The 268,280-nt window shown below is 42.0% G+C and overlaps 1 protein-coding gene and 1 pseudogene across 1 annotated transcript; one reads left to right on the plus strand and one right to left on the minus strand.

The window, feature by feature from the left end:
* The first annotated feature begins 67,192 nt into the window (after positions 1-67,192).
* ST8SIA6 (ST8 alpha-N-acetyl-neuraminide alpha-2,8-sialyltransferase 6) lies at positions 67,193-216,945 on the plus strand. The gene is made up of 8 exons (XM_053895106.1): positions 67,193-67,328; positions 67,838-67,936; positions 130,249-130,338; positions 173,848-173,934; positions 206,348-206,492; positions 210,454-210,566; positions 213,992-214,084; positions 215,739-216,945. The coding sequence occupies exons 1-8, from the start codon at positions 67,228-67,230 to the stop codon at positions 216,211-216,213; spliced, it is 1,203 nt and encodes a 400-aa protein (XP_053751081.1). The 5' UTR covers positions 67,193-67,227; the 3' UTR covers positions 216,214-216,945.
* Positions 204,380-206,040, minus strand: LOC128774957 (sorting nexin-7-like; annotated as a pseudogene).
* Positions 216,946-268,280: the final 51,335 nt, after the last annotated feature.

Raw genomic sequence — 268,280 nt, forward strand, 5'->3', positions numbered from 1 at the left:
GGCTCAGTTGGTTAAGCATCTGACTTCAGTTCAGGTCATGATCTCCTGGTTCGTGGGTTCAAGCCCCATGTTGGGCTCTGTGCTGACAGCTCAGAGCCTGGAGCCTGCTTCCGATTCTGTGTCTCCCTCTCCCTCTGCCCCTCCCCTGCTCATGCTGTGTGTGTGTGTGTGTGTGTGTGTGTGTGTGTGTGTGTCTCTCTCTCTCTCAAAAATAAACAAACACTTAAAAAAAATTTAAATCCTGAGTCTCGACATAAAGGTTAGGAAGTACAGAAAAGTATTAAAAGTAAGGTAAGAGTGCTAAGAACCCCATCAGTCAGTTTTATGTATTTTCCAGAAGGCTATTTTATTTACAGTCGAATATCCCAATATCCTATGTGTGACAGTTTTAAAGTATAGTTATCACAGGTCTGTGTATTGGTTCTACCTCAGTGATTCCCAGGCGGTGCTCACTGGCCATCCGCACCTGAAACTCCTGTGAGCGTGTTGAAATACTGACTCTTGGCCCCGCCCCGGGCTTGTTGAATTCGGATCACCAGGGGATGAATCTAGGAGTCAGCATTTAAAAGCGATCTCAGCTATTTCTTACAGTAAGGTTTGAATATGTGACCTCGGGGGAAGACGATAGAAGAAGGCATTTGGTTACAGATATCTGGTTTATTAACCTTTTCCGATTAAAATAATTGGATCACCGAGGTTATATTCAAAAGTGATGTAACTGAAATTTATTAAGCCATGATGGGCCAGGTATTTTACATATGGAACCCAAACTTCCTGAGGACTCTTAGTACGAATTAAGTTACATTTAAGGTCTTTCCCCCCATTGTTTGGTGCCCCTAAATTGCATAAAGCAATCTGGTCCCTCTCCAAATCTTCCCTGTGTTAGTGTCCCCACTGGGCTTCCTACAAGCACCTAAGGATGCAGGTTTTAGTAGGTCTGCTAACATTTCCCGCATTTACTATTTCTTCAACCTTTCTAGTTTCACAGGTACCTCCATGTATTAGAATTGTCCAGAGAAAGAGAACAAATGGGATGTGTATATAAAAAGAGATTTGTTGTAAGGGATTGGCTTAGGTGATTATGAAGGCTGGCAAATCCCAAGGGTGAGTCAGCGAGCTGGAGGTCCCGGAGAGCCAATGGTTCCAGTGTGAGTGCCAAGGTACGAGAAGAAGGAGGAGCCATGGCATATTTCTGGTCTGGAGGCTGGCAGACTTGAGACCCAGGAAGAGCTGCTATTTCAGGTTGAGTCCAGAGGCAGGAAGAAAGCTAATGTCTTCCTTCAGAGGCCACGGGGTGGAGGAAGTCTCCTTGGCTTGAGGGAAAGTTGGTCTTTTTGTTCTGTTCAGGCCTTTAACTGATTGGACGAGACCCACTCACATTAGGGAGAGCAATCTGCTTTACTCAGTCTACCAGTTTGCTCTCCCTCATCCAAAAGCACCATCATAGAAACAACCGGAATAATGTTTAACCAAGTATCTGGGCGCCCCATGGTCCAGTCAGGTCGACACGTAAAATTAATCACCACATCGCTTCTCCCTTTTTTCGATCCAGGTGGCATATGTGACTTTAAATAAATAAAGTAGTTTTATTTTATACCCATGTATTCGAGATCGTATTTTATTATTTGTTAAGGTGCCAATTCAGGTTCTGAAAAAATATTTCAGTAGAGTTCTTTTTTTCTGTTTCTTTTTTTATTTTGAGAAGGGGGGAGGGTCAAAGAGAGGGAGAGAGAATCCCAAGCAGGCTCCTTGCTGACAGTGCTGAGCCCAAACCAGGGCTCGATCTCACCACTGTGAGATCATGATCCGAGCTGAAATCAGGAGTTGGTCACTTGACCCACGGAGCCACCCGGGTGCTCTGCTGATTCAGGTTTTTAAAATAAAGCATTACGCTTTCGCAAGCTAAATTTAAGCATAGTAACCAAGTCTAATACTAAGGGAGAAGCATTGCAGTAGGTATTATGTTCTGGTACTTAAATGACTTTCCTTTATTTTGACAGAAAATACTGCCTTTGCCAATTCTTTTATTATTTGCCGGTGTTATTTTTTTATGTCGGTTTCTCGAAGGTAGTGTATTCACTTATTTTTGTTAACAAGTATTTGCCGAGGGCTTCCTCTGTGCAACCACTGTAAGTATTGGAGACACTCTTATGACAGGCATGAATTGCAGAGATTTGTGAAAGAATTAAACAAATCATCCCATGGGTAACTTCTAGTAACACTTGTGGTATAGAAGAAAAATGCAGGATGTGACATAATGAGGCCTCTTTCCTAGAATTGAGGGTTTATGAAGTTGTGGAAATTTCCTCAAGCTGAGGTAATAAAGGGTGATTTAAAGTGAGCTTCGTATCGGGGAGAAATGAAACTATTCCAGGCAGAGGAAATGGAATGTGCAAAGCTTCTGAGTCAGAAGAGAGCTCAGAGCATTTGGATTCAAAGAAGTCGAAAGTGGCCACAGCCGAGTGCAAGGGCCTGTGCAGACCATGCAGTCCACGTTGGGGATTTGGCATGGTTTCCTAAGATGAACAGGAGGCCTCTAAGGCCTCTACCTTGGGCAGAGTGGTGCTGTGGTTGGACGTGTAGTTTGAGAAGATCATTAATGATCACCCTGAGAGGCTGGAATAGTGAGGGTCGGGGAAGGGGCACGGGGGAGATGGTTTGGAGGCTGTTGCAGAAGGAAGGAGGTCATGACGGCTAGACCCAGGGTGGCGGTAGTGATGGGGAGCAGAGGGTATCTCCAAAAAAATTTTGAAGAGACAGACTGATAGGCTCGGATGTGGAGGAGGGAGAGGGAGGTATCCAAAACGACCACCAATTTTCTAGGGTAACTAACCGGGGTGAACAAGGTTGCGTCTGCCAGGATGAGGTTACCCTGGAGGGATAGCAACCTGGGCGGGGGCGAGAGGGGGTAGATTTTGAACTCCTCTGAAGTCAAAATGTCTACGGGGCTTCCAAGTATAGTAATACGAAGTAGACAATTTGGAGCAAAGGGGAAGGTCCAGGATATTAGTGTGTAGATGCTTTGGTTTTGGCCCAATGTGGGCACACTAGAATTTTCTAGAAGGAAAAACAGCGCTTCCAGACCTCCACCTACTGGTCCGCCCAGTTGAATTCATGGTGATCGCAGTTTCCAGGTGGAGTTTGGAAGACAGGAACTGATGACACTGGCTGAGGGAGTGCGTTGAAGGGGAGGGAAGACCAAAAGCAATCTGGGTGTCTTAAAATTACGTAAGCAGAATGCCCACTTTCCTCAGTGGTTTAGATCTTGTATATTGGACCTGGAAAATCATCCGAAGGCAGAAATAAAGAGTCTTTCCTTAGTCTCTTCATAGGGCTAGCCTTCTATTTGCAATTCCATTGGACTTATTAATATGTCCATTGGACATATTAAGTTGAAATCGTCTCCAATATGAGGGGTTTTAAAAAAATTTTTTTAAATGTTTTTTATCTAGTTTTGAGACAGAGACAGAGTGCAAGCAGGGGAGGGGCCGAGAGAGAGGGAGACACAGAATCCGAAGCAGGCTCCAGGCTCCGAGCTGTCAACACAGAGCCCGATGCAGGGCTCGAACTCACGGAGTGTGAGATCATGATCTGAGCTGAAGTCGGACGTTCAACCGACTGAGCCACCCAGGCGCCCCCAGTGTGAGGTTTTTGTGTAGCATAGTTTAAGGGAAGTTCAGAAAGCTGGATCAGAGGTGGCCAGACAGACATAATTTTAAACCAGCAGTCAAATTTCTGACTTTCTGCTTTTAAAATAATTTTTTTTGGATTTAGTTGATTCTGCATAACTGTCTCATCACAGTTTAAAAGGCACTGGAGGTCAGCCGATGAAGGACGTGTCCTGAGAGGTGGGAAGCAAAAGTGAGCCCTACAATCATCCCAGCTTGTGGCTTTGAGAGACTTTCCAGCAGAGGGAGAGAAAACACAGGTAGAGCCTATCAGACTCTTGGAGCTGAAAAGATAGAAATGAAAGTCCAGGAAGATCAATGCAGGAAGAGTCTGTAGGACTGATACTGGAGAAAGGAGGGCTGCATAGAAAATGGAAGAATGGACATCAGAGACCTGCCAAAGTTCCTCCTTGAGTTCCATCGGGATACCCAACAGCAGATACAGGTGAGGAAACTACCTCAATCAGGGGAAAGAATTAGAAGGAAATTACCTGGCACTTAGTAGGGGACAGGAATCATGTCAGTATAACTCACAAAGCATGGGGTAGAATTCTCGGAAAGCCTTGTCTCAACATTGAGAAATAGCATGAGCACCACACTGGTCCTGAATAACAAATATTAAGAGCAAGACTCAAAAGCATTGAAGTATTTCTAAGTAACTTAACCAGGCCCCAGAAATAAGCTTAATAGTAATAGGAAGAATACAAAAATATTCAGCACCCACAAAGTTAAAATCCAATAAAAAATTACCAGACAGGTAGGGGTGCCTGGGTGGCTCAGTTGGTTAAGCGTCCGACTTTGGCTCAGGTCATGATCTCCAGGTTTGTGGGTTCGAGCTCCGTGTTGGGCTCTGTGCTGACAGCTCAGAGCCTGGAGCCTGTTTCAGATTCTGTGTCTCCCTCTCTCTGCCCCTCCCCTGCTCATGCTTGCTCTCTCTCTCTCTCAAAGAATAAATAAACATTAAAAATTTTTTTTAATTACAGGTAATACAACTAATACTACTAATAAAAGTAATACAACTAATAAAGAGAAAAATCAATTCATTAAAAGTGACACAGAGTTGATACAGATGTTAAAATTGGTATACAAGAACATTAAAACTATGATTGTTACTATAGTCCATATGTTCTAGGGGCACATGAACTTAGTTGGTTAAGCGTCCGGCTATTGGTTTGGGCTCAGGTCATGATGTTGCAGTTTGAGAGATTGAGTCCCGTGTGGGGCTCGAAGCTGGCAGCACAGAGCCTGCTTGGGATTTTCTATCTCCTTCCCTCTGCCCCTTCCCTGCTTGTGCATGCTCGCTCGCTCTCTCTCTCTCTCTCTCTCTCAAAAAAAAAAAACAAAACTGGATGAGATAAATGGCAGATTAGACATTGCAGGAGGAAAGAGTCATGAATCAAAGACACGGCAATAGAGACTATTCAAAATGAAACACAGAGGGAGAACCTTTAAACGGGAAAAGATCGTTAATGAGCTGTGGGAAGACTTCAAGCAGCTCAATATATGTGTAGCAGATTATCCAAATGAGAGGGGAGAAAGGGGGTGGGGAAACAGGAAAGGAAAAAATAGTTTGTATGGATTTAGTTGATTCTGCATATTCTATCATAGCTATCCTGTTTAAGGCATTTTCTCTTACATCTAACCAGAAATTTACGAAAACTGACACTGTATTTTAAATAACTCCTCTGAAATTTTAAAGACAGAAAATTTAAGGTAACAATAAGAACCTGTTTAGTTTTAAAAAAAAAATTTTTTTTAACGTTTATTTATTTTTGAGACAGAGAGAGACAGAGCATGAACGGGGGAGGGGCAGAGAGAGAGGGAGACACAGAATCGGAAGCAGGCTCCAGGCTCTGAGCCATCAGCCCAGAGCCTGAGGCAGGGCTCGAACTCACGGACAGAGAGATCGTGACCTGAGCCAAAGTTGGCCGCTCAACCGACTGAGCCACCCAGGCACCCCAGAACCTGTTTAGTTTTATTGATTTATTTTTTTAATGTTTATTTATCTTTGAGACAGAGAGAGACAGAGCATGAACAGGGGAGGGGCAGAGAGAGAGGGAGACACAGAATCCGAAGCGGGCTCCAGGCTCTGAGCTGTCAGCACAGAGCCGGATGTGGGACTTGAACTCACGAACCATGAGATCATGACCTGAGCCAAAGTCGGACGCTTAACTGACTGAGCCACCCAGGCGCCCCAGGACCTGTTTAGTTTTAAAAATTTGATTTTAAAAGATGAATATTTAGCATGAATGAGACATTCTCTTTTATCCCATTGAGTGATTTAATAATAATAATAATAATAATAATAATAATAATAATAATGTAATAGTATAATAGTAATATAATGATAATTCTGTAATAATTGAAAAATAATAAGAGTATAATAATATATAATAATACATAGTAGTAGTAGTAGTAATATCATAGTAGTATATTGGACTATTATGTTTTCTTCAAACCAGGAAATTTGCTATTATATTTCAAAAGCAAGTCTTGGTATTTATAGAGCAACAGGAGAACCCTAACCTTGCATGAGGATTTAAAAATTATTGTTTAAATACTACTTGTTTCCTACATATCAAGAATACTTAATATAGCTTTTAGTGTAATTCATAATTAGTGTCTAATTCAGTTGGTTGGGAGATTACAGAAAATAATGTAAGACTGAAATTATGTCTTTCTTCAGGATTTCTTTAACCAAAAAACAATAGATAATGTATTTTATTCATTTTCCTAGTTACCTAACACTTCTTGCTTGATGAATTCTTGAAAAAATCTATTTTCATTGCAATATGTAAAATATTTGGGGGCATTAATAGAACACAAACACTAATTTAGCCAAATGTCATTAGTTTTTAGTGCAAACATAAAGCCCTCTTTAGTGTTTGTGTTGGTAACATCTTCCCTCCTACCTTCCCACTTCTCTTTCTTGTATTCTTTCTTTCTTTCTTTCTTTCTTTCTTTCTTTCTTTCTTTCTTTCTTTCTTTCTTTCTTTCTTTCTTTCTTTCTCCTTTCCCTTCCCTCCCCTTCCCTTCCTTTCCTTTCTCCTTCCCTTCCTTTCTCTTCTTTTCTTTTCTTTTCTTTCTTTCTTTCTTTCTTTCTTTCTTTCTTTCTTTTCTTTCTTTCTCCTTTCCCTTCCCTCCCCTTCCCTTCCTTTCCTTTCTCCTTCCATTCCCTTCCTTTCTTCTTTCTTTCTTTCTTTCTTTCTTTCTTTCTTTCTTTCTTTCTTCTTTCTTTCCCTCTCCCTCCCTCCTTCCCTTTCTTCTTCCTTTGCTTCCTTCCTTTCTTTCAACTAAGTACTTGACACAAAACACCTTGCCAAGATATGCAGGGAATATGTAGTTTTCTACAGCATGACGTGGCCCTTAAAGAACCTGCATCTGATATTAAAGCACAGATATGCATGCACGTGGTGCAAGCGGGTGATCCAAGAGATGGAATGAGTTGGATGTGTGCTAAGCATGGGAGCAGCCAGCCTCTGCTTTCCAAATTGAGAAGCTGGGTTTATGGCATAGTTTTGGCAGGGCTGGGAGCAGGAGAACTGGCCAGATGGAAAGGGCCTTTTGAAATCACCTTAGTGACTGGATCAAGTGATTTGCTAACAAAATCCCCAATTTGGTAGTAAAAATGAGGCTTTCTGTGATTGAAAATTTTTATGAGTAAAATTAGAGGCTATTAAAAGCAGTATCCAAGTCCAAATGACTTCACTTGACCGAGGGCCAAAATGCCTCTGTGGATCACAGTTGCTAATGTGAATAGCACTCAGAGGTGAGTCAGGAGCCAGAACAGACTCGGCCAGTTATTGGCTGCATCAAGCCAGAACCGCTAAGTGAACCAGCTGCCGTACTCCGAGCCTCCTAACATTTTGAACTGTTTTTAAGGGTAGCTTCGAGCAAAGAGAATCCAGTCTTGGCTGTGCTTCTCTCCACGGTGTCATGAATTCAAGATAAAAATGTCGTATTGGGTCAAATAAGCTTGGGAAACATCGAGAAAGACAAAGTTAAGCAAGGTTTTCTACTGCAGGCCCTCTCTAAGATGGGAACACACTAATGATGTTGTCAACCTACAGGAATATTTCCCAAGTTTGACGAGGGAACTCTTTTCCCTAGAGCCTCTTCCAAGAGTTGTGTTCCACCAAATAGACTTTGGGCAACATTTTACTAGACTAAGCTTTAAATGTAAGTGACAGCTGGGGTAACCATATAATTTATTACCCAACATGTAAGTCTTTGAGAATATGCAGAGAGCTATTAGTAATTATGCTTGACCATAAGTATAAAGTGAGATTGCATTGGGCAAACTAGGGTGTGAGATCTTCAATGTTACAGCTTAAAAGGGATCTGAAATAGCCATTATCATCCTTTGAACATTGTAAAAGCAATAGGATATAAGTAGGTTGGGTCAGTTCAGGTTCTCTGAGAAGCAGGTACAGGATGAGCCAGAGATTGGGTTAACCTCCTGTGGCGGCTGAAGGAATGGGGATCAGGAGGATGTGGAGAAAGCTTCAGTCTGTGAGGCATGTCTGATACCTATAAAAAGAGAGATGAAAAGAAGGGAGGGAGAGAAGGAGAGAGAGAAGATTGTTTAGGAAGAGCCTCAGATTGTAGCACAGTTATGGGAAAGACTTGACCAGGTTGATAGGATCCCCAAGCAAAGGGTGCCTGTTGGAGAAGTCCCACGTTGGGCAGGAACAGGCTGATACTGGCACCCTTACTGTGGGAGCTACACATTGGAAGCTTGGCCTCAACAGGGGCACCATATTGGATCCCAAGGAGTGGCAGCTAGAGATTCCCCACAGCAGGTCTTGGGGAGATCCGAGAGGTACTTCTCTGTGGATACCACGTAGGTTAACTTGCAACAAATTAAAAATTATTTGCCGAATTTCCGTGATAATCATTTCAATCCTACTGTTCGGCTTTGCAAATTGGACCATAGTCTATCTAGGTCCCCACAGCCCAGTAGAAGAAGAGGCTGACATTTCTCCATAATAGAGGAACCCCTTGGCAATTAAAAGTCTCCTATCCCAAGTGAGCTTTCAATGGGAGAGCTGTCAACTACCCTAGAAGATGCAGTTCATCAGGAGAAATCCATTTATGAATGAGTGAGGAGGATTCCATCCTGGGATTATATGCAGTCTTGCTTCCAATTAAATTATATTAGAATAGATGTGGTGTTTCGCAATGGCAACAGCACTGTCAGAGCTCTGTGGTTTGCAGCCACACGGACAATTCCTGTCCTTGGTAAATGCCAGGAGAGAGAAGAGACAGCAGAATTCCAGCAGTTTGGGATTCCAAGCTCAAAATCTTCCATGGCGCTGACTTGGCTGTCGCAACATGGCTCTCAGAGCTTTCAGCGTACTGTCTGTGGCACATATGTTTTAGCAGAATTGATAACCTGCATAGAAGATTGTGCTATTCTTTTCTGCAGCTAAGTCTGGGTGGGGGATGGATTCTGACTCAGAGGAGCAAAATGTAGCATTTGTCCATGACTATTTTCCAAAGCCAAAACAAGTTGCCATTATGCCTGAGATAGCTAATTTTATGTGCCAATGTGGCTAGGCCAAGGTACCCAGATATTTGGTCAAACACCAGTCTAGTTATTGATGTGAGGTTTTCAAAATTTTGTTTTGTTTCGTCTTTTGGTTTTTTTGTTTTGTTTTGTTTTTTAGCGAGTGCGAGAGAGAGAGAGAGAGAGAGCGAGGGAGCATGAGCAAGCAGAGGGGCAGAGGAGAGAGATAGAGGGAGAGAAAATCTGCTGTGTGAAGTGTGGAGCCCGAGGCAGGACTCGATTTCGTGACCCTGGGCTCATAACCTGAGCTGAAATCAAGAGTTGGACGCTCAACAGACTGAGCCACCCAGGCATCCCAATGTGACTAACATTTAAATCAGTAGGTTTTGAGGAAAGCAGATTATCCTTTATAATGTGGGTGAGCCTCATCCAATCAGTTGAGGGCCTTAAGGAAAAAAAAAAAGACCACGGTCCTCTAGGGAGGAGAGAATTCTGCCTTCAAACTACCTTTGGACTCAAGCTGCAACATCAACCCTTTCCTGGGTCTCAAGCCTGCTGGCCTACCCTGCAGAATTTGGCCTTGCCAGCCCCCACAATCACATGAGCTAATTCCTTAACGCACACACGCACAGTGCCCATTGGTTCTGATTCTCTGGAGAACCCTGACTAACACAGCCTCTTAATAGACAGGGGCCAAGATACACAACATCCTAAGTGGTACCTAACTCAAGCACTCGGTATTTTACTTTGAAAAGCATTACCTAGTCCTCCTTCCCCTGTGTATGATCTTAATGATGAGGAAAACTATAAATAATAGTATTGAGGGTAGTAGCGATTAGTGGGACTGGAGTCAGAGGACTTGTGGCAGGCATTGTTCTAGGCACTTCGTGTGGATTAACACTTTGAGGGCACGCTTCACCCTGGGAAGCGAGGAGGAATGGTCCCATTTTGCGTTTTGGAAAACTGAGGCAGAATGCGGTTGTGCAGCTTGCTCATGAGAATGGATCATCAGTGTCTTTTGCAGTCTGATGAAGTCTCTGCTCTGTTAACTGTTGAGGTATTGAGGCCGGGATGGTGGAGAGCCTTACATGGGGCTCAGGGAAATTGCGGGAAGCAGAGGCTTCAATCCTTTCCCTTCTGACCTTAGGGAAAGCACAGACTCTGGAACCAGGCTTCTTGGGTTCAAATACCCTCTGTCAGTTACTAGCTATGTTACCTTTCTTCTCTGTGTCTCTGTTCCTCCATCTGAAGAGTGGAGCAAAAATGGATATTTACTTCATGGGGTCCGAATGACGATTAAATGAACAAAAATGCTGAGAACACACCCTGTGTATTAGCTGTTATCATCATTTCTATTATTAAAGGTCCGTATATCAGAATCCCTTTGAGGACTGAGGGGGTGCTGATTGATGTCTAGATGGCTTGCAAGGGTTCCAAAGTTTTCCAAGATGGAGATCACATCAGGGAGGGGGGTATCTGGACACATGGCCATGGATCTTCATGAGACCTTATCCCTTGGATGGGGTGGGCTAGGTCCACACAACCTTTGGATGAGGCTGCAAATCTCTCCTGCCTCTCTTTAGCGTGGACAGGCTTGGGGGACAATGACTGAGCAAGTGAACACAAATGAAAGAACTATAACTCTAAGTCCCCTTCCATCAAGAGACGGAAGGATCGCTCTTGTTTTAAGAAAAAGTATGGGGGTGCCTGGGGGCTCAGCTGGTTAAGCGTCCAACTCTTGATTTTGGCTCAGGTCATGATCTCATGGTTTGTGATAGAGCCCTGCATTGGGCTCCACGCTGATGGCGGGGAGCCTGCTTGGGGTTCTCTCTCTCTCTCTCTCTCTCTCTCTCTCTCTTTCTCTCTCTCTTCCCCTCCCCCATTTAGGCATTCTCTCTCTCTCTCAAAATAAATAAATAAACTTAAAAAAAAGATGTATGGCATGAACATATTAACATTTTCATGAAATCATGAAAATGTGAACAATGGTACATGGCCTTCAGAAAATTTTCTGGTAGCAACATCAGCACTGGTGATGAAGTAGGGACTGATCAGATCTATAGTTTTCTCTCTACCTCCTATTTGGAAGCCAGACGGGCCACTTTAGATTAAGGAAACTTCCAGAATTCTTGCATAATTCTGGGCCAGTGGGGATTGGAGTACTTAATTATGGAGTTATAACTTTGTGTCTGAAAGTAGCTAGATAGTCATGCTAAAATATTCTTTAGATGGATATTATAATTAATTTTCATTTTATGAGTGTATGAAGACTTGGAAGCAATGCCAGGATTGAGGAATAAAGGAGGAATCCAACCTAGGATGCAAAACACACGTGAGGCTTGTTTTAGAAGTAATTTTGTATTAGCCCTTGTTTTGAAATACTGCAATGCATTTTCTAGACCTCAGCAGTGGTCCTGATAATCCAAATTTAATTCAAAGTCTCCCCTACAACTTCCAGAAACAGATGCAGAAATTCAAACAGGAAGGAATGCCTTCCAAAGCGACAGTGAGTCCCATCAGAAGTGTAACAATCAGGAGAGGTAGGCTGAAATAATGCATAGTCATCCGTCTGATGGACTGTGGGTCTAATCAAGTGGAAGCTTGTCCTCCAAAGGGACATGCTTGTATTTCAAATTTATTTTGATGCGCCTGATGAAAGGTATCTATTTTTGACTAGTCTGTAAGGTGCTATAAAGAGGATGGCATCATGTTGTAGAAAAATACGTGGAGAAGGAAGAGACTGGGGTTCTTGTTTTCTCTCTGCCACTTATTGGCCACGTGACCTAGGAAAGTTACTGACTTTCACTGGATAAAAAAAAAAAATGCCTTAGCGACATAGATAGGAGCCAGACCAGATAATCTCTTAGGGTCTTTCTAAAAACAGTCGTATGTCTGTATAGATGCTAAACTTTTGTACTATGTTTCTTAGTAGGATAATTGTCTTTTTTTTCCTTTTTTTCCGAATATTATACAATGAGCATTTATTGCTAGTTAAAATTATTTAATAAAGAATTTGCACTATTAGTATATGTTTTCCCAGTTAAAGAATTGTTGAACTGTTAGAAGTTTAAGAAACTTGGCTGATGGAACTATGGTTTCCATATATTATTTTATTTTATAATTATTTTGTTTTATTTGAGAGAGAGAGAGAGGGAGAGAGAGAGAGAGAGCAGGACTAGGGGAGAGGCGCAGAGGGAGAGAGAAAGAGAGAATCTCAAGCAGGTTCCATACTCAGCACAGAGCCTAATGCGGGGCTCGATCCCATGACCTTGGGATCATGAGTTGAGCCAAAATCAAGAGTCAGACCCTCAACTGACTGAGCCACACAGGCACCCCTCTATGTTATTTGAACCATGTAGTGGAAGTATGATCTTGATCCTAAATCTTTAGCAGTGTCAACCTGACACTCCAGAACTGAAAAGAGGAAATCATCTCTGATGTTCCAAAGGCCACCAAAATTCTCATTTGGGGTTAATACTGTGAGGATAAGCTTTCAGGCACCACGTTCATTGGTGGTTGGGAGACCGTGGGCTGGTTTCTTAGTCTCTCTTTTCTGCCATCTGTAAAATAAGGATTGATGTATGGATTAAATAATGATCAGAAGGCCTTATAGATAGCATTGCTCTGTAAAGGGTAGGTGTTTATTAGAATTTTCTAAATTAGTTGTACTAACAGAAGGAAATTCTTCAATGTTTTTCTTTGTTTAAAAATATTTTCATTGTTTTTCAATTAGTTTCTATTGATTGTGAAACACGTGCTATTATTTAATATGCAAAAATTGCTGAGTTGTCTTAAAATCAAATCTCAATGCCACAAAGTGATGTGCTTGCTATGTTTTGATTTCTTAAAATCGGATATTCTTATTAGAATAGCCATATTCTTGAGAGAGTGAGAATAAAAAACTAGAGAATTAAGAACAAATAACCTAGTCATTACCTAGTTTATTCTCATCCAATTATAATACATACTTTCGTATCTTCTAGAAAAGAGCCCTTCTGCCTAACGAATTTGTTTGCAAGTGCACAAAAATAGAAGAGAAGGTAAAATTATGAAAATCTTTAAAGAATTATTAGAAATGAAACATATGCTTTGAATAGGGTAGCAGTGGAAATATCTGAAAATTATGAGGAATTTAATAAGCTAATATTTAAACATCTACACTTTAATAAATATCAAGGACATAAATAATTAAGTTGGCTCACCAAGAAGCTGATTGAGATAAAAATTAGAAAGTAACAGTGCCAACCTATTTTTTTTCATTCATTTTATATAGAGTATTTTCCTAAAGTTGTTTAATACACAATTTCTGTCTTATCACCTTGAAGACTTCTGTCATGAAAAGAACTCATTTGTCTGATGTTTCGATATAGCAGGCTTCTCAGTTGCATTTTATCTCATTACCGTCTCAAATTTATGTCCTCATGAAACACAGTTTTTATTATCTTAGTAGTGCTTTGGAGGCTTGAGTGTAGTAATTAGTTTGTCCCTTGCCTGCCTCTGTAGACTGTTGTGACAAGCAGAAAGGAGAAGACATGGCTTTCTGACTCCAAAGCTTCTGATACATTGAACTTGTAGTTACCCTTTCCGTCGGGGAATTCCCTTCAGTTCTGGGATAAGGCTGCTGCTTGTCTGGTTTCGAACTTGGCCAAGAGCATGGCCTGTGAGGTTCCTTTTCACAAGGACTGTCTGTGGATTCACCGGCAAGCCTTCATCCGTGCATTTGTTATTTTGCCTCTTCCAGAAAATCAAGTTCCTGGAATATATTGGGAAGCATTTTCTACCCCTTCTCCCAGCATATAATCCTATATATATACATATATACATATACATATACATATACATATACATATACATATACATATACATGTATATATGTGTGTGTGTATATATATATACATATATATATGTATGTGTATATATATATATGTATGTATATATATATATATATATATATACATACATACATACATGTATATGTATATGTATATATATGAGGCAGTGTGTAGATTCATTCTGGCTTTCTCACAGCCCAGCCTGAAGCTTTCTGAAAGTGTGTATTTTGTGCTATTTCTCGGGGATTCTCTGTCTTCAGCTCTGGTAATTGGCTCACTAACTGTGGCTGCCTCCCCTTCTCTGTATCAAACTTCCCCCTCACCGGTCTGTGTTCCTTCTCAAATACGTGGCTCGGGGTCTCCTTCCATGGAAACCGAAAGTAAGACATGTGACAGTCACTTGTATTTCATTCCTTCCCACCCCCTACCCCCGGCTGGCATGAGAGACCTTGGGAAGCGATTGTTTCTGAGTTGTATCACTCAGCTCTTTGGACCCGCCACAGACCTGACTCTAAAAGTGTCAGGAAAATCTTTCTGCTTCACCCCTCTTTATCGGCCCTTTCTTCATCCATTTAGAATTAGCGAAAGCTTTTTGTTGCTTAGGTGGTTCGCTATTTATTGCCCGCCTTCCAGAAGCCCACTGGCTTACCCAGAAGTTGTCCACACATCTAGTCTGCTCACCACTCAAGCATCTATTTTGCCAAACTATCTCTTCAATGACACTGGGGACGGAGACTCTGTTTCGGTTATCTATTACTCAAAACTATCTTGAAAAAACAGCCAGTAGGGGCGCCTGGGTGGCTCAGTCAGTTAAGCGTCCACCTTCAGCTCAGGTCACGATCTCGCGGTCCGTGAGTTCGAGCCCCGCGTCGGGCTCTGGGCTGATGGCTCAGAGCCTGGAGCCTGCTTCTGATTCTGTGTCTCCCTCTCTCTCTGCCCCTCCCCCATTCATGCTTTGTCTCTCTCTGTCTCAAAATAAATAAACATTAAAAAAAAAAAAGAAACAACAGCCAGTCATTTCTCATGATTCCATGGATTCTCTGGCCTCACTTGGGATGTTCTTTTCTTCCTCTTGAGGATCACTCATGTGGCTGCATTCCACTGGGAGGTCTGCTGGCCTAGAATGTTCACAATGGCTTCTTTCACACGTCTGGTACCTCAGCTGGTGACTGGAATAGCTAGGACTTGCTGGGCCTTTCTTTCCCCATCTGGTCTGTCATTGTGTTGATAGTCTAGCTTGAGCTTCTTTACCTGGTGGCTGGCTTCTAAGGTGAAAGCCAAAGCTACAAGATCTTTGAAAGACTTGACTCAGAGATCCCAGAGAAGTGAAGAGCCATTATTTCCATTGCCCTCTCTTGGTCAAAGCAAGCGATTAGGCCAGCCCAGATTCGAGGGGCAGAGAAATAAATTCTACCTCTTGATGGAAGGAGTAGCATGTGCTTATAGAAATGAGAGGAATTGTTGGTGCCATCTTGGGAAATGATCCGCCAGAGCACATAATTGCTTCCGCTGGTTCTTTCATGTTGTTTCTCTTCTCCCAATTATTTAGCTTACTTGGGCCAGAGATTTTCTTCTCATTTTCCTCAGCATCTACCAATGCCAATCCTTTCTACGTGATGTGCCTCTTTTGCACATATTCCACAAGGCATAGTGAGACCACTGGGTACAATAGCTGAGATAACTTTTACGTAGTAGTGTTGGCCGTACTCTTGGTAACTGCTTCAGTAGTACCTCCTGTGCTTAAAAGTTTAGTTTTTGGGGGCGCCTGGGTGGCTTAGTCAGTTAAGCGTCCAGCTTCGGCTCAGGTCATGATCTCGCGGTCCGTGAGTTCGAGCCCCGCGTTGGGCTCTGTGCTGACAGCTCGGAGCTTGGAGCCTGCTTCCGATTCTGTGTCTCCTTCTGTCTCTACCCCTCTCCTGCTTGCACTCTCTCTCTCTCGCTCTCCCTCTCTCAAAAATAAACATTAAAAAAAATTTTTTTTGAGTTTAGTTTTTTTGTTGAAAGTGTAGTTGACACACAATGTTACACTAGTTTCTGCTGTACAACATGGTCACTCCACAATCTACACATTATGCTCTGCTCATTACAGGGTAGCTACCATCTGTCACCATCAACTATGTTCCCTGCAGTGTACCTTTTGTCCCCAGGAATTAATCGTCCCATACCTGGAAGTCTGTATCTAATTCATTATTTAAAAACCAAAGGTTGCAAGCATCTCAAGATATCTATTTACCAAATGAGTTCCTGGAAAAACTGCCTTGGCTATTCAAGTCTTCTGATCGTATAATTCTCTTCTTGTCATTTTAGGAGAGGCACATACAACAGGAAGTTAGAGTTGGCTACTTTGCAAGATTAGCCTCCTTTTCCTAGAATTTTAATGGGTGAGAAATCTGAGAAACTTACAGACGTACTTTTGGAACTGCCACTTGAAGCAGCTTGGTCTTGTCCTTGGGGAGACCTGTCAAGCATTTCTGTCTCATTATCTCCCAGAGTTTCTCCTGATGTAAATGGCTAAGGTCTATAGTCCTTTTCCCCTTCTTCCCACACCCGCTCCTCAGAGAGTGTACCCTGTGTTAAAAACAAGCATGAGTCCAATTTTTGGACGAAAAGTCTCTCTTCCTTTTCTTATCCTCCTTTCTGTTATTTTTTTTGGTTCCATTAAAAGATTTGCCCTGGAGCCAAGAGAATTTTTAGACAGTGTTTTAGAAATGAATTTAAAAGACACATTTTCTGTATCTTCAGTATTAAATAAAATGAAATTATTTACTGTTTGCCCTTTTCTCAGCAAGGGGATAATTACTCAAATGACTGAAAGCTATGTCCTTTGGCCTCGTTTTACAGATATTTTGAAATTTCGTTCTCCTTCTCTAAAGAGCAGTTCAAGAAGCAAAGGTATTTGCATATTTAATTTGTCATGCTGTAATTGTAAAATCAAACCCTCTAAAAAACTACGAAGGTTTTCTTCTTCATGTTACTGTCATTTTATTCCACGTGACTTGCTTAACCAGAACAAAACTAGTCGGCATTCACTGGACGTGGCAGATGCTGGAAAATTCCACGTCGAGGCCGAATGCACTATTCCGAGGGCACATCAGCCGATCAGCAGGCCAGCTGGGCCGGCTGGTAGTTCCGGGAGGTGTGGCGTGAGGTCCCGGGGGAGTCTGGCAAAGGTGTTAACCGTGCTCCAAAAGGCTAGCCTGGCTTTTGTGAGCGAGAAAACGGGCACAAATAATTGTTGGGAGTCCTGATCTGGAACCCTTAGTGATAGGGCTCCCTATTGGTGTTGGCAAGGCGTCCAGCCACTACTCGGGGGTTTAGGAGGAAAATGAGAATTTCCTGAGCAATTGATTAGTAACAGCAAACAGGACCTTAGTCCAAGAAGACCTAAGACTCTAGCAACTTTGACAACTGGGAAATGAGGCAAAGACCATTTGTCAGACACGGAACACAGACCTCACAATGTTGTTACGGGATGAGCTAGTGCCCTGCGGGGTCCCTCTGCGTGAGGCACGCCCAGTGCTTGCTTGGGGACATTAGGACTCCACAGGTTAGAAACCAGCGTCACCACTTTGTGTTGTCTCTTAAACCAGCTGTAACCAAGTAGGTAAGAAATTAGGGACGGTGTTCATCCAGTGTGATTTCACGAAAGTAGTGATATGTTTGTATTTTACGAAAGTATTTATGAAAGTGATTTATGAAAGTGGTACTTGGGATACAAATACCCCCAAACTGGTGGGGATGGCCCAACCCTTAGATGGGGTTTTGTCCCCCCCCCCAAAAAAATGTAATGCTTTGATACAAAAATTCCTTCCAGTGTTTGACTGCATATGATAAGGTGTCGTAAGAAGAGGAGGACAGGGACGGGGCTGGAGTGTGGAGAGGGTTTGAGGGTGTGGAAGGGTGGATGAGAGGGCAGAAACCTCACTTCACAGCTGCACTGAAAGTTGGGACAGATGTGAGCCACTGCAGTATCCGTATCTCACATCTGCTAGCCAGGCTCCCTCGTTTCCCAAATTAACTATTACTCACTGAATCCAGGGACTTACAATTTTGTTACCGTAGACTTCGCTGAGAAGGCAGTAATGAAATGCGTTGCATGATCTGGTTTCTCACCAAGATAAATTTCAGAATTTGGTAGGTGCAACTGAGAGAATTCAGTAGCATTAAAAAAAAAAAACAAATCCCTCTCGGGTCAGAAAAATGAGGTCGTGATTTCTCTTCAATCTCCTCCTTTTGGTCCTCAAGTCTGTAATCATCTCAAGTCAACAAGTATCTATTAGGCATCTCTTGTATGCCTCATGTTAACTATTTTGAGCAGAGCTACTTAAGTAGGAGAGGAGAGGTAGCCCTCGATAAGTCCCATTCACCCAATGTTTATTTTGACAAACACCAAGCTTTTTCCTTAATGTATCTTTAATCCTCATAATAATATTCGGGGTATTAATCTAGTTACTATCGCTGTACAACATGCAATCCCAAACTTGGTAGCTCACAATGACTTTTTATTACGCTGACAGATTCTGGGTCAAAAATTTAGACGGAGCATGGAGGAAATGGCTTGTTTATGATTCGTGAAGTCTCAGGTCTCAGCAGTGACAGTTTGAAAGCAGGATCTAAAACCATCTGGAAATGTTCTTATTAACATACCTGGTGGGTGATATTAGCTGTCGATTGGGGCTGTTGACTAAGGTTGTTGACTGGGGCCGTTGTTTGGGGCTGTTGGCCACTACACTTGGTCTCTCCGTGCGGCTGGGGCTTCCTCACAGCATGATGTTCCCAGGACCTCCAAAAGTGATTAATTATTCCAGCTAACAAGGAGGAAACTGCATTGGCTTTAATGAATAGCTTTGGATGTCATGCAGCATTATTTCTAATGCACTCTATTGGTTATGATGGAATTTCAAGTCTGCCCTGAATTCACAGAGAGGGTACATAGATTCCCACCTCTGTTTTTCCTTAAGGTTATTTATTTATTTTTGAGAGAGAGAGAGAGTGCACATGTGCAAATGAGTGGGGGAGGGGCAGAGAGAGATAGAATCCCAAGCAGGCTCCACAATTCAGCACAGAATCCGATGTGGGGCTCAAACTCATGAGTCATGGAATCATAACCTGAGCTTAAATAAAAAATCAGACCCCTAACCGACTGAGCCACCCAGGTGCCCCTAGACTCCCACCTCTTAAAGAAAGAATGTCAAAGATTTTGCAGACATGTTTTAAAGCAACCACAGTTTATACTCATGTAAAAACATTAGCTTCTTCCCAAGATGCCCTGAAAGTGACATGTCATCAGGCTTAGGCTTGAGGTCTGGTATCTTGCATCAAAATCAATCCATGTGTGGTTGAGACTCCTTGGGAAGCTCTTCAAGTTATGGTTCCTCTTTATCCAAGAATCTGCGGATCCAAGAAACCAAGTATTTACCCTATACACACCCAGCTTAACACCATTCCAGGATGGGACAGGCATAGATAACTGTTAATGCATCCTGGTTCAAAAGGCTACAGAATGGAGGCACACAGCAGCCAGTGGTCCATAGCAATTGTGAAATCCAGTCAGACATGGGCTGCTCAGTTCTACTTGAGTAGAGCTCAGTTCTCCTTCTTAGGAGTTTGTTTCTGTGGTTTTGGCCTCTTCTCTCTCAACTCTTGGTTCAACCCTTTGAGTTGTCCTTTCTTTTCCATTAGAATTGACTCATGTTTGCAACTGGGCAAATTCATCCTGCTTCCTGCCCATAGTAATATGGGTTCAGTCCAAAGGCCTCCCTTCATGTACTAGTTCTGTCCCTTTTAGTACAAACTGACATGTTTCCATCAGTACAAGTTTCTTAAAACTTTGTGGGTTTTCTCTGGCCCTTTAAGGTTCACTCCATTATCCAAATCCATGAACACAGATATCATTAAGATACCTTCTCTATCTTGACGTCCCAGAGAGGTTGTTGAGTGACAAAGCCCTTGAAATTACTGGAAGCCCTTTAAAAGGGAGGATCTATGAGATATGCCTTTGATATCCTTAGGGGTCTTTTTGTATGTCTGAAAGTTTCTGTGATCATCTTTGAGATCTTCTCTGAGGCCTCAACAAATGATGTCACAGCTTCCCTTTTAGATGTTATCTTTGCCCTAGAACTACTTCTTAATTTGGAAATTGTTTGACATTTGAAGATGCCAGGAATATGAAACAGTTTTACTTTTGAGCTCAGTAACGTCTAGCTCTTGTGTGTTTGCTCAAAATTTAGCTTCAACACTAAACACTTTGCCTTTTAGCCATTTTTTCATAGGCAGCAAGAAGAAGTCAGGGGGCTTTTTAAATATTCTGCAAGGAAATACGCTTTGCTAGAGCATCAAATTCCTTGGGTGTATTTCCAATTTTTCACATTACCACATGTGATAGTTTGGCCAAACTTTGTACCACTGGGTAATAAGATTTCACTTTCCTCTAGCTTCTTATAACATTTTCCTTGCTTTTCTTCAAATCCTTACCAGCAGCCCGCTCTACCCTTGTCAGGCTTTCATTAACTGTCTCCTTCAGGTTCAGCTGCAGCCAAGCTGTAGCCTCAAAGCCAATGTCTCATGCTTTAGGTTTTTGAAATAGTAGCACTCTACTTCTAGGTACCAAATATCTGTCCTAGTTATTATTGCTGCATAGTAAATTGCTTCCAAAATGAATAGCTTAAAACAACCATTTCATTATGCTCATGTATCCTTTGACTCAGGAAGTTGGACAGGGCCAGCGGAAATAGTTTGCCTTTGCTCCATGATGGCTGGGGCCTCTCCAGGGAAGACTCAACGGGCAGGCATTGATTTGACAGTTGAGGGCTAGAATCGTCTGGAGGTGTCTTCACTCACATGCCAAGCAAGTGATGCTGGCTGTTGGCTAGGACCTCAGATGGGGCTGCCTACTGAAACACCTACCGTATGGCCTCTTCCTGTGGCCTGGGCTTCCCCACAGTATGGTGGCTTAGAGTAGTTGGACTTCTTAAATGATAACTCAAGGCTCTAACAGTGAATATCTCAACGAATAAGGCAGAAGCTGCATACCTTTTATTGACTTGATCTTGGAAATTACCCAGATCATTTCTCCTATATTCTATCGATTATAAACAAGTTGTAAATGCGCCTAGTTTTAACAGAATATGGAGACTCGTGTCTTCATTGGAGAGATGTCAAGAAATTTTCAGACATATTTTAAAACATCAGTGAATATTATGAACTTATTTTGCCTGTAAGGTTAAAGTGGCTGCATCCAAATTCATTTGACTCCAAAGCCAAACCTCTCCATCATTAAGGAGTATCACTTCCAAATATGCTACAGAGTAAACATTAATCACAAGAGAGAATTTTGAGCTAAAACGTATAGTTTTTGAAGTGAGCTTGGGAAGAAGTGGCGAAAGTGGAATGTTTGATGTTAATAAGAAAGTAACAAAACCGGCTTTTTCTAAAAGGAAAGGCTCATAAAGAAACACATTGTACAAATTTGCTTGAGGGCAGGGTACCTTGGAGCTGGGCAGGGAGAAAAGGCTAGGCAGGTAAGATGGTGCCATCTTGTAAAGGACTTGAACTTTATTCTGTAGGGAGCACCAGCTAGGGTATCTGAGCAGGAAAGTAATATCTATGCCTAAGAGAGATCATTAATTTCAAGACCTTAGATTAGAATGGCGTAAGAATGGAGGCAAACAATTAGAGGATAATTATTAGGCATGATGTTATTTTATTTGAGATATAATTTTCTGGAGTCAGACACACTACTGTTGCACTATGAGGTCCTTTGGATATAATCTGCTAAAGAGACATAATCTTTTGTCTTTGTCATCCTCTCCCCCACCACCAAAAAGAAGACTCTGGCTCTCTGGACAGCATTCTGTAGCCGAAGTAATTATTTATGTGTCTGTACACTTGTTTACCATGGAAGATTTTGATGTGGCTTAAGAGCAATATAAAATGTGAGAGTAATGAAAAATAGAATCCAGGCCAGAGAAAATACAAGTTCACTTTCACGATAAGACAAGCTGGAAAATATCATGGATCAATGCAAAGAACAGGGCCCTCTGAGTTTAGTCAATGGGGCTACAAATTGGACTCTGAACATCCAGGAAGCCAAAGCAAACAGGAAACCCCAAATGCTGCAAAATTCATATCATCCCTGGGATCTGACCCATGTCACTCATGGCATTTCCTAAGGACAAACAGGGCAACTGGTAGTCATGTGGATTTGAAGGTGGTTATCGCCTAGAAATCAAATGAAATTAGTCATCTGATTCTGGTTTCGGTAATAGAAGGAGCCCATTTGTGTAGATTTTGATGAGAAATCCTCCAGTGGGAATAGTGGGGTGGCACTGTGGTTCAAACAGCACAAAGATAAAAAGGCAAATGAAGTACAAAGTAAGGAAACAGAGAATAAATCTGTCCGTCACGGCTGGTGCTTTTCAAGGTACAGTGAGAACTGTACGAGAGACAGCATGAGTGGTCTCATTCTCCTTCTGTACCGCACAGAAAGACTACATACAGATCATGTGAATCACCAGTTTTTAAACACTTGAGTAGGTATTTCTTGTGAGTTTCTTTTATCATGTGCATATTTCATTGATTACGTCTAAGAAATTAATGGCCATGTTGGTGTATCAGTCGAATTGTAGCATAGAACTCTACTGACAATGGTATCCTACCTGCAGATTTGACTTTATATTAGAAATCATTCCAAGGCCCGTGGAAAGACAAGATTCCTACAAAATCAAGCTGTGTCACTGTGCTTATTCTGTGAATCTTTTCCAGTGAGATGTCTTTCCTCAGTGTCCATTTCTTCTCTCTTTTGTCTTTACTTTTTTTCCGTAAAGATTTTATTTTTGAAATATAGCTACTCCGGGCAAATGGCCAGGGATAATTTTCAGGGAAACACTCTTAAAATAAGACCTTTGACAGCCCTGTACTGAGCGGTAATGATTATGCATCACACAGTACTCTGAGTCTCTTGATAGACAGATTTCTCCCATCATGAAAGCAGCCCTAATCATCAGCATACAACCAAAACCTTCACTCATGCTTTCTTTTTGGAGGAAGAGCAATTTGATGCCTAAATTTATGGCTTGTATTAAAAGCTGAGAAGTCTAAGATCCATAATTTGAAGTATACTGTATCATTGTTAATATCTTTTTCCCAAAGGCTTCAAAGGAATGCATTCCCCCCCCACACCGCCCCACCCTGCTCCAAGCATCATCATTCTGGCACATAAAGTACTTTTGGTTTGAGGTAGGAGAATTCAGTTCTAATGTATTTCCTAGGTTCCTACCTCCTATGTGCAGAGAACCACAATACGTCCTGCAGGGAGGTGCAAAACCAAAGGCTTAGCTTAGGAAGCATATAGTCTAGAAAGAGCCGTGACCAGAATGCAAATAACCACAACTCAATGGAGGTACAGATAGCTATGGGTTGGGTGGAGAGGCAAGTCTAGGCAAGTTTCCACGGGACAGGGGTGGGGAGAACCAGGACAGATTTAATAAAGGTGGGGAGAAGTTTGATGGATAGAAATAGGAGTGACAATATCAGTAAAAATTAACTTGTCGTACTCGTCAACACACTCAAAATAGATAGCTAATATTTAAGAAACATCTTCAGCTGTACTACAAATTTAACATCCAAGCAAATTTCAGGTGGACAGCCAAAAAATATTTCCTTGATAGAGTTAGGGAAACCGAAAAGTTGAACAGTTTCCCTTTGAGTTGTTTTCAGGAGGAAAATGTCTTGTTCCCCTTCCTGGACCAACTAATAACTTTGCCTGGAAGAGAAGGAAGTTGGAGTTGTACTCACACACCCAACTGCACAGCGGCTGATAAGAGGAACTTCCATTTAGTCATTTTTAAATAGCAGAGAGGTCAGCTCTGTTAAGTGTTGAAAAGTGGAAAAGGCTGTTGAAATATGTCCGTTAATACCCAACTTTCTCCTTTCTTCTCCCCCCGCCGGACATACAGTCATGGTTGCTTTTGGGGTTTTCCTGACTGTCTGCAATTCGAGTAAAAACTAGTCTAATGATCCTACTTCTACCGAATTGTCAAGAGAAGATGTGCACACAGTGCAAGATAGTTTGACTTTGTATTTGAGGTCTGTCATCCAATGGAGGCAATTTCTAGCGGAAGCATTACTGATTTCTTGAGAAATAGCTTATAAAGAAAATTTTCACTCACAAATCCAAAGGAATGGAAGAATGACAGAGAAGAGACTAGGGGGCACATAAAAATGATTAAAAACACTTGCTGGCCTTCATTCTAACAGGTCATTGACTGACAGGACGTTCATAACCTCAATACTCCAAAAAGAAGGCTTAGCATGAGAGAAATAGCTTCTGTGTAAGATTGATCTGTTGAAATAATAGGAAAAAAAAACAAAAACAAAAAGGAAAACCTGAAATCTTGAACTCTAAGAGGAACAAGTCTATACAAGTCCCCAGTCTGTGTTAAGATTCCCTATTTGTTCAAAAGAAGTTAAAGTGGTCAGAAGGGAATTGTGTGATGGGGAAAAAAAAAAAAGACTGAACAGGAAGCCAGGAGACCGGTTTCTTTCACTCAGTTCCAGTGTCGCTTCTTTGACTTCATGTTTTCTCATTTGTAAAACAAAAATAATATTCTGCCGTAAATCTCATAAACCTTTCCTAGGACATTTGTTGGAATAAAATCAGATATAAGACGCAGGAGCTTCTTTGAGAAGGGTAAAATATAAGCTAATAATCATCATTTTTTAAGGTTTATTTATTTATTTTGAGAGAGATAACACAAGCAGCGGAGGGGCAGAGAGAGAGACAGGGAGAGAGAGAGAGAATCCCAACATGGGCCTCAAACCCACAGACTGTGAGACCATGGCCTGAGCCAAAATTAAGAGTCAGTTGCTTAACCCCCTGAGCCACCCAGGTGCCCCAATCACTACCATTTCTCTACAGAATGCTTTGTATATACCGACATAGGCTTTCTTTTTTTTTTTTTTTTTAATTTTTAAATTTTTAAATTTATTTTTGAAGGAGAGAGAGAGACAGAGCATGAGCGGGGGAGGAACAGAGAGAGAGGGAGACACAGAATTTGAAGCAGTCGCCAGGCTCTAAGCTGTCAGCACGGCCCGATGCAGGGCTCGAACTCATGAACTGTGAAATCATGACCTGAGCTGAAGTTGGATGCTTAACTGACTGAGCCACCCAGGCGCCCCCTGACATAGGCTTTAAATATATAACCTCATTTAAGCCCCAGAACAATATTGGGGTAGGTAGACTCACTGTCCTATAGATTAGGACACTGAGGTTTAGAAACACCAAGAGTTTGCAGATAATCACGACGGTAATAAATGGCAAAGCCAAGATTCTCTGATTCAACTGCTACCCAACTGGAGAAGCACCGAGCACTGATCTAATGGATTGTTTGGTTTAATCCTTCCATTTAGCAGGCGGGTCTCTCTGTTTTCTTATCTCCGCTCTTCATTCGAAATCATGCTTACCAATTTTTATGCCAGTTCCTTTCCTCAGCACCACTGAGCTTGTTATCTTTGCCCAAACACGCCCGCCCCCCACTCTTCACTCCGACCCTTAAACATTTTTCCAGTCTCCATCCCACCCCCACCGTGGAGATGCGATACCGCACTTCGCACTGTGTTTCTAGCTTTAGCACAAAGCCAGCCACTTAGTAGGTACATAAAGAGCCATTCAATGGAACACTGCATGGAGGAAACTAACATATGCAGAGAAGTGAATTGAAGGGACCGATGCCATGTGGCACAGCAGACCTCCAGACATTTAAATCCACTGTTCTTTTTACCATCTCACTGGGGGGTAAGTTTATTTCCTGTCCGCAATAATGGATTTTGAAGCTGCATCCTTTAATCATAAGCCATTAATTAAAACAGTGATTCTCTAAATTAGTCATGCACTGTAAAAATAGAATGGTATATTATCTGACAGGAATGTCGAGATAGCTAAAACAAGATCTGGGACCAATTAATGACATGAGAATGGAAAGACTAGAAGCAATATGCAGCTACTGGAGAAGAGGCTGAAGACTATCTCATATTAATTTTTGCAGCATATAAAATACTTGGTGTCAATCCAGTTTGAAGAAAACAACACTCTTCCTCCTGCTTAACTATGTAGACTTTAGTTCCAGCCTCTTCCTGGCAGGGCACAACCATGTTAAAAACAACTAAAAATTGCACCAAAAAAAAAAAAAAATGCAAGAATGAAAATTACTAGGTAAATACAAGATTCAATAAATTATGTTTCGGTGAACTTGTAATGCAGAAGCAGAATTATAATTTTGAAATGAGAAAAGATACTTTCATCTATGAAGAGATGGGATCATTTCAAAAAGTGACGTCACCGTGCCATAGCATTGATAGATGGCATTGCACACATCAGGGTGGATAATCCATTTTCCCTTTTGCCTGTTTAGTATAAAGCAATCATGATGCCACCTAGTGTTTATTAAAATTCATTGACAGATGATATATACGAACTTCAGGGGAAATGTGTCACACTTGTGGTATGATTTATTCTTTCAACTTAACGGTCCATTTTCAGATGGCTTGGTAACCTGGAAAGTTAATCTAACATGCACGTTGTAGATGGACTGATTGTGATCAATCAAGCTGGAATGTAAAAAAATAAAACAAAACAAAAACAAAAACTAAACTAAACTAAAATAGGGGCGCCTGGGTGGCTTAGTCAGTTAAGCGTCTGACTTTGGCTCAGGTCATGGTCTTACTGTTTGTGAGTTTGAGCCCCTCGTTGGGCTCTGTGCTGACAGCTCAGAGCCTGGAGCCTGCTTTGGATTCTGTGTCTCCTTCTCTCTCTGCCCCTCCCCTGCTTGCACTCTGTGTCTCTCTCTCAAAAATAAACATTTTAAAAAGTTAAAAACAAATGACACTAGTGTTTTTAAAAGTCTTCATGGTGGAAGACAAACATATACAAAAGTATAGAGAACATATACAAAACATATACAAACAAACATATACAAAAGTATAGAGAACAGTATAAGAAACCCCAGGTTTCATCACTCAATTTGAATAATTATGCACTCAAGGCTAATACTGGCCGATTAATACTCTTCTCCTTACAAGATTATTTTGAGCAAGTTCATCTTTTATTGAAGCAAATGCTATGATATTCTTCTCAGTCTTTGATCCAAAAGTGTGTTAATATGCATCCCTACAGCCTAAAGACCTTTTCAGAATATGACCAGAACATCACTATTAAACCTGAAAATATTAACAATAATTTCCTGATATTATTGGCTGTTGATTAGTGTTCAAATTTGTCTGAATCATAATTTTTTTATAGTTGGTTTGTATGACATAAGATCTAAAGGTTGCGATCTGTTGATCAATCTTTTAAGTTTCTTTTTATCTATGGGCTCCCTCTTTCATTTTTCATTATAATGGATTTAAGGAAACCAGAATATTTGTCTGGTAAGCTTCCCCTTTCCTGAAATTTTCTAACTGCATCCCTGTACTATATGGTTTAACTCTTTCTTGCATTTCCTGTAAATCAGGTAGTGAGATCTAGAGGCTTAATTATTCAGATTCAAGTTGTTTGATGGTAATATTTCATAAAAGTGTTTCTTTCCATCAGGAGGTACCTGTTATCTGATTGGCTGTCTGGGTTATCAACAATCATTAACAATCATTGCGTAGATCTAGATGCATTATTTCATTCAGGTTTGCCAAGGTGGTGATATTCTAATTTTATCACTCTTTCTTCGTTAGATAGAATGCTGTCCAATTTTCCCTCATCAATTATTTTCCTGAAGTACCATTCAAACATATCAGGTAAGATAACTACTTGAATTCATTTTCACCCTCATCACTTTTCGAAATAACAAATGGATTCCCTCACATCTCCCAAATGGGACCAATGAGATTTTTTTTTTTTGGTATCAGTACTGGCTAATGGATTTAAACATAGTTGACGTCTTTCAATTGGTGGCAGTTAATATTTAGTTGATGCTCAAATTGTCTTGTTGTTGGCCAGTTAAAGACTCTCCAGTTTGGCTCTTAAGTTCTTTTGATGTGATGTTTTAGGTATATTTTGGCATGACAAGACATTTTAGGCTCACCTTGTACATTTCTTGCCCAAGACCTGCGATCGGCCATTTACCCAAGGGAAGCCTTGGTTTCTGTGACATATATGTGCAGGTGTATATATTTTTAAGTTATAGTATTAGTTTGTATTTACATTTCCAATGCAAATTTTAGATAATAGAGGGGCGCCTGGGTTCAGTCAGTTAAGTGGCCGACTTTGGCTCAGGTCATGATATCGCGGTTTGTGAGTTCCAGCCCTGTGTCAGGCTCTGTGCTGACAGCTCAGAGCCTGGAGCCTGCTTTGGATTCTGTGTCTCCCTCTCCCTCTCTGCCCCTCCTCCACTCGTGCTCTGTCTCTCCCTCTCTCTCAAAGATAAATAAACGTTAAAAAAATTTTTATTAGGGACTCCTGGATGCCTCAGTCAGTTGAGCGTCCAAGTTTGGCTCATGGGTTTGAGCCCCATGTCGGGCTCTGTGCTGACAGCTCAGAACCTAGAACCTGCTTCAGATTCTGTCTCCCTCTCTCTCTACCCCTCCCCTGCTCATGCTCTGTCTCTCTCTCAAAAATAAATAAACATTACATTTTTTTCAATTTTATTTTTAAAAAACCCAGAAATTTTAGATAATAGAGAATTAGATTAGATTATAGTTTATAAGAGTGAACAATTCTTTGATTTTAACTTTTTTTCCCTCACACTGGAAATCTTGGTTTGTTCCTAAGAACATTCACAGAATTACTTATTCGATTTCCCCTATAGAATGTATAATAGTTACAGAATGGCAATGCCAGTATTATTACTAAAAATAGTTTAAAATTTATTGTGTTTATTTTCAGGGCCCATATCGCTAGGGATATATCACCAGATTGGCATATTTTAAAGTCACTTGAAATATTTCCTCTTTCTGTGCTTATGCTGCCAAATGAATGAACAGTTACATTTATTCATTGTATTTTGCTTTGATTGATAGGGATTGCTTTTTAAAGAAAATTTAAAATTATAATTATTTATAATACTGCTATATCATAATACTTATGCATATATTTATTTAAAATTTATTTATTTATTTTGAGAGAAGAGAGAGGGAGAGAACAAGTGGGGGAGGGGCAGAGAGAGAATCCCATGCAGGCTCTCGGCTATCATCGAGGAGCCCGACACAGGGCTCGATCCCATGAATTGTGAGATCATGACTTGAGCCAAAATAGAGAGTTGGATGCTTAACTGACTGAGCCTCCAGGTGCCCCCTCCCTTTTTTTGTATACTGTCTTCCTTATGCCCCTCACTTTAGTGTTGGTTTTACACATACATACATAGTCAAAGTGTTGATAGCCAGACATTATGCCGGTTCTTCAACCAAATGGTTGTATGAGTCATTTCTAGTGGATTCCTCAGAAAGGGCACATGAGAACAGCACTCCCTGAGTTCTTACATATTTATTAGTTTTTATATGACTTTAAAGTTGAATGTCTATTTTTCTGGATAGAAAATCCTTGCCCACATTTTTTTTTTTTTTTTTTTTTACTCCTTGTAATACAAATGTTACTCCATTGTCCTATGACATAGAGTGTTGCTATTGAAAAGTCCAGTGTTGGAGCTTGGTCATTTTGCTTTGGATGTTTGATGTTTTTTTTCTTTTTCTTTTAGTTCAGTAGAGTTACTAAAACATGTCTCATTTTGGCCACTCTGAGCTGATTTTCCAGGGTCCTCAGGTGCCCTTTAAATATGTAGGTTCGGATCGTCTTTATATTGACATTGTCCTGAATAATCTATTATTTTCTGCCTAATGATTTTAATCTTTTTCTGTATTTTGTTTCTGTTTTTTATTTTCTATCCATTCTATTTTCTGTCTTCTCTTATGATGCTGATTTGAACTGCGTTCTCCTTGCTTTTGTTCCTTTCTGAAATTATTTTTTTCTTTTACTTCTGATTCTCAAATTCTCTCAACCCACTCTTCAAGCTTTTCTGTTGTCCAGTCATCTCATGTTCTCTTCCTGTCTTATGACATTCTGCCATAGCTTCTATCATTTTCTCAAATTCTTAGCTCACTTGGAACCATGGTAAAACCTTGAATTGTGAGTAACATGTTCTGCGAGTGTTCCACAAGACAAGCAAACATTTCTAATATATTTTAACTTGATAAATGAACGATGTCTCGTAATGCGAGTAGTATGTGATGCCAAACATCACATGATCACAACTGAGCCTCTCTCTCTGCGGGATTGTGGGTGATCATCTCCCATGCTCAGATGCTCGGTCTCAGGTCTTGGTCTTTGGCGGAAATCAGTGATTTTTCAGAATGTTGGAAGGTGTCCACAACTGGCACTTGTGTGGTTTTTTTTTGTCACTTCAAAGCTCCTATGGACAGTCCTTTGCTTTTCCATACAAGAGTAAGCTTAGGAATGCTTTGCTTCATTCTAGGTCAGGCTGCCTGCGGATATAGACCCTTTCCTCTGCTGCCTTATTGCAGTTACATTAAATATGGTATATGACAAGAGTTTATCAATATTGTACTGTAGTCAACATCCGTGCGAGCATATACAATGGCCACCATGCAGAAAGAGGTTGAAAAGAAAGGCGATAAGATGATGATTATGGTGGAAATTAAGAGGGAAATCATTGAGAAGTACAAATGAGATATGCGAGCGGCCAAAATTGCAAAATTTTATAAGAAGTCTACATCTGCATTTCATCGGTAGAGGAGGAGGAGAAAAAGGCGGAGGAATCCCTCACTTCAAATGAGATTAGGGAGATGTGTAAAACGTGGGAAACAGTGCAACATTTTGTAAAAAAGCACCACCCGAATAAGGCTGTAGCAGTGCGAGCGATGCAATGCCACATTTCCATGAAATCCTCAAAAGGAGGCAAAAGCAAGTGTCAATGGATAGGTTCCTTGTTAAAGTTGCGCGAAAAGAAAGAGATTCCTTTGAGCTAGTAGATAGCAGCGATTCCATCAGTGATAGTGAAAATCATCCTGCACAATAACCCTCCTCTCTGTCTCCCTCACACCAGCCACAAAAGTTTTCAAAGGTAAGTGCAAAGGTAATTCAAATTTCAAAGGTAATTTGCTTATTTTTCTTTATAGTTAGTATTTTCTTTACGATTTTGTATTATCTCACAGTATTAACAATCATTTTTACATGAATATTTTTGGGTTGTGGAATGAATCATCTGAGTTTCCATTATTTCTTAGGGGGAAATTCGCCTTGATATACAAGTGCTTTGGATTACAAGCATGTTTCCAGAACAAATTATGCTCGCAAACCAAGGTTTTACTGTATAACATTATGGTTTTTATTGTTTTATGATCATATCTTTACAGTATGATTTTACCATCTGTAGGAATAGTGTTCTCTGTCAATTATTATCTTTTTCTTCCTTTAAAATAACATGGTATGGATTCAACCACCAACTGGCTATTGCTCGTGGTTTTTCTGTGCTCTTAGAGCAGAGGGTACCCTGAGCATCCTTCCTAGCTTAAATGCCCTAGGGCTCCATTTTTCTATTGTTATCGTGGTACATTCGGCTCTATGGACTTAACCTGTCTGAGATGTGTTGCCTTTGCTACCCTTCCCACTGTGGTCTAGCTCTTTCACACACACTCTCTCTCTCTTTTGCCCTTAGTGTCCCTGATCTGTTCTGTTTGCAGCCAACACACAACAGTTTCTTTCAGGGATTTCCTGTGGTCTCTGTTCTATGAAAGTGGTGTTGGGTGTTGAGTGCAGAAATATTAATGTCCTGTCATAATTTCATGGTAAATGTTAGCTTTTAGAGTTACAAAGTCTTCTTTATCCTTTTAAATGCATTGTTATCTGAGTCAGAGAGTTTGCAGGGCATCTGGAGCTGGCAAAGCCCCTTCCCCAGTTTGGTTACTCTTGTCTGATTGGTCTAAAGAACTCTCAGTGCTCAGAGCGGACCCTTCCCTGTGGGAGTGGCTAACTGTTGTTAATTCCATTCCGGAGCTGTTCCTTGAAAGTCCCTTGTCCTGCTTCTTCCTGTACTTGTCGCTACACTTCTTGATGCTGCTAGTGCTTTGCCCCTTCCTGCTTGTGGGAATAGGTCCCTGTCACTTGTGTTGTAGTTGCTGTCCATGGGTTTTTGCTTTGCTCTCTCAATTGTCCTGTCCCGTGTTATTGCCACTGCTGCAATCTTTCTGGCTGTGGGTAATTTGGGAGCAAATGTGCTGCTGGACATATTTTTGAGTATATAAAACCCAAGGTGAAATTTTATTTGTTTTTCTTTGTAATGGCTTTGTCCTTCCCCCCACCCCTTAAACATATCAGATAATAAACATGATACTGTTTGAAGATACAATGAAAATCCTTGAGCAAGATTTGGAAAATATCAAGGGTCTCAGGAGAGAAGGCTGTTTTGTCTCCATTTATAATATTATGGAATAAATCATTCCAACCCCCTTCAAAATAAATATGGAGAATTATGACCTTTTTTCTATGATAAGCCTCTCAGAAATGTAAGCTTACAGAATGTATGAATAATAAGCCACACAAACTGGATGAATTAAAAGGAAATGAACTTCTACACTTTCAACTATTGCTGTTCCAGTATTGTATTATGTGTGACTTCCAAATCTTAGATCACTTACATTCCTTTCAAAATGATTAATGACAACTTGTAATTTCTTATCACATGGTATAGCAGTCAACTTATGTAATTGATTTCTATTTTTAAATAAACTTTCTTTGTCTGGAAGGATCCGATTCTTTTTGGGGGAAGTAAATAAGTACCATAGGTCACACACACAATCAGTTCAGGTCTCAGGTTCTAGCACATGTGCAGCGAGGGCTTACCTTCATTAATGCTACTGTCTAGGAGATGACTCTATCAACCACTAGGTTGCCCAAGCTAGCAATACTGATACCCAAGGTATCGGATTTGATTCCCTTTTTCGACCTCACTACTCCTATAAAAGAGGCATTCAATCCTGATTATTTCATCTATGAATGTCTCTAGAATTTTCCTACTTCTCTGTGACCCTGCTGCCATAACATTCGTTCTGAGCGCCCTCCCTTTTACCTGGACCATTGCCACATTTCCCTCTTCTGGTGCCATCTCCAAATTTTGATTTCTCAAAGCACAAATCTTACTCTGTTCCTTCTCTTAAACATCTTTGAAGTCTTCTGATCACCCTTTGGATGACGTTCTGAGCACGTAATGTGACTTTGCAAGTCTTCCACCCTCTGTATTTGAGATATAACTGACATATAACATTATGTCATAGACTCTGAGTCTGGAGTTCTCTCTTGTCCAGCAAGAGAGAGGATGCAGGATTGAAATGCAAGAGAGGCTAATGTCCCAGAGGAGACAAGAGCCCCGAGTAAGCGTCCTTGCTCTGTTTTTATTAGGATCAGAAGGCTTACAAGGGTGATGGGCGTGCCCAAAGAGACAATGAAACTGTGAACATTAACTCACATGTGTGAGGGAAAGGGAGTTTGGAAGATATGCAGTGTTAGGGGTTTGGGTCAATACAAAACAAAGTCCTGGCACCGGGCAGATGGTTGTTTACAGGAGGCATGAGGCTCCACTTTGGGTCCGTTTATCTTAGCTAGCCTAGGTGATAAGACAGACAGAGCATGCTACCTCAGGGTCAACAAGGCACCTTTCTTTGGCTAATTAGCTCTGCTCAGGGCAACTCCCCCCTGCTGCAGTGTATAGCCCTGTTTACCTATACTGGTCCTTCCCTCCTGTGAAAGCAGCTTTCTGCTATTATATTAAGTTGGGGTGTGCTTCCACCCAGAATACCTCATCTTGATTACCTACTCTTGGGTGCTTTCATCCTGAGGCTTCCTATTCCTATATGCCTTGTTAACCCATGGGTGCAAGCTCAGGGAATTCCTCAGTTTATTCCCCACAACATTATATTAGCTGCAGATGAGCGACATAATGATTTGATAATTGTATATATTGTCAAATGATCACCACGCTAAGTCTTGTTGACATCCATCGGCACGGTGTGCTACTCACTTTTTTTCTTGGGATGAGAACTAAGAACTATTCTCTTAGCAACTCTCAAGTATGTAATACAGTATTGTTAACTATGGTCACCATGCTGGACGGTACATCTCCAGGACCTGGTTATTTTATAACAGGCCTAATACTTTTTACGCCTCACGTGCACTGACCTTCTTTCGCTGCCTGTCCCAAGGCAAGCTTCCTTGCTTCTAGGCCTCTCCGTATACTATTCTTTCTGCCTAGAACACTCATCTGCTCTCTACCTCCTCGTTAGGCAATTCCTGTGTATCTCTTGGGACTGAGGTGTAATATCCTTTCTACAGAGAGGACTTCGCTGACCCTTTGACTTGGGGGGGGGGCCTGCTGCTCTAGGTTTCCAGAGTTTTCTGTGCTTACCCATAACAACCATCCCCTTGACTGTTGGTGTATGTTTCTCTCACTGAACGGTAATCTTCCTGAGGGCAGGGGCTGACTGTCTTGCTTACTATTCAGTCTCTAGAACTGAACCCACTGCCCAACACTCAGTAGGTGTTCAATTAATGTTTCTTGAAATTTGGGACTTCACTAAGATTTCCATGTATATTAACACAGTATCTGTGGTCCAGGACTGGGCTTTGGGTGGTCCAAAGCTTAGCCCTGTCCAAAACTTAGGGAGTACCAAAGAAGCTTAGTAATTGAGATAAATAATGTTTGTGATGGTTCATTTTATGTGTTAACTTGACTGGGCCGCAGATTCTCAGATACCTAGTGTTATTTCTAGGTGTTTCTATGAGGGTGTGTCTGGAAGAGATTAGCCCTGAACTGGTAGACTGAGTGAAGCAGGTTTTATATATTATATATAATCGTATATGTACACTTATATATATTATATATATTCTACTTATTTCTCTCCACTAAATGCTAATCCACTATTTTAACACAAAACACATCAGAAGCAATATAAAAATATCCACGAAGACCAAAATATCAGTATTTTAATAAAGTCAGAATCAATAACAGGTCCATGCTGAGTCTTACTGAAGGGTGAGGCAAAAGGGAAAATCAGTCTTGGGGCGCCTGTCACTTGAGTGTCTGATTTTGGCTCAGGTCATGATCTCATGGTCAAGAGTTCAAGCCCCACATCAGGCTCATTTTGGATCCTCTCCCCCTCTCTCTACCCCTACCCCACCTGCACTCTCTCTCTCTCTCTCAAAAATAAATAAACAATTTAAAAAAGGAAAAAAGAGTCTTAATGATCCTGTCTTTACTTAAAAATTTGGTATTTGCTCATGAGGGATATTTTTGCATTATGTTGGCTTATTAACCTAATGCATGAAAATATTATTTCTCTAGAGTATGGAGTGTTCCAGAGAGCCCCAATATTTTACCACTGAGGCATATCTCCCTTGCCTCACCCTAGTCGGGCCCTGCTGGGGTCCCTTGAACCTCTCTTCCTCTCTCACATCTTCCTTCCAGATCATAGGAGCTGCAGGGCCGAAGGCTCTGTTCCGCTGCCTTCCAGGGTCCCCCCGGGGAGTGGGGTTTGCACGCACCTGCTCCTGAGTCAGTATTCACGGAGACGCCTGCTCTCACTTTAATATATGACCGCAGCCACGCTAGAATCTAAAGCTGGATGATCCCAGAAAGCGGCACCTGCTCACTGCTTCTACCTAAATCCACCAGGATGCCAGGAACATAAGACAAATGTTCCCAGCAGCCGACCATACCGGACGGTTGGATAGCACCAGAGCACAGAACACTGAAACCCGAATCATGGCTGGCATTGATCTGAAGGCCCCTGGGCCATCCCTGCCCCAGGGAATTTGGCTCCGGCTACCCTTCTCTGCAAGGCCTGCCTCCAGCCCCTTGCTCTAGAGCACACGCCTGGTTTCTGCCCTCGGCTGCCACCCAGGACCCTGCCCTCCTCTCTCCTGTGGTCCCACCAGGAAGTTTCCATCCCCCAGCATTGGCACTTCATCATGCAGAATCCCTGGGGCACCCATATGCTAATTCCTCTCTTTGTGACTTGCCAAAGGTGCCCTGATTTCTAAACCCGAGAGGCTCAGAGGCTCCTTACGATGTGTTTTTCAACCCAAACTCCATTTCCCACTAAAATCAACGGGCAAATGCTCCCCATCTATTAGAGTGCAGAGCTTAGCCATCATTCTTTCCTACTGAGTGTCTTCTCTTTCCATGCCCGTCTTGTACTTACTAATGGTTTACTGCTTGTGAGACACCATACTAACACATTTTTTCCACATTTGCTGTTCTTACAGCTGTGTAAAATAGACATTATTATCTCCCTGGTATAGACTAGAGACTAGGGGCTCACAACATTGTGGTATTTTGTTCAAGTTCATAGAAACAGTAAGCTGATGGAAGAATTCGCGTTCTGTTCTTATTTCCAAATCCGGGCACTTGCCGCTGGATTAAGCAGCCTTGTTTAATGTAGCCCTGTATTGCTTTCTTTCCTTCCTTCCTTCCCCCTCTCCCTTCTGGTTCTTCATTGCTTCCTTCCTGAAATATCTACTGTAAGTCTGGTACTGTTCTAAGTGCTGGGAATACATCACGAAGCTTACATTTGAGTTGGAACTGTGTGTAGAGACAGACAATAAACAAATAAGCAACTTTGAACATACGTGTTTAGTATGTCAGATGAATGCTGATCCCTACCCTCTATGTCTTCCTGCAAAAAAGACAGGCGATATGATGGCGGGATGGGGGGGGGGGGCGGATAGAAGGTGTGGGGGGGGGGTAGGAGAGGCTCACTACTTTATATAGGGTATACAGAACTGTATATAGGACAAGACCCACCCCTTCACTATTTACAACAATTTAAAGTTCCGTCTGTCAGCTTTTCTTCCAGATGAGACTTTACTAAGGTGAAAAATAATTTGTCATTTATATTATCCTTCTCTCCACAAGTTCCAAGTGCATTTAATGAACGTGCAGCTATCCTACATTATCTGCTGTCAACTTCTTCCCAAATATTACCCACACAATCTGTGCACAAGACGGAGTTTACTGCTTACTGTAATAAGGGGGGACAGCACCTCCACAGTTTTTACAGGGTCTCAGAGGAGAAAGGCAAGTTGGATTCCGTGAAGAATTTGAAACTTTGTCTAAGGTGGGGCTTTCAAAGCAGAGGCTTGGTCAGTATTTGATAAGGATCATGATCTAATACTTGAGGATTTAGAGGAAATGACAAAGCAAGAAATTTGAGGCAAGACGTTTGAAGAGGGAAGGGAAGCGTAAACCCACTGTCGATGCTTTGTAGGGAAGGCTTTGTGGATCTTTGGGGAAGCTCCTGTACTGATCAATCGAGTTATTCCCGGGGAAGAGTGTCCTAGAATTGTAATGTCATGCTATAAAGCTGTAAAGAAGAAGGGATGATAAAGTCATGTTAACATAGACACTCTGACCAGATAAGTACATTGAATATATAAAAATCAGGGTTTCAGAACCTCACGTGAGTTCCCACAAATCATAATGTGGGTAAATTGGTTAGGTTTTGAAAAACGTTGGCTTTGAAAGCAGCATGAAGTGTCATGATGAGCAGTGACTGTCAGTATCACGTTTGTGGTCTATTTTCTGTTGTGAAATTTCAGAGATGTTTTGACATCCATTCGTTCTGGCATCTAACCCCGAGTGTAAAATAAGACGAGAATTTTGTTTCTGACCCACCTTAAATCTGTACTGGTAGATTATGTGAAATATATAGTTCTGTTTGGCCGCGGTCCAAGTAGGGGGGATTCTAGCCCACGCCGTTTTCCTTCGCAACTGTGCGACTTGGCACTTGATCACTAGATCTTTCTACCCACTTTTTCCCCTTTTAGAGCCTGGGCCCCAATTTTATACACTGCTTCGTGTAGATACATTTCTTTTATGATAGTTGGAGTGGGTAGAATGGGGATGAGGAGACAGGATGGAAAGGGCTTGTTTGGCAAATTCCCCGAAATACTTTTAAAATGCTCTGGTCAATTTGGGGAAGTGGATCGTAATTCACATTTGGTAGACTGGGTCATTCATCCTCCTTGATGCATTTCGGCTACAGCATACCTGACAGGCCGAGGAAGTTATAAATCTTTCTATATTTTAACATTCACATTTAATTAATACTAACAGGCACGGCTGTCTCTAGGGGTGGATGATGTGATAGAATGAAGTCTGAGATGCCAATACCTTTATTAAGGTAGCGTGTGACAGTATTATTTCAGGATCAATCCAGTTCAATTGCCAACAGTAGTATCTTCTGATGATATTTTCCCTGTTTTGCTCTTTAGAATGGCCCTTCTGAGGTTTGTGTTTGGGATCCTCTAATGCTTATTTTAAAAGACCAGACATCCCTACTTTTTTTCTAGAAAAGGTAGGAGAAAAAACTCAGACTCATCAAAATTCACATGCAAGACTTTAGAACTTTTACTCTCTCTCCTGACACCCATCAGTTTAATTACAGTCCTGGGATTTCTTTGGGGCACTGGGCTAAGACAATGCCCAGAGGCTGTGATTTCCAATGGTCTTTGGGCTTCAGTAAAGTCACATCGACTCAGCAGCACCAAATACACTGGCATCCGTAGTCCTTTGACTATGACACGTCAGAATGACGACCTCCCTAAAGTCGCTAGGGCAAGTCTCCGGTTAGATAATGAACGGCCCATGCAAATTTCAGAAAAGAAAAACTGAGGATACCCAGCACACTCATTTCAGTTGTGTTGCATTTGCAATGTGTTTCTAGGATATACTGATCAGTAATGGGAAAGAAAGCTTTATTTGATCCCTCTTCTTACCTGAATCCTATTCACCATTCCAATCAGTTAAGGGGTGCCTCAGTAGGGGATTTTCTGGGGGAATTCCTATTGTGTCCTTACTCTGGTCATGCCTTTCCCCAGAGATGACCTCACTGATGGTTTGAGTAATTTGTAGCTGCCTACAGAGTGGACCGCCTATAGGTGGTCCAGCAAGGTCCTGTTTGTCTTAATTTGTCTTGATTTTTTATTCCTCTCCAGCCTCTCGCAAAGGCATCTTTTCTTCCTTGCAGGTCCAAAAGTTTTATTATTTATTATTAATGTGCCAGTATCTCCATAAGACCATTAAAAAATTCCTGTATCTGATTTGGCTTCCCGTAGGGATGGCAAACTAGGATAGGTTGCTGGCTTCCTCTCGTCAAATCAACCTTAGAGAAACTAGAAGTGAGAGGAAAGCATGGATTTGAGAAATTAACAAAAAAGGCAGGAACCTCCTCGGGAGAGTGACAGTATGGTGAACTGTGTTTGTGTGGGGGGCAAATGAAGGGCAGATTGGAGGGAAGAGGAGTAGTTTGAGAACAGTGCAGGTGCAGTGAGACAATAGGATGCAGACGAGTGTCCGTGTTCTGTCTGTCTATGTTCTGTCCCTGCTTCTTCCTTACAAGGTCTTGAGTCAATAGTTGATGGACCCTTCATTACAGAAATCAACCGTTACGGCCCACATCTCTGATGCCAGGGCCCTTGGGCTAATATTAAGGCAGAACAGAAGACTTAAAGGACTGATGAGTTTATAAAAATAAACGAGGTGTGACCAGCCACACTCTGGCAATGTGTTCACTTCTGTGTCTCTAAACCCCTAGGGCTAGTAGATTGCAACAGAGGGGAACTATCTATTCATAATACCTCCTCTTTTCAGGAGTTTAGAGGTGAATCTCTGACCAGGACAGGTGCCTCATAAAATGCCGGGTATGTCATAGCTGTTAAAAAGCAAACCAGATGAGGAGCCTGGGTGGCTCAGCCGGTTAAGTGTCTGACTTTGGCTCAGGTCATGATCTCGCGGTTCATGAGCTTGAGCCCCGCGTCAGGCTAGGTGCTGACAGCTCAGAGCTTGGAACCTGCTTCAGATTCTGTGTCTCCCTCTCTCTCTACCCCTCCCCCACTCACACTCTGTCTCTTTCTCTCGCTCCAAAAATAAATAAACATTAAAAAATATTTTATTAAAAAAAAAAAGCAAACAACAAAACCCACATACCTGGAGGCGATACTAAATGTTAAGAACTTCAAGGAGAAAGAGCGAATTATGAAAATTTCTAGAGATAGACGATGACCTACAGAGAAACAAAAATCAAACTTTCAAAACAGCACTGGATACAAGACGACGGTGACTTGGTATTTTTACAGAATTGAAAAGAGATGAACTTTGTGCTAAGACTTAAATCCAGCCCTATCAGCATTTATACATAGGGTATAAATAAAAGTTTAAGTGTTTATTTCAAGTGTGTTGTTTATATAACAGTTCAGGACCGACAGGGCAATGTCATGGTTTGGGGGGCCCAGGCTCCCTCTATCATGTAGGTGTGACATCCCTAGGGGGCTGGTGTCATCAATGATCCATGGTGGCTACTCTACCTATCACATTATATGCATATTTCAGCCACCAGGAATGAGGAAAGGAGAGCCATGCCATTTCCTTTTAAATGTAACTCTAATTCTAATTTTATTTAATTTTTAACATTTGTTTATCTTGAGACAGAGACAGCACAAGTAGGGGAGGGGCATAGAGAGAGAGGGCAAGAGAGAATCTCAAGCAGGCTCTGCATTGTCAGTGCAGAGCCCGATATGGGGCTCAGTCTCACGAACCATGAGGTTATGACCTGAGCTGAAACCAAGAGTCCGATGCTTAACCAACAGAGCTACCCGGGCACCCCTATTTTTATTTTTTTAAATGCTTATTTATTTTGAGAGAGAGAGAGACAGCACGATCAGGGGAGAGATAGAGAGAGGGAGAGAGAGAATCCCAAGCAGGCTCCACGCTGTCAGTGAGTAGCCCAACTCAGAGCTTGATCCCGTGAACTTCGAGATCATGACCTGAGCTGAAATCAAAAGTCGAATGCTTAACCAATTGAGCTACCCAGGCACCCTTCCATTTCTTTTTGTAAAGTTACAACCAAAAGATGAATATATCACGTCTACTCACATCCCATCGATCAGAACTTAGCCACGAGGTCATATGTAACTGCAAGAGAGGTTGGGGAAGGTAGTCTTGATTCTGGTCGGTTGTGAGTCCAGCCAAAAATTCAGAGGTTCTGTAACATAATGGGAAATGGGGGGAAGTGGAAAATGTTTGCCACCATTGTATATTCCACACTAAAAAAATCCCTTTTAGGTAGGGGAAAGATAAGAGTGTCTATGAGCACTAATAGTGGCTATGATAATTCTAGTGAATGCTGGAAGGAAAGGAAAGAAATTACATACAATGTTTGGTCAAGAAAGAGATGGAACTGTCATTATTGCAGATGATATAATTTACCCAGAAAAAAAACCACAGAATTAATATACAAGCTACTAGAACAATTAAGGCAGTTTAGGAAGATTGCTAGATATACAAAATCTAGACTAGACTTACTAGTCTAGACTTAATCTAGACTTACCAAAATCAATGATTAAAAAAAAATAATTGTATTGGGGAACCTGGATGGCTCAGTTGGTTGAGCATCCGACTTTGGCTCAGGTCATGATCTTGAAGTTCTTAAGTTCTAGCCCTACATCAGGGCCGGCTGCTATCAGCACAGAGCCCACTTTGGATCCTCTGTCCCCCTCTCTCTGCCCCTCCCCTACTCGTGCTCTCTCTCAAAAATAAATGAAACGTTAAAAAAATAATTGTATGCATTGTCAAGAAAATATGAGATATGATTCATAATTCCAATAGCATGTAGAAGCATTTAGGAATTAACAAAGAATACAAACACTTTTGGAGAAAAGTTTTATGCTAAATAAAGGATGCAAAAGTGAATTCAAATAATTAATTTTCATTGTCTTTGGATGAATGTTAATATAAAGATGTCAGTTTTTCATGATTTAATCTACATTTTCAAGGGAAATTTCAAAATCCTGGTTGGATGTGCTATAAAATGTATGTGAAAGAATAAACATCCAAGAATGGCTAAATCAGTCTTTAGAAAAATGAAAAGAGAGGGTTCTTGTCCTCTAAGATACGTATTAAGATATACTACAAAGCCACATTAATGTAAAAACAATGACACTAGCGTAAGAACAAATATACATTGGAATAGAATAGACAATTCAGTGACTTAATATATCATAAAGATGGCACTCAAATTAATGGGGAAGCTGCATGCTAATAGATGATGTTGGGAAAATGGGCTCCCCATATAAGAAAAATGAACATAATATCTTATATCATCTGCAAGGGTGGACTCCAGATGAATTCAAGACTTGAATGTGGAAAATATGCATTAAAATTTCATAGAAGACAATGTCAGAGAGAAACTTCTCATATGGGGGTCAAAGGGATTTCCTACACCTTCACAAGCACATGCCATAAAGCAAAACCAAGGATTCCATTCAATAAAAGATTCCATGGACAAGGTCAGAAGCGACAAATATGGGAGATTATCTGACAGTGCCTAAAACGGACAAAGGACTGAAACCTACCAGATAAGGAATGGGGACTGTCTGCAAAGTAACCAGAAGCAAGTAGGAAACCTAACATTAAAAAATGGGCTAAGAATATGAATAGCCAACTTACAGAAGGGAAAACCCCAGAGGTTAACCAGCCCCGAAGAGTTACCCAAATACATTATTCATTAGAAATGTAATTTAAAATTACAGTGAAATGTCTCCTCACACACGTTAGCCTGGCAGAATGAGGGGGATGCAGAGTTGCCACATGAGGGTATGAGGTACCCTCAGATTGGGGTAGCCATCCCAAAGGGTATCCTGGCAGAAAATGATCAAAGTAAGTATGTGCATATCGTAGATTCTGGGAATTCTCTTCTTTGGAATTTCTCGAAGGAATTCGTGCCTGGGTCCACAGTGGAACCTGGGTGTTCATCATAGCACTGTTTGTGGGAACTGGAGGCCATCTGGTTGTCTACACTGAGGAAGAACATAGATGTAAAATTCTAAGTGGAACATTAGATAGAATACAGGCAGTAGCCAGAAGCAATGCACTGACCACACATACAACAACGTGGATGTCTTAAAGACGCGGTGCTGAGGAACGAAGGTGGCCCAGTACCATTTCTGTGAGGCTTTAAGAAATGCCCACAAATCCAAACTATACATTTTGTAAGAATAAACACAGATAAGAGAATCTTTGTCAAAGATACTAAAAAGCCTAGGGGAGAGGGTTGGGACGGATGAGAGTGGGAGAGAGAAACCAAGGGAATCAGCTGTTGAGAGGAGGGAGGGGCCCAACACAGACCACTGTGGAAGTCATTCTTTTGGTTCTCTCAGGAAGACATTGGAATGGATGGGTCCACCAAGGGATCCTGCCCCGAGGAAGCATAGAGCATGGAACATTCCAGTGAGGACAGGTGGAAGATGGTGTGTGGCCATTGACTGGAAGCAGGTGGGTGAGCGAAGGGACCACCTGGGGGGGATCTGCTACCAATAAGGACCTCAAAGGGGAGAGAAGGGGGCGCCGGGGAGAGCGTGGTTTTCGGAGTGCCGCCAGATTTTCCATAGGAAAGTGCATCATCTTTAGGTTAAAAAAACCAAACAAACTCAGGGTCAGATCCGAACCTCACGGGGGCGCTTTTCGCTCATTAAAAGCAACGATCTATCATGTGAGAAGAAGCCTAAAGTCGAGTGGGTAGTGGGAACGCACGGTCACTACCCTGGGGAGTGTCTGACTCCACAATTAATTGGCTGCACCTCTACGAGTTTCCCCAGGTGTGATCTGTCTCCGTGAGAGGCCAACCTTTAAAGCCTCCCAATGCATCAAGGACAGCGGGGGAAAAAAGGAAGCTGAAGGGAAACAAAGAGTCATCCAAATTTTAAAATCATCTGTAATACTAGCAAATGGCACAACACTGGCATAAGGCTACGTCTGTTTCTTCAGATTCCTCAGAAATGCTTTCAAAAAAGATTTACTCTCTTTTCTCTTAAAAAGCTTCCTAAAGCCTAGAATATTGTGTTTTTTAGAAAGCTCTAATTTCTTTCTTTCTAAAGCCGTGTTTTTGTTTCTGGTTTTGCCATTGAGAGCGATTTCAAATTCAAAGTCACTTACAAACAAAGGGAATAAAACACCATAACAAAAAATATTTGGAAGGTGGCTGCGATAATGGCTCTATAAGATAGCGTTTTATACAGAGATTTTAAAAATACAAAAATCTGTATTATTTCACTTATTGTGAATAAAGATGGGGTAGACCTATTACCTCAAGTTCAGAAAAAGAAATCTTTTAAGTGAAAGTTTCAAGGGAACACTTGGTATTTGAGGTGGATTTTGAAAAGTGGGTGGATTTCAGGTGCAGAAAAGGTTACTCAAGGCACAGGGAACAAGGTGAACAGATCAGGAATGATAACCGTGAAGACACGTGTGGGAAATGGTGAGAATGTCCATGTGTTAGACGAGGAGATCAGTCATAACAAGAAATACCGATAAAACACGTACTAAGTACTTGCCACCGTTCTAACTTCCTAGTGTACATTAATGCATTTCATCTTGACACAACCGCAAGAGGACATTTTTCAGGTGAAGAAACTGAGGCATGGAGATAGGAAGGCTGAGATCACACCGATAGTAACAAACCCAGGATATTGAACCCTGCTGTCTCGGTGCTGATAATAACAGGGGAGAAGAGTTGATCACGGAATTTCATCTCAACGGAGAGGCGATTGAAGGACACTGAATATTAGATTTTGAAACAGCAGTGTGGCAAGTTTAAGGAAAATTATTTCGGTAGTGGCATGTAGGATAGACCAGAAGACGACGAACTTGATGTCAAGGGAGCAGATCCGATGCTATAACAGGGGAAAGCGGTGACCTTGGGAGTGGATTGAAGGGGAGGGAAGGGGGTGGGGCAGAGATGAATTTGGGAAATCTAGCCTGAGTGGCATGGCAGGGCTTGATAGTATCCTTGCAGGGACTAGGGAGGCCATGAGGAAGATGTGGTCTGGGAGGAGGAACAGATAAAAGTTGTGGCCAATCCAAGTGGAGGTACTGGGCAGCCTTCCAGAAATAGGAGTTTTCTGTGTACCAGGGAGGACGCAGTTGGAGGGCAAATGTAGAAGCCATCCAATTACGGAGCGATGGAGCCAATCCAAGCACGTGGACGTGTTCCCCGAGGAGCAGAGCAGAGAGGAAGGGACTGAGGATTGAAATTTAGGGAGAAAACGCCCACATTTTTTCAGTGGTTTTCATCCTTTCTTCCACCCCCCAAACCGGGGACACATTAACATACGCATGGCGTGAACAGAGCCTTCAACTGCTAATGGTATGATTCGCTTTGGTTTTAGGATAAGGGAGCATAACCAGAGCCATCGTGAAGGCAACGCTTGATGATAAGAGAGCCTGCTAACCACTCCGTCCTAAGGTGTGGGAGGTTGTGCATTCAAAGGCACGTCCACTCCTTCTAACTGTGGCTCTTCGTCCGCAAGTTTTTATTTTATACTTTCCGGCTTTCCTGTTCCTGAAAGAACGCAGCTGGTGTTGGGTGTCGCCACTTCTAAAATAGAACTCGTCTCTTTTCCCCAGTAAACATGACATTTTAGTCTGGCCTGCCAGTGGTCTCAGAAGAAAGTCTTTTGCTCTGTTTGCTGCTGGAGTGAGTTCCACAGATCTGTCATTTTCAAATTCAAGAAGCCGCTTATATTTCCTAAAAGCTCCAGGTAGCATGGAATTTATTTATATTTGTAAGACATGATGATGATGCATATTGCGCAAGTGATTTTTCCATTCCTTCCGTGAGTTTTTCGTTTATGCTGCAAACTCTTGACAACACCTGCTCAAGGAATAGTGTCGTTCTGAATGCCAAGGTTAGAGGGTGGGCAAGGTAGGCAGCACCCCTGTCCTCAGGGAGCTTGGACTTACGAACAGAAAAACTCTTGAGCTTTGTATATTTCCTTAACTAAAAAAGACCAGTAAAAAGGAAATAGGAGGGGCATCTGGGTGGCTCAGCTGGTTAAGCATCCAATTTAGGCTCAGGTCATGATCTCACGGTTCGTGGGTTCGAGCCTCGGGTCAGGCTCTGTGTGGACGGCTCAGAGCCTGGAGCCTGCTTCAGATTCTGTGTCTCCCTCTCTTTCTGCCCCTCCCCCACTCATTCTCTCTCTCTCTCTCTCTCTCTCTTTCTCTCTCAAAAATAAATAAACATTAAAAATTTTAAAAAGGAACTAGGAAAAAAATGGGAAATTTTAAATTTCTTAAATACCTAGAAATGCAAAAAAAATGGATGTATACAGTTAATTGGTTATTCCTGGGGGAAAAAGGTATGAAAGAGTGACCAGTTACTTATGTGTGGGGCTCAAATTAAGTCATGTTATTCCAATACCTGTACTGAAACTTTACAAATTCGGAGAATGTGCTTTGCTAAAAAATAGCTGATGAGAAAAAAAAGCCAGAGGAATTTTCCTTCCTTCGGGTGTCTGTTGTGCCATGTTGTTTCACAGACGAGGAAACTTTCTTACCTGTGTTGGCTGATACCCATCTGTTCAGTTCCGCTCAAACTTGGTGACCGATTCTATAAAAAGGTGTGTTCTTAAAATGGCAACTCATCCTTGGTCGGTAATTTTAGATTTTTTGCAATCTCTTGTATTACATTTTAGTTCTCTAGCTGTCCTTGTTTTTACTTAAACACCTAAACATTTCTGAGAGACGCTGGCCCATTCCTAGCTGGTTCTCTCTCTATCGCCGACAAATTCCTATAATTTATACCCACCTAAAACAAAATTCTGACTGAAAGCCTTTTAATTTTTAAGGTATTTTCACTCGAGGGAAAGCCCTAATGTTAGTACTCACGTTATTGTACGTATTTACTACTTGTAAATGGTATTATTTTCTGTATTTAGTAGTATTAACTATTGTACATATTTACTGTTTTACGTATGTACTATTTTCTGGAACAGATTTAAAATAATTAGGGCACAGTCAGTCTAAAGTAGAATGTGACCAGTAACTTCAACAGCCTACAGCTGTTCTCAGGAAGGTGGGTGGAGAAATATGGTCCAGCTCAGCTGCACAGGGGGTAATATTTGATGGCACCCATGGAGATGGTGGAGGTTCCTGGGTCCTCAGCGGCTAATCACTTGCTTTGGGACTAGGGAAAAATCTGTTAGCTTCCCACTGGCTGGGCTTTCACAGCTGGAATAGAAAGGGTAATTAGGCTGTTGTTTGGATAAGGCAGGAAAGAAAATTCTGGCCCTGCTGGCCTTCCTCCAGCGATCCAGACACGAAACATGCTATCGGCTCAGATGATTTGAATGACTCCTTCAAACTTTTATTTTCTGTGCGTGCTGGAAACCTAACTGAGGCAAAGTGATACACAGAGGAAAACTTAAAGAGAAAAAAAGGTGCCCATGGAAGAAAGACAGTGAAGATGATTGGCCGAGACAGGCTCAGCGTTGTTCACGAAAGCCCCTCGAAGAAAGCGCGAGGAAAAGGCCAAGTTGTCTTGGCTCTATAATTTTGGCTATAATACAAATCTGGTTACATTTATATTTTAGCTACATATCCACAAGATGTTCAATAACATTGAAAAGTCTTAATGGAGTAATGAGGTGATAAAACAACAGGTTACATCAAACATGTAAGGTCGTTATCAAAGTATCCTTTTTTTAACCTCGAGAATCAACCCATTAGAATCAGGTGCCTTTGAACACAGGTGGGAAATGGGACTCATTCAAATATGAAACACATCATTAAAGGAACATTTTCCAAGGGAAAATTAATTAAGATGGGTAAACATATGGCTATCTCCTAACTTAAAAGGGAAATTACCATTGACACATCATGTAGACTCTAAGAGAATAAGAATTGAGGTTTATAACATATGTGAGTTGGAACTGTGCAGGGATCCATGTGTCTGGCATGGAGCCAGGCTAAGCAATTCATTGAATTTAAGAGATTAAGAAAATGTTCTCTTAAGGAACGGCGACTCCAAGGTAAAATAGTAAGCAGGTGTCTCCTTACCAATTGTTCTTCTGGGGAAATGCTATTTACATGTCTGTTTATAACAGGATGGAAAAGATAATAACAAAAAAAATAAGGGGTCTGAAATGGAGTATTGTATTCATCAAGGATTTGCTTAATTGTCAAAATAGTTTTGGTTTAACTAGAAATTCCATTGCTGTTCAGGTGACTCTAGATTTAAAAAAACGCCCCAAACCTTAGTTTTTCATCTCCTGCTTTAATAAGGTATGGAAGAATGATATTTAATTTCTGTACTATTCTCTAATCATGATAGTGCTATTTGTTAATCCCCATGACTACTTTTGATTTTTTCCATACAGACATCCAATTTTTCACGTTGGCTTTTGAACCAATTAAGTCTCCTGTGTGAGTGTTTGATTTTCCCGAATTGTGCTTTCCTGGGATGTCAGGATTGCTTTTTTAAAAAAATTGCTACTGATCCAAGAAACCTGTTTTACCCATGGAAAGAAATGGTGAAATGATCTTTCTTTGGGATTTGAATAATTCACAGGATCTTTTTAGAAAAAAAAAAGTAAATATTTTATATATTTTATGGTAAATAAAACATGTATTTAGAAGAACCACATGAATACTTGATAGGTACCTGGGCCTCTGGTACTTTGGAATACCTTTACACAGCATGAGTTATATATTTAGATTCACAATATATTTTATGTGTTTGCTTCTAATGAATATCCAATGCAGACTGGTAAGTCACAGTGGCTTCTGCCTATTACTACTTATTCTGGGTTAATAGATTGTTCATTTCAAAAGACTCTTGCTTTTGGCCCTGTGTTCCATTTTTCCATTCATAGAGTGGAAAAATGAACAGGTGGGCGAATATGCTGTTGATTTAGAGACTCGGTTGGTGAAATGGCTCATGGGAGCCAAGGGTGCAGAATTACAGGCAGACCTTAGCAGGTGATGGTCAGTGAGTTAGAGGACCTGTCACAGACAGTGGTTTCCCGATGGGTAGAAATGAGGGTTATTCTACAAGTACCAAAACATTTCCCCCAGTTTTCAGAATTATTAGCTCAGATTGGACCACCTTCACCTTGTATATCAATGTTCAGAATTGGAAAGTGTCCAAGTTGCTTTTTCAATATTTAATGTTTATTTTCCCCCTATTAAAAATCGAACTGTTATAGATTGAGGTATGATCTAAGAGCCTTCAAACTTCGTAAGTTTTCTTGAAGATGACTTAGTGAGTCTCAATAGGATATGGGTTCAAGTTGTCTGATGCCCATTTACTATATACATGGAAGATTTACACACGCGCACACACACACACACACACACACTCAGACTAAAGTACATGTGTGGGCTCTTTCACAGTGACCAACGCGGTTTACACTAGAAGGTCTCCAGATGTCATATGCTAATCCAGATGCGTGATATATGAACTCTTGCAAGGGGAAGGGAACCCATGTAGGGTGGGTTTTCTTGGCGACAACTTTGTAAAATAGATATTTTTGTGTAATGAATTAATGAGAAGAGATACAATTCATACCTCGTATTTAAATCAAACAAGACAAAGGAATATACTATAATGGAATGTCTCACTCCTCTTCCTTCCCAGAAGTAACTACTGTTTCCACTTCATGCAGATATAGTGATATTTGATGACTATACCACCTGTGCTAAAAAAGACAAATGGGACCATACTATACACATGGTTCTTCATCTTGCTTTGGACATTTAATACTGAGAACGCTATTTTATTCTAATTTTTCAAATGAGGAAATTGAGTCTCAGAGAGTTTAAGTTGACTGAACCTGAAGGTGCCAGGACTGAGAATTCATGTCTGCCTGACTTTAAATCTCAAGTTCATCTTACTTCTCCTTGTCACTTAACGCACTGGGACGCTTTTCCATCCATAAATGGCGATGACTGCCACCAAGAAGCCTAGGCAGATTTATAAAACACCTGCAACTTCTGTCCTCTCCTGTCACTTAACAGGTGCTCTTTTCCCACCTCCTAGAGTTCCCTCCCAGCCCTGAGTGTCCACTGCCTTCAGACAATTCAAAACACTCAACTTCAGCTTTGTCCTCATTGTAGAGCTCTATTTTTGTTATTTTCTCCAGAAATGCCTACTGCTTCCCTCCAATTCTCTCTCCTTTATACCTCCCTTCCACTCACAATCAGAACTCAGAAATTCTTTCCTAGGGGCCCCTGGGTGACTCAGTCAGTTAAGCGGCCGACTCTTGATTTCAGCTCAGGTCACGATCTCATGGTTCAGGAGTTCGAGCCCTGCTTCAGGTTCTGCATTGGCAGTGCAGAGTCTGCTTGAGATTGTCTGTCTCCTTCTCTCTCTGTTCCTCCCCTGCGCTCGCTGTCTCTCTCTCTCTCTCAAAATAAAAAAAACAAATAAAAAAAAGAAATTCTTTCCTAAATAAAATAGCTAGATATTGGGTCATCTCTGTAGGCAAAGTACACCACAGGGGGGCAGAGGGAGGACAGTCAAAGACTCTCCCTCCAGGCCACACAGGTGGGCCCTTGACCTCCGTGAGACAGTCACAACACCTCATCTGTGTTATGAGAAAAGTGAGCTCATGACCCAAAGTGGGCCCTGCTCTGGAATTTGTTCTTTAACTGCAGCTAGCACAAAAGCAGTCTCTTCATGAAACTTAAGGACGTCAGTATGGTTGTGCCTCTAGCTGTGTTCCATGCTAGTTGAAGAATCCTCTGGCAAAGGGAGGGAAGGAAGCTTATGTGCAGGGGGGGAGGATTTTGGGTAGAGAAAAGCAAGCATGTCCAGAAGCAAGAGAGGACACACCCTGCTAGCCCAAGGGCAGGAAGGGACGTGTGGCTGGGGTGTAAAGTGAGAAGCAGCAGCCAGACAGGTGAGCGGTACTCGAGTCCAAAAGCAGGTCTAAGGATGGTGGGGGTTAGCACGAGGCCGCTGGAAGTGGTAGGAGGGCTTGTAGGAGTTGGAGGGGGTGAGTGTTTCATGATGTACCAGGCAGTGCTCTTGGTTGCCAGCATAGGTAGTTGACATGGGCAGGGCTGGAATTTAGGGGAAGGAAACGTCTTGGGTAGTTCTGGAAATACCAGGAGGCCCGGAGAATAGAGCTTGGAAAATGGATCTGAATCAAAGGGGACCAGGTGACAGGGACAACAAGCCTGCCAGGGCTTTGTAATCTATACCTCTCCATGGATAACCACCACTGAAAAGCCACTGAATCCTCGTGGATGATTGGCCGTACCTGGATCACAGGCCCATAACTTAGCTGCCAGAGGGTTATGAGATAGAACGTCTGACTCCTACAGACTTTGATAGTGTGAGATTGGCTTTTTTCCTGCCCCAATTCAGAAAATGTGGAATTCTCCCAGAACATGGACAAAGGTGGAAAGAGGGATTAGAATATTAGACTGCCAGGAAAAGAGGGAAACGTCTGCTGCTCCTTCTCATGTGTGCGTTTTAGAGTGATCTTTCCTTCTGATGTGTGGGCAATGGAGGGGAACTGGTTATGGTAGAGGGGAAACTGTCTGCTGTAAAATCAGCTAAGAGATTGTTGCAATAACCCAGATGAAGAGCGGCGATGGTGATCTGGGCCATGGAAGTGGCAGATGGTAGTGTGGATGGAGAGCAATGAATGAATTAAAGATGTCTTCACGGTACAGAACAGAAATGGCTTATTGATCGGGCAGATGTGGGGTAGTGGTGCGGAACAGGAGGTGTGGGCAACTTGCAGACTCATGATGTCCTTCACTTAGACAAACCAGGAGGCAGAGTTGAGTCTGGATTACATTCATTTTACCCCTGCTTTGCAGATGAAGAAACTTGACGAGGTTAAATACGCTTACGGTCACACCCTGTGAGTGGCTGAACCAGGATACACGCCAGATCTTTTTGAATGAGAAGCTCGCGCTCTTTCTCTTACAACAAAGTACTCTTGAGTGTCAGAATAGGAAAATCAGGGAGTAATTTATTCGAATCTTAGTTCTGCAATTGTACGTATGTATCACCTTTTCCAAAGAAGTGTTTCCAATTGACATTTTTAATGGGAAAAATATTTTATTTTAGAGATATAGAGAGAGAGCATCAGTGGGGGAGAGGGGGAGAGAGGGAGAGAGGGAGAGAGGGAGAGAGGGAGAGAGGGAGAGAGGGAGAGAGGGAGAATCTCACGCAGGCTCCACACTCAGTGCAGAGCCCAATGTGGGGCTTAATCCCATGACCCTGGGATTATGATCTGGAGTGAAATCAAGAGGTGGGCACTCAACTCACTGAGCCACCCAGGCACCCCAGTGGGAAAAATATTTTAATAGGGAAACGACTTGCTAGACTTTTCCAGTCTGTAGCTAATACAATTTCCTGGTCTTTCATTATACTTTATTCTGCATTGTTTAGGGACTAAAGCCTCTTATATTTGCTCTTGTATTATTACTGTTATTGTGCCCAGCATTTCTAAGGGCCATTCAAATTTCCAGAGGAAAACCAGTATTTAGCTTAGCTACAGAAAAATAGTGGTTGTGTATCCTAAACGTTCTAGAATTTACATGCATTTGTATATTTAACAAATATTTATTTTGTAGCTTCTATGTGTTCCAGGCACCGGGAATGCAGGGATAGAGCAAAATAGACAAAAAATCTGTGCTTTCACAAAGCTTCCATTGTAACTGGGAGAGATTGACAATGTACAAATAAATATATAATGTACTTGGTGCTGATAAGGGCTATGGAAAACGTATAGCAAGGTAAGAAATTTTGGGCACCTAGGGTTGAGGGGGAGTTCTCATTTTATTAAGGTAATATTTGGTCAGACTGAAGAAAGAGGGAATAAGCCCTGGACATATCTGGAACAAAAGAATTTCTGGCAGAGGCAACAGGATTGCAAGCTCAAAGCATTGTGACAAAATAATGTGACCTCTTGTTTCCCATGTGTATTGTATGGTCCCTTCCTCCTCGTCTGGGAGAAAAGAGCTAGAAAGGACACAAGAAGAAAATGATCTGAAGTTTATTCCTGATTCCAAAATATTTCTAAGATGTTCTTCTTCAATTTTGAATTATGAGATCATGTTCTAGAGATACGTCTGGAAGAAAGGTGCCTTTAGGGATTCTGAATGGCCAGTGACAACAAAAGGTGAATTACTTGTGCTAACAGAGCTCGCAACTTTCTACTGCATCTAAAATCTGCGTTTAGGGGCGCCTGGGTGGCTCAGTTGGTTGGGCGTCTGACTTCGGCTCAGGTCATGATCTCACGGTCCGTGAGTTCAAGCCCCACGTCGGGCTCTGTGCTGACAGCTCAGAGCCTGGAGCCTGTTTCAGATTCTGTGTCTCCCTCTCTCTCTGACCCTCCCCCATTCATACTCTGTCTCTCTGTGTCTCAAAAATAAATAAACGTTAAAAAAAACTTAAAAAAAATAAAATAAAATCTGCGTTTAGGGAGCGCCTGAGTGGCTTAGTATGTTAAGCGTCTGACTTCGGCTCAGGTCACGATCTCGCAGCTTATGGGTTCGATCCCCCCGTCGGGCTCTGTGCTGACAGCTCAGGGCCTGGAGCCTGCTTCAGATTCTGTGTGTCTCCCTCTCTCTCTGCCCCTCCCCTGCTCATGCTCTGTCTCTCTCTCCCTCTCAAAAATAAATAAACATTAAAAAAAAATAATGAAATCTGCATTTAGGTAGGGATCAAATTGATCACACAAATGAATAGGGAAGAATATTATTTGGGTTAATTGCTACCAGCGGTAAAATCAGGCTTATTTTCTTATTTTCTCTTCTCCAGTTTTAGAGATAGCTGTAGAATCAATCCTAACGTTGAGTCTTAGATATGGAAATAGAACATTTGGGGAATGCCTGGGTGGCTCAGTCAATTAAGCGCCCAATTCTTGATTCGGGCTCAGGTCATGAGAAGTCTCACAGGGGATTTATCCCCACGTTTGACTCTGTGCTGACAGCATGGAGCCTCCTTGGGATTCTATCTCTCTGTCCCTCCATACTTCAGGCTCACTCTGTCCCTCACAAAATAAATAACATTAAAAAAAAAAAAAGAAATAGAACATTTGGCAGCTTGCAATTATACTGGGTCTTGAGCTATGGATGAAAGTGTTGAGTGTTTTTACATGGTTCCACTTGGGCTTACTTAAAGTTTTGAAACTTATTTTTAGTGTGTTGAGTAGTCAAATGCCATTGTCAAGAACCTGCTCAGGATCATGGGCACACTTCATGTAACAAATATTTATTGAGAGCTCATCTCATTCCTGATAGACAAATTTTTATCAATGAAACACGAGAAGCCTTTTGATTTGAGATGTTTATTATTTTTCTATCACTTTTTAAAAAAACCACTGTCAAATCCTGTTTTACTAAAGAGTTTTTAAATCTAAGACAATGTTGCTTAAGTTTATTAAATGCCTTTTTATTTTGCTAGGATGATGGCGCTTTTCTGAAACGATCAGGTAATAGGATAAATAAAATTAGATTTTCTCGTGTTAAACTATCTTGGCATCATGAGAGTAAATGCTAGTGGTCCTTTTTTAAAAGACTTAAAAAAATTTATTTTTTACCATTGTTTTAGATTCGCAGCAAAGTTGAGCAAAAAGGCCCCCTACCCCGCACGCACAGAACCTCCACTATTATCAACATTTGTTACAAGGGATGAACCTGTATTGACACATCATTATCACCCAGAGCCCATAGTTAACATTAGGGTTCCCTCTTGGTTTTGTACATTCTGTGGGTTTAGGCGAAGGTGGGGCACAGATCCGCCATAATGATATCTCACCAAGGAGTGTCTCTGCCCTAAAAATTCCCCTTGTGCTCTGCCTTTCTCTCCACCCCCCAACCCCTGGCCATCAGTGATCCTTTTATGTCTCCATAGTTTTTCTTTTTCCAGAATGTCATATAGTTGGAAGCATAAAGTGCTAATGGCTCTTTTTAAGGTAGTTGTTGAGATTTCTGGCCTGTAGCCTTGTCCATTCATTTTAATTGCTGAATGAGTGAATAAGTGACAAAATATTCATCATTCTCCTACTGAAGGGCGATTAGGTAATTTCTACTCTGTTCCTTGGTATAAAAATTCTAGATTGGAAATAATTTTGCCTCAGAAGTTTGAAGCTATTGTTCCATTGACTTTCAGCTGCCATTGTTGCTGTCAAGAATGTAATAGCAAAATGTATATGGTGTCTATATGTTGGCATCCTCTTTGTATAAAATATCTCATTTATTATGTACAAAAGCATCAGGAGAAAGATACTATTATTAGTATCCTCATTTCAAATATGAGGAAATTGAGGTACAGAAAGCGTAGATCTCTTACCCCAGATTCTATAGCAGGCCAGTGGGAAGGTCTGCCTGTAAACCCAAGTAGTCTGCTTTGTGAATTCCTTCTTGACCGCTAGCTTGTATCACCTCTCATGACAATTTAATTCCTGATCCTTTGTACATGATCGGGTTTTAAATCTGGTATCCACTGCTGAGATTTCCACATTTGTGTAAACTTCAGTTGCTGTGTATATCTCCTGCTTCCTTTCTGGGGCTTCTCCGATACCATTTCTTCTCTGATACTATTTCTCCAAGAACCCACTGGGTCCTCACTCACGTGCAACCTGAAAGCATGAAGGAGTTTGTAGCTCAGAAGACAACCCTTGACAGATAGGGATACGAGCTGAGGGATACATCTTCCTCCTGACTGGCTGTCACATGAAAAATTCTGAGGTTCCATTCTCCATGGTTCCTTAGGAGGTGCCTACTGGGACCGAGCTCCAGACTCCAATGGAATGATTTATTGTTCCCACATCTCTCAGTCCTACTTCCGGGGATCACTTCTCAAATCCGTTTCTACTTGCAACCATTTGCCTCAGCTTCGCTTGGGGATGGGTGAGTGGTGGGCAGGTCAAAAGCTGGTCTCATAATCAGCCCTACAAAGCAGAATCTCAGGATACAGTTCTGGAACTGAACTGCTTACCAGTGAGACCACAATGAGGACCCCGTTGCTGGTGGCAGTTGGCATGGTGATATCCCTTGACATCATAATTACTGAGACTCTCACTGAAGTGAGTTGGGGTGAGGTGTAGGTGAAAATAAAATGCTCAGTTGGGAGACAAGCAAGGCCTTCGAACGGTGTGGGGCAATGGTAATGGGAAGGATCAGATTGGCTCGTTTTGCTTAATGCTTTAGAAGCTGGGGCGCCTGGGTGGCTCAGTCGGTTGAGTGTCCAACTTCGGCTCAGGTCATGATCTCGCAGTTCGTGAGTTCGAGCCCCGCATCGGGCTCTATGCTGACAGCTCAGAGCCTGGAGTCTGCTTCAGATTCTGTGTTTCCCTTTCTCTCTGCCCCTTCCCTGCTCGTGCTGTGTCTCTCTCTGTCTCTCAAAGATGAATAAACGTTAAAAAAAAAGTTAAAAAAAAAAAAGAAGCTTAAAATAAGAAAATGACAGGCTCGAGTTGAGCTGACTATCAACTCTAAGCAGGCTTTGGAAGCTGGAAGACCCGCGTGTCAGCACTTACAGAAAGTATCATCACTTGGGGCTGCAGAATATTCGGGCTCAAGATTGAGTTCTGTGGGTTGCAGTGTTACAAAGAGGATTAAATCTACAGCACACGCCAAGGTTATAAGAGGAAAGGGGAGGGCTTTGAGACCTGTCATTGGGCCATTTGGGTAGAGGAGCTGGAGAATCTTGAAGCCCCAGTTTCTCCTAAACTCTCCAGACTGGCCCAAGCCATCCCCTCCCCGTTTTCCCACCACCCTGATGAGGGAGATCAGCTTTACCCTGCCTAGGTCTTTGCCCTTAATAAAGACAGACACTTCTTATTATCATGTCTTTCCTCCTCAAGATCTGTCTCTCCTCTCATTGCCTCCAGACTAATTACCAAGGTCAAGTCACAGCATGGCACAAGCAGGAAAACATAGTCTATATTCCTGGAGGAAAGAGAATACACATGAAATATACTGCAGTACCTGCTGGCAGAAACCAAGCCGCACATCCGGTTGTGGATCTTCAAAGCACTGGAGCAGAGAAGGTAGAATCTGCACCCGAAGAGGGGAGAATTCATTAATAAGGGAGCACTCTTCTGTGAATTGAAGTCTGATGTGGGGTCACGGTCCCCCCGCAGGACACCTGCCACTCATTCTCGTGCAACCTGAAAATGTACCTGGGCAACAGTGGAGATGGGGAAACGCCATTCATCCTTCAGGCAGACCCTGCCGAGGCACCTTCTGTGAGGTTCGTCGGAGAATTCTGGGTGTGATGAAACTCAGTGTCCACAGGAATGTCCGATTCAATGACGTGCATTCGTGCTGGCTTTCTCATCTCTGCTTTACTTTCTTCAGTTTTGCACTCCGGCTCCTGGGGATTTATTTTTAAACAAACGACCTGCACAAAAGCCTTTGTTCAACTTTGCTTTCGGAGATTGAGTGGGAAGACCTGGGCTCTTTGGATAATAGGATCCTTGGACTAATCTCCCATTTGTCTTACCTTATCATGCCGTTTTTGATATATTTCAATAGTCTTTCGCTTTACCTGGCTTTATTTCCCCAGCATCTCGAGTTGGATGCTTAACTCATTTTCAATTTTTAAATTAAAAAATAATTTTTGTAATGTTTATTTTTGAGAGAGACAGAATGCAAGTGGGGGAGGGGCAGAGACAGAGGGAGACACAGAATCTGAAGCAGGCTCCAGGCTGTGAGCTGTCAGCACAGATCCCAAAGCGGGGCTCAAGCCCACAAACTGTGAGATCATGACCTGAGCTAAAGTTGGATGCTTAACTGACTGAGCCACCCAGGTGGCCCAATTTTTAAATTTTTAAAAAATGCATTTAAGGCTCTACACATGCCTGCTTTTACTAAAGCCCACAATTTGATATGCTGTCTCTTCATTATTAGTTTTGTCTTAAATATTTTCTAAATTTAACCAAGATGACTTTTTGACCTATTAATTATTTGAAAGTATGCTTAAGTATGGGAATGGTTTTATTAATCTTTCTGTTATTGGTTTCTGATTTCCTGCTTTGTGATCAGAGAATACAATGTCTATAATAGGGTTTTTGCGGGGTTTGTTGTGATTTGCTTTGTGGAGTAGAATATGCCAGTTTTCAGAGGGATATCAGGTTAGCCTGAAAAGAATATTTCTTTTGAATTGTGTTGTGCAGTTCATGGATTTTCTAATTTTTTGTCTTCTTGAGAGAAAGCTGCATTGAATCTATCAAGTTTGTTTTGTACAATTTGAGGTTATGTTGTTGATTGTTCCCTACAGGTTCACGGTTTTTCTACCTAGCGCATTGTGCTTTTTATTGTTATGAAATGACCTACCTTGCTTTCAATAATACTTTCCACCTCCCTGTCTGTTTTGTCTCATATTGTTGTAGCTTTCCTTTTGGTTAGTATTTCTTTTGTATATGATTTTATATACTGTTATTTTCTTCTTTTCAATAACATTTTGTTTATTTTTATCTAATCTGTGAGTTTCTTTTAACTGCTGAGTTTATTTATATTCACTATGACAAAGAACATAACTGCATTTATTTATATGATCTTATTTTATGCTTTATTTTTCAATTCTTTTTTTGTTAATATTGAGCGAGAGAGACAGAGTATGAGCGGGGGTGGGGGTGGGGGCAAAGAGCAAGGGAGACACAGAATCTGAAGCAGGCTCCAGGCTCTGAGTTGTCAGCCCAGAGCTTGATGTGGGGCTCGAACTCATGAACTGTGAGATCATGACCTGAGCGGAAGTCTGGTGCTTAACCTACTGAGCCACCCAGGCGCCCCTATAGTGGATGTCTTAACATTTAAAAAGTACGTATTTGACTTAACGCTATATAAAGGTAATTACTATTGCTACTCGTCTCCTGAATAGACCAAGGGTCTTTGTGTGCTTCCACTCTGGTAGCCACTGTTGCCTTTCATGTTATTACTATTATTTTAGTTTGATCTCGCTTTGTGGTTCCCTTTGTAGATCAGTCATTATTTTGTATTATATAGCCAGTGTCAGTTTGCCATTTTCCTTCTTTACCTTTTTTCTTGCATTTCACTCCTTCCTTCTGGAATCCATTTGTTTGTTCCTGGAATGGACCATTTATAGATTTTCTTTTCAACAAGGGTCTGTGGGTGGTAAACATTGTCAGTGTGTGTAAACACTTTCTAGTTTACCTTCACATTTGTGTGATAGTTTAGCCAGTTACAAAATTTAATAATGATAAGTTTTTACCCTGGCTCTTGGAAGATTTAGTTAACTTTAGGGCTCTACTTTTGCTGATGAGAAATATACTGTAATCTAATTATCATTTCTTTGTAAGTTACATTTCTTTCCAAAGGCTTTGCTTTGGAGTTGCATAGTTTTATTACAGTGTATCTAGAGTTGGATGTATTTTTTTAAATTTTTTAAAACATTTTTATTTATTTTTGAGAGACAGACACAGAGCATGAGCAGGAGAGGGGCAGAGAGAGAGGGAGACACAGAATCTGAGACAGGCTCCAGGCTCTGAGCTGTCGGCATAGAGCCCGACGCCAGGCTCAAACCTACCAACTGTGAGATCACGACCTGAGCAGAAGTTGGACGCTTAACCGACTGAGCCATCCAGGTGCTCCCAGAGTTGGATATATTTTTATTCATCCTGGTCAGGACTTGTTGTCACTTTTATTTATTTATTTATTTATTTATTTATTTATTTATTTATTTATTTTTTTTTTAAAAATTTTTTTTTAACGTTTTATTTTATTTTTGAGACAGAGAGAGACAGAGCATGAACGGGGGAGGAGCAGAGAGAGAGGGAAACACAGAATCTGAAACAGGCTCCAGGCTCTGAGCTGTCAGCACAGAGCCCGATGCGGGGCTCGAACTCACAGACCGTGAGATCATGACCTGAGCTGAAGTCGGACGCTTAACCGACCAAGCCACCCAGGCGCCCCTTGTTGTCACTTTTAAATAAGGTTTCAAATCATTCATTAATTCTGAAAAGTTTATAGACATTCACTTTTCAAATATTACCTCTTCCCCATTCTTTCTATTCTCTTCTTCTGGAATTCCTGTTACACAAATGTTGGATTGTGGTAGGTTAAGATAGCCACACATTATTTATTGTTTCTCTTAGAGAAGGAGTCTGATTCCTCTCCCCTTAAATATATGCTAGACTTAGGGACTTGTTTGATCAATAGAATAGAGCAGAAGCAATGTCCTGGAATTTCTGTCACTAGCTTCTAAAAAACATGCAGCTTCTATCCAGGTCTGTCAGAACAGTGTCACTGGGAATGCTGAGCTTTAATGTAAGAAGTCTGAGCACCTTGAAATCACTACCATGGAGAGTTCATGTGTGGGCACTCAGGTTGATAATCTCAGCTTAATTTATCCTTTCAACAATCTCATCAAAGAGCAAGGCATGAGTGAAACCATACTGAACCTTCCAAATCACATTTGATAATATGTGATATATCAGTATCACCCAGCTAGGTACTGTCTCAATTCCTAACCTACAAAATCTTTAGGTATAATAAAATGTTATTGTTTTAAACCAGTGGGTGTTGGGGTGCAGCAGTAGATAACAGGATGGATTTTCCTCTTTTCTACAGGTCTTTAGCCATGCTTTCATATTTTCTATCTCTTTATCTTTCAATGGATATTTGTCTCAGATTGGTTTTCTGGGTCATTGATTCTCTCTTCAGCCAGGTGTTATCTTACCACTTGACCCATCATTGATTATTTTGATATCAATGACTATATATTTGTTTCTCACAGCTCTGTTGGTTCTTTAGGAACTCTTCTTTTATTATCATTCTTTCCCCACTGTGTCGATTCACCCTTCCATGTCCTTAATGATTTTAAACTTCATTGCTTTATGTTGTTTTTCTGATTACTGGTTTCATGATCCTCCCATTAGTGATAACTGTTGGGACATACTTATGGGTGAATTCCTTAAGTATTTTGTAATAGTAATATTAGAAAATATTTTTGTCTTTTGAGCTCATTTTTAGTGAGATTTCCTTTTCTTTGAGATTTTTTTTTATGGAACCAGAATAATGAGCAATTTCCTGCTATACACCTTAGAACTTCATTAGCCAGGGACCAATCTTTATGTCAACTTCAGAAAAAACTTGGGTGGGATAAAATTGGGCCACAAACTCAAATGAAGCCAAAGTTTTAGAATAAAACAAAATGCTTTCACCCAGAGCTCCGATGGAGACAAACAGTTGTCATTGTGAGGTGTGTGGATCTCTGTTTCTCTAGTTCACATATTTTGTTTTTAACACGAAACAAAGGTTTGCACAGAAATTTTAGTTCTAACTCTTTCTCCCTGGACTAGCCAGTACTCCCCTTTCACCTGCCGAAAAGATGTTAAAAGCAAACCTCCAGGGTGCCAGGACAATTGCATACTCCAGGTGAGTTCGGGGTCACATCGCACACTCGCTGCTCTTTCTTTTTTTTTCAGTTCTTTCCTCATTTCTGGTACCTGGGACTTTTCCTCTCTTTATTGAGAGCTCAGCTATGCATTTTCTTTTTTGGTTATATTTTATAAAACATTTCTAGGTGTTTGTAATAGATCCATGTATTGTGCCAACAGGTATTTCTATCCTTAGCTAAAAAAATCTGAGTTTTCTTTCTTTCTCTCTCCTTCGTTGGAAAATATTTATATATTTTTTATCCTTTTTTGGTAATAAGACAATTATTACTTTTTAAAACATAGCTGCCTTGTGATGATTTGATTCTATATATTCACCCTGAAAGATAAGGAAAGTAATGTACTTGTACTCCATCCTTCATTATTATTATTTCATATTTCCCACTATTTACTGTGAACTAGAGATTTTCCTTCCCAGATTTACTGTGTCAACTTCTAATTTTATATTTATGTAGTGATTTTTAAAGAAAAGGTAACACATTGTGAGTCTATTATTTAGACTCAATTCTATTTTCAAAATAATCTATTGCTCCTCTGAATTCCTTATGATCCATACTTCTTCATTGTGAATTCTTTATTTTGATTTGTGTTTTATGGTTGGATTATGGCTCCAATCGATTTTTTTCCAGGATATATACATAAGGAACATATATTCTGTTATTTTATTTTATTTTAATTTTAGTTTTTATAGTTTATTTATTTTGAGAGACAGCATGAGTTAGGGAGGGGCAGAGACAGAGAGGGAGAGAGAATCCTAAGCAGACCCTGCACTGCTGGCACTGAGCCCAACACTGGGGGCTCGGACTCACGAACTGTGAGATCCTGACCTCAGCTGAAATCCAGTTTGATGCTTAACTACTTAACCTCCTAATTGACTGGGACATCTAAATGCCCCTGTTTTTGTTTTTTGTTTTTTGAAAACATCATATGTAAAAATATTTGCTTTTTTTATAAAAGCTATCTTAGCTGGGTATAGAATTTTGAGGTCACATCTTTTCCACTCAAAAACCCTAGAAATATAGTTTTGTTCTCTCTGAGTCTAATGGTGCTGAGTCAAAGTCAGAAGTAGGATTAATTTCTACCTGTTTCTTCTGTCTTTAGGCTCTTAGGTTTCTTTGTTTTTGGATAATCTCTGCAGGAGAATGAATCATGAAGTTGTTTTCTGTAAATTTCTCTAGAACATCATGATTTCACATGAGTTCAGACAATGAGAACACAAAACATCTGCAGATTTATGTTATTTTATTTCAGTAAAATTTTCTTCCATTATATCCTTAATCATTTTTAATATTTCATTCTTTTGCTTTTAAAAATGAACCCTAATGCTTACACTGTATATATGTAATACCTGTCTTTGATACATACAATTGTTTTTCTAATCATTGTATTTTCCTTGTCCCTTTCCTTTATGTTTTCTGTAATTTTCATCAACCTAATCTCCTTAACACTGGTTCAGATTTTTGCCATCCAAATTCTGCTCAGGCTTCTAAGATGTAAGCTCTGCAATGGCTTTCGTTTGTTTGTTTTTTCTCTTGTTGTCAGCTCACTTCTTATACTGTTGCTTTGCCATGTCTTTTTCCAGTTCTTATTTCTTCTTTGGGTTTTTCTGTCATCATGTTTATATGTCATTTCCTGGTTAGTACGAAGTGATGGTTGCTTACCTTTTCTGCTGTTTCCTGGAATAAGTCTTGTTCCACAGTGCTTCCTTTTCATTTGCCCACTTTTTGAAACTTAGTTTTGCGTGAAGGGCTTCCTACTGGATATTATTTAGTTATTTTTCTGCTTACAGTTTAGGTGGTACACAATGAAGCAGTGGGGGAGAGAAGTTGAGGAGAGAATATGGCAGTTTTAGGTATATTATCTCTGTACCTCCAACTCCCATCCTCCAGACTTTTGAAATAGCTGAGGTTCTGCCTGGTCTTGCAAACTCTGGAATCAGAAAGGATACTCTGGGAGAAGCCAATTCAGTATAAAAACCAATGGCTTGAGGACCTTTTGTTTATTGAATACATAGAAAAGTACTCATTTTTCTTTGGTAAGTTAATCAGTAGCTATAATTTTTTTTTTTTTTTTGCACTATCTCTCTTCAAGATAAGCATTATCTCTAGATCATCATTCCTCTGCCTAGAAAGCTGTATTCACTGGAAACAGAAATATAGGTCACCATCTCTCTTTTAACTCCCTAACTCTGGCCATTTACACTAATTGCTACTCATTTTTGTTGTGACCTACTCCCAGACTTAGCTCTTCCAAATTGTGTGTTAGTAAGGCCTTCAAAAACTTTTCCATTCCCTCCACCCACCACAAATTTAAGTTCATAAAGAGGGTAGATGAGTCTTGAACATGGTATTCTTGGCCATTTGGTTCACCCTTCACAGATATTCTCAGGTGTTTGTGGAATGGGATTATGGCCATTGTATTATAGCTTCAGGATAAATAGTTTCCATTTCTCTTTTCGGTCCTTGATGATCTTTTAGGTGGATTTCAGGGAGAGGAATTTTAGAAGTCTGAATGTTTTATACATTAAAAATGTGTTTCACACTGTGAATAATAGCTCTTATTTTCTTATTCTGTAATTTTAGCTACACTGCAAATTGGATGTCTTATATATGTAAGACCCTATATGAAATTTGTATATCATCTTTAGACGATAGGTGTTCTATCTTTAAAGTTAAAACTACTTTATGCACAGAATTGCATCAATGTTTTATATTCAATTAGCAGTGGGAAAAATCTGTAATAAAACATACTTGGACACACAGCTCCCTCTCATACAAGGTTGCTGATTTCTTGAAGTGATTTCTACTTTTATTTATATCTTATGACTTATTGAAAATATGTAGCCTTGGTTATACTATCCTTATGAATTTCCTCCTCTAAGGAATAGTTTAATATTTATGAACATGCTATAGTAGCCTTCACAAATCTCTAATATTACTAAAACCAATCAAGCTGCTTGAAGACATTAGAAACCACCCTTTCTATCAGGGAGTTAAAAATGTCACCCAAATGAAGGAAAAGAATCTTGGGTGCATCAATTTTCTGTGTTTCTCTATATTGAGAGTTTCCACTCATGTGTAGCAGTGGCTACAGTAGCCATTTGATATTTGGGATTCTTCTTCATGCGTCCCCAAATCCGTGCACATGGAAATCTTTAAAACCTTACCCCCAAGATGAGAAACCCCAACGTCCAGGAAAGGTTTTCAATTACTTGGACATTTTTTATACAGCCTTACTTCCCAACCAGGTTTTAAAAGTTATTTTAGGAAAGTAAGGGCATTCATGGTGATAAATGAAGAATAACAAAGGCCAGTGAGGGTCAAATGCTGGGCAGACTGGGTGAGTGAGGTAGGTCACACCCCTGCTTGGACTTCTGCACAACAGCCTGAGTTTCTGTTTAGATTTTGGGCCTCAGCAGATTACTCAAAGTATCACATGGCACAGATCTTTGAGGTTGCTGGTCAAACCTCCTAATCTTAAATTACCAAAGACACCATTTTCCAGTTTGGGTTCTATGGCTGATAATATTTAAGGACTCATGTTTTTGTCAGTTTTTTTTTTTTTTATCTCTCAAGGATAAGCAGGATAATTCATATTTTACCAACCCAAGTCTTCATTTACAAAGCTTGTGGTAAAGTTCCCTACTGTCAAATTTTAACACTGGGTTCAGAATTCCCATTGCAAATTTACACTCAGTTTTCCAATTAAAATGGGCTTTTGTGAGTCCCCTGCTGATAGCCATTGGCTTGATAAAAAGTAACTTCATTTACAGCAAGGGTGTTAAGGGAGCCCAGTGCAGGCTGCCTCTTCTGCTGTTGCCTTGAGCCCAGCTGTGCTGAAATATTAAACTTTAGTAAATTAGGTGAAATTGCAGCTTCCTGGCTGATACAATAATGCCCTTTTCTTTTTCTGCAAACCATCTCCAGTATGAGTTGTCTGCACAATTCTGCTCTAAGAGAAATAAAATTCAGACTATCTTCCAAATCCAGACAACTTTTCATTTTCAGGATAATTGTGCTGTCTCCTGCTTATCTAACAGAATGCTTCAACTTTCAAACACGTAGTAATGGATTTCTTTATTGTTTTAGCACCACCTGAACACAGTATTAATGTATCATTACCATACTCAGATTAACAGCCATATTCCTAAAAACGTCAGTCTTACGTAAAAAGGCGCACATTTTTCTTTACTGATTGGTACGTATTTTAACAGTGACAGTGAGCTATGGAAGGAAACAGATTTCCGGTCACACCTATTTTCAGTGTTTTCTCCTTTTTCTCTTTAAGAAAAGTGTAAGTTCCTAGGCGTTTTATTCATGGACCAAACATTTATTGATCGACTGCTATGCGCAAAGCTCTGGTTTGTTTTCAACTAAATATTTTTAATGAGAGTAAATGCAGGATTAGCAGAATGCAACTAGGCAGCCCCTATGTCTTTTCTTGATATATGTTATTTTTTTTTTTCAGTAACAAAATCCCTGGCAACAGCTTCGTCGAGCTGTCTGGCCAACGTGCTCCCCCAAAGGGTCTCACGTGGGTCTTCCACGTTAAGGCCTGATGCCTCTAGGAGACTCCAACTGAAATACAAATATTTCTGTCACTCGGGAAAGCTAACTCATGAAAGCCTTTTCAAAAGTTTAAAAGCCTTTGCCAAATAACTTATCGAGGTATTTGCAATACGGTAGAGTCCAGGGGTCGCTTTTGGAAAAATCTCAAATCTGTACAGAACTAGAGAGACCGGTCTAATGAGTCCCCACATAACAATTATGGGGTTTGTAATTTACTGAAGTTCCTCAAGGGTTGAGTCAGGAGCAAAACTGAGTTTGCGCAGCTGGGGGTAGTTGGGCCAGAGACACTGAACAGGAGAGCCAGGCTCTATCACACTGTCACAGAATCATTTTCCTACAATGAAATACTAAGAAATGAGATCTAACCAATATGATCTAGACCAATAGGATTTAGATCAGGGGTCTGCTATTATTATTATCATTTTTTCTGAAAAGAGGCAGAAAATAAATACTTTAGGCTTTGTGGGCCAAAGGATCTTTGTCGCCACTACTCAACTTTGCCCTCGCGACGCAAAAGCAGCCACAGGTAACACGGCCATATGCAGCCATGGATAAAACAAAGGAACGGGCACGTAGGTGTTCCAAAGAAAACTATTTACAAAAACAGGCTGCGGCCCAATTCCGCCTTCGGGTGGTAGTTTGCCAACTCCTAAGGATTGCACGGCCCCTGGAAATCCATTCTCTGTGCCTCTGAATCTGCGTCGCAGCAAGGGGAGGGTACCCCTTCCCTCGGGTACCAGGATCTACCCAACAAAACCAAGTCCCTAGCGACCTTTGCGTGGGGCGGTCCAGCTGAACGACTACACAGTTTTGAAAGTTTTGAAGTGGGCCCTTTCTTCTCTCCTCTTCCACCCCCTCCAAGTCCTCGCTGTGCCCCGCAGGGACGCAGAACGAGTTGTGGTGTGCTTGAGCGAGCTGCGTGGGCTCCGGAGAAGAGCCCGCGGGCACCCGGGAGAAGGCGAGGGCGCACAAAAGTTGGAGCCCAATCAGCACCGAGTCCAGCTCGCGAGTCCCAACCTTCAGGTGACCCCGCGCGGCGGCGGCGGCGGCGGCAGCGGCAGCGGCGGCGGCGGCGGCGGCGGCGGCGACCAGAGCCCGCAGCAGCTCGGAGCGCCTCCGGCAGGAGAGGAGGCGAGCGCGGCGAGTCGCCACCGCCACCCGAACGCCGAGCTCCGCGGTCCGGGGCTGGGCGCCAGAAGGCGAGAGCCGGCACACGCGCCCTCTCCCTTTGCCCCCGCACGGCGTGCGGGTTGGGCCGGGGCGCCGGGGAGTGCGGGCCCGCGCCGCGCGCCGTCGTCGCCCCTCCCCGCCGCCTTTGAACACTGGAGGTGTGCGCGGCTGCGGCGGCGGCGGCGGCGGCGGCGGGAGCGGCGAGTCGGGCCGGCCGGGCTGCGCTTCGCCGGGGCAGCCGCGGCGGCGGCCGTGCGCGGGGATCAGGATGCGGCCGGGGGGCGCGCTGCTCGCCCTGCTCGCCGGCCTGCTGCTGTCGCTGCTGCTGCGCCTGCTCTGGTGCTCCACCGACGCGCCCGCCCGCTCCAGGTACCCCCAGCCGCCGCGCCCCGGGCCGACCCCCGCCTTGCGCGCGCGCGCCCAGCCCCCCTCCCCCCGCCCCGGGGACCCCCGCCGCCGAGCCGCCCCACTCGGGGCGCGGACTCTCGGCCGCCGCGGAGGGCAGCCGACGGGCGGCGGCCGCACGAGGGTGGGCCGGGAAGCGGGGCGTCCAGGAGGCAGGGCTGGCCGGGTGGGGGTGACCGAGGGGCGACGCTCGGACCGGGCGGGCACCCGCCGTGGCGGAGAGGGTTGCGAGGGCTCCGGCGGGCGTCGCCGCGGAGCGGGACCTGCCGTCGGGTCCCCGGCAGTGTCCCGGGCTCGCCGTTCTGGTCCGTGCTTTCCCTCCCTGCACGCCCTACGCGGCTTCAAACTCCGGGGCTTGGGAGCCGCTGGGGGAGCCGGGGCGCGCGGGGACGCCCCGGCCAGGTGCGAGCGCGCGGCCGCTGCCGAGGCTGCCAGCGAGGTGTAACAACTTAGTTTTCTTCCCGGCTGTGCAGGCTCTCGGTGGAGGAGAGCAGGGACGCCACCCGCGGCACCCCCGCCGCGCTGAGGTCGCTCCGGAGCCCGGCCACCCAGCTGCCGCGCCCCACGAACAGGTACCCGCGGCGCCGGGCGGGCGGGCGGGCGGGGGCTCGGCGGCTGCGGGGCGCGGGTGGGGCACGGCTGCACCCGCAGGACTCGCTTGGAGGTGTCTGGCTGGGACCGCAAGACTGAGTGGGTTTGGTCGTGTGTGTGTGTGTGTGTGTGTGTGTGTGGCCCCTCACACTCCCTCAGCCTCCTCTGTAAAGACTGTTCCTCCGTGTAGAGGTTCTTGGAACCAAGGGAGATGCTCAAACAGCTGCATTTTAAAAAATGGGTGCCCGGGCCCCTTCTGCATAACCGTGTGTTGAAAACCCCCAAGAGAGGCAGCTCAGCCTGTCTATAGAGGGATGGTCGGTGTGCTTTTTGTCTTTATGCTATCCAGTGCACCCGGGTAAGATTCACGTTTGGGGAATTCTGTGCACAGCGTTGAGAATGTTTTGTCTCCTTAGTGAATGGAGACTTAAAATTGTTCTTTTTCACTTCGAGGACTATTTATCCGTGTGCAATCATTTTTTGGTTTAAATCTTTTTTTTTCTGATTATAAAAGTAATTCATGCTTGTTGCAGAAAGTTCGATAAAATGAGAAATGTATTAAAAAATATTCACCGAGAGCTCTGCCACCCAGAGATCATATTAAGGCTTTGGTCTGTATTCTTCCAGGAGTTTTTCCTCTGTAGGTATATTTAAAAAATACACTGAAGATTATACTTTATTGTTTGTGTTCTGCCTTTTTTCCTAAAAACCTGGACACATGCAGTACATTTCATTAACCGCCCCCCACCCCCACGGCAACATTGCTTCTGATTGTTGCATAATTTATCATATGAATGTGCCATCATCTGTTTAACTGTGCTTCCAGATATTTAGATTGTTTCCTGTTCTGTTTTTATTTGCTGTTAATAATTCTATTAAGTGTATCTGTGTATATAAATCTTTATCTTCATCTTAAATTCTCCAGTATCCAGTGAGAGAAGTGGTATTATTAGGTTAGGGTATGTACATTGTAGGTTCCAAATACACATGGCCAATTACATCCTCGAAGAGTTGATTCAATTTACATTTTCACCCGAAGAATGTACTGCTTTGGGCCTCAGCATTGCTATTATTACTTCAATTTTGTGTCCTGTCTCTTTTCCTCTGCTTATCTCTTGTGACTCCCTTTCCCTCTGTGTTTCCTTCTGTATATTCTTGGCTCTTGGACCATCTGAATCTTCGGATTGCATGACCCCAGACTCCTGTGTGGCTCCTGCTCGGTCCCGAGAAGTGTTGGGGGGGGGGGGAGGGGGAGCCTGGAAGAAATCTTGAAGTGCAGAAACAACCTCTCACAAAATTCCTGTGCTGGAATTTTACAGCATGTTAGAGGCACAAAGAAATCCTGGAGTCACAAGGCTTTTGAGAAAAACTGTGGCCTCTAGTTTTATGTTTTGCAGGGTTATATACTCTAGATAGCATAGCTTTCCAGTGATTTGGGGAACATTCCATCTCTTTCCAGGCCTTAGTGCTGTTACCCATTTTCGCGTTTCCCCTTGGAGAAATTAGAAAGAATGCACTAATTGAATTATCTGGTCCTAGGCCTTTTTTGAGGTAATTCTTTGATGAATTTTTCAGCTTCTTTTGGCATACTTCTTTTCTACTTTGCATACTTCTTGAGCTAATAGAGGTAATTCATATGTTTTCTCTGAATCTGGTTCAAAGATTCTTTAGACCATTCTGTTATGTTTTTTAAAACCCTGTCTGGTTTATCTCCCTTTTATCACTTATGATCTTTATTATTTATGTAGCAGGGGTACGATTTTTAATTTATGCTACTAGATTATGTAGGAAATTCTAATTTCTTATTTTTTCTGTAGCTGATCTGCTTGCTGTTTCCTTCATGAGCCCCGCACTGCAGGTAATAGGTGAAAGTTATCATATAATAGTAATGCTAATAGCAGTTAAGGATGGCCAACACTTACTGAATGTTTTAATGGACCAGATACTGATATAAGCACTTTACATTTATTAGCTCACAGCCAGTTGGGAAAGCTGCAGCTTGTGGTTCGTTCTTCTTCCTCAGGTGTTCTACCCTACTGGGACCCCGCTGTATCAACCTCACCTGAGTGAGCTTCTGATGCTCCCTCTCAGGGATCTGGTGAAGATTCTCTTTTAGTCCTATCTTGCATTGTCACTCTGCGACATTTGCTCTGATGCTCTCTCAACTAGCTCCGGCCAGCTCGCTTCACAGCCAGTCTTGGCTATTTCTGGAACCCATCTAAACATAGAAGAACCAAAGCTGGTTCAGGAAATTAACTATCAGGGCCTCCCTCTACTTGCCCCATGCCCTACTCTAAGTTAATTTCAGGATGGGAGGTGGCCCAAGAGGTGATCTCTTTGCAGAGTCCCAGTTGGGGGAGGAGGCCAAACCCCCTCTACCCTTTGTGGTTACCCTTACCTTTCTGTCCCCAAGCCAGAGCTCTCCTCTTCCTTTTTCTGTCTTCTTTCCACCCTTGCTCCCAGTTAGAAATGTGAAGGTTACCCCTGTCCTTCCTATTTTCTTTTGTCCTGACTCAGACTTCCAGGCCTGATTCAAACCTAAGCCTTAATGGTGATTTGTGGGGACCAGGAGTAAAAAGGTTGAGAAAGCTCCAGGAGCTGTGTCTTCCAAGTAAGATGGCTAATTGCTAAAGAGGCAGAATGAGAGGAATTTGGAAAATCTTTTCTTGGGGCAGTAGCATATCTTGTTTTGCTTAGCTAAAGCTGAATATCACCTTATGCTTTCTCTTTGCATTTTTTCAGTAACAAGTCTTTCTCGCTCCAGATTCCCCCAAAGGATGCTTTAAAATGACTTTGGGAAAAGTCATGTCAAAGTCAGAAAGACAAAAGAGAAAAATTTAATAATAATTCTCAAAATATAACCCCATTACAATGGATGCTTTCTCTTTCTAATAAGCTTTGCCAAAGTCTGTCATGGGTTGGTTCATACAACCAGCTCTTGAATTTATTTGTCAATTCTGATATTTTTTCCATGTTGTATTTCCTTTGTGTTACCTTTTTTTTTTTAAGTCATACCTTTTTTTTCCAACTTAATGCCTTGAAGTGAATGCTTTTTTCCCCCCATTTTTCTTTGTAACAGAAATATTTATTACTAAATATTTTCTACTAAAATTTACTACTGTGATTTTTCCTTTGAATACAGCTTTGGATCTGTTCCTTAAGTTTGGATACATAGTGTTCAGATTTTTAAAAATATATTCTAAATTGTTTATAATTACATTAAAATTTTAAATAATTTTTATCTCCATAGTTATTGAGGAGAGTGCTTTTTAAAAAAAATTTTTAATGTTTATTTATTTTTGAGAAAGAGAGAGTGGGGGAGGGACAGAGACAGAGGGGCTCAGAGGGGACAGCAGAGAGCCCACATCGTGGGGCTCCCAACTCACCAACCATGAGATCATGACCTGAGCCGAAGTTGGACGCTTAACCGACTGAGCCACCCAGGCGCCCCAAGAGTACTTTTAAATTTACAAGTCGTTGGAATTAAAAAAAAAATACTAATTGAATATTCTTTTCTTTTTGAATACTTTTTTCTTCATGTTAATTTCATTTTTTGATTATAAAAGAAGTCCAGGAAAATCTGCTATAATGCCATGAAGTTCTCAAATTAGGAGAGATTGGACTATGGCGATGTTAATCACGTGGCCAGAGCAAGGCTCTCTAACTAGCCGGCCTGGAATTCCAGGGTCCCTCCGTGGAACGATCCAGGTGCCCGTTGTGGCTTGGCACCTGTTAGTGCAGCGTCCATTCTGGCTTCAGCATCCGTAGTGGGGATTCAGGAGCTGTGGCTGGCTGGGCTTTCCTGGGTAGCAGCAGCTGTGCTTTGAAAGTCCTGCTTGTTGTTGCCCACGTCAGTGCGCCATCTGGGATGATAGGACTGTGAGTTTTCCGGAGATGTGGGGACCCTCCTTCTACTTTTCTGCTCTCCCATAGAGCTTCACCTGCTTGTTTCCATTAATGGGCTGTCTTCGCACACTCCCTGTGACCCTTTCTCCCTGCGGTAGAACTTTGACTCGTCCCTGTTTGAGACCCCGGCTTCCAGGGAGGGCAGACATCAAGTATCAGTTGTCTTATATCCCAAGTCATTACTGTAGGGAACGTCATGCAGAGATTTTATTTCACGTTTTTTTTTTTTTATTAAAAGCTTTTTTAAAGTTTACTTGTTTTTAAGAGAGAGAGACAGATTGCGAACGGGAGAGGGGCAGAGAGAGGGAGACACAGAATCTGAAGCAGGCTCCAGGCTCCTCCCTTTCAGCACAGAGTCTGATGCGGGACTCAAACTCACTAATCTTGGGATCGTGACCTGAGCGGAAGTCGGACACAACCGGCTGAGTCACCCTGGTACCCCTTACTTCATGTTTTTTAGATGAACACAGAGGGAAAAATAAAAACTGCCTGTCATTTCAGCGTCCAAAAGATGGGTGCTCTTCATATTTTTGATAACTTGGCATACAGATACCTGGTAATTTTGCTGTGCATATTTTGGTATGGGTTAGTAATGCTTTTTAACAACATCTCAACTCTTCTTCATGTCACTGGTCTTCTGCAACATCATCTTTAGAACATAGTGTTTGAATGTGTGCCTGGACCGGAATTTACGTATTCTTTCCTTTTGCACAATTGGGGTATTTATTCTTTTCGATTTCTATTTATACTCTAATATGAACCGCTTTGTATCCTTGCACATACTCTTGATTATTCAGATAAATTAATAGAAGTGGAGGGGCTTGATCAAAGGATATGTGACATTTCAAAACGTCGCTGTGACTCGTCCAGCAATAATAGTTGATTCCAACTTTCATTCACGTTAGCAATGTGTGAGAGTGACCACTGACTCCAACTCTTAAATTTTTTTTTTTTAACGTTTATTTATTTTTGGGACAGAGAGAGACAGAGCACGAACAGGGGAGGGGCAGAGAGAGAGGGAGACACAGAATCGGAAGCAGGTTCCAGGCTCTGAGCCATCAGCCCAGAGCCCGACGCGGGGCTCGAACTCACGAGCCGCGAGATCATGACCTGAGCTGAAGTCGGACGCTTAACCGACTGAGCCACCCAGGCGCCCCTACAACTCTTGACTGTTCTGTGTATTCGACTCTCTTCATCTTTCCAGTTTCATTCCCAAGAGATAATCATTTTATTTATGTCTCAATTTGTATTTATTTGTTTACCAGTGTGTTTAACTTTTAAGATGTTTTTTATTTTATTTTTTTCTAAGTTGGCTTTTCATACTCTTGATATTCATATCAAGATGCTGTTTTCTTAGTGATTTATAAGAGGTTTAGGAAGACCAAAAATAGAAAAGTTATTTACTGTGCATTTAAATTGATTTTCTAATTTAGTTAACATTTAATTACGTCTGTGGTTATGTAATCTGTACAAGTTTTCAACCTTTCTGTATTCCTGTCATTTATATCTACTTTTCTTTCTCAATTCTGCTTCTGAATTGATAAACTTACTGATCATTTATTGATGTATTGGTTATGCTAAGTGTACATTTTAAATGCACTCTTACATATTTAAACCTTTACTCGCTGTACAACTTCTTTTGGTGTGTGGCGAAAGGGGTGAGCTTTTATTTTATTTTTTTTAACGTTTATTTTTTTTTCAAAAAATTTTTTTTTTTTTTCAACGTTTATTTATTTTTGGGACAGAGAGAGACAGAGCATGAACGGGGGAGGGACAGAGAAAGAGGGAGACACAGAATCGGAAACAGGCTCCAGGCTCTGAGCCATCAGCCCAGAGCCCGACGCGGGGCTCGAACTCACGGACCGTGAGATCGTGACCTGGCTGAAGTCGGACGCTCAACCGACTGCGCCACCCAGGCGCCCCTAACGTTTATTTATTTTTGAGACAGAGAGAGACAGAGCATGAGTGGGGGAGGGGCAGAGAGAGAGGGAGACACAGAATCAGGCTCCAGGCTCCGAGCCATCAGCACAGAGCCCGATGTGGGGCTCAAACTCTTCTACCAGGAGATCATGACCTGAGCCGAAGTCAGACGCTCAACCGACTGAGCTACCCAGGCACCCCGGGGTGAGCTTCTATTAAGCTATTATTCTATCGTGTGCTTTCTCCTTTGAGAATTCTTTTTCTTAAATTTGAATTAAACTCTTGCTTACAAATCTAGAAATACTGAGTATAGATTCTTTCTTTAAAATTTTTTTAATGTTTATTTATTTTGAGAGAGAGAGACAGAGGGAGACAGAGTGTGAGCAGGGGAGGGGCAGAGAGAGAGGGAGACACAGAATCTGAAGCAGGCTTCAGGCTCTGAGCTGTGAGCTCAAACCGACGAACCGTGAGATAGTGACCTGAGCCAAAGTTGTATGCTTAACTCACTGAGCCACCCAGGCGCCTCAGGGTGCAATTGTTATTTTTCACATATAAGTACTGAAATATTGCATCCTGACTCCACTGTTTTTGGTTTCTGTCTTCAAATTTTTTAAGATTTCTGTTCTTCTATTGTCTGCCTTTTAGGGCCCTGAAAAACAAATAGGAGCAGTCTTAACTTTCCATTTTTCTTTTCTTAAATTTATTGATTTATTTTGAGAGAGGAGGGGGAGAGAGAGAGAGAGAGAGAGAGAGAGAATATCACAAACACAGAGCCCCATGCAGGGCTCAGCCTCACGAACCTTGAGATCATGACCCAAACTGAAATCAAGAGTCGGATGCTTAACCTACTGAGCCACCCAGGCTCCCCTTAACTTTTATTTTTTCAAAAGTCACCTGTTTGATGATTTGTTTTATGGATCTGGAGAGGATTTTTCTTTCTACTTAAAAATTGTTAATTTTCCAGTGATATGTCTTTTGGGTGACCTCTTGGAATTAATTTTGTCGGTAAACTTTTTTAATCCACTGGCCTATTTATTCTTTTTTGTGTCCTATCATGGATTATTTGATGTGTTCCACACATTCTGACTGTATTCTGTGAATTGATTTTTCATTTTCTGTCCTGCATTGCTATACTTCTTCGCCACCATTGCCTTTCCATGTAAACAATTATTATTTTTTTTTTAGTGTGGTTTTCTCTGTGTGTTTGTGTGTGTGTGTGTGTGTGTGTGTGTGTTTTCCCACTGCCCTCTGGGAAGGCTGCTCAAAGCTGTCCTCTACATTACTGAATTATTTCTCTGTAGTGTCAGTTCTCTGTTTTGCCCTGTCTAAAACAGTAAATCTATTACATTTTTATTCTTTACAATTTTTTTCTCCTCTCAGCCTGCACCTTATCACATCAATTTACTTACATCTTAGAAAGCATCTAAGTAAACTTTTTTTTTTAATTTTTTTTTTTATTTATTTTTGGGACAGAGAGAGAGACAGAGCATGAACGGGGGAGGGGCAGAGAGAGAGGGAGACACAGAATCGGAAACAGGCTCCAGGCTCCGAGCCATCAGCCCAGAGCCTGATGCGGGGCTCGAACTCACGGACCGTGAGATCGTGACCTGGCTGAAGTCGGACGCTTAACCGACTGTGCCACCCAGGCGCCCCCTAAGTAAACTTTTAATAAACCTCACCCTCCATTTCTAACTTCAAGTTTTCTTGCATTTTATTGAGAACACAAAGCAAATGCTTTCTCAAGATTTCTTCTGTTTCTTATAGTGAATATCTTTTAAAAGTACAATTTTTTCTTACATCTTGGGAACACTGTTCTCCCAAGTTAGAGAATATTTTTTTAACATTTATTTAAATTCCAGTTAGTTGACATACAGTGTTATATTAGTTTCAGGTGTACAATATAGTGATTCAACCCTTCATACGTTACCCAGTGCTTATCTTAAGTGCACTCCTAAATCCCCATCATCTATTTAACCCATTCCCCCCACCCACCTCCCCTCTGGTAACCTTCAGTGTGTTGTCTATAGTTAAGAGTCTGTTTCTTGATTTACCTCTCCTTTTCTTTTTTCTCCCCTTTGCTCATTTGTTTTGTTTCTTAAATTCCACATATGAGTGAAATCATATGGTATTTGTCTTTCTCTGACTGACTTATTTTGCTTAGGGTAATACTCTAGCTCCATCCACATCATTGCAGACGGCAAGATTTCATTCTTGTTTATGGCTGAGTGATATTCCATTGTATGTATGTATCACATCTTCAGCGAGTCATCAGTCAGTGGACACTTGGGCTGTTTCCAAAGTTTGGCTGTTGTAGATAATGCAGCTGTAAACATTGGGGTACAATATCCCTTTGAATTAGTGTTTTTGTATTCTTTGGGTAAATACCTACTAGTGCCATTGCTGAATCCTAGGGTAGTTCTATTTTTAACTTTTTGAAGACCCTTCATACTGTTTTCCAGAGTATTCTCATCAACATCAACAGTGCAGCGGGTTCCCCTTTCTCCACATCCTTGCCAACACCTTGTGTTGTTTGTTGTGTTGTTGATTTTAGCATTCTGACAGGTGGGAGGTGCTATCTCATTATAGTTTTGATTTGTATTCCCTGATGATATGCGATGGTGAGCATCTTTTCCTGTGTCTATTGGCCATATGTGTGTCTTCTTTGGAAAAGTGTCTATTCATTTCTTCTGTCCATTTTTTAATTGTTTTTTGGGGTGTTGAGTTTTATAAGTTCTTCCTATATTTTGGATATTAACCACTTATCAGATATATCTTTTGCAGATGTCCTCTGTAATTCCATAGGGTGCCTTTTAGTTTTATTGATTATTTTCTCCACTGTGTAGAAGTTTTTGTTTTGATGTAGTTCCAGTAGTTTATTATTTTTAATTTAATTAATTAATTTATTTATTTTGAGAGAGAGACAGAAAGAGAGAGAGTGAGGGCACATGTGCAGGTGAGTGGGGTAGGGGCAGAGAGAGAGGGGGAGAGAGACAGAATCTCAAGCAGGCTTTACACTGAGCACAGATCCTGACACGGGGCTCAGTCGCACGACTGTGAGATCAGGACCTGAACCAAAGTCAAGAGTTGGACACTTAACTGACTGAGCCACCCAGGCACCCCCAATAGTTTATTTTTGATTTTGTTTCCCTTGCCTCAGGAGACATGTCTAGTAAGAAGTTGCTACAGTCCACGTCCAAGAGGTTACTGCCCGTGTTCTCCTCTAGGATTTTAGTGGTTTCATGTCTCACATTTAAGTTTTTAATCTATTTTGAATTTACTTTTGCGTATGATGTAAGAAAGTGGTCTAGTTTCATTCTCTTACATGTCGCTGTTCAATTTTCCCAACACCATTTGTCGAAGAGACTTTTTCCTCATTGCAGATTCTTCCCTGCTTTGTTGAAGATTAATTGACTATGTAGTTGTGGGTTCATTTCTGGGTTTTTTATTCCATTCTGTTGATCTCCGTGTCTATTTTGTGCTGGTACTGCACTCTTGTGATGACTACATCTTTGTAATATAACTTAAAATCCTGAATTGTGATGCCTCCAGCATTGCTGTTCTTTTTCAAGGTTGCTTTGGCTATTCCGGGTCTTTTGTGGTTCCATACAGATTTTAGGATTGTTTGCTACAGCTCTGTGAAAAATGCTGTTGGTGTTTTGATAAGGAGTTCATTGAATGTGTAGATTGCTTTGGGTAGTATCGACATTTTAACAATATTTGTTCTTCCAACCCACAAGCGTGGAGTATCTGTCCATTTCTTCTTTTTTAAGTTTATTCATTAATTTTGAGAGAGAAAGAGAGAGAGAGCTGGGGAATGGCAGAGAGAGAGAGGAAGAGAGAGGATCTCAAGCAGGCTCCACACTGTCAGCATGGAGCCTGACGTGGGGCTCGAACTCATGAACTGTGAGATGGTGACCTGAGCTGAAATCAAGAGTCAGATGCTTAACCGACTAAGCCACCCAAGTGCGCCTGTCTTTCCATTTCTTTGTGCCCTCTTCGGTTTCTTTCATCAGCGTTTTGTTTTCAGAATCCAGGTCTTTCACCTCTTTCGTTAGGTGTATTTCTAGGTATCGTGTGGTTTGGGGTGCAATTAAATGGGGTTGATTCTTTAATTTCTCTTTCTGCTGCTTCATTATTGATGTATAGAAATGCAACAGATTTCGGTACATTGATCTTGTATCCTGTAACTTTACTGAATTCATGTATCAGTTCTAGCAATTTTTTGGTGGAGCCTTTCGGGTTTTTGATGTATATAGGGTCGTGTCATCTGCAAAGAGTGAAAATTTTGCTTCTTCCTTGCCGATTTGGACGCCTTTTATTTCTTTTTGCTGTCTGATTACTGTGGCTAGGACCTCTAGTACTGTGTTAAATAAAACGGATGAGAGTGGACATCTCTGTCTTGTTCCTGACCATAGGATGATATTAGCTGTGGGTTTTTGTTGTATCACCTTGGTTATGTCGAGGAATGTCATACTTTGTTGAGGTTTCTTACCATGAATGGATGTTGTACTTTGTCAAATGCTTTTTCTGCGTCTATTGAGAAGATCATTTGGTTCTTAGTCTTTCTTTTATTTATGTGGTGTATCCTGTTGTGTGATTTGCAAATATTGAACCACGGTTGCAACCCAGGAATAAATCCCACTTGCTTGTGGTGAATGATTCTTTTAATGTATTGTTGGATTCAGTTGGCTAGTATTTTATTGACAGTTTTGCATCCATGGTCATCAGGGATATTGGCCTGTACTTCTCATTTTTAGCGGACTCTTTGTCTGGTTTTGGCATCAGGGTAATGCTGGCCTCATAGAATGAATTTGGAAGTTTCCAAATTTTTTTGAAACTGTTTGAAATTGAACAAGTTTTTGAAATTGTTTCAGAAGAAAAGGTATTAACTCTTCTTGAAATGTTTGGTAGAATTCAGCTGTGAAGCCAACTGGCCTTCGATTTTTGTTTATTGGGAGATTTTTTATTACCGATACAGTTTCTTTTCTGGTTATCAGTCTGTTCTATTTCTTCCTGTTTCAGTTTTGGTAGTTTGTGAGTTTCTAGGAATGTATCCATTTTTCCAAGATTGCCCAGTTTGTTGGCGTATAATTTTTCATAGTATTCTCTTATAATTATATTTCTGTGGTGTTGGTTGTTCTCTCTCCTCTTTCATTCATGATTTTACCTATTTGGGTCCTTTCTCTTTTCTTTTTGATAATTCTGGCTAGGGATATAGCAATTTTGTTAATTCTTTCAAAGAACCAGCTCTTAGTTTCATTGACCTGTTCTACCATTTTTTTGTTGTTGTTGTTTCTGTATTGTTTATTTCTGCTTTAATCTTTATTATTTCTCTTCTTTTGTTGGCTTTAGGCTTTTTTTTTTTTTTTTCTGTTCCTTTTCTAGCTCCTTAAGGTATATGGTTAAGTTGTATATTTGGGTCCTTCCTTGCTTCTTGAGATAGGCCTCAATTGCAATGTATTTTCCTCTTAGGACTGCCTTTGCTGCAGTCCAAAGGTTTTGGACTGTTGTGTTTTCATTTTCATTTGCTTCCATGTATTTATTAGTTTCTTTTTAAAATTCCTGGCTAACCCGTTCATTCTTTAGTAGGATGTTCCTCAACCTCCATGTATTTGAGAACTTTCCAAATATTTTCTTGTTTTTTTATTATTTTTAATTATTTTTAATTTTTATTTTTTTCCAAATATTTTCTTGTGGTTGACTTCAAGTTTCATAGTGTTGTGATCTGAAAATATGCATGGTATGATTTCAGACTTTTTGTAGGGCTGGTTTGTGACCCAGTATGTGGTCTATTCTGGAGAATTTTCCATGTGCATTTGTGAAGAATGTGTATTCTGCTGCTTTAAGATGGAATGTTTTGAATGTATTTGTTAAATCCATTTGGTTTAGCGTGTCATTCAAAGCCATTGTTTCCTTGTTGATTTTCTGTTTAGATGATCTGTCCGCTGGTGTAGGTGGGATGTTAAAGTCCCTTACTATTGTATTATTATCAATTAGTTCCTTAATGTTTGTTGTTAACTGTTTTATATATTTGGGTGCTTCCATGTTGGCTGCATAAATATTTACAATTGTTAGATCTTCTTGCTGGATTGTCCCCTTTATTATGATATAGTACCCTTCTTCATCTCTTGTTACAGTCTTTGTTTTAAAGTCTATGTTTTTTGTTTTTGTTTTTGTTTTTTTTTTGTGATATAAGTATTGCCACTCTGGCTTTCTTTTGACATCCATTTGCATGATAAATGTTTCTCCATCCCCTCACTTTCAGTCTGCAGGTGTCTTTAGGTCTCAAATTAGTCTCTTGCAGGCAGCATGTAGATGGATCTTGTTTTTTTTTTTTTTAATGCATTCTGACACCCTATGTCTTTTGATTGGAGCATTTAGTCTACTTGAATTGAGAGTAATTATTTTTTATTTTATTTTTTTACATTCAGAGTAATTGTTGATAGATACGTATCTATTGCCATTTTATTTTTTGTTTTGTTGCTGCCTCTGGAAATTTTCTATGTTCCTTTCTTGTCTTTGCCACTATTGGTCCTTCCTTTCTGCTCAAAGAATCCCCTTTAATATTTCTGCAGGGGTGGTGTAGTAGTCATGAACTCCTTTAGTTTTTGTTTATCTGGGAAACTCTTTATCTCTCCTTCTATTCTGAATGACAGCCTGGCTGGATAAAGTATTCTTGGCTGCAGATTTTTCCCATTCAGCCCTTGAAATATATCATGCCACTCCCTTCTGGCTTGCCAAGTTTCTCTTGAGAAATCTCCAGCTAGCATTATTTGTCTTCCCCTGTAAGTTAATGACTTCTTTTGTATTGTTGTTTTTAAGATGTTTTTTCTCATCACTATATTTTGCAAATTGAATTACAATATGGACTGCTTTTGTTGATTTTGATGGGTGTTCCCTCTGCCTCCTGGATCTGGATGCCTGTTTCCTTTCCCAGATTAGAGATGTTTTCAGCTATTATTTCCTCACATAAATTTTCTGCCCCCCCTTTCTCTCTTCTTCTTCTGAGACTCCTATAATAGATGTTACCACGTTTGACGAAGTCACTGAGCTCCCTAATTCTGTTCTTGTGTTCCATAATTCTTCTTTTTCTCATTTGTTCAGTTCAATTATTCTCTACTGTTTTGTCTTCTGTATCACTAGTTCATTCCTCTTATCCTCCTAGCCTGCTCTTCATTTCATCAGGTCTGTTTCTAATCTTATTTATTATATTCTTCATTTCTGATTGATTCTTTTTTAACTCTTTATCTCTGTGGTAAGAGTCTCACTGATGTCTTCTTTTCTCAAGGCCAGTGAATATCCTTATGATTGGTGGTTTAAATTCTCCATCAGACATGTTACTTATATCTGTTTAGCTGTGATCTCTGGCCATGGCCTTATCTTGTTCTTTCATTTGGGATTAATTCCTTCATCTTGGCATTTTGTCTAAGTCTCTGCCTTCCTCTCTGTGTTAGGAAGCCCATTTGTTTTTTGTTCCTGAAAGTAATGGCCTTATGAAGAAGAGGTCATGTAGTGCCCAGGGCTGGTGCTTTAGGAGTGTCTCTAGTGTGTGCTGTGTGCACTCTACTGTTGTGCTTTGGCTGCTCTATCCTTCAAGCCAGTTGTCTGGAGAGGCTCATCTCACCTGCTGTGAGCAGTGTTTGGTCTTTGGCGTAACTTTTACTAGGAGTGCTCTGGTCTGCTTGTGATATGAGACCTGACACCACTTCCACCAGAACTGAGGCCCTGCAGAACTCTCTGGTCTGGAGACATGGTGTGGGCAAGGGTTTGTCCTGGTCTTCTGGGGAAGGGGTCTGCCACACTGGGACTGAGGCAGGCTTGACTGAGAAGGGCAGTCCTGTCAGAGTGCAGGGGTGTGGAGTTTGGTGCAAGCAAGTTAGGCAGCCAGTGTTGGAGCTTTGCTGCTTCCCACAGGTGGCTCTGTGTTTATGCTGAGGGATGGGGGAGGGAAATGGTGCCAGCCATCTGCCCTGTCCTCGGAGAGGTGTCTCTGTGGACTCTGCCTCTCAAGGGTGCCCTCTGTGGAGAGTGAATTATCTCTCCACTGTGTGGCCCAGGCATTCTTCACATCACTGTTTCCATGCCATCCGCCCCTAGGTTGTTTGCCTGCCTTTTCTCCAGGAACAGGGCAGTGCCCTCAAGGCTGTATCCCAGCCAACTCCGCTGGCCTTTATTTAACACTCCAGGCTCTAAGCCCAATGGTTGCAAGAACTTATGAAATTCAGCCCCTTTTGTTTTTCTCCACCAGTGGCTTTGGGGAAACGTTCTCTTTGTGCCTTCGCCTATGTGCTCCTCTCTCTGTCTCTTTCCCTTTTCCATGACCATGGCTTTCTCCCCTCTATAGCAACTGCGATTCATTTCGCCCCTAAACCACTTCCTACCTTCTTTGATGTGGCCTCCTCTCCCCCATTAGTTGTGGAGTTTGTCCTGTCACCTTCAGGTTGATATTTGGGGTATTCAGAATGACTTGATAGTTATCTAGTTGTGTTCCTGAGAAGAGACAAGCCTAGGGTCCCCCTACTCTGCTTCCATCTTCCAGAGGGATCCAGTTAGAGAATCTTTTAACACGTTTTATATTTTGTTTTGTGGGTTTTTTTTTTTTTTTTTTTGGCTTCTTTTTGATTTAGATATCTCTGCATGAGAAGGCCTCTCTCTAGCCTTGTGCTCGTCAGACAGGATATCTTAGAACTCCTTTTGGCTCCTACCAGGGGCTGAAAGATTACCCTTCTTAGAGCACACACCAGGTGAGAGGCTGAGCCATATAGCGCATAAACAAATGTCTGTTTTTTTAAAACTCAAATTAAAAATAAATTGTGGTAAAATACAAGTAACATAAAGTTTACTAATTTGAGTTTTTTAAAGACAGAGCCTCAAATCTGTCTCGTTCTCATGTGTTGATCTCATGACTGCCAGAAAGTGCATGTGTTCTTAAGTTATCCTAAACGACCTGGACTTTTGCTGCCGAGAGGAGTAGTGCATGCCAAATATCACCTGAAATCCAGAGAGGGCTGGGGTCCTGGAGCTCTCCTCATAGCTGCCACCTCCTTTACATTCCAGGGTATGGTGACTGATTCCCTTTCCTGTCCCATTCCTTCAGTGTTATAATATAATTAATATAATATAATATAATATAATATAATATAATATAATATAATATAATATAATACAATACAATAATATGTATAGATATAATCTCAAGAGAATGTAGAAAGGGAATAATGAATGAGTACTTGGCACATCAGCATTCAAACAGCCTCCGCTGTCTCCGGAAACAGGTCCTTCTTGTGTGGGAACAGCCACCTGATTTTCTGGTTGGGGCAGGCTCTCTTTGCTCAGGTAAAGAAAGGTAGACAGTGGGAGAAAGATCAAAACCACCCTAATTTTTTTCTCCCCAGACCTGCTGATTCATCAGCTGCTGGTAATTTCTCCGTGTGGTTCCATATACCCTCTTGTTAACAGTATTTCTCCCCGGAATCTGACAAATTTCTGAAGCAGCCATCTGTTGCCGTCACAATGTGCGGTTGTCATTTTGTGTAGACTTGTGTACTTTCGTAAGAATGTAAATAGTCTGGAAGAGAGAGAATCAGGCACTTTTTGCTCTTTGCTGCCTCAAACTGAAAGTTGTACTAATGTTTTATTCGACTTTTTGTTGTTGTCTATGTTCACACGGGGATCATAATTGTGAGCTTCAGAAATCCAAGATAAGTGTGAACTAGGGCTTGTAAAAGGGCCATAGAGCTAAACATAACTCTGCAACAGCTGCTTTTCACTCTCTTTTACCCCTTTCCTCTCTACCCCACCCTCCAAATAGATGAAGGCTATTGGATTTTATTTTTGAGAACAATATAATTCACTTTGGTATCTTTACTCCTTTGCTTTTAGGAGTAATGATACTGTGTGTATCCTGATTTTAAAAATTGAGTACATTTTAAAGTTGCCTTGAGTCTAGTTTCTGAAATAATTTGAAATGAGGCTTTAAATCTTGTATTCTGCCTCTTTTTCTACTCCCTCATCCTGTGTCCTAATTGGAGCCATTCTTTTCAAGGCTTACTGGGAGTTCACTTCTGCTCTGATATTGATCACCTATCTCCTGGCTTTCCTGTCATCTGGTAAAGCTGTGGGCCACAATTGTCCAGGGGAGCTGTCCCAGGGAGGGGGGTAGGACACGGGCTGCAGGCAGTGTTGGCCTTCCGTGGGCTCCTTGCCACGTAGGCAGGAAAGCCGGGATGGGAGGTGGACTTATATTTTCGATTAGGCTCATATAACTCCACAATTTCCTTTTCAGGGCCTTTCTTCACCAGAAGGCTGGGGGTTTCTCCTCCTGGCTTGAGAAGCAACCTCCAGCAGAAATAACGTTCACACATGTATGTCACAGTGAAGGTGGTTCCCCTGAAACAGCAACTAGGGTGGCCCCATGAGTCGTCTGGCCCTTGTATATTAATTCGGTGTGCCTTTCAGAGATGTTTTCCTTGAGCCAATAAGCCTCAGGATGAATTTGAAACACCAGCAGAATAAGTCTGACTTCCTGGTAGTAGGAATGAAGATTTTCTTTAAGAGTTATGGAAAAGAGCAAACATTTTGAGAGATTAGGTGCTAACAGAGGACTAAAGAGAGGAGAAGCCTGGGCACGGCAGAAGGATTTGAAGAGAAGAAAAGGAAATAAATATATCTCTCATCGGCCAGGTGCAGTGATTCTTTTTAGAGTCACTAATATTAGCTGCTCTGCAGTTTCAGGGTGCAAAGGTTTCTACAGCCTCTCCTTTGGGGGCAGAAAAAGAAGCCCTTTAAAGAGCGAGTGACGCCATGAATAAACTTGAGAAAAGTGTTCTTGTGTTTTGATGTATGGTTTTATAGCTGCTGTTACCATTAAGAATATGATTACTGGGGGATCTGGGTGGCTCAGTCGGTTAAACGTCCGGCTTCAGCTCAGGTCATGATCTCACAGTCCTTGGGTTCGAGCCCCGCATTGGGCTCTGTGCTGACAGCTCAGAGCCTGGAGCCTGCTTCAAATTCTGTGTCTCCCTCTCTCTGCCCTTCCCCTGCTCATGCTCTGTCTCACCCTGTCTCTCAAAAAATAAATAAACATTAAAAAAAAGTTTTAAATTGTGTTTGGGAGTGCCTGCATGGCTCAATCTGTTAAGCGTCCAACTTTGGCTCAGGTCATGATCTCACAGTTCATGGGTTCGAGTCCTGCGTCAGGCTCTGAGCTGTCAGCACAGAGCCTGGAGCCTGCTTTGGATTCTGTGTCTCCCTCTCTCTCTGCCCCTCCCTAGCTTTCTCTCTCTCTCTCTCTCTCTCTCTCTCAAAAGTAAACATTAAGAAAAATTAAAAAATATTATTGTTTTAGCATATTTATCTATACACACTTAGGAAGCTAGCTAATCTAGGTCTGTCGCGAGTGCGCTGTGATGAGTCATGTCTTCCCACAACATCAGCTTTGTTCAGTCATAAAACAAGGTTAACATAATTGTAAAGCAGGTTCAGGATTCCAAACTCAATGACATTTCGTTGTGCATTTAACTTGGCTTCATCCACTTCACACAAAGCAAAGCCCGACACAACGGCACACAACCCACAAGATAAACCAGGGGTAGGAATTAAGCCCAGTGCGAAGTCAGTCCGTGAGTGCACAGTTGGACGAGGACTTGGTGTGGTCCAGATCAGCTCTTGGAGCTTACTGCTTCTTATGTTCAAGCAGTGGATGATCTCTGTTATGTTCAGAGATTAGTTGGACAGAGTCTTTGGCGGAAGTGGCCTTTTCAGCATGGTCAGATGTGAGTCTGACAGTTGGCTGCAAAAGTCCTCCCAGGAGTTTCATCCATCTTGGGCCTTTGCAGTCCTCTTCACGTTCTGCTGGTCATCATTTCTGGGTGTTGGCCACCTGTCCTGGTTTTGGTGATATCTGGTCTCAGGTGCACCGCTCTTGGCTGCTTACCTACTGCTTGACATGAGTCACCGCTTGACCAGGAGTGACTCCATCTTGCCCTCTGTGAGGACACTTAGATCTGTCTTGCCTGTACTCTCAAAGGGAGCGGTGGAAAAGTTTTCCTTTCTTCCCTTCTGGGTTTCTTGGTTGGTTAAATAATTGATTTGCAACAGGTTAACAGGAGAAAAGCAAAAGTTTGGTAGCATGTATATGGGAGAGACCCAGAAAAACTGAGTAACCCTCCAAAGTGGCCAGAGCCAGCACGTTAAATACCATCTTCGGCTAAAGGCAAAAGATGTTGGGGTTGGGGATTCAGTTTTGGGCAGACACTGATCAGGAAAAGCACTAGAAACAAGGGTAGGGTTGTGCAGATTTAAGTTGTGGCCTGAGAGTTTCTAGAGATTGAGTTATCCTCCTTTTCTTGCCAGAGGGAGGGAGATACCCTTACAAATGGAGATTTTGTCTTATAAATGTAAATGTCTTTTACAAAAGGGTAACTTGTATTCAGTTTTCTGAGCTTCATCTGGATCTGTCCTTTCCTAAAAATAACCAGCTTAAAATAATATGTCAAAGAGGCATATCTTGGGGTGGCAAAATTTGCTCCCCTTCACAGATTAAGAACAACAACAACAACAGCTTTGTTTCAGGAAGTATGAAGAATGCTTTGTACATGCTTTGGATAATCAGTCAGTAATTCTTGGGAACCTTCATATCCATGGGCGTAATTATTTCTGAAGATAATTTTATAGGGCATAACCTGTGCTTTTTGAAATCATTGTAAAATAATTTCCATTACCTTGTTAGTTACAGTAAGTAAGTATAAAAACACTAAGATTCCCAAACATGATTAAACAATTTTTTCATGTTTATTTTTTATTTTTGAGAGAGAGAGAGAGAGAGGGCAAGAACAGAAGTGCGGGAGGGGCAGAGAGAGAGGGAGACACAGAATCTGAAGCAGGCTTCAGGCTCTGGGCAAGCATTCAGCACAGAGCCCAATGTGGGGCTCGAAGCCACGAACTGTGAGATCATGACCTGAGCAGAAGTTGGACGCTTAACCGACTAAGCTGCCAGGCGCCCCTTACATATAATTTTTAAACTGGCATTCCAGAAAACTGGAATTGTGAGTTGTGAGGTCCATTAACTTTGAAAATGATTAAGAGCTCTCACTAGTTGCTAGCATCTCAGTTGGAAGGCAAGTGGTGACCTTACATGCTGCCTTGGGGGGGTATATTCAATGTGCCATATACAGTCAGTCACTTCTGGACTAGCATGGGTTTGAAATCTGTGCATGCACTTATATGCGATTTTTTTTTAAATAAATACAGTATAGTACTGTAAATATACTTCCTCTTCGTTATGATTTTCTTAATACCATTTTCTTTGATCTAGCGTGCTTTATTTGAAGAATGCAGTTGGTAACCTTCAAACTAAAACTGCCAGTTACCTTATCAGCCAAAATGGGCTTAGTCAGGAGTAGCAGAGAATTGCAACCAAGGACAAGCAAGCCTGCACACCTTAGTTAGGCAAGTTCACTGAACAAAGGAGAAGCATGCCCTTTTATAGAGGAGGGGGTGGAGTTGATAATGCTGTTGTAAACCGAAAGCCCATTGGAGTAAACTGGGAGCTGGAAGTGTAGTGGCTTTTCATTGGCTGAGTTGTGACTCTCCCATTGGCTGGGTTGTTGCCAGCAGGAAGAGGTAAGCTTTTCTTGCTCAGGCAGCATAGTAAAGTGGTATCCATGTGCAAGGTTCGTCTCTTCCTGTTGGATGTGCAGTTGACCGCAGGAGGTAGGGCATGGGTGCTCCCCCTGCCAGCCTCCTAGGTACATTCTATTGTGGTTTCCCTTTGTTAATTTCCACACAGGACGTAATACATAGAACATATAAACATGTAACAGTTGCTGGACCGTTACCCGTAAGACTTCTGGTCAACACTAGGCTATTGTAGTTAAGTTTGTGGAGAATCAAAAGTTCTGTATGGATCTCTGAGTACACAGGGGTTGGCACCCCTAATGCTGTGTCGTTCAAGGGTCAACTGTATTTTTTTTTGAGATTGTATCTCCTGATTTCCTTACTCTGGGGGGTATAATGGGTGATCCCAATGATTTGTGTTTTGCTTTGGTATGTATTTTATAGTATATTTGCTACTTTAATATTTTAGGGGAAGACCCAGATTTTGCATGTTTATATTTGTCAGCACAGCTTTACTCTTTGAGCATCAAGTTTGCAGACAGATTTTTGTGTCTTTGATTTGGCAATTCATCTCACACTCCCCTTTCATTTTGGGGATACCAAAGTACTCATGTTTTCTGTGTCTAAGGAATATTATTCATGTAATAGATTGAAGTTCGGTGAGGTATGTGCCTTGTCTGTTTCTTTCACCGTGGTATCCCTATTATAATCTGGAACCCCAACGTGTTGGGATTTGAGTCTTCTTTCCTTGTCTCAATAACAGCACTAGGTTTTGGGGGCTATACTTTATCATATTGCATTCTGAGAGAGACACATAGTGAGTTTCACATGGTAAAATATCAGTGATAAAACCTGATTTTATAGTTGTACGCTTGTAAGTATATAAAATAAAGTTGGTGATTAGAGGAAGATGGATTAAGCCTGCAAGATTGAAAACTCAGATCTGTAATTATTTCGTAAATGGGAAATTGAGATTAATACAGAATTTGAATAAACAGACATTGTCTTATGATACTTGTACTTAGGGGAATTATTTCTAATAAAAAATTTAGACATTAGTGATCACAAATTCCTGTAGCCCAGCTGAGAACCCCTGCTTCGGTGGGGTTTTGAAGATTCTTTGTAAAGTCACAGAGCACTGGAAACTTTTTATTTAAATGTATATTTCAATATGTAAGGATTTAAAAAAATGCATGTTCAAAACAAAAGTTCAGGGCTACTCAGGTTTATACTGAGTGGCTTCTGCTGGAACATCCTTTTATTTATTTATTTATTTATTTATTTTTTATTTTTTTTTTTATTAAAAAAATTTTTTTTAATGTTTTATTTATTTTTGAGACAGAGAGAGACAGAGCATGAACAGGGGAGGGGCAGAGAGAGAGGGAAACACTCTCCAGGCTCCAGGCTCTGAGCTGTCAGCACAGAGCCCGACGCGGGGCTCAAACTCACGAACCATAAGATCATGACCTGAGCCGAAGTCAGACGCTTTAACCGACTGAGCCACCCAGGTGCCCCTAGAACATTCTTTTAAACCAAGATACATAAGAAGAGTGGAATTCCCAATAATGTCTTGTTTTAAGAGCCATGTCTACACTGAATGAGTAGTGTTTATTCCAGTCACAGTGGATCATATCTGGGGGCCCAAAGAGAACTAACAGAGTTTTGGTGAGACTTACGATAGTGGTGTCAGCACTAGCATGCGGGGAAGAATAAGCCCAACGTGAGCCCACAGACTTGTTCATCGTTGTGAGGGCATAGTGATTTGTGCCTGCAGATTGGGGCAAAAGCCCAATGAAATCCGTTTGCTAATGAGCGAAGGAGCATTCGCTCCTTGAGATGATCCTCATCGGCCATGATGCCAGGACACAAAACGGCGCGAAATCACATTGGGAGGTTAGGGTTTTGGCTAAAGCCAGGGGCATGGGGATGCCATGGTATTCAGCCTCATGTTTAAAGAGTCCAAAGGCCACAATGACTGGGCCTTTAGGCCCAGGGAATGGGGGTACTATATGAATTTACTTAAGAAATGTGAGCTAGTTGGTCAGCTATAGCTTCACACTGAGCCTTCTCCATGAGACCTTGAGTATTAGGTGAGACACGGCAGACTCTAATTGTGGTATGTGAGGTGTGAACAGCTGTATATTCCCAGTGTGGAAGACCCCAGAGGGAACAATCCTGAATGTGAAATCTACTTTGTGCCTGTTGGTTAGACCAAACAGTGAGGCCGTTAGCTACTACCCAAGAGTCTGTAAGAATATGGATAATGAATTTACCTTCATTGAGGGAATCCTCCAGTGCCAAAGTGACCAACCTTTGGATCCCCATCCTTTATCAACTGAGTCTTAGCAATGGGATAGAAAAAAGCAGCCTCCAGTGCATTCCATCACGTGTGATGGTGTTGCTCTTGTCCATAAAATGAATGGATTCCCTTTCTCCTGGACTCGAGACCCTGCAAATGGCCAAGAAGACCAGGGAAGGGACGATCTTTCTTGGACCCATGGACTTGGGCAAGGAGATTCTAGAAAACATGAGAATTAGTGACTAGGGCTTCCACAGTATAGGAATCACCAGATAGGACTAGTGGCATTGTTAGTCTTTTGGGTGGCTTCCAGGGCCAGTTGTTGGGGTGGCATTCATTCCATTTGAGATGATTTTCTTGGGACTGCCTTAGTAGGTTTTAATGAAACATGTAGCTGGGGAAGATAATTGCTTCTAGAAGCCAAGTAGGCAAGTCGTTGTTGGGCTTGTTTGAGAGTTCTGGGATAGGGTTATTGACTGAATCTGGTATATAGTGGTCTTCTGGGGACCAAATGATGCCCCTAAATCTCAAGTGGATCTCTTGGGATGCAGTGACCCAACTGCAGGTAGCTTAAGTACAGACTGCATTCGAATGTCTTGTGTAGTAGCTTTATGAGTTCTCCCCTCAGTAGGATGTTGTCAGAGTAAGGGCACAGCTGGGGTGCTTGAGAACAGAGCAAGCCTGTGAAGATTCTGTCTGCATAAATGGTATGAAGATGGAGTGCCCCCTCGGTAATTTAGTACATTGGGACACCTCAAAGGTGAATGTACAAGTGTCTGTAATGGTGAAGAAATGGGGACAGAATCAAGTACATTAACTAGATCAACCACTCCAGGGGTCTCCCTCCAGGAAGTTATCATCCCCAGGATAATCGTTACAAGCCTTCTTGTCTCAGGAATCTCGGTCTCACTCGTTGGCCTTTGTCACTCTTGGGCATTTGTTGAAATACTGGAGAACTAAGGAGGATCCATCTTTGTTGGGGATCTTTATATTGGCTCACGAACTCATTGGTTTCCATGTGATCCTTAGTAGGTGAGGAGGTAAAGCATTTAGGGCTGGTTAGCATTTGAGGTTTAGCTTCTGGGCACCAAGTGTGAATTCCTCGGTAACCCTGAGACCAGGATCTCTATAGCAAAGCAAGGGCAGAAGGACCCGCAAAGACATTTGGTGCTCTTGGTGTTCTAAGGGACCATTTTCCCTCGGGCGGTGGGCTTTAGCAGGCCAGCCTATGGTGATAGCTCTGCTTCCCTGTTTGCCTGGTGCCATCGAGGACACACTGGGGGTGGAGGTGGTGGTGGAATGAGCTGTCAGGATTGTTCAGGACACAGGCAAGAGCCTTAAGGTTGCTGGCACTCAACCAATCATCAGTGGAAGTCCAAGTGAAACTACTCTGGAAAAGTGAAGGCTTCTCACAATTAAACATAAACTCGTCACGTGACCCAGGAATTTCACTCTGAGATACCTACCCAAAAGAAAAAAAAGGCATGTGTCCATACAAAGGACTTGCATGTGAATATTTATGGCAACATTAGTTATAATATCCAGACAATGGAAACAATCCAGACATTCATCAGCCAGTGAATGGATCAACAAAATACAGCGTATCTATACATGCAATGCTAATTAGCAACAAAAAGGTATGAAATATGACACCCTGCAACGTGGAAGAAAACATTATGCTAAGTGGAAGAAGCCAGACACAAAATCCTGTAGGACACAGAGGTAAAAACCCCATCAGTGGTTGTCTGAGGGGGATGGGGGTGGGGTACAAATTAGGAACGAGGGATCTCTTTGGGGAGACAGAAATCTTTGAGCACTGGGTTGTGATAAAACTGGTGGTAGTTTACCTCCATCAAGTTATGGAATGTCATTGAATTGTGCGCTCGAAATTTTTTATGTGCGGGAAATCTTGTGAGAAAATGCATGTTTGTGGCCGCTTTGAGCTGTGTAAGCTTTATGCAGGTGTGTGTGTGTGTGTGTGTGTGTGTGTGTGTGTGTGTGTGTTTTAAATACAGGACGCTGAAGTATGTGAGGGCTGTGTTACTGGGATATGCAGAGGGTTTAAGTATTTCTGAAGAGCCCCCAATTCGGAAAGTCTTCTTAGGTAATCCACAATATTGTGACGTAAGGATGACACAAAACGTGACAAGTTCCCCCTTCGCATGTGGATTTCCTACATTTTTTTGTCGTGTTTTCTATGCAGTTCAAGTCAGGTTTGAAATGCTATTTATTTAAGATAGAGAATAATCACCCAAATGTGGGCGCCTGGGATGCATGTGGCTCTCTGTCAAGCTCAACAGCATCCGAGAGGTTTAGCGGTTTCTTGGGCTGTAATGATGTGCCCAGCGTTAGCAGCTTTATGAGTCTGACTTCATTTCATTGTCCCAGCGACGGTGTTCTGCAGGACTGTTAGCATTCCCATTTTACAGAAGGAGAAACTGAGACCCGGAGGGTTTAGGCAGTGGTCCCAGGCCACAGTGCTGGAAGGGGCAGCTGACTCATGTCCCAGGTTGTGCTCCAGGCAGAGAACCAGGGGCAAGTCGCACTGTGTCCTCGTTAATGCAGGGTGATCTTGCTGGTCATCTACAGCGCGGTGGGAGAGAATGACAGGGAGTGGTCACGCGTGACTGAGACTTGCTGGGATGGAGGGCCTCGGGGACATGTGGGGGTGGGAGCCCGGGAGGCTTCACAGCCCTGGAAGGCAGGGGACTGGCCCGAGGGTGAGCTTTGAGTCCCTTCAGACCCCAAGGTCATTCTTGGTGAAGTCAGGTGTGCCGAAGCAGGGCGGGGGGGGGGGGGGGGGGGGACACAGAGCAGAGCGTGTCTGGAGAGGGTCGTCTCAGTGGCTCACCAGTGGTCCCACATCTCTGCGCCCCAGGGAGCTGCTCGGGGCCCCAGGGCGCGCTTGGAAAACATCCCTGGGCCGGTGGGCTGTCCTCTGTCTGGAAGGTTCGCAGCCCGGCCGGAGGAGAGCCGTCTGGATCTGCATGGGTGGGCGGTCTGGGCCCGACCTCAAGGGCTGCGGATGCCTCCGGGTGCCCACGTCCTCTGGAAGGCAGCCCTCTCAGGCTGCGGGGAAACCACAGACTGGGCCGGAGGAAGTGCACTGAGACCCCGTTATTTCCTTTGCCCAAGCTGGAACCAACCCACTCAGGCAACTTAGCCCTCCCAAGCTTTACAGAATTCCCGTTGTGCCCACGTGTGCGCCTGTATGCATGCGTGTGTCTCCCCCGCCCCCCATAGTCAGGGGTGTGGGTTCTCTCTCTATTCCCGCTCTGTTGGCCACCCTTGGGAGACCGGAGAGCCTGCCGAGGAGGGCCCAGGGAACACACACACACATCCACCACACCCCAGGAACTTCACCGAGAGCAAGTCCCCTAAGAAAGGACTATATTTGTATCTAAACGATTTTATCCTGACTCACTCACAGAGGTGATTTTCTTTTCTTTTGAAAACATTCTTCCCAGCAGCACCGATTCCCACACACAGCCGAAGGTTATTAATGGCTTCATTCATCCATTCGGCGGATATTTATGCTGCGGGAAACCTGTGCTCTCCTCTTAGAGCTGGGTGCCAGGAGGGGTGGATCTGCGGGCGGTGCCTAATTCGATTTGGGTAAAAATGGCCTTCTTTCCTTAGGGAGGCATTTGCTAAGTTCAGCTCGTGGTTGTGGCAAAGCACATCAATCCTGTAATCTGCAGACGTTTTCCGAGGCCCCACTCTGGTCCCCAGAGGCCCTGACAGCCCTGAATAAGCGTCAGTCACTGCTCCCGAGGAGCCCCAGCCTCGAGAGGGAGGACCATGAGGACCACCCACTGCAAGTGTTGTCGTGGAGACATGTCTCCAGGACAGGGCGGCGGCCCAGGGGTGGCTGGACAGATGAGGGTGCAGAAGTGGAAATTCCACGAGTGGGCAGAGGGAAGCAGACTATTCATGACATATACCAAGGCTTGGAGACGTATGAACGCGGTGTGCCCGTGAAGCCGAGACTCCAGGGTGGCCGGAGCCCGGGGCGTGAGCGCGGGGTGGGGGACATGGGACCGCAGAGCAAAGGCGTGCTCCTGGCCAGGAACACAGGGTGCGGGAGCCGCTGAAGGGCTTTCAGGAGGGGGCCACGTGCTAAGCTTTGTGATCGGGAAAGCGACTCTGGGGCCGGGGTAGGGCCGCCCTGGCCTCTGCCCCTTCTCCTGGGGACACCAGGGGTGGCCACCTGGTTGGGCAGGCACGTGCCTGACTGGTACCCTGTCTGGCACCAGGCACTTGGCACCTATTTCTGTGTGGATGGGGTCTGTTGTGAACATCCCCCGTGTACAGATGATAGGTGGAAAGGGGAAAGAACGGAGAAACCAGTCAGGAGGCTGTCACAGCCAGAAACTAGGATGGGCCTGAGTTAAAAGCCAAGTGATGGGAGTGGACAGCAATGTGAGGAGCAGCTTGAGGAGGCTGAGTCCTCAAGTCTTTGTGATTGAGCGGCGGTGGGGGGTGAAAAGAGCCTGATCATGGATGTGTGCACTCATGGGCTGTATTAGTCTGTTATGGCTGCTGTAACAGAGTTCCACAGACTGGAGGACTTTCGCAGCAGGAATGTATTTTCTCATTCATTTTTGTGTAATTCAGTTATTGAGGCAAGAAATTGAATCACGGTGTGGGCAGGGTGGTTCCTTCTGAGGCTGTGAGGGAAGGGTCCGTTCCAGGCCTCTCTCCTTGGTTTGTAGGCGGCCATCTCTCCCTGTGTCCTCTCGTGGTCTTCTCTCTGGACATATCTGTGTCCCACTTGCCTCATTTTAACTTAATCTCCCCTTGAAAGGTTTTATCCCCAAAAAAGGTAATATTCTGAGGTACTGGGGGTTAGGATTTCAACACATGAATTTTGAGGGGTGGGGACACAATTCTGCCCACAACACGGACACATCAACAAAACCGGGGAGCCAGTGAAGGTTGGTCGTTCTGAGGGATCATATAACGAGGTTTGCCTATACTTCCAGTGACCTGAATTGATGTGTGGTATTTGTAAGGTGGGAGGGCGACTTTCATGGAAAAAATCCTAAGAACTAGGTTGAGGTGGCAGATGTTTACATAGTTCTGGAAATTCACATTTTCTCAAGGTGAGTGCAGTTCGTTTGGTTTCTCATAGCTGATGCCTGGAGAGACTAGCTGGGTGTCAGGGGGTTTCCGTGGGATACTTCTGGAGAGCTAGAGCGGCCATCGTCTAATGGTTGCAGTTCTGAATGGTGTGTGTGTGTGTGTGTGTGTGTGTGTGTGTGTGTGTGTATTTGCCATAGCAAAATACCACAGACTGGGTGGTTTAAACAGTGTATTTGCCGTAGCAAAATACCACAGACTGGGTGGCTGTTTAAACCATAGACATTTATTTCTTAAAGTTCCAGATGCTGGAAGTCCAAGGTCAGGGTGTCAGCAGAGTTGGGTTCTGGTTAAGGCTATCTTCCTGGCTTGTACGTGGCTGCCTTCTTGCTCTGTGCTCACATGGCAGAGAGAGAAAGAGAGAGGGAGATAGAGACAGACGCAGAGCTAGAGCTAGAGACAGAGATAGAAAAAGAAATAGAGACAGAGGTAGAGAGAGACAGCTCTCTGGTGTCTTTTCTTTTTCTTAAATTTTCTTGAGTTTATTTATTTATTTTCAGAGAGAGAGAGAGTGTGTGCACAAGCAGGGGAGGGGCAGAGAGAAGAGGAGACAGAATCCCAAACAGGCTCCACACTATTAGCCCAGAGCCCGATGCAGGGCTTGAACTCACGAACCTTGAAATCATGACCCGAGCTGAGATCAGGAGTTGGATGGACACTTAACCGGCTGAGCCACCCAGGTATTCCTGGTGTCTTTTCTTACAAGACACTAATCCCATCGGATCAGAACCCCAGGGGCATGACCTCATCTAAACCAAATTACCTCCCAAAGGCCCGTCTCCAAAGACCATCACATTGGGGGTTGGGACGTCAGCATATGAGTTTTGGGGAGACATGGGTATTCAGTCCATTGCACCGTCCTAACTGTGACCTTGGGACATTTACCTGCCTTCTCATAGACAGCCTATGCCTGCCTCTCCAGGTGGTAGGGGATCAAATGAGATAACGGGATGCACTCAGTTCTCATGCATTTATTCTCCCATGTTTCATCAGAGCGGGGTGTGGAGGAAATACCCAATCAGTGAGCCCCACAGTGAATCTCGTATCAGAGTGGGGCTCTCAGCAAATGCCACCTCACGCCAGGGTGTCTGTCTGTGGTGTTGCAGAGCATTAATGATATGTGCTCAATAGGAATTGAACTTTGTATTATAATTTAGAAACCCCTGAGTCCCGTAATTAAATTACCTAGTTTGAGAGCCACTGTGCCCTATTTTTAAGTCAATTTTTGTTGTTTTCTAAGTAGTGTATTAAATAGTTAAAAAGCCACAGACTGTGATGACATATTTTCTTCTAGAAAACAATTACATCTGTGGCTTAGACTAGTGTTAGTACCTGGCACCTTATGTAAGTGTCATTTATTAGGACTGAAAGACATAATGAAGATTAGCAATTCCTGCCTTTTTGTCCCCCCACCTCTGCGGTAATAACTTTCAAACACATTAGCTGTTTTTCTCCTGTTTTTTTTTTTTTTATATTTTTTAACAATGCACCTCCACTTCTGCTTCTTCATTTATAAAATTTAATTAATGTTAAAGTTTATTTAATTTAGTTTTATAATTGAATTTTTAAATTTAATTTTGTATTGAAGTCTGTTTATGGCAGAAATAGGTTTAGTCCCCTTATTCTGTATTCCCCCTCCAAGAGACAAATAGATGCACACACACCTTACCCCTTCACACCTCGTTCTCCCCACTTTCCTAATATAGTTTTGTTAATTTTTTTTTTTAGTTAGTTAGAGAGAGAGAGAGAGAGAGAGAGAGAGAGAGAGAGAACACGAGTGGGGGAGGGGGACCGAGGGAGAGAGAGGGGGAGAAAGAGAGAGAATCCCAAGCAGGCTTCATGCTCAGAGTGGAACCCAACGTGGGGCTCTATCCCATGACCCTGGGATCATGACCTGAGCCGAAATCAAGAGTTGGAGGCTCAACCGGCTGAGCCACCCAGCTGCCCCTAGTTTTATTAATTTTAAATGAATTTGATGTTCAGTTTATGTTGTCATGAGCCTGTAAATATTGCTCAGAGCTGAGTTTTATACTGGATTGTGATTACATCTCCCTTTTTTCTCCTTGTGTGTTTTTTTTTCTTAAATATGTACATTTGTAAGGAGCAGTTTTAGATTCATACCAAAATTGAAAGGAAGGTACAGAGATTTTCCATAGACCCGCCTCCCCCGCCCCACCCATGCACAGCGTCCCCACTGTCAACATCCCCCACCAGCGTGGGACGTTTGTTACAATAGATGAACCTACATGGACACATTATAATCACCCAAAGTCCACAGTTTACACTGGGGTTCGCTCTTGGTGTTTTACACTCTGTGGGTTTTGACCAAGGTACAAAGACCTGGATCTGATGGGTGAAAATGGTATCTCTTTAATTAGAATCTCTTTGATTATTAATAGTTGAGTGTTAAAGCTGTATCTTAGAACTTCCATCTAACTTACACCTAAGTCAATGATGCCCGGTGATATTTTCGCTGACGGTGTTCAACAGTTATGAAAGCAAGGTTCTGTGTGTGTGTGTGTGTGTGTGTGTGTGTGTGTGTGTGTTTGCGTTTGACAGGTTGATGTGGAATGTGTTGTCCTGTTGAGGAAAGGAGAGGATATTATTTTTTTCCAGATGTAGAATACCGGTTAGTTTCTTGGGTCACATGAAGCCAGAAAAGTTGGGATGTGCCCTGTCTGCCGTCTCCAGTGGGCCATTAAACAGGCTCTAAATACAATACCAATCTAGGGTTGATTGTTTGACATCTTCCTCATCACCCGCAAGCTCATAATACAAAACTGTTTGTTGGCTGTATTTTTTCCTGCTAGCGTGTTTCTAGTGCAAAGGCCATAAGATGGCAACAGTAATAAGCCTTAAATACATGCAGTGTTTTGAAACTTATCTTTACACACCTTAAATCCTGACACATGGGTGGGGTAGAAAAGGCACATATCCACCGTCCTGCCTGGATCGCTATATTGCCTCCAAACTGGAACCCGTGCCCTTCTCGAGTGAAACCTCAGATTCTCAAAACAGTGAGCGGAGTGGTCCTTTTAAATGTAAACTCCATCACATCACTTTCTTCTAGCAACTTCCTGTCTAGCTCCGGAGCAAAAACCAGAGTCCTTTCAATGGCCCGTGAGTCATTATAAAATTTGGCCCCACTGCCTCTGACTTCATCCCTTTCAAGTCTCCTCCTTGCTCCCTGTACTCTGGCTACACAGAGCATCTTCCCACTTCTAGAACACGCCATGCTCTGGTGCCTTTTCTTGGGCTGTGTCCTCTGTCCAGACCATCGATCCCTAACCCTCACCCCCAATTATCCACCTGTTCCTTCATTTATGCCCTTTTCCAGATTGTCAGGTCACCTACTCTCTGGTTACCTTCTCCCTGCCTTATTTTTCTCTCTGCTGCTTTTTACCTTATGACCTACCCTCTGTTTCACATCAGTTATTGTTGCCTGTCCCCTCTTGCTCAGAAATACGCTTCATGTGGGTAAGGAACTCTTTGGCTGTTGCACGTGCAGCCAGAATAATACCTGGCACATCGTAGCTACCACGTGAACACTTGCCAAGTCACGTCCTGTTTTACAGCTGAAGAAAATGGGGTGCCAAGAACTGAGTCGATCTGCCCCACATCACAGAGGTAGCAGGTGTAAGACTTGGGACTTGAACCAGGACGCCTTCCTGCGGGGATGTTTCTGTGACAGAAAGGGTCTCAGCACTGGCTTTCTGGATTCCTCCTCTGTGGCCTCTGCTGTCCTTCTGGTTTATGTTTATAATTTCTTCAGTGTATTTTTTCAAAAATATAAATAAATCACAATTACAGTCCCCCCGCCCCCCACCCCCGCTTTAAGCTCTCATTGCTTACTAAAATGACCGGTTTCAAATCAGTGTAGCATTATTCTGGTCACACCTTGACGTGATGTGCTTAAAATACCTTTAAAACAGCACTGTGAAGAAACCCTTTTATGTAAAGGTTATAAGTGTGGTTTAAAATATATGCTCTGACTTTTTTTTTTAACCTCCATCTCGGGATGGAATCTACCTGACCTCAGAACAAGGGCCACAAAGATTTTCCCTAATTATGTGGCATTCTGTCAAGTCACACGTCTTCACTGGAATGGACTCAGGAAGCTGCTTGGCCCAGAGATGCTGAGAGCCTCCAGCTTCCTCAGAGGAACGTGACAGGGTGAGGCGGGGGTGGGGATCGGGTGGTACTTCGAGTTTCCCACTCTGCTTCAGTTCGAAATGGATCTGTTTCATCAATTTGATACGTTAAGCATCGGTATTAAATCTTATTAGTAAAAAAAAAAAAAAAAAAAGGAGGGGTTCCATGGCACAAGAGTTTGAGAACCGTTTGCTTAGTCATTTTCCAGCTGAGGTCCAGAAAAGCTACTTCCTCACCGAGCTTCTCTAACCCTCAGTCAAGGCTTCCCTTCACTAGCTCATAGTTTTGTAGCCTTTAGCAGAGTTTTAAACTGAGAATCACAGGCATAATCAATCACTCAAGGTGCTCACTGAAAATGAGAATTCCTAGGCCCCACCTCAGATCTATAGCATCAGATTCCCTGGGCCTGGGTCCCAGGAATCTGCATTTCTAAAGGAGCCATGTAGGCTCCGGTATTTAATCTCAACGTACCCCTGCCTCCTGCACTCTCAGGCTGGTCCCTGGTGTCAGGCTTCAGGACCCTGCCTGCTCGTCTCTGTATCCTGGTAGACCTTCTTCCCCCCATCCCTTCGTCCTGCCCTACTTCTCCCCTCCTTCGGTAATTTTATATCACTGGGTTGGGGGCACATGCCCACTTTCGTAGGTGTGACCCATGCAACTTCATGCTTTCAAACCCAGGCAAGCTTCTGGGTCCTTCTCCTGTTTTTGTCCAGGAACCAAGAGTATCCAGGAACCCATCAAATCAGACTTCAGGGTGTCTGAGAGGACGTGTTCTTGGCAGAAGCTGTGGGTGCACTAGAGACACCAAACAGTGAGGCCAAGGTTCATTTGTTTACACTTCGAACTGCCAAGTGACAGATCCTCCCACGGTAGCATGGCCATGGGAGGGCTCTCCATTTTCAAGGGGCCACACAGAACAGTGGCCACCTACCAAGTGCCTGCCTGGGATGCTTCCACGAGTGACGCACTTGGGAGTAAATCATCTTTATTTATGTTTTAAAGTTTATGTATTTATTTTGAGAGAAAGAGAGAGTGCGCATGAGCAGGGGAGGGGCAGAGAGAGGGAGGGACAGAGGATCCAAAGCATGCCGTGTTGCAACAACAGAGAACCTGATGCGGGGCTTGAACTCATGAAGCGTGAGATCATGACCCGAGCCAAAGTCGGATGCTTAACCAACTGAGCCACCCAGGTGCCCCAAGAATAAATCATCTTTAGCTACTTCAGTAACAGGTTTACGCTTCTCGCTTAGCAGGAGTCCTTAGGTAGCAGCTCAGACTGGTGTAGCGACTCCCCAATGTCATCAGAGTCCCAAGGGCTCCTCTCCATCATTCTGTGTGTGTGTGTGTGTGTGTGTGTGTGTGTGTGTGTGTGTGTGTGTGGTTCTTTTCCTCATGTCTGCAAATGGCAGCTGGATGGTCTGCATTGCCTAGAAGAGGGAAGGGTCCAAGGCAAAGAGCTTTTTCCTAATGAGGCGTCACCTGTACACTTGGAAACAAAACCCCTACCCAGAGATTTGTGCCTAAATCTTTTGGGCCATAATTGTCACACGCCTTGCCTGGCTGCAAAGAAGTCTAGAAAGATCAACCTTCTAGCTTTCCTGCCTGAGAAATGGAAAGGGGCTTTGTGAATGGCTTTGGGACTGTCGATCTGCTCTCTGCCACAAGGGGGAGCCCCCAGGCACATTGAGCAAGTGTTTCGTGTAACCCTGTTATAAAGAATATAGATACTTGGAAGGAGAGGGTGCTGCAGAACAGTCCAAGATGCTAAATGAAGCCCCAGACCAGGTCCAGATCAAAGCGGAATGAGCACCCAGGAGTATGTGGAGGTATGGGTCGGTAGTGGGGTTAGTGGTGGTAATGGTTTATCTCCAAAGGGGGGGTTTATCTCCAGTGGTTTATCTCCAAACGGCTGTATAAATGTGGAAGAGGTCATAAGCTCTAAGGGCAATAGATATACTTCCAAGTGTGAAATACGGATGTAGGAAGACTTTTCCGCAAATACCAGCTATAAGCGAACAGCGGTGCACCTCTGTGCCTACTGCATTGTTGTGACCATGACTCCCCTGACACGACAGGCGGTGCTGGGCAGGGACGGGGGGAGGTGGTACAGATCTGGCCACAAAAGCCATGTGGTATGTTTATGCTCGACTCCGTTTCACTTCCCACGTTGTTGCGGACTGACTTCTGCCCCTGCTGCTCTCTGACTCTCGTTGCTGAGATTCTCAGCAACGTAGCCGACGAACACTTCTTAGTTCCCGTACTACTTGCTTCCTCCGATCGGACCCCTCCTTTCCTTTCTGAATGGTTTCCTTTTTGCCTCGCGTGATGCCAGCATTTTGGCTGTTCCTGTCATCCACCGTCGCCTTCCCGTCCTTCATTGTTGCCTCTCTGGCCCCTTTCCTAGCGTTCAGAGGCGTCTCACTCTCTGTCCTCTGTGCCCTCACATTTGCTGTTTCTTTCACTCCCTTGTCTACCTGTGTCATTCCTTAGCTCTTCCCTGGAAACCTAGCTCAGCTGCCTCTCCCCTTGGGGACCGTCCCAGCTGCCTCTCCTCCTGATTCTAACTCCCTCCCTCTGTGTTTCTCTGGAATAGCTCATTATCACACTCCGGTAAATGGACTCTGTATTTGCCCATCCCCCGGGGAGACAGAGAGCTATGCGTGAGGAGGCTCTGCCTGTCATTTTTGTGTCTCCGGCATTTACTTCAATGTTGTATCACAAATGAGAACAAGTATTTGCCGAATGAATGAATGAAAGTATTAGGGTGTCTAATGCTGTCTAGACTCCAGAGAGAAAACAGTCATCATGACTGCGAATGGGGTGGGGAGAGCACAGAGCGGGGAGGGAGGGATGCGGATTTTGGAAGCTCACACTCAGTTACAAGGAGCCCGGCCCAGCTTGACACTTTCACGTACTGCTTCTCCGTCAACGCAGCAGCCTCTGGAATACCTGGTCGAGTATTTGTGTTGAAAGAAATGGGCATTCAGAGGGGGTTAGTCGCTCAGCTAGCAAGGGACGAAAACTTAGAGGGATAATGCTGAAAGTTAACAGAGCTTAAAATCGAGTCAAAGCAATGCCTCGAAACGCTCTGACAATAAACACAATGATCTTGGTTCTTGTCTTCGTACAAGGAGACGGCTGTGTCTCGGGCAGAGAGAAAAGCCTTCCTGCTGATTCCATTTGTCTTCGGATCCGCCTCTCCTTTCGGCTGACCTCCTAGACGATGTCTGACTTTGCCTCCGCAGGGACAGGGAGCAGGAAGATACACACACAGACTGGCAGCCTCGCTCTCGGTTTGTATGCGGAATTGTGAAATAGACCCTTCAGAGCCTTCTTTTCCTGCCGGGAGCACCCAGGGCTCCTTGAATCACCCACCACCTCTAGGGCATTACTGTTTCGCCCTCGCTTTTCAGGTCGTGCATTGGAGCACCTCCCCTAATGCTGATGTCTCACTGCTTCTTCGCGCATTTTATACCCCGTGTTTCCCACCACCAAACTGCCTTTTCCGTATCATACCCGTGTGGTTCTGTGCTGAGCCATCCAGATTGGCAAACAGGATCGTGTGTTAATGTCCACTGAGGTGTTCCTGTAGGATTCAGGTCAGTATTGGGGTGCTCACCAGGTGTATTTCAGGTCATTGGAAGTCCCTTCAAGACCTCGTACCTCACTAGCAAGGAATGCATCTGAAATGGCAGGATTTCAACTGGATCTCCCTGGACACATAGGCCCTCGCGGGAGCCTCTTACACCTGTCAGACCGCGTTCTGAAAATGCTCTTGTAGAATGCACATTACCTATCACACAGAAGGCACTCAATACGCATTTGGAAGATGACAGTTGTATGAATGATGAGCCTGGTCCTTTCAATAATGGCCGGGGAAGCTAGAGCTTCTGAGGGAAAGCTCGTTTGGGGGCTGAATGCCAAGGTTCAGTAGAGATTTCGGGGAGGAAAGACTTCCTTGTGCTTTGTATCGATACGCTGTCTCACATCTCAGCAAGAGCACTGTGATGGGCTTTCCTACGTCACCTGGTGGTGAGATTTCAGGCTTTTCCTCTCCTTTCTTTTCAAGCAGTAATGGATCTGGGGATAGCATCTTGAGCACTTGAATTCAGAGGCCAAAGTTAAAGGGCTAGTCAGGTGGTCCTCTTTTTATGCGCAAGCGGGACCTTCCGTGAGATCAGGACACTGGGGCTGTTTCCGAAGGCAAAACCAGACTCCTGTCGGACTAGAGGAATAAAGGCAAGCGTTGGGGCGCCTGGGTGGCTCAGTCGGTTAAGCATTCGACTTCAGCTCAGGTCACGATCTCGCAGTCCGTGAGTTCGAGCCCCGCGTCGGGCTCTGGGCCGAGGGCTCAGAGCCTGGTCACCCCATCATGGAAAACATGTCCAGGACTTTGTGTGAATACAGGTTTAGCTGCCATCCTTACTGTCCTTACTTGCTTTTACCCGGACGTGATCTATATAAAGGAAATCTCGTTGTCTCCTCGAATTATAATGCTGCAAAGATAAAGCTGCTGATTTGTCTTCTTTTGTTTAACCTCATGCTTCGATGGTCCATCCCTCTGTTGAGGAGACCTGCTGTAATGTCATTTTGACTCTGTCACATCCTTATCATGAATGCCGGGTCTCCACAGCTCCGTGTTTGAAGACCTTTGGTGGCAGAGCCCTGGCTTCGGGCCAGCTGTGGTCCCGGGACCACCAGCATCAGCACCACCAGGGAACTTGTTAGAAACGCGGGCTCTCAGGCCTCCCACCAGCCCGCTTCAGGAGAGACTCTGGAGTTGAGCCCCACGCCTTCCAGGCGATCTTGATACGTGCTAGAGTCTGAGAAGGCCCAGCCAAGAAGAAGTCGTTCCTGATTGCTCGTGGGTAGAGGAATGAATTAGCGACTCTATCAGACCATCAACGTTTTTCTTTTTTCCCTTTACCAATCCTCTTTTCTTCCCTAGAGCTTTATTGGTGCCAAAAGATGTGAGGATTAGTGAATTTCGCAGAACAACTTGGGAGCTACCAGGATTTTGGCCAAATGGACCACTGCTCTTCCCCACTGCTCCAGGGGCCTCTGCCCGTACCCCCTCACAGCTGTCCTGCCAGCAGACCCACCTGCCGGCTCTGCATCTCTGCCTCAGGGCTCGCTCTGGCTGGCGGAGGAGCCTCCGCGTATCTGGTGTGGGAGGTGAATGCCCCAGGGGCAGCCCTCAACTGTACCTGGCAAAGTTAGCTCTTTCAGCACACCGGGTTGGTATTTCTCCTCTGGCCCCCAGAACTCTCGAGAGGGTCTTAGGACAGATACCCAGCAGCTCTAAGTAGTAACCTGCTAAGGCACTTTTCATTAGCTATATTTCCTTCTGTATCTGTTTCAATTTTCTCCTGTTCGTCCCCACTGGTGAGGAAGAGGCTCCTGCCATAGGGTGATGGACATGGCCAGACCCATGACAGGGACACGGACAATCAGGACCAGCCTTAGTTTGTGAGTTACACGGACTCGCAGCCTTGGAAGAGGACACCGCCTGCCGCGTGGAACTGTACGGAGATGGCAATCGGGAACAGGAGCGCGGGACCAGGGAAGGCTTTGTAGGAACAAGAGGGCGGGGTGTCCATTGGTTCTTGCAGGAGGATGTGATCTGTTGGGAGTGATTCTGTGGGCGGGTGGGGGACTGAAGCCCACGACTAAGGGATAGACAGAGGCTGTGTCTGGTCCTGTGACAAGTCAGGGGGCCTGGTCTACGGGAGCAGAGTGGAGAGAAGAGCTTGTGGTTAGGCCATTCAGGGCCCTCCTAGTTTTCCCCAGAAGTCAGTGATGCCCCTTTGGAGTGGTGGTGTTAGGGCTGCTGTAAGATGGCCAACAGGACTGATAGGGAAATTCCAGTCCCCAGCCAAAGACTCCCTTTCCAGGTTCTTCTTCCTGCCCTGCTTGCCTCGTGCCTCAAATTACTACTAATGCGAAATGTGGAAGTAACAGACTATAAATCGTTCCCTCTGCTTATGCTAGGGGCTCAGATCTCTGGAGAATGATCTCCTCTGAGCCTGCCGGTGTGAAACAAACCTCCTGCCTTCCAAGATCTCTGAGTACCTCTTGGCTCTTCTACAGGGTGGTTCAGACCGGGTTCTGTAACAGTGGCGGGGGTCTGGAGCTGATGGCCAAGGAAGAGTTCTTCAGATGTCTGTGGTACAAAAAGGTGATTTTATTAAACCCAGGGACAGGACCCATGTTGCAGAAAGAGCTGCGCTGGGGCTGTGAGGAGTGACTGATAATACACTGAGAGTTGGCGGGGGTAAGGAAAAAGGGCGGTTTCGTATGTTAAAGAGGACTCGTAAGATACCCAACGCCTTGCCTTATTGAGCTAGTTAATTTTCCCTGTAGCAAAGTATTAACATTCAGACGGTAGGGGGTTCCTGGAGGAATGTTATACTCTGTTTTTGCCTCAAGTATATGTCAACGGGGCTGCAGGCTATCAAGAAATTTAACGTTATTTACATTTTCTTCTTGCCTGTGTTCCCCACGTCACTGTGGAGGGGAGGGTGATGTTAGGGCTCCAGGAAACTGAGTCTGTGGGTTTCTGGTAGTTAGGCTGTTGATAAGATTGCCTTTTTCTTGCAGTTTCCTAAGATATTTGTAAACCCATGGAGACTCCCGTCCTGCACGACGGTGATCTCTTATCAGTTAACCATTGATGTGCTTTCCTGTCCTCTGCTCTTGGGCGTCCAGGAGTGCCGAGGAAGGTCACACATATCTCACCTGGGGGCAGGGGTGTCGTTAGGTTGTGCTTTGCCCTCGGCTTGCCTTGGGACCCCTCATCATCAAGACCCACATAATACAGGGCCTTAATGTGGGGCCTGATGCCACAGCATCTCACTCCCTTCCCATCTTGCCTGAAGCCCTCTTTCAAGCATGCTTTTCACATTCAAATTTTTGTCTCCTGGTCCGCTTCTAGGGGAACCCGGACTAAGAACTAAGAACACCAATCAACCGCATGTAGTCACGCAAGCCGGTCCTGCCGGCAAAGTGTTTCTGTGCAGGAAACTCAGTAACTTCCGTGGTTTCCGAAAGTCCTTCTGTTTTCATTCCTAGGTTGTTACTCTAGTTTTGAATCTCAAATAGTTGGTGGCAGGGTGAGGGAGCTCTTTAGATCCCTACACAGCTGATGTTATATATTCTTTCTTTCTAAAAAGAAAAACAAAAACAAAATCCATGTTTGATGGGTACAAAGCTGTAAGTAAAAAAAAAAAAAAAAATGGAGATGTTGAAATAATGATGACTGAATGGAATGAGAGGGAATTAAGATGTGTCGAAGTGGCTCTCAAAATGTATCATGAAAATGCAATTTTTCCTCTTCTGTAATTGACAATAAGATTAAAATCGTAAGTCCATTAATAGATGACAGGCTTCATACACACGCACCATTGGGGGGGTTGCGGTCAGGGCTGCAATACGGTGTATGTCACAGTGACAGTTAGGCAGAAGCAGAACTTGGGAATAATGCTGTCAAAGTCACTAAAGGTAAGATATCAGTATAAAGTGTGATGTGGGGGGTGATGGAGGGAATGTCACTCCAAAGCCAGAAGCTAGAAAGTGTGAGAACCACCAGAGCTGGACAAAAGAATCCAATGCGAAGGACGCCTGGGTGTCTGTCAGTTAAGTGTCCAGCTTCAGCTCAGGTTATGATCTCACGGTTTGTGAGTTCGAGCCCCACGTCGGGCTCTGTGCTGACAGCTCAGAGCCTGGAGCCTGCTTCGAGTTCTGCGTCTCCCTCTCTCTCTGGCCCTCCTTCAGCTCACACTCTGACTCTCTCTCAGAAATAAACATAAAGAAAAAGAATCCAATGGGAAGATGTTATATCTCTGTTCTTGATGTTGGATGATTTCTTAATAACTGGAGCATGGTGCTAGTTAATTAATACCTATGATTATAATACTCCATTAATATCTATGATTCCTGCTTATCTATAAAGGGCTTGGTGTAGAATACATAGTATTTTTCCGAAGACGATTTCGGACAAAGATGTAAAATTTCCCTTAAGATTATTGCTTGTGTATTCTGGGACCTATCACAGGTACCTAAATGCACTTTAACAAGTAGTCTGTTTTCGTGTACACAGAACAAAAGGGGTAGGAGGAATGTGTCCTTTTCCTGTAAGTGTCACATTGTTCTAGGGATGCTGTCGGCTATTGTATTCTCGTCAGACTTGGAGCAGAAGAGAGAGTCAGTGTCTAGAGATATGCAAGTGACAACCAGAACGAGGCTAGAAAATGGAGAAAATCGCTGATGTGTCAAGAATGTCATTTATTCATTTAAAATGTATACTTGGAGCACCTGTAACGTATCATACACAGCACTAGGCATTCAGGGTTCCAGTCGTGGGGACTGGCAGTCCAGTTGGCGTAGGGAAACATTAACCACGGAACCCAACAACATCAAGTTAAATGAAGGAAAAGAAATACGGTGCTGTGAAAACATAGAGCAAGGGGACCCACTTTGGAAGATTTGAAAACGTTTTCCCTGGGGAGATGATTATTAGGATTTGGAAAACAGGAACGAGAGGTTGTAAATTCAGTAAATTTCGCAAGCTTCCGCTTACTTGTTTGGATACAGAGGGAATTTTAGGATGGCAGTTGCTTCTGGTGCAGTTTCAATATTTCTATCTAATTGCTTGCTAATTTGGCTGCATAATTTATCAGGCACATATTTTTTGTTGTTGTTACCAAACACTCTCTGAGTGTCTTGTTGGCTCTGGTACTGCCAGATGAATGGCAACAGTATTCTATTAAGAATTGCTTCCGTGCGTATTTATTTCCTGTTGTGTTGGAAGGGATCGTCATCATTTTCCAGTGGGCTGGATTCGGAGTGAATTAACACTGTCCATCATCCTGTCCGGTCCATATTGTTAAACAGTTTCAAATATTTTCTCTTGTTCCTGTCTCTGGGTCTTAGCATGCTTTGTGTTGTCCATTTAATTTTTTTTTTTTTGAAAATTTTAGCCAAATTCAGTGAACTTTATATGATGTTGAATCCACAAAGCCCACACATTTTCAGATGATTTTTAAGTACCACTGACTGCAAAGACACAGATACAGCACTGCTGTTAGAGTAAGAGAAGATAAATCGTTGCCCCTGAGAGTCAGTAAAATAGTTTTTTTACAGTCCATTTCACTAAGTGTTTAGAATGTGTATGACCTGATTAATCAATGTGTCGAGAGCCGTAACGACATCAATGTATTTTCACTTGAGCCCGGGGATGGCGGTAAGGGAGGAACAGAATTATTGACGGCTGTGTTTGCCATGGAGTAGTACATTATCTGCTGTTAATGGTGAAAGCAGCTTTTGGCTACCGTTTGGTAAAGAGGAGATCAGTATTGTAGGAAGACAAAAAGTGGTATCTAAATTTTGTTTTTCTGATCTTCCATAATTGCTTCGGACTGGCTAAATTGAGGCCGTTAAAAAGAAAAAAAGACCTCTTAATTACTATTGTGGGGAGTTGCTTTAGGCAAAATGATAGCCCAGAGCATAAACTGAAGGTTAAAAATGGCAATTCGGGGCCCCTGGGTGGCTCAGTCTGTTAAGTGTCCAACTTAGGCTCTGACCATGATCTCGTGGTTTGAGTTCGAGCCCCGCATCGGGCTCTGTGCTGACAGCTCAGAGCCTGGAGCCTGCTTCAGATTCTGTGACTCCCTCTCTGTCTGCCTCCTGCCCCCGCCCCTCTCATGCTCTCTCTCTCTGTCTCTCAAAAATGAATAAGTGTTAAAAAAATTAAAAAATGATAATTCACAAAAGTTGTAGAATAGTTGACCATTTCAAATGTAAGCTTTCTTCCAAGGTATTTTTTTTTTTTTAATACTTTGAGGGTTATACCTGTGGAAAATGTCCCAGAAAGGAAATAAAATTCAGTTTATAATGTGTTCTAACTTTGTATTCATCTTTTTCTTCTTGGATCTTGCTCATACAGGGCTAGTTAATTGGACAGTTTATATACCTGATATTTTAGCATACTAGTGACAAGCACAGATGAATTAAAGTACATACTATGTAATTTCTACTGTATTAGGGATTGTTAGACATCGGATGCCCTGAAAAGTAGATTCTGGGACGGAGATTCGTGTGCAGGGAAGTGCTGTCAGGAACCACACTGCTGAAGGAATGAGGGAAGCAGAATTGAGACATGGGAGGATTTGGACCCTGATGCACTTGCCATGGAGGCCTTGGCTGCAGATTGGGAAACTGGCTTCTCTGAATTGAGGTCAAGGGAAGGGCACTGACTGGTTGTAGGAGGCATCTGCCTTCCAGGGCACGTGACCTTGGAGGAGGCAGATCCTTCCCGAGTGTTGTTCCTGGGGAAGGATCCAGGTGGGCCCTCAGCAGACAGCAGTCCCAGCAGCGGGAAGGGTGGACACCATGGTCCCGACGGAAGGGTTGTGTCGCATTCCATAGCGTCCTCTACACATGTGAGCACTCATTTCACAGCACTTGAATATGGAAGCACTTAAATTGGCTCCGAGAAGTATTCGTCCGTGCGTGTTCTCGGGATGACCCTCAGAGAGAGTTCTGCGGGATGATCACAAGTGGCACCAATATTCACATGACTTCACCATCGTAGAAAAATGTGCTCTGTTTTCCAAAGCATTTCAGTCTTCTCAGTCATTGAGGTAACAATTAAAACTGTCTATATCATAGTTAGCATCTCAAGTCTCATTCCTCTGTTTTAGAAAACAGGTGTGCAGGGGCGCCTGGGTGGCTCAGTCGGTTAAGCGTCCGACTTCAGCTCAGGTCACGATCTTGCGGTCTGTGAGTTCGAGCCCCGCGTCGGGCTCTGGGCTGATGGCTCTGGGCTGATGGCTCGGAGCCTGGAGCCTGCTTCCGATTCTGTGTCTCCCTCTCTCTCTGCCCCTCCCCCATTCATGCTCTGTCTCTCTGTGTCTCAAAAATAAATAAAAACATTAAAAAAAATTAAAAAAAAAAGAAAACAGGTGTGTAGTTTAAGGGTTGCCATGTGGGAAGGCCACTCATTCTGATGACTGAAATGCAAATGAAAATTTTGGGAGGTGCACTTAGACTGTGGATGACTGCATGACCTCAGATGCCGGAAAAGGTGGATGGAAGGATGAAGTAAGGGCATTCCGCAAAGGTGCGCTGCGGGTAGGTCGCGAGAAGGCTGGAGTACGGTGACCCCTGATGACCTCTGGTGTGTTTCCATAGCTATATGTTCAGCAAGAATGAGAAAAGGATATGTTCTGTGTTTGAGGCCGATTGGATCCTGTTCCCTGAAGGTGGGGAAATCAGAACTCCATTCCACTCTCCTTTCCAGCTTCTTTCAAGGACAATGATCTTCCAGTAGGAAACCTCTCACAGGAAAGAAGAATGGAAACCCAAGACAGGTGAAGAGCTGGTCAGAGATCATCTTGTCACTTTCAATAATTCCCTTCTCCAGATGTAGACAGATTATCTGCCAGGAACTTAGTGTTCTTTACACATGGAATTGGATGCCCACTCCTGGTAATGGTTTAGGAATCACAGAGGAGAGGTGACAGAAAACGAAAAATGGAACCGATGCTGTTTCGATATTTGGAGGGGGGATAAAGATATATTTTGGAAAGCATGAGTTGGAGAGCTTGACTTAAATTATGGTGAGCATTTAGAAAGGAAGTAACAGAAGGAGGCCACATTGTTGATTAGGAACAAGGCCCGTGCACTGAACCTCATTTCTTATTTTGGAAGGACGGAGGTGGCCTAGGCATAGAAACCTGGGCTCTGAAGGCAAGAGACCTGGCTTCCTCGTTTTGCCACTGTTAACTGAATGACTGTGGTCATGTCACACAATTTCAGAACTTTATTTTCTTCCCTGAGGAAATCATGGGCCTGTGTAGTTCAGCTCCAAGCTGGTATTTGAGGAAGCACGATTCAACATGCAAAAAAAAAAAAAAAAAAAAAAAAAAAATGCATTCTTATTTTCCTTCCTCTTAAAATACATAAAAAGGGATTCAATTCAGAATCCTCAGCTCTGCTGTTCGTATCCTATTGACTCTTCTCAGTTTTTTTGTCTCTCACTCCTTCCAGAGAGTCAGATTTGACAAGTGGAGAAAGAACTCTCTCGCTTACGTCTAGACCGCAGGCATTTCCCCCTCCTTCCCATTGCTTCCTCCCCCCATCTCTTCACTCAGACCTCTATTCTTTATTATTTTTGACTGACAGCCGATTTCTCCCAAGTTTTTCCCTTCCTAAGCCTTTCAGGTTCTATCTTCCTCTATTAATTCTCTGTCAGCTCTCTGACTCTGATGTACAAAGAGCCCAGGACCGGTCTGGCTGATATAGCTCTCCTTAGGAGATAGATGGGGTGGGGACAAATGGAGGATTGGGGAAGGCAATTATGGGTTTCCTTTGGCGTCCTGGAGGAGAGAGAGAGAGTGCGTGCGACCAATTTCATTCTTTCAGTGAGTTTTCATTGTGTGCCAGCTGTGGGCTTGGTGCTGACGACAGAGCAGGGAACGTAGCATGGCAGACCGAAACTCTCCCCTCTTGGAGTTCATTGTGATAAGCAGTATGAAGGAAATAGAAAGTCAGTGCTGGGGACGGGTGAGGGTCTGCTTTAGACAGGGCGTCAGAAAAATCACTTTGAGGGGCTGATGTTTGAGTTAAGACCTGCATGACGGGCCAGAGTGTTCAAGGCAGAGGGAGCAGTGGGTACATAGACCCTGACCTTGACATGTTTGAGAAGCAGAAAGAATGGGGCTGGGGAGGTGAGGGAGACGGGGCAGAGTAGGAAGAGAGGTCTGGTCAGTTAGATAATGTAGGACGCGAGCCTTGGTGATGATTTTGAGTTTTGTTCCAACGATCAGTGAAATCTCGGAGGGGTTTTGCGTAAGGGAAAGATGAAATATCTGATGTAAGTTTCTAACAGGTTCTTCTGGTAGCTGCATAGAGAATGGATGGCGGTGGGGCAGGAATGGAAGCGGAAAGACTAGTTAGGAGGCTGTGTGCGGTTCAGGGGAGAGATGAGGTGCCTTGGGCTAGAGATACAGAGAGGGAGATGCATTTGAGGCTGAATTGCCAAAGACTGGAAGTAGGAGATAAGGGAAGGGGAGAAGTCAAGGGTGATAAAAGTTTTTGTGTGAGCAGTTCATTGCCATCTACTGAGATGGGGAAGTCTGGAAAGGGAGAAGAAAGTCAAGGGTTATGTTTTGGATATGCCTCATTGCACAAGAACATTAGACATCCAAGAGGAGCTGTCACACATTTGGACCGTATAAATGAGTCTGGAGCTCAGCCGGGAGGTCAGAGCTGCACATATAAATTTGTGTGTCACCGTCAGAGAGGCAGGGAAAGTCGGGAAACAGGGTTGAAATCACATCGGGTTAGAAGTAGCTGGGCAAGAGATGATGATGCCAAATGATACAGGAGCGAGTTCTCGGGCGCTCCAAGATTTAGAGGTTCGAAAGAGGAGGAGAAGCAGAGCAGAAAGACCCAGGAGAGTGTGATAGCATGGCTCCAGCAAGAAGAGAATTTTGGGGGAAGAGAGTGGTCAACTGAACAATTGAGTGAAATAAGAAGTTGTTTCCATTAACTTTTGGAGCATGTTGGGATGTTGTGGAGCTTTTGAGGCAAGCAGTTTTAGCCAGATTTGAGTGGTTTTGATGAGTGAAAAAATCATTGAGGAGAGGCAAGCAGTGATGTAGACAGTGCTTGGGGGAACTGTTTGAAGGGGGGCGGAGAAGGCAGCTAGGAGATGGAGAGGGATTGTGAGTCCGGGAGGAGCATGTCAGAACGCTTGCAAGAACGACCCAAGGGAGAGAGGGGCAGACGCTGGTTGTGCACAGGAAAGGGGAGGTGAGTGGGTCAGTGATGTTCGTTTCCTTTTTTGTTTTTGTTTATTTATTTACTTAGAGCACGAGAGGGGCAGAGAGAGAGAGAGAATCCCAAGCAGGCTCCGCACTGTCAGCACAGAGCTGGACGCGGGGCTCAAACTCACAAACTGTGAGATCGTGACCCGAGCCAAAATCAAGATTAAGTTGGACACTTAAATGACCACCCAGGCGCCCCATCAATGATATTCTTACAAAGGTGGTAAGGGCTGGGGATCCAGAGCAAGAGAGGGGGGCTGTTGGCTCTTGATAGGGGCAGAGACATTCTTCTGATGTAATTCATGGTAAGCAAAGAAAGATGGTCTCTGATAGGGACTGATTTGTATCTTCACCAGAATTGACATGCTAAAGCCCTCATGCCCAACGTGCAAATATTTAGAGCGGCAGTTAAGGTTGAATGAGGAAGTAAGGGCAGTGCTCTAATCCAATAGGACTGGTGTCCTTAGAAAAAGAGGAAGAGATACCAGAGAACTCTCTCTGCATGTGTGTGCACACAGAGAAAAGGCCCTGTGAGGACACAGTGAGAAGGTGACCATCTGTAGGCCAGGAAGAGAGGTCTCGCCAGAAACCGAGCCTGATGCTTTGATCTTGGACGTTTAGCTTCTAGAACTGTGAGAAAATAAATGCCTGTCGGTGTAGCCACCCAGTCTGAGGTATTTTGTGATGGCGGGCCAAGCAGACAGAGAGGCACAGAAGCCGAGAGGTTTTAGATCTAGTAGAAGGTGTTTGAAAGCAGGGCCCTCTGTGGGCTTCTTTTTCCTCACTGAAGTATGAGGTGAGGCCATCAGCTGAGGTGAAAGGAGAGGTGGGGGCTAGGGAGGTTGGAGCAGAGAAGAAATGAACTAATGATTTTAAAAGAGATTGAAATTTATTAGGGAAATAGGACTGCCAGAAATCAATTTGAAGTTTGTAGAGCCAAATTTGAAGTGCACTCATTCACTGGAATTGTGTGCTTTTTTTCTCCAGCAGGATTTGGCTGGTTGGGGGCAGGCCCAGATGGCAGAGAGTTGGGTATATTCAGGGCTCTGAATTTTCCAGGCGAGGGCAACGGAGAGAGAGAGGCAAGGGAATTCAGAATGCTTTCGGGGACATGAGTTGGGCAGGGAGAGAAATGAAGGCAGGTGTGTGTATTGCAGGGAAGTCTCCATACGATTAAAGAACGATTGCAGGGAGGATACTGGCGTAAGTGAGTAGAACGTATTAAAATTAGCAGCAGTAAATTCTGTTTGGTATATGAGAGTGGTGATAGAAATACTCACTTCACAGGATTATTCTGAATATCGGGTGAAAATACTTGCTACACGGTAAGTGGAGGTATCAGGCTGGTAAACTAAAGTAATACAATGGATATAATATATCTCGATTTCCTGAAGACCCTCCATTCTAGCTCTCACACCCATGAGCAAAATCATAATATGTAAATGATAGCACGTAAAATAGGTTTCATGAATGGATGAATCGTTGCGTCCAAAATTATTGGTTCTCCTTAGTTTTAGCTGTGTGGCCAACCCCCTTGGCAAAATGGCCCATTTCAAACAACCCTGTAAGTGAGAAGTGTCAGAGTGGGGCATTGGGCAAGTAAGGCTCCTGGTGTTTTCCAGATGCTGCAGCAGTGACTAGATGAAAAGATGTCAAAGAACCATAATTTTTTTTCATAAATCTCAAGCAAAAAGTTAGAGGGACTCTGAAGAAATACATGCAGTCTGTACTTCCTGTGTTCAGAATCGCTCAGGCAGAAGCAGAATGTGATAAGACTTGTAAATCCCAAATTACATTCAATTGTGTCTAATAAAGAGATTTTAAAACTTGAGAAAATATATGTTATTACTGGGAAAGAAATACAGGAGTTGAGAAAAAAAGATAATAAGCAGCTGAATTAGATGGAATCGTTCATTGCCTAAGGAAAAACCCATGGCTGTAATAAAAGTAATTATTCTGAATATTGTATCTCTTGAATTAAAAAAAATGCATTCAGTGGATAGAATAAATAGAACAGATTCCATTTTTGATAGAATTGAAAAAAGAGGTGTGTTAGATAACGAAAACGCTAGTACTGCGTGTGCCTTTATCTGAACTTCTCCTTGATTCTGTGGCGTTAATATGCAACTTACGTGGATTGCAGACCCATTCCTGTAAAGTTCTTGTGGGCAAAGTACCTAAAAGGCCTGTGTTTGGGGAACACACGGTTTCAAACCGATGCAGCCGTTTTGATGTAGCAGCGGATGGAGCCCCTAGGCTCACATTAGGGCTTCATAGCACATCGGTCCCCACTCAGGGTCATCCCTGTGCGTGGCCTCGTCAGGCCTGTTGCTTGACACTTAACGGGCGAATGGGGGCTCCCATGGGCCTGAGCTCCCCTCTGTCCAACATTTGGGGCTGCTCCAGAGTCTCAGTTCCCACTTTAGCACCCTTGATTGGATTACTAATTTCTCTGAGCCCGTCAAGAGGGGCTGGGGCTGGCTTGGCCACTGGTGGCTGGGTGGGATGGTGTGAGGCTCCGGGAGGCTAGAGCTGGGGGTTGGGTGAGGGCAGCTATTGTCCAGGGCAACAGGAGCCAGATGTCAGTGATGTGAGGGTAGTCACAGTGATTGCTGGCCATGGCCGAGAGGGATCCCTAAGGTGAAAACCGGGAAAGGCAAATCTGTCCCTCGGGAGTGGGGTCGGAAGTTGAGACTTGGGTTGAGGGACTTGGGTTGTGGGGACTAGGGAGGCCAGAGGGGCCAGAGCACTGCCAGAGGCTCAAAGCGACAGCAGTACTCAGCCTAGACCAGAGTGGGGGCTCTCCTTGCAAATGGGGTTGGACTTAGGGACAGAAGAAGACATCTTTAAAAGCATTTTTTTTTTAATGCAAATTCGTTCACTGCGAAGTGCAATACATTAAAAACTCATTAGAACTCGTTGCCATGTATGATCCTATTCACAGAGACTAGTTTTTTGGATGAGTAGGAAATGGGAGTAGGAACTAGTTAACAAGCAAGAGGAAATAGCCTCCAGAGGGAAGGCACTTTAAAGGAGAACCTGAGCCCAGGGAAAGAGGTCCTCTCAGAAATGGCCTGAAATGGTCCTTTCAGAGTCTGGCAGGCAGCGCCCATGAGGTCTTCCAGGCTCAGACGCAAGACAGCAAAGCGAAAAGTAAACATCCAGCCCCCCTCCCTGCAAATCCATACCCAGACGCAGGAGCTCTGATTGAAGCAGGTTCAGGTTATTCCAGATTTTAAGTGAAATAACAGCAGCACATTTTATCAGATAGGAAATTGCGAATGGCAGAAAGGAGATTGGTAGATTTTAACGTAATTGGGAGTTGAGGTTTGTTGAGTAGGGTTATTGCTCTGGAGGTGCACGGAATGAGACGTGACGCGATTGAGTGCACTGCGTAGAACCCGGCACCACATTCCAGTAATTGTGTTTCGTCTTTTCAGGCATGATTACGTAGTGCTGTTTCCTTGTCGGATTTCATCTGTAATTCTATCGCTCCATTTTGAGATGGATAGGTCTCTTGGGATACTCTCCTAACGCTTCCTAATTACGGTTTACCTAAGCTCAGGAAATTCAGTTAGCCAATTCTCTTCCACTTTCATTCAATATTAATAAGAACGCTTGGACAGCATCATCTTAAACACAGTAAAATCTCAAATAAAATGAAGAGATACTAGGTTCTTCTGGGTAATTAAATCTTATAATTAGCTGGGGGGTTAATCAGAAAATCCTTTTGGTTCTAGTTCTTGCTGTTAATTTTTTTTTCTAGAATTTTCTCTTTTCAGTCTGAATGGCTCCAGACTCCTTTTTTTTTTTTTTTTCCCCTCCATGAGTTATAGTCTTATGGTATCTCAGTTTTAGTTGCCATTTGCTCATTCACCCATTTGTTCAGATTTATTAGAGGGGGCCTCTGAGAGATGAGGAAGACACAATCGTGTCAAAGGCCCATATAGAGATGTATTAACAGTGGATCGAGGGCAAATTCTGGAAGTTGCTTTTTGAACAAACTCTAGTTTATAGTTTTTCATCATTGTCTCATAAAACATGAGTCACACAAAACATCTTGATCGATAGGGAGATTCTGTGTACTTCCTGTTGAACTGAATGAAGTAATTTCAGGATTTTGAAAATCATTTTTCTGTGACAGGGCCTTTTGCCTCATTTCACATAAAATTGCCACAGTAAGATGAAATATTCTACTGGCTACTTTTATTTTATTATGACACATCCTTATTGCCATTTTATTTCATATCTAAGGTGCTCCCAAATGTTTGGACATGATTTCTGAAAGACTTTTTTCCGCTGATTTTCATTATGGTGACACTGACCTTAATTCCACAAGTAAACCCCAAATAGCCTTTATAAGATACATCACTATCCACTACTTTTTTTTTTTTTTTTAGTTTATTTATTTATTTATTTTGAGAGAGAGAGACAGTCCAAGTAGGGGCGGAGCAGAGAGAGAGAGAAAGAGAGAGAGAGAGAGAGAGAGAGAATCCCAAGCAGGCTCTGTGCTACCAGTGCAGAGCCCGATGTGGGGCTTGAACCCAGGAAGCCGCGACATCATGACCTGAGCAAAACCGAGAGATGCGTAACCAACTGAGCCACCCAGGTGTCCCACCATATGTTATTTTTTAATGTTAAACCAGTAAATTAGGATTTTGCTCACTGCTCAGATGTGTTCAGTGCCTAGCTTTGGGGATACTTATGTTTTCATAGCATATTATTTCCCTGGAGCTTCAATATCTCCTCCACGTTGGTACCCGGTCTTTGCCATAGTTTGTATTGAGTCAATTTCTCCTTGCTCCGATGATCAGAAACCGTTGCACCACCTTTGTTCATTTTGCTTTTTATTATTATTATTTTTTTTAATGTTTATTTATTTTTGACATAGAGACAGAGCATGAGCAGGGGAGGGGCAGAGAGAGAGGGAGACACAGAATACCAAGCAGGCTCCAGGCTCTGAGCTGTTAGCACAGAGCCCGACGCGGGACTCAAACCCACGAACCGTGAGATCATGACCTGAGCCGGAATCGGACGCTTAACTGAGTGAGCCACCCAGGCACCCCTGTTCATTTTGTTTTTTAAAGAAGAGTCTGTAAAAGCGTCTTCAGGAGGTTCCTAGTGTTTGACCCTAATGCTTTCCTGAAAATGAATATGAAGTGTGATTTTATAAAAATGAGCTATGGACCTATGGGTTATAAGGCAGATTTTACTCTTTCATGACTAAGATTATTTTAAAACTGTAGTTGTGGTTCAAATATTTACGTATTTTTAAATTTTTTTTTAATGTTTATTATTTAATTTTTGAGAGACAGAGAGCACGAGCAGGGGAGGGGCAGAAGGAGAGGGAGACACAGAATCTGAAGCAGGCTCCAGGGTCTGCACTGTCAGCACAGAGCCCCACGCGGGGCTCGAACTCACAGACCATAAGATCACGATCTGAGCCAAAGTCAGAGGCTTAACCGACTGAGCCACCCAGGCACCCCACATATTTTTAAATTCTTAAGTGTTTTCCGGTGGCCATATGGCTACCTCAGACACCACTATAGGCTCAGCATGGAATATAGGTAAAAGTTATTTTCCCAGTTAAATTTTTATCTTACTATTTACTTCTCCAAGGTTTATTGACGAAATACTTAGTTGACAGAGAAATTTGTTTATTTTTTGGTTGGGATGAAGAGCTTTGATTGAGATTGCATAGCTCATATGGACACTTAAACATGGATTTTATGTAAAAAAAATTTTTTTTTTAATGTTTATTTATTTTTGAGACAGAGAGAGAGCATGAACGGAGGAGGGGCAGAGAGAGAGGGAGACATAGAATCCGAAGAAGGCTCCAGGCTCTGAGCCATCAGCCCAGAGCCCGACGCGGGGCTCGAACTCAAGGACCATGAGATCGTGACCTGAGTTGAAGTCGGACGCTTAACTGACTGAGCCACCCAGGCGCCCCTTAAACATGGATTTTAAATGCCATTTTAGATACATTTGCAACTCACGTCCATTAGCATTCTCTCAGAAAAGGCCATGTCCTTCACTTACCGTCCAGTTTTCTGGAACAGTCCCCATCGGAGGGTTGCGTTTGATGGGGTGGTGGGGCCGAATGGAGGTATTAGTGACAATGGAGGCTGGTTGTGTGTTCTCTGTAGCAGAGCTCCCGGGAGGCTGAGCGCTGTGTCTTGACTCAGAAAAGCAATCATGTTAAATGTTCTCAGTACCATAAATCTCCTCTTAAATTATTTCCCTCCTTGAGCTTTTCATCTGAAAATTTAAAAACCGCAACAAACTCTTGTTAGTGGCATGGTAACTTAGCTCACTTTACTCTTGCAATTTTTCAAATTATTTCATCATTTTTCCCACTAACGCTACTGGCTGTGAGGCAGTCCTGCATTTCTTGAAAGTCTTATTCTAGGCTATTAGGAGAGAACAATCAGGGTAGAAGAACGTGATCATCGATCAAGCTTAAGACTTTGTTGGGGCACCTGGGTGGTTCAGTCGGTTAAACATCCGACTTCGGCTCAGGTCATGATCTCATGGTTCTTGGGTTCAGTCCCTGTGTGGGGCTCTGTGCTGATGGCTCAGAGCCTGGAGCCTGCTTCAGATTCTGTGTCCCCCTCTCTCTGCCCCTCCTCTGCTTGTGCTCTGTCTCTCTCAAAAATAAATAAACATTACAAAAATCATAAAAAAAGAGTCTTTTAAAAAAAGAGTAAGACTTTGTCACTCAAAGTGCAATGTTTAGTCAAGTAGGATTGGCATCACCTGGGAGCTTGGTAGAAATGCAGAATATTCGGTGGCATCTGGGTGTCTCAGCGTTAAGCATTCAGCTCATTAAAAAAACATTTTTTTTAATGTTTATTTATTTTTGAGAGACAGAGACAGAGCACGAGTGGGGACAGAGCAGAGAGAAAGGGAGACACAGAATCCGAAGCAGGCTCCAGGCTCTGAGCTGTCAGCACAGAGCCAGATGCGGGGCTCGAAACCATGAACCATGAGATCATGACCTGAGCCGAAGTCGGTGCTTAACTGACTGAGCCACCCAAGCGCCCCGAGCATCCAGCTCTTGATTCTAGCTCAGGTCATCATGTCATGGATCATGGGATCAAGCCCCAAATCGGGCTCCTTGCTGACACCACAGAACCTGCTTGGGATTCTCTCTTTCTCTCTCTCTCTCTCTCCCTCCCTCCCTCCCTCCCTCCCCCTCTCTGCCCCTTCCACCCCATTCTCTCACTCAAAATAAATACATAAACTTAAAAAAAAAGAAACAAATGCAGAATATCAGGCCCAATCCCAGACCTCCCGACTGAGAATCTGGATTTTAGTAAAATTCCCAGGTGATTCAGAGGCGCATTGCAGCTTCAGGAGTGTTGCTTTAAGAGGCACCCTCAAAAATGACAGTCCCCTCGAGGGCTCCTGCTGAGTCCCGTTGAAGCGAGCTCTCTGTTCCATTTACTGTGCTGAGCGTGTTCACGCATTGTCTCTTACAAACTGCCTCACATCTGCAGACGGTATTATCCCCATTTTGCGCACGAAGCCGAAAGCACAGAGGAGTTAAAGAACTTTCTTGGAGCTAAGCGCCTAGCGTGCCACGGCTCTGAACTGTGGTCTGTTTGCCACCAGAGTGTATCTTCTTGATCAGGGTGATCTGTTTATTCAGTTCGGAAATGTCTTCAACACTCTTGTCCGGAGTGTTGGAACATAGTTTTGTTAAAAAGGTAAAATCATGCCTCTCATGTAGATAGGAAAATGAACACCTTTGAGAGATTGTGTTTAACTCATCCGTAAAGAAACCGGTAAGGTGTTACAACCAGTTCAAAGGAACAGACAGATTTATAGATCAGGAATATTGAGACGAATGACCAAATGGAGGCAAACCTAATTTTCCCTCTGTGGGGGAGCGTTGTCTCTCCACTGGACATAATTCATTTGTATGCCTGTTGACAAGAATTATTTTGCATTGCTGTCAGCTAGCTGCAATTTATAGAATTGTAAAATAGCTCTGTTAAAGAAAAAATTATTCATGACACTTGTTAAAGCGGTAAAGCAGACTATAGAGTTCTTTCGGGACAGGTATGGGGGCCACCGCAATGGGGTGTTTAGCGGAGAGAGATTGGGCTCAACTCTGGGGACAACAAGGATATGGGGGAGTTTATAGCTAAGGAGCACATGGGGGCAGGGGTTAGTGGATGAACACTTACTGAAAGGAGGCATCCGGGTAAGGGGGCATTCTGGCTGAACTGGCCTGGCAGGATTCTCCCTGAAGGCAGGCCAGGGTGGTCAGATATCACCTGGGGAACAGTGGGAGATCAGGAATTGGGTTAGATATTCAGCGTGATCACATGTGGAGGGTAAGGGATTTGGGCCAAACTGATTTAGCAGGATTTTTGCTAAAATTGGACTCTGAAGGACATGCCCCAGGATGGGGTCTAGTTGAAAAAGCTCAAGGAACCTGACGACAGTTTGATCAAGGAGAGGGTCTTTTCAGCTCCCATAGGTTCAGATTCGGGGGGGGCGGGCAAGTGGTGCTTGCTATAGACCGTGAATAGCCCTCCACTGAAGGTAGATTTCCCCCCTATTAGTGGAAGTGGCATCAGATGGTGGTTAAGAACACAGAGCGATAGCACGTGGCTTCAAAACTCCAGTTCTAACTAGCACAGTGATTGTAGATATATCCTTTAATCTTACCGTGCTGTTTTCCTCATCTGTAAAATGGACAGAGTGCCTACTTTGTATATTTATTTGAGGAATAAATGAGGTGACATATGTATGAAGTGTTTGAAACGACACCTGGTGCCTAATGTCCATGCAATAGATGTTGCCATTGTCTTTATGCTTCACGAGGAAGGCATAGTGGAATTTTTGCTTCAAGGAGTATAGATATTAGTATTGAAAATATACTCAGTTTGTCCAAGATTTTCAAATTCGAAGCATGTTAAGAAAAAGTCAAACCAGGGGTGCCTGGGTGACTCAGTTGGTTAAGTATCTGACTCTCGGTTTTGGCTCAGGTCATGATGTCACAGATTTCTGGGTTCGAGCCCCGCGTCAGACTCTGAGCTGACAGTGTGGAGCCTGCTTGGGGTTCTCTCTCTCCCTCTCTGTCTACCACCGCCCCCCCCCCCACCCCCCCGTCTGTCTCTTTCAAAATGAATAAATAGACTTTAAAAAAAGTCAGAATGATTTTGGCTGTATCGTGCAAGAAGATATTGTTGATGGTGGGTTAAAAAAATACTTAGAAATGCCACAGTGTGGACGAATCCCACCCGACTCCACACGTGTGAGCTTATCTCCAGTCCCCAAGGATCTCACACTTAAGGACAGTGCAGTGAGACACGAATGCTCCAATGCTTGTCACTTGTCTTCCTTTTGTTCCCAACGTGCTTCTATTTTATTTCATCTCTATTTTGACCCTACTGTTGCCCATCTGGATTTGAAATTTTAATTAATCTCCGGATCAGACTTGTCCTTTTGGTAACTCATCGTTAGTGCTTCCCGTCTGCCAGAAAGGACTCACACCTGCGCCTGGCCAGCCTGTTCCCCTCAGGGCAAGCTGTGGGGCGGAAGGGCTGAAATTTACCAGAAGTGGAAGTCTGTGAGGTTCATTACTATGGATCTTTCCTTCAACATCATAGCGATGGGCAGCAATATTGTAAATGGTCGAGGGAAAATTTTGCGCTTCATTGGTTAAGTTTGCATTGTTCAGACAACGCACCTCCGAGTTATCTGGTCCTGATCCTTTGGGAGCAGTTTCACAACTCTGTAAGTTATAGTTAACTCAGCAATATGCAAACGATGTCCTACCTGGTAGAGGTCCACTTGATTTCCCCACCCCCTCTCCACTGGTTTTGCCCCCCTTTGGACATTCATCTCGATATTCCTGGTCTATAAATGTGTCTGTGCTGTGGATTCTCCTTTGAACTGATTCTCTCCTTATGAATGGAACAAAATCTTTAACGCGTGTTCATTTCACATCTGTATGAGATGTATGACTTTGCATTTTTGAAAGCTATCTTTCAACAGTGGTAGGGGGCCAGAATACATTATGGCTACTGATTTAGTGGGAGAGAGCTACCCAATTAATCTCTGTCAAGGGTGACCAAAGACAGGCAAACATTAAGGTGAAACCAAGTTAGCAAGAGATTGTTTTGCTGAAACCTCCATTTTCAGTTGGCTGCAGTGTTCATGTGGAAAAGAATGAAGTTCTGCGTGGTCATTTTGAGAGCATTTACTGTTATTTTGAATTACGTGACATCCGCCAAAACACAGATTCACGGTTCCTTGAAATTAATATTACAGAAAACAGCCAGCGCTCATTCTGCAAAGTCAGCCTGATAAGTGCATGTTTACCTGTCTGTCCTCCTCACCAGACTCGTTGCTTTAAGGCAGCAAGGACACTGTCTTGTCTACTGTCCTATCTCCGATAGCCACCATTGCCAGTGGCCCAGGCTATGGGCTCCATTGATACATGGCTAACGACTGAACAAAGAGGCAGCCCAGGGTCTGCCCCTCATCTCTGTAAGGCGCCAAGACTTGGTATGGCCAGTTCCTGTGTGTAAAGGCAGACTTGTGTTAACCAGGCTGCTAGAATAATCAAGCTATGCAGTAGGCTGGGTACTTGGCCTTTGTCTCTCAGGGAAACTATAGGGTGGGGGGGCACATTAATAATTAGAACCTTTGCTTGATAATGTTGAAGTCAGAGCATAGGTGGTCACTGTCACCTCTTACACGTCTCTATAGGGGGTTTCCGCTGGTGGTCAGGAGACACTCCTGGCTTTATAGCTCCTCTTCCCGGGAACGGGGAAGGAGCCTGAGAAGTAAATGGGAAAATTCCCATTCATTGGGCTCTTTCCAGTTTTAGGCTGCATTCTCCATCTGTTAAAACATTCTTTCTCCTGAGAGAGTAAAACTGATTAGGCTTTACTCTTTACATCTAGATAACACCTTCCAGTTTTGCCCCCTTTATGGCCACCGGACAAAGGATTTGCATGGTCTTGAAAGTCCTTAGTCACCTATGGACATTATTCTTTGGGATATTTTACTTGTCCAGGGGACAATGGCATGATGGCATTCACTGCAAGTGATGCTCAGAAGGTGATGTAAACTCTGTTTTCGAGGTCCTAGTGGTTGCCCACTGAGTACTGGGCACATTATTTTGTAGGGGTTGAATCACTTGTTTTTTTTTTTTAAAGAGGTATTTTTTTTGCATCCTCAGAGGCTTAATTTTTATCCTCTTGCAGGAACTGTGTGGTCCTTAAGCTTCCTGCTATTTTGTGAAATTTTGCCAGGTGGTTTTGTAAAGTGATCGCTTTCGACTCAAGGCTGACTTAAAGAGACAGAATTTCTAAAAAACAGATCAGCCACACGCTTGTTTCTGTGTGCGTTTTTTCCCCCCAGTTCTTATTAAAGAGTTTTTTTTCCCTCTGACATATACTGAAGTGATTGAAGATGTGCCTGAAGTCTTGGTTGCCAGAACCAAATAAACAAATTCTATAATTAAATAATACAAGCCATCAGAATCCATAATGTAAGACTTGCAAGGAATGGAGAATTTGTACCGTTTAGCAGTTAGCAAACTGTCGGCGAAAGAGGAGCCCAGAGTCTTTGGGGCTGCGTCCTGGATGGCTCTGTAGGTCCAGTCAAGAAGTGTGGAGCCTGTCCTGAGGTGGCTGGAGGCGGGGGGGGGGGGGGGGGGGTCCCAGATGGACTTAGCCCAGGGAAATGACAGGATCCAATGTGCATGCGTAACACCACCCCCAGGGGGCAGTTAGGATGGAGCAAAGGGGGAGAGAGGTTGGTTGAGGTGTTTGGAGAAAGCAGGCTGGCTGAGGAGAAAAGGTGATTGGAGGGAGTCCTGGGGAATGCTGTCACTGAAGACCAGCCAGTTATGTAAAAGTAACAGGCAGAACAGGAAGAAGAACCCTGAAGAACAGGGAGAGAGGACTGTGATGGGAACCAGGTGCAGCGTGGGGGGTCTGCAGCTGAGATGGCGGGACGTAAAGGAGGACTGAAATAACCCCTGGCTTTGGTGATGCCTCCCCAGAACAGTTTGGCGGATTTGTGGGGAAAGAAAAGTGAATGCAGCGGGGTACAGTTGGAAGGCGAGGCAAGGCATTAGGCAAAGGAGAAGAGCAGAATGAGTTTTGTTTGGTTTTGACCTTGAGATGGCAGAGAATTGAGCCTGAGGAGGAGGAGGGGGCAGTGGGAGGGAAAGGGTGAAGGTTCAATGGAGAGCAAAATGAGGGGGGCGGGTCCAGATCTCAGGGGAGACGGGGAGGGAGGGGATGGCAGGTGGATTATCCTTTTGTGGAGCAGAGAGACTTTTTCCTCTAAGAAGGAAAGTAAGGATGTCTGATCCCTAAAGATCAGTTCACACGTGGCAGCGACATTTTTCTCTGAGATGGGACGCGTGATTGAGAAGTTCAGAGGGCAGAGAACGGTAAATGGGTAGGTAGCCATTGAGGGAAATGGGAAGAGAAGGTAGCTGGCGACATGTAACATTATCATCAAGGTGGAAAAAAGGCTGAACGGATCGGACACCATGCCTTTATCGAGGCACCAACCACCTACCTGTATGATTTTTTTCCCCAGCAGTCCTGAGGGGTCAGGTGCAGCCAGGTAGTATGCCAGGGGCTGTCGTGCTCCATTACTGCAGCTTTGCAAGGTGAAGTGACAGAATGCTAAGGGAGCAGGCGACTGAGAGCACTGAAAGGATGCCACGAATGTCACAAACGAGTAGGTAGGCAGTCTCACACAGTGACTCATGAGCAGAGACTGTGATCTCATAATGGAGTGATTAAAGAGGCACTGGCCAGAGATCTCTGCTCTCTGATCTGGGAGGCTGCAAGCGCTGACTTGGTCCAAGGTCTAGTGCCTCTCCAGGAGGATGGCCAGTGTCTCTTCTTCTTCTTCTTCTTTTTTTTTAAATTTTTGTTTTAATGTTTATTTTTGACAGAGAGAGAGAGAGAGAGAGAGAGAGAGCGCACGAGTGTCTGAGTGGGGGATGGTCAGAGAGAGAGGGAGACACAGAATCCAAAGCAGGCTCCAGGCTCTGAGCTGTCGGCACAGAGCCCAACACGGGGCTCAAACTCATGAACCCAAGATTGTGACCTGAGCCAAAGTGGGACGCTTAACTGACTGAGCCACCCAGGCTCCCCATGCCAGTGTCTCTTCTGTGACTTGTCTTGGGAGCAAGCTGTGTAGCTCAGTAGGTCATAGGTCACCCGATCCTGTCTTTACCTAATTCTGGTAAGAAGTATGTTAGAAGAGCCTTCACCAAAAAATTGAAATAAAATTGAAATTAAAAAAAAAAAAGTCTGAGTCAACAGAAATAGAATTCTTATTTTGAGCCCGAAAATGTCTGGCCCCATGGGTTTTGGTTATTAGAGCTCATCTGGCAGGCCTCCTCATTCCTGTGCTTTTTCTCCCTAGACTCAACTGCTCAGACTATGAACTTGAGTTAGTTTGTGGGAGGGGGGCCCTCGTCCTGACTTCTGCCTGCGTAGGAACTTCCGCACAGCAGGCTGTGATATGCTTCACCTCCGTAGCTTCCCTTTTCAAGTTCTCCCTGACACCTGCTGCTTTCAGCTGGGCCGTTCCAACCCGATTGCCGAGAATCCCTTCTGGGTTACATATCAGCCCACACTTGTCTCGTGGCAATCTCTTGCTCCTCCAGGTTGGCTCTGACTCCAGGTCTTTAGAATCCCTACTTGTACCTTGATCATTTTTTTCTCTTTTGACTTGTCTGAGAGATATCCCCAAATCCAGAAGTTAGAGAGGACTCAGACGTCTATCTTCATTGGCGGTGGGGACCAGCTTCTCAAATAGGGTCTGTCTCCGGGTCGTGTCTGCTCTCAAATCAGAACGGCGAAAGTTTCTTCTTTTACTCTCCGAAGAGCAAGGGACTCTTTGTGGTTTTCCTAAAGCTCTCAGATCCAAGCCACATCTAACTCTTACTTATTCTCACAGCAGAGAGGTCTGACGGGCTAGCCCAACCAGATGATCTCACCTTCTCCCTGGAAGGCCTAATGCTCTCCACATCTCCCAGGATTCCTGGTGTCTCTTAGGGTCTCAGGTATTCAAGCATTTCAAAACATGGCAGTTCTATTGTTAATTTGTATTTCTGTCTTGAATAACAAACATAGTTGAAAACACCACGTGCGAGGAGGAGACTTCTCTAGAGGGCAGCAAAAGGGGCTGTATCGATCAGATGCCTCAGGGAGACAAATGTCTGAAGTTCACAGGTTCTGCCTGTGAGTATCTTAATGCCTTCCTAGGCAGGTTTTAAGGACATTAGATGAAAAGGAAGAAAACTTATGAAGTCTCTGAATGAGAAGAGGACAGGAAAAAAACAGAAAGCAAAGAGAACTAACTCCGGGGACTTCCCTTTCTGTTCCTCTCATGGTGAAGCAGCTTCTAGAGGTGGGAGAAGTTTCTGACCCCTGTGTTCATAACCATGACTGGTTTGGGGGAGGAATACAATGATGCCTTTAGGAGAATACAAAAGGACCATGTATTTAGTGACTTCTGGGTGGGTTTTGAAAAATTTTTCTTTAATGTTTATTTATTTTTGAGAGAGAGCAACAGAGGGCCAACAGGAGAGGGGCAGAGAGAGAGGGAGACACAGAATCGGAAGCAGGCTCCAGGCTCCGAGTTGTCAGCACAGAGCCCGACGTGGGGCTCGAACTCACGAACTGTGAGATCATGACCTGAGCCGAAGTTGGACGCCTAACCGACTGAGCCGCCCAGGCGCCCCAACTGCTGTGTATTTTTATACACACCCGTGTAAGCCCTTGTCTTAGTCTGTTGAGGCTGCTGTAATGAAATACTATAGATTGAGTGGCTTATAAGCAACCCAAATGCATGTCTCTGTTCTGGAGACTGGAAGTCCACGATGGTGGCACCTTCAGATTTGGGGAGGGCTCATTTCCTCAGAGACGGTCTTCCTGTCACTGTAACCTCACATGGCAGAAGGGGACCGGACTGGGCATGTCAGGCTGATTTTATAAGGGCACTGATTGCATTCATGAGGCTCCCTCCCCCCTCCGTGACCTTCGTCACCTGCCAAGGGGTCAGAATTTCTATATGCGAATTCTGGGGGGACACAGACATTCCCTCTGTAGCATCCCTGTAACTACTCTATTGAGCAAAGATTTTTAAAAAGGAAATGGTCAAACCTGGCCCTACCGATACTACAGACTCTGTTTTTTTGCTATGACTTCCTGTCTGTCTTCACTTTATACCAGATCCTCTCATTTGCTTTCCATCGGTCTGTCTGTGATTTCAGTTGGGCAAAACTGTTCTGACTTTTTATTAACAAAGATCCTCTCCAATTTAAGACAAGTTGGAGGATGCTCAACCCTTATTGGTGCCTCCTGGTCACAGTTCCACAATTCAATATTGCAAAGCCATCATAATTCAAAGCACTGTTGGCTGGGTAATTCGCTTCATTAGCGATGCTGCCTGAATAAAATACACAGCAAATTCGAAATAAACAAATCCTTGGAAGGTACGATGATACAACTGGAAAGCACAGAAGGTCAGGCATGGAGGCAGAGGAGGGAGAAGGAGGAAGGCAGCGGGGGAGGGGGAGAAAAATCGGATCAGGATGAAAAGGGATTCTGTGAGCCTCTAAGTGCTCTGTGGACAGTGTTTTTAGAAAGCATTCTGCACCATACCAGCGAATTGATTATGAGGCTGTCTTGTGTCTATCTTTACCTCCACACCTCCTGCTCCTGCTCCCCTCACTTCCCATATCCAATTTATTCCGAAGTCCTGTCCATCTCACCTCCAGAATAGATCTCAAGTCTGTCAGCTCGTGACTCCCGCTTTGCAATCAGGTTGAGCCCGCGGCTGGCGCTGGCTGGGCTAATGCATTCAGGTGCTGGGTGGGACTTTCCAGCGCTTTCTTCTCCTGCCACTGCAGGTACTGAAGCGGGTTGTGGAAATGAAGGTGCCACAGGACCGGAGCTGTCTGGGTCCGTGCATCACAAGGAGCACAGCTGCCCAGGGTAGCTCGGTGGGCATGCGAGCGATCGAGGGGCAGACCTTGCCATGTAAAGCTGGGTGTGTTGTGATCACATCACAGTCCACCGTATCCTGACTAGTGACACAAACCGCCCTCCTCTCTCTCCTAACCTGCCCCCCTTTTCGGCAGCCCTATCACCTCTCGTTCCGTTTCTCAGCGAGGCAAACCTCTTAAAACATACATCAGTGTCACATTAGTCTCCTGCTTCCCCTTGTTATTAGGATAGATCTATAACACTCTGGGCTGGCCCCCATTCTGGGGCCTTTGTACCTGCTTTTTCCTCTACCTGGAACCTTCCCCCCACTTCCCAAGGTTCACCCAGCTCACGGAGATTATCCTTTCCATCTCTGTCCTAAGCACCACTGTCTCAGAGGCCCCCTCAGGATGGGGGGGGGGGTCTCCTTGTTTCACTCCACCGTCGCATCCACTGCTGTTTTAATGATCCCAGTGACAGTTCCTAATTCTGTATTCATTTGTGTGGCTCTTTGTTTGTTCAGTATCTTTCTCCCTGACCCGAAGGCCTGCTGTGTCAGGGAAAGGACCCTTGTCTGTTACAGCTGCCTAAGCATCCTGTGCCTGCCCCTAGCCCATACCAGGTTCTCAGCAAAAATGTTCAGGATGAATAAATAAATGCATTTAATGCTAAGTCAGAACTGTACATGTATTTTGGAAGTCTCACGAAAGTGATACTGGATATTTTTTTTTTTGAGGATTTACTGTTTCAGTCATGGTACCAAGGGCTTTACGTTATTTTCTATATCATGTATATATCACGACGATAACAGAATGGGGGGGGGTCAGACTAGAGACGTGGAAGCTGAGGTCTGGTGTGATTAAATAGCACAGGTGTGTTTTCAAGGCTCATGAGGCCGCCCAACTCCATAATCCATTTCCTTCCCTTGATTTTTAATTTGGTTTCTGTCCAACTCCAATTTTCCAAGTTCGTGAAACAATAGCAACAGACCTTTATATCACGGCATTATAAAAATCAAGCGCCAGATTTCCCTTGCTTTCTTTTTGGAGAGACCTACTGATCTCCAGTGTCTGCGTGCTTCCTGCCAGAGACAATGTCTTTGAAAAATGTTTATGTCCTATGCAGTCTTAAAACTAGTCAGTCAATAATGTGTTCGTTGTAAATACGAACCACAAAATATGAAAACCTGAAAATATGAAGTCTTCCACAGAGAGTTCATTTCCGTTTGACTTTATAGTGCGAGATTTTTTTTTTTTTTTTCTTAATTGAAACCCATCAGAGGTGAAAATACCCATTTCCTTTTCCATGGGGAAATCCATTATGGAATAAAATTCAGGCTTCATTTGGGCGTGCTTTATCAATTAAATCTGCATTTCGTTAACAACATCCTATACCTCTCATTTTAAATCAATCTTTTTAAAATCTCTTTCATGAAACAGCACATATCTGAATGAGAAGTCGCTCCGGCTGACGGAAACATGCAAAAGTCTGCAACACGGCTTTGCGACTTTATCTAGCAAAGTAAAAAGGTAAGTTCTACTTTTCACAATTTAATTGTAAAATCGGTGTTTTGCATTCAACATATTTTACAGCACCTTTGAAACCATTTGGAAAATAAGACTGTGTTCATGCTGTGGCTTGACCTTGGGCTCTGAGAAGCTCTCTCTGGCGAGGAGAGTGGACAGTGCAGACCAGGGTAGCGGGGATTCAATGTATCTGTCCCTGGATCCACGTTCACTAAAACACCATGTAGTTTTACTGGCTAGACTTTTCTAGGCCATCATTGGACCCTATCCTAGCAAAAGGCACATGTATTTGTACTGAATTGCTTATATCCAGAAGGGTAACAGATTTACCCCTCGTCCTAACTGTGGGTCACCTTAAACTTCCCCCCTGCTTCTAATTCTGTATTTTAGACCATCTTCTTCATACTGGGAAGGTGGATCTAAAAGCTCCAAGCTTCGCGTATGGAAGGGCCCTTGGTGGCCTGAGACTGATGGGGGTGGTATTGCCTTGACTATACCTGGAAGGAGCAGAATCTGACAGTGCTGGGTGAAGGCTGGGCAGGTGGGGTAGGGGGGCCTGTGGTTACACCTGTAATCTTCCTCAGAGGAGCAAAGCTGAGTTGGATGTAGTATTAATGATACTAAAGGGAACCCAGGATCTGTGAGGTAGGTCTCCCTGGAGAGTGGCACATAGACTGTCCCAACTCTTTGGGCAGAAAAGGGAAATGTTTCACAGTGTAAGTGTTCCTGCTGTGTAAGGAACCCCACACATTTTACTTGGAGACCTCAGCTACTATTCTGGGCCAGAGGAACACATCCAGTGCAGGAAGACGGTACCAGGGTGATCACCCTTGACGTCCCGAGCGTCTCTCTTTGTCTGAGCCTCGTGACTGCCTGGATCCTTGAAATTGTCAGCGAGGCCTGATCCTGGGTAAGATCTCTGATTTGAGTTAATCGGGTGTGACCATCCAATCCTGTATGCTAGCTCAGTTAATTACAAAAGGATAGCCCTAATAAAATTTTGGTTTTCTTTTCCTTAAATTCCAACGGACGGGCCTTAAGCTTCCTGGAAAAATCCACTGTGCCTTGTACCTTACATCTGCCACACCTGATCTACTCCTCTCCCTAAGTTTAGTCTGTGTCTTTCTTTGCCCTGGAATGTTGACCAATGAGAACTTCATCAATATATTCCTTGCTCCTTTTGTCATCTAGTTTTCTTTGGATTTGACCCAGAGGGGAGCACTAGAAGGAGAATGGAAAGAGGGAGGAAGGAAAAAGATCTTGCTTGGTGGTGTTGCTTTAGGTTAACTACCTCCTTGACCAAAGGAAAGTGCTGCATCTTGAATGAAGGTCGTGACTTTTGTTACGTGCCTCTTTGTCCCATTCCCTCTGCCTTCATTCTCTTCATTGGACTCTTCAGGAAGAAACTGTTAACAGTCCCCTGGCATCGTACTTGTGTTTCCCTGCATCCAGTCCAAGCCTTTTGAAAAAGTCCCTCTTTAAGCTCTTCTTAAATGACACAATTGAGTGGGCCATCATTTCTGCCAGGACTCTTGCTCACCGAAGATGGGCCAGGAGAAACTCTTAGAAACGCGTCCCTCCTCGCATGATCGATTTATTGAATTTGGGGATGGACTTAAAGTAGCACACGCATCACCGATGGTGCAGCGCGTCTCTTTTGGGCATGTTGTAGCTGTTGTTTTGTTCGTTGGGTGTGGGGGTTTACAGGCCTTTTTCTGAAACTTGTCCCATGGATCTCGAATCCCAGACCTGCCGCATGCTCCATGCGTCGGACTTGTGGCACATGTTGAAAAGCTGGTCCGTGCTCTACCCTGTCACGAGCCAGTTGGACTCCTTGTCTGACTCAGCAAGTGAAAGTTGCCATTGACTTTCTTCAGCGTTCTGTCTGACATGAACTGTTCTTGCTCCCCAAAGTGACAAGAGTCCTCAACATAAGGACCATCCATAGTTGTGCGTTGGAGCAAAGCACTTGAGTCAGCATGGGAGAAAATTCTTTAATCGTGGAAGGTGTGTGGTTTTTTTTTTTTTTTTAAGGCCAGAATTGAACAACTTTATTACGTGTGTCAACAAGGACGGTTAGCTGCAGTGTGCTAATGAGAATGTCTGTGTGCATGCCCTTATGTTTGCTCTCTCACTTTTCTATTGTTTTGGATTTGGTGCTAAGACCTCTTCTCTGCCATTCTTTAGGGGGATGCATTTCCATTATGCACACAATTTTCGACTAGCTCACATAATTAGCCTGCGCTGGTGTTCTGTTTGGCAAAGGTCTAGAGAGAGCAAGCATGAATTGCCCATTGTTATGAAAGTGTTATTTTGCACACAGGAGACTAATTTTTTTTCAGCTGCATCGTCTATTGTCAGGAATTGTGTGTTCTGCGACTCGGTGTTATTACGGATTTACAGGGGACAATCGGGAAGGCCATTCAGTATATAGTGATAAAAAGTAATTTCATTTTCTTAGAAATAATTATTTAGCTCTGTCTTTTGTCATGGTCCGTTAAAGACTTAGAATCTTCTCATTCTTCAGCCAGTTTGTCTCTTTCAGTTTGCTACAATAGAATCTAGGAAGACAGAGTCATAGTGGGAGGGAAATTGCTCTTTTTCTCCTTTGGTCTTTAGTCCAGTTTTAAATAAAAGAAAATTAAACAGTTGCCACTTGGAGGACAGCAGGATGAGAACTGTGTACCACAATTCTTTATTGTCTAAGACTATGAGCTCTGGGGATGTGGCACCATCCCGTTGCCTTGCTGAAGCCAAAGGGTGTGGGTGGTTGTAGCACTCACCTGCTCCCTGGCTGGGGCAGGTGAGTGGGAGTGGTCATGGTATTCTCCTGCACCCAGCCAAGAGCTGGCACACACTCACAGACAAGGCGCATCCCACTATTCCCGAAACTCACTGGTGGGCGCACATTGTCAAAACATTTTCCTGCTGCCTTTTTGAAGTCAGCAAGCATGTCCCAACCCCAACACTGGCTGCCCAGTTAAAGCCAGTGGGCATATGCAGTCCACACAGGGAACACCCTTTGACTGCCTGGCCATGGTGGCCAAGGGGGCTGGAGTCCTTAAGCTTCCCAGAAAGGTAACAATTCAGAGGGTACTTACTGACAGGCCACCACGCCTGGGGCACCACACAGACAGCAGACTGAAAAATAGCCATCTTCCTCTGAAAAAGGCCTCCTTCCTCGGCCTGGAGCTTCAGCCTGAGGGACAGGCTTTAGATTCCCCACATATCTGGAGGCTGAGGAAGTGCTTCCAGGGAGGCACTATCTTTGAGCAGCACCCTGGCCTCCCTGCAGCTTGATGAGACCCCCCAGTGAGAAGGTTATATACTCATCCTGAGCCCCGATTTTTGCACTCTTGCCCAGAGGACACCTCTGGATCTCCTGCATGATTGTGACCCCACAGGAGTGTATATATTCACATACTTTAGAAGCTGCTGCCTGAGGGTCTGGCTTCCAGTCAGCCTGAAACTTGGTGCTAAATGGGGTTCCTGCCCTTGGAACGCTCACAGTTCTTGGCACACTCTTAAAAACAGAGACAAATCAAGAATAAATTGTGTGGTTTAGACAATCACAAAGGTGCAAGAGCTAGGACAAGGTTGAACAAGAAGGTTCATCGCCTACCCAAGGCCACTTCTTCAAGACTGTGAGGGGTAACTGCTTCACCTATTACACAGAATCAAACACAGAGTCAAACAACTTGAGGAAACAGAGAAATATGTTCCTACTGAATGAAGAAGGCAGAACCTCAGAAAAAGACCTTCATGATATGCAGATAAATAATCTACCTGATGAAGAATTCAAAGCAATGGCCATCAAGTTGCTCGCTGAACTTGGGATGAACACCATGAGAGCGTCAACAAAGAGAATGAAAATGTAAGAAAGTACCAGACAGAAGTCACAGAGCTGAAGAATACGATAACTGAACTGAAAAATACACAAGAGCAGTTCAGCAACAGACCGGATAAAACGGAAGAACAGATCGGCAAGCTGGAAGACAAAGCAGTGGAATTCACTTAGAGCAGCAAACAGAAAGACTTAAAAAATGAAGATAACTTAAGAGACCTAAGGGACAGCATCCAGTGGAACAGCATTTACATCATGGGGGTCCCAGAAAGAGAAGAGGGAGAGAAAGGAGCAAAATACTTATTTGGAGAAATAATGGCTGAAAAATTTCCTGACCAACCTGGTAAAGGAAAAATACATCCAGGTCTAAGAATCCAGAAAATCCAAAATAAGATGTGTCCAAAGAGATCCATACCAAGACACATTATAATTAAAATGTCAGAAAGAGAATATATTAAAAGAAGCAAGAGAAAAGCAAATTGTTATTGACAAGGGAAAACCTGTAACTCCATCAACAGATTTATCAACAGAAAATTTGCCAGGTCAGAAGGGAGTGGCAGGATATATTCAAAGTGCTAAAAGGAAAGAAAAAACAACAACCGAGAATACTCTACCCAACAATGTTATCATTCAGAATTGAAGGAGAGGTAGAGTTTTCCAGAACCCAGAAGCTAAAGGCCTACTGCTACTAAGGTGGCCTTGCAAGAAATGTTAAAAGGGACTTTTTAAGCTGAAAAGAAATGGCACTAATTAATAACAAGAAAATCTGAAAGTAAAAATCTCACTGGGAGAAGCAAATATATAGAAAAGATAGTGTATTAATCACTTAAAAAACTATTATAAAAGTTAAAAAACATAGTTAAAATCAACTAAAACTCCAATAATTAAGGTCTACATAAAATAAAAAGAAGTAAAATGTGATCTCAAAAATATAAAATGTGGCAGTGTTGGAAAAAAATGTAGAGTTTTAGAATGTGTTTAAATTTAAATTGCTATCAACTTAAAATCTATACATAAGATGTTATATACCTAAGGTGATATACATGAATCTAATGGTAATTACAAAGCAAAAATTGTAGTAAATACACAAAAGAAAATGAGAAAGGAATTTAAATCTAACACTAAAGAAAGTCATCAAACCATAGGGGAAGAGAGAGGAGAAGAAAGGAACTGAGAGGAACCACAAAAACAGCCAGAAGACAATGAACAAGATGACACCTTACCAATAATTACTTTAAATGTAAATGGATTAAACTCAGCAGTCAAGAGACATAGGGTGGATGAAGGGATTAAAATAAAAAAAGAGCGCCTGGGTAGCTTAGTCAGGTAAGCATTCAACTTCAACTCAGGTTACTATCCCACAGTTCATGAGTTTGAGCGCCGCATTGGGCTCTGCACTGACAGCTCAGAGCCTGGAGCCTGCTTTGGATTCTGTGTCTCCCTCTCTCTACCCCTCCCCCACTTGTGTGCATTCTCTCTCTCTCTCTCTCTCTCTCTCTCTCTCTCTCTTTCTCAAAAATAAATAAACGTTAAAAAAAAAGTATATAGTGTACTACAAGAGACGCATTTCAGAAGGAAGGACACACACAAACTTAAGGTGAAGGGATGGAAAAAGATATTTCATGCAAATGGAAATTGGAAAGAAATTTGGTATAGCTGTATTCATATCAGACAAAATAGACTTTACAACAAAGACTGTAATAAAAGACAAAAAAGGGGCACTATGTAATAACAAAGGGGTCAATCCAACAAGAAGACATAATATTTGTAAATATATTTGCACCCAATGTAGAACACCAAAATATATAAAACAAATACTAACAGATCTAAGGGGAGAAATGGACAGTAGTACAATAATAATATGGGACTTTAGTACCCCATTTATATCAATGGGTAGATCATCCAGACAAAATTGATAAGGAAACAGTGGCCTTAAGTGACATGTTAGACCAGATGAATTAAATACATATATACAGGACATTCATCCCAAAACAGCAAAAGATACATTCTTGTCAGGTGCACATGGAACATACTCCAGGATAGATTCCATGTTAGGACACAAAACAATAAAGAAGATTGAAATACTATCAAGCATCTTTTCTGACCACAATGGTATGAAGCTAGGGATCAGTAACAAGAAGAAACCTGCAAAAACTACAAATATGTGGAGATAAACATGTTACTAAACAACTACTGGGTCATAGAAGAAATCAAAGGAGAAATTTTAAAAATAATTAGAATAAAATAAAATCTGAAATATGACATACCAAAATCTATGGGATGTAGCAAAAGTGGTTCTAAGAGGGAAGTTCATAGCAATATAGGTCTACCTCAAGAAGCAAGAGAAATCTCAAATAAACAATTTAACTTTACATGTAAAGGAACTAGAAAAAGAAGAACAAATGAAGCTCAGAGTTAATAGAAGGAAGGAAATCATTAAAGCTCAAACTGGAAATAGAGACTAAAAAGACAAGAGAAAAGATCAATAAAAACAGGAGCTGGCTCTCTGAAAAGATGGGGAAAAAAACCTTTTAGGTAGCCTCACCAAGAACAAAGAGAGAAGGTTCTAATAAAACCATAAATAAAAGACAAGTTACAAAAGATACCACAGAAACACACAGGATTTTAAGAGACTACTGTGAACAATTATATGCCAACAAACAGGACAATCTAGAAGAAATGGATAAATTCCTAGAAGCTTACAATCTTTCAAGATGGCATTGTGAAAAAATAGAAAATCTTAATATACTGGTCGAGAGTAAAGGGATTGAACCACTAATCAAAAACCTTGCAGCAAAAGTCCAGGACAATACAGCTTCACTGGTGAATTCTACCAAACATTTAAAGAAGATTTAATACCTGTCCTTCTCAGGCTCTTCCAAAAAAATGAGGAGAAGGGAACACTTCCCAACTCATTTTATGAGACCCTTTTATGAGACCTTAATACCAGACCAGGCAAGGTTAACCACAAAACAAAAAAAGTAAAGAAAATTACAGGTAATATCCCCGATGAACATAGATGCAGAAACCCTCAACAAAATATTAGCAAACCAAATTCAGAAATACATTAAAAGGGTATACACCATGATCAAGTGGGATTTATTCCAGGGATGCAAGAATGGTTCGACATCTGCAAATCGGTCAATGTGATATGCTACATTAACAAAATGAACAAAAAAATCATCATATGGTATCTCAGTGTGAGAAAAGTTTTGACAACATTCAATATCTGTTTATATTAAAAACTCTTAGCAAAGAAGGTATAGAGAGAATTACCTCAACGTAACAAAGGCCATATATGACAAACTCATAGTTGTTATACTCAAGGGTGAAAACCTAGAAGCCTTTCCTCTAAGATCAGTAACAAGACAAGGATGCCCATTCTCCCCACTTTTATTCAGCATAGTATTGGGAGTTCTAATCACAGCAATTACGCAGGAAAAGAAATAAAAGGCATCTAAATTGGAAAGGAAGAGGTAATTAAAACTGGCACTATTTGCAGATGACATGATACTATACATAAAAAACCCCAAGAACTTCACCAAAAAACTATTAGAACTAGAAAATAAATCCAGTAAAGTTGCAGGATGCAAAATTAATATACAAAAATATGTTGTATTTCTATACACTAATAATGAACTATCAGAAAGAGATAACCAGGAAAACAATCCTATTTGTAATTGCATCAAAAAAAGTGAAATACATAGGAATAAATTTAACAAAGGAGGTGAAAGACCTATAGTCTGAAAACTGTAAGACATTGATGAAAGAAACTGAAGAAGATACAAATAAATGGGAAGAAATTTTGTGCCCATGGATTGGAAAAGTTAATATTGTTAAAATGTCCATACTACCCAAAGCCATGCACAGATTCATTGCAGTCTTTTTCAAGGTTCCAGTGCCATTTTTCACAGACCTAGAACAAATAATTCTAAAATGTATACGGAAACACAAAAGATCACTAATAACCACCACAATCTAGAGAAAGAATAACAATGTCAGAGGTATCATGCTCCCTGAATTCAATCTATATACTACAGAGATTAGTAATTAAAACATGGTTTTGGCACAAAAACAGACATATAGATCAATGGAATAGAATAGAGTGCACAGAAATAAATCCACGTATATATAGTCCATCAGTTTCCACGAAGAAGGCAAGAATATACAGTGAGGCAACGACCGTCTCTTCAATAAATGGTGTCAAGAAAACTGGGTACCTTACATGCAAGAATGAAGGTTGACACTATCATATACCATATACAAAAATTTTAACTCAAGTGGATTGAAGTTTTTAATATAAGACCTGAAACCACAAAACTCCTACAGGAAAACAGGTGGTAAGCTCCTTGAAACTAGTCTTCGCAATGTGTGTGTGTGTGTGTGTGTGTGTGTGTGTGTGTGTGTGTGTGTGTGTGTATGTTTTGGATCTGACTCCAAAAGCCAGGAAAACAAAAGCAAAAATAAACAAATGGGACTACACTATGCATCTTTACAACAAAGGAGACCCTCATCAAAATAAAAAGGCACCCTACTAAATGGGAGAAGATATTTGCAAATCGTATTTCCAAAAGGGTTAATATCCAAAGTAGATGAAGGACTCACACAGCTCAGTGACAAAAAAAGAAAAAAAGAAAAAAAAAAAAAAGACAAGAAAGGAGTACTGGCCAGGATGTGGGAAACGGGAACCCTCGTGCACTATTTGTGGGAATGTATACTGGTCCAGCATCTATTGAGAACAGCATGGAGACTGCTCAAGAAAAAGAAAAATAGAACTACCGTATGGTCCAGGAATTACACTATTGGGTATGTATGTATCTGAAGAAAATGAAAACACTAATTGTAAAAGATACATCATCCCTATGTTCATTACAGCATTATTTCTAGTAGGCAAGATGTGGAAACAACCTAAGTGTACATCGGCGGATGGATGGATAAAGATGTGTTACAAACTCTCTCACTGTCTCTGTCTCTGTCTCTGTCTCTCTCTCTCACTGAATACTACACAGCCATAAAAAAAGAATGGAATGCTGCCATTTGCAGCAACACGGATGGACCTTGAAGTATTAGGTTGTAAAATAAGTCAAAGATAAATATCACACGATTTCACTTGTGTGTGAAAAACAAAACAGAAGAAAACCCAGACTTAAAAGATACAGAGAACAGATGGGAGGTTGCTACAGAGGAGGGGGGTGAGCAGGGTGGTTGAAATGGGTGAAGGGGTCAGGGAGTACAAACTTACAGTTATGAAATAAATAAGACACGGGGTACAGGGTACGGTATATGGAATAGAGTCAATAATGTTAATTTTGGTGAGAGATGGTATCTGGACTTACTGTAGTCATTTCTCAGTGTATGCAAGTGTTGAACCACTATGTTGTACACCTGAAACTGACATAATATTGTACGTCAACTATACCTCAAAACAAAACAAAATAACAACAATAACAAAAAACACACTGGTTCCAAAGAGCTTGTTCACATTTTTGTCCCGGGTGCGTATCACTGGCCTCAGCACGTAGTACTTGTTTGGTAAATATTTGATGAATAATTAGATGAGTGAATGAATATATTTCTTAGGCCTCCAAAGCATTTTGTATCCTACCTTTAATTTCTAGCTCTTAAAAAAATTAGCCATAAATCCATAAACTGGAACTCCTTTTGAAACCAATAGTTATTTTTCTCTTTTCCTTAATTTGAATCTCTAGTTTTGTCCATTTTTTCCTAGGCCATCCTTTCCCCTTGAATATTTCTCTGAGTTTCTCCAGCCCAATCCTTGTCATCAAGTTGTGTCCCAGATAAAATATTATGCTGTACTAAAAATGCTATCTAGCTATATGATCAATGCTAGTTTGCTCATTTTTCAGTATGGCAAAGATTATGTGTAATGTTTTCTGCTTACATTTTTTGAAAAATGATGATTTTTGTGAATATCCAAGCATTCCATCTTAGTCTCCATTGCTTCAGACAAATGAAGAAATTTTTCTAAGAGCAGACACTTGAGAGCAGCTGACCCAGGAGATGAACTCGTTTTTCTCCTTGAGTGTTTCTGACTCTGTTGCTGTGCCTTTTTTTTTTCCTCCTCATGCTTCCCTTCCTTTTTGTCAGATTATCCTGGATCTCAAGAAAACGCACACCTACATTTGTTCAGTTTCCTCCATTTGGTCAAGGTAGATAAGCTGTTATAACAAAAATTCCCAAAATGCAACATTGTAACACAAAATTTGATTCTCTCTCCTACAACGCTCAGTGTAGAGACTCTGATCAGGCGACTTTTCTTTGAGTATTGAGTCAGGGAATCTGGTTCCTTCCATTTTATGAAGAGGATTATAGCCATCTACAATAGAGGATCCCAGGCTTGCTGCTGAAGAAGATGCTGTGGACAAAGCACACATGGCTTGGAGGGGACACACATCACTTACAGTCACATTTTATTGGCTAGAGCTGGGCCCACCTCCATGTTTGCAGTCATACAGCTAGTTTTGACCAGCTATACACTATAGAAAGAAAGCACCAATCAGTAGTGGTCAATGAGATATTTCTGCCACCTATATATCAAAGAGCTCTATTATTCTCATCATTCTGTTGATTCTTGGCCTCTCAGGTGTTTCTTTCTTTCTTTTTTAAGTTTATTTATTTTGAAAGAGAGCATGAGCAAGGGAGGGGCAGAGAGACAGAGGGATAGAGAGAATCCCAGCAGACTCCATGCTATCAGCACAAAGTGCAAGGTGGGGCGGGCAGGGGTGGGGGTCAGCTGAGCTCACGAACCGTAAGATCATGACCTGAGCCAAAATCCAGAGTTGGACACTTAACCAGCTGAGCCACCTAGGCACTCCTCTTAAAGTGTTTCTTAAAGAAAGAAGAAAACGTAAACAAACAAACAAGCAGCAGTCTCTTACATCCTTTGAACACTCGAGAAGTTTATATAGTATCTCTATGGAAAGAATAGATCTTTTTAGGAATGCAATATATAATGTGTAATTATACATTATGTGTACATATGTGTATATAGTTACATTATGTGTAACTTCCTGGGTAATCACTGAGGCATAAAACACTCATTTGCATTCAGAACTTTTGGGGGCAGGGTAAGATCCAAATTCTCAGGATTAAGATTTGGAACAACACTTCATTGCATAGGTTAAGTGTGGCTTAAACCATGCACTACTTGGTGATTGCACATGGTTGATGAGCTATGTCATGCGGTACCATTTAAAATAACTGAGAGTAGAATTTTCTGAAAGGTATCGTCTCAATGAGGCATCGCAGAGATGCTAGTTAGAACACACCCTTTTGCAAGGTGAAAGGCAATGTGAGTTGAAGACTGACCCTAAATGTTCTTCAGTATTATCTTGGAGAGTACAACATGACCTGAATTGCAGTTTGAAAAGAAGAGGTATAAATTATGGTGGATCAGACTTCAAAAAGCCCCGAATGTGAGCATATCACTTGACAGCCTGCTAACAAAGCAAGTATTTTTAAGTTTCAAGTTGTCTATCAGGAAAAATGATTTTTGCTCCTGTACAAGGTTTTCTTGGCATAGGGTGATATATGACTTGTTTCTGCTCAGCTTTAAATCTATGGTGCTTTCATCGCTTCTTAAAATGATACCCACACTTCTGTCTTTTGACCTCCGACCCTTTACCTTGCCTTTTATATCAGATTTAAGGGCTTCAGAATCTAGCACTGTTTTCTTTCCTTGGTAGAAAGGTCAGAAAGGAGAAGTTAACACAAAACAGCCATTTGTACCAACATGGTGCATTTTTTAATATCTCAGGAAATTTCTCTTGTTAACCAAAGCAGTGCCGTGTTTGTTGATTTAAAATTTTAAGGTGGGGGACGCCTGGGTGGCTCAGTCAGTTAAGTGTTTGACTTCAGCTGAGGTCATGGTCTCGAGGTTCTTGAGTTTGAGTCCTGCTTTGGGCTTTGTGCTAACAGCTCAGAGCCTGGAGCCTGCTTCAGGTTCTGTGTCTCCCTCTTTCTCTGCCCCTCCCCCATCGGCACTCTGTCTCTCTCCCTCTCAAAAATAAATAAACATTAAAAAAAATTTAAGTTGAGGCAGATGCTAATATTGAGGCTATGAAAGAAGTCTGTAAAACTTTTTTTGCGTTTATGCCAAACAATTATGCCAGATCTATTAAAAGGTTACTTAACCATCATTCTGGACCTCAAAGAGTACATAAGAAATAGGTAGCATACAGTTTAAGAAATCGAAGAAATAGTCTCAAATTCTTCTAATCCATATACTTTTTTCTGTTCTTACCAAAAGTATGTATGGCTTTAATTTTTCTACAAAATCGATTGCGTTAGTTTAAAGATTAAGCAATGAGACAATGGCTTGTTTAATGTTAGGCAACCAGTTAATGAGAAGTTGGGAAAATAGAAGATTTTTTGCGTGTGTTGTTGTTGATGCTGGAAAATAATTAACATAATCTTAATCTGAATTCCTTAATTAATACTTGGTAAGAGTTGCTTAGTATATCTTTTTTGCCATGCTGAAGATTGAAACAGTGTGTTGTTTTATTGTATTTATCAGTGGAAACAAAGCTGAATTTGCCCTCAGAAGAAAATTGAAATGCTGGCTTTCTAGTTATGCTGCAAAGTTGATTATGTATTCATATCAGAAGGCTTCCTTATACTTGCTCAAATAACTAGTTATGGGAAAGAAACCTTTAATAGACAATGACAATAAAAATAGTGAAACTTCTTTAAGGGCATTGAGAAATAATGGAGATTATTCCTAATTTTAGAAGTGGTACAGAGAAAGAAAACAAATCTATTATGTTTACTCAACATTCAAAAAAAAATAAAGCAGGTAATGTTAAAAGTATAGTTTATTTACTCTTTATGGTAGCCACATTCTCAAGAAGGCACCCAGTGATTCTCTCCTGGTATCCACATGCTTTCCCTTCCCTCACTGAAGGGGGCTTCCCTTGTAACCAGCTAACAGTGTAAGAGTACTGCAGAAGTAACAAAGTCCACCTTTCAAGGCCAGGTCATAAAAGTCCTGCCTTGCCATCAAAGATTGCTCTGGGGGAAGCCGCCTACTGTGTCATGAAGACATGGAGAGGTCCACATGGCGAGAACTGAGGTCTCCTGCCAATAGCTGGCACCAGCTTGTCAGTCATGTGAGTGAGCCTTCTTAAAAGTAGGTCCTTTAGCCCTGACCTTCTTGCACTGTTGGAATGCACACTGGTGCAGCTACTCTGGAAAACAGTGTGGAGGTTTCTCAAAGCATCTTGACTTTGCAGCTTACTGAGGACTAGTGGGCCAGACCCATTCAACTAAGCTGCTGGTGAATTCCTGACCTACAGAAACTGCTTAATAATAAATGTTTCTTGTTTTTTTAAGTCACTAAGGTTTGGGGTAGTTTATTACATATCCATCGATAACTAATTATTACTATTCACAATCCTTTGTATTATTTTTATCATAATGACAATTATTATTGCCAGAATTACTAAATAGTGATAATTAACAGCTACTACTTTTGTAAGTTTACGGTATGCAAGAGAATTTCAACGCATCTATAGTCCTTGCAATATTTTTTCAGAGTGGGTTTCAGTATTCTGATTACACAAGTGAAAGAAACGAGGCCAGAGGGTTTAAATGGCTTAAAGAGCATCAGACAGTCCGAACTAGGATTTGGATGAAATTCTGACTATTTTGTTTTCAGCACTCTATGGTACTGCTCTTAATGAGAGCAGAATTACCAGTGACAAATACAAGACTTTATAATATAAAACATTTGACTTTGTGACGAGAAGCTACTGAAAAGTGGTGCATCTGAAAAATACTGTACATTCTCTTCACTTTTTAATATTTCTTTTACTTAAGCTTCTGAAATGTAAATAGTGTGGATGTGGCATTGTCTTGCACAGCAGGTACCCTAATTGCAACTTTGGGGTCAGTCTGGCTTCTCTTGGTAAGATAAAGGCTGATGGCTAATTATTGTCATAGTTCAAAGTTAATACCTGAAACCTTTGGATGTTTTTGTGTTCTAATTGCATAGTAAATTTCAGTTGCAGGAACACCCAACAACTTCTTTGTGCTCAGCACTGGGACAGGTACAGTGACAGCTATTTTCAACCTAGAGGTTCACATCAGACTCCTTCGAAGCATTTTCAAAGTATGTGTGTTTGACGTTGAAATACCACCTCACACTGGTCAGAGTGTGACAACTCAGGAAACAACAGATGTAGGCGAGGAGGTAGAGAAACTGGAACCTTCTTGCACTGTTGGAATGCACACTGGTGCAGCTACTCTGGAAAACAGTGTGGAGGTTCCTCAAAAAATTAAAAATAGAACTACCATATGACCTAGCAATAGCAATAGGAATTTATCCAAAGGATACAGGAGTACTGATTTATAGGGACACATGTACCCCAATGTTTACAGCAGCGCTATCAACAATAGCCAAATTATGGAAAGAGCCTAAATGTCCATCAATCGATGAATGGGTAAAGAAGATGTGGTTTATATAGTATTCAATGGAATACTACTTGGCAATGAGAGAGAATAAAATCTGGCCATTTGCAGCAGTGTGGGTGGAACTGGAGGCTATTATGCTAAGTGAAATAAGTTAGGCAGAGAAAGACAGATATCCTATGTTTTCACTCATATGTGGAATCTGAGAAACTTAACAGAAGACCATGGGGGAAGGGATGGGGAGAAATTAGTTTCAAACAGAGAGGGAGGCAAACCATAACAGACTCTTAAATACAGAGAACAAACTGAGGGTTGATGGGGGAGTTGGGGGTGAGGGGAAGATAGGTGATGGGCATTGAGGAGGGCACTTGTTGGGATGAGCACTGGGTGTTGTATGGAAGCAATGAATCATGGGAATCTACTTCCAAAACCAAGACTACACTGTATACACTGTTTGTTAGCCGGTTGACAATAAATTATATTAAAAAAAGAAAGAAAATTAAAAAAAATATGTGTGGTTGAGAACTCTTGTATAAGAAACATGATGATAATAAGTTATTTTTTTATTCTTTATGTTTGTTTTTGAGAGAGAGAGAGAGAAAGAGCAGGCACAAGCAGGGGAGGGGCAGAGAGGGAGACACAGAACCTGAAGCAGCTCCAGGCTCCGCACCGTCAGAGCAAAGCCAGACATGGGGCCCAAAATCGCAAACTGCGAGATCATGACTTGAGCTGAAGTTGAATACTTAACTGACTGAACCACCCAGGCACCCCTAGAATTTATTTCTTTTTAGCCGCTCATAGTATATTAAGAAGGTCAGATATTCAGAATACACTGGCTTCTCCTTCTCATTCTTCTTCGTAGATGCCTCATCTTTTCTCACTTTTGACACTGGAGTGCCCCCAGAACTCAGTCCTTAGGCCTCATTTCTCTTCATGCTCAGTCCTCAAGGACCACATTTAGTCTCTTGGAGTTCGATACCATGTACATACTGATGATTTCCAAACTTACATTTCCTGCCTGAACCTCTTCCCAAATTTGGGTGTTCCTTTTGTCCAGTCAGCACTTCGCTGGGATGTCTGTAAGGTATCTGAAACTTCATACATCTTATAGGATCTGCTGGACTTTCTCCTAAAGGGAAATGCTTTGTACTCCAGCACTTTTCCCAGCTTCAGTTAATACCAAGTCTGTTCTTCCAGTGCTCAGGCCTAAATTCTCAGAGTTATTCTTGAATCCTCTCTTTTTATCCATCTCATTATCTGTCACTAAATCTCATTGGCTACCTTCAAATCATATATAGAAGCTAATTATTTCTTACTAATTCTGTAAATTCCACCCTGGTCCAAGCCATCTTTATTCTCCTGCATTCTGGGAAACTTCTCTCTCTCTTTTTTTTTTAAATTTTTTTTACATTTATTTATTTTTGAGAGACAGAGAGAGACAGAGCACAAATGGGGGAGGGACAGAGAGAGAAGGAGACACAGAATCTGAAGCAGGCTCCAGGCTCTGAGCTGTTAGCACAGAGCCCAACGTGGGCTCGAACTCACAAGCCATGAGATCATGACCTGAGCTGAAGTTGGACGCTCAACTGACTGAGCCACCCAGGTGCCCTTGGGAAACTTCTCTTAATTGGCCTCCTGTTCTCTTAGAGGCAATTCTCAACAGAAGAAACCTTTTTAAAATATAAGTCAGATCCAGTCACTTCTCTGTTCCCATTTCACTCTGTGTGACACTCTGTGTCTTCCCATTTCACTCAAGATAAAAGACAAAATTATTACAGTAGCCTACAAGGCCCTTATGAGCACTTCTTACACATACATGTAATATATTTGCCAATAATAGCACAAAGGAGGTGGGTGAGAGCAAAGCTGTTATTGGGCCAAGGAAATGATTACAGATCGTAAAGTAATAATTATAACAATGTCTAAGTGGGTTTATAACATGAAAAGATGTCATATTGTGTAACAAAATTTCCACAACGTGTAGGGGGGGAAGGGAATAGTGCTATAAGTAATACTGTATATAAAAGTGCAATTAAGGTAGTATTAATTGGAAGCTGATTCTGACAAAGTAAGATGTATATGGCAAGGCCTAGAACAACCACTAAGAGATAAAGTTAAAACTTATTTAAATACATTAAGATGCTACTTTATAAAATATTCACTTAAGGCAAAAGAATGCTATAAAGAAGTAGAGGAACAAAAAATACATGAAAAATAAAAACAAAGAGTAAACTGGCAGAGGTAAGTCTAACTGTATCAATGGTAACATTAAATGTGAATGGGTTAAATCATGTAATCAAAAGGCAGAGATTGTCAGACCGGATTTAAAAACATGATCCAACCATATACCATCTACAGAAGATACCCTTTGGATTCAAATTTACAAATAGGTTAAGAGTGAAAGGATGGAAAAATATATAACATGCATAGAGCAAGTACAAGAAAGGGAGAGTGGCTATACTGATATCAGACAAAATAGACTTTAAAAAATGTTAATAGAAATAAAAGGAGATTTTTATAAATCATAAAGGGATCAATTCAACAGGAAGATTTAATAATTATAAACCTAATAACAGAGCACCAAGATACACAAAGCAAAACGGACAGAAATAAAGGGAGAAATAAACAAGTCAGTAATTATTGGAGACTGCAGTATCCTATTTTTAAAAGCAAATAAAACAATGAGACAGAAGATCAACAAGGAAATGGAAGACTTGAACAATACTAGAAACCAACAAGACCTAACAGACTTGTATTGAATATACCACCCAACAGCAACAGAATGTGCATTCTTCTCAAATACATACAAAGCAGTCTCTAGGATTAAATCATATGCCAGGCTATAAAACAAATCTCAAATAAATGTAAAAGAATAGAATAAAAGTGTTATTATAGCTTGCAAAATTATCTTATTACATTGTAATGAAATTTGACGTCAGTATTCAGAAAAAAAATTGAGAAACTCATAAATACGTGGAAATTAGACAATTCTCCACAAAGTAATACAAAGAGAAATCAGAAAATACTCCAAGATGAATGAAAATGAAGACACAACATCTCAAAATTTATGAGTTGCTGGGGGTGATAACCAGAGTGTACAGGATTTCTTTTTGAGGTGATAAATGTGTTCTAAAATTGATTGTAGTGATGGTTATACGTATCTGTGAATACTCTTTAAAAACCATTGGTTTGTACCCTTTAAATGGGTTGATTATATGGTATATGAATTATAGTTGACCCTTGAACAACATGGGATTAGTAACACTGACCCCACTCCCCCATGCAGTTGAAAATCTATAATTTTGACTCCCCCAAATTTAGCAACTAATAGACTACCACTGACCAGAAGCCTTACTGATAAGCATAAACAATTGGTTGACACATATTTTGTATGTTATATATATTATGTATTGTATTCTTACAGTAAAGTAAGCTAGACCAAAAATGTTATTAGGAAAATCATTAGAAAGAGAAAATACATTTTACAGTACTGTTCTGTATTGAGAAGAAGTCCGTGTATGGGTGGACCTGTGAAGTTCAAACCTGTGCTGCTCAAGGGTCAACTTTGTACCTCCAAAAAGCTGTTAAAAACTTTAGTGTGCCTGGAAATCACTCGTGGATTTTATTTTAATACAGATTCTGACTCTGTAGGTCTATAGGGCCTGAGATTCTGCATTTCTAACAGACTTAACCATGTAATGCTAATACTGCTAGTCTGAGGTCCATACTTAAAAAAAATTTTTTTAATGTTTATTTATTTTTGAGAAAAAGATAGAGAGCGAACAGGGGAGAGGCAGAGAGAGGGAGACACAGAATCCGAAGTAGGCTCCAGGTGCCGAGTTGTCAGCACAGAGCCTGACGTGGGGCTTGAACCCACGAACTGTGAGATGTGACCTGAGTGGAAGTCCAGACACTTAACCGACTGAGCCACCCAGGCGCCCCTGAGGTCCATACTTTGAACAGCACGGTCTTTGCCATCGCATTTCTTGTTACCTTTCTGACTTCATCTCTTGCCACCTGTGAATGGACTCCTGTGTGACTCATGGGTGATTTCCAGGCATCCTGTCCATCTTGTGGATATGATATTCCTCAAGCATATCATGCCTGCCCCTTTCTCTGATCTTTGCACTTGTCATTCCCTTTGCCTAGAATGCCCTTCCATTTCCACACAACCCCCCACCCCCCATATGTGCATGGCTTGCCTAGTCACCTCTTCAAGTCATTACCCAACTCTTACCTCCCGGTGACATCTTCCCTGATCACCCTACCTAAATTGTAACCCTGTTTCACACACTTTCCCTCTTTTCCTGCAGTATTTTTCTTTATGGTACTAAGTCATAGCACTCCAACATGCTATTAATATACATATTATTTGGCGTATTAGTTTGCTCGGGCTTCCATAACAGAGCATTAACAGAAATTAATGTTTTCACAGTTCACAAGGCCGGGAGTCCGAGATTTAGGCGTCAGCAGGTTGATTTTTCCTGAGGCCTCTCTCCTTGGCTGGCAGACAGCTGCCTTCTCTCTGTGTCCTCTTGTGGTCTTTTCACTATGCATGCCACATTCCTGGTGTCTCTCTGTGTATACAAATTTCCTTTTCTTATAAAAACGCTGGTCAGATTGGATGAGGACCACCCTAATGGTCTCGTGTTAATGTAATCCCCTATTTAAAGGCTTTATCTCCAAATACGATCAAATTCAAAGGAGTGTTAGGGTTTCGACATATGGATTTGGGGAAATAAAATTCAGCCCATACATTTGTTTTACTGCCTGTCATCCCGTATTACAATATAAATTTCATGAAAACATAGATTTTTTTTTTCAATATATGAAATTTATTGTCAGATTGGTTTCCATACAACACCCAGTGCTCATCCGTAAAGGTGCCCTCCTCAATACCCATCACCCACCCTCCCCTCCCTCCCACCCCCCATCAACCCTCAGTTGTTCTCAGTTTTTAAGAGTCTCTTATGCTTTGGCTCTCTTCCACTCAAGCCTCTTTTTTTTTTTTTTTTCCTTCCCCTCCCCCATGGGTTTCTGTTAAGTTTCTCAGGATCCACATAAGAGTGAAAACATATGGTATCTGTCTTTCTCTGTATGGCTTATTTCACTTAGCATCACACTCTCCAGTTCCATCCACGTTGCTACAAAGGGCCATATTTCATTCTTTCTCATTGCCATGTAGTACTCCATTGTGTATATAAACCACAATTTCTTTATCCATTCATCAGTTGATGGGCATTTAGGCTCTTTCCACAATTTGGCTATTGTTGAGAGTGCTGCTATAAACATTGGGGTACAAGTTCCCCTATGCATCAGTACTCCTGTATCCCTTGGGTAAATTCCTAGCAGTGCTATTGCTGGGTCATAGGGTAGGTCTATTTTTAATTTTCTGAGGAACCTCCACACTGCTTTCCAGAGTGGCTGCACCAATTTGCATTCCCACCAACAGTGCAAGAGGGTTCCCGTTTCTCCACATCCTCTCCAGCATCTATAGTCTCCTGATTTGTTCATTTTGGCCACTCTGACTGGCGTGAGGTGATATCTGAGTGTGGTTTTGATTTGTGTTTCCCTGATAAGGAGCGACGTTGAGCATCTTTTCATGTGCCTGTTGGCCATCTGGATGTCTTCTTTAGAGAAGTGTCTATTCATGTTTTCTGCCCATTTCTTCACTGGGTTATTTGTTTTTTGGGTGTGGAGTTTGGTGAGCTCTTTATAGATTTTGGATACTAGCCCTTTGTCCGATATGTCATTTGCGAATATCTTTTCCCATTCCGTTGGTTGCCTTTTAGTTTTGTTGGTTGTTTCCTTTGCTGTGCAGAAGCTTTTTATCTTCATAAGGTCCCAGTAATTCATTTTTGCTTTTAATTCCCTTGCCTTTGGGGATGTGTCGAGTAAGACATTGCTACGGCTGAGGTCAGAGAGGTCTTTTCCTGCTTTCTCCTCTAGGGTTTTGATGGTTTCCTGTCTCACATTCAGATCCTTTATCCATTTTGAGTTTATTTTTGTGAATGGTGTGAGAAAGTGGTCTAGTTTCCTTCTTCTGCATGTTGCTGTCCAGTTCTCCCAGCACCATTTGTTAAAGAGACTGTCTTTTTTCCATTGGATGTTCTTTCCTGCTTTGTCAAAGATTAGTTGGCCATACGTTTGTGGGTCTAGTTCTGGGGTTTCTATTCTATTCCATTGGTCTATGTGTCTGTTTTTGTGCCAATACCATGCTGTCTTGATGATGACAGCTTTGTAGTAGAGCCTAAGTCTGGGATTGTGATGCCTCCTGCTTTGGTCTTCTTCAAAATTACTTTGGCTATTTGGGGCCTTTTGTGGTTCCATATGAATTTTAGGATTGCTTGTTCTAGTTTCGAGAAGAATGCTGGTGCAATTTTGATTGGGATTGCATTGAATGTGTAGATAGCTTTGGGTAGTATTGACAATTTGACAATATTTATTCTTCCAATCCATGAGCAGGGAATGTCTTTCCATTTCTTTATATCTTCTTCAATTACCTTCATAAGCTTTCTATAGTTTTCAGCATACAGATCTTTTACATCTTTGGTTAGATTTATTCCTAGGTATTTTATGCCTCTTGGTGCAATTGTGAATGGGATCAGTTTCTTCATTTGTCTTTCTGTTGCTTCATTGTTAGTGTATAAGAATGCAACTGATTTCTGCACATTGATTTTGTATCCTGCAACTTTGCTGAATTCATGTATCAGTTCTAGTAGACTTTTGGTGGAGTCTATCGGATTTTCCATGTATAATATCATGTCATCTGCAAAAAGCGAAAGCTTGACTTCATCTTTGCCAATTTTGATGCCTTTGATTTCCTTTTGTTGTCTGATTGCTGATGCTAGAACTTCCAACACTATGTTAAACAAGAGCGGTGGGAGTGGGCATCCCTGTCGTGTTCCTGATCTCAGGGAAAAAGCTCTCAGTTTTTCCCCATTGAGGATGATGTTAGCTGTGGGCTTTTCATAAATGGCTTTTATGATGTTTAAGTATGTTCCTTCTATCCCGACTTTCTCAAGGGTTTTTATTAAGAAAGGGTGCTGGATTTTGTCAAAGGCCTTTTCTGCATCGATTGACAGGATCATATGGTTCTTCTCTTTTCTTTTATTAATGTGATGTATCACGTTGATTGATTTGTGAATGTTGAACCAGCCCTGCATCCCAGGAATGAATCCCACTTGATCATGGTGAATAATTCTTTTTATATGCTGTTGAATTTGATTTGCTAGTATCTTATTGAGAATTTTTGCATCCCTATTCATCAGGGATATTGGCCTATAGTTCTCTTTTTTTACTGGGTCTCTGTCTGGTTTAGGAATCAAAGTAATACTGGCTTCATAGAATGAGTCTGGAAGTTTTCCTTCCCTTTCTATTTCTTGGAATAGCTTGAGAAGTATAGGTATTACTTCTGCTTTAAACGTCTGGTAGAACTCCCCTGGAAAGCCATCTGGTCCTGGACTCTTATTTGTTGGGAGATTTTTGATAACCGATTCAATTTCTTCGCTGGTTATGGGTCTGTTCAAGCTTTCTATTTCCTCCTGATTGAGTTTTGGAAGCGTGTGGGTGTTTAGGAATTTGTCTGTTTCTTCCAGGTTGTCCCAATTTGTTGGCATATAATTTTTCATAGTATTCCCTGATAATTGTTTGTATCTCTGAGGGATTGGTTGTAATAATTCCATTTTCATTCATGATTTTATCTATTTGGGTCATCTCCCTTTTCTTTTTGAGAAGCCTGGCTAGAGGTTTGTCAATTTTGTTTATTTTTTCAAAAAACCAACTCTTGGTTTCATTGATCTGCTCTACAGTTTTTTTAGATTCTATATTGTTTATTTCTGCTCTGATCTTTATTATTTCTCTTCTTCTGCTGGGTTTAGGCTGCCTTTGCTGTTCTGCTTCTAGTTCCTTTAGGTGTGCTGTTAGATTTTGTATTTGGGATTTTTCTTGTTTCTTGAGATAGGCCTGGATTGCGATGTATTTTCCTCTCAGGACTGCCTTCGCTGCATCCCAAAGCGTTTGGATTGTTGTATCTTCATTTTCGTTTGTTTCCATATATTTTTTAATTTCTTCTCTAACTGCCTGGTTGACCCACTCATTCTTTAGTAGGGTGTTCTTTAACCTCCACGCTTGTGGAGGTTTTCCAGACTTTTTCCTGTGGTTGATTTCAAGCTTCATAGCATTGTGGTCTGAAAGTATGCATGGTATAATTTCAATTCTTGTATACTTATGAAGGACTGTTTTGTGACCCAGTATATGATCTATCTTGGAGAATGTTCCATGTGCACTCGAGAAGAAAGTATATTCTGTTGCTTTGGGATGCAGAGTTCTAAATATATCTGTCAAGTCCATCTGATCCAATGTATCATTCAGGGCCCTTGTTTCTTTATTGACCGTGTGTCTAGATGATCTATCTATTTCTGTAAGTGGGGTGTTAAAGTCCCCTGCAATTACCACATTCTTATCAATAAAGTTGCTTATGTTTATGAGTAATTGTTTTATATATCTGGGGGCTCCGGTATTCGGTGCATAGACATTTATAATTGTTAGCTCTTCCTGATGGATAGACCCTGTAATTATTATATAATGCCCTTCTTCATCTCTTGTTACAGCCTTTAATTTAAAGTCTAGTTTGTCTGATATAAGTATGGCTACTCCAGCTTTCTTTTGGCTTCCAGTAGCATGATAAATAGTTCTCCATCCCCTCACTCTCAATCTAAAGGTGTCCTCAGATCTAAAATGAGTTTCTTGTAGACAGCAAATAGATGGGTCTTGTTTTTTTATCCATTCTGATACCCTATGTCTTTTGGTTGGCGCATTTAATCCATTTACATTCAGTGTTATTATAGAAAGATACGGGTTTAGAGTCATTGTGATGTCTGTATGTTTTATGCTTGTAGCGATGTCTCTGGTACTTTGTCTCACAGGATCCCCCTTAGGATCTCTTGTAGGGCTGGTTTAGTGGTGACAAATTCCTTCAGTTTTTGTTTGTTTAGGAAGACCTTTATCTCTCCTTCTATTCTAAATGACAGACTTGCTGGATAAAGGATTCTCGGCTGCATATTTTTTCTGTTCAGCACACTGAAGATATCGTGCCAATCCTTTCTGGCCTGCCAAGTTTCAAAAGAGAGATCAGTCACGAGTCTTATAGGTCTCCCTCTATATGTGAGGGCACGTTTATCCCTTGCCGCTTTCAGAATTTTCTCTTTATCCTTGTATTTTGCCAGTTTCACTATGATATGTCGTGCAGAAGATCGATTCAAGTTACGTCTGAAGGGAGTTCTCTGTGCCTCTTGGATTTCAATGCCTTTTTCCTTCCCCAGTTCAGGGAAGTTCTCAGCTATAATTTCTTCAAGTACCCCTTCAGCACCTTTCCCTCTCTCTTCCTCCTCTGGGATACCAATTATGCGTATATTATTTCTTTTTAGTGTATCACTTAGTTCTCTAATTTTCCCCTCATACTCCTGGATTTTTTTATCTCTCTTTCTTTCAGCTTCCTCTTTCTCCATAACTTTATCTTCTAGTTCACCTATTCTCTCCTCTGCCTCTTCAAGCCGAGCCGTCGTGGTTTCCATTTTGTTTTGCATTTCGTTTAAAGCGTTTTTCAGCTCCTCGTGACTGGTCCTTAGTCCCTTGATCTCTGTGGCAAGAGATTCTCTGCTGTCCTGTATACTGTTTTCAAGCCCAGCAATTAATTTTATGACTATTATTCTAAATTCACTTTCTGTTATATTATTTAAATCCTTTTTGATCAGTTCATTAGCTGTTGTTATTTCCTGGAGATTCTTCTGAGGGGAATTCTTCCGTTTGGTCATTTCGGGTAGTCCCTGGAGTGGTGAGGACCTGCAGGGCACTTCCCCTGTGCTGTGGTGTATAACTGGAGTTGGTGGGCGGGGCCGCAGTCGGCCCTGATGTCTGCCCCCAGCCCACAGCTGGGGCCACAGTCAGACTGGTGTGTGCCTTCTCTTCCCCTCTCCTAGGGGCGGGAGTCACCGTGGGGTGGCGTGGCCCTCTGGGCTACTTGCACACTGCCAGGCTTGTGGTGCTGGGGATCTGGCGTATTAGCTGGGGTGGGTAGGCAAGGTGCACGGGGGCGGGAGGGGCAGGCTTAGCTCGCTTCTCCTTAGGTGATCCACTTCAGGAGGGGCCCTGTGGCAGCGGGAGGGAGTCAGATCCGCTGCCGGAGGTTTGGCTCCGCAGAAGCACAGAGTTGGGTGTTTGCGTGGAGCGAGCAAGTTCCCTGGCAGGAACTGGTTCCCTTTGGGATTTTGGCTGGGGGATGGGCGAGGGAGATGGCGCTGGCGAGCGCCTTTGTTCCCCGCCAAGCTGAGCTCTGCCGTCAGGGGGCTCAGCAGCTCTCCCTCCCTTTGTCCTCCAGCCTTCCCGCTTTCCGAGCAGAGCTGTTAACTTATGACCTCCCAGACGCTAAGTCGCGCTGGCTGTCGGAACACAGTCCGTCCGGCCCCTCCGCTTTTGCCAGCCAGACTCGGGGGCTCCGCTTGGCCGGCGAGCCGCCCCTCTGCCCCGGCTCCCTCCCGCCAGTCCGTGGAGCGCGCACCGCCTCGCCGCCCTTCCTACCCTCTTCCGTGGGCCTCTCGTCAGCGCTTGGCTCCGGAGACTCCGTTCTGCTAATCCTCTGGCGGTTTTCTGGGTTAGTTAGGCAGGTGTAGGTGGAATCTAAGTGATCAGCAGGACGCACGGTGAGCCCAGCGTCCTCCTATGCCGCCATCTTCCTGGAACCCCCCCATAGATTTTTTTTTTAAACAGTCTGTTTTGTTCACTATTGTATTATTGGTTCCCAGAATAGTACCTGACATATAGCAGATTCCCATTAGGTATTTATTGAGTAAATCCATGCAAACAAAAGAGAGTGGTATAGAAATATATAGTAGATACAGGGGGTTGCTTATATGAGTCAGAAGAATTGAAAGGCAGAAGGTTAATAGTTATATATAGCTTAAAAATCTTCACCTCCTAGGGGTAGTTGTCAGTTGAGCATCTGACTCTTGATTTCAGCTTGGGTCATGATCTCATAGTTTATGAGTCTAAGCCCCGTGTCAGGCTCTGTGATCACAGTGCCAAGCCTGTTTGGGTTTCTCTCTGTCTCCCTCTCTCTCTGCCCCTCCCCTCCCCTCCCCGTGCACTCTCTCTCTCTCTCTCTCTCTCTCAAAATAAGTAAATGAACTTAAAAAAAAAATCTTAACTTGGTACACTCTCCATGCTAGCTCCTTCACTGTTGTTAATTCATTGTAACTATAGAATGTAACTCTTCAAGAGATGGAGAAACCCTGAATTTACTGGTTCTCTTAGATCCCTTAAAATATATAGGATCCTGTTTCTAAAAATTGATAGTATAAGATCACTAAATTGGCATGTTCATCTTTGGAACTTCTTGTGTATGTCTTGGAGATTTATTCCTATGAACTTGAAAGGTGGGTCATCGTTTTTTTTCATGTTTGGAAATCTTGTTGTGTTTGTGTCGTGAGAGGAAATGGGAAAATCCTAAAGAGCATCTTCATTCTTTGTTTCTTCATTCTTTCTGTCCTGGTAATGTATTTGCATCTTGCAGATCTCTGTGAGGGAGGTATTTAAAAATGATTGTTTTTGTTTTGCTGTGAGTTACTCCTTTATTGGGGCATGCTATCAAACTAGACCAGCAAAGTAAATTCACTTACCCCCCAAATAATTCCAAAAATAGCATCATGAATGGATTTTTATTTGTGCCATAAAATTCCCTTTTAACCTTCCAAATCTACTCTTTTTGTCCGTGCTGCATGCTCCAGGAAGCTGACTCCCTTGGGCTGCACTAGGTGCACTCCCATTGCCTGTGGCTTCTGGTTAGGGTCAGTCCTATGCGAGTCATTGGCAGGAGAGTGGAAAGTGGGAGGAGAGAAAATTTGGAATATTTATTCCCCCAGATGCTCTCTGTAGGCTTGGGTTAGGCTTGGGTTAGGGATGGCTACCAAAGGCCATCCTTCCTGTCCAGTGGCCCTCTTCTGAACCTACCACGGTTCTTTCCAGATACCCTATAGACTTGGGGCAGTAACAGCTTTCCTAGTCTACCCCTTTTGCTAGCCTTAGAGCGTCCGTCACCAATCCTTGTTACCTTCCCTATGCCACGTCCCACCCCTTTGTAAATAGACACCCAATTCCTTCTTGGTTGGCTGAGGTTAGTCCCTGTTGCAGACTTTCTTACTATGTGTCTTAAACATGTAATTAATATCAAAACTCCAAAAGCTAATTGCCTAGGGCAGAGAAAGTGTTCTTTCCTACGAAATCAATATCTGACTGTTTTACATATGGCAGTTCGGGGATTTCACGGGCTGTGAAGAACATTGGCATTTTTAGGAATTAATTCCTGAGGCTGTTTTAGAATATTTAACTTGTCTGAGGGATAAGAGTATGGAGAGAATAAAAGTTTAAGATCCTTTTCCCCTGTGCCAATTGACAATAGCCACAGCATTCTAATTAGAAGCTGCTATCATGTAGAGTTGAAAACCAAGCAAATTGAATTCTTCCACCTTTAGTGGATGAAATGTCAGTACAATTTGTCTGTAGTGTTCGTAGCTCAACTCAGTCTACCTGCTGTATATGTGTTTTGGTTGCCTGTCATACACTCATCAACTGTTCCTTTAACAAGTTTTGCCCAGTGAAAATGATTGGCTGTATTAACTGAAAATCTTATAGCGTTATATTGATTTACAGTGTTTGGTTTCATGTAGACCCGAGCTCTTCCAGGGTTTGGTAGAAACTAGCTACAAAAAAGTGATCTACATGGCATGCCACTTAGAAACCTACAGACTTGATATTATTGGGATTTCTCCACGCAGTTCATTAGACGGAAAGGTTGGCTTTCACCATGAAGTGATGTTGTAGGAAACTAATCAGTATCTCAGCAGCTGAAATGGAACTAATAGATGAATGTCTTCAAGATAACTTCTAATAAGTACCAGTAAGTACTTAATGATGAAATTAATTAACCAGAGTTATAGAGGGCTTTTAAAAAACCCTATCTACATCTTCATTGAGGTAAAACTGGTCATAGCATGTGGGTCTTCATCTCCAAAGAGAAGTTTCTAGAAGAATCTTTTAAACTTTAATATGTTCACTTAGTGTCATTTCAAATGTTATTTATAATTTGTATTTCATTTTGAGTATTATTGATAATGATTTAAATAGACGTTATTTATTCTTTTGAAAATAACTTGCTGCATTATTTAGTATGATTTATTGTACATCTTGGGACCAGAAAATGTTTCTGATGGGATTAATTTCAGTTTCATTATGAAAATAGATGAGATGCAGCGTGATACATTGGAAAGAGAGCCAGACTGTGAATCAGAAGTCACGAGTTTAATTCTTAGCTCTGCCACTTACGGCACAATATTCGCAAGCTGTTCATCTTCTCAGAACTTTTAGTTTTGTCATCCATAAAAATGGGGTAGTACAGAGACAGCTGTCTTTCAGGGTGGTGGGATGGGGGCTATACTTTGTAACTGAAAACCAACTATAAATGTAAATTTGCAGAAATTTGGATGCGATTGAGAGCATTTTACTTGACAGGAAACGTTTACAGGGACACGTTTCTCCCACGGATGAGCCCACCCTTATAGCATATGTGTAATTTACCTTCCTCAGTGATTTTCCACTCCAGCCATGCTCGCACTTTACAAATCACAATGGTAATTTTAATTTTCTAAAAAAGCTGGATGGTGATTTATTTTTCAGGAGGACAGGCAAGCATGTAGGGAAAAAAGCGTTCTTTGATATTCCTTATTCTTTAGTCTTCCCTTTGTAGTATTAGCGGATGATGCTTCATTTCTAGAGTGGACATGAAAAGGATTCTCTGAACGTAGTAACCTTAGGCAGTAAGTAGCTTGAGTACTATCCTATGTAAAATGGTCAGGAATATTTCTTCCTGGTAGATCTGCTGTGTGTTGACTTAGTTGTTTTTGTTTTTGTTTTTAATAATGTCTATTTATTTTATTTTTGAGAGAGAGAGAGAGTGTAAGGAGGGGAAGGGCAGAGAGAGAGGGAGAGAGAATCCCAAGAAGTCTCCACACTACCAGCCCAGAGCCCGATGTGGGGCTTGAACTAACAAACCATGAGACCATGACCTGAGCTGCAATCAGGAGTCAGAAGGTTAACCGACAGAGCCACCCAGCTGTCCCTTAACTTAGTTTTAAATATCAGTGACTGTACAGTCAGAAGCCTTTCTACACAGCTAACATACTAGTAAAATACATTATGATTGACATCTTTCAATATTCAGTTAAATTGGAGCCAGCTACAATTTATTGGGGGATATATGTCACGAAAACAAAATGTTTTAAAGACTATGCATATTATATAATATACCTTTATTCTTTTTCTGTTTTTTTAAAATATTTTTTGATGTTTATTATTTTGAGAGAGAGAGAGAGTGAGAACCTGAACAGGGTAGGGGCAGAGAGAGACACACAGAATCATAACAGGCTCCAGGCTCTGAGCTGTCAGCACAGAGCCTGACTCAGAGCTTGAACTCACCCACCGTGAGATCATGACCTGAGCCAAAGTCGGATGCTTAACCGACTGAGCCACCCACGTGGCCCAATGCACCTTTATTCTACTTGGCAATGGATGCTAATTTTAATGTTCTAGCTTAAGCTTGATAGGCAAGAATGATTTCAAACTGATACAAACTCTGCTTTTCAAGGAAGTCAAAGTAAAAATATAATATACTTTTTTTCCCCCTTGAGCATTTGTTCAAAATCCTGATGGACATAAAGTCACCTTTAATTTCCAAGATAGCAGTTGCTCTTTGGATCCAATATGATAGTTTCATTTCCCTGAGGCTTAGGACTGCTGTGGATCAGTCTTGTCAGATTTGAAGAAGAGCTATCAGAAGAGTCAGATATGGCAGCAGTCTCTCCTGGCCTTCTCGGTGGGCCTCCATAAAGCTCAAACTGGGATGTTGTGGGGAGGGCAAAGTTTTGAGCTAAGCCAACAGGTCTCCCAGTTGGGTTGAATTATAGGAGCAGCCATGCGCTCATTCACGTTGAGCAACCTGCTGGGGGAAGGAGCCCTGATTGGTCACATTTGGCAATGCCCATGGTGTAAATACACCCACGCTGGCCAATTTTAAGCTACTGATGGTTTAACAATTTGCTCACAGCATTCCCAACAATTTAACAGGTAGCTCTCACAAGCTTGTCTGAATCAGCTCTGGAGCACTAGTGACAAAGTATGGAGGAAGGGATGTGGGGATCCCCACACCCATCCTGTGCCATCAAGGAAGGTTGAGAAAAGAAGTTACTCTCGATTCTAAGAGTTGCCCAAAATGAGATAGCGATTTGTTGTGCTTTTTGCTTTTAAATGTTGCCAAGGTTGGATCTCTACTTATCCAGCAACATAACCCCTTTCCTCCATTTCCTATGTGAAATCTTCAACAAATTCTACATTGATCACTATTGAGCAGGCTGAGATCCCAACTGATGGAGACAGTTACTCATTTTTTAAAAAGGTGGGGGGTAAACATTTAACAGGACACACACATGCATACCCCTTCTCTTTCATGCTGAGAAACTGGAAGGCAGGAAGGATTATTTGGGTTAATGGATTGGCTGAAACGACTGAATGAATATCTAGTGAGCTCAAATCCAAGCTTTTCAGGCACCACAGTGAAGGAGGGCTTCCTTTTAACATAGGGTGCGTTGCGAACAGAAAAAGTAACTGAAAGTCAGCACTGGAAAAAAAATATTAAGTAGAAGCCATAATCCATGGAATAAGGAAAACGTTCCTTTGAACTTACTCAGAGGAGTTTATGACCTTGTCACATTTCATGCTTAGGTTTAAACATGCATTTTCCGGATTAACAAGGACAACCAGCCTGTCCTTGGGATTGTGTTGGGCTCAAAGTGCTCAGTCCTTGAGATCCTGGGCGGGGGTGGGGAGAAAGAGACAGTCTAGAAGGGGAAACCAACATGTAAACACAATAAAATTCAATGTAAAAAAGGCTATTGTTGGAGTATTGGTTTCAAGTACTCTGGGAGGTAGGAAGTAGCAATTTACTAGCTCTCCAGGGAATTCTTTTAAAGGGAAAACCATTTAGATACACTGTAAATTCATAGTAACTAGATTTTGAATTTTAGATATTTGATCCTTAACAATGGCTGATGTACATTGCTTATTATCTGAGTTATATCTCATGGAAAATACAATGTTTTAGCCCAATAATGAAGATTTTGAAAGTTTATTGAGGTGTAAATGGTGTGCAGCAAAGTATGACTTAAGTGTACAATGTACAGAATATTGGCATATGTAGGCAGCATGAATACAATCAAGATGATGAACATCTACACCTCCCACGAAAGGTGTCTCATGAAATTGATTTATCCTGACCATTGTCCAGCCCCACATGCTAGCCTTCTTTTCCAAGCAGCCTCTGGTATGCTTTGTGTTACTGTAGGCTAATTTTCATTTTCTGAAATGTAATCTACATTGTGTACTCTTTTTGTCTGGCTTTGTTCATACAGCATAATTATTTTAAGATTGATCATTGTTCTGGCAGGTATCAGTAATTCATTTCTTTAGTTTTTTTTTATGTTTATTTTTGAAAGAGAGAGAGAGCTTGAGCAGGGAAGGGGTAGAGAGAGACAGAGACACAGAATCCAAAGCAGGCTCCAGGCTCTGAGCTGTCATCACAGAGCCTGATGCAGGACTCGAACACACTGACCACGAGATCATGACCTAAGCCAAAGTCAGACACTTAACTGACTGAGCCACCCAGGCACCCCCAATAATTCCTTTCTTTATTTCACTACATAAAAGCAACTCTACCCCATTTGATGTGTATGCCACGATTTGTTTATCCATTCACATCATAATGGACATTTAGGTTATTTTTAGTTTGTGGCTGTTACAAATAAAACTATGAATATTAGTGCACAAATCTTTGTGTGAATATAAGTTTTCATTTCTTTTGGGTAAATACCTACGAACCTAGGAGTAGAATATCTGGGTTGCATGGCAGGTAGGTGTTTACTTTTTGAAGAAACTATCAAATAGCTTTCCAAAGTAGTTGCATATTTTACCTTCCCACCAGTGGTGTGTGAGAGTTCCAGTTGACAAACATAGTCTTCAGTTTTAGCCATTTTTTAAATATTCATTTATTTTTATTTAAAAAATTAATGTTTATTTTTGAGAGAGAGAGAGAGAGAGAGAGAGAGAGAGCATGAGTGAGCAGGGACAGGGCAGAGAGAGAGAGAGAGAAACAGAATCTGAACAGGCTCCAGGCTCTGAGCTGTCAGCTCAGAGCTCGATGCGGGGCTCAAACTCACGAACCATGAGCTCATGACCTGAGCCGACATCAGACATTTAACTGACTGAGCCACCCAGGCGCCCCTCAATTTTAGCCACTGTATTAGGTGTGTAGTGGCATCTCATGATGATTTTAAATTGTATTTCGCTACTAACTAATGTTGTCGAACATCTTCTGATGCATTGGTTTGCCACCTGTCTTACCATCTTTGGTGAAAGGTCCCTTCACATCTTTTCCCAATTTTTAATTGGGTTGTTTGTGTTATCATTGAGTTGTAAAAATTCTTTATATATGCTGGATGTAAGTTATTCATCAGGTATGTGTTGTGCACGTATTTTTTTCTCAGTCTGTGTCGTGTCTTTGACCTACAGTGGTTACTGAGAAATAACCTTTTAATTTTGATTAAGAGTACTTTATAGATTTCTTTTCTGGTATGTACATTTTGTGCATAGTATGTGTAAAACAGAGTCATTAAGGTTTTTCTTAGTTTTCTTCTAGAAGTTTTATAGTTTTCGTTCTTATACTTAGATAAATGATCCAAGTTATTTTAGGTTAATATTTGGGTGTGGAATAAAATAAGAATGGGGAGGATTGTTTTTTAATAGATAGGTATCTAATTTTTCCAGCAGCATTTGTTAACAAGATTATTCTTTTTCCATTGAATCACCTTGTTTAAAAGCTTTATTCTTGGATTTCCTATTCTTCCATCAATTTATTTATCTATCTTGATATATATAAGACACTGTGCCACTTATTATAACACTGTAGTCAGTCTTGAAATCAGGTAGTATAACTCTTCCAAATTTGTTTTCATATTCTTTTTTTAAAAAATTTTTTTAACATTTATTCATTATTGAGAGATAGAGAGAAACTGAGCATGAGCAGGGGAGGGTCAGAGAGAGAGGGGGAGACACAGAATCAGAAGCAGGCTCCAGGCTCTGAGTCATCAGCACAGAGCCCGATGTGGGGCTTGAACTCACAAACCATGAGATCATGACCTGAGCCAAAGTCAGACACTCAACCAACTGAGCCACCCAGGCGCCCCTGTTTTCATATTCTTTTGGCTAGTCCAGGTCTTTAAATTTCCACATGAATTTTCAATTTCTACAGAAATTATTCCTCAAATTTTGGTTACAGCTGCACCAAATATGTATATGTATATATATGTATATGTATATATATATACACGTGTCTATTATCTATACATATGTATCCACATATATATACATATATACATATACATATACATATACATATACATATACATATACATGGCCACCATTCTAATTATCTTGACTCTTCTGACCTGTGGACACGGGATATTACTCCATTTATTTAGGTCTTCTTTAATTTTTCTCAGCTCTATTTTGTTCTTTTATTACAAAAATTTTTTAAATGTTTATTCTTGAGAGAGAGTGAGAGACAGAGCATGAGCAGGGGAGGGGCAGAGAGAGAGGGAGACACAGAATCTGAAGCAGGCTCCTGGCTCTGAGCTGTCAGCACAAAGCTGGATGTGGGGCTCAAACTCATAAACCGCAAGATCATGACATGAGCCGAAGCCAGATGCTTAACTGACTGAGCCACTCAGGTGCCCCTATTTTGTTCTTTTAAATATAAAGGTCTTGCACATCTTTGGTCAGACTTATTCCTGAGTATTTTATATTTTTGATGTTATTGTAAATGGAATTGTTTTAAATTTTAATTCCAATTTTTTATTGCTAGTGTACAGAAATATAATTTTGGTCTATAATATTATAAATTATAAATATAATTATTGATCTTGTGTCTGGCAAGTTTGCTAATGTTTTTTGTAGATTCCTCAGATTTATCTCTGAATAAAGATAGTTTTATTTCTTTTTAATCTAAATGGCTTTTTTTTTCTTGTCTTATTGCAATGGTTAGACCTTCAGTACAAGATGGAATAGAGATAGTGAGAATGGACATCCTTGCTTTGATGCTGATCTTAGGGAGAAAGCATTCAGTCTGTCACCAGTATGTAGGCTTATAGCTGACAGGTGTTTTTTTTTTTTTTTTTTTTTTGGTAGATACTTCTTATGAAGTTTTGTAAAATCCCTTTTTTATAGTTTGCTGAGAGTTTTTATTATGGATGAATGTTGACTTAGGTGAAATGCTTTTTTTAAATGTACATAAATTATTATTTGTTCTTTTCCTTTTTATTCTATTGGTATGGTGAGTTGCATTAATTGATTTTCAACATTCCATTCCTGAGATACACCCCACTGGCCATAGTGCTTTATACTTTATACATATTGTTAGATTCAATTTGCCAATGTGTTTTGTTGAGGATTTTTGCATCTGCATTTATGAAATATGTTGGTCTGTACATTTTTTTTCTTTTAGTGTCTTTTTCTGTTTTCTTTATCAGGGTAACTTTATACAATGAGTTGGGAAGTGTCCCTCTGCTTCAATTTTATAGAAGCATTTATGTAGAATTGGTATTAATATTCCTGAAATGTTTGATAAAGTTCTCCAGTGAAGCTATCTGGGCCTGGAGGGGTTTTTTAAGGACACATTCAGCTGGGATGGATTTTAATTATAATTTTAATTTTATTAATAGCTGTAGGACTATTCACATCTTTTTTCTTTTTTTTTACACTCGTCAAATTTTTCTTGCTCTAGTGTCTTAATCCCTTAGCATTGTATTGATAAAATTATCAAGTAATAAACTTATATATAACCTCTTATATTTTTAAATTCAATTTATTTAAACTGAAAAACAAAAACGAAACAAACCAGTTTACCCATTTTTCCTACCCTAACCCCTACCCTCTGCCTCTGGCAAGCACTAATCTGTTCTATCCCTGTGAGCTTGGTATTTTTAATTTTTATTTTTTAGACTTCACAGATAAGAGAAATAGTACTGTGTTTCCCTTTCTCTGACTTGTTTCACTTAGCCTAATGCCCTTGAGGTCCGTCCATGTTGTTGCAAATGCAAGATTTTTATCTATCTATCATCTATCTATCTATATTTTAAGTTTACTTATTTATTTTGAGAGACAGAGTGTGTGAGCAGGGGAGGAAAGGAGAGAGAGGGAAAGAATCCCAAGCAGTCTCCATGTTGTCAGGACAGACCCGACCTAGGGCTCAGTGTCATGAACCATGAGATCATGACCTGAGGTGAGATCAAGAGTTGGATGCTTAACTGACAGGTCATCCAGGTGCTGAAGATTACATATATTTTTTTAATGGCTAAATAATGTGTATATACCATACTTTCTTTACCCATTCATCTATTGATGTACACTTGGGTTATTTCCCTATTTTGGCTATTGTAAATAATGCTGCAGTGAACATGGAGGTACATATATCTATTTGAGTTTCTTCTTCACATTTTCATTGGATAAATACCCAAAAGTAGAATTGCTGCATCATATAGTAGTCCTATTTTAATTGTTTGAGGAACCTCAATACTATTTTTTAGAGTGGCTGCACAAAATTACATTTTACCCACAGTGCACAAGGGTTTTCTTTTGTCTACATCCTCACCAACACTTGTTATTTCTAGCTTTTTTTCTTATAATAGCCATTCTAATAGGTATGAGATGGCATCTCATTTTGGCTTTTATTTACATTTCTTTAATGATTAATGACATAGAACATCTTTTCATGTGCCAGTTGACCATTTGTATATCTTCTTGGAAAATGTTTATTCAGATCCTCTGCCCATTATTAAAAAGGATTTTTTTTTAGTTTTGAGTTGTATGAGTTCTTAATATATTTTAAATATCAGCTCTTTATCAGATATATGATTTGCAAACATTTTCTCCCATTCAGTGGACTGCCTTTTTGTTTTATTGATGCTTTCCTTTGCTATGTGGAGTTTTTGAGTTTGATATAGTCCCACTTACTTAGTTTTGCTTTTGGTATCAGATTGAAAAAATTATTGTCAAAACTCATGTCAAGTAGCTTATGGTCTGTGTTTTCTTCTAGAAGTTTTATGGTTTTGTGCCTTACATTCAAATCTTTAATCCATTCTGAGTAAGTTTTTGTGAGCGATGTAAGGTAGTAGTTCAATTTCATATGTGCTTGTCTGATTGTTCCAACATTGTTGAAGATACTGCCCTCTTTCCCCATGATATATTCTTGGCTGCTTTGTCATAAATTAATTGACCATCTATGTGTAGATTTATTTCTGGGCTCTGTATTCTGTTCCACCCATCTATTTACCATCCTGTTTTAGTTGTGATAGCTTTGTAATACAGCTCAAAATGAGGGAGCGTTTTCTTTTTTCTTAAGATAGCTTTGGATATTCGGGGTATTCTATGGTTCTATACCAATTGTAACATTCCTTGTTGTATTTCTGTGAAAAATTGTGATAGGAATTGCATTGTATCTGTAGATTGTGTTGGGTAGCATGGATATTTTAATAACATTTTTCCAATTCATGAGTGTGGAATACCTTTCCATTTATTTGTGTCTTCTTTAATTTCTTTCATTGATATTTTATAGTTTTCAACATACAGGTCTTTTACTTCCTTGGGTAAATGTATTTCTAAGTAGTTTATTCTTTTCAATGGAATTGTAAGTGAGATTGTTTTCCTAATTTCTCTTTCTGATAGTTTATTTTAGTGCGTAAAACACACAACAGAATTTTGAATATTAATTTTGTATCCTGCAACTTGACTCAATTTGCTTATAAATTCTAAGTTTGTTGATGGAGTTTTTTAAGATTTGCTATATATAATTTGTCATCTACAAATAGTGACAGTTTTACTTCTTTCTTTCTAATTGAAAGTCTTTTATTTCTTTCTCTTACCTAAAGAAAACCATTGCTTGCATTCCTGGAATAAATCCCACTTGGTATTGGTGTGTGATCCTTTCAATATATTGTTGAATATAGTTTGCTAATACGTTTCTGTTGAGGAGTATTACATCTGTTCATCAGGGATATCTGGCTGTAATTTTGTTTTTCTTTTCTTTTTGTTATGTTCTTACCTGGTTTTGGTATCAGGTTAATGCTGGCCTTGTTAAATGAGTTTGGCAGAGTGCAATACTTGTCTGCTTTTTGGAAGAGTTTGAGAAGATTTTTTTTTTTTTTTTTTTTTGGAAGCTTGGTGGAATTCACCAAAGAAGCCATGGTCTAGGACTTTGTTTGTGGGGAAGTTTTTTATTTACTCATTCATTCTCCTTACTCTTAATTGGTCTAATCATTTTTTCTGTTTCTTCATGATTTAGTCTTGGTAGGTTTTATGTTTCTAGGAACTTAAGCACTTTTTTAAGGTTTTCCAACTTTTTGGTATGTAATAGTTAGTAATAATGTCTTATGATCCAATTGGTCTCTGGTATCAATTGTCACATCTTTCATTTCTTTTTTTTTTAAGTGTATTTATTTATTTATTTATTTTAATTTTTTTTAACGTTCATTTATTTTTGAGACAGAGAGAGACAGAGCATGAACGGGGGAGGGTCAGAGAGAGGGAGACACAGAAGCTCAAACAGGCTCCAGCTCTGAGCGGTCAGCACAGAGCCTGACGCGGGGCTCAAACTCATGGACCGTGAGATCATGACCTGAGCCGAAGTCAGACGCTTAACCGACTGAGCCACCCAGGCGCCCCTATTTATTTTGAGAGAGAGAGCATGTACACAAGCAGGGCAGGGGCAGAGAGGGAGGGAGAGAATCCCATGCAGGCTGTGTGCTGTCAGCCTGCAGCTCGCTATGGGGCCCAGTCTCACAAACCATGAGATCATGACGTGAGCTGAAATCAAGAATTGGACATTTAACTGACTGAGCCACCCAGGTGTCTCTGCCTCTCTTTAATTTCTGATTTTATTTATTTGAGTCTCTTTTTTCTTGGTAATTCTAGCTGAATGTGTCAATTTTGTTATCTTTCCAAAGAACCAACTCTTAGTTTCATTGATTATTCTATTGTCCTTTTTTATTTTTAATCTCTATTTTATTTATTTTTGCTCTGATCTTTGTTTTTTCCTTTCTTCTATTGACTTTACGCCTAGTTTTTTTCTTCTTTTTCTAGTTTCTTGAGGTATAAAGTTAGGTTGTTATTTGAGACTTTTCTTTCTTCTTAATGTAGGCGTTATTGCTATGAACTTCTCTCTTAGAATTGCTTTTGCTTTCTCCCATAAGTTTTTGTATATTACATTTCCATTTTCATTTGTATCAAGATCTTTTTTATATCAATTTTGATTTCTTCTCTGACCCATGTGGCTGTTCAGTAGCATATTGTTTCATCTTTAATATTTGTGAATTTTCCAGTTCTCTTCATGCAATTAATATCGAGTTTTATACCATTGTGGTTGGAAGAGATGCTTGATATGATCATTTCTCTTAAACTTATTAAGACTTGTTTTTTGTCCTAACATTATAAATTTTGGAAAATGTTCTATATGTACCTGAGCAGAATGTATATTCTTCTGCTTTTGGATGGAATGTTCTGTAGGTATCTGTTAGGACCATCTGGTCTAATGTGTTATTCAATGCTGATGTTTCCTTAATGATTTTCTATCTGATTGATCTATTCATTGATCTAAGAATGTTATTAAAGTCCCATACTCTTACTGTTTGCTGTTTATTTTTCCCTTTAGGTGTGTTAATATTTGCTTTATATGTTTAGGTGCTTCTGTGTTGGCTACGTAAATATTTAGAAATGTTTTGTCTTCTTTTGGATTCACCCCTTTATCATTATGTGATGCTCTTCTTTGGCTCTTATTACAGTCTTGGTTTTAAAGTCCACCTTGTCTGATATAAGCATAGCTATACCAGGCTTCTTTTGGTTTACATTTGCATGGAATATCTTTTTCATTCCTTTCACTTTCAGACTGTGTGATTCCTTACATCTAAAGTGAGTCTCTTGTAGGCAGGATATAGGTAGGTCTTGTTTTTTGTCCATTCAGCCCCTCCATGTCTTTTAATTGGAGAATTTAGTCCATTTACATTTAAAGTATTTATTTGAACGTATGTACTTACTGCCATTTTGTTCATTGTTTTCTGCCTGTTTTTAAAGTTTCTCTCTGGTTCTTCTTTCTTCTCTTGCTGTCTGCCCTTGTGGTTTGATGACTTTCTTTGGTGGTATGCTTAGATTCCTTTTTGTTTATATTTTGTGTATTTACTGTAGGTTTTTGCTTTATGGTTACCATGAGGCTTACATATCAAAACTTATATCTATAATAGTCTATTTTAAGTTGATAACAGCTTAAGTTTTATCACATTGTAAAGCTTAATATTGTTACTCTCCCGCTCCATGTTTTCTGTTTTTTGATGTCACATTTTATATCCTTTTCTATTGTATATCCTTTAATTATTGTATTCATAGTGATTTTTACTTCTGTCTTTTAGCCTTCATGTTAGCTTAATAAGTGATTAATCGACTACCTTTACTATGTATTGACCTTCTCAGTGTATGATATATTCTTCTTTATTTGTTTTTGTTACTAGTTCATTCTCCTTTTTTTCAATGCTTGGTCCTTTTAACATTTCTTTTAAGGCTGGTTTAATGGTGATGAACTCCTTTAGCTTTTGCTTTTCTTTAGAACTCTCTCTTTTTCAAGTCTGAATGATAATTTTTCTGGGTAGAGCATTCTTGGTTGAAAGTTCTTTTTCTTTCAGCACTTTGAATGTGTCATGCCACTTCATTCTGGCCTGTAAAGTTCCTGCTGAAAAATCTTACAGTCTTATGTGGGTTCCCACATAAAAAGTTTGTTTTCCCAACAAAACGTTCTTGTCTGGATTTTAATATTCTCTCCTTGTCTATAACTTTGACATTGTAATTATAATATGTCTTGATTTGGGGTTCTATGAGTTCCTCTTATTTGGAACTCTCCAGGAATCTTGGATCTGTAAGTCTGTTTCATTCCCCAGGTTAGGGAAGTTTTCAGCCGTTATCTTTTCAAATAATATTTCTGCCCCTTTCTCTCCTCTCCTTCTGGGAGCTGAATGATATGAATGGTAGACCATTTGATGTTTTCCTAGGTCCCTTAAACTATCTTCACTTTCTTTTTATTCTTTATTCTTTTTGCTACTCTGATTGGGTGAGTTCCACTGCCTTGTCTTTGAGTTGAATGATCCTTTCTTCTGCTTCATCTAGTCTGTTGTGGAACCTTTCTAGTATATTTTTCAGTTCAGTTATTATCTACAGCTCTGTGACTTCTGTTTAGTACTTTCTTGTATTTTCTCTATTTTTTGAAGTTCTTGCTATGTTTATCCATTTATCTCCCCAGTTCTGTGGACGTCTTTGTGACCATTACTTTCAACTCTTTGTCAGGTAAATTACTTACCTCCATTTTATTGAGGGTTTTTCCTGACGCTTTGTTGTTTTTTCGTGTGGAACACATTCCTCTCTTTCTTAGTTTTACTTAACTCTGTGTTGATTTCTATAGTAGTAGATGAAAAAAAAATAACCTCACCTAATCTTAAAGAAGTGGCCTTGTGCAGGATATGAGCTTTGTGACTCAACCCTGCCCCAGCTCTTGGTTATATCTGAAACCTTTGTGCTTGTCCAAGCAGACTATTATATTTTTGAGTGCTTCCAGTAGTTAAGTGTGTCCTAGTACTTGCCAGTGCCCCAGAGGGGAAGATCTCAGCACCAGGTTCGCACTGGAAGCCAGACCCTCAGACATCAGCTTTTTAAAGTAAGCCAGTATATACAGTCCTATGGGACTGTAAGCCCAAGCCCTGCATCCACCAGAATCAGGTGATCTGGAGGTGATGGCAATAGCAAAAATCAAAGCCCCGATGAATGTAAACCTCTTCTCTGGGTGATAACTGGCAAGCTAGAGCAAGACAGAGAGAGACGGCCAAGATGACATCCACAGCCTGCATTCTTTGAAAGCAACTCCATAGGCCATCAATGTGTGCCAAACCTGAAGCCTGCCCCTCAGACCATAGCTCCAGGATGAGCAGAGAAGCCTCCTTCACAGAAAGAAGAACAGTAGCCTCCCAAGAACTATCATACTGACTGCTACAGTCCCATGGGACCCAGAAAGGCAAGCCCCTCCATTCACCAGATCCAGGTGACCACAAAGTGTCACCTGGGTGGCAGCCACAAATGCTGGAGCGTCAGACAAAATAGCCAGGGTGCCAGACGTGGAATGCCCCTCTCCAGAAGACGTTGGCACTCTGGAGCACAGCAAAGGATGAGTGTGAGGACAGTACCTGCCCTCAAGGACTCTGGAAAGGATTATAGTCAGCCCCCAGGTGTATGCTCAGTTGGAAGCCTGCCTCTCAGGGCACAGTCGTGATGATTAGTCAGTAGGCCTCCTTCACTAAAGACCAAATTCCCGGGCCTCTTGCCTCTTGCTGTGTCCTGAGGATGGTCAGTGTTTAGGAATTCTTTCTCTGTTGGTTACAGTCCTGTGGGATCCATGAGTGGCCCCACTGGCCACCAGAGCCAGGTCATATCCCCTAACAGCAATCCCCAAAATCAGGGTGCCAGACAAGGAAGGGTATGAGCTCCTTTCTGGCTGACACTGATTATTGCAGTCCCGTGGAACCAGGATTGCAAGTTCCCCTGGCCTTTCGAGGCAGGCAGTGAAGGTGGCAGGTGCAGAAATCAGGGCACCGGATGTGTGGAAATTCCTGGGATATTCTGCTGTTCTAGAGACAGCAAGGGGAGCATGAAGGTGGCATCCGTCAGTCTCCATCCCTGGAGAATGGTCCTTGAGGCTCCTAGATAGGAGTGTTAAAGTAGATGCCTGCCCCCATAGCCCAGTGCTTTCATAGAACAGGTGAGACTCCTTCACTTCAAGTCCAGGGCAGTCAGCTGCCGTGGCACTGGGTCCTGGGGCGGTGGCAGACGGAGTCCAAGGACACAAGCACTTATTAGAAGGTTCTCAGACTGCTTCAATTTTGTGGGTCTTGGGACGTGAGCCTCACTCACTGTATTTCCAAGTGAGATGTTTGGGGACTCATCTTTCAACTGTATGTCTTGAAAATTGAAATGCACACTGTGGGATTCAAACCCTTCACTCCTCAGGGAGAAGCTCTGGGTTTTGAGTTCCCTCCTGGCTGTGGGTCACTGCACTGGCGGTGGTGGGGTTCGTGGTAATGCTGTGTCCCAGCCTTTCCTACCTACCTTGATGTGGTTTCCCTCTCCTCGGCTCAATGTGTAGCTGTTGCTCAGCTAGCGTTTAGTTTTTTAGGGTTTTTTTGGTTTTGTTTTGTTTTTATGAGAGGAAACGGTTGTATATATAGCTGTAGACTCTGCGTCTGTGGGAGGAGGTGAGTTCAGGATCTTTCTACGTCACCGTCTTGAACCAGATCTCTTCTATATTTTAACTCCACCTTCAAAGCTGGCAACGTTGCCTCTCTCTGAACATTTTCCTGTTCAGAGAACAGGAAATACCTCTGATTCTGACCTCTCTTTCTTCTTGAGAGAGCCTTTGTAGTTTGTGTCTTTCAACAAATATGTCCATTGTATCTAAGTTGTCAAATTTTTTGGCATAAAGTTGTTACTCTGCTTTTATGTCTGTAGGACTGTCAGTCCTGCAGCCTCTGCCATTGGTCTCATGGTAGTGATTTGTATCTTTTTTACCTGAGCAATGTGACAGTATCTCCTATCTCTCTCTCTGCCCCTCCCCTGCTCATTATCTGTCTCTCCCTGTCTCAAAAATGAATAAAAAATATCAAAAAAAAATCTGTTACAGTTGGAAACCTGTATGCAAGTAAAACTATTTTTAACTTCTCCAGTGGTAGCTTTTTGCTTTGCTTCTCCTTTAGTATATAACAGTTTTTCAAGATTTTCAGATTTTCTTAGCTGGGCCAATGGCAGCCAAGGGAAAATATTTTTGATTTTTAAAAAATTTTTCTTAATGTTTATTTCTGAGACAGAGAGAGACAGAGCATGAGTGGGGGAGGGGCAGAGAGAGAGGGGGACACAGAATCCTAAGCAGGCTCCAGGCTCTGAGCTGTCAGCACAGAGCCCGACGCGGGGCTCGAACTCAGACTGCGAGGCCATGACCTGAGCCGAAGCTGGATGCTCAACTGACTGAGCCACCCAGGTGCCCCTATTTTTGATTTATTTTGAAGAGAGAGATACCCATAAGATAGGTAACGTTCAAGGGGAGAGGAGTTGTCAGAAGGTTGATGACCTTCCCCACCTGTAACAAATACCTCTTTCAGAGTTAAGCTTTAGGGGGTCTGCATTTTGCTGGATGGGGATGGGGGAGTGATTTCTGATAGGATTTTCCACAGCCCTGTCCATTCTCCACCCACCTATCACACACACTCTCTCCTTACTGCAGAGCCTTGATCTCAAGTAGCAGGGAAATAATGACTAAGATATTCATTGAAAGAACTTTAAGGGTTTTTTTTTTCACTCAAAGGGGTACTTGCATTTTAAATGATAACCCTTAAAGACTAAATAGGCTATTCTAGGATTAAAGGAATTAATACTTAATAATGGAATTTTGGATAGAGGAAGATTTACTGGGGACTGGAATCCTGCAAAACTGTACCGCTGAGCCTATAGATATTTTATGCTAATATACATCTCTCTTAACTTAGTTTCATCTGTTTTTTTACTATTCAAAGTTAAAATTTAAGATAATTATTTTAAGGAAATTTTGTCTATATATCCCAAGGTATATCGGTCAACTTAGAGTATAAAAAAAGGATAAACCATGTATTTATGGGAAACATCTATAAGATATATTTGTCAGTGAGTTACAGCAAAATGAAATGGCTATAAAATATGAGTGTGAGTTGGGGTGCAGTCATGGTTTATTTGTAATTCTAGACTTACATGCAAATTACACATTCCTACATCAACATAATAATTCTTTCCAAATTTGTGTTCCTAGGTTTTTGGAAATGGGTATGATATTTAGTTATTTCTACATTACCTTATTTCAGAAAATATTTAGAGAGCTAAAGTGAGTAGATTATAATAATGTCCTTTGGGACACTTAATACATTCGTTTAGCAATATGTGAGATCTCTGTTTTCTAATTTCACCAATTTAACTTTTAGGTGTTTAGAGAGTGACTATCTTCCGATTATCAGAAATATACAGAGCTGCCCATGGAGACGACAAGAAGAAGAATACGAGAATTTTAGGTAAGACGTTTCTTCATCAGTATTATGAGATTGAAAAATGTCTTGTATATTTGCTTTGTGAGGGAAATAACCTGTTGTTAGAAAGAAGAGTAGAAAGGGCCAGCTGACCACCAGATTGATTTAATTCTAAGACGCCCCACCCCGCCCTGAGGCACGTGGCACTCTGCCCCCGTCTCCCTATTTAGAAATTTTAATTCTTTTATTGGAATTAATTAATTACAACAATCCTGAATTCAGAAAGAAAATTTTGTTGGACTCTTTATGATATTTTAGAAGACATGGCTTCTTTTTTAGAGCATTTGCATTGGTATTTATTTATTTTGTGTATCTGATTCATATAACCACATATATAACAGGATAGCATTAGTGAATGTTTGGAAAACGTAGCGGGGGGGGCGCCTGGGTGGCTCAGTCGGTTAAGCGTCCGACTTCGGCTCAGGTCATGATCTCACGGTCCATGAGTTCAAGCCCCGCGTCGGGCTCAGTGCTGACAGCTCAGAGCCTGGAGCCTGTTTCGGATTCTGTGTCTCCCTCTCTCTCTGACCCTCCCCGTTCATGCTCTGTCTCTCCCTGTCTCAAAAATAAATAAATGTTAAAAAAAAAAAGAAAAAAGAAAACGTAGAGGGAAAATGTCTTCCAAGGTGCCATCGCTTCAGAGCAAAAACTACACTCCTTTCTGTGTTTTCCCCTCCAGTTTCCTTGTTAGCTTTTTTTTTTTTAATTTAATATTTATTCAGTTTTGAGAGACAGAGAGCAAGCAGGGGTGGGTCAGAGAGAGAGACACACACAGATTCCGAAGCAGGCTCCACGCTCTGAGCTGTCAGCATAGAGCCTGAAGCGGGGTTTGAACTCATGAACTGTGAGATTATGACCTGAGCCAAAGTCAGACACCCAACTGACTGAGCCTCCCAGGCGCCCCATCCTTGTTAGCTTTTTAACACGAGCAACATTCAGGAGTATGAGTTGCTCCAGCTAAGAACCGAGAGAGGAACTCAAACTGACAAGACCAGGTTATCAGTGGGTGATTATAGAGCTTTCCTGCCCTTGGATAACTTGGAGCCACTTAACACAGAAATAAATGGGGTCAAACCACTGTGCTGCCGGGGCGCATGATCCTTACGTGGGACCCTTTACTCCCAGTCATACGGCCCACCCTGGCCAGTTGTCTCTGGGCTGGCCTGGTCCTCCTTGCTCTGCCCTTCTTTGCCCGCATTCTCATTCTTTGCTGTGCATGCAACACAGGTTTTCTTTGGTGCCAAGTTATTTTGTCATGTTACAATCCAGAAATATGTTTTTATCTTCACTGGTTCATATTTTCAGACTTGAAGCCTTGAGTCTTTTGAAGACCTTCTTAAAGAGATTATTTTCCCTGGAGATTCTCTTTTATTTAAAAGTTGGGTTTTTGTTTTGTTTGTTTGTTTGTTTGTTTTGATTTTTATTTATTTTTGAGAGAGGGAGAGAGTGTGTGTGTGTGTGTGAGCAGGAGAAGGGCAGGCAGAGAGGGAGGGAGACACAGAATATGAAGCAGGACCCAGGCTCCGAGCTGTCAGCACAGAGCCCAATGCGGGGCTCAAACCCACGAACCATGAGATCATGACCTGAGCCCAAGTCAGACACTTAACTGACTAAGCCACCCAGGTGCCCTTCCCCGGAGATTCTCTTAAGAAGTTTCTGCTCCTTGGCTTGCTTTCTGTGGGAAGGCAGCTCTCTTTACTTACACAGCCCTGTGGTTCAGCCTGTCCCACCTTCAGTCACTTTATGCCCAGGTCATTGGACCAACTGCCTTTTATTCTGCTGCCAGTCTGAGAGGGGTTGTGGCCAGCTCCACTGCATGAAAGAGTAACTTCCTGATTGTGTTAGAGCTCAGAGTGAGTGAATATTTTCCCTCTGTTGGGTAGACTCCTGGATGTCATTGACTTCCTGTAGGATACCATCAAGCATCTTTCCTAACTGACATTTCAGGGCGAGGGGCTAGATAAAGGGATTCTTCTGTATTTAGTTTCCAGGATATTTTATGCTACATAGTCTGATATAGAATGAACATGTCCCCTCAAAAGTCATAAATTGAAAGGCTAATTCCCCACGTGATGGTATTTGGAAGTAGAGCCTTTGGGATATGATTAGGTTCTGAGGGTTGAGCCCTCATGAATGGGACTAATGACCTTATAAGAGGTCTCAGCCTGCCCTTATGCCCCTTCCACTATGTGTGGACACGGCAAGAAGATGGCCATCTAAGAACCAGAAAGTGGGCTCTCAATCTGCTGGCACCTTGACCTTGGATTTCCCAGCCTGCAGAACTCTGAAAATACACTTCTGTTGTTTATAACACATCCAGTGGATACTGGTCTGCTATGGCAGCTGAAACGGACTAGGACACAGTCCTACTCAAGATTACACTTGAGAGATTCCCGTGACCAGGAGACCAGATAGAAAGTTAACCTGGACAGTTGTAACTTAAATGATCACAGGGTCAATGAGTGGCAGAAGAGTCTGGTTTAGAGAGACTTTTCTACCTGTGCAGAAGAGACAAAAAAGGAAGAGGGAGATATTGAGGTATTGAGTATTAAAGATTAGTCCAAAATGTTCAGCTGGCGAGACTGATGAGAAGTGACACCGGTCACAAAGCAGGGGGGAGAGGAACTTCTCCTTCCAGCTGTGACGTTGCCTTCGCTTGAACCTCCCTCAGATAATACAAGGAAAACAAAGTATACTAAACAAAGCGCGCTGTTTGAGGGCACTGGTGAGCTACCAAGGCAGGGAGAATTGTCAGAACTAAAATCCAGAAGAAGAAGGAAGCCAAGGGAGGTGAGCCCTGCGTTTGAGGCCACTTTTCCTCACAAGAAACTTGCTGAATGCAAAAGCGAGAGCATGGCTGACCGGCAGAGAAGCTGGGCCGAGCTTCCGACAATCCCTAGAAAAGACCAGTCCTCTAAAGGAGCGAAGCCCAGATGTGAATCATTTCCGCCCTCGATTGGATTTGGATCTACCCTAAGCCCAGATGTCTGATAGAAACCAAAGCAAGTCCTCTCTAGAAGAAGGTAGCCTCATTCTGGGCCTTAAATAATGTGTGCAAATTTTCACACATCTAGCCCAAGTAAAAAAGTAAATCTCTTCAAAGGTTTTTTTTCTTTTTTTTCCTTTTTTCGTTCTTTTTCTTTTTTTCTTTTTTTATGCTAAAAATCAAGAGTCTTCCAATCCAAAGCCGCTTGAGAGTCGCTGCTGCAAATGATGCCAATAGAAGCTGTGGAAATAGAGGAAATGCAGACAGAATGACCATTTCCCCCTTAGTACCGTCTTAGTATAAAAAGCACATCAGTAACCGTGATGACTCCCCACAGCCCGTCTATCCCTCCAGGACCAATTTACGTAAACAGCTGGGACTATAACACTTACTCTTTGTTGTCATGGGAGAGAAGAGTCACAGTGACATTTATTTATCTGCTTGAATATTTATCATATTGTAATGTTCTTTTTATGGGCATATTTATAAACTAAATTATGCACACCCTCAACAGAAGTCTGTGCAATTAAGTAATAATAAGCTGCCCACTTTCCGAAAGTTTTGCTAATACAGCTGGCCAAATCTGGGGAGTTTCGGGCTTATTTGTAAAACTGGTAGTGCAGAAACACCTCCTTTTATTAACGATGGACGATTGTCCATTTGCTTTATGTGAGCATTTTACACCAAATTGAAAAAAAGTGAAATGTGACCCTTAGAAAGGTGATAGCGTAATTTTAAAAGGGATTCTAAAAGGTGCATTCAATTATGATGAATATGAGCAAATGAATATATTCTAAATTCACCTCCAGCCTGATTGTTGAAACTCCCAGCTGTTGACACGAAGGGGCTGTTGGGAAATCAGGGGACTTGTCTGGCCACGTGGTCTAAAAATAAGATGGTTTTTAAGAGTTATTTTCCTTTTCTTTTTCTTTTTTTTTAAGGTTTATTTTATTTTTGGGAAAGGAAGAGAAAGAGAGAGAGAGAACGAGCCAGGGAGGGGCAAAGAGAAAAAAATAGAGAATCTCAAACAGGCTCCGCACTGCCAGCACGGAGCCCGACGTGGGGCTCAAACTCACAAACCATGAGATCATGACCTGAGCCAAATTGAAGAGTTGACGCTTAACTGACTGAGCCACCCAGGCAAGCCTAAGTGTTATTTTCCTTAAATAAATATGCCACTTACCAGCAGGAGGGATGCATTTTGCTAATCAACCAATATCTGTTTAGGGTTTGCTATTTAAAGCTCAGTAGACCCCCTCAGCCTGGTTCAGTGCAGGGCACAAAATAGGACCTCAATAAACACATTTCAGATGAATGGACACATGAAAGTACACAAGAAAACACAAGAAATTGTGGTCAGTTCGGAAAGATAGAAAATAAAACTAGGAATACTTATGATCAGCATCTAAATGTTGAAACATTTGCAGAAAGAGACAGGACTTGAGCCGTGACTTGGAGGACCAATAGAAAGGGGAGGGGTCCTGAGACCAGGAGTAAACATCAGTCAGTTTCAGGACCAGCTTCACTGGAGCAGAGAATTGTACTAAAGGGGGGGTACTTGGGAGGGACGCCTGGGTGGCTCAGTGGGTTAAACATCCGACTTCAGCTCAGGTCATGGTCTCACAGTTTGTGAGTTCAAGCCCCGCAGTGAGCTTGCTGCTGTCAGTGCTTCGGATCCTCTGTCCCCCCCTCTCTCTGCCCCTCCCCACCTTCAAAAATAAATACACATTAAAAGAAATCAAAACTAAAGGGTACTTGGGATAAAGGGAAGCCTGCAGGTAAACACACACAGCTCTGATGATCTGAGTAGAGCCCACACACTTCCTGTAGACACCCCAGAACCCCGTGGAGGTATTCTTAGCAAGGGTATCACACGATGAATTTATTATTTTAAGGAAAGAATGTGCTCAGAAAAATGTCATGTGAATTGGAGTCTCAGGAGCGAGCGAATAGACTGAAGGAAGAAAGCCATACCATTGTCAGGGGCTGGCTGTAGGATGATGCACATCTAGAACATCAGTGGTCGTTATAAAACTGTCAAGGAAGGGGCGCTCGGCAGCGGTCTCTTTGGCAGCGTGGCGTGCCTTATTTAGCTTTTGTGTCCCCAGTGCCCATCGCAAAGAGGGAACCCAGTAAATGGGTGCAGTAGACATGACAGAAAAATTGGCAGGACTCGCTTGCTTATTGATCCCTGGGTTTCAAATCGAGGAAGCAAAAGAGAATTGAAGACAAATGTGAAATGTCGAGACCGTTTGATTGGGATAATAGCCATGCTAGTGCAAAGCAGAAAGATTTCAGAGGGAGATCGCTTTTGAGAAGACAAGGCCCTAGTGAGCAGGCTGTGTTTGAGCAGACGCTGAGACAGCCAGATGCAGAAGACATCTCTTTCGTGTAAATGTTAAGCGAAATTGGACTCTTCTGCAGAAGAAAGGTCAGCGTAGTGTAAAGCTGGCTCGTGTAAGAAACGTGGCCCTCTCTGGTAGGGAGTGGCAGGATGTATTCGAAGTGCCGACAGGAAAAAATCTGCTGCTAAGAATATTCCATCCAGCAATGCTGTCATTCAGAACAGAAGGAGAGATAAAGAGTTTCCTAGACAAATAAAAGTTAAAGGAATTCATGACCATTAACGAGCCCTACAAGAAATATTAAAGGGGACTCTTTGGGAAGGAAAGAGGGAAGTAGGAGGCATGAAAACAGTAAGAACAACTGTATCCGTAAAAATCAGTCAAGGGATGATAAAAGGATGTAAATATGAACACCCAATACTTAAAATGTGAGGAGAGAGGAGTAAAGGGTGGGTTCAAACATAGGTGACCGTCACCTTAATCCACACTGCTATGTACAGAACATGTTACACACGAGCCAAATGGTAAGCCCAAATCAAAAATGAGTAACAAATATGCAAAAAATAAAGAGAAAGGAGTACATGTCTACCACTAAAGAAAGCTAACCATAAAACAAGTAACAGAATGGCAATAAACACATACCTTGTGTTTCAATAATTACCTTGAATGTAAATGCCCCAATCAAGAGGCATAGGGTGACGGAACACAGAAAAAGACCCACCTATGTGCTGCCTACAAGAGACTCTTTTCAGACTCATTTCAGACTTGGGGGTTTTATTGCTTGTTTCGTCTTCCCTGTAAGTGTGATTACCATAAGTCCCCCCACGGCCCAACTGCAGATTTATCCCTCCCTGTCCTCTGGACATCCTCCATTTCAGTTATGAATGGCATTTCTGTGAGATCCCAGTTGACCCTAAAGAGGGATTTAATAAGCAAGAGTCAAAGGTGTCCTACCTTCTGTTTTTCTCTTGCCATCTCATTTAATTTACATAGAGCTGTACAAAGTTAAGAATGTTGAGCTGTCTGCCTTCTGCTTTTAAATTTTTAAAATTGTTTTAACATTTATTTACTTGTTATTTTTTAATATGAAATTTATTGTCAAATTGGTTTTCATACAACACCCAGCGCTCATCCCAACAGGTGCCCTCCTCAGTGCCCATCACCCACTTTGCCCCCTCCCACTCCCCATCAACTCTCAGTTTATTCTCAGTTTTTAAGAGTCTCTTATGGTTTGCCTCCCTCCCTAATTTTTTTTTCCTTCACTTCCCCCATGATCTTCTGTTAAGTTTCTCAGGATCCACATAAGAGTGAAAACATATGGTATCTGTCTTTCTCTGCCTGACTTATTTCACTTAGCATCACACTCTCCAGTTCCATCCACGTGGCTACAAAAGGCCATATTTCATTCCTTCTCATTGCCAAGTAGTATTCCACTGTGTATATAAACCACAATTTCTTTGTCCATTCATCAGTTGATGGACATTTAGGTTCTTTCCATAATTTGGCTATTGTTGAAAGTGCTGCTATAAACATTGGGGTACAAGCGCCCCTATGCATCAGCACTCCTTTATCCCTTGGGTAAATTCCTAGCAGCGCTATTGCTGGGTCATAGGGTAGATCTATTTTTAATTTTTGAGGAACTCCCACACTGTTTTCCAGAGTGGCTGCACCGGTTTGCATTCCCACCAACAGCACAAGAGGGTTCCCGTTTCTCCACATCCTTGCCAGCATCTATAGTCTTCTGATTTGTTCATTTTAGCCAATCTGACCAGCATGAGGTGGTATCTCAGTGTGGTTTTGATTTGTATTTCCCTGATGAGGAGTGACATTGAGCATCTTTTCATGTGTCTGTTGGCCATCCGGATGTCTTCTTTAGAGAAGTGTCTATTCATGTTTTCTGCCCATTTCTTCCCTGGATTATTTTTTTTTCGGGTGTGGAGTTTGGTGAGTTCTTTATAGATTTTGGATACTAGCCCTTTGTCCGATATGTCATTTGCGAATATCTTTTCCCATTCCGTCGGTTGCCTTTTAGTTTTGTTGACTGCTTCCTTTGCGGTGCAGAAGCTTTTTATTTTCATGAGGTCTCAATAGTTCATTTTTGCTTTTAATTCCCATGCCTTTGGAGATGTGTCAAGTAAGAAATTGCTGTGGCTGAGGTCAGAGAGGTTTCTTCCTGCTTTCTCCTGTAGGGTTTTGATGGTTTCCTGTCTCACATTCAGGTCCTTCATCCATTCTGAGTTTATTTTTGTGAATGGTGTAAGAAAGTGGTCTAGTTTCATCCTTCTGCATGTTGCTGTCCAGTTTTCCCAGCACCATTTGTTAAAGAGACTGTCTTTTTTCCATTGGATGTTCTTTCCTGCTTTGTCAAAGATTAGTTGGCCATATATCTGTGGGTCTAGTTCTGGGGTTTCTATTCTATTCCATTGGTCTATGTGTCTGTTTTTGTGCCAATACCATGCTGTCTTGATGATGACAGCTTTGTAGTAGAGGCTAAAGTCTGGGACTGTGATGCCTCCTGCTTTGGTTTATTTTTCAATATTACTTTGGCTATTCGGGGTTTTTTGCGGTTCCATACAAATTTTAGGGTTGCTTGTTCTAGCTTTGAGAAGAATGCTGGTGCAATTTTGATTGGGATTGCATTGAATGTGTAGACTGCTTTGGGTAGTATTGACATTTTAACTATTTATTCTTCCAATTCATGAACACGGAATGTTTTCCCATTTCTTTGTGTCTTCTTCAATTTCCTTGATAAGCTTTCTATAGTTTTCAGCATAAAGATCTTTTACATCTTTGGTTAGGTTTATTCCTAGGTATTTTATGCTTCTTGGTTCAATTGTGAATGGGATCAGTTTCCTTATTTGTTTTTCTGTTGCTTCATTATCAGTGTATAAGAATGCACCTGATTTCTGTACATTGATTTTGTATCCTGCAACTTTGCTGAATTCATGTATCAGTTCTAGCAGACTTTTGGTGGAGTCTATTGGGTTTTTCGTGTATAGTATCGTGTCATCTGCCAAAAGTAAAAGCTTGACTTCATCTTTGCCAATTTTGATGCCTTTGATTTCCTTTTGTTGTCTGATTGCTGATGCTAGAACTTCCAGCACATTTATTTATTTTTGAGAGACAGAGACAGAGCATGAGCAGGGGAGGAGCAGAGAGAGAGAGGGAGACACAGAATCTGAAGCAGGATCCAGGCTCAGGGCTGGCAGCACAGAGCCTGATGCGAGCCTCGAACTCAAAAAGCCACGAGACCTGACCTGAGCTGAAGTCGGACGCTTAACTGGCTGAGCCACCCAGGCACCCCTGCTTTCTGCTCTTAAAATCAATGGAGTCTCCTATTACCCACTGCAGTTCCCCCACCCCCCGCCCCAAGCAGGAGCTGATAACACATATAATAGATTTGCGGAAAATCGAACCTGGGTTTCAGTTTGAGGAATTATTACTCTTTGCATTCTCTCCCTCATATTTTTAGAAACTGATGGATGGATAATCATCTGCTTCAGCAGGATACTCAGATTATTTGAGAATCATACCAAGGTCCTCAAATTTAAATTAAACATGATATGAAGTGCTCCCTACATTTCTTTCTCCACTTCCTCTAGGTGACCCTCGAAAACTCCTTTGCAAAGCTCTGGGAACTTCTGGTAAGCAGGTTTGTTCCCAGCAGAAGATCTCTGAGCTTCAATAATTAGTCTTGGATTCCCTAGGAACTTGCCTGGTAATTACCGCATTAGCTTTCATGAATTGTCTTCTTACTTAAAAGAACTGTATTCATTTGTGTAATCAATTATGGAAAACTAATAGGTACGCAAAGGAACAGGGCTCGATTTTCACTTGACTGTCCTTTTTACCCCCACAAACACTCATGGTGTCGTTTATTATTATTTTGTTTTCGGTTTCTTCTGGATCCTGTAATACCCTTTGATTTCTTTAAACGTCCCTGGGTTTCATGGCTGTGAGTTTGCAACCACAATGACTGAACGTTATCAGTCACATGTTTGCTGAAAACTCAGTGGCAGAGAACAGTGCTATTACGTAAATGCACACGTTTTTTTGAAGACTCATGCCAATGAGATACCTTTCAGATGACTTGTAAAACAGGTATTTTTGTACCTGATTACTTTGTTACAGAGATCTGTCACATGGTAGCAATTTTATTAAAAATGGAATTATCCGGGGCGCCTGGGTGGCGCAGTCGGTTAAGCGTCCGACTTCAGCCAGGTCACAATCTCGCGGTCCGTGAGTTCGAGCCCCGCGTCAGGCTCTGGGCTGATGGCTCGGAGCCTGGAGCCTGTTTCCGATTCTGTGTCTCCCTCTCTCTCTGCCCCTCCCCCGTTCATGCTCTGTCTCTCTCTGTCTGTCCCAAAAATAAATAAAAAACGTTGAAAAAAAAAATTAAAAAAAAAAAAAATGGAATTATCCACTCCGGTTTGATTAGATTAAATTTTCTTGAAAGTTACTGCTTTGCTTTTCTTGTGCAGGATTTATAAGAAAAGGTTGCAGTGTTGTATCAGTAGATTGATTGAGTTTTATAAAACATCAGCCAGTGTGCTGCTTTTCCTTAGAAAAGTTCCTTGGAAAAACTAGAGCGACGCTGTTAATTTACATACCTTGTATCACAAATGTTAATATTTTCTTAGTACCTGACAATCACGTGACCAAAACAGTGTCATTTAATGAGTTAGCTCTGTGAAAGGACAGAAATTCTGTGGATAAACAGACGGATAAGCTCATCAATGTTTTTCGAGAAATCATAGAACTGAGCAACCAGACTTCGTTTAACCAACGAAGCTTCTAGCCAGTTTCTGAAATATTCCTCCAAAAGCATGCTTATGGTTTGATTTTGGTTAGTATTTCATGAGAGCTTACACTTTTTTTTCCCCCATTTAGTTAACATTTACTGAACGTTATTATGTCCCAGGCATTTTGTTTTGTAGCACAGATTTCTTGGAGAGAAGCGGGAATCATCTCTGGTAGGGGGTGCTTTTGATTATACGAGACCATGTTCATTTTTTTTTTTTTTTAATTTTTTTTTCAACGTTTTTTATTTATTTTTGGGACAGAGAGAGACAGAGCATGAACGGGGGAGGGCCAGTGAGAGAGGGAGACACAGAATCGGAAACAGGCTCCAGGCTCCAAGCCATCAGCCCAGAGCCTGACGCGGGGCTCGAACTCACGGACCGCGAGATCGTGACCTGGCTGAAGTCGGACGGTCAACCGACTGCGCCACCCAGGCGCCCCAAGACCATGTTCATTTTTCCGAGCCACCGTTCCCCTCGTCCTCATACCCCTTAAATGTGTGCTGTTTATGATTCATACAGGGTGACTGTGATGACAGCTCAAAGAAACACACATTTTACTTTTTTTTCAATGTAAGAAGATGTGTGCACTTTGTGAGAGGTGTTTTGGGTCAGTTGTCAGATTGAAAAAGCTCCGTTTCCTCGTTCCCTCTGCATCGGGAACATTTTTCTCCGTTAATATCCTGTCACATCATCTTCTATTTGTCACACCATACAGCATGCCCGTGCATTTAGAGAAGCCACAAAAACCACACTGTGTCATTACACCTGCCGTATTTAATAATAGCGACTGGCTCTTGTGCATTTAGGGAGTCCTTCCTGTCTTAGTTTTCAGAATATAAAGTTTGCCGTGAAAATGCATCAGACCCACATGAGGTTTACTGATCTTTTAAATTTCACTTGGAAATTTATCTCTCCAGTTGTACTCAGTATTAAGTATATTGCTTTATGAAGCTGTGTCAGATAAGCCTCCTTTCAGGCTGCCTAGCCTTTCAAACCCTGCTTACACTGCTTGCAGTGTCCTCATTGGTCCCTTACTTTGTTCTAACCCTGGTACCGATGTCCCAGTGTATAGACATTTCTCCAGTGTCTCAACATTGCTCCTTTACTCTGAGTTCAAGTTTCTCTTGTTTCCCTGTCATTTATTTTGATAATCATACTCTTTTATACTTTATTTTATCTCGGTTTAGTTCTTATATCCTACTCAAATACATGGGCTGATCTTTCATAAGCATCAAAGTATCAGTGCACGTGTTAGCTAATAAGAGAAATACTCAATCATCTGAGTTGCTGGTTGAATTTCGTCTTCAGTTACTCTCTTCCTTAGCCTGAAACTTGTATTGATTCCGTATTGAACACTGGATCACACATCCTGTTGGATTTGTCGATGCCTGCCAGGTTATGAAGCACCGTTTTGAGAGGGTTGGGGTAGAGCTAGGATGAACCTTGGGCACAATGGCAAAGTAGGTGAAGCATTCTTTCATTGCACATTTCATATCTATTTCCAAATGCATTGAGCCTCCACTTTGTCTCAGCTGCCTGGGTTTTCCCCACTCCCCTTTTTCTGGATACTTTGTAAAGCTTCTTCTTTTGCTTCTCTGTCTCTCTCTCTCTCTCTTTTTTTAATGTTTATTTATTTTTGACAGAGAGAGAGACAGAGCACTAGCGGGGGAGGGGCAGAGAAGGAGGGAGACACAGAATTTGGAGCAGGCCCCAGGCTCTGAGCCATCATCACAGAGCTGGATGTGGGTCTTAAACTCACAAGCCGTGAAATCATGACCTGAACCGAAGTTGATGCTTAACCAACTGAGCCACCCAGGTGCCCCTTTTTGCTTCTCTCTTATTTCTCCATCCAATGCCTCAGGGATTCAGAGGCACTGTGCAATGGCACGTTTCCATGTTTCCAAATGTTTTCTCCTTTATCCTTCCTTAAAACTCAGTTTCTCGTTGAGAGATCTCCACTGAAATGTCATGTAGTAATTCATGTTAAGATGTGAATGATCAGTGGATGGGCTTTTCTGAACCCCATTCCCTCTATCCTGTATCTAACTGGATTCATTAAGGGTGATCATTGATGTCTGATTCTCTAATTCCAAATGTATAGGCCATTGCATCTTCCTCATTTTGCAAGAGAGCCAGGGATTTGGAGATAAAATTTCTCTGTGTGATCAGTGTCATGAATTAATCTGAACCAGGGGTAACTATCAATACCCCCATCATACTTTTCAGCGTGATGCCAGCCTGATAATCACACGGACTAAGAGCAGATGCCCTCTGGGTTTCTGGAATTTTTCCCAGTGCTCTGGGCAGCTAGTTCAATCTCATGGACAGCTCTATTTTAATTTACATACAGGCATGTTGCTAAAAAGAAGTACTATCTGTTTGAAGCCCTTCATTCTGCTGATCTGTCGGGGTTGAAACGGAATGCTTTAATGCCTTTAGAAACCCTGTAAATCACTGGAATTCTTAGATCATTGTGTTTTTTTTTTTTAAATGTTTTTTTTTTTTAATGTTTATTTATTTTTGAGACAGAGAGAGACAGAGCATGAATGGGGGAGGGGCAGAGAGAGAGGGAGACACAGAATCGGAAGCAGGCTCCAGGCTCTGAGCCATCAGCCCAGAGCCCGACGTGGGGCTCGAACTCACGAACCGTGAGATCGTGACCTGAGCTGAAGTCGGACGCTCAACCGACTGAGCCACCCAGGCGCCCCGATCATTGTGTTTTTAATGATACAAACTATTCCTTTCGTTTGAGACATAGATTCATCATGGGCCAGTTGATTCTAAAATGACAGTATTTTAGCATGGCATCCTGACTTTCTTTTTCACTTTCCTTCTTACACCAAAACTGTCTCCTCCAAAAGGCATTTTCCATTCCCATTTTGCTCGATCTGTCACTTCTTATCAACATCCTGAAATTTTAGACCATTCCTTATGCTTTGGAAGATTCTCATGCTTGGTTTCCGTGTCACTCGTCCTTCCTCCTCTCCCTATCAGTCCACCCTTTTCAGAATCTCTCTCTAAGAACGTGGGAATCCTTGCTGGCACGTGGCAGGCACTCCAGGACTGGCTGTGGTTGGGTGCAATCTGTTTGCCTCATAGTTGCCTCTCCTGTGGACCATTGCAGTGACCTGCACCCTGGTCCTCATCCACCTTGCTGGTATCCTTCCCATCCATTCTCTGTGCAATGGCCGGATGGATTCTTCTGAATGGAAATTAGACAATGGTCTATGGTCACAACTGGCTTCTGCCACTCCCACCACTGCCTCAAACAATTTGGAATCTGCTGGTGGCTTTTTTTTTATTTTATTGCTTTCAAAACAAACATTGAACGAACTCCCTCAAGGCCCTGTGCTGTGGGCCACTACCCACTTCTACAGCCTCACTGCACGCCACACCTTTATTGTTCCACTTTTGTTGGTCTTTTCCTTCATCAAATGTACTCTATGTGCTCCAGCCATAGAGCCTTTATGGAGCGCCCTCCCTTCTGCCTCCCTGACCTCCCTGAGTGAATATGTGCTCATCTTTCAGATCCCAAATCAGTCATCCCTTCTTCGAGAAGGCCTTCCCTGAACAGCCTGATTAGGTCAGTGCTGCTGTCCGGTAATTGCAAATTTCTCCTTCAAAACACTGATCGCTAGTATGAATTTCCATTTTGTGTGGGTGATTACTTAATAGACTTGGCTAATCTGTCATCACGTATTTTATAAAGTGCAAAATAATGATCAGAGCATATTTTCATGGGGAGGAACCAAGAGTCTTTCTAGATGGTTCTAAAAATGGGTCAGGAACCAGGGGTTGGGAAGCACAGCCTGGTTTCTGAGCTCGAAAGCCCGGGCTCAGCCTTAGGTTGGCCCCACACATCTTATCATTGACCTTTCCTGTTTGTTTTCCATAGTCTTTCATTTCATTTTCACTTTGGTCTCCCCTATAAATGGCTGAGTCCCCACTGGAATATCTTTTTTTTTTTTTAGTTTATTTTTATTTATTTTGAGAGAGAGAGAGAGAGAAAGCAAGGGAGGAGCAGAGAGAGAGGGAGACAGAACGCCAAACAGGCTCCACACTGCCAGCACAGAGCCCGATGCAGGGCTTGGACTCAAAAACTGTGAGATCATGACCTGAGCTGAAACCAAGAGTCTTACCCTTAACTCACTGAGCCACCCAGGCGCCCCCCAATAGAAAATCTTGAAGGCACCTTTCACAGGAGGCCTTTGAGTAATTTATTTGTGACATCATCACTAACACTCTCTGGCTAAGCCACTTCTCCTGGGCAGTCTCTTGATTGGTAAGAGATAATACCTTCCTCAGGAAGTTTTTATGAATATTGCATATGTAAAACATTTAATACAGAGTTTGTTATATGTTAAAGTCTCAATACATGAGAGCTATTACTGTTTTCAGTTTAACATCATCTTTCTAGCTTACAATTAATATTTCACTATAAATAGTTTAAACTTTTGTCATTTGTCGTAAATGTAGCACGTCTATGAGTTGCAACAAAGCTCTGATAGTTTCACTTCCGATCCTCTGCCTAGGGAAACATGTAAACATTTCTAAGCCTCAGTTTTGCTTTTGTGATGCATTTCATGCGGATTATCCCATGCCGTTTGATAAGGGCCAGCATTTCCTATTTAGTTTGTTCTATTTCAATGTTCTTTCATCTTTTCATTGATGGAAAGTAGGTCACACAGAGCAGGAGATACTAAGCTTCAACTTTCTAGGTTATAATCTTTCTGTGCATTATTTGCAATAGAAAAGGATGGACTTTTGTAGGCACAGCCTATGGCTTGCCTCCCTCTCTTTGGTAATGTGGTAGCATCCTCTCATGTCTAACCAGGAATGACTCTGCGTTGCCTGAAAATGAATCAGCCTGATGACAGGCAGAGCAAAGAGTTCCACATTCTGCCCTTTCTCCAGATGATTTAGCCCCCCATTGGGCCAGAATAAGGGCTGTCGACTCAGAGTAGGACTGGAGGATTTTATCTGTTGTATGACGCCTGGGGGCAGAGATTAAAAGTCAGGATGTGGAGGAAAGCCAGAAACAGCAAGAAAATAAGTATAGAGTTCCCAGAGGCCAGGCAGAAACAGAAGCTGAGTTTGGGGCTGAAGCCAAAAGAGCAGAAGATAGTAGATTGCACAGGGAGCCACGAGTGCCGTCCTGGATGGGCGCCTGAGATGTGGGTTGGCCTTCGGTGGCTTTCTAGGAGCACTTAGGGCTCATTTGTGCATTTGAATCAGGCTCATTAAATGGCTGTGGGCTGAACCGGCCTCTTACCTGTCCTTCTAACAATCCAGGACTGGAGACTCCCATCCTTAGCCCAGAAGGAGCCCTTTGTGGTACGCGTGCGTCACTTTTCACTGAATCATACAATTAGGTTTTGGCTTAGTAAATTAAAAATTATGAAATAATGAGACCTTTTTAGGAAAGAAAGTGGTGTGAACCTAATATACTGAACACACTTCCTCAGGAGATGCTTCACAGAATAACACGTTAGTGCACTTATGCGTAAGATTGAGTCCCATTATCATGATACAACTCTGTTTTCACAGGGTTCAGAAAATTAATTCAGGATCTTAAATATGTTGCCAGACAATATCTGAAACAAACAAAAAGGTTTCTTACTCTCCCTTTTTCTCCCCTTCAAAATATCTGACCAAGTGGCAGTATAAATTCTGTCGATAAAGGTTTCGTATAAATGAGTCCTTGACATTCTCTTCATGCATGGCACATGAAGGGCAGTGACCTGGATTTTTTGTCTTTTTTTTTTTAGTTTTTGGTCTGCAGAGTAAAATATATTCAGAAATCTGAACATTCATCTTAGCAGTTGATTTCGTATTTTTAGAACTTGTGTTTTCCACACTTACGTAATTCGCAATTGACTTTAAACCTAATAATTTTAAAAAGGCAGGGGACAGTCATGCGACCCGGAGCAGAAGCAGGGGCCTGGAAGGGGGCAGTCAGGCCACAGCTTTGCCCTCATGCAGAAGGGCATCTGAAGCCAGCCAGGTGCTTGAATGTCTCTCCTCCTTTCGGAGACTTCTCAGCCCTGCTTTTTCACAATCTAACTTCTAGATTTATTCCTCCAGTTCTCCCGCGGCATCGTGATTCCATTTCCCCTTAATGAGCCAGGCTTAGTATGACTAGAACCGATCAAAGGTCACCACTTTGTTATGAAAAGGCCAGTGCCCTCCCTGAGTCAGGGAAGCCACGCCCCTTCTCCCGGTGACCAGTGTCAGAAACCCTTGACACTTTGTCCTTCAGTCCATTTCCAGGCAACCACAAAACTGTAACAAAACTGTAACAACAAATCCCAAATGTGTTTCAAACTGATCTGCTTTCCTCTGTTCTCTATCCCTACTCTGATCTGAGTCACTGAGATGGTTACTTTTCTGTGTCCCCTTGCCTCGGCTTTAGTGTCCAGCTCCTTCATCAAATGCTAATCTAGGTGTTTCTGTGAAGGTACTTTATCCGTGGGGTTGACATCTACCATCAGTTGACTTTAGGTAAAGGAGATTACCCTCCATCAGGTGGGCAGACCTGACTCAATCAGTTGATATCCTTAAGGGCAAAAACAGGTTTCCCAGAAAAGAAATTCTGCTTCAAGACTGCAACATCAACTCTTGCCTGAATGGCTAGCCTGGCTCCTGCCCTACAGATTTTTCGACTGGCCAGCCCCACAATTGTGTGGGCCAATCCCTGAAAATAAGCTTCTTTAGATAGATACATAGATAGATAGATAGCTACATCCATCCATACATACACTGATAGACTACTGCTTCTGTTTCTTGGGAGAGCCCTAACTGATATAGCTGCTCTAATTATCTTTTAGCTATTGCCTAGTTGTCTCCTAACTGGTGTTCTGGTTATCTGTTGTTGCTCTAGAATTTGTTGGATCGTCCCAGTGGCTGGAAACAATGACTTTGGAGCCTCTCCCGTATCTTCTAGTGTCACTGTCTTACCCAAGGCCCAAGCACCTTGCCCTTTCCTGTAGAAGAAAGCCAGATTGTTTACCTTGCCTTGCTGCTAAGATTTTTCATGATATAGTTCTGCAGTGTTCCCCACCTAGTACCGCGTCTCCCCAGCCAGATGGAATTTCTTGCAGCATTTTGCATGTTCTATGCTCTTTCTCTCCTCTGGGCTCTCGCACTCCCCGTTTGCGCTTTCCCAAACAGCCTTGGCCCCTCCGTTTCTTTCTCTTGCCTTGCCGACTTCTGCTCATCTTTTGGCTTTTCACTTAAGCCTTGCTTCTTCAGGAGTGCTGAGCCCTGGCACCCCGGGTTGGGATTGGATACCTTCCTATGGGCTCCTGTTCAAGGGCTGGCCCAGGTCCTTGGGTTTGTGAGCATATGGAATCAGACTCCATTAAACTCGCTTTTACTTTGTGTTATTTTTGAACCAGCAAAACATCAACACAAGATTAAGGATTCAAGTAAGTGGATTATTTATTCCGCTCGGAGCAGCACCGAAAGTTTCTGTGGTTTATGTAGCCCTTGGGGGGTGAAGAAGGAGCCCAGACCTTAGTTGGTGCACTCCGTACGTCACAGTGACATCATGTCAGTCTCAAAGGTCTGCCCTGTTGTCACAAAAGGAAGTTCCCACTGGGCTGCAGTGTTACCCTTCCGGGCTCTTCTGCATCAGGGGTATGCAGCCGGCCTGGCCTGGCCTAGCCCAGCCACTCACCTCTGCTCCCCCACCGCGGTGTAGGGCCGATGGTGTGATGTTCTAATTGTCTGCCGTCGTCTCTCTCCCATCGGACCGCATGCTCTCCTTTGGCATTCATTCTTTTTTTAAAAATTATATCCTGGGATGCCTGGGTGGCTCACCGGTTAAGCATCTGACTCTTGGTTTTGGCTCAGGTCATGATCTCACGGTTGGTGAGTCTGAGCCCTGCATCAGGCTCAGTGCTGACAGCATGGAGCCTTCTCGGGATATTCTCTCTCTCTCTCTCTCTCTCTCTCTCTCTTTCAAAATAAATAAATAAACTTAAAAAAATTTTTTAAATGATATCCCTGGTACAGAGAATAGTACTGTGAGCTTCATTTGCTCACTAAATACACACACAGATGAGTGAATAATTGAGTTTACCCTGAATACTGTCCCATGTCACTAAACTTGATTCGTGACTCTGCTCTCTCAGTGCTCACTGTTCATGGTTGTTCTTCTCAGTGTCAGACCCTATCTTTGGGTTAGGAGCTCTGCCTTCACTCCCAGCCCCGAGAAAACTCCTGCCTGGACAAGAATCTTCAGCCTTGGCCTTGACTCTGTAAATGAATGCCAGTTCCCACCTCTCAGCCTTTTAACCCGTATCCATTTGGTTTGGCCCCCAAGGGATGGATTTGGATAGTGTTTTACTCTCTTATGCATGTAATCATGAAGATTCAGCAGTTTGCATACTTAAACTTTACAAAATGTCTCAAGAGCAGGTATTTTCCCATGATGGTCAGAGCCTTTATCTACAGGTCTTATGTCAGGGACTCTTTTCCCTCTGTGGGTCTCTGATTTGTGTGGCGTAAGGCAACATTTAGAAGTGTAGCGCAGTGGGTAAGAGCACACAGATGTTGACTGGGGTTTAAATCGGAGTCCTGGTTGTGTGGCCTCAGACAAGAAATTTAGCCTGTCTCGGCTTCTGCATCTGGAAATTGGGGATCACGTGAATGTTTGCATTTCTCTCTCTGATGGGTCTCTCTGTCCTGGTCGTGTGTGTGTGTGTGTGTGTGTGTGAGAGAGAGAGAGAGAGAGAGAGAGAGAGAGAGAGAGAGAGAGACTGTCTCCTGCCTCTGTCTTCGTCCCCTCTGCTTTTCGCGGAGTTTTCTTCCTCTCTGTGTCACTTTTATGTCTGTTTTTATTTTCTTGGTTTCCCCGCAGTTTTGCTTTGTTCTTTCTCTCTTGTCTTTCTCCTTTCCTCTGCAGCTAGGCCTCATGTAAAAACTCAAAGGTGAAAAATATTTTCTGGATTAATTAAATCGTTTCCTGTTCTTCAAAAATTTAGAAGCTTGGGAATAAAGGAATTCCCCTGGGGAACATCAAGCGTCCTGGAAAATCTGGAGAAGCACCCTGTCGTGCAGCCATTATCTTCTGTTTTTGTTTTTGTTTTTGCTTTTTTAAAAGAGTTTCAACTTTGCAGAGTTATAAGTTTATTTTGTTTCAGTGCTTTTAACTGTCTGGGTTCAATTCCCCGGGGAGAAATGTCTTTCTAGGAACTTGATTTTATTTCCAGTGTTTGGAATTGGATGGGTTTAAATCTTTAATCTCCCAGTTACTAGCTGTGATTCCTTCAGGGAATTAATTTTTCTGAGGTTGTTTCCTCAATTATAAAATGAAAATAAGAATGTCTACTTCAAAAGAATATAATGGGGATTAAATGTCATGTATAAAACACATTTACTTTGTTACTGGCATCAGGACAGCCATATAGATAAACAGAATAGAATAGAAATAAACCTCCCGTATATGGCCAATTCATTTTTGCCAAGACCATTCAATGGAGAAAGGACAGTCTGTTCAAACAATGGTGCAGAAAATAACCACACGCATAGAATAAAGTTGGACCCCTTCCTCACATGATATGCAAGAATTAACACAAAATGGATCAAAGACCTCAACTTAAGGACAAAAACTATAACACTCTTAGAAGAAAACATTGGGGAAAATTTTCGTGACGTTGAGTTTGGCAGTAATTTCTGGTGGAGCCATCGTCTTCTCTCCTGGCCACCTTTGTCTGTCTCTCACCCATGTTTTTTCATCCATTAAATAGATCTCACATCTTCCCCCACCCCTGCCCTTTCACCCTGGAATCACTTGCTTAGTGGAGGCCCTTTTAATCTTTAGTTACGTAAACTCTAGTCATAGACCCCCAATGGGCCTTCCTGTCCGGCCTCCCGCCCCTGTTGTCCATGCTCACAAACACAAGACCATTCACTCACTGAACAAATATTTCTCCTGTGTCTCCTGTGTGCTGAGCACTGTACTAACCCCTTCACACAATATTCCCTGTTCCCCCCGCTTATCTGCAGTGCCCTTCCTCCGCTTCTTATCATAGCCTCATCTCGTGTCAACCTGTATGATCCTGAAATGACAGTGAAATACCAGTTACATTTTGTGTCTGTCTCTCCTAATGTACGTAAGGTCCCAGAGGCCAGGGCCTATCCATACTTGACTCGTATTTGCGCTGAGTTGTAAGGTGTGATCCTCAGGACCGTCCTCTGATGAGAGCCCAGCGAATATGTGCTCAATTGTTCTGTGCATGGGTCCTAATTCTGGATCTTACACTCACACAAGGTAAATCTAATTCCTTCTGGATATACGTACATATAATATTTGCAGGCAGCTGTTAATTCCCCCCTGCATCTGTCCTTCTCCAATCTGGACGTTGTTAGTTTGTCTTGTTTTGTTTTGCTTTCAACCTGTCACGAATTTCAGTTCTTCCACCAGCAGACCTGCTGCCTCCAGACAGGGGCCCTGGCTTCTCAATGTGCTTTTGAAAGCAGAGTTTACACAACAGACCCAAGCACACGGAGTGTCGCCTGAGCATGACAGAGGACGGTGCATCTCTCCCCACTTTGTGTGGCCTCTGTTCCTTTAATTATGTGGTTCACATCACATTTGAATTTTAGTAAGCCACTACACGCTGCTGTTATCACGAGTCCATTTAAAACCTGATTGGAAATCTTATTCATTCCTCAAAGCCTCCGTGCCAGGGATGACTTATTCTCAACCTCTCATACCAAAGCCTTCTTTCTTTTTTCAAGTTTATTTATTGATTTTGAGTAACAGAGAGTGCTGAAGGGGCAGAGAGAGGAGAGAGAGAGTCCCAGCAGGCTCAGCACCGTCGGCGTGGAGTCCGAGGCAGGGCTTGAACTCACGAACCGTGAATTCGTGACCTGAGTCAAAATCGAGAGTTGGATGCTTAACCGACTGAGCCACCCAGGCACTCCAGTTCCAAATTATTCTTTCTCTTCCACCTTCCCCATGCCCCCACACCACAGTGCTGCACACACAGGCTCACACACAAACTCCCGGACTCACACAGAGCCCAGTGCGGCCACGAGAGTGTGACGAGGTGCGTGGAGATGGGGCTGGGATGTCACGTCATGTGATATCGATAGTTACAGGATACATAAGGCCCTTTGAACCCACAGCGCTCTCTTACTTTTTTGGACAGTGGCTTCCAATTATGAACTGGAGGGTTCTAGAAAAATCTATTAGAGTGTAAGATACGGTGGTTCAAACTAGCACACTTTACTTATTTAATGTCCCCCAATTCCTTTTTAGGGAGCATTGCACATCATGGTACTTTGTAGGGCATTGGCTGAGAGGGGCTTTATAGTAAGGGTTTTTGAGTTCTGGGTTTGAATCTCGGCCTTACCCTTTACTGTTCTACAGTTTCTGGGAAGGAAAAGGATTTTCCTCTCCCTTTCTGAGTTCTTGGCTGAAACCCCTGTAACGAAAGAGAAATGAGTGAGAAAAACAAATAGAACATTATGGACATGTAGACCCCGTGGGTGACACCCGCGGAAAGATGAGTGTCTCCCCGAGGGGACTTCGAATTCAGGCTGAGATCCCATCCTCATGGGGAAGGAGCAGGGGCACGTAGGCCTCTTAGGAGAGTCAGTGGGTTTTAGGAAAGATGAGGGTTCTTAGGAGACCGGTTGGGAGGTGTGATAGTTTACGACAAAGTCTTCGTGTGATGTCTCGTTCCCTCTCCTGCGATAAGGACCCATCTTCCCTCGTTGGTGGAACTACTGAGCAGGGGATTTATGACTATTAAGCTCCTTTAGGCAGATAAGGGGAATTCAAAGAAAACTTCCTGCATTTGCTGCTTTTCAACTGCCTGCAGCCGAAAATAACGTAGCAACGCAGCGTATTTGAGGGCGGGTGTCATAAACAGCTACCCTTCCCGCGCATCCTTGAAAACCTGTTTATTTTCTTCCTTACTAGATCGCAAATACCATTAAGACAGAGGCAGTGCTGGGTTTATTCATTCATGTGTAGACAGGGCATCTCCCAGTGCTCAGTAACTACCCCCGTGCTAAGTACGTATGAATGAATACGTGATGTGTGACCTCCTCACCTCTGACAAGCCTGGGTCGTCCTCCACTGTAAAATAAATGGCAACTCTACCTATTTTGTAGGGTTATTGTGGGGCTTAGTGAGATAATATATGTGAAATATTTAGCATATAGTCAGAGTGCGCTAAGTGTTTGATATTTTTGTTAGTGGTCAATCAACGAATTATAGAATGTAGAGTAGACATAGAAGAAAGACCAAAAAAGGAAAAAGCGGGGGGCGGGGGACATCACGAGGAAAGAGGCAGTGAGTTGGTGTATTGCTTAGCCCAAGCATGTGGTGGTTTTGGTGACAGAAAAGAAATGTGACTGTTTTGGACCTGATTAGGATGATTAGGTTGTACAAGCGCTTAAGTTTTAAAGCTCCCTTTCCTCGGATCCTCGTTAGAGTCTTCGAGAATGGATCTCAGAGGAAGGGTGCTATTTATTAACACTCGGCAAGTGCCTGTACCCTCTGCCTCACCCTGACCGTCCCACATCTTATTAAGGAGTTTGGGGGAGTTTGATAGAAGAGACGCCTGTGAGCTCCAAGCTGGGGCGGTCAGGTCGTTAGTATTCACAAGTGTATTCCACAGCCCGTCACGCTCTAAGCCTGAGGCGCTCATCAACATTTCATGGAAATCCAGGAAGCATCCCGTTTAGAACCGAAGGAGCATTCTGACCTGAGACCTAAAACGGATAGGAAAAAAAAAGCAAAACAAAATAAACAAAACAAAAACAAAGGAAACACTCAGCCCCGCCAGTGTAAAAGGAAAAGGAATTTCTGCGGTTCTAAGAAAGATCCCCTTCTCAGAAGGGTATCTCCTGGACCAGACGTGATACGGAGATGACGTGCACATTTTCTGGACTCCGGCGTTTTAGGTTTAGGCTACAGGGGTTAAGCCCGATTCTTTTGGGACCAACCTGCTTCTTGAGAAGTAAGCACGTGGGAAAGTATGTAAATTCTTTTCAGTTCTGGAACTCCATATGGTTCTTTCCTGGGCATGGAGGGGAGTAATCTTTACGCTTTTTTTCCCCCCTTTTATTTATTTATTTTTGAGAGAAAGGGCGGGGGAGGGGCAGAGACGCAGAGTCTCAGGCAGGCTCCACACTCAGCACAGAGCCTGATGTGGGGCTTGATCCCACCAACTGTGAGATCACGATCTGAGCTGAAACCAAGAGTCTGTCGCTTAACGACTGAGCCAACCAGGTGCCCCTAATCTTTGCTTTTTGAAACCGGAGTGTATAGAGGAAGTTGTCGGAAGGTATGAAACAGCAAGCATTAGACCATCATCAAGCTGGGGGTTTCTTCTCCCTTTGACACAGGGAAGCACGTTGGCTGGACCGCTTTAACCTTGATTCCCTGGAGGACCCTGTATGTCATGTAAAACAAGAGCCTTGAATATCTCAGTTATATATAGGATTGGAGTATTTATATGTAAACTTCTTGCCACCTTTGAGTTGTGAATGGGCAAGTTTTCAGTGAGGCGTTACCAACATTATTTGGGGGAACCATTATGTTGTGGTGGTGCCATTATGGAAAGCGTCCTGAAGGAAGAAACTCCCAATGAGATTATTACCCCCCACCTCCCACCCCCAATTATAACATACTCTAGCATAAACTGCAGAGAATTGAATGTCAGAGGAGACTTGGGTCGGGGTCATTTATAAGCTGGGTGCCTCGGTCAAGTCATTTAACCTCTCTCAACTCCAGTTTTCTCATCTCTGAAATGAGAATAATCTTTTCTGTTTCCCTGGTTGTCACGGGAATCAGATGACATAAGTGGATGTGAAAATGCTCTGGAAAGTCTAGGGTGCTTTCCAAGTGTGTGGTTTGTGCGTGCTCGTCTTGTTGGACATTTACTATTGTGGAATGTGAAACCACACAGTTTGGACAATTTAGGTGTCATGGTAAAGATCATATTTTCTAGCGTCTTAGTTCGGGCTGTTATAACAAAGTTCCATAGACTAGGTGGCTAATAAACAGCAGGCATGGATTTCTCACCGTTCTGGAGGCTAAAAAGTCTGAGATCAGGGCCAGCATGGTCGAGTTCTGGTAAGGACCCTCTTTGAGGTTGCAGACTGAGCCTTCTCGTTGTGCTTCATGTGGCGGAGAGCAGAGAGGGGAAGCAGGTTCTCTGAGGACTCTCTGACTGCACTAATCCATCATTAGGGCTCCACCCTTGTGACCTCACTTAATCCTAATCACCTCCCACAAGCCCCACCTTCTAACACCATCATGTGGCGGGTAGGATGTCTATGGGAGGACACAGATGTTTTGTCAATGATGTATTACGCGCAGTCCCCCCAAATTCATGTCCTTCTCATATGCAAAATGCATCCATTCCATCCCAACAGCTCCCAAAGTCTTAACTGGTCCCAGCATCAACTCTGAAGTCCAAAGTCTCATCTAAATATCCCCTAAATCAGATAGGAGTGAGCTCGAGGTACAGTTAATCCTGAAGCAGAATTCCTCTCCAGTTGTGTCAAACCAGACAAGGCACGTGCTTCAAAATAACCCTGGTGGGACAGGCATAGGATAGACATTCCCATTTCAAAAGGGGAAACTAGGAAAGGAGAGAATGACAGGTCCCAAGCAGGTACAGCACTTAGCAAGACAAACTTCCTGAACTCTCGGGCTCTGCCCTCCAGGCCCACTGGGTTGGGGTCCTGTCCCCAAGCTCTGCAGGCAAGGATGGGTCCCCAAGTGGCCCCACCTGCACAGCTTTGAGCAGAGGCTGTCTGGCCTGTCAAAGGCATATCTCCCTTCTTGAAACCAAGGATGCAGCCCTGATAGCCTGAATCAATGTTGGGGTCATTCTTCCCTGATCTTGAAGAATAGTGCGTGTTTGCAGCCAGGTAGCTCTGTGGTCCCATCCTATTAATTCTCACTCTGACAGCCTTCCTTTGCTCCTTGTTTTGTCCCTCTTCTTCAGTTCAAACTGGTAGTCTTCCTGCTGGGTGGTTGATTAGGTCTGGTTCACACCCATATTAATCTCCTTATCAAACAGATTCTTGACCACCCTCTTAGTGCTCTCTCCTGAACATGCTTTCTCATTTTGTTGCAATGTGGATAGCCTGAGATTTCCAGATCTATAAGTCCTGCTTCTCCCTTGGTGAGTAGTTCGGTCTTCTGGTCATCTCTCTCTTCTTGCATGTTGTGATAAGCAGTCAAGAGGAACTAAGCTACTCCCTCAATATTTTGCTTAGAAATCTCCTCAGTTAAATATCCAGTTTGAGCACCTACCTTCCACAAAACTCTAGAGCCAAAACACAATTCAAAACCAAGTTCTTTGCCACTTTATAACAAGGATCACCTCTTCTCCATTGTCCTCTGATAATAACATGTCCCTCATTTCCTGAGGGACCTCATCAGAACAGCCGTTAGATAGCATCCACATATCTTCCAGTATTCTGCTTCTTACTCTGTAAGAAGATGGAATCTTTCTCTACAGAGCTCCTCTTTTCTTCCTGAGTTCTTAACAGAAACACCTTTAAAATTCTGTTCGTGGAAGTCTAGGCCTTTTCTAGCATGTGCCTAAAAACTCCTCCCATCATCCAGTACAAAAGCCACTTGTACATTTTTTGGTACATATTTGTCACAGGAGCAGCCCACTTCTTTGTACCTGTATCTGTATTGGGGCTTTCTAGAGGAACAGAGTCAGTAGGATATATCTAGATAGATAGAGATGTATTTTGAGGGATTGGCTCACACAGTTATGGAGGCTGAGAAGTCTCATTATCTGCCATCTGCAAGTTGGAGACACAGGAAAGCCGGTGGGAACCAAAACTGAAGGCCTGGAAGAAAAAGAAGCCGATGGTGAAGGTTCTAGTCTGAGTTTCAAGACCCAAGAAGTGGGGGAGAGGGTGCGGGGGTATGAGTTCTCATCTTGAGTCTGAAGGTCTGAGAACCAGGAGCACCGATGTCTGATGACAGGAGATGATGGGCACCGATGTCTGATGACAAGAGAAGATGGACACCCATGTCTGATGACAGAAGAAGATGGGCAGCCCAGCTCACGCAGGGAGCAGATTTGCCTTCTTCCATCTTTTGTTGTACTCGGGCCATCAGCAGATTGGACGACGCCCAGCTGCACTGGGCAGGGAGGGCAGTCTTCTTTACTCAGTACAGCACTTCAGATGCTCATCTCTTCTGGACACACCCTCACAGACGGACCCAGAAATAGCGTTTTATCCGTATCTGGGCATTGCCTTGGTCCAAACTCACACATCAAGTTAACCATCACGTGTGGGTAATACCAACAGTGTCCATGTTTTAAATGTTTCCTGCTCTTTTTATACAAGAGGGGAAAATTGTTCATTATTGTGAACATACCTAGCTGACTTTAGAGTCTCCAGAGACCAGAAGTGACTCTGTTGAGGAATGATGGGAAATGGGATAGCAGAGATAAAATTCCATTTTTTTCTTTTTGCTCTAAGTACCTCAACTTTATACTGACACTGGCTACCACAGGGGTCTCTACTGCATGGATGAGCTGGGAAGTGACAGCATGCATTTATAATTCTGCCACTGAATATAAAGCTTTACAAAGTCCCATTGGCCAGCGAAGACAAGCTTCACAAATGAAATTTGAGATAATTATTCTGATATTTTCCTGGGAGGTTATTATGAGGTGTTTCACATTGATTTTTGATATATTTTTTTTTTACCTGCAAAGGCACTAGCTAAACCAATTCTGGCATATCCATACAGTGGAATAGTACTCCAGCAATGAAAAAGAACAAGCTAGTGATATACACAGCCATGTAGATGGGTTGTAAAAGCATTTATATACTGAGAGAAGGAAGTCTTACGCAAAACATATGCACTATGTGATTCTGTTTATATGGATTCTAGAACAGGCAAACTAATCTTTTTCTTTTTTTTTTTTTAATGTTATTTTTCAGAGAGAGAGAGAGAGAGAGAGAGTGAGCAGGGAAGGGGCAGAGAGAGAGGGAGACTCAGAATCCAAAGCAGGCTCCGGGCTCTGAGCTGTCAGCATCGAGCTCGATGCACGGCTTGAACTCAGAAACTGTGAGATCATGACCTGAGCCAAAGTTGGATGCTCAACCGACTGCACCATACAGGCGCCCCAGCAAACCAATCTTTGGCAAAAACTCTAATGACAAAAGTGCTTACCTGGAGGTGGGTAAGGGCTAGAGACAGGTTGGGAAGGGATATGAGGGAATTCTCTAGGGTGTAGATAAGAGTCTGTATTTTGATAGGGGTTGGGTTACAGGGGTGTGTACATTTTTCAAAACTCATCAAATGTGCTTACGATTTTATTGTATGTAAAATTTACCCACAAATGTAAACAAAATAATGATATAAGTGTTGAGATCTTTAGCAGTGAAGTGTACCGATATCTGTATTTGACTTTGAATTGTAATAACTATAACAAAAATGGATTGATGAATACACAATAATAACGCAATAAGGCAAATGCAAAAGTGAATTATAGAATCTAGCTGGTAGTTATTCAGGTACTTCTTGGCCAATTCTTTGCGTTTTCCTATAGGTTTGAAAATTTTATAATACAATGTTAAAAATGCAATTTCAGAAAAAAAACCTACTAATATAAGAAAACACAAAGCATGCAGTGGTTAGTGTTTTTTGGTGATACAATATTCTTTTTTTTTAAATGTTTTATTTTATTTTTGAAGGAGAGGGAGACAAGGTGTGAATGGGCGAGGGGCAGAGAGAGAGGGAGATACAGAATCCTAAATGGGCTTCAGGCTCTGAGCTGTCAGCACAGAGCCTGACGTGAGGCTTGAACTCACAAACTGAGAGATCATGACCTGAGCTGAAGTCAGACGCTTAACCTACTGAGCCACCCAGGCGCCCCTACAATATTCTTTTAAGCACTGAATATCCTTAGAGAAGTTTAGCTACTTGTTAAAGGTAAATGAGAATTTATTCTACTGTCTTTGCTCAAAATGCTGCATAAAAGAGACATTTAAAATATTAAACAGATAAGAATGTTGATTTCACAATACGAATTGTTATGAAGTTAAATTTACAATTAAAAACTACTTAAGATCATGTTTTTGACTACACATCCTTCCATTTTTAATTTTTCTTTTTGTCAGTCTCCATGAACTATCTTTAAGACATGATAGGTTCTGAAATACAAAGAGGGATAAGCCGGTGATAGAATTCGATTAAGAAGAATGTACTAGTTAAATGATATAGATGAACTGATAAGTATTGTTGAAAATATTGATTTTAGGGTACAAATATCACAGCACTGACTCTTTATACCCTGAGAATTACTGAAATTCAGAAAGACTGGAATATAATTCAACATGATCATGACAGATTAGAGCATTGTATTTTTTCAGAAGGACAAAATTCAATAGGAACACATACAAAAATATACCGTTCCAGACCAAAAACCAACCAATGGGGAAGGACCAGTTACGAATCTAGGGTGTCAGCAGCGACCACAGTCAGCCCTTTTCACTGAATATTGACTGTCCTTGTGCTAGGATTGAATTCAGCTTTGTTATATATATTTTTCCTTTTCCAGTTTTTTATTTAAATTCTAGTTAACATGTAGTATAATATTAGTTTCAGTAGTAGGGTTTTGTGACTCATCACTTATATATAACACCCAGTGCTCACCACAAGTGCCCTCCGTAATCCCCATCACCCATTTACCCCATCCCCTGCCCACCTCCTGTCCGGCAACCCTCAGCTTGTTCTCTGTCTTAAGAGCCTATTTGATACATATTTTTAAGTAATATGGAGAAATAAGTAAAGATTTAAAGAGGAACAAGATGACTAAAATAATGAAAAACTGGTCCTAGGAGGAAAATCTGAGAGAAAAGAGAAACTTCTCTGAAGGCTTCAAGATTGAAAAGGTTCAAGTTCTGCTTGATTTATTACCATTTTCAATTACATGAAGTGTTTTTACGGAGAGATCCTATGAAAACTAACAAGGGAAATGGATTGAAGTTAAGAGATAGTGGAGTTGTGCAAATGGGAGAATCCCTGGACTTCAAGGTTGATCAGACTCTGGAATAATTACCAGGTGATGCTGTGGACCCTGCATCCCTAGAAAATGATGGAAGCAAAATAGAAACTCTGAGTGGATCTAGATTGACCTGCCAGAGGTCAGGGGAAAACTCAGATGATCCGTGAAAGGACCTGACTGGGCCTACGTTCTATTAATAATGTTTCACTCCATGTAGGAGTTGTAAACACAGCTTGGTATTAAATTACATTTTTCTTGGGGTGCCTGGGTGGCTCAATTGGTTACGCATCCAACTTCAGCTCAGGACATGTTCGCACAGTCTGCGGGTTTGAGCCCCGCGTCGGGCTCTGTGCTGACAGCTCGGAGCCTGGAGCCTGCTTCGGATTCCGTGTCTCCCTCTCTCTCAGCCCCTCCCCTGCTTACACACACACACACTCTCTCTCTCTCTCTCTCTCAAAAATAAATAAATACTGGGGCGCCTGGGTGGCTCAGTCGGTTAAGCATCTGACTTCGGCTCAGGTCATGATCTCACGGTTCGTGAGTTCGAGCCCCGCGTCAGGCTCTGTGCTGACAGCTCAGAGCCTGGAGCCTGCTTCGGATTCTGTGTCTCCCTCTCTCTCTGCCCCTCCCCAGCTCACGCTCTGTCTCTCTTTGTCTCTCTCTGTCTCTCAAAAATGAATAAACATTTAAAAAAATTTTTTAAACATAAATAAATTACATTTTTCTAGGCTTTCTATAAGGACTGGCAACTTTAAGTTCACTTAGAAAGTCACTGTTACTTTACAACAGCGTGACTGTGGATAGCAATACTAAATTGTATGCTAGAAATTTGCCAAAGGAGTAAATCTTAACTGTTCTCACCACAAAACAAAGCGGAGGGGGGAAGACAGCCACGTGAGGTGATGGGTAGGTAAGTTATCTCGATTGTGGTGGGGACTGTCCCACAATGTACAAACATGTCAAAACATGAAGTCATACACCTTGAATATAAATAAATACTTTGTGCTTGTGAATTAAACCACTGAAGCCAGAAACAAATCACTGTATTGAATGATTCTTCCTTTCATTGGGCTTGTTTCCTAGTAAATGACTACATGTTGCTTTGGTGACTGTAACACTGTTCTTAATGTACCTTCCGTACCTTATAATTACTATGAAATAACTACAGTGCATCCTGTCATTTTCTCTTCAATGTTACAACATGATCCTTAGGCGTACATTTGTTTTTTTGTTTTGTTTTGTTTTATATTAAACTTGTTATTAAAACTGAGTCTTCATGATATATTTAAAAGGACATGTTCCACAAACAAATATTTGGACAAAAAATTTTCTATATATAATTATTGGCACATAAATTTAAAATAAAAACTAAGCTAAATATTTATATATATATATTCATGTATATATATTCGTGTGTGTGTGTATATATATATATACACACACACACACACACACACACACACACACACACACACACGAGTGTATCCAGTTCATGTCAATGATCTGGAATACCTGAGTTTCAAGCTGTTGGTTTTCCAGATAGTGCTAAATGTTTTTCATCCACTTTATAAAGGACACAGTCCATCCAGAAAGAGTAACTTTGGTTAATAGATGCTGTCTCCCAAAGATAGCACAGAAGTCCTCAGTGGGATTCAGGTTTATCTTCAGAGGTTTCTTCCAAGTGGAGGTCAGTCTGTGATGCAAAGAAGGATTCCCGTGTAGCAAGGCACTGTTCATAGTACTGGATATTCTCCTCAGTCATATCTATAAATGCTGACTTGATATCATTTTGCATATTATGTCTCCATTTTCCCAGTCTGCTTTCAGGGCGTTATTAGCACATTCCACTTTATCTTCAAGTTTTCCAATCTCTTCTGTAAGCAGATCAGTATCTGCCTTTTTATAGGTCAAATCTTCCTCTCTGGATCCAGTTCTGCTTGTATTTGGTCTCTCCTTTTCATACACCCATTAACATTTCACTATAAAGTACATACTCATGTACTACAGGAAGCAGGGCCTCTGAGAGTCCAGACATCCGTTTTTCAGTGGCCTTACGCATTTGTCAACGCAGCTGGCAATCCCTTTTAGAGTATCAACCAGATCTTCTTCTGACGCCGACCACAGAATATGAATTGGGCCATATTCTTTCATTTCATCAGAACATTCCCTTTCTTCCTTGTAAATTCTCTGAGATATTTTGTCTATCAAATTTATTTTCTGGCTAAAAACTTCAACAAAGTTATTCATTTCCGTGAACTCTTCTGGGCGGCTTTTTACTCCTCTCATTGCAGTGCAACAGCTCTGTCTGCCCCATCCTGCTGAGTAATCCAGGCCCTTGCTTCTTGTGAGAAGAGAGCTCCCAAGCTGGTGCAGTAAGAAATACTTTGAAGTCTTCATTAAATGTTAGAGTTGGGTGATCGCCCAATAGAGTTGGGTGATCACATAGCGCCTTCCTCTGTGTTTCAATAAAGTCATCGTTAAAGTGCCCCACCATACCTTTCATGATAAACTTTTCAGGCAGTGGTGGAATAATCAGAGTGGGGTGTGCGTCTTCAAATTTTCCTTTCAACCAAAGGAAATCTTGATAACGTCTCCTAACTTCAAATTCGCTGGAGTCAATTTGCCCACGAGATGTCTTAGTAATAATCCTGTAAGTGATGAAAAGTTCAATTGTGGTAACGTGGCTTTCGGGTTCATCAACTGTAATGAAAAGGTCTTTCAAATCTGGCTCATCTTCAAACTTGACTTGGTTTATCATTGATAGAGGAGACGTTGGCATCATAGGGCTGAAGGAATTCATGTCCATCAAAGAGGCATCCTTACTGAACACCTCCAGGTCATCCTCGTCCTCGTCCAGATCCAGCACCTCGGCCTGGAGCAGGGTGGAGGAGTCGCTGCTGCCCGGGAGGGGGACGTCGACCCCCGGGCTTTCCCCACCGGTGCCCCCAGCCGGGAGCTTAGGCGTACATTTGTATATGTGAACCGTTATGTCAACGAGTATTTTCTGCTGGTGAGAGGGTCCCTACCTGAATGTATGTTTTACATTCTTTGCCCTTTTTTCCATCCAGGCCACCATTTCACCATCCAGGCCAGTTAGGACGCAATGAGATGAACATGTCGCTGTGAATGATGCCTCTTCCTCCTGAGAGTCACTATGGCAGAACCCTCTTGCATTTTCCATTGTAGCCTCTGTTTCCGGTTTTTTGGTCTCATTCCTTGGTTCACTTTTTTTCTTATCCTTTGCAGAGCAAAACTTGCCTCCTGTTGTGATGCTGCCCAAAACTTCATTGTTTCTCAGAATAACACTCCAGCTGGGACCAACATGAGTTACGAGGTGGAAAGCAAAAATGAAATCCTAATTAGAGAGAACATTTTTAACATGTTTCCAGTGGTGAGTAAGGGCTTGTTGTGGTTTATTTGTGTCACCATTCCAGGTGACTTTCCTCTCACTTTATGTTGTAACTTAGACAAATAGAGGGGTTAACTTAGAATTAAAATACCGTATGTGGTTTTGTTGTGTAAGATGTTTGTAGGGGTCCATTTTAAAAAGGCACTTTTGGGGGACGCCTGGGTGGCTCAGTTGGTTGAGCGTCCGAGTCTTGATTTGGGCTCAGGTCATGATCCCAGAGTCGTGGGATCAAACCCCCCATTGGGCTCTGCACTGAGTGTGGAGCCTACTTGAGATTCTTTCTCTCTGTCTCTTTCTGTCTCTCTCTGCCCCTCCCCTGCTCATACTCACTCAATCTCCCTAAAAAATAAATAAATAGAAAGGCAATTTTGAATGCAAGTAGCTCTGTGGGGAATGTATTTATATCTTACATGATAAGCTCTCCGAGTCCTTGAGTCCTTCATGACTCATCCTTGAATGAGATGAGGTATTTGGGCTTTGTGCACAGTAATTACTGGGGCTTGGGAAGAGGACCGTTTTTCACCTGGAATGAGATTCATCCAGTTGTCAGTTTTGGTGACTGAATCAATTCGTCCACAAAGAACTGTGGGTTTAGTGGCTAGTCTTTGGGAAGTAAATATGTTAAGGATTTGCAGTCAACGATCATAACCTCACAAGGCAGAGATTTCAGGGTAGTGTGTTCATTGATGTATCCCAAGCTCCGGAACATTTCCCAGTGCATATATATGCGTTCATTATGTATTCATTAAATAAACTAGTGAGTAATGGCACAGTGTCATCGTAAGAGGAAACTTCTCCTTGAATATAAACCCGAACTTGGGGAAAATTTTTGTCCTGAAGAACATCCTGTTGCTCATAAACACATACTCTCGGGCATCTTTTCATGATTTGATTAAAAGCAGTTAAGCTAAGGCAATGTGGTCAAACATGGGATGACTTTACCAACTGTAGAATATTCAGTTCTTGCCATTAATTCCCTTTTGTTAGAACTTTGACCTCTCACAACTAATTTTTTGGTCATGCAAGTTGTTCCGGATTTTCTTTTGATATTATAATTCAAAGGAAGACGAATTTGCTGGGAATGATTGAGAACTGAATAGCCAATGATAGAGAATAAATATTGCAAATTTTCTGGGAGGAAAGGGGGACCAAAAATAACTCAAAGCGTTCTAAAAATGCCCTCATGATCCATTGAAATTACCAATAATTAAAAAGATAATAAGTAAAGAATATTTCTATTCCTTATCAAGGACGGCCTGGGAGAGTTTCATAATGAGCAACTCTTTCTAGTGTTTTCCTTGCTTTAGACTGACTAGAACAGAGAAGCAGCAGGTATTTTTTTTTTTTTTGCTTCTAATTGTCGCCTTGAAAAGAATAACTTAACCGAAACTTGATGATTCTGTGTGCAATTAATAACAACAGCATCCATTTTCCAAATTTACACTGAGTTTTCAGAATTAGGGGGAGGGAATTCTGAAGTCGGTACAGTAAGGCTTGCAGAGCTAGGCCGCTCCCTTTCCATGGATGAGGCATGTGAGGGAGCTGACCTCCTCTTCACCCTGCTCCCCGCACACCAACCCCCCATCCTCCCCCCCCCGGTGCTCTCCTCTGCCACACTGCACTCTGGAACACTGTGGAACATGCAGCAAGAAGGTGACAATAGATACTTTTGATGAATGTCGTGAAGTCATTTCCTCCAAACACTTTTGCTAAGTTATTTAAAAAGAAAACAAAGTTGGTTTTCAACCAGGGCGAGCAATGAGCAGGCATTGCTCGGCGTGGCACAAATTTTCCATTTTCTTGGGAGCTTTCTTTTAAGAACCATTGGAGTTTGTAATTCATGTGAACGCGTGCCGAACGTGAAATCCCAAAGCATATGGGCTTTTTCACCCAGTTGACCGAGAAGCCAGAGAAAAACATTGTTTCGCGTGCTTAATTGGAGATGATGTTTCCTTCAGTAATCTTTTCTGTTGTACCATTTAGAGAATATTTGCATTCTACCCAGTGTATGGAATTCAGAATTTATTGTGGTCGTGTTGGAAGACACCTTGAGCTAGCAGTGCAGTGAACTTCAAATACCCTGAGGTATTTGGGAACCATTAATTTAAGAGCCAGGTACCGCTGGGCGTTGCAGATACAAAGAGGAATCGGATACATAATTAAATTAACATTTTATTCATCGAATATGAGAAGCTGTGTAATGTGTTGTGAATGAGAGCGTGGACTCTTTCAAGGGTTTGAATCCCACCTCTGGCACCTGCTAGCCGTTACTTAAACCCATGTCTTTATTTCCCGTCTGTAAAACGCTCATAAGGTTGTTGTTTGGATGACATGCGTTAATAAGTCTTGCACTTGGATGAGTGTCTCTTGTGCACCATATGCACCACAGGATTTTTAGTTGCTAGAGACAAACCTAGTACCGACCTAGGGTTTTCTTTGCTTGTTTGGCATCCCCCAGGTAGAGCGTCAGGAGCACATCACAGTCATAAGGCTTTGTGGGTTACTTTGGGCTTCTGAGAACCCCGTTGGCCCTGAGGTGTTGCCATTGGTACTGGTAAACTGTTTTTGGGAAGTAGGGTGCCCTGATTTGTAGCGTTGGCCGATTTTGGTGGTGTAAGTACCCCCACTGTGGCCGATTTAAATTTACCAATGTTTATTATTATTATTATTATTATTATTATTATTACTATTACTATTATTATTGTTTTATTTCTTTTATAAAGTAAGAACGCGTGAGCAGGGGAGATGATCAGAGGGAGAGAGAGAATCTTAAGCTCCTCCACATTCTTGAAGACTGACACGGGACAGGGTTCAGTCCCGCAACCCTGGGAATCATGACCTGAGTCGAAATCAAGAATTGGACGCTCAACCGACTAAGCCACCCAGGCCCCCCATATTTACCCGTGGTTTAACAACAGTGCACACAATTCCTGAATATTTACCGGTTGGCTCCCACCCGCTGGTACAGGTGCGCCCCAGCACAAGGCTGGAGGCTGCACGAGGGCAGGCCATTGAGCCAGCCCGCACTTAGGGTAAAATCACCGTGTCCATTGCACTGTGCGAGGTCTGTGGTGCCAGAAGAGGGAAAGCTAAAAGTCAGAAACAGCCTCTGTGCCTTTGAAGACCTCCACCTGAATTCTGAAGACAAAACTGGTAAACGAGGACCATGTGTCTGAGCTGCCGTCCTTCGTGCTGCCCAAGGTCACATCGTTCTTTCAGGGAAAGCGACCAGGAAGGGGAAAGCGTGCTGTTGACTCGAGAAGTCAGGTTTCCGACTGGGAAGGATATGGTAAAAGGGGGATGTCCTTTGGAGTCGGCAAGTCTGGTCCTTGGAGGAAATGTAAAAGATTCAGGCCTTGGAAATTAATTTGAAAGATGTCAGCACAGAGTCAGTAGGGCCTCCCTAAGGAACCGCGGCTGGTCATTTGCGGAGAGATGGCAGGCATCAATCTTATGTCAGCACTGAGCCTGAAGGTCTAGCTATTTAAGAAGCACGGGAAACTTCCGCTAAATTAGCTATTAATTTTATGCCCGAGAATAGAGGATTTAATGATACTTTCTAATTGCTTTATTTCCTCCATTTTGCTGAAAATGTTCCTGTTTGTTGGAAAGGCCCAATGTGGGATTTTGCCATTCTAATGTTATTTACTTAATTACGTGGTGTAAAATACATTAAGTTATATTTTATGAGCAAATGTATTATATTTTCTATTACTACATTATATGGTATTCGATACACTGTCTATTCCTCTCAAGAGAAATGAGAGGTATAGTATAAGTTTACAGCATATTTTATTATAAGTCATAGTTGATCAGCATTGCTACTTCTGCTTTTTTTCCTCGCTTTTTTTCTTTCCTTAGCATGTCTAAATATTAAGCTGCTGGAATTAAGCGGTGATGGTTATGGTTCTGAAACTAAAGATATTTCACTTTCTCCTGATAGTCTCAGCCTTTTATGGAGCATCCTTATAATCGGTGTGCCGTGGTTGGAAACGGGGGGATTCTGAATAAGTCTCTTTGTGGAGCCGAAATAGACAAATCCGACTTCGTTTTTAGGTAAGACCTGCCAAATTGGTTCCTTTGAAACCAAAGATCAGTTGGATATTTTAAAAGGATAGTGTAAAGGTACTCCGTGTAAATTTTGACCTTTGAGCTGTGTTGCTTAAGTCTACAAATGACGTAGATGGCCTTTCCTGAAGTGTGAAATGGATCACGGGTTCCTCAGCATGTTAATACCAGAAGGATAAAACGGTGCTGTGGCCCCTTTGCAGAAACTCAGCTTGAGATCCTGGTGAAAAAGGATCTTCACTGCAGGACTTCTCAGAGCCTTCAGTGTCGTAAGGATGCCATGGCTCCCTGAGAAGGACTCTGGAGAACAATATTTCCCAGGTTCACCTGAAAAAAAAAAAGATTACACACACACACACACACACACACACACATAATATATATACATATATATATACACACACAGATACACAGATATAATTATGGCTTATATATATTTAAAAAAATATTTTTTAACAGAGCATTTCGAGAGTTTTGTTCTCAGATAAAATTTAAGAAAATGCTGACCTGCACCCTATTGCCATGCTACATCATTGTTTATTTAGTTCTCTGGCTTGAAATTAAAAAAAAAAAAACAAAAAACAAGAAATTGTGGGGCTTCTAGATTCTGGTCTTTTTAAGTGTTGGTGTCTCAATACCTGCTAGCTTGCAAAAACAGACGCAAAAGTGGTTTCTCTGTGTGCCTGTGCTAACAAGCCAAGCTACAGAGTTTCTGCGCTTTCAGAATTCGATGGAAAGGTGATTCATCCCTGTGACGATGGATTTCAATTGAAATGCACCTTTTTAAAAAGTAAGTCGAAATCTGTTTCTTCCTATTGCCGAGGTACTGATTTCATACATCAGAGGACATCCTTTCATCTTTATCGATGTCAGGCTGCCCTTTTTAGCAACTGAAAAGGAAGATTTTCAGTCGGTAGCTCCCCACCCCCAACCCACTGCCTCACTTTAATCTCATTTAAAGTTTTTATGCTGAAGGTAATGACAGACCAATAGATTTGACACTCCAGCAGGTCACTGAGTGTGCTCCTCACGATTAATGTTCAAATGACCAATACCTGAAGGATTTAGCCATTTTGAAAAAGCCATAATAAAGATACATAATTCTTCTTGTGCTAGACTTTGTATAGACTTAAAATTCCCAAAACATCTGTGGGGATGTTTATGCCTAATGTTCACTTTACCTTATAGCAGATACAGGAAATACAGATTTAGACTTAAAAATACAAGCAGGGGCACCTGGGTGGCTCAGTGGCTTGGGCATCTGACTTCGGCTCAGGTCATGATCTCACAGTCTGTGAGTTCGAGCCCCGCGTCAGGCTCTGTGCTGACAGCTCAGAGCCTAGAGCCTGCCTCGGATTCTGTGTCTCCCTCTCTCTCTGCTCCTCCCCCGCTCATGCTCTGTCTCTCTCTGTCTCAAAAATAAATAAAAACATTAAAAACAAATACAAACAAAGAACTCAACAACTTCTTAATTTATAACTCTATAGCTGCTTCAGATCCTGTGTCTCCCACTTTCTCTCTTCCCCTCCCCTGTTTGCTCTCTGTCTCTCTCTCGCTCTCAAAAATAAATAAACATCAAAAAAATTATAACTCTACAGTAGGTGTGTACATTTCTAGAGTCTGCATTTGCCGAGGCTCAGATATGTTGCTGATGCTGAGTTCCCTGTGAAGTTAGCCTCCCAGACTGAAAGGCCAAATGAGGGTTTCAATGTCGTCAGAGTCATTAAAATTTATTTAAATTTGAAGCCTGACCAGATTTTGGCAATAAGTGTCCAGAGTTTTATAACAACAACCTGGAAACTGCTTATTATTCATTTCTTCCTTTCAAGAGACTGGGAGCTCCCAGTTAAGTATGTAAGGAACAAAAAGAGGAGTGATGAATGGTTTTACCAACTACTACTGTATATGTAGTTTGCCTTGGAGTTTCCTATGGCACTATATTGGAAATCACCTTTGGTTTTCAAAAGAGTATGAGACTGTTTTAGAAAGTAGATTTGTGGGGCGCCTGGGTGGCTCAGTCGGTTGAGTGTCCAACTTCCGCTCAGGTCGTGACCTCACAGCTCGGGAGTTCAAGCCCTGCATTGGGCTCTGTGCTGACAGCTCAGAGCCTGGAGCCTGCTTTGGAGTCTGTGTCTCCCTCTCTCTCTGCCCGTCCCCTGCTCATGCTCTGTCTCTCTCTCTCTATCAAAAATAAATAAAACATTAAAAAAATATTTTTTTTAAAGAAAGTAGATTTGTTACTACAGGATGCCCATTAATGAGGGCATTTCTGTGGACTATTATCTGTGATTAATATTTATTTTTCCCAAGGTGCCATATTTAATTATTTTCTGGTATATCTTTTTTATTTTTTTTATCAATGAGAGATGCACATGGTTCATTTGATTTTATGTTTCATAGAGTGTGGAATACTATTTCAACCTCAGTCACTGCAGAACACATGAACTTTAAACAGCTTTCCTTAGGAAGCACTCAAATATGCTTCCTATGTATGTATAGCTTTAAAGAAATGGTCTACTTGAAATTCTATAAGCAATACTTGGGGAGTCATCACCAACCGTCTCTTTTTTGTGAAAGGAATATAATTACTCAAAATTACAATTCTTAATTTGTTTTGAGTACTAAAGACAAATTAGTACTCAAAAGAGGAAGAGAACATTTAGATGAAAACATCATTATAGGAACATTAGGGTTTTATTTATTAACAGCATAATTTGGTACAAGAAAAACTATCCATATGGGAATCAGGAGATTTTGATTTTTTTTAATACAGTGTTTGCTTCTGGCAGACTGTAACCTTAGTCCCAATGCCTCAATTTTTTTAAATCTGTAAATTGGCGATCATACCACAATGGGAATATAATCAATAGAAATAATAATTTTAATACAGGATTATGAACTCTTCAGAAGCTTGGCAAGGTAATTGTCATTTCTCATTAGGTATAAGGGTCTTAATATTGAAAACATTTATCAAGTTTGTATGTTTCATACACTGTTGAAATGCCAGTTAAGAGTTCAGTACGAGGGTACCTGGGCGGCTCGGTGGGTACTTCTGCTCAGGTCATAATCTCATGGTTCATGAGTTCAAGCCCTACATCAGGCTCTGAGCTGAGCTGTGCTGACAACTCAGAGCCTGGAGCCTGCTTTGGATTCTGTGTCTCTGTCTCTCTCTGCCCCTCCCCTGCTCGTAGTCTGTCTCTCTCTCAAAAATAAATAAGCATTAAAAATATTTTTTTAATTAAAAAGAAAGAGTTCAGTACTTATTAAACAGTTTTAAATGGAAATCGGACCAATTCAGAACCCCTTGATAGCAACAGTTTTCTCCAGTAAAGTGACAGTGATCATATGTGTACATGTGCTTTTTTTATAAGTGGTATTTTGAAAACACTTTTTTTTTTTTTTTCAAATTTCAGGTGTAACCTCCCCCCAATTACAGGAAATGTTAGTAAAGACGTTGGCAGTAAAACCAATGTTGTGACTGTAAACCCCAGTATCATAAAACTAAAGTAAGTATCTCCAAGTTACACAACTGTTTGAGAACATTCGTTTCATTGTCGAACACATTTCTTAGTTGCTGAAAAACACTAATCTTGTTGCTGAAACTGACTTGCAATATGGCTGGAATGACTTTTGGGGAAAAGATAGAAGAATATATTCATAATTTTTTACTTTTTCTCAAGGTTATACCTCATAAGAGGTATGACCAATTGTACTTTTTTTTTTAAAGGAAATCATTTTATTTTATTTTAAAGATGTTATTTTATTTTTTAAGTAATTTCTACACTCAGTGTGGTGCTTGAACTTACAACCCCCGAGATCAAGAGTCACATGCTCGACTGACTGAGGCAGCCGGGTGCCCTGACCAATTGTACTTCTAATGTCATAAGCTGAACATTACTAATCAAATGCAAACTCATTTATCTCTTTGTCTTTTGTAACAATAGTAAAGTTACTTTTGAGAATTTTCTTTCAGAGTTTTAGCATTACTCTTGAGAGCAGTTTCTTGATAAAGAGTTTAGAAACTTCAGAGAGTGAGCCTTGGGAGAACCTGCCCCCCCCCCCAAAAAAAAAAAAGTTTTTACTTCAAATAGTTTATTAACAAAAAATAATTCCTTTATTTCATTTTTTGCAGCATAACTACTACAAAATGTTGCTGGTTGATAAAAACCCCATACATAGTTTTGCTCCATTGCTTTCGTCAAAATTGACCAATAATCATTATTAATAAAATACACAATAGAAATATATATTCAGAGAGTTCTAGTATACCTTAAAATAATATAAAATATTGTACCTGTATCCCAAAAGTTTATTTTCTAAACACAATCACACAGATTAGTATATTTACTAAGGTATTCTTTAAATCACACATACAGAGCTGTCACGATACATGGGATAAATTTGACGTGTGGTGTGTGTGTATGGATATAGATATTTTAAGTTCTTCAGAGGAAACTTGTTATGATCACACGCACAGAAAGATACACAAATAACAGCTGTACAGCTCAGTGACTTTTTTTTAATGTGTAGACATTTTAAGAGTGTACTGTTTGAGAAAACATCAATCATTATTAATTTAGAAGTATTTGTGTATCAAAAAGCAACCTTAGAGAAAGAAATTACTGAGTTGGAAACTAAAATAACGTAAGAAATGTGTGGTCCAGTGGGGATATAGCCCGGTAAGAAGATATAAATGGGGGGCACTTAGGTGGCTTAGTTGGTTAAGCATCTGACTTCAGCTCAGGTCATGATCTCACGGTCTGTGGGTTCAAGCCCCACTTCAGGCTGTATGCTGACAGCTCAGAGCCTGGAACCTGCTTCCGATTCTGTGTCTCCCTCTCTCTGTGCCCCTTCCCCGCTCACGCTCTGTTTCTCTCGGTCTCTCAAAAATAAATAAGCATTAAAAAAAAAAAAGAAAGAAAATATAAATGAAGGCTTACAGATACCTCAAAAGAGCAATGAAGACCTACCCCTTGATATTTAGAGGATGCTTCCTTGTACTTGAGTCCGTTGTTTGTCTCTTAAAAGTGGTTCAGTTGCTTGGCCAGTGGTCAATTCAGCCTTATGTAACCCAAACTGCTACTTTGATCATAATGATGATGGTGGTGGTTTTTTGTTTTTGTTTTTGTTTTTGTTTTTGTTTTTGTTTTAATCTGGCAGGTATGGGAACTTAAAGAAAAAGAAAGAAATGTTTCTGGAGGACATTGCAACCTACGGAGACGCATTCCTTCTTCTGCCGGCGTTTTCTTTCAGGGCCAACACCATTGCCTCTTTTAAGGTGTATAACACGCTCAAAGAGGCTCACGCAAGACAAAAGGTTCTCTTTTTCCATCCCAAGTACCTGAGAAATCTCGCCCTCTTCTGGAGAACTGAAGGTGTGACAGAGTTTCGCCTGTCCTCTGGCCTGATGATCACAAGTGTGGCCGTGGAACTGTGTGAGCACGTGAAGCTGTATGGCTTTTGGCCCTTCTCTAGAACGGTAAAAGACACACCCGTCAGCCATCACTACTACGACAACAACCTCCCTAAACGCGGTTTCCATGAGATGCCCAAAGAATATAGACAAATTCTCCAACTTCACCTGAAGGGAATCCTCAAACTGCAATTTAGCAAATGTGAAATAGCCCAAGCATAGTATCTTAAGGTGGGGGTGGTTTTGATACAACGCGGTGGGTGAGTGACAGTGTTTCCCCACAGGAAAAGCCGTGGCTGTAGGGAGAAGAGAAAGAGCCCTGAAACCTGGTTTGATCAGAGCTCCCCGCTAAGCTTGTGTCCTCAGCAGCTCATGAACTTGTTCGGATTTGCAGTTTCCCTCCCTGTGAAATGGGGACCGTGATAATCTAACTCGCTTCAGGCAAACGTGGTAATCTATGAAAACTCTTGGCAGAGGATTTGGCCTGATGAGGTAGGGACTCCCCGAATTTTTCCTTGTTGGTATCTATCGTAGCCGTTTCCACTCTCACCAGACCGATAATAAAAGGCGGGTGGTCTTGAGGACCCTTCCTGGAGAGAACAGCTGTGAAATGCCAGCGTTCGCTGGGGCTCTTTCCTCAGCACGCCTCTCTATTATGGGTCATATCCTTCTCGTCCTTCTTCCTGTCTTCGAAGAGTGCATATAAGGACTTACAGCAAACCCTTGATTCTTCAGGAATCAAATCCTTCTCTTTGGGTGATAATGTGCCTGCTTCTGATTACCTTCACGAATTGTGTCGTTAGCTGCAACGGTGTGTTGGTTGGACTTAGGCCAATGTTTTTCCTCCTTTGTCTACATTTTGAAGTCACTCTTTATAATTTATATTAACTTCCTGACTTTACTCTTAAGCATTTTCCTTTTCCACTGAGAACCTATTTCAAGAGCATGAGGAGTTACAGCTATGAATGAAGTACTGTGAGGAAACAGAGGTAGGAATAAATAAATCTATTTCGGTGGAATCTGTTTCAGAGAAGAGGTCATTTCTGAGTGAAGCCCTGAAAATGAGTAAGGTGTTTACAAATGAAGAAGATTCCAGGTAGAGGGAATGTGATGGGGAAAAAAGCTGTCCCCTTGATTCTGATTCACGCAAATGAGGATATTTGAAGGTAAATCATGGTCTTTGCCCCAAAAACTATCACTTGAAGGGAGGTTATAGTGCATGGGAATGATGGCTTGGGCCCGCCTCTGTGAAATGGCAGTAATCGTAACCTGATTGATTTCATAGGCAAGCTGTAAGGATTAAAATACACAAAAATTTAATTCTCACAAGGAAAGGTGTGTATTCACATGAGAAGTAAGACTAATAATTCAAACATCAAATAAAGCTTCAGTGATATCAAATATTGCCATTTTTATACCAGTCCCTTACATGACGACGATACCTGTTAACATAGGTCATCCCTGCATTGGCTGCATAAGTTATTTGACTGAACTGAGTAGCTGTGTTTATACTTTCCCCCGCTTGTCTTGCTTGTCTTTGTACCATTGCAAGGAGGGCAGAAATAGGAGTGGAGCAGACTGGCCGCATGCTGAATTAATTACAAATACAATTCTGAATTCTTAACCGTAGCCAGACTGCTGTTTTACTAAAGGTTCCCTTTTAAGAACACTCTGCTGTCAGCTGCTTATTTTGGTAAAGTACCTCTTCCATTTCATTGTGGTTGACATTGTTTTATGCCATTCTTTGTTCACATTTTATTTGTTCTTCTGTAGCAGATGAAACCTGTTGGCTCCATAAATTGCTTAAAACTTCATATATAAATATTGTCTAAAAGGAGCATGCTTTTAGTTACATGAAGTCTAATTTATTCATCTTTTCGTTTTGCGGTGATGAAGGAGTAGATATTCAGAAGTTATTTTAGTAAAAATTATATATGATTAAGGGCAGAGGTTACTTACGTTTTCCCCCATATAACTTACTGTTTCACCTGAGGAAATCTTCTCTAGAATATCAAAGTAGAATCTTCAGTGTCACTGATAACAAATTTCAGAAGTATTTGAAATGGTACGTGTTGGATCGCAGACTTCTCTGGAACTTCCCAGGTGTAATCCAAAACTGGCCCCTGTCCACAGAACACAGGGAGAGACCAAACAAAGAGGCAGGCCACTTCAGATTGGTAGGTGGCCCTTTAAATAAGCAAGGGACCTTGCATATGGGATTGTCTTGGGTGTCCACAAGGCTAGTAGGCCTCCACATCTGTCTGCTAAACTTAAAAGTATAGGTAGAGGCCTTAACTGGGGTCAGACGTGTAAATTGTCCACTTGGTCTCAACACCACATCACTGTCTCAGGGCTGTGTCCTTGGGGAAGCTTCTGGGAGCAGGGAAGGCAAATAGAATGCACATGCCAGGGACAGGGGAGGGAATAAGGAGCCTCCAGTTTCTGGGGTCCCGCTCATGGGTCAACTGGCAATCGTATCCTCTTGATGACCTCCCCCAACACTGTGAGATCAAGAAGCCGCATCCTAAGGATACCAACATTCTAGCAAAAGTTCAGTAGGAAAAAAAAACAAGTTGTGGAGACAATTGTAGACCTTTCTACATGAACATAACTGAAGTTGGTTTTCTTTTTAACATTTATATTAATATTTGTATTGGCATCCTAAAAGCATGTTGAAATTTTGCAACAATCCTGGCTAGGTTAGGGTCGCATTAACCAAAAGTCTTTGATCAAAAAGAATATGCGTTTTCTTTGTTTCTCTTTCCCAAGTTGGTCTATAACTTGTGAAATCAATGGGAGGCCTCACTCACATCACAACATTTCCTCTTTGGTGGAGGACAACCTACCACATGTCCCATTATGATGTGCCAATAATGCCCTTTTGTGCCAAAATAGAATTTTTTAACTTTCTAAAATACAATAAAACATAAGTTTTGGGGCACCCTGGGTGGCTCAGTCGGTTGACTTCGGCTCAGGTCATGATCTCACAGTTCGTGAGTTCGAGCCCCACGTCGGGCTCTGTGCTGACAGCTCAGAGCCTGGAGCTGGCTTCGGATTCTGTGTCTCCCTCTCTCTCTGCCCCTAACCTACTCGCATTCTGTCTCTGTCTCTCTCAAGAATAAATAAACATTAAAAAAAGTTTTAAAAAAAGGAAAAAAACCCATAAATTTTGATGATACAATATATCAGCTATGTGAACTGTAAATCATAAGTCACAGTTCTTTTTGTTCTATAATGGCAAATTATTACAAGTTTTTATACCAAGATCAAAACAAAGAAAACTGTGAACTCCATCTTCTAGATTAACCACCAAGTCTGACTGTGACACTCTCAGGAATCTACGGGCATAATGAGCATTGGTTAAATATTGATGGATTGGATTTGATCTTCCGCTCTTAAACTTGAAGTGCATCCGTGAGCATTGAAAATAGAAAGTCTGATTACTGGTACTAGAAAGTACCAAACTTTAGTCAGGACTCCTGTTCGTAATACCACATGTCACTAGTTTCTAGGGGAAATACTAGCTTGCTTGATTCTGTTTTTTACTTGTTCAGTGCCGCTGGACAATGTAACCAAATAGCAAGATTCTAAAATAATTTTCATCTAAATCTGAGGGTAAGGCAGATTATATAGTTAAACATATAGTCCATAGTGCTGTATGGTCCCTTGAAAGGACTCCGTGAACGACTGCATAGAGTTAAGCATTACACAATATAATGGTCCTTGAAGTCTCGGATTTTTTTTTTTCTCCTAACAAAAGAGAAAGGCAAATAGATCATGACTCTCATGAAAGAAGATTTTCTTCTGCATGTAAATATGTGGGCTCTCAGCCAGGTAATCAGCCAAGGACTTTCTTTTTTTCTTTTGAGGACTTTGTATGTATAGAATACTGAATTAAGCCATAAATCAGACCTGTTTGAGGCTAGGTTTTTTTTCTTGCTTACAAAAAATGTACCAGCTCAATACTATATCATGTCATGTACCTTAAATCATTCCATGAATTTCAGGAAGCTTTAGGAAAATTGGAAAATCTTGTAGATAACAGATCTGCTCCCATCCTAAATAGCTACCTGAGAAGTATAGTTAAGATGCAATGAGTAGTATATTTATGACATGCAAAACATTTTATTTATGTAACGTGACGTGCAAACACATTGTTATGCTAGTAAACACAAGACATCTCAGAGATTCTCATGAAATATCCGAAGCCCTTGACCTAATAAGACTATTTCTTACTTTTACTGTTTTATTTTAAAAAATGTTTTTAGGGGCACCTGGGTGGCTCAGTCAGTTAAGCATCTGACTTCAGCTCAGGTCATGATCTTCCAGTCCATGGGTTCAAGCCCCATGCCAGGCTCTGAGCTGTAAGCACCAGCTGTCAGCTGAAGCCTGCTTCGGATTCTGTGTCTCCCACTCTCTCTGCCCCTTCCCCACTTGTGCTCTGTCTCTCAAAAATAAGTAAACATTAAAAATTTTTTTAAATGTTTAATATTCCGTTTATTTTTGAGAGAGAGAGCACGAGTGGGGAAGGGACAGAGAGAGTGGCGGACAGAAGTTCTGAAGCGGGCTGTGCACTGAAAGTAGCAAGCCCGACGCGGGGCTCGAACTCACAAACTGTGAGATCATGAGCTGAGCTCAAGTCACTCAACCAACTGAGCCACCCAGGTGCCCTTCTTACTTTATCTTTGATTAAAAACAATCCTCCGGATAAGTTAAAGGCTTCCTATTTGCATATGGCTTCGAGAAGCCTGACCCCATAGTAAAAGTCACCATTACTTTTCCAGAAGATGGATGGACAGGGATATTTCTCATGCCTGTATCTTCTCTGGGTCATCACTCTTCCAGGAGCACTCTTCTTTTTATCAGGAAAATGTGGGCGATACATGATAAAGATACACTGCTTACATAATGGAGAAAAGACATTATTTTCACATATTTTTTCTGTTCCTCTTCCTTCTCCTTCTTCAAGGACACCAGATAACACATACATTACGCTCCTTGAAATTTGTTCTCTAGCTCACTGACTCTCTGTTCATTCTTCCTTTTTTTAATAATTTTTTTTTGGGGGGGGGTCTTTCATTTTGATAGTTCCTATTCCTGTATCTTCAACTTGACTAATGTTTTCTTCTCCAGTGTCTAATCTGGCATCAATCCCATCCAGTATGTTTTTCATTTCAAACATGGATAGATGTTCAATTCGTGCCTTTTTATAGCTTCCATGTCTTTATTTAACAGGCTTGTTCATTCCTCTACCTTTTTTTAAAATTCTTCTGCATTCTTGAACATATGGAATATACTTATAACCCTTTCAGTGTCCTTATTAATTCCATCATTGGTGTAATTCCTGGATCTGTTTCCACTGATAGATTTTTCTCCTCACTATAAGTTGTATTTTCCTGCTTCTTTGAAAGTCTGGAATTTTTTTTATTGAATGCCAGATGTTGTGAATTTTACTTTGGTGGGTGTTGAATATTTTGATGTTTCTATAAATATGTTGAGATTTTTTCTGGGGGGAAATTCAGTTACTTGTAAACAGTTTGTTCCTTTTCGAGGCTTACTTTTAGACTTCGTTAAAAACCATAGAAGTGCTAGGGCGCCTGGTGGCTCAGTCGGTTAAGTGTCCAACTCTTGGTTTTGGCTCGGGTCAGATCTCACAGTTGGTGAGTTCAAGCCCCCTGTGGGGCTCTGTGTTGATGGTGCAGAGCCTGCTTGAGATTCTCTCCCTCTCCTTCTCTCTCTTTCTCTGCCCCTCCCCCACTCGCTCAATGTCTCTCTTTCAAGTTTTTCTCATACTGAGATAATACCCTTATGAGTACCCTACCCAGTACCCCCATGAATTACAAGATTTTCATTTCTTTCTGGGAACAGCGTGAATTATTCTGTCCTTTTAACTTTTAGGACTTGTTTCTTCTCCTTTTGGGTGATTCTTTTCCAGATTTAGGTAGTTTCCTCCCTCACGTGTACTGGTCTGTAATCACTGAAGGCTAGAGGAGAACCCTGTGCAGAGATTTTTCTCTGTGAAGCCCTCTCCACTCTGGATTTACCTTGGCACACCCTGACTCCTACTCACAGAGACCACCAGACTCTGCCCGAGTGTCCCCTCCCTGTGCTGTGGCCTGGTAACCATCTAGGCAGTAAGCTAGGGCCACTGTGGGACTCTGCTAACCTGGAGTCTTTTTCTCAAGGATTACTTTCCTGAGTTGCCTAATGTTCAATATCTGAAGAACATTGTTTCATATATCTTGTCTGTTATTTTTTAATTGTTTCAGATAGCAGGTTAAATCTAGTCCCTGCCTCTCTGTCTTATCCAGGAGAAATTCCCATATGATTTTATATTTGTAGTGCTTGTCACCTGTCTTTTCTTGGGGTTGCTGGAAATAGCATCTAGAAATTTCCTTGGCCCATCTGAAATTTGAGCCTGTTTTTGTTTTGTTTTGTTTTGTTTTTTAACCCCAGGTTCTATACTAGAACCTGAAAATTTGAGTCTGTTTTTTTTTTCTTAAACCCCAGGTTCTATGCTAGACTACCAGAAGTCATTGGGATTCCATGGGGCTCACTTTATTATAAGAATATAGTAAAAATATTTTATTAAGGGCTTCCTATATACTCAGCACCTGTACATTATTTTATCTTTTTTAAGCCTAAGTCTATGAGGTAGATCTTATTATCTCCGTTTTTTATTTCTCATATGTGAGAAAACCAGCTAAGAGAGGATAAGAAACTTGCCCAAGGTTGCATAGCATGCAAGTGTCAGAGACCAGTTTCAAATTCAGGTTATATGCCTAAAGCTGGTGTGCTTAATATTTTATTCTCTCTTTAGTTTCAGTGTTGTTCATGTTGCTTTGTTTAAAAAATAACATTATCCAAAATTTTTAATTTTGGAATTACATCCTCATCATATTGGTTTTTTTTTTTCTTTAGTTGTCATGTTCTTCTTGCTCAGTCCCAAATTTTAACTTTTCTAAATTAAGGAATGATGATTCAAGCTTACACAATACGTTCCTATATATCCTACTGTATTCATTCTAAAGTTTAATTAATTTTGTAAGTTTCCAATATGTTGCATTCTCCTGAGTTCTTTTTGAAATAAGCATTTAATGGGATAGATTAATTTCTTTTCTCAGCCTGGTTCTATTTTATTTGCTTTAAGATGTGTGTGTGTGTGTGTGTGTGTGTGTGTGTGTGTGTGTATGTGTGTGATAGCCAATAAAATACCAACACATTATTCCATTCTTTGCCTTTTGAGGGCCTCAAAGAGATTTGAGATCCTTGCTTCAGCTATTACAGTGTATTCTTTGGAGGCTAATATTACCAGTCTCCTCTGATATGGAAATGTGAGCAATCAGAAATCAAGGCTATTAAAAATTTGCTAAAGATCATGGTTAGCCAAGGTGACCAGGCAAGTGGCAAACTCAAATCTGACTCCATTTACTGGAAGCTTGTATTAATGTGCCAAGCACTGTGTGTAATACTTTACATGTATTATCATGAATTCTTGCAAGATTGCGATGTAGCTGTCAGTCTGCTTTTCACAGATGAGAAAAGGACTCAGGAGGATCAGAGTACCTCCAGCTGAAAATATCAGAAAGCTCCATCAAACTGGCTTCAGTCATGTAGAATTCTTGGCCACAAATCTAGATGTCCAAAACAGGGCAAGCTGAGAACTTTTGTTCTGGCTTCATTTCCCTGCAAGAGTGATAGTTAGGCTTAACTCTGTGTGTTGACTTCATCCTAAGACTCATTGTTGAACGAACGCAGCACATGCAGGCCTCATAAATGTACACCTGAACATATCCAGAGATGAGGAGAGAGTCATTTCTTGACACTGTCCCAAAAGAAGGAGAAAGAACTTTCCCCATGGTCCCACCAAACCTTTCCTTGTTTCTCATTGGCTCACGTTGGTCACATGCACATTCCTAAACCAGTCATTGGCAAAGGGAATAAAGGGAATATGGAGCCAACTTTTACAAGTAATCCTACCCCTGGGATAAGATAGGGGATACACAAGGGGAACAAGTGTGTACCTAAACAAATGTAGGGTTCTGTTGAGAAGGAGGAAGGGAAAAACAGATGTTGGATGGATATCTAACCATCGCTGCTACAAGTGGTGTTCCTTGTGTCATTCACCAACTGAGTGATTGATCTCAAGTTTGAATCCAACTAGTTCTGACTCCAAATTTCGTGGTCTTTCTTGCAAGCCCTGAAGCTTGGTAGTATACTATCCTGTTGATCATGGAGAAAATACGCGATGTGGCTTTCAATTTTTTTTCCATAAAATTAGTTATTAGACATTGAATGCATTAACTCCAGAAGCAATTCTTATATAAATAATACCTTTTACATTTTCATTTGGGGCACAGATCCTTCTGTGGTATTAATCAGAATGTAATATGTAGGATCCCATACTCTTATTTGCTTTATTTGTAAGACACTGCCTTGATTAATTTTCATCAAATATGTGAAATGAAATGTTTGCTCATGTGTGAAGTTTTGGAAATAAGCTATTAAGACTTTGCCCTAACAGTAGACTTTCTGAGCTCACTGATCTTTAAGTCAATACAGTGATATCGCAACAACTTTGTCTTAAGTACCCAATGCTGTTGGCTTCCCAGAATGGTACCCTTCTCATTAGGTATTTATCCAAGTTGCTCTTCTGAGACTCATGAAATTCCCTATATATTAGCTGCACCATGGTAGTTGTAGTCATAGAGGAATGGTTGGTCCTCTAGTAGCAAACATCTCTTGAAGAGAATGCTTCCTTCCACTTTCCATCAGTAAAAGGCAGTAGTCTATGGAACGTTTATGTCCTGGTTTACTCTCATAGACCTGGTTTATCCCCTTTTATTCTCCAAGGTGTCCAGGTCGAACATGTGTGGTCCCCCAGGTTCTTCGAAATGAGAATTTCATAAACAGGACCCAGAGGGGCTGTGCCGTATAACTCAGCCAAAAGCTTAAAGTTAGGGCTTTAAATACTCTTAACCAGAAATGTAGTATTTCCACCGCCCTTGAGACTCGAGAACAGCCATAGTTGGTCTCACTGCAGATCAGGTTTTTAAGAATTGGCTTGGATTTTCAACGTATTTTTTGTGTCCATGGTGAATGGACTTTGTCTTCTGTGTGTGCAGCCTTCTAGAAAAGACACAAATTAGAAGGCTGTATGGTCAGCTCCATTTCTCCCCTAGTTCATTCCATTACCAGCTTTCTTTTGGGGCTATGAATATATTTCATCTCCTTTTCTTATGCTAAGAAATGTGGATGGAAGTACTCGCCCCACAGAATATCTTCATAAAGTAATATGTTCAGTATTCTAAAGGCAAAAGCAACCTCTCATTTTCACTGGTGTAACATATGTAACTATCGTCAGTGTGTCAAAATATTTCTAAGTGGAATTAAAGTTAGACATTGAAGTTGCTAGAGTGATTGTAGCTCTCGTGAGGATCGGAAAAATAGTCCATTGTGTGAAAAATAGCCTTGATCCTAATTGGAACACTGGTATCCTCTTAAGAGGAGGTGTTGATATTTATTTTTTTTGTTGATAAAATATTTCTTCTGCCACCGTGACACGTTGATAACAGCAAATGACTTCATTGTCTCTAAATGACAAAAATAATGATTAACATTTCGAGTGCATTTAGAAATACTTAAGGAAACATTTGTTTCCTGTTTTTTCTCTCTTTTCTGTTTTTAGAGAAACTGCTGAAATTTCCACACTGTTTCTGAACCAAGTTTAACTTCAGACAAATTCCCGATCCAGTCAGGTTCACCTAATAACTATCTTTGGATACATACACTTGTTTTATCATTAAACAGAGCGCTTCAGTAATAGCCTGCTTTACAATATTTGCATTTACAAAACCTGAATATCACTAAGCACTGATGGTCATTTAATAAAGATAATATCAGCATATTTTATTATCAGAGTGGACATCACATGAGTACTAGGCTGTTTCTAATTGGCCAAAACCAAAATGCACAATCAAGCATAAGTAGAAGAAATTTTTCAGATTTGTGATGATCTATCACTAAATTTTTTGAGTTATGGCTTATTTCATTGACTTCCTTGAGGTTGTCACCAGTATTTTTTTTTGTAATATTTATTTATTTTGAGAGAGAAAGAGGGCAGGGGAGGGGCAGAGAGAGAGAATCCCAAGCAGGCTCCGTGCTGTCAGCACAGAGCCCGATGTGGGGCTCAATCTCATGACCATGAGATTATGACCTGAGCCAAAACCAAGTTGGACTCTTAACCGACTGAGCCAGCCAGGTGCCCTGAGGTTGTCACCAGTATTATTTCAAAACAGTAAGGTACTTGAACCAGATGATACATCTGAGAAATGGAAGATGGGGGGAAATGTATTTTTTTTATTTTTACTGTTTATTTATTTTTGAGTGAGAGAGAGACAGTGTACAAGCTGTGGAGGGCCAGAGAGAGACGGAGACACAGAATCAAAGCAGGCTCCAGGCTCTGAGCTGTCAGCACAGAATCCAGCGTGGGGCTCGAACTCATGAACTGCGATATCAGGACCTGAGCCAAAGTCAGATGCTTAACCAACTGAGCCACCCAGGTGCCCAGAAAATGCATCTTTAAAAAAAAAAAACTTTTATTTTTAATTTTTCAAACTTACAGAAAATTACCAAGAATTGTATGATGAGCACCTCATCTATGCCTACATGTGGAATCAACTATTGATTTGAGGGTACAGTGAAGATACCATGATCCTTTACCCTAAATCAGCATGTACTGTCCAAGAACAAGGTTATTCTCTTACATAAGCACAATGTGATTAGTCATGGATTTCAGGAAGCATATTTTCTTCTCAACGGATCTGCTAGATTGTTTCCCTAATCTAGGTGAAGAGCATGCCCGTTAGTTACGTAGCTAACCCTGGAGTCAGCGCATCGATTTTGTTCCTGAGAATACCGTTTTCTAGTTTTTGCAGTACTTGGGCGTATGTGTAGTCAGCCAGCAAGTGCTATTTTGAGTTGTCGGTAAATGCAGTCCGAAAACCGTTCACAAAATTCTCATTATTATCACTCATTTTGAGCCAGCTTTTTAACAGCCTCTATGGCCTCTGGATACAAATTAGGAAACCAAGTAGTAGGAAATGGCAGTCAGCGGGTTTCCTCTCCCACAGTATATTATTCAGTGAAGTTACTGCAGTGACTCAAACAAAACAGAATCCTTGGGTCTTCAAAAGTCTCTGATTTCCATATGCCCTAAGAAAACCTTAAGGTAGTTTCTCCTATCACAAGCTTTCTGAGGGTTATGACTAAAGACTGGAATTTTTATGGTTTCCCCCATCTTCACTCCCCAGACTTCCAACAGAATGTTGAGACTCCTTTAAAAAAAATTTTTAAGTGTATTTGTTTATTTTTGAGAGAGGGAGAGAAGCAGAGAGAAAGGGAGAGAGAGAATCCCCAGCAGGCTCTTTAACTGTCAGCACGGACCCTGATGCGGGCCTCGATCCCATGAACCATGAGATCCTGACCTGAGCTGAAATCAAGAGTCGGACCATTAACCAACTGAGCCACCCAGACACCTCGAGACTACTATAAATATGTCCTTGAGCAGGGAACTCTGAAGTCTCCTGTGGCATGTTTTTCCTTCCTCTTCATGACATGTGTTGGAACCAATGAATTCCGACCTTCATGACTTCATAAAAACTTCCTGAGTTGAGCCACGCACCTGCTAGCATTTTGTCAACCCTCAACATTGGCACCTTTGCAAGGCGAGATAAAAAAAAAAAATAAACCGGGGCGCCTGGGTGGCACAGTTGGTTAAGCGTCCGACTTCAGCCAGGTCACGATCTCGCGGTCCGTGAGTTCGAGCCCCGCGTCGGGCTCTGGGCTGATGGCTCGGAGCCTGGAGCCTGTTTCCGATTCTGTGTCTCCCTCTCTCTCTGCCCCTCCCCCGTTCATGCTCTGTCTCTCTCTGTCCCAAAAATAAATAAAAAAACGTTGAAAAAAAAAATTAAAAAAAAAAAAAAACCCGTCCCCATTATTCCATCCCAAGTGGCGAGCTTGACTTTTAATTCAGGATCCTCAGTAGATACACAGGAAAAGTGTATGTATCGTATAATAGTGGACACTTTCAGGTAGGACTTGTCAATCTCTGAGACATACGAGATAGCAAAGCACTTTCGTTTAATAATAAGAAATGGCATTTCTGACACTAAACACAGCCTCTGTCTTGCCTCAGACACTTCATATAATAGGTTCCTGAGTAGACAGTGATATTCTAGTGTTGTTTTTCATATATCTAAGATCTCAAAGCTTAAAGCTGTCTTATCCTTTAAATTTCCAAAGTTTTCTCTCTGCATCAGAGCCACCAAATTTATGAGTATGACTCCCTCCCTCTGCTTAACCATCTGCCAGGTCTCAGAAAAGGCATCCGGGACGTATGTCCTTTGGGGTTTCTTGTCTTCATCTCGAAAGTTCTTTACTTTATTCCAAAAAATCAACAAACCAGTGGAAAATATTTGTCCAAGATAAGAACAAACAAACAAACAAACAAACCAGAAAAAGGACACTCTAGAAGCAATACACCTCTTGAAATAATTTTAAATATGGCTCATTATTTCTTCAAGTTGCCTTAAAAACTTTGCGAAGTACGTGACTCTAAACTGTAACTAAATATTTTTTTTTCTTCAACATTAAATAATCTTCGAGTTTGAATTGGTCCAAACTTGGGGAAATGAACAATTGGGTGGAACTCTCTAAGAGGACACATTGTTTTTTTTACTGTTAAAATTGTCTTCATATGAGATATGTGATGTTGTTTTTTGCCAGCATACCACACATAGTTCAACTCCTGGGATTTCATGATAAGGAAATTCTTTTACAAAGCTGCTTTTGATTGTCAAATAACATTTTCCTCCATTTCCTTGCAGCTTGATTGCTGAAATGTGTTGAGGTTTTGATTCTCAAATGTGACTGGTAGAAAACCAACTTTAAAAATCTAGCATTCAGGTTTATTTGAAAACTAATGTTCCTTTCATCAATTCCCCCAAAAACCGATAGAATGTCTATTATGTGCTTATTTCTAGAGATAAGAAATATGGGACAGTTGACTCCTAAGGAATTTAGATTCCAGGGAGAGAACTAGCATGTTAGAGACCTATAATAGAGCGCAGTGATATGATCAGAGAGAAATGCCCAGAAAGCTGGAGGAACACAGAAGAGGTGCCCTAAGTTGTCCTGGTTGCTGGTTAGTAGACGGCTTCACCATTCATTGATGGGCAGCTGCCCAGGAACAGGCAAGGGTTAACTTTCGCCAAACTTAATTTCATTGCTTTAATACTTATTAGCAGCACAGGTGTTATCTGTCTTTTCAAAATGAATTCATTTTAATCCTACTCCTAAAGCAAAGCGAGCCTCTGGTATAAATTTCATCTTCTTTCATTGTTGTTTTTTCCTCCTCTTTATGACCCTCAGTTTCCTCCTCTGTAATGTGAGAATAATAAAAGTCAAGACTGCTGCATATGGCACCGGAGGCCGTCCACAACTCCAAGAGGCACCATTTACATAGACCAGTATACGAGTGGCGCCCCCTGGAGTTGTCCGGCCATTATTGTCGGTACCTGCCCACAGGGCCATGGGGAAGTTTGAAGATCCCTTTAAGTGGTGCAGCCATTGCTGTTAGGATGGATGGCGAGGATGAGGGTGATGATTATCTCATATAAAGTCCTTTTTTTTAGTGTTTATTTTTAGAGAGAGAGCAGGGGAGAGGCAGAGAGACAGGGAGAGAAAGAATCCCAGGCAGGCTATGTCTGCACTGTCAGGGCAGAGCCTGACGCGGGACTCAGATTCACAAACTGAGATCATGGCCTGAGCCGAAGTTCAAGAATCTGACGCTTAACCGACTGAGCCACCCAGGCGCCCCTCATCTAAATTCTTTTTGTATCTTTTCAACGTGTCCCCAAGAAAATCCTAGGGGCTAATGATAATGCAAATGTAACTTCTAATGAAATAAAGTCAGTGTTATATATTTAAAGAGACTTCCCTGCTATTTACACTGCAGTTAATCAACGTTGTAAAGTATCTTACGCTTTTTTTTTCGAGTGTATAAATGATTGTCTTTTTTTTATTCCCGAATAGACGGATTTTAGTTGGTACCGTGTTTCTACATCATTTTTTGTTACAATTTAGTGGACTCTATAATAGTAGCTTCCCATAGGTTTTAGAAATTTATAATTGAATTATTATTTTTCAAAGTAAAGTAATAGTAGCCAGCTTCAAAGATATACTTGAATGGCTAGATTTTTAAAATACTGATATTTGAAAAAGGCAAAATTAATGCATTCGTACTTGCTTATGAAGTATAAATCTAACATTAAGATAATTCAGTGACTGCTTCATGCTTAGATCCTTGAAGAGCTGTAAAGGTCCATTTGGTTCATTATTGATCACTTCCTTGGAACTCTGTACCTATTATTGATATTTTAGTATTTACATTTCAGAATAATAAAGACGTGCTGTCCATGCTTCTGTGCTTTCCTTAATGTCAATCCTAAACCAGAGCCTATGTCTAATAAACGTCTCCAGATAATTAATTTCGTGGACTGTTGCCGGGTAGGAAACACTCACCTCTCTCGCCGCACGCATTTCAGGAAATTTCTGAAACGTGGCACATTTACTTTTATCAGGAAATTTTATCAGAACGTTAAAGGAATTGGAGATAATGGAAGTGTGGTGTGGGGGGAAGGCCAGTAAGCGTGGCCAACAAACCTCAAAACGTAGAGCGTTTCAAATGGTGTCGACGTTTCTTTCTAAGTTTTCTAAATTCAGGAGGAGTTGCTGATTGGGAACCCGCCTCCAAGCATTCACTCTAAGGATTCGACGTGTTGCATTTTGTGTTCTGCTGTCTGTGACTGGCGACTCCTAAAACGTGTCCGTTTACCTCTGTCCGACAGAAAGAGAGCAGACACAGAGGAGTGCGGATCTGGGTGCTTTTTCTGGGCCAGGTGTGCGTGGTGCCTCGCACTTGTACTCACAGGTCATTGGCAGAGTCCCATCACAGGTCCTACCGCAGAGAAGGGTAAGAAACATGGTCTCCGTGGAGAGGGAGAAAAGGAAACAGGTTTGGGTGAACCGCTGGAAATCTCTAGAAATCAGACCTCTCTTTTACACACTTTCTCCACACATGGAACATACTCTCTTCCCACAGGAGGACCACCCAGGAACTCATCCAGTTACCAAATGGAGCTCGGAGACCGGAGTTTCCGGGTGATGAGCAGTCTCCTCCATAAGGCCCAGGTGTGGCTCTTAGCATTTTGGGGATCTATGAATTAAAAGGAGCGTTATCTGCACCCCCTCACTCTCAATGTCAGAATAAACATAATAAAAATCTCTGAAAGAGAGAAAAGAAGAATGAGACACACACAACAGTCAGTGTTCCAAAGCAGTGGTGAAATCCTACTGGGATTGTTGTACAGGCAGACCTTGAGGTCCTCTTCTTGGAAAGACATCCGTAATGCTCCATGTTGAAGAATTCTCCTGTTAATGACTCCTAACCCAGCCTTCCAGGAGGTTTTTCCTTCCCTAATTTCCTTCCTTCCACAATTTTATTTTATACACACACACACACACACACACACACACACACACACACACAAATATATACACACATCATTTATAAATACATAAGTATTTATATAAATACATACTATTGTTTATAAAGATATTATTTATATATTATATATAATGAAATAGATATTTTTATATATATAAATAAAATTTGGCAGAGGTGACGTTGCAAGCAAGTAGGAAAGCTGACGAAATACCAGTGAAGCTCGAGCTTGAAGGCAAGAATTTGGGAAACACATTAGGAATGTTAGTTGTTTTCACTTCTATATAGGAAGGTATCACAAGAAAGAGTTGAGCTCAGGCAAGAATTGGCTGGTTTGAGACAGAAATGGAAGGGAATAGAGTGAGATCATAAATCTGGTGACTTGAAAGGTGGGAAAGCCCTCCTTTTGGGCCCTAGGCTCTGAAAGAGATAACACCAAAAAAAATGTTTCTTCTAAGACCGCCACTGGCCAAACATGATGATGTTTTCACTTTTATTTATTTTTAGATGTTTATTTTTCTAAGCTTGTTTATTTTGAGAGAGAAATAGCGGGAGGACAGAAAGAGAGAGAATCCCAAGCAGGCGCCATGCTGTCAGCATGGAGCTTGACTGGGGGCTCGAACTCACGAACCTGTGAGATCATGACCGGAGCCGAAGTCGGATGCTTAACTGACTGAGCCGCCCAGGCGCCCCCAAACGTTATGGTTTTAAGGTATTAGATGCTGCTGCTAGTTTTTTAAAACACTTTTAGCACTCATAAATACAGCTTGTAATTGCCAGTTTACTTAACGATTGTATAAATAGAATAAGCATGTAATGAAACCTAATGTAATCTTCATTAGTTGATATTCAGTGCCCTTATAATAATCTGAATCCAATATGTGATGATGATATATGATCTTCATCTACAAATAATATACATGCATGTACATGCACAGCACGTGCACATTCACAAGCGATCAAACACACGTACACCCAAGTAAGAGCCCTGTGGCCCATTAGCAGGGCCAGTGAGAAAGAGTACAGAAACTTCCTATCTGGTTACTAGGAAAGTATGTTAGCATAAATTATAACAATTATGTTTTCCACCAACTTAGTGTTTTCCCCCATTAACATACTTTAAAGTCTATCTCTGATATTTGCCTTCATGCTAAGTGTGTTCTCATTTTACTCATAGGAGAAGTGATTTCCTAATAATAGCTCCCATTTACTGAATGTAATTGAGCTAACATTTTAAATTTTTTAAATGTATTTTAAATTGATTTTTTTTAATGTGTATTTTTGAGAGAGAGAGAGAGACAGAGCACGAGCAGGGGAGGGGCAGAGAGAGAGGGAGACACAGAATCCAAAGCAGGCTCCAGGCTCTGAGCTGTCATCGGAGAGCCTGATGCGGGGCTCGAACCCACGAACCGTGAGATCATGATCTGAGCCAAAGTTGGAACGCTCAATCGACTGAGCCACCCAGGCGCCCCTATTTTTTATTTTAGACAGAGAGAGCATGAGCAGGGGAGAGAGGCAGAGGGAGAGAAAGAGAAAATCTTAAGCAGGCTCCACACTCTGAGTAGAGCCTGATCTAGGGCTTGATCTCAGGATTGGGGACATCATGACCTGAGTTGAAATCCAGTCACAGGCTTAACTGAGCCACCCAGGCACCCTGAGCTAACATTTTACTTCTATCGTATTTAACATTCACAGTTGCCCTTTTCCACAGGTACAATTATTTCTATAGCCGGCATGGTTATTTTGATTTCTAGTTGCAGGAAGTTCACTGCGTAAAACAAAAAAAGGAAATTTACTAAAATTTACTATGTCACTCAAGTGCGATTTGGCCTCACATGTGAGCTCAGCCAAGAGCTACGTCTGGTCCTAGTGTCCTTTCTCTTTGCTGTCTTTCTCTGGCTCTCCTTACACATACTACCTTCCCTTCTGCCATTCTCCGGTTCCAGCCCACAAGCAGAGACAATGTCTACGACTGCATCACGGTGATAACTTTCAGGGAAGAAATATGAAGGTCCCGGTTTGGGTCAAGCGTCCATTCCAGGTGACAGCACAAAACACGGCCACTTCCGCCCGCCCGAGTCCGAGGAGGGGACCACTCCGAGAAAGGGTCTGTTGTGGGCTCGCCAAAAGCCCTAAAAGAGTATATACCTCAACGGCCTTGCCAAAAATAAGGAAACACATTGAGAAGATGAATGATTTAGCCAAACTGTTTATAAGAGGAGACGCCAGCCGGATTTCAACACGGGTCTGTGTGCCTCCAAAGCCCATAATGTTGAATTTTGCTGCTCAGGTTACAGTGAAGAGTATGAATCAGCAGTTGTTTGAAAGACTGTCTTCTGCTCTCACTACCTGGGTTCAGGTGTGTATAAATCCTAAATGAACAGATAAGCCCTTACTGTCATAATCATTGTCATAACAATTGTTCTTAGAGATTTCAATAAATTTTCAATGGACTAATCTTCTCCTTTAGGATTTTTCCCACGTTAATACACACCAAAGAAATAAGTCAGACTTCAAAGCCTTTCTTTTAATTTACTTTTCCATGTAACCCATTTGGATTTCCCAGAAATTAAATACAAAAAAAAATATATTTAATTCATCGGTAGGCAGAAATATGAGGGCTCACTGAGTAGACAATATAGTTTCTCAGGAGATGACACTCTGGAGGCTGGTGATTCATTGTTGGAGCCTTGTAATTCTCCTTTGCAACCAAAATGAAGGAACGTGCTTTGAGCCAGCTAGTTTCCTAGTTAAGACACTTCTTCTCTGCAAGGAGAAGTGAAGGTGACGGAGGGTGAAAGGTTTGCTGTCATCAGGACACAAAGATTGCATGATTCCGGGAAAACAAAAGTAATAAAGGGAATACCACGTGGGGGACTCCGTTCAAAAAATGCTTCCACTTTTAATCGTCCAAGGAGGCGAGAAGGGATTCTGTTCCGTGGCGCTCGAACCCGTCTAAAGTGGAAACAGGCTGTCCCACAAAATCAGCACGAATTCATACCTACGATGACTTCTTGATATAGATTTACTGTCCTGCAGGGCCCTCTAGGGACTGCACCACACTCTCCAAAGCTCATTTCAATCAGACCCAAGAACGAGAGGTGAAGTGATAATGCTTCAGGCCACACAGGTCTACAGCTCAATCTTGCCGTCAAGAGATTTTCTTCGGTGTGTTATTTGACTTCATTCGCTGGGCACAAAACAGATACTTTGAAGGGCGGAGGAAGGGAGTGCAGTCCTATTTTCTTAAAGGATTGTTATTTTTTTTTTTAAGCTGAGAGTAGCTATCAAGGGATGGAAATTTCATAATCCCCGCTATCCCCTAATAACTTGTGCTGCGGCGAAATCAGATTTGCTCTTCTACCGAAATGAAGGATTCGGGGAATTGCAGGTGCCGAAATGGCCATTTGATGTAAGCTTCTATTTTCTGCAGCTTACAAGAGGTGAGGCTGGTTGGCACCCCGTGGAAGGCGGAGGTGTCCAGTGGAATGCGGAATGCTGGCGGCCGCGTGGACACAGCTCTGCTCTACTGGATGGTTCTGTCTCGCACACAGAATGCTACTCACAAGCCATCAACTCTGGATGGCCTAAACCTTTGCACCACCACTCCTGAAATCACCACAATGGGGCTCGTTAAGGATTAGACCGAGCTAAATGGTGACTTGGAGGTAGTGGGAACCCGCGCCCTCTGATTTGCAAAGGTTTCTGAGGATCCGTTGGTTTGCTCAGGGCTCGATGCCCCTTTTTGTTCAGTGGGATAAAATGAAATCCTCACCTCCTCGCCATGGGGACAGTTTTACATCCTCAAATAAATGTGCAATAGAAGAGATGCTTCGATTCGCTTGCTCTGGCTTCGGCTTGTAAAACCTCCGGTGTTCATAAATTTCAGCCCATGGGATCTTTATTGTAGACAATTTAAAAAATTCTAGCCTGGATCTCTTTCATGAAGTGGGTCCTCTGCGTTATAAATGATTTAGTGGGAACTAAAAAATATTTATTGATTCATAATTTCATAATGTGATGCGAGCAACTGGGGAAAATGAAAGAATAAGTGTTTCTTTTTAAATAAAATAGCACTCAGTAAACAGGGAGTTCTTCCCTTCTTTCTCAGGCTAGATGTTAATCCCTGTGGTGCACCTGTCATTCCAAAATATAGTGGTTCACAGGAACTATTTCTTTCTTTCTGTGTATATATGCATGTTTGAAGGTATGTAAGCCTCCTTCTGTATTTTTAACTGATTCTGTTACTGGCAAAACACTAATAGTTGTGCTACAAAGAGCCCTTTGGCCAGGGGCGCCTGCGTGGCTCAGTTGTTAAGCATCTAACCAGCTCAGGTCATGATCTCACAGTTGTGGGTTTGAGGCCCGTGTCAGGCTCTGTGCTGACAGCTCAGAGCCTGGACCTCACTTTAGAATCTGTGTCTCCCTCTCTCTCTGCCCCTTCCCCACCTGTGCTCTGTCTCTCAAAAATAAAATAAAACATTAAGCAGAATTTTTAAAAAGGAGCCACTTGACCAGAGTAACACTGACATGAGATTATAAAAAAGAATTATGACTTCTTGTCCTTTAATTTTTTTTATGACATCTTCAAGGTGTCGGCTCTTACTGAGTTGCCAAAGAATAATGTTTCTATTTTCATTTAAAAGGAAAAAACTCTACACTGCAGCAGTAGTGACCCCATATTTTTTTCTTCAAAAGCATCGAAGAGGAAGAGAATTTGGACCTGCCCCCAGTAAACAGAGCAGTAGTCTGTTTTTGCCTGTTGGTATTATGTACCCAACCGTGTAAGAAGAAGGAAAAGTTGAATCTGGTTTATTCCAAGTAGAAATATTTATCGAGTGCCTTCTGTAGTTGGTGCCAACTCTACATCGAACTTGAACTCTTACCAGGTGCACGGTAAATTTGGGAAATGTATGAGATGAATGTTTCACGAGCATGGCGTCAGAAGGAATGTTGTGCCGAAGGGATTGGCAATGGGGTGTGGACTACTATAGATTACTGGACTAGCTTAACCTCACGCCACTGTCAAAGAAGGAAAAGTATTTGGGAAACAGGTGAAAACTTTAATTCCTGAGTAAATAAGAGAGTGCTGTCAGGATAGTAAACTGCTGTACTCAAAATGTGCCAAGGGCAACCAATTGAATAATTGCAGTAGCTCGGGAAGTCTTGACTTCGTGCCATGAGGCATTACATATTAGAGAAATGATTACTACTGCAGAAATAAATTACTGATGACTTGTTTTGTGTTACGAGTCTCTGGGCCCTTCCAAGTATGCCATAGTTGGGCACATTTCCAAGAATGAATCAGATGGGGACCTTAGGCTCAAGAACCGAACAAGCTAGTTAGGGAAGTAAGATACATAGTTAATAACTCTAACGAAGACGGGAAGTGAGGTGTGGCATGTGAGATACGAGGTGTGTCCGTCATGGTATGCTGCACAGATCTTCCTTCTGGAAGGAATCTGTGGCTGGGGAGTGTAACAGGCTGCAGGTGGCGTGGCTTGATGTCTGAGGCCATGCCCTCCCTGGCCGGTGACCCACCCGAGGGATGGATGGGGTCCTGGAGCACAGCCATTCTTGCCCAATGTGGGATGCTTAACCGACCATCTTTGCTCTGGGGCCCCCCAGCTCCCCAGCCTGGTGAGACTTCCGCAGAGCTGTCCTGCACTCTGGGGTTCTAGCCAGCCCTCCTTCCTTTTCTTTCACGGGTGCCAGACTCCCATCGCAGCCTGAAGTCTGCCTACACTTGTCCTCACCTCCTTACCTTTCACAGGTGATTCTCCTACTAAATCTTTTGCTGTTCCAATTGTATCTTTCCTGGAGGATTGGAACTGGTATTTGAAGTTAAAATACTCTGGAGATTCAGAAAAGAGACCAGTCCATTCATTGGTAGGGATTAGGAAAGACTGCACAGATAAGGGGCCTTTTGCGTTGGACCTCTACAAAATAGACAGTAAAAATAAAGGCTTTGGTGTACTTAAAAATAAGTATGAGTGGTTTATAATAATGAATGCTAATATCATTCATGAAGACTGCTCTAGTGATGCTCCATTTATTTCAACACCAATTTTAGCAAAATTCATTGGTGAGATTCCGTGAGGTCTCTTTCCTGCCGGGTATCCTAGCAGCTAGTCTATATTAACCCCTTTTCTCCCCTACTCCCTATTCCATAGACTCCAAGGTTGTGAAGTTACATAAATCACGAGGGGCAGCTAAGTGACAAAGTGAAGAAAAAAATGTTCCAGTAATGATCTCAGCCTGTGAAATATTCAACCACTGGGCTGGGATTTATGAGTTTGAGAGGAGAAGCCATTAGTATCTAGCACATCACTCTACATTAATTTTCCTAAAACATTTATTCACTTGCTCAAAAACTTTCAGTGGCTTTCCTTAGGAATACTAGAGTCTCACAGTGCTCCCTACTTCTAAAATGGCAGGAAAAAAAATTTTTTTTTTTTAATTAAAAAAGGGGCGCCTGGATGGCTCAGTCGGTTAAGCGGCCGACTTCAGCTCAGGTCATGATCTCGCGGTCTGTGAGTTCGAACCCCGCGTCGGGCTCTGTGCTGACAGCTCGGAGCCTGGAGCCTGTTTCAGATTCTGTGTCTCCCTCTCTCTCTGACCCTCCCCCGTTCATGCTCTGTCTCTCTCTGTCTCAAAAATAAATAAACGTTAAAAAAATTTTTTTTAAATAAAATAAAATAAAATCATTCTGGACATATATTCCTATAGACGATGGCGCTTATTTCTGAAATGGCTGAGATGCAGTCCAGCATTGGGACTGCTACAACCATTTATATTCATGTAAATTATGTATAGACACAATTCTACACACACGCCCTTTGACTCGTAGTGGAGCCTATCAGATTGCTCTTCAGAAGATCGCGACAATTCCTGTTGCTACTCCCAAGTGTAAGAGAACCTTCTCTCCTGTGGGCCCCAGCAGGTAGGTGTCTGTCACTCCTCTTTGTAGTTTGCCGGTATTATGGGGTACAGTGCTATCGATGGTTTTAATTCGCATTTTCCTGTCTACCAGGACAACGGGACAGATTTTTGTGTTTAATGGTTGTAGCAGATGATATTAATGTCTTGACCTATCTCTGGCTTTGTTTGGCCGCTAGGATCCAGTCAGCCCCTACACATGACAAACCAAAATGCTGGGGAGTTCATGCTCGCTGGAAGCAACCCTCCACCCGTGACTGGTGCTAACTTGAGCGCGGTAACTCTGAAGTGCACGTCCGCAACCTTTCCCCGGAGCTCCCCAGCAACGTTACGCTCCAGTTTCTAAAACTGGTGATTTACTTAAAGGTGTAACTTTTATTAGCTCCTTAACATCCCTGTCTTACTTTCCCACTCCCAACTAAGCCACTTGCACCCAAATCTTTGGGTTTATACCCATACATATATGGAACAATACATAAGTATCACACATATTATTTAATCATGGGCACCTCCTTCTCTCTCTCTCTCTCTCTCTTTCTCTCTCTCTCTCTCTCTCACCTCCCAAATACTGGTATTGTTCCCATAGACCCTAGAGTCTATGTCTGGGGGAACCTGGCCCGAAAGCTAGTCATTTGTATTATCCTCGAGGAATTGCCTATTGACACATTTTCTTGATTGGAGCTTGATTCCCCAGAAGACCAGTCACACAGGAGCTGAAGTTAAAGAGGAAAAGAGACAGCTGCTGCTGGAGTTGCCACCCGAGGTGGAGGAATGCCTTGTCTTTTCCTTTCGTCTTGACTTCCGGACACCCCCTCATAGTCTACCACGGACTGGTACCCAGCCAGGCCATTGGTCAAGGGAGACAGGAAAATGCAGCCTGCAGGTGTCAGCCCATGCCATTCAAAGCAGAGCAGCCGGAAGGCAAGGAATGAATCTGAGACCAAACAGACCCAGAACTGACACACGGCCAAAATTACTTATTTATTAAATCATCTTTTCCTGTAGTGAATTGAATGTTCTATTAAACTCCCGTATATCCAACCCAATTATATATATACGTTTATGTGTATATGTAATATTATATATTATGTGTATATGTATATATATATTATATATATATATGTATACATCTCTGGGAAATCTATTCTGTGTCCTTAATCTGTCTAAGCAAATGCAAATAATAACGTTTGCATTACAACGACTTTAAAATACGTTTCTTCTCACTCTTCTTTTAATAATCTTTTGACTAGTCTTAAACACTGTTCTTTCATGTAAACTTTAGATGATTTATCTAAATTAAATATTACAAAATCATACATGAATTGCAATTACAAAGGAACTGTTCAAGGGGTGACATTTTCATGACTTCTGATACTTTATCTTTAAAAATTTTTTTTAATGTTTATTTATTTTTGAGAGAGAGAGAGAGAGCAAGCAGGGGAGGGGCAGAGAGAGAGGGGGACACAGAATCCGAAGCAGGCTCCAGGCTCTGAGCTGTCAGCACAGAGCCTGACACAAGACTTGAACTCCCGAACCACGAGATCATGATATGAGCCACCCAGACACCCCCTGATACTATATCTTTAGTTTGTTGTGTTCTAGCTTTACATCTCTCAATAAAACTTCATAGTCTATATTATAGGTTCTTTGTTAGAATAAATTTATTCTACATATTTTCAATTATTGATACGATTGTGAATGCAATTTCCCCTATCGCAATTCCTAGCTGTTATTATGGTATAGACATTATTCTAGGGATTTTTTAATATTTTTTCTGTACCTATACACCTTACCCAATTCCCTTATTAATCTAACAGATTTTTTTTTCAACTAGGGTTTTTGTTTTTTAAGGTATGCAGTGTTATCAACAGCAAAAAAATTCATCTCTTCTTTTCAAGTACATTACCAATTTTTTTCTGGCATTTTTTTATTTATAAGGACTTCTAATGAAGCATCCCATATTAATGTGAATAACCAGTATCCTCACCTTGTTCTGATTTTAATGAAAATGGCCTTAGCACTACATCATTCAGGATGATGTTTCATTTTGTTTTTTGTAAACAGAATTTATCTTACTTATATAGTTCTATTCCTACATTATTTAGAATTTTATTAGACTAAGTTGTTTAATTTTATCAACTGACTTTTCATCACCCATTGTCATGATATATGCTTTTTCTCTTCTAACTTGTTAACATAATAAATTATGTTGACAGATATTATAATAGTAAAACACCCATGAAATTGTGAAACAAATCTTGATTATAATGTATTATTCCTTTGAAAAAGTTGATGGGTTGTGTTTTCTAGTAGAATGTTTTGCATTTTATATTTATGTAAGGTTGGTTATATTTATGTAAGATGTTCCTCTTTTTTCTTCTGTCACCTTCATCAGTTTTTTTAATAGATGCTATGATAGCTTCATAAAATGAATTTGGGAGTTTTTAATATTTACTTCTGGTCTAGACTTATTTAACACCAAAATTAGACTTTTTATTTTTGGGACTCCGCTGTGACAGTTTCTGGCACTGCTGTCTCTTGTATGGTAAATCTTTACTCATCTTCGCAATCCCTCCTATAGTAATTTCTTTATTCGTGGTATTCACAGCTTCTGGGATCAATGTTGGCAGTTGATATTTTGCTCAAAGTATATACATTTTCTTTAGGTTTTGAACTTGATTGCTATGAATTATATCTAACATTTTCTTAAAATGACTTCATCTGTGTTATCTATTTTTCGTGTTTTCTTTCTTAGTCCTAATCTTGTACATTTTTGTTCCCTTCTTTCTTTCCTCCCTTCCTCCCTTCCTTCCTCCCTTCCTCCTTTCCTTCCTTCCTTCCTTCCTTCCTTCCTTCCTTCCTTCCTTCCTTCCTTCCTTTCTGTGTCTCTCTCCTTCCCTCCCTCTTTCTTTCTCTTGAAAGCTCTTTATTTGATTTGATTTTTTAACAGTTTTATTGAGGCATAATTCATTTACAAAAAAATTGCACATATTTAATGTATACATTTGACGAATTTGAACATATATACATATACCTCTGAAACCATCACCACGGTCAAGGTAATAAATATCTTCATCACATTCATAAGTTTTCTTTTAGCCCTACCTCATCTTTTGTGTGTGTGTGTGTGTGTGTGTGTGTGTGTGTGTGTGGTTAAAAAAAAAAAACCCACTTCCCTTTACATCTACTCTCTTAACAAACTTTTCGGCGTGCAATACAATATTGGTAACTATAGGCACCAGGTGGTACCTATAGATATCCAGAACTTACTCATCTTGGATAACTGAAACTTTATACCTATTGAACAACAACTACCTATTTCCCCCACCCCTAAGCTCCCCATGACCACCAATCAATCTACTTTCTGCTTCTATGAGTTTGGCTGTTTTCGATACCTCATGTAAGTAGGACCGGGTAGTACCTGTCCTTCCTTGATTGGCTTATTTCACTTAGCATAATGTGCTCCAGGCCCATCCAAGTTGTTACCTGTAGCAGGACTTCCTTCTTCTTAAGGCTAATATTCCGTTGTATAGTATATGCCACACCTTCTTTATCCATGTATCCTTCAGTGGGCATTTAGTTTGTTTCCCTGTGTTGGCTATGTGTGAACAGGTGCTGCAATGAGCCTAAGAGTGCTAATCTCTTTTTGAGATATTTCAAATGCAATTCTTTTGAATAACTAACTACCCAAAAGTGGGATTGCTGAATTCTATGGTAGTTGTATTTTTAATTTCTTGAGGAACGACCATACTGTTTGCCATAGCAGCTACAACTATTTTATATTCCCCAAAAGAATGTTACAAGGGTTCCAACTTCTCATCCTCACCAACATTTGTTATCATTTTTTAGATAATAGTTATCCTAGGGATGCCTGGGTGGCTCAGGCGGTTAAACGTCAACTTCAGCTCAGGTCATGATCTTATGGTTTGTGAGTTCAAGCCCCACATCAGGCTCTGTGCTGACGGTTCAGAGCCTGGAGCCTGTTTCGGATTCTGTGTCTCCCTCTCTCTCTGCCCCTCCCCTGCTCCTGCTCTGACTCTCTCTGTCTCTCAAAAATAAATAAATGTTAAAAAAATTTTTTTAATAAAAAAATAATAGTTATCCTAACAGGTATGAGATGATAGCTTATTATGGTTTTGATTTACATTTCCCTGATGAGTAGGGATGTTGAACATCTTTTCAGATGCCTTTTGGCCATTTCTTTGGAGAAATGTCTACTCATTCCTTTGCCCACTTTTTTTAAGTGGGCTCTTCGGGTTTTTTGCCGCTGTTGAGTTTATAAGAATTCATTATATAATTTGGATATTAATCTCTTGTCAGATATATAGTTTTTGCAAATATTTTCTCCCGTTCCATCGGTTGTCTTTTCACTCTGATAATTGTTTCCTTTGCTGTGAAGAATTAATTATTTTATTTTAATTAATAATTTTTAAAATTTTAATGTCCATTTATTTTTGAGAGAGAGAGAAAGAGCATGAGCAGGAGAGGGGCAGAGAGAGAGGGAGACATAAAATTTGAAGCAGGCTCCAGGCTCTGAGCTGTCAGCACAGAGCCTGATGCGGGGCTCAAACTCACCCGAAAGCTCATGACCTGAGCTGAAGTTGGACACCCAACCAACTGAGCCACCCAGGCAGCCTGAGAAATTTTAATTTGATATAGTCCCACAAGCCTAATTTTGGTTTTGTTGCTTATGCTTTGGTGTCTTATCCAAGAAATCATTGCGAAGACCAATTTCATGAAGTTTATCACCCGTTTTCTTCTAGGATTTGTAGAGTTTTAGGTTTTACATTTATGTCTTTAGTCCATTTTGTGTTGGTTTTATTATGTATAGTGTACAAGAAGGATCCAATTCCATGCTTTTGCACATGGATATCCAATTATCCCAGCATCATTGGTTGAAGACACTGTCCTTTCTCCATTGTGTATTCTTGGCCCCCTTGTTAAAGCTCAGTTGACTAAATATGCATGGCTTTTTTCCTGGGCTCTATATTATGTTCCATTGGTCTATGTCTATTTTTATACTAGTACCATACTGTTTTTTATTTTTTTTCTTTAAATTTCAGTGTAGTTAACATAGAATGCTATATTAGGCTCAAGTCCTACTGTTTTAATTATTATAGCTTTGTAATATATTTTGAAATTAGGAAGTGTAATGCCACCAGCTTTGCTCTTTCTCAAGATTGCTTTGGCTACTTGGAGTCTTTTGTGGTTCTGTAGGAATTTTAAGATTGGTTTTTCTATTTAAAAATGCCAGTGATAGGGGCGCCTGGGTGGCTCGGTTGGTTAAGCATCCAACTTCGGCTCAGGTCATGCTCTCGCGGTCCATGAGTTTGAGCCCCTCGTCGGGTTTGTGCTGACAGCTCAGAGCCTGGAGCCTGTTTCAGATTCTGTGTCTCCCTCTCTCTCTGCCCCTCCCCTGTTCGTGCTCTGTCTCTCTCTGTCTCAAAAATAAATAAACGTTAAAAAAAAATTAAGAATGCCAGTGATATTTTAATAGGGATTGCATTGAATCTGTAGATCACTTTGCATTATATGGACATTTAACAATATTAAATCTTCCAATCTACAAACACAGGATGTCCCTTCATTTATTTGTTTTTAACTTCTTTCATCACTGATTTGTGGTTGCTGCTTTAAAACTCTTTTACCTCCTTAGTTAAGTTTATTCCTAAGTTTTTAAATTCTTTTTGATGCTCTTATAAATGGGATTGTCTTCTTAATTTCCTTTTCGGATAGTTTGTTGTTGATGTATTTTTGTATGTTGATTTTATATTTGCAACTTAACTATTTGTTTATTTAGTCTTAAGATTGATCGATTGATTTCTTGGTGGAGTCTTTAGGATTTTCTTTCTATATATAGGATCATGCCATCTAAAAACAGAGATTATCTTACTTCTTCCTTTCCAACTCCAATGCCTTTTATCACTTTTTCCCCCCTAACTGTTGTGGTTAGGACTTCCAATGGTACGTTGAATAGAAGTAACAAGAGTGGCCATTCTTGACTTGCTCCAGATCTTAGAGGGAAAGCTTTCAGGTTTTCACTGTTAAGTATGATAATAGCTGTAGGCTTTTCACATGGCCTTTATTGTGTTGAGGCACATTCTTTCTATACCTAGTTTGTTGAGAGACTTTATTATGAAAGGATGTTGAGTTTCGTCAAATGCTTTTCCTGCATATCTAGTTTGATGATCATGTGATTTTTATCTTTCAATCTGTTAATACAGTGTATCACATTAATTGATTTGCATATGTTGAAACATGTTTGCATCTCAGGTATAAATCCCAGTTGGTCATAGTGTATGATCCTGTTAACATGCTGTTGAATTCATTTTGGCAGTATTTTTTTGATGACTTTTGCATCTATGTTCATCATTAGGAATATTGGCCCATAGTTTTCTTTCCTTGTAGTGTCTGTCTGATGTTGGTGTCAGAGTAATGCTGGCCTCATAAAATGTGTTTGGAAATGTTTCCTCTTCTTTAATTTTTTTGGAAAAGTATAAGAAATATTGGTATTAATTCTTTTCTAAATGTTTAGTAGAATTCACCATAGAAGCCGCCTGGTCCTGGGCTTTTCTTTGCTGGGAAGTTGTTTTTGATTACTGATTCAGTCTCCTTACTGATTATTGGTCTGTTCAAGTTTTCTGTGTCTTCATGATTAAGTCTTGGTAGGCTGTATATTTCTAGGAATTTATCCATTTCTTCTACGCTACCCAGTTTATTGGCGTATAATTATTCATGATAGTCTCTTATCCTTTTTATTTCTGTGGCATCAGTTATAGTGTATGTCCTCTTTCCTGACTGAGCCCATGAGAGTTTGTCTATTTTATTGGTCTTTTGGAAGAACTGGCTTTGAGATACATTCCATCTATTTTGGGTTTTTCTTTTCTATTTCTTTTTGTTATCTTGAGTCCTTTTTCTGCTGTTTTATCTTTATTTTGTTTCTAATTTCTTAAAACTAGCATTACATTTTTAAATTTTGTTTTCTATAATCATAATGGTATTTGTGCAGGAAAGTGCTAACTCAGCAGGTCTGGCTGCTCAAACTCTGCACATAGCCAAGAAAAACCTGTCTTCAGGATTGGCCCTTTGCTGACTCCTGGGAAATGAGCTTTGAGCCCTTAGAATATTCTGCCTGATCAGAGTGTTTTGCATGCCTGAGGCCTTGGCCCATGTGTAACCAGCTTAATCAGATGCTTTATGCTAACAGTGTGATTTTTTTGTGTGTGTGAGTTTTTGTGTATGTGTGAATTGTGTGTGTGTGTGTGTGTGTGTGTGTGTGTGTGTGTGATTTGAATATTTTGTGTGTGCCTATGTTTCTGCCTCCCAGCAAAACCCCGTGACACCAAGACCAGGGAGCTTCGCTGGTTGACCACACTTTGCACGTGTTGTCACACATCAGTGCTGGGAGAATTAAGTGCATCTTTGTAATTCTCCTGGGAGACAGTAACTGAAGTTTTGCATCTGGCTTCTTCTGGATTTCATCCCTTGCACCTTTTCCCTTTGCTGATTGTTGGGTTTTTTTAATTTTTAATGTTTATTTATTTTTGAGAGAGAGAGAGGGAGATGAGCAGAGAGACAGGGAGACAGAATCCGAAGCAGGCTCTCCAGGCTCCGAGCTGTCAGCACAGAGCCCGACGCGGGGCTCGAACTCACGGACTGTGAGATCATGACCTGAGCCGAAGTCGGACGCTGAACTGACTGAGCCACCCAGGCGCCCCATCGTTTGCTGATTTTAATCCATACCCTGTCCCTGCAATAAACCATACCTGTGAGTATAATAGTTTTTCTGAGTCCCGTGAGTCCTCATGAATCGTTGAGTCTGTGGGTGTTGGGAACCCCAGAGACATTATTCCAGGTTATAATTTTCCACCGAGTACACTTTTCACTGTGTTCCAGAGATTTTAGAATGCAGTGCTCTTCCTTTTGCTACTTTCTCTGCGTAGTTCATGATTTCATGTTTATTTTTCTCTTCTACCCAAGATGTATTTAGAAGTGAATTTCTGCTTTTTGGGGGAATAGAGGCATATGTGTGTTTTTTAATCTAATTTCAGTTGATTATCATCAAAGAATGTGGTCCTTAAAATTTCAACTTCTGGAAATGTCTTCATCTTTTCCTCCTTGTAAACAAGAACATTCATAATCAAATATCATTTCTTTACTATTATGTGAAGATAAGATATTTTTCCTTTATGGTTCAGATACACGATTTCTCCACTGCTTTCCTCCATACAGCCAGAAAGAAGATACTTCTAACTTGACTTAATCTTCTCCCATTCCCTCAATTCCTAGGTCTTGCTGAATTTAGAACTTTTAGTTCAAGACTATTATGAGCATTTCACTTACACTGTGTGGAAGAAAGAAATTCTGTGTTGTGTGTGGATCAGATCTATCAGAGACAGCTTGACATAGTTCTATTCTATTGATTAGCTGTTGGGAAGAGAACTGGTTAAAAAAAACACACACAAAGCCTTCTGAAAAACAGAACGTGCAGTGTGGTGGATTCATTTTCACAAGACCAGAAAGTTCACATCCTGAGCGGTAGGTTATTTATCACAAGTCTGATGAGTTAATTTACAGCTGAAGTGAACAAAATCAATTTCCTATAACAATGTTTTCAAGCTTTGTGGTTAAACCATTATATTCACAGGCCTGATTGTCAAGTGCTTATATTTCTCAACAAGCCCTGCTTTTTCTCATAACTGCGAGTAAATTTAACGACAGTATCTCCGAGTCAGTATAATCTTCCGTACCGTGGACCCTTCTGGGTAGTTCCCAGCACTGTTTGTCTCTTTGTTTGCTTGTTTCGAGGACTGTGGGCGTCACCAGGATGGAAATATTTTTCATCGTTCTCTTTCTTGTCTTGCTAAGAAAAGCATAGCAACATAACCCTTGAAGACCTGTGTCATCAAGACTAGTTTTTCTCCCAGGGCTTCTCATCAATTAAAAATGTGAATTATATTTTTGTTACTAAGACCAGTCAAATAAAGTAAGCCTCTAATTTTTAATCTTCAGATATGACCATTCTTCCCTTAGATTTAATGATTTGTACATTTCAGAGCTCATTATTGACCACTCTTTTCTCTTTCCATACTTTTCTATCTTCTGAGCTCTTTTGTGAATATTTTTTTGCTTGCCTAAAAGTTTTTTCTCGAATAATATTGTCCTTGGATGAGGCTCATGGAATATGTATTTTTGGAATCCTTCCATATCCATAAACAAATATCTTTACCTTCCAGGATGCGTGAATGATGTCTTAGATGGAGACATGTTTCTTGAATTGCAAGGGTGCTTTTATTTTCTTTCTTTTTTTTTAAAGTTTATTTATTTATTGAGAGAGAGAGTGCAAGCAGGGGAGGAGCAGAGAGAGAGGGAGAGAGAGAACCCCAAGCAGGCTCCACACTGTCAGCACGGAGTCTAATGCAGGGCTCGAACCCACCAACAGTGAGATCATGACCTGAGCCGAAACCAAGAGTCCAAAGCTTAACTGACTGAGCCACCCAGGTGTTCCTGCAAGGGTGTTCTTTACCCCACAAGTCGGCAGATGTCCGTCCTCTTCCATGTTCGTTCTACAGATGAACTTAATGCCAGTCTGATAGGAGAGAGAGTGTGTAAAATTATTATATTTTCTGTCTAAAGTCCTGTAAAACTTTAGTTTTAGAATGCAGAAAATCTGACAATATGCACAGGGACACCTCTGGAACCCTCATTTGTTGAACTCCAGACTCAGTTAATGCCACAAGCAGAATATTGGACTGTCAACGATGTCTTAATTCCTCGAACCTATGAATATATTACATTATACCACAAGGGGAGGATTAAGGTTGTGGCTGGAATGAAGCTTGCTAATCAGTTTACCTTGAGATGGGGAGATTATTCCGGATTTTCTGAGTGGGCCCAGTATAATCACTAGGGTTCTCATATGTAAGTGAGGGAGGCAGGAAAGTCAGAGTCAGAAAAAGGTTGACGATGCTGCTGTGATGTTTTGAAGATGGATAAAGGGGCCAAGGAATGCTGGTGGGTTCTAGAAGCTGGAGAAGACACGGAGGCACATTCTCCCCCAAAGTCTCCCAAGGAATTCAGCCCTGCTGCCTGACCCCTTGATTTTTGCCCAGTGAGACCCATTTAGGACTTCTGACTTCTGGAACTGTAAGATAATATTTTTTTAATTTTTTAATGTTTATTTATTTTTGAGAGATACAGAGACAGAATGCGAGTGGGTTAGGGGCAGAGAGAGAGGGAGACACAGAATCAGAAGCAGGCTCCAGGCTCCGAGCCATCAGCCCAGAGCCCGACGTGGGGCTCGAACTCATGAGCTGTGAGATCATGACCTGAGCTGAAGTCGGACGCTCAACCGACTGAGCCACCCAGGCGCCCCTAAGATAATAAATTTGTGCTGCCATAAGCCACTAAGCTGGTGATAATTTGTGACAGCAGTAACAGGAAACGCATACAGTTGACCTCACATCAAGAGGAAAAAAAGTCGCGCTTAAGCTTTCTCTTATTGACCCGCACAGAGACTTTGCACGTGTCCTCCAGGCCGGCTCAAAGCTAACAGGTGCCAGGCTGCGCAGAAACAGCTGGAAGGTGGAGTCAAGAGGCGAGGACATCAGGAAGGCACTCAAGGTGCCACCTTGCTAATTGCCTCGTCACTTCCCTTTTCAGCCTTGCACCTGCCGCTCTCTAGCACCTTCACCTTCACCTTCACCTCCTGGACTTCATTCTCTGCTGACGCGGCAGTACTTACTATTCTTCTGTGTCATTTTGTTTGAATTTTAGTGTTCTGTTAGGTTGTAGATGTAGAGACTGCAGGGGAGAGAGAGAGAGAGAGAGAGAGAGAGAGAGAGAGAATGAAACCAGCAAAGCAAACAAAGCCATAGTCAGGTGTTGCTTTTGTTGCCTGCGAGGTAACACAAGTACAACTGTGGGTCAGAGTGATTCTGACATTCCCTGAACTCTACAGGCTAAGAGGTCCTCTACCCGACGTAAACAAACAAATTAGTGGAGATAATTAACGTGACCTAGAGTCCAACTGAGATTAGGCTAAAGACAAGACGTGACGGTGGGGATAAAGCCAAGCCCGAGACTTCCAGTGAGGGAATTAAAAAGCAACAGATACAATTGAGTAGACTGGCACACCATTTGAATTTGGAATTTGTTAATTAGAAGCCTAGCTCTATTTGGCAATAATTACTGCCGACTGGAAAATTTATAAATGCAGTAGTGCTCTTTCTTAACAGAGGAAGTGCACTCTTCATTTAATGAAGGGAAATGTACTTCTCTGTCAAAACTATGTATTACCATGGTCATAAATAAAATGGAAGACAGAGGAATATGTTTCAGGATAGCCGACTGAAGGAAAACAGTGGTTTAAGAAAAGGAAGTAAAATCACATCAAAAGTTCAAGAAAGAATAAAATCTGTATTGAGAAGTTTTGTCGGGAAGGGAGAGGAGAGTGTATAGCATTCAAGGAGAGAAAGCCACCAGAGACTGGCCAAGACCCTAGGGCGGGGTCCAGGGAGCCTGTGAAGGGGGCAAGAGCTGGGGAGGGCAGGGCCAGCAAAGTGGGCCCAAGGGCCCAATCCAGCCTCCTTGTTATTGTAAATAAAGTCTTACTCAAACACAGCACACTCCTTCCTTAGGTATCATCTCTGGGCATTTTTACGCTTCAGCGACAGAGTTGAACAGTTGCCACAAAGACTCTATGATCCACAAAGGTGAGAATATTTGCAACCTAGCCCTTTCCAGAAGTTTTCGGAACCCTTCATTAGGGATAGGAGCTCTCAGTAGAAATATTGAGATTAGCTGTCAGGTTCATTCTGATTAAGTCATAACTAGTAACAGTATTTACAAGTTACTATTTATAAATTTGCAATTGTGGGGGTGCCTGGGTGACTCAGTCGGTTAAGCATCCAATTCTTGGTTTTGACTCAGGTCATGATCTTGCGGTTCAGTGGGTTCGAGCCCCACGTCGGGCTCTGCGCTGCCAGCAGTGGGCCTGCTTGGGATTCTCTCTCTGCCCCTCCCCCACTCACACTATCTCTGTCTCTCTCAAAATAAATAAGCTTTAAAAAACCCAAAAAACAAATTTACAGTTGTAAATTTGTAATTTACAATTACAAGTTGCTCAAGCTCACAAACGATTTACTTTCTGAAAAGTAAAATAGGGTGGATTCAAGATCATCCCCATGAACAGGTCTGGTATGCTTTCTTTGGGGAAGAGATAGTTGTAGCTCTCAAGCAGGATTTGTGTTTCCCAAGTAACCCTGAGAGTGAGGAGAGTTATGGACACAGCCCATCTCAACCACGAATATCAGCTAAAAAGGCAAAATTGAAAACTGCTTACCTAGGCTTTGGGTTTTTTTGTTTTTGTTTTTGTTGTTGTTGTTGTTGTTGTTTTATGTTTTAAAGGTGTCAGTGATGAAGAGACCCAGCACCTTTCTCTTTTAGCAACAGGAACTAGCCTCCTTCAGCTCTGATGGGGGCACATCCTGAAATTACCTGTTGGCAGGTAACATGATCCTGTAAGCAGAAAACCATAAGACGCCACCGAAAACCATTAGAGCTAATCAACAAATTCAGAGAAGTTGCAGGATATAAAAATTGAGGTATAAAACCAGTTGCATTTTGACTCTCCCCCTGACAGTTGGCCAAAAAGCCAACATCAGGTTTTCCTTTGAGACCCCTTGAAAGGCCTTGATGTGATCTCAGGGGTCCCTTGGATCCTGAAAATGTTCTACCTTTTTTGTTGGAAATTTGCGGTGGGACAGTGGGAGGGGGATGGGGGTCAGGGGAAGCATAGGATATGAGATTTAAAGAAAATGCACTAATGGGTTAGGCAAACATTATAGAGTGAATCGCTTTTTGTCAGAGTCTCTCCTTTATTTGGAAACCTTCCCGATTTGGGTAGTGGGGAGGGAATGAAAAAACAGCATTCTGGGTGCCTGAAATTTAGAACATTATGGAGTTTTCTCAAGGCAGAAATGGGAAGGGACTGAAGGCAGAGATGGGGACCAGGGAGATGTTTTGGAGACATAATTTTTATGAGACGCTGGCCTATTTACCTTCAACTGGATGAGGCAAACAGAAACCTTAAGTCAAAATACATCATTCATCTACAAAGCAGACCTTCTGCTTTATATGATTTAGAAAGATACTTAGGGTTTGTATGTTAATTTGCTCTAGATTTACTTGTTTGTTTTTCATACATGTAAATTCCAAGTGCCTTAAAAAATGGAGATACTGAAAACTGGGGTGCCTGGGTGGCTCAGTCGGTTAAACGTCCAGCTTTGGCTCAGGTCATGATCTCACAGTTCTAGGGTTTGAGCCCCACGTCAGGCTCTGCTGACAGCTCGGAGCCTGGAGCCTGTTTTGGACTCTGTGTCTCCCTCTCTCTCTGCCTGCCACCCCCCCCCCCCACTCACGCTCTGTCTCCCTCTCTCAAAAATAAATAAAAATTAAATTTTTTTTAAAAACTGGGGACCCTATCCCATCTGACTTTGAATGCATCTGTTCTAGCACCTGACGGCATCTTTTATATGACACTCAATGAATTAGTTAATAGCAATTAATCACAGGAGCCTCGCAGATGAGCATTTAACCAGGGTGAGTAATTCTGGTGCAGGTGGTTAATATAGAAAAAAGATTTCATTCCTGGAGAGGAGGGTGATTAGTATTTCACTTGTGAGAATTGGCATATTGTTGCTGTCCACCTCCATAAGTGTATTTTTTTCCAAAATTTCCCTTCAAACTTATAGTCTAAGAAAGGAATAAGTAAGAATGAAATTTTTTTTTTGAGTTTATATGAGCAATATTAAGTGACCATAGAGGGCAGGGTCTTTGTCTCATTCATAGTGTATCCCTGTCACTTAAAATACTGCCTGGCACACAGTAGGGATGAAGTATTTTTTGAATTTTTGTGAATGGATCTTTTTTATTCTTGTGATTTTTCTTGCTCTCGCTTTAACATTTTGGGTTATGTATTTTGGTTTTCTAATGTTTTCGTGCAGCCACAGAGAACCCCCTCACTGGATATTAATATGCATATCAAACTTCAGATGTTAATAAAACAAGAAGGGAGTAGACTCTATGTATCTGATTTCTCAATAAAGCTTTCATTTACTTCTCTTGCTTTATTGTGTTTCATCTTATTTTTCTTCATTTTGCTTTATCACTTCAAAGATATCATTTCCAGTGTTTATTTTCACAGGAGAGCCCATGAGGCTTGGGTAGTTATTGCTTAGTTAGGGAAAAATAAGCAACAAGTACAAAATATTCCTTAATTTACACAGGAAGGATCTGGTGTAAAAGGAGAGAGAGTAAGTAACACCCTTGAGGGCATTTATATAAGTCTTGGGGATGAGATCCTGAAAAGTAATTTTTTTCAGGTTTCCAAGGAAACTTCACCATGACTCATTTTTCTCTAATAGGAAATAAATATATAAAAGTGGAACCTGTAATGAGGTTAGCATTCTAGGAGTATTGTGATCCTGTCTGTTTGGTAAGAAAGAAATAGGGCAACGTATCATATTTTTTAAGGTCTTTTGAATGGATTTGAAGTAAATGCAAGAGCGTAAATGGACTCCATAACTTTGATCTACTAGAGTCATAGGTATTTTAGAGTTCTGTTGGAGAAATGATATATACCGTGCTGCGCGTGCAGAAGCCAAATTATTTCACAGCCCTATGCAGTGCTAATTTACCTCTAAATCTGAGATACCCATCAACCTGAGATTTTTAGACGTGCAGCTCAAGAGAGTTGCAAGGAACAAGAATCAACAAAGAGATGTAGATAGTAGGGGATGGTTGTGTCTTATTTTTAGATGGACGAGTGGCTATGACCTCCGATTTGGAAAGCAACAAAAATAAGAATAAAATATAGTTTTAACATTAAATTGGAAATAGGTGGGATGAATTTCAGGATGAATTTTAAAGAACAGGATAACAAGTTTCATTTCCTTTAATAAAAAAGTTACGAAGTGCTTACATTTCTGAGTAAACAAGGCTGCATTGTCCTTTCACTTGGAGATGTTCTATGTGATCGTCTTTTGAAGGTATCCAAACAGAGTGGGGATGTGTGTCCTGTCACGAGACTGGGCTTTCTCCATCTGCAAAATGAGGAGTGGGAAGGAATTGTAAGAGCATCTGATTCAAACTTCAAAATTCGTTTCTTATCAACTTTACATAAAAACATCATCATAAATCGAATGGAGCTCCTTTAGAGGTTAAGGTTAAGGAAGCAATTGGAGGGTTTGGGGGCTAGGCAGGAAAGAGCTATTTTGACTGAGACAGTTTCTGAATAAGGCTGTGATTTGGATTTGATCTTCTGGCAATGGGGTTTACTCTGCAGTATGCTTTAAAGCTTTTTTCAAAACAGTGCATATTTTTATGGAGTTCTTGATAGGCTAACTATAGATTATATGGTAACGTGGTTTTTATTTCTCAGATTAAAATGAACGTTTTATTCTTGAAGAAAGAAGAATTCATATTGATCCTTCTTTACTCATGCCATAAGACCGGCACTATCATAATAAAACATGCTTGCTTCCTTTTTTTATATCAGGAGTGTTTTGAGATAGAAAACATTTTAATTAATCCAGCTAATAGAGCAGCGGTGTGTTCTGAGGGGAAGTGAAGCTTCCCGGCTTTGTTATGTGCGTTTCATAGGAAATAATTGCCCTCCCTGCATAACCCCTCAGCGAAATGGATTTCATCTCATTTCTGGGTGGCTTTATGTATCACAATCACATGGAACTCGCAAGGAACATAAAAGGTTGCCTGCCCTGGCACATCTCTCCGTTCTTGATTATGTAAAATTTTATTCCCCATTAATTTCCCTCTGAGTTTTCACTCTCAGTGGATCATATATCAGAGTCTGTTCTTTCCAAATTATTGGTCATCAATAATAAATGAGGCATTGATCGGTGAGTGGAATATTGTTGTTTTCATTGTGGTTTTACATGTATCACCATCTCATGTAGCCCACTGGGGTGCCCTTCTCCATTTTGTAGAAGGGGAAGGTGCGGTTCAGTGAGGTTTGGTGACCCCCATGTCAGCCTCACAGATGGTGAATGGCAGAGCCGGGAGCAGTGTGGACCTCTGACCTTGAGGCTCATCGTTATTTTATTCCACATGTTAGGTTTTTAAGATGTCCAGTTAAAATGCCAGCAATGATACGATCTATGTTAATCACTCTAGATGTAGAACTAAGGCTTCGGTTTTCTAGAAGCATTTCCTCTAAATGAGTACTGCTATCTCATACAAGAGGGTTCTATTTCAGCTTTCAGTGTGGTCCGGGAACTAGACGTCTTTGCACCCAGAGACTCTCCAGAAGACCCCGAATTCTTTAAGCCAAGATAGCTGTCTTGAGGGGAGCCAACAAGTCACCTGAGATACTAGGTCGATGTGGAAGCATAAGGGCACAATTTGCTGACCTTGAAACTACCACAGCTGCTAAAGTAGTTAATCCTCCAACCGTGTACCATTGGCGACCAAGTTCCTCACCAGCTGACTGATTTCCATGCTCCCGCTTCGAGAATCTGCCATTTCTCCCAGTGCGGGGATGGACCATTGCCTCTCTGGGAACACGGCCGGCTAACGTGTTCTTTTGTGTCTGATAGTCCCATCAGAGAGGTTTCCTGCCTCTTGCCGCTAACCTGTCTCTCTTCCTAAGGGGTATTAGGACCTCAGTTGCTGTGATACAAGCGCCCTTTGCCCCTGTTGTTGAACTTGGGCATCTTTTGAAAACGTGTGTCACCACTGTAAAGTTCCGCACCCTACCCTGTTGTTTTCCACGCATAGTAGGTGTTGGAAATGTTGCCTGAGTGGCAAGCGACGGAAGACTTTCCAGTTGCTTGCGGCAAGCGCCAATTTCCGAAAAGTTTCGGAGGTTTAGCGGGACCACTCTGAAATCAGCTCCGCAATCTACAAAAGTAAGGTCAAGAGAAGCCAGTTCAAACTGCTTTCTTCCTCCAAAAGGATTATTTGTTTACTCATCGGTGAGTGTTCTTACAACAAAGCACGCGTCCGTTAGAGATGGCTCTCCTTGATGTTTCCTACTTGTGAAAGCGCCTCTTACAGAATTAACCTCTTGACACTAATTCCCAGGAAATATCAGCTCTGAGCGTACTTACACCCCGGATTCCACAGAGCAAAGCGAAATAAAAATGAAGGAGGTAACTGATGAAAGGTAGTCCATTATCATACATCCTGATGCCAAAAACCAGCTGAAGTTCTCTGAGGCCTGGAAACTCTGAAGCAAACGCTTGACGATTAGATGCTTCTATTCCCTGGGGTCCTAAATTAAAGCAGAAAAGATGAAAAAGAAATCAGATGAAGAACAGTTTGCTAGTTTTCCAGAGATAGAAAAACCAATACTTTTTTATCTTCTTATCCTTTCGGAAAATCTTGGGCAGAATTCTTTTTTTTTTTTTCCAAAATGATCATTGCCTTCCGACCAAACCCATTTCCGGGAACCCCATAAGCTATGCGTAAGATATGCCACCTTCGTGAAATTCAGGGGTGAACTTTTTTTAACGCTTAGGCTATAGATGCAGCATTTACCCTGCATGTGAAGTGAAAGAAAAGGCTCAGGCAATCACACCTCTTCAGGCCTCGCTTGAGGCTGAATGCCTTCATATGCATTTGTCTTTCGGAGTAAGGAGTTTAAGGGCAAGAGAGAAAGATGATTTGGAATAACCAGGGTGCAAAAGGCCTGCTTGAGTTTACAGCTTTTTTTTTTTCAAAATTAAAAAAGAATTTTTTTTTTAACATTTATTTATTATTGAGAGACAGAGACAGAGCGTGAGCAGGGGAGGGGCAGAGAGAGGGAGACACAGAATCCAAAGCAGGCTCCAGGCTCTGAGCTGTCAGCACAGAGCCCGATGGGGGGCTGGAACCCACGAACCGCAAGATCATGACCTGAGCTGAAGTTGGACGCTTAACCGACTGAGCCACCCAGGCGCCCTGAGTTTACAGCTTTATTGCAAGGTGGAGGGTATAATCTTAAACTAGAGAACAATCTTTCACATGCTTCCCCTCCCTAAAGCACATTTCTGTTGAGGCAGCTAATGGTCCTTAAAACGTCTCATCAAGGAAGCCGCAGAACATTTTTAAAATGTAGAGTTGTTTTTCCTTTCTTTTTTCCAGGTAAGAAACACTTGACATTTAGGAAATGTGGTTCTAAATTCACGAAGCACATAGCACCTTTCCACTAGCTCACGGTCTTGCGAGGTGCCAGTCATGTGCGTAAATATATCTTACTGAACAGAATTTCATTTATGAATGTGGTACATTTTTAGAAGGGGACATTAATGCCCGATTCACGGAGAGTGAGGTGGGATTCAAATTAAGCATCTGAAAGGAAGAGTAACTACTTTTGAATTCCTTACCCTGCCTTTCTTAGTCCTCATGTAACTTGCACCATTATGAACTATAGTTTGAACTGTATTCGCTCTGTATTCCCAAGAATTTTGGCAGCAGCCTTAGCAAAGAAGAAAGAGCAAAGGGGATGCTGACATCGCCAGTGATGAGGCCACGACTGTTCTTTCCTATCATTCGCTGCGGACCTGACCTCCAAGCCGAGTCTTGGTTCCCTGAGTGCTCCTCGCTAGCAAGAGGAAAGATCTGGGTGGGTGACGTCAGTAGAAAGATTTCCAGAGCATGGGGGATTTCCTAAAAGGGAGGATAGGGAACTAATAAAAGGGTAGTTTGGATGTTGGACAACCCCTTGGATGGCCTATATCCCCAACACTCAAGGACAAGCTTAGCTACGAAGGAGAATGTAATATATTCTCACATTTCATACCGTCTCTTTTCCTCTGTCGGTGACTGCCACCCTGATGCCCAATTAAAAGAAAAGAATACTCTTGGACATTATCTAGCTCAAAGTCTCCCTTTTATAGTTAAAGTGAAATTCTGGGAAAGTGCGGCTGGCCCAGCATCACCCCCAGAAAGTAGCAGTGTCAGGACTTGAACTCCTGTCTTCCGAGCCCGCCAAGAGTGCCCTTATCTATCAGTCATGGAGTCACAGTCCTTCAATGTTAGGTTGCAGTCTGAGCAGTGAAAATATGGAGCATTTGTTAATGTGGCTCACTTAACTAGTATTTTTTTGCTCCACAAATCTCTTTGACAATTTCCAAGAGATGAACTTTTTGTTTTTGTTTGGTGTGTTTTGCCATCTTCATGGACCTAGACAACTTGCCTACTCGCTGAGCCTCTTTTACTCTACCTGCACAAAAACGCAAATATGCCCACCTGCCCACGTAGGACATCGTCGTACAGAATAATTGTGATGGTGTGTAAGGAAAGCCTTCTGCATACTTTAAAAAATTACATATGATTTTAAAATAATTTAAAATACAACTTAATTGGTTACAATAATTAATTGGTTATAATAATAATGAGCTTTTATTTTTTTTTAATATTTTCTTATTTTATTTTTGAGACAGAGAGAGACAGAACATGAATGGGGGAGGGTCAGAGAGAGAGGGAGACACAGAATCTGAAGCAGGCTCCAGGCTCTGAGCTGTCAACACAGAGCCCGATAAGGGGCTCGAACTCACAGACCGTGAAATCATGACCTGAGCTGAAATCGGACACTCAACCGACTGAGCCACCCAGGCGCCCCAGTAATGAGCTTTTAAAACCTGATTTTCAGGGCACCAGGTGGCTTCATCGGTTAGGCGTCTGACTCTTGGTTTTGGCTCAGGTCATAATCTCAGGGTTTGTGAGTTCGAGCCCCATGTTGGGCTCTCTGCTGACAATATGGAGCCTGCTTGGGATTCTCTCTCTTCCTCTCTCTCTGCCCCTCCTTTGCTCACAAACACTCTCTCTCTCTCTCTCTCTCTCAAAATGAATAAACTTAAAAAATAAATAAAATAAAACCCCAATTTTCACAGTTACCTTTTGACCTATAGGAAGGACCACAATTCCTGCCTCCATTTTGTATTTTATTAGCCCAGTGAGATTAATTGATTTGCTTAAGATGAGGTGTATCTACAGATCTTCCTCAGCTTATGATGGGGTTGCATCCTAAGCCGAAAATATCCTAAGTTGAATTGCATTTAATACACCTAACCTCCTGAACATCATTGCTTAGCCCAGCCTACCCTAACCGTGCTTGGAACACTTACATTAGCCTACAGTTGAGCAAAATCCTCTAACACAGAGCCTATTTTGTAATAAAGTGTTGACTATGTCATGTAATTTGTTGAATACAGCACTGAACATAAAAAACAAAATGGTCGGATGGGTACAGAATGGTCATAAGCCCACCAGTCGCTTGCCCCCGCGCTGGCGGGTTGACTGGGGTCTGTGGCTTGCTGCCCTGCCCCGCGTCACGGGAGAGAGGATCCTCCCACATATCACTAGCCCAGGAAAAGATCCGAATTCAAAATTCAAAGTACAGCTTCTGCTAAATGTGTATCGCTCACACGCTGTCCTAAAGTCAAAAAATCATAAGTTGAATTGTAAGTAGGGGACCGTGTGTAGGTAGAAAACTCAGGAGAACAAAGAGCTCTACAGCTCAAGTCTGATCTCAGATACAGTGTGTTGTTGTTTTTTCTCTCACTGATATTAATAGCAACTGATTTCATGGCCTTAGTATGTATCAGTTTAACTCACATTTCTAGTCCTCCCAGCAGCCCAGTAAATTATAATTCCCCTCTTGTGCAGATGGACCCAGAGGCCCGGAGATGGTGTATAGCTTTGATCTCAGCTGGTAGTGGAACTAGAATCTGAACCCACATCTTGCTTCCTTCCAAACCTGCTTCTGTGATGTCCCACAGCCTGTTCTAACACACTGTTCCCTAAAGTAGCAGTACTATATATAAAAAAAACAAAGGAGGGGCACCTGGGCGGCTCAGTCAGTTGAGTGTCCTGCTCTTGGTTTGGCTTAAGTTATGATCTTGCAGTTTCATAGGTTCGAGCCCCATGTCAGGCGCTGTGGTACTAACACAGAGCCTGCTTGGGATTCTCTCTCTCTCTCTCTCTCTCTCTTTTTCTGCCCCTCCCCTGCTTTCACCCTCTCTGTCTCTCTCAAGATAAATAAAAAAACTTAAATATATACGTCTTAAAAAATTAAAAAAAAACTAAAAAACAAGGGAAATGAGAGCCGGGCTGTTTTGTCATGAGAACAATAATACTATCACGTATTGAGCAGCACATGTGCTAAGGCCTTATCTGTGTTACCTGGATTAGCTTTCCCAATGTAGGCTGAGAAATCTAAGGCCTAGACAAGATAGGGAACTTGCCCGTGACCTCACCGGTGGCAGGTGGCAAAGCCAATAGGCAAACTCACCTGTGACTCTGAATTGCTCATCATTGTCAGAGCCTGCAGAAAGCCTTGAGCTGCACCCCAACAAATTAACTGCTGGGCTTTCAGTCACAGAACCCCCTTTTAAAGGGTGGTTTTGATTCAGAACCCCACATGCCTCGTCTCTCTTATAAGAAGCAGATTCCATACATTGGAAAGGCACGAGAAGCAACGTTTTCCATTTTTCTACATCAGCCAAATTCTTCCTGGCCCAGAGATTTCTTGTGCTCTCTTCGTCCATGTACTGGGATGTCTGCAAGTTTCGGAGCGATTTACCCTTCCGGAAAAAAAGCCCCTCAGAAAAGGCGGCAGTGGAGAGAGGCCATTTCAACACTCCTGACCACCAGGGGGCAGTGGACACATGTGTCCTTGCAACTCGCCGTGGTCCCGCGGGAGCAGCTCCATCACCTGGGAGTTTGCTAGAAATCTGGTATGAAAGACTCCTCCCTGACTGACGCGTCAGAACTTTCATTGTAAGAAGATTCCCTCGTGATTTGTGTGCAAATTAAAGTTTGAGAGGCGCTCTCCGAAATCATAGCTTGGTCATCAAGAACCAAATGGTCCCACTTTTTTCCTGTTTTGTTTTTTTATTATTATTTAAATATGATGACAACCCCATGGAGTATTTTATGTGAGCAAAGCATTTTGTGTTAATTGCCTCAAACTACCATTGAGGAGGAGGCATTCTTAATCCTCTTTTCAGCTGAGAAGACTGACATTCCGAGAGAGTAAGTAATGCAGTAGAAATTACAAAGCCAAATGGTGGTTTCTAGACCGGAAACATAGGTGTATCTTTTGATTAAGCAACACTACTTCCCGTCATTCCTGCTGCTTTTTAAGGCACCGTTTTCAGGAGGTACGTTTTGGGATCACGAGAAAGAAAGGAATTTGGTTTATTTTACTGTTGCCTTGGCTGTGCTTCTCGCTGGCTGAACGTTCAGGTGAACGGATTTAGTCAATGATTCTCTGGCAACAAAAGGACCATAACAAATACCAGAAAAGTTGAAAACTATTCTTAATAGCTGTAACAAATTTATGTTTTACTTAAGGAGTTCCGAGTTTTGTCTGTTGGCTTTTAATCCCTCCAATCCCATTACAGCTAAATGTGGCCCTTGGAAAAGTCCTGTGACTTCTAGGCCCACCAGTAGATGTCAGTATTTCTTTGGACACCACAATGACCTCTTCGGTTTTGCCTCACCTTTCTTTGTCCAAGCGATCAATGGTCTTTGAAGAAGGGACCTCTGTCCCTTCTTCTACATTTTACTTGGCTGGAGGATTCTTCTTAGGTATCGCCAAGGGTGTTCATGACCTAAACAGGATTTTCTGTGTCTCTCTCTCTTTGTGTATCTCTCTCCCTCTCTCTGTCTCTCTCTGTCTCTCTGTCTCTGTCTCTCTGTCTCTCTCTCTCTGTCTCTCTCTCTCTCTCTCTCTCTCTCTCTCTCTCACACACACACACACACACACACATTTTTAGGAGGAAGACCCAAACAGAGGATTTTCTCCCAAGGAGATCTTTCTGTTCAGAGGTGGGGAAAACACATCTGAGGATACTAAAGCCAGATTTCATCAAGACCTCTGGCTGGCAAATCAAGCCGACCCCACTCGCCAGGAGTTAAGCAACTACCACCATGCTAAGCACCAATCCAAAAAGAATTGCCCTCTGAAGAAAGTGACTTAGAAACCTGCGGGACAGACAGCTCCCTTTGGGTACTTCTATCAGTTAGTCGGGTAAGACCATAGCCTTCCACCAAGGCTTTATTTATTTCTCGAATAATATCTTACATGCAAATATTTTCTGGAGCCTGTTTCTCAGCTTTATTAAATGTGTAAGAAGGCTGAATAATTTATCAGGTTAATGGAAGACTAGGAATTAAGTCGACGTGCATTTGATTTTAGACGCTGGTGTTTGATTTGTGTGGCTTTTTCATGTCCCTACCAGGAGTGCATGTGCTAATAACAATTAGACTTTTCCCAGCTGAGAGCTTTTTCTTGTTTGCTTTCCAGAATCGTTCTGCCACGGTCTTTTTTTTCTTTTCTTTTCTTTTTTTTTTTTTTTACCTTTGCTTTAGATTAACTGCACAAAATCATTTGACAGGTACCTGAAGGGACTAACTCCCCTGACAAGGCAGGTCATTAGTAGCTTCTTGGTGAGAAACGCATCTTGAGAGGGGTTAAATAAGAGACACACTTTCTGAGTCATTAGATGCTAGACAGGTTAAGTCTCGGAAAAATATGCTGTAGCATTCACTTTGGCACGAGGTAATGACTTAATGGTTCTCTCGATTTCTGATACTCTGCGTGGAACAGTTAAGCCCTCCTGAGGCCTGATTAGCAAACAGTTGTACTTTGCAAAAGAGGATGTAAGCAGTTGTTGGCTGGGAAATTTAGGAGTGCTAGAACATCATTCACAACGCCTGGTTGGTAATTAAGCAGAGATGGAGATTGATGGAGAGAGCCATCCCACTCGAGAAGTTCGGAGATGGAGCTAGTTTAGTATTTCTCAGAACTTACCGATTTAGCAGCCAGATTTGGGGGTTTTGTTGTTCTTGTTTCCATTAGCCTCCTGTCGTGGTTGAGAGCACACACTTTGGAGCTGGACTCAAATCTCAGCTCATTTCTTCTCATTGGAGGATCAGAAGAATCTTTACAGATTCTGTGGCATCTGAGGAAAGGTTCTTCCTTGACAAGAATTATTGTGTGGTCCTGGGTGAGGTGAACCATGGAGGTCCTGAACTCCCCTCAGGAAAACTCGCTATAGAACATCACTGATTGTCTCAGGCATCATGTTGGGACCCACTTCTGTCTTCATTCCCAACCACTGCTGCCACTAGGCTATAGCCAGCCTAATCCCGTCTTGGCTTCTACTTCTTGGAAGACCTGAACAGAGAGTTGGGACCAGGAAGAGTTAGAGAAAACAGGTGGTAAGATGAATTCTGCAGGGCGGGACGGATGGTAGATGAGACAGACACGGAGCTGGTTTTGTTACCGGGCCTTTAATATGGGATGTTTAAAAAGGATGGGGCCACGAGGGGTCCCTCAACCATTAGAAGCCAAGGAGCCAGAGTTACCCATAATGACTGGTGAAGTTGGGAGGGCAGCCACAGTGGCTTGACCCACGGGAGGCTGTGGAAATGGTTAACAGACCCTGGCTCCCTTACAGGCAAAATAGCCGATAGCGTCTTTCTTAATTTCTACAACCGGAAGGAGGCAAGAATGAAGGAGCAGAAGGCAATCACCCAATAAAAAGTTTGGACGCCTCGCTCACTTCTGAGCCAGCGTTCAAGGTCTAAAACATATGGACTCTAGAGACTGAGACCAATAGCATAGCTGGCTGGCCGAGGGCCTAGAAAGAGAAGGTCTGGACGATTAAAGAGGGCCGGGATAGAGATGCACAAAGTGTGAAGATTTTTGTAGCCCATATTAATGCCCACCCCAAGGCATCTCACCACCAAAAGAGACACTGAACCACCGAGTAGATAAAATGATTCAGCCAGTTGACGTTAGCCAGCCATGGTTGTCAATCACTCTGGAACTAGAACCATGGACACATGAATAGGGTGGCCACAATGGCAGCTTCGAGGCTACACACGGGCCCGGTTGCAGGGATACCTTTCCCAACAACAGTCCAGCTACTGCTGAATCTGATTAGTACATTCAAGACAGTCTGACTGCCCTCGGCCACGTGGTAGCTTTGGGGATCCTGTGTCCTTAAAATGCATGCCTCTCTCTCTTCTGGGCAGCTGGTTGAAAGCTCTCCTTCATCTTCTTAAGCTTTGGCCTAAAGATAGTAATCCATCCCTGGAAGGAACATATTTACAACCTATTTTTAGGACACACCAGAAAACACTATTCGAAACTCAACTTTGTGTTACTGTGATCGACTCAAACTTTATGAACCCAAACCTTCTTTACAGATATCTCTTTCAACGAAGGTCGATTAGCCAAATCATGTGAATGCAGAGTTACTTTGGAACAGCGACCTCATCGTTTTTGTGATCAGCCATTTTAGATGGTTCTTCCCGTCACACAGTCTCACTTGTTATTGCTTTCATTGGAAACCATAAAATCTCATCAACCCAGTATTATCAAGAGGACTTTCCGGTCAAGCCAAAAAATGTCATCATCCCATGGTACGGAAAGCCGGCATAGGTCTGAGCGTATCCAATTCTTGAGCAGAACAGACTGGAACTTCACGGATGACATTCTGCTTCAGCATTGCTCTGTCAGTTTGAAGCAAAAAAGAACTCAAATGGTCACTCGTGGGCTTTAAAGGTGACTACTCAGAACAGCCAGAATGATTTGCTGAAGCACATGGCAACTGGAACAAAAAATTGCCTGTTTCTGTCAAATCCCATAGGGAGAAACATCTTGAAATGTATTCTGCCTGGAGCTGATTGCATTGTTTCATGGGCAGTTCATCCTATCTACCACCTGGAGACAGCTTCAACATATTCATTTTTATTTCTTGCAGTAAACCATTTTATGATCAGTGAATCACATAGGGGAAGAGAGTTTATCGGGAGGTGGTGGGGAGAACATTCAGTTATGACTGCACCCGTACCCCTACACATGTGAGATTATACGGAGGTAGTTTGCGTTATCCATACCTAATTGGAATTGAAAGATGGGATTTGTGTGGTGTGGTGAAATAGACAATGAATAGGAACGAAAGGCTTCTGAGACTGTCAAACATAATGTAGGCTTCCTAGAGTTAATGTTAGACTACATATTTATAGAAAATAAATTTTGTTCAGATGTTGAGCAATTATGTATGGAATTTGTGCATTGTCAAAGAAATCTTTGGCAAGACATAAAGAGACATTAAAACCATCCAATCGTCATCTCTTTTCTCAAAGAGGCACCCACCCCTTCAAGTTCAGCAAGAAAGTGGCCAAAAAGAAAACATTGGGTCCATTGTACAAAAAGCCTTCAGAAAAATCTTTGGGTACATAATGGTGGCATCTCCCCTTACGTTGCTTTGCATTGTCCTCCCAAGCTTCCTAGGTAAAATCTGAAACCAGCACCCATGCGTGGAGGGCAGGGAGAGACCACAAAGAGAGGCAGACCACATCAGCTTCGTAGGTGGCAGTTTTAATAAGCAAGGGAACATATGTACAAGGCTTGTCTTGGGAGCCCCAGGAGGAGTAGATCTCCACACCTGCCTGTCAACTACTCTTGAACGTTTATACAGAGGTCTTAACTGGATATACCATCAGATAATCTCAACACCACATCACTCTCTTAAGGCCGTACTCTTCAGGCAGCTTCTGGGTGTAGGGAAGGCAAGCAGAATGTACATTGTAAGGACAGGGACGGGAGGGAGGAGATTCTGATGGCTGATGTTCAGCTCGTGGGTCAATTAGCAGTCACGTGTTCTCGCTGACCTCTCCCAACACCTTTAAGTGGTTTTCTCAAAATGATTTTCTTCCGGTTATGCATCTTAGAACAATACGAACTGTATCATAGAGCAAATTTCCGTATGTTTGGTGTCAGGAACTGAATGTTTGTGTCCCTTCAAAATTCATATGTTAAAAACCCTAAACCCCAATGTGATTGATGGTATTTGGGAGGGCCTTTGGTACCGGGGAGACTTTGAAGGTAATTAGGCTTAGATGAGATCATGATAGAGATGTCCTTACAGTGGGATTTGTGCCCTTATAAGAAGAGATCATACTGTGACAACACAGTATGCAGGTAGCTGTCTGAAAACCAGGAAGTGGTCCCTCACCAGTCCCAGCTTGTTTTTAGGCCCCTAACCTCCAGAACCAAGAAATAAATGTTTGTTGTTTAAGCCACCCAGTCTATGGCATTTTGTTATAGTAGCCCGAACTCTCTAAGGTACCTGGGTTATTTGGGGGTACTTTATTAATGTCTCTTGATGTCTATCTCTGCATCAATAGCACATTATTCTATTTTACGATTTCCCTACGTGGTAAGATATCTTCCCGTCTTGACGTTCATCTCACTCAACTCATCGCAAAGAGGGTCTCATCTCTTCTCAGCCCTTTGCGTTTCTTTGTAAATGATTTGTGTGTAGATAGTTTTGGGTTTTCCAAAAAAGCAACACTATCATTTGCAATTAATGACAGTTTTCCCTCCTCTTTACATTGCTTTTTAGTTCTTTATTTTTTCCAATAGCACGATGCTGGATAGGAACGGGGTATCCTTGTTCTTGGTCTTAAAGGGAATAGTTATGTTATTTCACCATTGTTTTTTTATGTTTACTCCCGGTTTCTTCTAGCTACCTCATATCAATTTAAGAACGGTCCTTTATGTTACTGTTTTTAAAATGTTTTTATAATGATTAAATGTTGCATATTATGTAATTTTTTTCTGTTTGTATGGTTTTCCCCTTTAATATGTTAACATGTTAAATTATGCTAATTGATTTTTAATATTTAAGTAATCTTGTATTCCTGAGCCATACACAGCATTTATTATCTTTATATTTTTATACGTTTATATACATATATGGATTTTAAAAATATATTGCTAGATTTGTGTAGTGGCAAGGAAATACATCACTTGCATCTGCTGGTTCAGAAAGCGTAATTGAGTGATAGCCCCACTGCCAACCTTTTGCTCCCAAACCAATGACTGAACATACTGAAATAATAACACTGATCCATTCCCGTGGCACATGGGATTCATCTAGCCAGTGATTGACTTGAGGAGCACCCTATAGGCTTTACTGGAACTTTCTTGAATCTGCCTTGCAGTCTGACACTATTCCTATTAGTCAGTCCTTCTGAGAAAGTCCTCTCCTTTCTCTGGCGTCAGACCTATAATGCAGCCTAAGGGCTCACCCGTCTATCCCTATGTCTTTACACTTCTCCTTCACAACACATGTCTTGTACAGCTCGTCCTGCCTTTGGCTTTTCAAAGAAACTTAGCCAACCTAATCTGGTTTGTTGATGTTTCAGTAGGATATTCGCATCTATATCCATGAATAAAGTTGATTTGCAAATTTATTCATGCCCTATTTTGTATCTCTGCCTACTTTTAAAATTAAGGTTGTGGGGCGCCTGGGTGGCTCAGTTGGTTAAGCGTCCGACTTCGGCTCAGGTCATGATCTCACGGTCCGTGAGTTCAAGCCCCGCATCAGGCTCTGTGCTGACAGCTCAGAGCCTGGAGCCTGTTTCACATTCTGTGTCTCCCTCTCTCTCTGACCGTCCCCCGTTCATGCTCTGTCTCTCTCTGTCTCAAAAATAAATAAACGTTAAAAAAAAAAAATAAAATAAAATTAAGGTTGTGCTCTCTTCATACACTGCATTAGAAAATATTTCTTCATTTCTATGATTTCAAAGTGTTTGTTGTGATGCTTTGGAATTTGTACGTTAAATGCTTGGTAGAATTCAATTGTTGGGAGATCTGTTCTTGATATTTTCTTTCAAGAAAAACCTCAAGTTTTCTGTATCTTCTTGAGCTAAGTTTTATTGGGACTACCCATTTCAACCCTAACAGAGGAGCTTGTGTGGCAGATGGTATTTTCCAAAGATGGCCACAGTATCTCTCATTCCACATGTTCTTCTGTGTCGTGACCTTGCCACTCTCACACCAAAAGATAGAGTCTATTTGTCCACTGTTGACTTTGGGTGGTTTCTGTGACTTACTTGACTGATAGTTTATACTGGAAGCTATGCCGTGTTAATTTACAGACACAGCCCTTATCAAAACCGGACATTTCTGTTTCCTACCTCTTAGCAGTGGGTCACACTGTAAGGATACTATCCTGATACTACGCTGTGAGAAGCCCACGCCTCAGATTATGAGACCATAGGAGGGTAGTTAAAGAAACCAAGGAGCACTGAGGCAAGAGGCATAATAACGAGATGCTATCTTCTAGGTCCTGTCCAGTTGAGCCTCCAGATGACCTAGCCTCGGCTACCAACTGACCGCAATTGCATAAATGATCCCAAGTGAACTCTCCCTAGCTGAGCCCAGTCAACCCAGAGAACCACATATTGTTGGTTTAAGCTGAGTTTTGCAGGTGTATGTTTCCTAGTGCCAATAGACAACTTGAATATCTCCCCCAGTATAATAGCTGGAATACACACACACACCTCTTCAAATATGTTTGAGAGCAACCAACAGGGTCAAGAATTGAGATTGAGGGCTATACTCCTTAAGAGAAGAAAAGTATCCAAGGTAAAATCCACACTCATTTTTTCCTAAGAGGGTAATTTCTAAATGAGGGAGAACTCAAACATGGAATGGATTCCCATTAGGCTAAGGGGACAGAGATTCATTCCAGTCGTTGGCCATCTCAGAAGCTGCATTTATTTAGGACAAGACACCAAGAAGCCTACCAGAGACAGTAGGAGGGAAGCTAAAAAAAAAAAATGAGCAGAGAGTTCAGTGCTGGAGAAGCGTAGGCTAGAGTTTAAGCTCTGCCAAGGTGGGAGGGCTTTCATAAACACAGTTTATGACAAAGTTGAGTCTCAGAAATGTCCCCCACACTAGGGCTGAGAGATA

This window comes from Panthera pardus, unplaced genomic scaffold (assembly GCF_024362965.1).
Source record: "Panthera pardus isolate Hobbes unplaced genomic scaffold, ASM2436296v1 HiC_scaffold_6, whole genome shotgun sequence".
Taxonomy (NCBI): domain Eukaryota; kingdom Metazoa; phylum Chordata; class Mammalia; order Carnivora; family Felidae; genus Panthera; species Panthera pardus.

Bases quoted from the DNA above. Each gene is read 5' to 3' on its own strand.
- ST8SIA6 (XM_053895106.1), top strand. From the start codon at position 67,228: ATGCGGCCGGGGGGCGCGCTGCTCGCCCTGCTCGCCGGCCTGCTGCTG. The intron at 67,937-130,248 runs GTACCCGCGGCG...TTCATGAAACAG, and splicing joins CTGCCGCGCCCCACGAACAG to CACATATCTGAATGAGAAGT. The intron at 214,085-215,738 runs GTAAGTATCTCC...TTAATCTGGCAG, and splicing joins CCCAGTATCATAAAACTAAA to GTATGGGAACTTAAAGAAAA.